This window comes from Aptenodytes patagonicus, chromosome 1, assembly GCF_965638725.1.
Source record: "Aptenodytes patagonicus chromosome 1, bAptPat1.pri.cur, whole genome shotgun sequence".
Classification (NCBI taxonomy): Eukaryota; Metazoa; Chordata; class Aves; order Sphenisciformes; family Spheniscidae; genus Aptenodytes; species Aptenodytes patagonicus.
The window spans coordinates 96,285,620-96,570,605 of record NC_134949.1 but is presented as its reverse complement, the minus strand read 5'-3'; the positions used below and the strand labels follow the sequence as shown (position 1 = coordinate 96,570,605).

The window sequence follows — 284,986 nt, the reverse complement described above, 5'->3', positions numbered from 1 at the left end:
GATCAGAAGTACAGAATTATGAAAGTTTCTTATTGCAAAGAATGTTTTGCACTTACTGAGCACTAGTAATAACTTTCTTCAATGATATCAAGGTATATAAGCACCTCAGAGTTGCAGGCAAGCACAGATGCGAACACATCTATGGAAGGATGCTATGGAAGATGAGAATATTCGCCACGCACACATCCCCCAGAAACGAAAAGCAAGACAAAAATGCCACTTGTTCCACCTTACCTGCTAGATACAGGTAGAGGAGGTTGTAGTGAGGTGGGTGTTGGTCTCTTCTCCCAAGTAACAACCGATAGGACAAGAAGAAACGGCCTCAGGTTGCACCAGGGGAGGTTTAGATTGGTTATTAGGAAAAATTTCTTCACCAAAAGGGTTGTCAAGCGCTGGAACAGGCTGTCCAGGGAAATGGTTGAGTCACCATCCCTGGAGGTATTTAAAAGACGTGCTGATGTGGTGGTTAGGGACATGGTTTAGTGGTGGACTTGGCAGAGCTAGGTTAACGGTTGGACTTGATGATCTTAACGGTCTTTTCCAATCTAAACAATTCTATGATTATACTCTTGGGATTAAAATGAAAGATAGCAGATAATGCTTTGGCAGTGAGATACAATTGCGGCACCATTTTAAAAAGTTTGCACATGCCTTATAGTGGCAGCTCTTCTAGTACAATACAGATGCCCACAGTGCTGTTTGATCTCACCTGCACAGGTGCTTGATAGCAAGCAACCTAGTTATCCCAGCTCTCTGGTGGTCATTTTCTTTTCTTTCACAGATTTGCAGGTGCTAATTAAGAAGGACCATCAAGGATCCGGGCAGAAGAGCAGCCCAGCAAGCCCTCGCTGTCAGTATCTGATATTAACAGGCCACTAGAGGCCACACTCAGCTCACTTGGTACCTTTGCACCAACTGAGAGACCCACAAGACCCTTCCCATTAAAGGCAGGATTTATTGACTAGTACAAGATACAAAACAGAGGCAGCTCTAGATATTAAAAAATATCGCTGACATTCACCTGGATCAGGTGGCCAAGAGCTCAGCTGACCAAAGAAGAAAACCTTTGCTTGCCCTCACTGTACCATCATTGTACCCCAAGTCCTAGCCTACCCTGCCATCCTGATGTCACACCACTTTCCCTAGCTCAGCAAACCCCACAGGTATCCTGTCCCCGCCCCCAGCCACCCACAGCCCATAGCAGGGGTTCTGGGAGAGCCTGACCTGAATCCTGTAGGTAAGATACTTTTTCCTTCCAGAGAGGAGCCCTTCTCCAATAAAGCAGAAGGGAACCGGTCCTAAACGCTTGCTTCAGACATCAAAAGGTACTTAATAGGACCAAGATTATTGCTCACCATCTTCCCCTGCTTTTTTGGGGGTATGCTCAAGCCCAGCATATTGCTTGGATATTTAGAGGAGTGCCAGCACTGTACTACAATCAATCCCATACAACCTGCTATAAAATTAAAAAAAGAGGGATGAGTGTCCTGTCAGATGCAGAGAAACTACTTTGACCGATCCTGTAGCCCCACCCCACCAGCCACAGCCAGGGGCTTCACCAGCCAGTGCTAAGGTAGTGAGAACAAGACCAAAGACAGCAGTGTCAGGGCAGAGCTGGGGCTCTGCAGGGTTGGAGCTGCTGTGCTGATAGAAGAGGAGAGCACATCTGCTAACCCAGAAGGACAGTGGGCACAGGGGGAAAATCCTGAGAGCCCAAGCACTGACCAGTTATGGAAGTAGCTTTTGGTAGCATGGAGAGCCACAGCTTGAACAAAGTCACAGCAACGTGGCTCAGGCAGAGTATAACAGGAATGCATCATCATATGTTTCTCCTGTCCTTGTACTCCTCTCCAGTCATCCACTATCCATTACCACTGCAAGACTAGGTGGATCTTTTGTTGAAATCTAGATGTCCTCCTCTAGCTATTCTGAACAGGCTCTAGAGCAAAAACACGAAGTGGACAAGGCCCTTACCTCCAGGGAGATATGTGATCTCTATGCCTGGCCCAGGGAGCAAATAGAAACCACATGAAGGACCACCAGCCTAGGCCTTCTGTACAAAATATAAAGTTCTTTAGATCTCCTGTATCCTATTCACAGCCACAGAAGGCTAAAACACAGCCTGGATTTAGATAAAAGAATGCAAAAAACCCACAACAATCAACTACATGACAGATGCTGAGAGAAAAAGCATTGTTAAAACCCAATTTCTTTGCGTGACAGATAATCCTCATAAGGAAAGGCGAGTGCTGAAGTTAATGGAAGACTGCATGGAAATGGCATTTAGCATCAGCCATTTCAGCATGCAACAAGGAATGACACTTTCATTAAGAAGGTACTTATTAATCCAGGTTGAAATTTGTTATTAGACAATAGATGAATGGACTCAGTGTGCTGACAACATCTTACATAGTTGCGTTTTGGTCCCACCATCTAATACAAACTGAACATACATTGTAAAGTTAATTAAGCACCAAGTACACAGTTTCTCATTCTGTTATTTTCTGTAACATTTCAATTAAAGACCATCTTGGGCATTTTAAAACCACTATGTGGAGAATTCTGTGCTTTGGTTTGATTAATAATATAATTTGTTTTCATGGAGTATCTTCCAGCAGTCAGCCCTTATGTTAATTTAAAAAAAATTCCCAAGAGTATTCCACAACACTAGATTAAAATCTTGTAGCATGTTTTTATTACCAGGGTAAGATACACTATATTGAAGCTATTGCTATAGATTATGGGTAGTTTTCTCATTAAAAATGTTGGAAGGGTTGAATTGATTAATCTATAAATTACAGAGAACTCAAGCACACCAAGGAAAAAGTTAGAGATGCAAAGTGTTAGAGATGCAAAGTTTCCAGATTTCTTTTAGGGAGGCTAGAAGAGTTCCATGTTTCATGTCTTCATTTAATACAATCACCCACTCTACCTCGTAAGTTTAAAAAGCCCATGACAGCCTTGATATACCTTATGATAAATATTTGGAGGAAGGGAACAACAGCAGCACACTCAAATTCAGTTTTACAAGCCACGCTGCAGCAGAGTAACTGTGATGGGAACAAGGAACACTTCCCACAAAGTTCATTGTGACTTTCTCAGAAAAGCACCTGCCATGAAGACAGCCTCTCATCTACCACAAGAAGGACACAAAAGGAAAGTAAAAAATACATTATCAGGTGGGAATGAGATAGAAATGCAGCTAGTGGTTGGGGAAAGAGCAGAAAGGATGTCTTAAGCAGACAGAATCCGTGTACCTCCACCAAAACAGTTGTGGTTTTTTGTTTTGTTTTTTATATATACTAAACTCTCCCTCTAGTTGCTTTCCAACACCACTAAGTCAGTCCATAGCCAGGATCCATAAGACACCTGTTACCCTTTGTGATATTCCCTGTTTTCACTTATTCTCAAGCCTTACCACTGAGGCATAGTTCCCACGCTCTTTCCCTCAGGAAGGTACATATTTTACATTTTACAGAGCAGCCCTGCAAGCTTTTCCTTCAGTCTTCAGTCCCACAGAACAAATCCACCTGGTGAGGCCAGAGTTGTGCCTGTGGCAAGGCAGCCAGAAGGACTACCAGAAAGCACCTAGCCCAAGCCCCAACATCTGCTTGCTCTTCTGCTCTGGACCCATGCAATGAATGGACAGGCACTATGGTTCTGCCAGTCTCTACCTTCCATGAGATGTAAAACCTAGAGCCTGTCTAAACGGCTGCTGAAGATCACACAGTTCCCTCAACATTCCTTTCCTTCCCCACATTCAACAGCTGAGGTAGTATCCCACTATACCCTGTCTCCTTCCCAGAAGATACCATTCTGCCAGCATAGTGCCACCTGAGTCAAGTGGCATATGTATTGGATCAGGGCTGTTATAGTCTCACACTTAACTGAGCACTACATTCCTCCCTGTCTATCCTAGAATTGGGTTGTAGCTGGTACAAGCCAGGAAAGTAGGGATATTCAGCCTGAATTTAACAGCTGTAAAGGTATCTTTAGAAAAGCGCTTTGATCTTTAAGTTCTAACGCTTTAACCATTCTTCCCCAAAAAGTAAAACCCACCAATTCCTTCAGCAATGCAGTCTTGCCAGTCCTGATTTCTTTGGGTTATTTTTTTGTAGCAAGACCAACTTCACTCTCCTACCATTACCAGAGTGCTGACCTCTTTAAAAGTTTAAGGAAAGACTAGTTTACTTAACTGAAAATGATGTCAAATTCCCCTGTTAAGTCATAAATTTTCCCTGGGGCAACTGAGTTGATTACTCAGTCTGTACTCTACTTGTGTTTCTCATCCCAAAAACAGGGCTGAATCTTCCCTAAACATGAGTTCTGTCAAAGATACTTGGAGACACACATTGTAAAGCTTTTAGTCTTTAATAAGCTCAGTAGGAAACCAAGATCCAAATTGTCTAAGAAGGCCTCCTCTTCTCCTTCCTCCCCCAGGGGAAAAAAAAAAAAAAAAATAAAAAAGATTTTAACATGTTTTCTTCTTTCCCTGAAAATAGATTTAGGTCTGAGCTTGACTACAGTAAACACTTCAATATCTTCAATTCCCAGCATATGCTTATTGCTTCACATTTAAATGTCTCTCACATTGCATTTGATATCCCAGTCCTTCCTGCAACGCATCAGATTCATAGACAATGTTCCAGAGAGCATGAAGTATGCCTTGCTGGCATGTTTAGTGGTAACTAGTGTTACTTGCTATAACTGACTCCATTGAGAAACCAGACTGAAAGGGTGAAGCAACAGTTTAGAAAGAAAACCTCATTATTTTTCTTTCACATCCAACGTAAGTTTTGTCCTGTGGCAGCAAGAGACGTAGGCCCTGTTTGCCTTGTAAAGATGCGCTTCACTTCTATCTGCCAATGCTTGTTCTCAGTGGCTCTGGTAAAGGTACATAGGCATCAGGAAGATTGTCTGCCATCATGGCCCAAAATTATTAAGATCATCACTAATGATAGGTCCCCTCCTTCACCCATAGAGCTATGCAAAAACCTCTAAGAAAATGTATTAAAGAACGAACTTCTCATTCTTCCAGCCAGCAGAAACGAGAAGGCAGAGCTACAATTAGGGAAAGAGTAACCTACCAAAAGTCTCACCTTCTCCCTCCCTCCACAGTTAAGCAGAAGAACCTGTTCTCCTCAGTCACGTTATCTACTTTCTCATTTTCCTTTTCCACCCATTCATCCCCTTCCAAAACACTCAGGAAAATAAATAGCTATTTAATAGCTTTTATCAAGTCTTATTCCAACAGTGAACTCTCTAGGTAATGGCGATGCGAGTTCAACGTGTATCCAGCCCAACAACTTTTAATGATGCAGGCAGCCTCCTGTTTAAAACTACACTGAAAGAACACATATAAAACAGCACACACTGTACTTTTGCTTCCTTTTTATCAATACATCTCTAAGAACCAGCGTGAAAAAAGCAGTCTTTGGGAACAAGTGGTCTAGCAGACCTCACACAGTAGGTATGTGCATCTATTAATCTTTATATTTAATCATATATAGCCAAAGAAATAAAACTATCTCCGTTTTGGACAGAAGCTGTAAGAAAGAGTCTACCACAGAAAGGCAAAGGGCCTGCATTCATGTATCTGCAGTACTAACTTCAATCAGTCTGATTCTGCTTGGTCTGCTCTAGAGATAGAAAGCTTTCCCAGGAAACTGCACTTGGAATCTAAGTGATAATAGAGAAGGAATTTGGTGATCTGCTTTGGATTTTCACCTAGATGCAGAAACATTTAAGTATCTATTTTCTACTACGCAATGCATATGCCCAAGTATCTCTTTATTATTAGGGAATTTTGTACCTTATCCCCTGCCAAAGCTTTGACATGATCCAAGCTAGACATTTTAACCAAGAGCAACCAACCTGAACAAGACACTGAGTTGGATTAAAGGTTCCCTGTCACCTAAACACATAATAAAAAGTTCATAAAAGCTGTGAAATCAGAGCCATAATTATTATCAATATTTACTGAAGACACATGCCTGCATTTATACAGCTAGCACAGCATACTTTAGAATGAGGCATGTGTTTCTTACTAATTGACTTCCTGCTCGCTGATATTGGGTATCCAGAGACCTGAGACTATTTGGGCTTTACAAGGTTTGAAGAAGGTTTGACAGTTTTATCATTGATTTTATATTTTATACTTTCACCCCTTTTGCACCTGTATGAGATTTTTTTAAAACTGTAGACAGTCTTTGCAGAAAGGCATGCGTCTGTGCATATACACAAGTGTTTGTATGTACAGAAATGTATACGACTATGCACACCTCCTCCGTACATTTGTGCAAGTGCGCAATTATACACATGCTCTGTCTTAATATTTAAGAATGCTGTATCATCTCTTTCACAATCTGAAACATAGCTTGGAGAAATACCCTCTTTTTTTGACTGTTTTATGTTTCTTGCCAAGTCTTCCATTTTATCTGGATGTACAGAACTTCAAAGAGGAACTCCCCTGAACAAATTCTGTTCTTGGCAGGTTATTTTGGATGGAGGTTAATAAGCTATTAGTATCATTGATTAAAGCTACACTACCCAGGCTTTATTTACTCGAGCTTCAGGGGCATTTCTACAAAATTCTTTAAATCTGGTCTAACAGGATCCCACTTCAACTGATATTAGATACTATCTCTACGCAGGATTTCATTCTTCCAGAATACCAGTAGTATTGCTGTAAAGTTACCCTCATTTTCTATAGCCTGGTTTATTAAACTAATCAGCTAAATTCAGAATGGTATACGGTTTTCTTCTCCATAGCTCAGCAGTCACTGAAGCCTGCTTTACTAAGATCTTCTACAGGGTGCTGCTCCTTTGCAGGGTACCCATGAAAAGCATCACTAGAGCTCCCTTTCCTCCTTGTTCCCACTCCTGTTCCTTGTGTGGGTATCTCCTGGCCACTGCAAGAGCTTTCCCTCTCCAGCTTTTTCCGAAGTGAGCTTCGCCTCTCCTTTTACAGTCCATGCTCTTCCTCTCTAGGAAGAATTGCTGCCTTAGAGTTTCTTTTCCCTCCCTGCAAACCCACTGTCCCCTAACATTGCTCCACCTCCTTACAAGCATGTCCCCACAGTGGGAAGATACTCCCATCACAGCCTACCATGCAGGTGGCAATTTCCTCCTCATTTAGACTCAAAAGCAAAGCACAGCTACAAAGTCTTCTGCATGTTAGAAGAGGCAGTCTGAACATTTGAAAAATATGATCAGTGATGTTTGGTCAGAAAGTAAAGAGACCCCAAACCACCAGTTAAGACTCCTTATGTCTTCTATAAAATGGAGATAATGTCCCAGGGCATCCAGGCAAGTGAAGCAACTGAGTTTAGTGGTGTTTGTGAGCTTTTTGGGGGATTCCAATCAGAAAGATGCTGGGAAAGAGCAAAGATTTTTCAGAAATATTTTAGTACAAGGCAAGCTAAATGAAGTGGCCACATGATGCCAGCATTGTCTGGTAAATAGGAGAAGACTCCAGTCCCAATCAAAGTGTGTGTGGATTAGTTTCTTTTTCATTCTGATCAGGGTGTTTTTTTCTTTAGTGTGCACATATCCACCCTCCCACTTTTCATTTTGCTGCAACCTTTTCACCCAGCTTTTTGCTGCCTGCTTAGTCCACCCCATGAAGTGTAAAAAGCGGGGCTTCATGCTCTTTAAGTCCTACAGTCTCAACAAGCCTATGCTTAGCCATATTGCAGCTCCCACCCACTCCAAGGCTTGTTTCTCCTTTCTGCTTTACATTACAAGCATCAGCTCAAACTTTCTGCTTTTACATAAAAGGAAATCCCACAGAGTGGTGGCATTGCCACCTCATTGCGCAAGTGTGCTTTTAGCAAAAGTCTGATTGAATGTTCAGTATGTTACTGCAGGTCATTACAAATTTTAATTTGGATCACAGGAAAGGAGAGAATAAGGATGTTTATTCCTCCAAAATAGAGTCCCTCCCCACCACTGTATACCTCACTTCAAAGCTATCTTTGCAAGAACGCCAAAAATATATTCTTGCTCCCTTCCATGACATCTTACATTCATCCTCAAGATGTACACACACTTCCATAGTTTTCCCTTCAGTGTTGAAAACCTTCAGGAAGAATAAGAGAGAAGTAGTGACAAAGGAATATCAGGAAAAGCTTCAGCCATGCTCAAAGCATTTAGAAAAGCCAAGTGGAAAATGTGATCTGCAGGCCTTCAATTCACAACTTAGCAGATGCAATTGCATACACAGTGTGGTTTTTCCAGGAGTCAGTGGGCTGCCTGCATAACAACCAGCACAGCGTTCTGCTTCACTAGCCTACTGGCTGGGCCACCATGGTCTCAGCTTCTAGCAAAGCTCAATCTTTCAGCACCAGCAATTTAGTCTCCCTGCTCTGAGACCATGACCTGAAGAATTCAGGAAGGGTTGTTACACTTATGATCAGAGGACTTAAGGTCTTTTTTCTTTTATAAAAATGAAAGAGACCAGACACTTACCTGTCTTTTACAGTGATACCCAGCAGTTAAAAAAGATTTTTTTTCCCCAAAAAAGCATTTTATTTGTATGTGCATATGCCCATACTTTTATACATACAATTTCTAGGTGGAATCATAGAATCATTAAGGTTGGAAAAGACCTCCAAGATCATCGAGTCCAACCATCAACCCAACACCACCATGCCCACTAAACCATGTCCCTAAGCGCCTCATCTACACGGCTTTTAAATACCTCCAGGGATGGGGACTCAACCACTTCCCTGGGCAGCCTGTTCCAATGTTTAACCACTCTTTCAGTAAAGAAATTTTTCCTCATGTCCAGTCTAAACCTCCCCTGGCGCAACTTGAGGCCATTTCCTCTCGTCCTATTGCTTGTTACTTGGGAGAAGAGACCGACCCCCACCTCGCTACACCCTCCTTTCAGGTAGTTGTAGAGAGCAATAAGGTCTCCCCTGAGCCTCCTCTTCTCCAGGCTAAACAACCCCAGTTCCCTCAGACACTCCTCATAAGGCTTGTTCTCCAGACCCTTCACCAGCTTTGTTGCCCTTCTCTGGACACGCTCCAGCACCTCAACGTTCTTCTTGTAGTGAGGGGCCCAAAACTGAACACAGTATTTGAGGTGCGGCCTCACCAGAGCCGAGTAGAGGGGCACGATCACTTCCCTACCCCTGCTGGCCACATGATTTCTGATACAGGCCAGGATGCCATTGGCCTTCTTGGCCACCTGGGCACACTGCCGGCTCACGTTCAGCCAGCTGTCAACCAGCACCCCCAGGTCCTTTTCCGCTGGGAAACTTCCAGCCACTCTTCCCCAACAGTTTTATCCTACTATTTTTGTATAAGTGCATTTGAGATACCCATTGATTGGTAGACCAGCTTGCCCTACTCAAATTAAACCTCCCTTCAGGGTCTGAGCTTTCACTTGAAATCCACACAGAACCACACTTGTCCCCCCTCCCTCACCCCCCAACAGGGCCTTGCTTTGCCTACCTTCACTTCTCACTGTGGCATGCTGAAACAGAGCAGCAGAACATTCACACTTGCTCTTTCCAGGAAGAAAAGCTAGCAAATCAGTAATCAGAGAACAGCAGCATTTCAAGTGTCACATGTTTTAGAGGATAAATACACAACACCCAAGTCTGGCATAGCAAGTACCAGCCATCTTGCACAAGGAGAAATATTTCCCTCTGAAAGTCTTCAGCAGAGATTAGCTAGAGTCATTATTCAGTTGCACCTGCCACACAACCCCGTTATTCATCTCTCCTCTTATCAAGTAAAATATTTTCAGTTGTTTACAGCCATGCTGATCTCAAGCCTCGCAGGCACAACAGAAGTTGATCCCTGGGACCTCAAACTCTGGGGAATTGTGTCAGTGTAGATTTCAAATGTGCATTCAAATTCCCATCAGGGCAACGGGAGGATGAGCATACAGCTACATGAGATATATTTATCTGTTTCATTTCCTCAGTATGTGCCCTAGTGCCATAACAAAAGAGGCTGTTTCAAAACGGAAGATGCTAGACAGAGCTGGCCAACAGCAGTCTCCAACACTCCCAATCTGTGTGCTCATCATGCAAATGGCACCAGCCTTGGTGGAAGAGACAGATCCTCAACCCATCCAGTTCTCATTCAGTGTTGCCCCCAATAATGACCAGTTGCAATACCAATTGTCGTAATACCACAACCCATGTTTGCTACACCTTTGAAAATGCAAACACATTATTTTCAATTTCTTCAATTAAAAACCTCTATTCTTTCTACACAGTGGGATAAGCCCACATTAGGAAAACATGATCAGTATGAATTCAGATAGGACCTTTACAGATGGTGTGGTGGGTTGACCCTGGCTGGACACCAGGTGCCCACAAAAGCCGCTTTATCACTCCCCCTCCTCAGCTGGATAGGGAAGAAAAAATATAATGAAAAGCTCATCAGTCAAGATAAGGACAGGGAGAGATCATCCACCAATTATTGTCACAGGCAAAACAGACTTGACTTGGGGAAAATTAAGTTATTACCAATCAAATCAGAGTAGGATAATGAGAAATAAAACCAAATCTTAAAACACCTTCCCCCCACCCCTCCCTTCTTCCCAGGCTCAGCTTTACTCCGGAATTCTCTACCTCCTTCCCCCCCAGCAGCACAGGGGATGGGGAATGGGGGTTGTGGTCAGTTCATCACACCTTGTCTCTGCCACTCGTTTCTCCTCAGGGGGAGGACTCCTCACACTCTTCCTCTGCTCCAGTGTGGGGTCCCTCCCATGGGAGACAGTTCTCCATGAAATTCTCCAACGTGAATCCTTCCCATGGGCTACAGTTCTTCACAAACTGCTCCAGCGTGGGTCCCTTCCACGGGGTGCAGTCCTTCAGGAACAGACTGCTCCAGCGTGGGTCCCCCACGGGGTCACAAGTCCTGCCAGCAAACTTGCCCCACCATGGGCTCCTCTCTCCACAGGTCCTGCCAGGAGCCTGCTGCAGCATGGGCTTCCCATGGGGTCACAGCCTCCTTTGAGCATCCACCTGCTCTGGTATGGGGTCTTCCACAGGCTGCAGGTGGATATCTGCTCCACCATTAACCTCCATGGGCTGCGGGGGGACAGCCTGCCTCACCATGGTCTTCACCACGGGCTGCAGGGGAATCTCTGCTCCGGCACCTGGAGCACCTCCTGCCCCTCCTTCTTCAGTGACCTTGGTGTCTGCAGTGTTGTTTCTCTCACATATTCTCACTCCTCCCTCCGGCTGCAGTTGCTGTTGCACAGTTGGTTTTTTCACACAACCCCTTAAATATGTTATCACAGAGGCGCTACCACCATCACTGATTGGCTCAGCCTTGGCCAGCAGCAGGTCCATCTTGGAGCTGGCTGGCATCAGCTCTATTGGACACAGAGGAAACTTCTAGCAGTTTCTCACAGAAGCCACCCCTATAACCCCCCCGCTACCAAAACCTTGCCATGCAAACCCAATACAGATGGTCAGAGCTCTTTGGGCAGCGTCCATTCCACAAGTTGAGCATAACAAAGTGGAAGAGCTGGGTTAAGTGACACGAGGCAGGAGAGAGCCAAGCCTAGGTACTGCTCACCACCAGGACCCTTCCCTAGCCATCCCACTGGCATTGGTGGGGTATGGCAGCACAGCTGCTCCTACCTCTCTTAGCCAGACTGATGAGAGCAGGAGTGGTGTCCATGTCCTGACCATCACCCCACAGGCACCAGCTTGCAGCAGGGACTGAATCACAGTCCTTAGAGGCCCTGGGTACCAAAGTGCCAAGCTACCTGTTGACTCCAGCTTCACCCAGTGTTTTGGAAAGCCTGATCATTTCCCTCCAGCCCCACCATCTCTTAAAAAAAAAAAAAAGCTAGCATGCCTAATTTCCACAACAGGCAAGTATGCTTTCCTATAGATGAGCTGCATGTGCCCTGGAGGCAGATCCCAGGAGAGCCCTGATATACAATTATGCCAGAGAACCAGGCACCAAAACCAAAGCACCTCTGTGTTCCTTGGCTGCTGCTCATCACTCCTTCATACCAGAGTACACCCATCAGCTCTTCCTCAAACATTTTTTTAAAGTTAAAAACACAACTAACACTCAACTTCAACATGCTAAATACCTTTTGCCCCAGAGGTGTATGCTGTGAGATCAGGGCACTTCCAGGAGATGAGAAGACCATCAGTTTGTTCACAATACAAGAATCCATCACAACTTTATTCACTCCACTACAAATAAAGCATCTCTGCTATTTGATTTACCCAGGCGTTCTTGGTTCAAGATTTAGAGTGTTTGAAACAACTTCATCTTTTAAGAAAACTTTTTAAATGTTGTCAGAGGGAGGAGGATGGGTGTTCAAGCAGGCTAGATGATCCTGTTCCACATAGGAAATCTGAAAAAGGGACATAATTGAAGTGTCTGAAGGGTATTAGAATCACTTGGAGCTCATTGTCTAGCACGCAATACCACATAAAGGAAGTTGCCAGTTAAGTAGGGAAAGAAAGGGGGTTTGCATCAGAAGTTGCATCAGTGTATAGATCATAATACACAAGTGTCAGCATCTGCCTTTTATTCAGGCAATGAAGAAGAGAGCAGAGACCCTATCTTAATGTGAATGTCTTTGAAAAGTTGCATGCTTTTGTCAGAAAAAAGAAAGTTTGATTAAAAGTCACAATACAAAAAAAGTCATAACACTCCCATTCTCTGCAGGAACTGAAATTCAGTTACACCTTACGATATGAATATTTGGTTACTCTAAAAATCCCAGAAATGCAAAGTAAGTAGTGCAAGAAATTTCAGGTAATTTTTTTGTTCATCATACTTCCTCACCTCAACTGTTGAAGCAGATACAGCTCTGCACCTCTGTTTTTTCTTTTCATTCACCGATCTACTCCTTGAAAAAGGAGCTACATGCAAAATTTCCAGTCTTCACTGGATGCTGGATAAAACTCCACGAGCTGAAGAAATGCTGATCTTCAGTATTAAGGGGTTTGCTCTTACTTCAAGAGGAGATTGGGGAAAGTAACAAAAGTCTCAGTTCACAACTGAGATTTTTCTCACCTATAAAACTTAATTATTTCAAATATTCATATCTTGGCTACACTATGTCTTTCAACAGCATTGAAATGGAGAATACATACAATGGAATTGAAGTGTTTTTCGAACAGTTATTCTGGTCCAGATAGCTACACATTGTTATGCTTAAGCTTACGACAAGTATCTGTCATCTATTACACACAAGCGTTTATTTAATGTGTGTGTTTTCATACAGCTATGTGTCAGCTAGCTATTTGTTCATAAAACATGACTACATCGTCACTGGAAGAGAGTTACATGTCCCTTACCATATCATGGCATTGCTTCAGTTTCCTGGCAAAGATGCCTGATAAAATATCATCTGCCAAAGCAGCTTTGCAGAGTCTCTGGAAACTACTTTGCTTTCATAAGTGACTTGGCAAATCTTTGCTAGTAAGGCCAGAGCCTGTTTGGATTCCTGTGGGAGTTCATGTCAGCGTTCATTTAGCTTACAGGATGCCAGGAGCTGGGACCACGTTTTATTTGTACATCGCTTAGCACAGTGAGGTCCCAGATCCATAGTGGAGAGCAGTAGTAGTGTCTAAGAGTAGATGTTTCCACTTTATCCTGCCAAAAGCCCATCTGGTTGGCACTGCACACCATCTGTGAAGCAACAGTGGGCTTGACTGAGCCACTTGTGAGGCTGGTGGCCACCTGCACCAGAATCAGGAGCTGAGCCTCCTCTGCCACAGCCAGCCCAGCTCTAAGGGTTGGGGATCACAAAGGTGAGGGAGAAGGAAAGTGGGAAACAACGCATTGTTCATAGAGGTTATTTGCTGTTTAAAACCTTGATTCACAGGGAGTTCCCTGTAAATGCAGGGAAGACAGTAAAACCACACGACCATAAGATTGTAAAATCCCTTAGTAAATGCACAACAGAAATTTCTGAATTACTTTCAGGAAGTCAGGTTACTGTGAACAACCCCTTACAAGAATATTGGGGAGCAGTAACATACACACTTGCCTTGTTCTTCCTTCCACCAGGGTGCCTATTTATATGGCCACTCTTGGTGACAGGACAGGGGCCAGACAAGCCAGTACAGCTGTTCAGGTATGCTCACCATGGCATTAATGGAGATACTTGCCCAGAAGAGTTTCCAATCCTGACCTTCAAGTGAACTCCCTATGACCACCCTGCATACAGCACATGGACAGGGCAGGTTTAAACAGATATGAGTACAGTTACATGAAGCCCCACATTTAAAAGGGCTCCATCTCTCCCAGATATATCCAGGCCACAATGTACCACCACAATTTCTCCTCCCCACCACGTGCTAGATAGCACAACCATGCACACAGCACATCTCCTGCTCTGCCTAGAGCTACCTGGACTGACAAGCTCATCTGCCACTGAGAAGGGTGTTTTTTCACTCCAGAACTAAAGTCAGATAATATTCTAACCATGGTTGAGCGAGCACACATTGATTTGTCTTTTTAGGTCCCTCAGCATCTTCATCCAGCACTGAAGCATTTTGCATGTCATGCATTAACACATGCAATGTGTCTATTCAGGCATGAATGTATTGATACTATTCAAGACAATTAAGAGGCAGTACTGATTACCCCTGCCAGAATCAATTATTGAGACTGGCAGTAAATCAAATCAGTTTCAGATCATGACTTGAAAACCCTGAAGCATGACCCAGTTGTTTCAGGCTCAGGTGGAATTTGTTTCTATCATTTACAAGATGTATCTCCACCATTTTTGTGGCTGTGCTGACTGCTGTGGCCATGTAGCCAGAGTTGCTGTCCCAAGTGCCCCAAAAAGGAGCAAGATACCCTAGGGCCATACTGCCACAGCATCATATATGCACACCACTTGCTCATACAGCCTTCCACCCACTAGCCAGGCAGCAGGCCAGCCTCAGAGGCAGAGACAACCAAGGAGGACTTTGTCCATAGTCAACGACAGTGGAGTAGCCCAGGTGATGTAACAAGGATGACACATCAAGCTGTAACCATTTTATGTGGGCACAAAGCTTTCCTTGTTTCTAGAAACAGCCCTGTCACTACTTGGTTAGGAGCAGCACAAATATCCCTGAGCCAAGGCAGCCCCGGGCATCCACACAGCTCATGCCTGGCTGGGATCTGAAAGCCATCCAGCCTCATATGTGTAGACCCACACCCCAGCAGTGTCTTGCTGGTGGAACAACAGTGCCTCCATGGCCAGCACTGACTCATGCAAAGCCAGCCAAGACATCTGTGCACATACAGCCCCATCATGCCTGTAACTATGCAAGCCTTGTCCTGCATTAGATGTAGGACACAGCAATTCAGGAACTATGATCTCTCTCTGAAGGATATGGTCATGGATAAGCCTACAACATTTAACTGTTAGGAGGGCCTCCAAAACATCATTGATGAACCTTTTGTTAAAAGGTTAGTTGGTGCCTATTGGAACAGCAAACTCTCAAGAGCCCCCCACTAAGCAGCCAGTGGGCAGGCAGCTACACAGCACACCACCAGGTACATGAAAAACTGGACATGACCCAGCAGCGTGCACTTGCAGCCCAGAAAGCCAATTGTATCCTAGGCTGCATCAAAAGTGTGGCCAGCAGGTCAAGGGAGGTGGTTCTCCCCCTCTACTCTGCTCTCATGTGACCCCACCTGGAGTACTGTGTTCAGCTCTGGGGCCACCAGCATAATAAAGACATGGACCTGCTGGAGCAGGTCCAGAGGAGGGCCACAATGATGATCAGGGGGCTGGAGCACCTCCCCTGTGAGGACAGGCTGAGAGAGTTGGGGTTGTTTAGCCTGGAGAAGAGAAGGCTACAAGGAAACCTTACAGCAGCCTTCCAATACTTAAAGGGGGCCTACAGAAAAGATGGGGATGGACTCTACAAGGGAATGTAGCGATAGGATGAGGGGTAACGGTTTTAAACTGAAAGAGGGTAGATTTAGATTACATATTAGGAATAATTTCTTTACTGTGAGAGTGGTGAGACACTGGAACAGGTTGCCCAGAGACGTTGTGGATGCCACCTCCCGGGAAGCGCGCAAGGCCAGGTTGGATAAGGCTTTGAGCAACCTGATCTAGTGTAAGATACCCCTGCTCATGGCAGGGGGGTTGGAACTAGATGATCTTTAAGGTCCCTTCCAACCCAAACCATTCTATGATTCTGTGACGTTTGCAGAGGGGCCTGCTCCTTGTGGACAGCAAAGGAGGAAGCAGAAGTGCTGACTTGGTCAGGGGAAGGAAAAAAAAAAAAAAAAAAAAGAAAGATATTGGTCACTGCTTGGTCAAAGCTGGAATTTTTTTTTTTTTAATCATAGTGGGAACAAAGCATGCTGTATGCGTCAGCCATATCAGCCACCTATGTGTAGTGAGCCGGATAGCAAACTATTCTGAAGACCTTCTAGACCTACTCCATTTGCATCCATAAAGATACACTTTCTCTAACCCAATATATACACTAGCTTCCGTGCATGAAATTAGTAAACCATCAAATATTTTTGAGTTTACTTAGTAAGGAAACAAGCAGTCTTGCACTGAGCACAGAATTCCCCAGTTGGGCAGTCACATTATCTTTTGGAATAGCTGCTCCAGTTGACATCTTTTTAGCCCAGGACAAAGTCATCACAAATAACAGTCTAGAAATTTGCTCTACCAGTGAGTGGAGCTCTTTCTACGTAACTAAAGCAGGCAAGCTCCAGCTGGTGTTTGAACCAAGAGTATAACTCATTCCTCTTTTGTGCCAAGTATTTATTTTGCCCCTCCCCTTTCTATTATCTGTTCTGAGAAATATCAAAGTCTTCATTACAGAAGATTAACTTTTTTAAAGGGATTAAGTAAAAAAACAGTTCTCAAGAACAGCAATCCATTCTTGCTGGTTTTATTGGTATGAGTTGGTTGACATCAGTCTGCAAAAATGAAGATTTGTGATACTCTACAAGTGCTGCATAGCAACTGTGTTTAGTATCTGTAGAAGGCTGGATTCTGGCAAGCTTGCGCACTTTTACACCAAGGAGGAATGGACCATGTGCCTATGCACACAGCCCACACAAAGATGAAACAGATGTTTAAAACTGCGGTGTCATTTCAGAGACATTCCCTACAAGGTGAAGTGTCACCTCAAATAGGGTAATTAAGCAAAGCAAAGCTCCTTTACCCCATGTGTCAACAGTGTGACTAGCTAAAACACCAAAGACCTCGATGAACCCCTCTTCACTAGTGACACAGCAGTTCACGACTGCCCCAGCAGAGGAAGGAGCTCTGAGAGCCTCCCTGAGCACCTCCACCTCTGTCCCCTCTTCCTCTCAGCCCTGCTCCAGATTTTGTGCAAAGGCCCACGCCCTAGCAAAGCATGGGTCAAGAGCACTTGACAAGCAATCACCCACCCTTCACATCAGCCCTATGAAAGTGGCCACATTTTACGGTCCAAAAGCTGAGAGCTTTTTCCTAAAGCCAAGCTACAGCGTGCAAAAACACACACGGACACACTGCCTGTTAAAGCCTCTGAAAAATATCCCAGTCAGGGAAAACAATCACTGCAGCTCTATCACAAATAAAAATGCTACAAATCACAACAGATCTGATGATTCAAAAATAAGTCCATGAACAAGCTTTTACTTTTCTCCAAAATCTTTCTATAATGATACCTTGGCATCCAGATCTTTTAAGTAATACTTTAAGAGGGGACAGAAGGGTGTTAATTTTGTTTTTAAAAATATGCCTTTGAGGAAAGAGCACATTTAGGCTACAGTTCCCATACCACGGAAAAATCAACAGTACTATACCTGTATAGCATCTTAGGTTAAAGAAGAGTTAAACAACATGAATAAGTAGGTCATAGTCCGTTTAATGAGAAATGGGAGCAGGAAAGCATTTGGATTCTGGTCAACAACTAGAGTCAAGACAACTTTAATCTTTGCTTGAGGAAAGAGGTTAAATGTTTTTTACCTTCTGAAGAGCTGATAAAAGTTATGGTCTTGCTGCCTGGTTGCAGAAGACAGATAATCTGACACAGGTCAGACAGACCTTTACTCTCTGCTATGATTCTGGATTACCTGCGCTTCCCTCTCACATCATCCCTCAGCCCCTCTGCTGATGTTTCATGTATCTATCACCTGTTGTTAGCAGATTTCCAGGTAAACAGCTCCTTTTGAACAAGATGAAGCAGCACACAGCGATAACCCACTTGGGATGAAGCAATGCTTCCTCTGACAAAGAGGACATTCTTGAGACCCTAATGTGTTTTTTTGGTAGAAGACTTCAAAATATATCTAAACATCAGTATGTCCATCAAGCTGTTACTTTGAACAGTCATCTTCGGAGCACTAGGCTTTGAACTGCTTCTCTGACATTGTGACAAGGAGGAGGCATGGATAAATTCATGAACTCAAAGTGGGCAGGAAATAACCAGTGGAGAAATCAGGTCTCAGGGTTTGTTTCATTGGTCACTTAAAGAGATAGACGGGGGGGGCGGGGGAGGGAGGCAGGGGTTAATGAAACAAATTTAGAGTTCTATCCATTTTTTAAGCTATTACTGAAAATCAGAGAAAGTATCTGATCCTGTGGACATCAGAAAGTGGTGTATTCAGGCTGTTCAGATTGCTTTAGAGCTCCAACCAACACAGAGGATTTGCTTGGGCATTACAAGAGACCCATAACTCCACCCCTGTAGTCCATCTCTGCTGGATCTGGAATAAACAAAAGGGGTTGTAGACAAAAAAGGCGGGGGGGGGGAAATCATGCCCTTTACTAAGCAGATATGACAGGAGTGAGGCAGTGCTTATGGGGGACGGCCAGCATCCTGCCCTCAGGGCCAGGCAGCCCTGGCAGCAGCTCCCTTGCAGCCCCGCAGAGTTCATCCCACGGGGTCCTCTCTCCTTCCTGCACCCGGAGCACACCAGCCTCCTCAGCCTCTTGCGTGTGCTTCATCAGACTCCTGTAGCTCCCAGCCACTTATTACTTAGATAATTAAATATTATTACATTTAATTAATAAGATCCCTCAGAAAACACACACATATGCACAAGCTTTCTCCTGCAGCCCTGTACAGGTCAATAGATTACTGGCCTGGACTGTTCTGACTTTCAAAACTTGCCACCTGATGGGCTGTTCCTGGCAGGGCAGGAGTAGGCAGCAGTTACGGGAATCCATGTCAGCAAAACCATTACTTAACCTTGCACTGCTCACACCCTTGGCTGGTTGCCTCTGAGGTTCCTCCCTTCGTCTGCCCTCCAACAACACAAAAAGAAAGAAGCACCACCAAAAGGAAAAAGAAAACAAAGAAAAACCCAAGAGGCAGCAAGCAAGAAGGCTTTGTGACCCTCAAGGTCCATTCATGGGGAACATGACAAAAGTAAACACACTGGGAAAGGCTTTTTAGAGTAATTGACAGCTGGGGAGATATGAAGGGTCAGAGAATGAGAGAAACACTTGAATCGGAAGCACTTTTTCTCACTCAAGAATGTCAACATGGGTTTGGGGGTTATTTTTAACTTGTTCCTTCTGTCCAGGGACCCAACCTTAACCAAATCAAAGCTGGTACCGAGATCTCAAAGTTGTGATTCAGAAATACTGGTTTTGAAGTTCTTGGCTCAGACACTGATTTCCTGCATGACCTTGGGCAAGTCATTTAGTCTGTGCAACACTTCAGCTTCTAATCCATAAGGCAAAGACAACACCTTACGGGCAAGTTATGAGGTTATTAGTGACTGCAAATAGCCATGATGATGGGAGGCAGAGAGGTGATCAGGGAGATAGGGAGATCCACCTCCTGCAGGATCCTGATCCTTTGGGGATTCTGACAGAGATCAAACCTCCAACAAGTAAAATGGCCCCTGTCTAATTAGCACCGATTTCTAGTGATGTTTCAGCCTCTCATACTGCAATTGCATTTATTATTGAAATACAGTTAAATCAGAATAAGGTGGACTGTGGGTTCCTCCCTACGCAAAAAAGTTCTCCAGCTGCCAGGGAGAGAAAAGGCTTCGTCCAGCTCTTTGGTCTTCACCTTCCTGACTCCATGCTCACTTTTCATACCTACCTGTCTCCCTCTCCATTCCCCGTCCTGCTAGAAGGAATACAAACATCCATGATGTCCCGATTATAAAGGGTGGTTAAACATTAAAGTCTGAAGGCTGGTAGGGAAGCAGATGCTCTCCAAGCCATTTTCAGGTTTAATGTTCTGTTCAAACTGCACAGCATTGTTTCAGAAAAAGCACAGAGAAGTGGCTATCATTGCAAGTTTCTTGGGGGTCTCCCATGAGGGCCTCCACCTTGCCCAGCAGCTCCTGGGCCCTCCAGAGTATTTCATAGTTGCTTCAGCACAGCTACGGCACCACAGCCCTCACCCAAACCTGGAGCTCAGTCACGGAGGTCACCGCTTTTCAGGGAGAGGCAAGAAGTGTCCCTAAGGATACAGCTGATTTCTGACCCAACTGCAGGGCTGCCCTCCAGCCCCAGCACTGCAGCCAGCCCCTGCTCCCAGCATGGGGAGCACACTCTAGCAGAGCTGGCTCCTCTCCAGCGCAGAAGAGGCTTCCTCTATATTTTATCAAAACTGAGAAGTCTTTCTTTCAACAAACTGTTACACTGAATAACTTTTCTGACCTGCTCCAGTCAGGAACAGGCTCTACTAATTTGTAGCTGCTGAGTTCTCAGCTTTTTTTGGCTGTACATACTATATGATTATTCAGCGGGCATGTTTATAACCAGCAAGGATGTTTTACCGAAAGAGCTATGATACATGAAGTCATAAATTGGGAAGAATCCGGTAACTAGTTGTTCATTAATAACTTTGCTCAATTGCAGGTTTTTGACCTTCACCCCTTGAGCTGGAGCCCTAGAAATAATCGTGTTTGCATTCTCTATTTTTGTTAGTTTTAGAAAGCATCCCAACTTGTGCCATTTATTTGAAAGAAGTAAAAAGAAAGTGAGTGAGAAGACTCCAACCCTGCAATCTACAACACACAATGTTCTGTGCAGACACAGCATCCCATTTGGGAACAAAACCTACTGCAAGTTACAGGATCATGACTAATTTAACATCATTACTTCAATGATGTTGTTGACTGAGGCAGTCAGTCAACAGTCAGTCAGATTACAGCCAAGTTATAGAAGGCAAATATTTAAGTTAAAAGGGATGGCTGAAGACATTCCCAAGCACAAAAATACCTTTCAGATTTTGAAATCCCAGCCTTCACTTGACGTTAAGTCACTGATCAGCCAATTGTAAGGCAGGAAGAAAACCCACAGTAGCATTCCATGTTACCACTTTGAAAACTTAGTAACAAATCAGGCTAACACTGGAATAATTTTGGAAGATATCACCAGAAAGATGAGCACAGCATGTGAATTGTACTTGTTTTTTCAAGAGAGCTTCCACTAACATATGTTGTTTGTATTTCTGTTCTGCCTAGCAGACCTCATCAGGAACCACAATATAGTTGTCTCTTCAATTTTCATATCCTCTTGGACAGCATATCTCAAATTCTTAGACCAAGCTTTTGGGAGCAACTAATGATTTTGCTGCTTTCCTGAATGTATCTTAGAGGGACAAGTTGTAGGAGCCAAATACCTGCTCTCTGAGAAGGAGCTCCCTCTACCTGGACCCTCAGGAAAACCTAAAAGCCCATAGGTCATTTCTGAAAGTGCTCCAGCAGCACAGCATTGCCTTATTTTGGAGCCCAGAATGTTGTGCGTCTCTTTAGCTTCTTTTATTCAAAGAGTCAAGAAAAGCAAAATTCTAAACAGAAACCCAGAGGCTGTGGCTTGTTGCATTCCTACAGCATTCATCAGCAAGGAGGGGAGGAGTGCAAGAACTGAAACCACTGCTGCACAGAAGGTGTTGCAGCAACAAGCATGCTCATTTCAACGTCCCAGGCTTGCCCTCACTCCCAAACAGCTCCTGTACACACCATGACGACTCTTTCGTGAGTATCTGTCAGGGGTGGTGCAACCAACTTCCAGTTTGGGCTCCATGAAGAGGAGAGGAGGGAGGAAGGACAGGAACCAAAGGACTCCCAGAGGAGCACAGCCACTGCGCTCACGCTGGCACCACCATCAGGATCCTGGCACAGGAGAAACCTTCCTTCCAGGGCTGGCACAGAGCACCAACACACCTTGCATTAAAGCATCCTGTCCCCACTGCTGGGCAGCAGCGGCATACGTGCATATCCAGATCCTTCTGCCAGTGCACTGTTACTCCCAAGAGGGGCTTTAACAGGAGAGCTGTGGTTAGTAACCCTCCTCTTCCCCTCTTTCACAGTGTTATCCCACCTTGGCAGGTCAGTGCCTGATGTGGCCAGGGCTCTGTGCTGCTACATGCGGTCCCCGGTTAAGAAAGCAAGATGCTTCCTCCTTCTATGCCCATCTCCAGATCACAGACAGGTAAAACGAGCCAAGCATGTGTCAGCAATAAATGGAGGTGATTAGGAGCAGCATACCACAGGCAAGCGCAGAATAACCCTTCAAAGACATGGGAACACCTCAGCAATTTAAACAAGATGCTAAACACAAGGGTGATCTCTCCAGAAATGGAGAACACAGGCAAAAACACCCCAGCAGTCCTGCTGCTTGCTGTTCTGTTTATATCTTGGTTTGGATTTTAGGCTGAGATCATATTCATAGGATAATGTAGAAAGCCTCAGGCAAGCAAACAGCAGCAGGAGAGTTTACACTGGAGAAGGGAGGAAGAGTACCTGGGAGAGGGGAAGGAACAGTCACCTTTGTAAGCACAGGCACCAAAAATTGTTCTCTTAAGCTGTAGCAAGTCTTGCATACCAGGGTTACCCGTGTTTGATGAGAGACAGCGTAACAGCCAAATCAATCCTCTTCTGCTCACAAGAGAGGCACAGAACTTCCTCATAACCGTAGCCAAGCAGCACTCAGCAAACAGGTTTATCTTACACAGATATTCAGTGCCTAGACCCGAAAGATTTATTTGCAGATCTGTGGATCTAACAAGCCTGCAAATCAAAGGGATTTGGGGGGTGAGTCCCATTCATGCTTCTGTCTCAGGCTCAACTCACTATCTTGAATCACAACTACAAAAATGTTTTGTCCTCCCTAGGCTCCTACCAAGTGTTAGCTAAGTCATACTAGGAGTATCCCTTTTTTATAGCAAAACCAAGGCCAAGGCTCCAAACACCTCTTAAAGCAGGGCTTTTTGTCAGAAGGAAATAAAAGCATAATTGCCCAGTGACAGCAGTTATCTCTGTTCATAGCTACTACCAGTTCAATAAGTACAGGCAAACAGTAGAGGCAGCTCAAATTAATTAGCAAATATTCCTTTAGAAGCCACACTAATATAAATTCATTTACCTCTTCACAGATGGCTCAGAAAAAAACAGGGCATTAAAGAAACTGCAGTTAAGTTGACTCAAATGATTCACAAAAACTCAAGAAAAATTAAACAAAACCTCACTGAATTATTGCACATAACAGCAAGCACAGCACCAGCACAAGAAAAGGCACTTGCTTCCTGGAGAACACTTGCAGAAAGAGGAATAACCATACCTTTTAGTTTCATTGCTTTTGTTGCCATCTGCTTTCAGAGCCAAGGAGAGAATAAACGCATAAACACCCTCTTGGCCAGAGCAGACGGATCCCATCACAGCTTTCTGTCTTTATTCTGCCCTTCAAGACAAGAAAGCCAAAGTGAGACAAGACCTTTCATACCCTAAAGGAGGCATCTCAGAGCCCACTTAACTCTTCTTCACAGGTGATTTTCCCTTCTGCAGCGCATTCATGCAAATACCCACAGGCTCTTCCAGCCTCCTCAGCCCCACTGCTGCCTCCTGCTCCTGATGAAGCCCAGCTGGTCCACTTGACATCGTTTGCCCCACTTCATTTAAAGAAACAGCAAGGTTTACTAATGACTTACTAGCAAATGGGAATAACAGTAGAGTAAGGGGAAAGAGAGCCTGGAAATGCTTAGTCCTCCAGAAGAATCTCATGCTATTAAAGATGGTGCCATTTTGTCTGAGCTGGAGGTGGGTCAGCCTCCACGAGCTGTGTCCTGTTTTGCTGGAGCCAGCAAAACCAAGCCCATTGCCTCCAATGGAGACAGAATCCAGCTCCAAGGGAGTATAACCAAAAATTAGCATGTTTCTTGACATATGCTGTTATAACCCAAACAGCACAAGCTCTCCAGTCCCTTTAACTATCATTTTTGCCTTCTCCCATCTCTGGGGCTTTGAATTAATAGTCAGAGTAATTAGTGTGGCTTGGGAAGGAGAAATCTGCTAGTGGTGATGGGTGCCTACAAACACATGTGCTCATGCACATGCATTAAATGAACTGACAGGGCTTAGCATCATAATGATAAATACCAAGACAATCAGCTATAGCAAAGCAGTTTTTTATACCTTCCTTAAAAAATAAACAGAGTTTTCAAGCACTGTGTGTCATATCAGATGTAGAAAACAAAGGTACTCATGACTAAAGTTCATGTCCACTAACTGGAAAGCATTAATAGTCAGCCACACCTGAAAACTGGGCTGGAGAATAAGACACATATAAAAAATTACCCACAGGTTCTGGTACACCTCTGGCAAGTATCAAAGGTCTCATGATTTTTACTATTTTTCTCAATGCTGCCAAGTATCATGCAATTAAGACAATCTGGACTCTCATTAAAACGAAATTAAGTTCCTGGAGCTCAGAAGAGCTTCAAAGCAGGTATCTTTTAAGAATCAAAATCAAAGGCAAATGAAACCTGACTGTGTAAAAACATATATTTTCAAATAAGTCTCAGAGTTTTAGAAGCTCAACTGCTAATTTGTGTGTGTGTGTGTTGGTGTTAGAAATACTGGATTTTGATAGCATTGTGGGATATACACTCATCACTGACAAAGCCCAGAGATGAACACCAACATGAATGAGAAAGGGGATATAACCCTGCCAAACACCAAGGCCTAAAATCATTATAAATATGGAGTTTGTTTTTCTAGCCCATAAGATTGCCCAATTGCAAGAAAACTGCCCCAAGAAGCATAATACTGAGAGGCCAGCTGTGCTCCCACACTACTGCTTGGACATCCTAGGTGTGGGTAGAGGGATACTAGAAAAAATAACCGAGCCCGCAATACACTGGTTGTTTAGGAGCTGTGAGTCAGCCAGCAAGAAAACTGATATTAATCAGTACCTGCACAGAAGCACAAGCCCTAGCACAGGACAGCTAATTCCACTCTTTAATCTCAGGTTTGATGCTACTAAGGGCTCCTGCTTGCCCCAATACTACACAGCTCTGATATTAACTGTGGAACATGCCATTGAGTTCAAGCATTTTCCAGTATTCCTCGTCACATAAGGTCCATTCACTTTTCTAAACCTCAGCCATGCAGTCAGCAGGAGCAGGACGGCTGCCCGCGCTGCCTCTTTCCTCTCAGCAGCGTGAATCACTGGTTCTGTGAAAGCCGAAGTCTCCCTGGCCACTGCCAGATGGCTGCGTGGCATGCCCTGCGTGCCACGTGGGCAGGTTCTCCACTGCACGCCCCCGTCCCCGCATCAGCTCCCCACCACCAAGCTCCTGGCACACCTCCCCTCGCACAGCCTGGCCAGTGAAACCCTAAAACCCAGGGAAAGTCTGGGAACAGGGAAGCAGACGCACACAGCGGTGCTTGATAAAAAGCCAAGGACACTTTGATTTTGCTTCCAGTATGAATTTCTTCAGTTCAGGTCAAACACTGACAACAGTCACTAAAAGTGCAAAAGTGGAAACTCCCTTTTGGGTCATCTTGTCCACTCTCCTGGAAGCCAGCTCAGAGAAGGAGAGCACTGCCCATCTAACGGTTGTTGTATGGCTCTCAGATATTTATTTATTTACATTATTTATTTATTTTTAAATAAACTTTCAAGGAGAATCAGTCAACCAACACGCAATGACAAATTGGCACTGTTAGTACTTTCTCTAGCCATTTGTCCAGTCCTCTGTGAAAATCCAGATGAGAAGGAGCTCTTCCCCTGGGACTTTGCTCTCCAGGCTGCCTGCAGGTGCCTCATACTCTAAAATTTCCTTCAAGTATTTCATTATTCTCAGTTGCACACTCATTTGCTTCACAATATGTTAATCATTTACCAATGAACCATGACTTCAGTAGACACCTTCCTAAACTGAAACTTTGTTATTTGGGGTGGTGGGGGTTACCTGTCTTCGTATATAATTTTCTAGGCTCCCAAATACCTCTGGGCTCTGTCTTTCATGTCAATGCACAAAGCTGCTGCCATCAGTAACTTTTCGTTAGATGGACCTGTGGAAATGGAATAACCCAGATAAGGCAGAAAAATAGATAATGTAACACCTAAACCCATTATGCTTAGAATAGTAAACTACCTTTGCCAAAAAAAAAAAAAGAAAAAAAAAATGCGTTGGGGATAGAGACCTCAAACAGTCATATTTCTGCCTGGGAGATCTCAGCTGTGAGAGAGCATCAGCAGTAGCACTTGTCAGCCCAGACTTCTCAGTCCGAGCTGCTCTGTGGAGGCAGGGTGAGCACCTCTGGGATTTCAGGACACCCAGAGGCTCTGGCAGAGCAGCTGCAACTCCTCGCCCTGCTGCACTGCCAGATGTCAGGAAACTCACGGCAGATGCACAAACTTACCACATTTTGGGGAGTCAACAGCAATATGCCCTGTCCTTGCTCCAGAAGGGGACCGCAGATGAGAATTATTTTAGGGTGGCTGTTTGGATCCACCACCCAATTTACTCAGAGCAAAGACAGCTGTCACTCCTTGGGGTGACCGCAGCAAAGACACACTGTGGGAGTAACACACCTCTACCTGATAAGGCTGCTGGGCCCTGTTACCACCGTCTTACCATAAAACTCATAGCACCATCCCTATGGCACTACGTCAGTGTCCCAGGAGAGGGCTGAAGGAGAGACGGGGCGTGCAGGAGTCGCAGCACCCACAGATAGAATGAAGTGGGGGAAGAAAAGGACCCCACACAGCCTTGGAAGGATCGGAGCAGGATTTAGTGTGCAGCTTGCCCTGCTTTTCCTGGTGTTTAACCACATGTGCCATCGGGGACGGCACACAGAGCTCAGCCCCGCAGGGTGCAGTCAGCCACAGCACCAGCTGGCACAACCATGCACAGCGAGGCGGCAGCATGGGAACCCAACGCCGGGGGACATCTTCCTTCCTCGCACCCATGGCTGGCAGGGACGCTGGCAGCAAAGTGCCTGTCTCCTGCTGGGCAGGGTTGGCAGGGCAGCTCAGCAGGAGCGGGGTTAATTCATCCCTCCCAGCCACAACTGGAGGATGCAGCAAAAAACCAAGCAGCATCACCACCCCCACATCCCTGTTTATTTTGGACGGCAATGACCGAGGTTCAGAGTTTGTTTTCATTTCATTCCCCTGTAACGCTGAGAAGTCCCAGCACAGGGACAAGCCACGCCAAAATGGGAGAGTGTTTTCCAAGCCTCCAGCTCAGTCTCCTCCAGAATAATGACATATTTGGCGAGGCAAGAGCGCCGAGCCTTTTCCTTGGCCAAGCGCAGACGGGAAGCGGTGTCCAGCCCTACCGCTGGCTGCGGGCACCCGCACCTCCCGCCCGCCGAGCTCATTTCCCCCCGGCGCCCAGCCTGACGCAGGGAAGTGGCGCTTCTTGTGCAACCGAAGACCAACGGTGCGTGTGGTCCACGGCCCTGGCTCTCAACGCCACCAGTGCCTTCTCCATCCACAGGGATTGCCAGGTCAGCACTGCTGTGTCGGTCAGAGCTGGATTTTGGATGAGACTCCTCATGGATGTCCAAGACCATACCCAGCCAGAGCTTGCTCGCTCAGGGAGAGCAACGGCTGTGTTTTATGCAACACGAGCTGCAAGTGAACGCCAACAGTGAGCAACAGGCTTAATTACCCAGCCTGACAAACCCCACATGGGCAATCCCAGACTAAGAGAAAGAGTGGTGTGGGACAATTATTTTCTCCGTGTGTCTTAGTAATAAAAGGCACGATGCCCAGGGAGAGGGATTGTGCTAGTAAGCTAGGGTTTATGAAAGAAAGATTTTATCATCTTGCCCTGTGAGAAACTGGGTTCAAAATATTGATGTTTTTCAAGCTTCTCTCCAGAAGTAAATGAAGAAAGCATGTTAGTGGTCTCACATACAGTCACAGGGATGAAAACTCTGCTTCTGAACACACCCAAATTTTGAGAAAGCTTGGGATTTTATGACTCAGACACTTTTTTCCACCCCCCACCTCCTCACACCAAAATGAATAAACACCACCTGCAGTTGCTATGTGAGACTGTGTTTCCTTCACACATCATGGATAAAATCCACACGCCAAGAGGCTGGGAAATGCACAGTTAAGGACATCGTCTTTGCTGTGCCGGCTGTAACTTCACACCATTTTGGTAAATTCAAAGAAACAATATTCTAAGCCAAACACTGTACTTGTGATTCCAGTGTATGCATTCACAGCAGGTTAAAAAATGTTTCTGACATTTTAATAAGTGCTAAATCAGTGGCAGAAGATAGTTACATAGACCAGCGTAACAACAGCTTGTTTATAAATATCTGTGTCATGTTACCCAAATGACTTCATTGTAGTCTGGATCACTTTTGTAAACGAGGTGAAATGGATGTGAATACACTACTTTCTATTGCTGGCAGCAATAACCAACACTACAAACTCAAATATAAAATGCTATATTGTGGTAAAGGTGGCAAATTAACAGAAAACAAAGAAAAGTCTTCTTGATCCAACACCCTCAATCCCATTCCTTTTAATTCCTGAAGATATCTACACTAAAATGACGCCTGACTTCTTTTTGGTTTTTTTGTTTTTGAGATCAACCCATCACCCAGACAGATTTTGAGCCTCTGTTTATTTCATGGTAGAGCCGTTTGAACTGTGGTCCTTACTGCGGGTGGAGCAGTATGCTGACAATTTACCACCACCTTCAAAATCGAAGGCTTACCTAAACTTTGTGAAAGCAAAAATAAAAATCTGAGTAGATCATCTTGCATGCTGTTGATACCAGCGCTTTCATCTAAAGCCAAATGAAACTTGGGTTGAGGTTTAACGGTCGCTATTACCCACATTCCCCCCTTCCTGTTTCATGGTCTCCCCGCTCAGATGCGGACAGTGTGCATTATCCTGGGTTTGTCCTGGATTTGCCAAATATGGTCATGCCACACATCATTCTGGCAGTGATGAGGTTGCAGAGAGAAGTCCTGAAGCGATCAAAAGGGACTTCAGGGCACTGGGGCGACTGGTTGAAGGGTCAGGAGCACAGGTAGTGTCTTCCTCAATCCCTACAGTGGCAGGGAAGAATACTGGAAGGAACAGGAAAACACACCTGATCAACGCGTGGCTCAGGGGGTGGTGCCAGCGGCAGAATTTGGTTTTTTTGATCATGGGGAGGTTTACACGGCACCGGGCCTGCTGGCGACAGATGGAGTTCAGCTGTCTCACAGGGGGAAAAGGATTCTCGCTCATGAATTGGTGGGGCTCATCGAGAGGGCTTTAAACTAGGTTCGAAGGGGGAAGGGGATAAAACCAGGCTTACTAGAGATGAGCCTAGGGGTAGCATGCCAATGCTGGGGGCGAAATCGATAGCCCAGCTCAAGTGCATCTACACCAATGCACACAGCATGGGCGGCAAACAGGAGGAGCTGGAAGCCATTGTGCAGCAGGATAGCTATGACTTAGTCGCCATCACAGAAACATGGTGGGGTGACTCTCACGATTGGAGTGCTGCAATGGATGGCTATAAACCCTTCAGAAGGGACAGGCGAGGAAGGAGAGGCGGTGGGGTAGCGCTGTATGCTAGGGAGTGCTTCGATTGTATAGAGCTCAACGATTGTGCTGATGATACGGTTGAGTGTTTATGGGTAAGAATCAGGGGGAAGGCCAACGAGGCAGGTATCCTGCTGGGAGTCTGTTATAGGCCACCCAACCAGGATGAAGAGGCGGATGAAGCATTCTACAAGTGGCTGGCAGAAGTCTCACAATCACTAGCCCTTGTTCTCGTGGGGGACTTCAACTTCCCGGACGTCTGCTGGAAATACAACATGGCAGAGAGGAAGCAGTCTAGGAGGTTCCTGGAGTGTGTGGAAGACAACTTCCTGACACAGCTGGTGAGTGAGCCTACCAGGGGAGGTGCCTCGCTCGACCTGCTGTTTACTAACAGAGAAGGACTGGTGGGAGATGTGGTGGTCGGAGGCCGTCTTGGGCTTAGCGACCATGAAATGGTAGAATTCTCGATTCTTGGTGAAGTAAGGAGGGGGGCCAGCAAAACCGCAACCATGGACTTCCAGAGGGCGGACTTTGGCCTGTTCAGGACGCTGGTTGAGAGAGTCCCTTGGGAGACAGTCCTGAAGGGCAAAGGGGTCCAGGAAGGCTGGACGATCTTCAAGAAGGAAGTCTTAAAGGCGCAGGAGCAGGCTGTCCCTGTACGCCGTAAGAAGAACAGGCGGGGAAGACGACTGGCCTGGCTGAACGGGGAGCTCTTGCTGGGACTCAGGAGAAAAAGGAGAGTTTACCGCTTGTGGAAGAAGGGGCAGGTGACTCAAGAAGAGTACAGGGATCTCGTTAGGTCGTGCAGAGAGGAAATGAGAAAGGCAAAAGCCCAGCTAGAACGCAATCTGCCCACTGTCGTTAGGGACAACAAAAAATGTTTTTACAAATATATTAATGACAAAAAGAGAGCCAAGGAGAATCTCCATCCTTTATTGGATGCAGGGGGGAACGTTGTCACCGAGGATGAGGAAAAGGCTGAGGTACTTAATGCCTTCTTTGCCTCAGTCTTTAACAGGCAGACCAGTTATCCTCAGGGTATTCAGCCCCCTGAGCTGGAAGACAGGGACGGCGAGCAGGATAAACCCCCCATAATCCAAGAGGAAGCAGTTAATGACCTGCTACACCACCTGGACACTCACAAGTCTATGGGGCCGGATGGGATCCACCCGAGAGTGCTGAGGGAGCTGGCGGAGGAGCTCGCCAAGCCACTCTCCATCATTTATCAGCAGTCCTGGTTAACGGGGGAGGTCCCGGATGACTGGAGGCTTGCCAATGTGACGCCCATCCACAAGAAGGGCCGGAAGGAGGATCCAGGGAACTACAGGCCTGTCAGCCCGACCTCAGTGCCAGGGAAGATTATGGAGCGGCGCTCATAAGGCATGTGCAGGACAACCAGGGGATCAGGCCCAGCCAGCACGGGTTCATGAAAGGCAGGTCCTGCTTGACCAACCTGATCTCCTTCTATGACCAGGGGACCCGCCTAGTGGATGAGGGAAAGGCTGTGGATGTGGTCTACCTGGACTTCAGCAAGGCCTTTGACACTGTCTCCCACAGCATTCTCCTCGAGAAGCTGGCGGCTCACGGCTTAGACAGGTGTACTCTGCGCTGGGTCAAAAACTGGCTGGACGGCCGGGCCCAGAGAGTTGTGGTGAATGGAGTTCAATCCAGTTGGTGGCCGGTCACGAGCGGTGTTCCCCAGGGCTCAGTACTGGGGCCAGTCTTGTTCAATATCTTTATCAATTATCTGGATGAGGGGATTGAGTGCACCCTCAGTAAGTTTGCAGACGACACCAAGTTGGGCGGGAGTGTTGATCTGCTCGAGGGTAGGAAGGCTCTGCAGAGGGACCTGGACAGGCTGCATCAATGGGCCGAGGCCAATTGTATGAGGTTCAACAAGGCCAAGTGCCGGGTCCTGCACTTCAGCCACAACAACTCCATGCAGCGCTACAGGCTTGGGGAAGAGTGGCTGGAAAGCTGCCTGGAGGAAAAGGACCTGGGGGTGTTGGTTGACAGCCGGCTGAACATGAGCTGGCAGTGTGCCCAGGTGGCCAAGAAGGCCAATGGCATCCTGGCCTGTATCAGAAATCATGTGGCCAGCAGGAGTAGGGAAGTGATCGTGCCCCTGTACTCGGCACTGGTGAGGCCGCACCTCGAATACTGTGTTCAGTTTTGGGCCCCTCACTACAAGAAGGACGTCAACGTGCTGGAGTGTGTCCAGAGAAGGGCAACGAGGCTGGTGAGGGGTCTGGAGAACAAGTCTTATGAGGAGCGGCTGAGGGAACTGGGGTTGTTTAGCCTGGAGAAAAGGAGGCTGAGGGGAGACCTCATCGCTCTCTACAACTACCTGAAAGGAGGTTGTAGCGAGGTGGGTGTTGGTCTCTTCTCCCAAGTAACAAGCAATAGGACGAGAGGAAATGGCCTCAAGTTGTGCCAGGGGAGGTTTAGACTGGACATGAGGAAAAACTTCTTTACTGAAAGAGTGGTTAAACATTGGAACAGGCTGCCCAGGGAAGTGGTTGAGTCACCATCCCTGGAAGTATTTAAAAGACGAGTAGATGTGACACTTAGGGACATGGTTTAGTGGACATGGTGGTGTTGGGTTGATGGTTGGACTCGATGATCTTGGAGGTCTTTTCCAACCTTAATGATTCTATGATTCTATGATCACCTTCTTTATGTCTATTTTATGTGCCACCACTAATCACCACATCATAGACCGAGACATGTTTTTATGATCTGTTATGAGAAAATTTTGCACATTATTCCATTTTCCTTATCCTGGTCTTATTGACGAATTTCTTGCTGCATAATCATTACTCAGAAATACAAAGTAATAATAATCCCTGTGAAAAATATTTACAGTCTTTGGGCTGTTTATAAATTTTTGTTAATGGCATAGAGACAATTCACATTGTGACCTGATTATCTAAATTGCCCAGTATTGCTTCTGTTTCCTGATTGAATGCCCCTCGTGAATGGGAGGTGTTCATAAACATGCTGCAAGGCACCACCACTGGTACAGGACAGTTACCCAAATGTGCACAAACAAGGAAATATTTTTACAAGAGGTCAAGGCAGATGATCCTGCAGTATGTGAGGATCTCACTGATATCTTCTACATGCCAGCATAACTGTTCACCTGCAGGTAGCCAGTTTATTTTTTAAAGACAGTAGCTGTGCCCAGCACATGGTTGCTGCACATGGAGGCTGTAGCTGAGGGACAACAGGAGGTACTCGTGCAACCACAGCCTTTCAAAATCGTTTGCAAAGGGGCCAAATTGCACAAAATCCTGAAGTGACCTGGAGAAACAGATGTGCAAGATGAGTGTATACCTACCACAGGACAGATGAGAAGAGTTTAAGGGAGAAAGCAACTGGAGAGGGGCACTGGGACCGGGATACCAGCAGTGCCTGCATACAGGGCAGCCAAGCAGGTTCGAGGCTGACGGGGTTTGTAAGACGCTGGTGCGAACAGGGCCATGCTAGGATGTGCGCTGGCGTGCGTGGTGCTGGCGCGCGTCCGTGCTTGCAAGGGGAGAGTCACGCAGGCAGGCAACCCAGCCTCCATCCCACGCTCTCCACAAAACCCAGCAGGGACCCGGCAAGGGGGAAAGCAGCAGGTTTTAGCTCCCCTTTTTGCCTCCAGCCCTCTGAGAACTGGCCCTGGCACCAGGCAACACGGCTCTGCAGCTGCCCTGCCTCCTCACCCTGTGCTGCCCCACATCATCACCACCCTGCTCCTGCCACCGTTCCCTGCAGGCAGTGCGAAATGGAAGCTGTCATCCTCCTCTGGCTCGGAGCGGTTAAAGGGCTATGAAGGGAGGGGGCACAGGTCTTCCTTCCTTCCCTCTCCCCCCAGAACTAGGTCGCACCACATCGGCAGCTAAAGGAGAAAAGCAAAAAGGGTCCGGGACTGAAGGCACTGTCTGGGACTCAGCGATGCTATCTGGATTCTGGCTGAGACCTTCTGTTTATTTAAGTTATCAGATACTTTGGTTGTCTTTGGTTTGCTTTGTTTATCACTCTAACCTATATATATAACATTCTAACTTACATTATTCAGAGTCACAGGTCTGATCACGCCCTGGGTAAGCTCTTTGCTATTTGTGCCTGTGTGCATTATTTTTTTTTTGTTGTTGGTTGAAACCAGAAACGCTATCCACCCAACTATTGCAAAGGGGAAACTACAGCTTTGCAAAAGGGAGTATAACACAAACAAACAAACCAACCAACGATCCTGTCCATTGTAACAGCACCTCTAACCCCTGAACTGGAACAGGAGGTCCATTTAGGAGTCAGTAGGGGATTTGGGCTCTGTTGCGATCCCCAGCATCTATCCCAAACCGGGAGCCTGTCCTAAGTCCAAGCACATGGTGGTGTTTCTGGAGCCGGAGCTCGGGCACAGACTTGGGAGCTGACCCGGTTTTGCAGAGGCATTGAAACCTGCAAGGCCAACAGCACGGATCTCTGAGGGCCCATGCGAGTACCTGCCCGCAGCTCTCCCACCCCATGGGGGTGCCAGGCTGAGGCAGAAGAAGTGATACAGTCATCTGGAAAATACCCACTGCCCCAGACTGCTAAAGCCCCAGTTCAGGCAGTTAGGCCACCATCAGCTGTTGAGGTAAAGGTCTGCTGCTCCGTTAGGGAAATTATAGGGAAATTATATACCTGCAAGCTGGGGGGAAGTGCCTGAAGTTATACATGGCTCTCAGACAGCAGGATTTCCAAATTGCACCGGGGCTGCTGATTGCCAGCACGTGGCCACGATTCACCCTCTCACAGGAGCCGGCAGTGATGTTAGCCCCAAATGTGGCAAGTTTTGAGGGGAAGGCTCACACAAAACGACGTGGGAGCACTGGCAGAGGTGCCATGCCAAGGGGATGGGGCATGTGTGAGTTCGGAAAGGCTGGGTCCGATCCCTCCCAATGGCACAGTAACTGGGAGCATGGTGCTTAGAGGAGCCTATGGCCCCTTGGCAGGCGGGTTTTCCCTAACAAAGCACATTCTCTCTTCTCACCACCTTTCCCACAGCTGGCAGGCTTACCACTGAACATGCCTCCAACAAAGCAGAGCTCTCCCTTTTCCCTCTGAAATGCACCCGAGGAGTGTAAAAGTGGCTTGTCAGACAACTAGATACCATCAGAGCCTATGAGATCATTCAAACACAGCTTTGATCCAACCTCTTCCTATCTCTTACATCAGTGTATGTCATGCAGTGAGGTTTGCTGCAGGCCAGCTGTCAGGGCTAACAGAAAGAGTAGGAGACATGCTGCTCCAGCCGCAGCTGAGCCGAGAGCAGTGTGTGTCTCCTCCACCCTGACAACACGACAGCCCACGGAGCCAGCTCCTAAGCCACTGCTACCAAATGGTCCAGATGAACTTCTGTTACATTTGGGTTTGTTTTTAAAGCAGATCTTTCTGACTGAACTAGATTGCAGAGCCTATATATCTATTTACCTGGCATGTAAGATAACAGAGGCAAGAGGCTTGGCTGATTAATTCCTCGCCCATGTGTACTTTAGTCCAAAAAGTGCATTGTGCAATGGCTTAACAGGAAGAAAGATGAGAAGCCATGGCTAAAAACACAGCAAAACAAGTGTAACTTTTACCCCCACTGTCCGGTCTGTGTTTGCAACAAACATAGAAAGCCCTTGGCAAGGAAGTCCATGAAAACAGTTATAAATAGAGACTTGCTTCACCTGTTAACAGTGGGAAGGAAAGAGGAAGGCTGCAAGTTTTACAGGAGTTGTAATTAACTGAAATTGAGAGCCAGCAGGTCACAACCTCGTCAGATTGGCCCTGCCAGAACAGTGCCGGAGTCTCCTTTGAGGGCAGCAGAGGGTTGCTCACTTGCCCTCCTCCAGGTCACTGACTCCAGGGCTGTGAGCTGCCAGCACAGCAGCAGCCCGGCGCTGCGTGGGCACGAGGGCGTGCTGGCTGATTTGGTGTAAATGCAGCCTGTGCAGCGCTTACAGGGGCATGGGAGGCCACACTGGGGTCCCATCTCCTGCAGCAGCCCCTCGCCCGAGCCTCAGGAGCAGCCTACGAGCAAGGCACACCTGCAGTCAGGTCTTCCGTACCCACCCTCCCCACACGGAGTGACTGGCAGCCCAAAAACATCCCGCGTGGGAGCAGCCCTTCTGTTTTCATGCCCTCTTGAACCAGTGGGACAGGAGTTAATAGGGCATGAAGTGACAGAGACAGTACTTTGCTAAACAGTATTTTACTGAGCTTTCCAGTGCTCACGATACATCTCTTTGTTCTCCACATGCAGCTCTGCTGGTTAAACCACAGAAGGCTTCACCAAGGTAGTTTCTAAATGCCTTCTCTTTTTCTGCTCCCTGCTTCAAGAGCTCAAGAAGTGTTAGTTCACACACACCCAGATTATTCCACAATGGCTGTGTTGTTTCGAAAGCAATCAAAACAGTGAAATCAATTTGATGCGATTGTAGGTGGAAGTTGGAAGATTAGATGATCCTGTAACAAACAGCAGAGACAGGTCTGTGTCAAACTGAAATCACCATGTTGTTATAACCTTCATTGCAACATTCACTTTGCAATTTAACTTCCAGATCAGAATGTAAAACTACAGTAAGGGTATAGAGCAACTTAATCCTGATAACAGTGTTTTATTCTGAGGATGCCAATGGTGGAGCGCAGGCTGCCTTAGCTGAGCCAACTATGAGAGAGGCCAGACAGACTGAGACAACAAAAAGAATAAATTCTCAGTAAAGGTCTTTCTGGAGGAAAGGGATGTGTTTTCTCATCCTGAATCCTAATTCAAAGAAGAGGGAGGGGGTTTTTGAAGGCGAGCAGTTGCCTGACGCGAGAGGCTTACCCCAGGCAGAAGGACCTTGAGGTCCTTCTGACCTCGAGGGTGAGGTCAGAAGGAGCTGAGCAGCTGAGGGCCACCACGCAAAATCAAACCTCTGAAGAGCAGCAGCATCCTACCTCAGTAGGCGTTCAGGATTTGTTTCTCCTGGCTGCGTAACTCTCCAGAAGCTCTGTTTTAAGCCTGGGTCACCCCCTTTCTGCCACCATGTTGCTGAAGAGTTGAACAGGAGCCCAGGCCTCCCTCAGCCAAGTGGATTTTTGGAGGGAAATATCCTAGGCAGGAGGCCTGGGAAAGGGGTGGCACTGTCACCAGTGCCCAGGGTGGCTGAAGGCAAAGCTGGCACAGGAGACCACATCTCCCTGACAGGTGAAAGGCCACACAGTTTAAGAACTGCTGATGTGTGCTCCAGGTGGGATGGCTCAGCCATGCTGTCCCAAAGAGCATGCAACAGCTGCTTCTTGGAGTCATGCATGGTTTTCCATCTTCCTTCCACACAAAAATCAGCTGAAGGAATGGATTTGATCCTAACTTCAAATTGTAGGGGCTGAATGTAGTTCTTCAGCTAACAACAGCAGCTGTAACCACTCGTGGCTGTGGCTATAAATCAAGGCTGAGTTTTTGTTTTATCGTATCAGTTGAGCTGGGGTGGAAACTTTGCTTTTCTCCCCCTCCACCCCCCCTTCCCCAGGCTGAGCCCCCCATGATCCAGTTCAAACACGTTCAGACTCTGGATGGAGCTGTCAGTCAGCAAAGCCAAGAGAGTAATTTCTCTGGGGAAATGACTGGCACCTCAACAACTTAAGGATGGAGTTCATTCACAGATGTAGATTGTTTATAAAGGCAGGTTACACCTTCCTACTTCGGGAGGTTGTATCACACAAAACAAAACAAGTGTACTAAAATAAGGAAATGTTTTCTGGTAGAAGAGAATACCTTTACAGCTGGGCAGAAGCACGATCCCCAACACTTGCCCATACGAGCCCATACACAGTGTCACTCGGGAGATTATTCCACATTCACTGCCTTGCCTCCAAACAGAAGTGAGTGATGTGCCAGTCTGCGCCTCCGATTCACTAGTTCACATCTAACCTGATGGTTGACTGAGGGCACTTTCTGCCAGCTTCCTAATAATACAGCTTACTGCTATTCCAGAAGAGGTAGGAGACTAACACAAAGAGGCAATGAAAGAACCTCAGGAGGCTTCCAGGTTGCTTTAATTCATAAGTCTATCTCAGTGCTGTAATTGAGATATAAATAATCTCCTTGTTTCCACTCTAGTTACTTTCAACCTCACTGATGCCAGAATACAGTCTTGCATCTCTCAGGTACCTCAGGAAGAAAGTTATTGCACCAGAAGACAAAGATGTTTTTAAAAATAATTTCCACATCAGTTCAAGTGATGATGAAGTCATGCAGGTGTTGTATAACTGATATTATATTCTTAGTAGCTTACCTTTTGGAAGCGAAATATAAACACTTCCAGCATACATACTTATAAGAAATATGCTTGCAAAACAAGATTACTTCCTATAAGAAAAAATAAAACAACACTCTCCTTTTTAAATGGGCAGACAAAATACATTTCCTCTTCCCATACCACAGTAAAGGCTTACACATGCATGTCACACACACACACAAAAATAAACATTCACATGTGTAAGATCCACCACAACCTAAAAAGGAAAGTACCGTAAAAGGACCCTGTAGTAATTGGGCAGCACATCATGATGTAAATGAGTATATCTCAGGAAAGCTGCAAGCCTCGTTGCCTTGTTTTGCAATGCTAACCACACACACAGCAAACTACTTTCATGTTAGCTCAGTTCTCCTTCCTTAAAGGCTGGTGGTAAAGCCCTCCCTGACGTCCATCAAAGATAGGGACTGATGAGGTGAGAGCTGATGAAAGTTTTGAATAGCCAAGGAAACTGATGATTCGAAGAATTTAATTCCTCCCATCTTAAACAAATGCTTGTTTCCCTGGGAACTCATCAGAGCAGCTATTCTGAGAAAAAAAAACCTTTCTTCTCCTTGCCATACCCTGTCCTCAGGACAAAAGGATTCTTCTGGCATGTAACTATCCATCTCGACTCCCAGTATGGGCAACAAAAAGGGATAAGTAGTTTTGGGGCACTCTTTGTCTCATCCCAAAGTAAATGTGTAAAATAGGTCAGATGAGTCACTCCCCAAAAATGGATCTTTCTCTCTACTGATGGTGGAAGGAGGTTACTTTGACGAGCTCCCACACAGACCTTGGAAGTGGACCATGCCCTACCCCCATGGGCTGAGGGCAGGAAGGAAGCACTGCTCACTTGGCTGGTAGGAAATTTCCTGTTCAGCTCTAAATCCAGAGACTAAACCCAAGGACACAAACAGGGTGCACCATCCCTCCACCAGAGAGCTGAACAGGACCAGTTTTTTATTTCACCATACATCCTTCTGCTATCTGTCCATAGTCAACCTCCAGGGTACTGTTGTGGGGAGACGAAAGGGTTTCCTCCCTGGCTCCTACATCCCTGCTGCAGAGGCACCCGAGCACAGGTTTAATACAAGGCAATGTGAACAGTGATCTAGTCTCCTTTCCAATCCCTTTGGACATGCTAGTTTATGGTTATCTGAGGACACGTCTTGTTTCTTACTAAGAATTTTCTTTGTCGGCTGCACAATCACTTCAATAACACAGTACTTTCCATTTTACAAAGGATTTAGGTCCTTGCTCTCATTACACTGCTTAGGAGACTGATCCAGAACTTCAGTCCTTGAATGGTTTTACTGATTTCAAGCCTAAACTCCCTTGTGACCAATTTCTAGCCAATTGGGTTTGTGCCAGTAGTGTCATTTAACTTAAATACTTCTTCTCCCTCTGTGATTTTTGCCCTCTCCCTGTTCCCAAAAATATATTTATAAAAAGCCATCATTAATGTCTCCAGTTCCAGAAGCCAGCTTCTTTTCATGGTTCTTCCAAAGGAAGACATGCCGTTCTTCTCATGTGAGTAGCACATGTTCCCATTTAATTAATTAATCCTTCTGGAGCATGGGTAACCAAAGCTATATAAAATATTTCATTGAAGAATGCCTGTAGAAAGGTACCAATACTTCCCTGTCTCTATCCAGAAAAAACCCTCACCTGGTAATCAAGTTTATCATTGTCTTTTTTTTCAGCTCGGTGGCATAGTGGTGGTTATGGCATCCTCTCACTGATCAATGAACCAAAGCCTCTTCCTTCCTTCAGTGCATCCCTTCACAATAGCAGCTGCTGTGAAAGGAAAGCTGGACCGAGAGCAGCGTCACTGCTGAGCACTAATTGCAAAGCAGGGACAAAAAGAGACTTAAAGGCCCGCAAGGTTGGACGCTGGAGGTGATGCCCGTGTTAGCTGCCGGGAGCAGTGCTGTGAGATCCTGGGCTCCAGAAGCACACCTCCATCCACCAGCCCTACGCAGCCCCACACTCCTTTCACTCCGCACTTCCCAGTCCAGTTTTCCCTCCCAAAAAAGACATGGCCACAGCTGAATCGATGTTCTTCTCCCTGATCCCCAGGTGGACGCCACGGAGGTGGGGGAGCCAGCAGCAAGCCCTCCAGCCATGCCATGCATCCCTACCAGGCAAACAGGCACCGCACTGTCTGGAGGAGACATGATCTCATGCTGCCCCCTCTCACACCTTCCCATGGGTTTCCCCAGGAAAAAGGATGAAGTTAGCATGTGTTGGTGTAAATTAAATAAATACACATTTAAAACAGAGCCTCACTCGTCCCTTGTTTCCTCACAAGCCAGTGTGATTCAGCCTGCAGCTCCTTGTTTATTTTTCACAGAGAGGCCTTTCTCTCCTCTGTGATGAATGAGGAAAGCACAGGGCATGGTTCAGCCTTTCCAGCATGTCTGCTCCTCCATGCGATGCTGGAGGCATTGCAACATCCACTGCCAGAGCAGCGCACCTCCTGCCCTCAGCCCCACACAGAAATGCTGCCAGAGTACGCGGGACGAGTGTATGGTTACAAGGTCCAAAACCAGTTGCCCTCTTGGGACTTTTATTTAGCCTGAGAATAAACAGTACTTTTGGTTTATGGCCTGGATTCGCATCAGGAGAAAGGAAAAAGAGGGTCTGAGAGGCTTTTCTAACTGCTTTCCCCAAAATCATCTGATTTTATTCGTCTCCATGGAAAGCATTTGTGGGTTTTATGCTGAGGAGCATGTTCACCAGTTCTCCTCAATACAACTAACAGCGATGTGAATGGAAGTTGCTGGGTTTTTTCTAAAGGGGAACAGAAGTGTGAAAAACAAAAATATTTCATTCCAGTTATAACTGCAGGAGTTTTGCAATGTCATTCATTTTCCTAAGTAATATCCAAATATTTTTTCTTGCTGTGCTCTAGCCAATATCCACTTGAGCTTTCATATGAGGAAAATAAAATAGATGTGAATTATGCAAAGCTAAAAAACCCAAACCAACCACTATACAAGCTTAATGGTGCATACAGGCAATCTCATGCAAAAGTATCTAACCTATGTCATTATCCCCTGTTAAAAGGTAACGAGGTGGGGGAAAAGAACTACAATGACATTATTCATAGAATTGGGTATCTCACAGGAGGTTAGATTAGCCCACAACATAGGCATCAGCAGTGTGAATTAATGGGATTATTGTTCCACTGAAGAAAGACCCCCATGTCTGATCCTCGACTAGATTAGCACTGCTCCATGTACATCAAAGGAATCATATCCCATAGGCAGTGCTAGTGATCCCAGCTCCCTCAACCTTTTTCTAGTTTACAAGAAAAACAAATGCGTTTAGAGCAAGCTACTAACCTTGTTCCAGCCTACTCTGTTCCACCCCACGCCAGTCCTAATTCCATTAATTAAGGCAGGGAGAGCTGGACAAGGTGGCCTTTGTTATACAGCCCAACAGCCCGGACAACTGCCTTCCAGAAGGAAAAGGGGCAAGGAAGATTTGCAATCAGATGAGGCGTTGTGAAATAACTTACAACTCTCAATACATAAAATTTAAACATTTCATACCCACCACCGATGAGGTGCAGCTGGTGACAGCAGTCTGCGTGCTGGTGGTGTTTTGGTAGCTGAAATATGGTGGCGGGCAGGCCTTCCAGCAGCATCCACAGCAGAAAAAGCTTGTTGACATCATGTTGTGTGCAGCCTCGGTCGTTCAGCAAAGGCTTTCAGCAAGAGCTTTGAATTGAAGCATGTAATTGTCACCCTGAACAACATGCTCAAGAGGATGAGTGAACCTGGATCACAGAAGAAAGTATTTTTTCTATCAGAAAGTATTATTTTATTCTACTTGAACCTTCTGTCTCCTAAGACAGAGAAATGAGAATAGCCCTTTGGATATTTTTCTGGAAACAAGGGAATGAAGATTCAAAGATCTATTTCCTTGCTGAAAGCATTGTGCTTGACTATTTCCTTGCCTCTAGCGGCAAACTTCACATGTTGCTGCGGAGTTTATGGTGTAGGTAACTGCTGGCTGAGGACTATAGCTTTACTGATACAGTTAAACTACAGCTGGTGTAGGAGCTGTTGTGGTGGTGAAGGCACCATTACACGAGCCCTAGGCACCTGTGCTAAGTGACCAAGCCACATGAAACACACCTTTTGGTTCTTTTGCTGAATTGACATCACAGGCTCCCAAGCCACTTGTGTCCTTAAAAAAATTCTTTAAAAGTGCTAATGGAGTTCTGCTCACAGCTGTTGTATAAAGCAGGGCACTAGAGACTTTTGAAATGAATTATTGAAAAGAATGAAGGGAAATATTTTGCAAATATTTTTCTGTCTGTAGTTCATTTATTTGTGGGACAGTCCTGATTCCCAAGAATGTGTTAGTCATTCAGTTTCTTCCACCACAGGGGTGTCAAAACAGCTTTCAGACCTCCAGTTGTTTGCAAACAGTTTTGTTCAACTGTTTATAATTCATTAAAATTGTTTTGTCATGCCAGCATTATTTCTGCTTTTGTAATCTTTGACTGAGGCATTCTGAAAGGAAAAATATGAATAATGATCAATAAATAATAGCATACTGACTGTGGAAATAAATGCTTGCAGCCACGCACAGATCGAGGCATTCATCTGATTGAAAGACAGCTTGCTGAACACGCAGGCAAGCAAAACCCAACCTGCCTGGAGCAACTACCTCTCCCTGTAAGCCTGGCCTCTTCTGCACCCCTGCCCCTTCCCAGCGGCACCACTGGCATTGCAGCAGCGCAGCAGCGCGTGGGGTCGCGGTGGCTGACTCCCCACTGACTTTTCAGCGCCGTCTTGCCACCGTTCCAACGGCAGGTGCTTTGCTATTGAAATACTTTCAGGGCTAAAGATCACCACCTCTTATTTATGCAAAGTGACATGGTCAGACAAGCATGCTGAGGGCTGGGCAGCAAGGAAGCTTTAAAGGCTTGCCTACCTAACAGCTTCTGGGCGCTTTGTGGAGCGGTGGAGCAAAGTTTGGTTTTGCCCAAGCCCAGTGTCTGTATCCAGCTGGTCACCAGAGGCTCCGTCCCTTTCCATCTGCCTGGCACACAGGTGGCCTTGCTGTAGGACACTGACATGAGGACTTTCTGCAACATGGAGGGGAGCCAGCCCTGGCTTGTGAGGCTGCCATGTCTCCCCTCTCTGAAACCCAGGTGGTGGCCACCTGCTTGCTGAAGGTGGCCCCCTGGACAGACTGTCATTGCTGAGAAATTCCTGATTAGCAGCTTCCAAATTCAGATTGTGCTGGTAGGGACAGAATTGGGTGCTCTTATAAATGGAGATGGCCTACACGGCGGGGGGGGGGACAGGGGACACGGAACAGAAACATTCCTACTGCATTTAGCCCATTTTTCATTTAGTTTTCTAAGGAAATTATGTTCATGCAACCATGAGCTGTCTCTGGGCCTCTTCACACATCTGTTCCCATCCATCCTTCTATTGGCCCATCACCAAACACAGCAAAATTTCACCAACACCGAGCTTTCAAAGACAGCAATTTCCTAGAATTTTCTCAAGGAGGCAACCGGCAACAGGAGGGAGAGCAGCGTCCCCCAGGTGCCCCCGGCCGAGGGAGGGAAGCGGCACAGAGCCATCCCTGGCCAGGCAGCAGATCTCCAGGATGCTTCTCTCCAGCGCAGGAGCCACGTCAGCCGGCACCTGCTCTGTCCCGGGCCCCAGCGCAGCAAACCACAAGATGCAGAGCTGTAGGAAACTAGGTTTCACCCGCTCTGGAAGTGGGTTACGGAGAAGCGCGTCATGACCCGGTTGCAAACGCGCAGTAGGTGCATGCCTGTACAGCAGAGTGGGTCAGCGGCAGGAACTGCTGAGAGCATGCACCACCTAGGTTTCCACTGCAACAGAGACTGGGTCTGCTTCATGGGCAGGGGGCTTGGTTTCCTATTGCTGCTGACCAAACGCTCGGGCGAGAGCAATGCCAGGGTGCTTTTGAGAACGAAACCGCCCAGCTGTATCTACGTCATGTGGTGCCCGGTCTTTTTAGCGAGAAGAAAAGGCATGGGGATGGGGGGAAAGAGGAGAAGTACTTACAGAGTAGAAGCATAGAAAAGGCTGGCAAGTGCCTAGCACTTATTAAACAGCCACTTCCAGTCTGCTGCTCTTCAGGCCCATCAGACATAAAGAGTCAGCCCAGGGAATGGCAGGCCAGGGCAAGCGCTCCTGCGAACAGACAGTTCTGCACAGAGGAAAATTACTTCGGAAAAGGTTTTGGAGGAGGCTCAGTGACTGCCATACACAGTCCAACGCTGCATCAAGCTGTCTGCAAAAACTCCCTAATTACTGGTTAAGACCTCCTAGGAGGTGCTTAGAGTAGCAGATGGAGCCATTTCCCAGTAATTTTTATGGATCTGAGTGACTTTGGCAGTGGGATACAGTTACTATGGCGTTGCATTGGGTTATAAAGAAAAGCAGGAAAAGATTTGTTCTGCAGGAGCTTTTTTGTTAGTAGGGGTTTGAGGGCTACAACATGGTGATGGCTGAGTTTCTGCCTCCACGCCTGGGAGCAGAGGTATCTAACAGGGAGGGCCAAAGGTATAACCAAGACAGTGGAAGGACCTGAACATGCTCCTGAGCACATTGAATCTATGGGCAGGGTCTGAAGCCATGGGCGGTCCTTCTACCTTGCAGGGAACTGATCTGCTTTCAGATCAGTTTTCTTTGAAGAACATTAGATCTGAACAGGCCATTGCTACCACCAGGATGCTGACAGGTGCGTAGGTGCCGCAGATCACAGAGGGGATACGGCTGAGTGTCGGAGCCTACCTCAGACTAACGCCATCCCACGTCATGCCCGGCAGCTGCAGCACAACGATCAGTCTTAATGCAAGAACCATACGATTTCTCTCCTCTCCTCCACATCCATTCCCTAGAAAAATAATGGCTGGAAACTTGGGCCAGAGATACTTTCAATACAAGTCAGGCAAAAGAAATTGCATCCAGTGTCGAACCTTAAAAAAAACCAAACAAAACCCAAAACTTTCCTGAAAAATTAATGTCTATAGTAACTCCACACCATCCATATGTTTTTTCAAACCTGTGCTAACGTTTGCATTGGAATAAAAGACTGGTTTCCCTGGTAACACAGGACAGCCCTTGGCAGATAAAGAGGCCTGGGTATCTACCATGTAAAGCTAAGGGAGCTCCATTCCTTTGCAACCAGACAGTGAAAACTGAAGTACTCGGGGCGGGGGGGGAGAAACGAGACTCAGTAGGTGTCTCAAGTAAGCAGTTTTTGTCAACCCGATGTGAAGCCGAATGTTCTTCTGTTTCAGCTGATGCATGCTTTCCACTGCTGTCTGAAAGTTTTCATTTTCCATTTTCAAAGGCTATAGATTTCCATCTCTTACCCTAGCAACTGTTTCGGTGGTGTATTATTTTTCCAGCCCCTTCTGATTTGCTCAGAAAATACAGATAGGCCAGCTATAATAAGCTCTCCCAGGATGTGCAAAATCTTTTCTTCACAAGAAATAAACATCTCCAGCCTCTTGTTGCACCCACAAACAACAAAATCACAATGAAATGTTAAACAGAAACCAGTCTGCTGTGCATGGGTGAGATCGGATTTCAAATCTATCAATATATCCCTTGATATATTGATATCTATTCAAATATCCCTTAAGCTTTCTGAGCACTGTTGAGAAGTACCTCAGTTGGCCTCTTCTAGGGATAAAATGTCACTCAGAGGTATAGCATTGTTTTGAGTTGACCGAAGCCTTCAAAGGATGAGGTCTTGCCTCTCAAAACAAACTTATGATGAACCAAGAATATGAACCGTGTATTCTACTTTAAGAAGGGTGCATGGGCTTTGTTTTTCAATACTTATTCATCATTATTGCTAAATTCCCAGAAAGAAATACTGGAGCCATATTCATCAGCTCATTACATGTCCTCCTGAAACAGCCCTAGGCAGCCATCCCCTCTGGCCACTCTCCTGGGAGTCATCCACTTGATTTGGCAGCAGACAGCAGACCTGTCACTTTGATGTCCAGCAGACTTCTCATTATACAAATTATCTGTCATTAGCAAGCAGATACAAAGCTCCAGCCAAATGTTAATAAAAGTTTTCATAAAAAAGCAAAACACTCCAAACGGACCAATGTTGTACTGTTTTCCACCTTTTTGCAACCATTCATGCCAATGCAAAATGATCAGATAGTGTTTTACATGCACAGCTCTTTAAACAACTGGTTTAGGTTTTTTTAAACACCTACACAGAAAAGCACCCCTGCGATTTGGATGGTAAGAGAAGTCAGGAAACGTTGCTAGTGGCTTTGGTTTAAGAAGTTTTAACCCCATAAGGCTCAGCTACCCAAAGGAAAGTGTGATACTCACCCAAAACTGCCAAGCACCACGTTTTCCACTAGCAAAACCATAGCACGTTCAAGCTGAGGAGCCTGTAGGAAACTCGGTAAGTTCTAGTTAAAGGAAAAGAAAAATCAAATTATCTGTTCTGCTGACCTATTTAAATTGAACCCGACAGATGGGCTGATCCTCAACAGACACTCCTCTGCCAGAAATCACCTCAGTGACTTCCAAGGTGTTGCTAGCCTGGCCATGGCAAAAGGTGATGACTGTGGCATTACTAATGACAATCAGGCATGTCTAAAATCCTCCTAGTTTCTGCTATTTGCCGTGTTTTGGTCATAACTGTTCAGAGGGGCTTCAATGCTTCACCGAGCTTCCAGGAGGCAACACAACTTTGATGAACAGGCTGATATTTATAAAAGGAGGAGCAGCCAAGTTTAATGGCCTTCTTCTCTAGAGGAAGCTTTGAACAATAAAAAAAAAACCATGTTCATCAATAAATTCTCTGTATGCTTTCTCACAGACAAATAATTCTTGACGCAAAACATTTTCAGCATAGGAGCTGGACATAGAAATAGGAGTGAAACACTGGCAAATATTCTTAAGGAAGCTCTCTCTCTCTCATATGTCTGCCAGAAAGTAAAACAAGCACAGCCCTCCCTGTCCTCTCCATCCATGAGGAGTGTGTAAATCTTTTAGAAAGAAAGGCAGGCCACGATCATTGCTCAGGTCTGTTCAAAGTAAAGCTAAGAAATTGCTGGAGAGACACTGGTCAGTAGTTTTGTCCACACACCATAGAAGACTGGTGCTTTTTTTTTTAACCCCTATTGAAAAAAAAGTGCCGGTTTGCTAGGGAGCTATGTAAACTTTGGTGTTAATGTGACGACAGCCCAAAGAAAGGGCTGGTGGATTAGCTGACTGCTTGGCCCAGGAAAAACAGCCTCAGAGACTGATGTGGAGAGATTGAAAAAAAAATCTTCTAAGTCAGAAACTTAACTGGGAATGCCTGTGTTCAATTTCCAGCTTGGTTTCCCCTGTCACCCTGGGAAAGTCTCTTAGTCCTTGTGTCCATTACCAGCTGTAGGAGCTCGGAGGCAGCAAGTCCTAGCAATAACCTAGGGTGGAGAAATTATGGTTGTGGAAGTCAGGTAACTCTCAGAAACAAAGCGTCTAGTTCAGGAGAAGTTGGTGGGGGAGGATTGAAAGAGAACACAAAAACAAGATAGTTACTGAGCGTTAGCAAGCCCATAGTAAAATCCTAGAGGAGATAAGGTGGCTGTGTTTTTTACCACAAGATAACTAACGAGGACAACTTGCTCCACTCCACCCATGACTAACCTCACCACCTTCTTCGCTTCACTGTACGTATGGTATTTGCAGTGAGTAAACCGTATGTAAACTGCAGATAGTACATCCCTAATAGGCTACCGCAATGTGCATGCTCTTTAAATCAATTATATTAATCTTTTAATTAACATAAAAAGTCTTAACTGATGGTTTTGAAAGCTTCATTTCAAAAGGCTTCATTTTCCTAGGTGTGGATTTGCTTGCTTCTCCCATAGACACAGACGTACAAAATCAGAGCCAGCCTTTGAAATGGCAGACCTTCACTTCCACACACACGCTTTCTTAAAAAGATGAAAACCAGGGACTGAGCACGGTCGTTCACAACCACGGCTCCACAGTGTTTTTTCCACGCTCTTTAGTCAGTAACATCTCAAGGGGAACATGGTGCCAAAAGGTCATATACCACCAACTGCCTGTATATGGAAGTGTCACAGGCTGTGGGGTTTCCTTGTCGGGGCTTGAGAACAGCTGTGCTAATAAGGTTTGGTGGGGTTTTTTTAATTAAAAAAAAAAAAAAAAAGTAAGGGCCCACCACTACCAGCTGTTTCATTTAATGGGGCCTACTGTATCCTCTTGTGCTTGAAAGCTAAGGAACAGAAGCAGAGCAGGGTCCCTGGGCAGGACCAAGCCCAGAAGTGAGGACAGCCACCCAGGCTCGGCTTGTGCTCCCCACAGCTCTGCCTCTGCTCCTACCTCTCCTGCAGGGAGCACCTGGCTTTGTCCCTTCTGGCAGGGAAAGCAGTCCAGACCACTGAGGCAATGAGAGAAAGAGGTTCATCACGGCTTTTTTTCAAGCATTAAGAAACCTTTCGAAAGCCCACTGCCTTTCGGCGTGGGTGGGGAAGGAGCACTGTGCACTGCAGCACCCAGGGCAACTTTCCTGTCCCACAGCGGGTCTGGCGAAAGGACAGAGCAGAAGTTTGGGGTTCCAAGAGCTTCCAGCTCCCCTCGATGGATGTACCAGGCTGACAAGCTGAATTAAAAGGGCGTGGAAAAAAGTTGCTATCGTTCAGAATTGCGGAGGAAAACTCAGCAACAAGAACGCCGTAAGAGCACTTGTAATTTCCTAAAATCTTTTGCAGTACTAGGACCCTGCAATTTTTGAGTCACAGGACCGGTAACACAGGACATGCGATTTGCATCACAGATCCTGAGGCTGCTTCTGATGTCCAGCGAGACACCATGACAGCACAGGGCACCAGAGTCCTGCAGGCTGCATTTCCCTCCACGACCTGCATCTCACGCAGCTCCCCAGCACTGTACTCGGCCACTCAGGCTAGGAAGCAACACGAGCTTGTCCTCTTGGAAAGACCCGAACAGACTTGGAAACACAGTGTGCGGCCTGTCATCGCAGCTGAGAAGGAAGCTTTGCTGGGGGTACTGCTCTTTGCATAGAGTAGCCGAGTTTGGGTCTGTTTGGGCCAAACTGGCTACTACTGTTAGAGCCAGGTCTCAATTATTTGCTACAGCTTGCCTGGAGCACACGCTGCTCCCTCTCCTGTCAGCAGCCCTGCCTGTACCTGAGTCAAGGGGTACCTCCTCCTCTCTCCTCCTGTTCCCATCCCCATCGGGCAATCCCCACAGGCTCCTGGCCCTTGGCAAGGCAGGCGGCGAGGGCAGAGGAGAGGGGTGGCACCGACCCATGAGTGCCTTGGTGCGTCCACTTGCCGTCAGCAACTCATGTCCCGGGGCTGTCGGGGTTGGAGGTGGTGACCTGGCCACGCGGGGGATTTGGCAGAGGGTCAGTGGGCTCTGCTGGGCCACCTGTGGCTGGTCAGCACAGCCGCCACATGCTGGAAAAAGACAGAAGTGATGCTGGAGGCGTTCAGCCAGAGCAGTACCAGGACTTCCCCACCAGGACTGGAGCTGGGCTGACCCGGCGGTGCTCTCAGTCATGCGGAGGTAGAGGACACACCGCAGTTTTTCTGGAAATGACACAGCGAGTGACCCACTGTGACGAGAAACCCTGCATCACCCCTGCGCCGGCATACCCCGGGAGGGGAAAACATGGATTTTCTCACTGCTCGGGTCATGCTGAGATGGAGAAGGTGCTGTATTTACTGACTTCCCAGTTGGAAGAGTATAAAACATCCGTGATTTACCAGGATCCCTCCTTAATATACCTAATATACATAAACTGGAAACTCTGCCTTGCTGCAGCACCTAGCTGTGGAATAGTAGCTGCCACTTCTCCAATTAAGAGAAAAACAGAGCGGTTTATTAAGCACGGTTGTGGGAAAGTAGTTTCAGCCTTCAGTAGGTTCATCTGAATGTTTTTCCATTTCAGTTCATGTAAGTTCATGCCCTTTGGGTTTCACAAAGCCGTAGGGTCTGAGCGACTCGAAATCTCAAAATCAAAATGTCAAGTTGAAACGAAACCATAAAAGGTATTTGGATTTGCATGAAAACGGGCCCAGATTTGCTTCAGGAGTTCCTGAAGCCTGGTAAAGCTTTTGAAGAGCCAAATTTGAGTTTTGCGGTTTCAGTGCAGACTGAAACCAGCGCGAGAGAGCAGATGGGCTCCTTTCAGGAAGCCAAGGCAGAGAACAATGATTAAGAAGCTATGAGAACAAGAACCACAGGGGGGAAAAATTTTTTTAAAATCTCCAAAACCAGATTTTCAAGTGCTGAACACCATGTATTAGGAACTAAGAGGATACGGGTCACGATTAGGCACTACAAGATAGCAACTCTTTCTGAGGATCAGGCCCTGAACGGGCATATGGCAGTCTGGAGGAAAGTCCAGCCATAACAGTGCCATGTACCCTTCTGCCCGTACATTGAACATCCTTACTGTTGCATCGTATAATGCGTACCCTGAGAAGCACAAATCCTCCAAAACTCTTGTTTTCATGGGGGTCTTGTCACTTTATAAGTAATCCCCTTCCCACAGTACTCCAGCCACACATGAGGTAGGAAAACAAAAGAAAAGAATAATCTACCAGTTTTATGCTCTCTGGTTAACATCTAGAAACCTGTCCCAACATCAAATATTTTAAATTCTGGCTTTGATCTATTTTTTAAAAGAGTTCTTTTAATTTCATATGCTCTATATTTATTCTTATTGCATTTTTTTCATGACAAAAAAATAACACCTCAGAGTGACAAGCCAGTTTAGTAGCTCACCTGAAAAGATGCAAACACTAGAATAAATTTAATTGAAAAAATAACTTTTCTTTCCATTAAGTCTATACATCGTATTCATTTACACTCCTTACGTTAACATCATTTACATTGACAGGACACAGAGGAGGCAACTTCCTGAGTAGACATTCATTGATTACTTGAGATTTAGCCTCCTGGCTGAACAACTGGGTGTTTTAAAAACGATAATATCACGTCATGACTGACATAATGTGGGTACAAAACATTATGAACAATGTAAGCAAAAACTCTGAAACTCGCAAGTATCTTGCTTTGAGAGCATTTTGCCTCCTAACCATGCAAAAATTGAACTTCTAATCTGCAAATTAAACTTTCAGTCCCTTCTTTATGCCTTTTCTGAAAAAAAGACTAACAGAGGAAAATATAAATTTGGCTGAAATACTGGTTTTTTTTCCCCCCATCAACAGGATATTTAGTTTCACATCTGCTCAAGAGTTCATCTTGCCAAAGAAAATCAAATGGTTTCCCATAGCCTCAGCATTCGCTTGAATTCACATGAACTTGGAGTGCTACTCGAATGCTGTGTTATCCTCCCAGGAGTGTGCACTGGGGAGCTGTGACGCTCCTCACTGACGCTCTCATGCAGCACCGCTGCAGATCAGCCAGCGGCATTTCCAGCATCCGCACATTTCATGTCTACGGTTTGCAGAATAGGATAAATCAGTATTTTAGCGTCCAAATTTCATCTTGCACCAACATTTTGCACACTCACCGGTTTCTTTTTGTGCAGTACGTTAAGCTCATTTAATCTATCAAGCCATTTACTCTTCTAATGCTTTCAGCAGCATCTTCTGCAATTTAAACAACTTCCCATTGGTTCGACCTGTCCTGATGGCACAGACTCTCGCCTTGGCCACGTCTTCTGTTTAAAAGTCCATCACAAGTGCTATCGCGTACTGCAGCTATGCTTTGGCTGCAATCCTTCCTCAGAGAGGGTGATTAGTTCCTTGCACTCTCAAAACCTTTCTGCATCCTATTAGCTAAAATCAGGCCCTGGCATTCAAAGGATGCTTAGTCACACCATTTCCATTGAAATCAGTAGGGGTTAAGTGCTTAAACAGGTTTACAGGTTGGGCCAAACAGTCTCTGTGCCTCATCTATTAGATATGAAGACAAATACTCCGTCCCACACTCCTGCATTGCAAAGGTAACTACTAGGTTTGTTTGGAAAATTGTAATGGGGCTGCTTTGCCATCTGACAGCTCAGCCTCAATTTTGCCAATACCCTGGGTTGGGGTAAAAAGGACTGAGGGGCAAAAGTTCCTATACCCCAGTTGCAGCCAACCAAACTGCTGAGGGATCTTCCTCTTTCCAAATGATGATATTTCAATATGTTTTCATTTAATTTTGTAGAAATAGGTTATAGTAAAATACACAATCTTAAGATGCAAACCAAAACCCAAACCACAACAATTTACTCCATCTAAACAAAACTAAAGAGTTTAATTTTCTCTCTTGGCAGGAAAGGTTGCAGAGGGTAGTCTGAAGTCCTATTTTTCACACAGCTTGGACCTTTGGGGAGCAGTTTCTGAAAGAAACCCCAAACAATCCAAATTCTCACACCTTCAGCAAGTAGGATTTGAGCGTCCAGCCTGGCCCCAGGCAAGGACTGCAGAGCGTGCAGGAAGCGGGCTCAGGCAGCTCTCCATCCCTCGCTGCTGGCATCCCAAACAGCTCAGTGCCTTGTAGGGTTACTGGCCCTTTTATGGTCACTTCCCACCCCCCCCCCCAAAAGAAGCATCAGCTTCAAAGGACCGGTTGCTGTGGCAGCCAGACAAATAGGAATTTCATTTAAATAGCTTCTACGTGGACTTCAGCCTTCTCCTCAGAGAAGAGAAATAACAAGCTGCCCAAAAAGCCAAGCACCTCTCTCTGGGTCCGTGAGCAGCTTGGAATGTGACACGGGCACCGCCGCGGGTGTTTCTCACCCTACAGACGTGTATGGTCTATGTTAGGGTTATTGCTGCATCAGGGGGTGGAGGGGGGCCGTGAGGAGGGTCCCATAGCTGCAATCATAACTGAATTACAGCTTCAGAAACTGGATGACTATGAAACGTGTTACCACAGGGTAGTGAGCAGCTGGTTCTGGCAACATCTCTGCCAGTTTCACAGAGTTTCTAGGAGCCGTCGCCATAAAAGCCACCATCCAGATCTCAGCTTCACTGTAGATCATTTAGCAGTCTTAAGTGAAAGAAGAGGTAGAGGGAGGAGAAAAACTTTAAACTGTATTAAAAAAAAAAAAGCAGAGAAGGAATCCTTGCATTATCCATCCACTAACATCATCTAAAAGTTGCAGCAAAAAAGGGGGAAAATGGGAAATAAAAATTTATACAGGGAAAGGGAAGACACAGTAGGCCAAAGGTGTGACCCGAAGGGTAGCTGATCCCCACTGCGTGGCTGGATGCATGAAGCAGAGTCTCACTCACTTGATCACCGGTTGTAGGCTCGGGGAACGCTGCCAACAGTCCACTGGACTTACAGTACTTGCTCTGAAATTCGTCTCTGCCACTGCATCTTGCCCATGGCCTAAGGCAAAAAACAAAAACCAAACAAACAAAAAGCAAAACAGAAAAGCAGTGAAAATGTTACGCCTCAATATTATACAAAAAGAGAAGTACAGCTGGAATCGTTCTGAGAAGATTTGGGGTTTTGTCCTGTGACAGCCTCATCTCTGTGGTTTTTCTTGGTATCGATGCAGTGAGGAAAGCTCTATTTCCCTTTTAAAAAATAAACACGCTGTCCTAAGCAGAAATTGCTTGGTATGCGAGGGAGCTGATTCTGCCTGATCTCACCTAGTTGCACGGGCAGTAACTTCCCCAGTGGCACCACGTTGGTCCCCAGGAGAGCCACACGTCATTGCACAGCCCCGGAGCAGATGCACAGGGGCACTGAAGTCTGTCCCACTTCATCTCCGCTCTCTGAAACTGGCCAGGCACCTGTTTGGGAAGAGCACACGAACACTGCAAACATACGGCGATGCCTCCCCTGAATCCATTCCCAACCTCCAGCAATTTACGGCTCAGGGACTTCCTCAGCCAGAAGTAGTTTCTGTGCAGTTAATAACTTCCACTGGACTTTTTTTGCTCCATGGCTGAACAGAGTGTGGTGCGAAGACCCACCTTTTTCTATTAATTTTAAATATGCCACTGGCAATGCCTGGCTCTTCCCAGGCTTTGCAGGGTGCAGGAGCGGCCTTGTCCCCCCTGGAAGAGGCCCAGAGAGCTGCAAAGGCCAGCAAGGGCCAGCACTTTGCCTCTCCAGGAACGTGGCCAGCTGGAGGTCATCAAAGACAATCTGCTGGAAGCATGTGATCCCACCCAGAGCTGGGGCATTGTGCCAAGGGATACGGCACACAGGGCCAGGGCGGCTAGGCTCAAGCCTGAGCGGAAGACGTGAGCCATGGCACCCAAGGAATGCAGCTCCTGCAGCAGGGCACCAAAATTTCTCGGGAGCTCAGCGCTCCAGCGTACACCTAAACACAGGGCTGGTTTTTCCCAGAGCTCAGCACATCAGGCACCACCGGGCTCTTTGGAAAACCTGACTCACAACGTTACAAGCAACGTCAGCAGCTCAAACCCTGTTATTTATCTGTAGGACAACAACGTCTAGAGGCCCCAGGCGTGTTGTAGCATTGCTCCGTCCGGCACTGCGCAATCCTGCTGGCTGTGAGCAGTAGCTCCAGGAGGGCTGACCTGGCATCGGCAACCATCGTCAGCTTCTTGGGATGCTCTTGAGCAGACACGGCTTCCCGCCGGCCACAAGCCATCCCATTTCTCTTTTCTGATCAACCGCATCACTGCAGAGAATATTTAGATTTGAAACCACAGCACCAGCCTCCAGCGGCTCTGTTGCTGTTGGGGAGGCATCCCAAGCACATATCACTCGGCTCAATTTCAACCCGTGCAGACTTAGCCCCACTGGGTTTGCGTCACAGGGGAGACAGACACTGGCAACCAGCATCTCTTTCTGTGGGTCATGTATGCGCTCCTAATCCTCCATCAGCCTTTGGGGAAGAAGCTGCCGCTCCCTCCCTGAGCTCATGTTTTGCCTCAGCCCATCAGGGGTTTTTCCTGACATGCACTGTGGGTAGGCAGTGTGGCGTTTCTTGCTCTCCAAGACCTCCTGAAAAGATCCAGCTGTGACTTCTCCCATGCGCAGACACTCAGAGGATGTAGTAAAATAAAGCTCATGCCGAGGGGGAAACAGCCAGAATTCAGCTGGCATCAATTTCACCATAAAAGGGACATGGAGCAAAACTGGGAGGCTGCTCAACCTTCTGGCCAACACGGGGACAGAAGATGGAGCTCACTGGCAGCCTCTCCCAGTGGGGGATGGACACTGCTCAGTGACCTGCATCAGTGATCCCACAGTTTCAGAAGCCCCATGCAGAAGGAAACACTCTCTACCAGCTGCAAGGGAGGACGTTTTGAAATACAAAGGAAGAAGGGGGCTTCCTCAAGCAGAGGAAAGAGAGGAAGAAGGCGGGTCTGGCAGATGGGGAACCAGTGTAGCACATCAGGACCTAGATTTACTTCTCATTTTTTTGCCCGATCTTCCTTGTGACCTGGGGCAACCTGCCATAATCTTCTTTGCAGAAGTTTTGAGTGTTTTCTGCATAAGCTGGAAGGGCCAGTGCTCAGCACCCTGGCAGATGGGCTGCATGCCCACCTGGTCCCCGTCAGCCATGCTGGGGACAGCACCACATCACAGGGACATGGAGAGGAACCCTGGCTGGAGCAGAGCCACAGGCAGAGACACCTTTTGTTTGCAACGCTTTACAAAACAAGAAACATCCCGGCCTTCCAGAACATGTTGCCGTCAAGAAGACTGTAGTCAATGCCAAAAAGGCCTAGGAGCCTTCTTCCAGAAATCAAACTGTTCCTCGCCATCCTTCCAATCCTAAAGTACAAGACAAGAGAGGGGACGAGTACCACTGCTACAAGACGTTCTAAGTCTCCCCAGCCCATCTAGCCCGTAGCAAAGTAGACCAGAAGAGGAAAAAAAAACCTTGCTGAACCATAACGAGTGGCATAGCATGCTTCCTCTGATTCAGACCCGATCTTGCAGCCCTTCCGCCAAAATTACAGGACATCTACTTACCCTACGTGAGTCAGCAGGAACACATGGGTTTCCGTGGAGAGGAGGAACGGTTCCCACAGATACATGATAAGATGTACCTGTACACTTTTGGTAGGCATACCCATAGTAACCTGTTAGCCAGAAACATGTGCTTCAACAAGTTATCCAAAGAATCGGGCCTGCAATTTAACTTTTGGCAGAGAATGAGCAATAGGATAGGTCCTTGTTTCAAACCTACACCTCTAAGACAGGCCTTCGAGATTTATTACCAAATGTGAAACTATTAGCTCAAGCTAAACAATAGCATCGGGAAAGTAATTTGAAGAATTATTTGTTATATAAATACTCAAGTTTCAGAATACACAGTTGAGAACAGATGCATCTCTGAGGGCTGCAGCACGTGGGTAGAAATACAGTCAGTATTCTCTGTACGCTGCGTGCCACCATCATCCCACTCACATTTGCCTTGCGCACCTCCCAGTCTCATATGAGCAGGAGCATGAGAATAAGCCTTAACTATCAGATGGAGATATTTGGCTTGTGTGTTCGGGGGCAGCGGGGTTGCTCACCCAACTTCATCTCGCTGCAGCACACGGACGTTTGGATTCTGCTTTTGCATTGCAAACAGGAACGGCTCTGAGCTGATTCATGCTAAAAGCGACAGGGGTTTTTTGCTATTGTCACAACACAAGACATCATCTTCCTGTGCTGGCAAGGGTGATTGAAAATGACCGACCTGACTTCATAAAAATATCAGCATGTGTGTGTGGTGTGTGGTCTGTTGCTCTTCCACGCTCACTCTCCCTGTGGTTTCTGGGCACACAGCAGTAGTCTGCCTGCTACAGACTAAACCGAAATACAGGTTGGGAAACCAAAAAGGTGGGAGAGGATCCATGCATGCATAGATACAAGATTTCACAAGGAGCAAAAGAGAAATGCCTGGACAGATCTGCATCCAGTTGAGGTCAGCTAATATTTGTGGCTGAATCAGTACAAAAGAAGTAAACGAATAGGAAAATAATCATTTCCTTTCCTTCAGAAATAGCAACAGTGTCGGGCACAGGAAGTACACATGCTCTCATGTTTAGATGTTCAAATAAATGTCAGACAAAATGACATCAAAGAAGAGATGAAAAAAGCCTGGGAAAGTCCTTTTTTTAGTTTTTCCTTTGCTTTCCTTTGCATAAAGGCAAAGTTTTGCCTTATTTCTACATTTGCAGTTTCGCTGAAATCATTTCAGTGATACCTGAGATTTGGAGTACGTCACTACAAACTATTCAGCAACTGGGCAGGAAAATATTTGCATGGGTTAAAACCACAGGTTACTTCAAATGAAAGTCTATTATCTCCTTAGAAAGACTTCGCCAAGAGGAAAAAAGTGACAGGAGCCAGTGCACAGGGATTACTTTCTCCAGTAAAAGCATAAAAATAATTTTTTAAAAAGTTGTTTTTCCTTATATAATCCATCCCCTGTCCTCCTGCATGTGGATCACTTTCTACACTACTGGACCTGGTGGCACCTTTCAGAGGTCCTTCACTGCTTTAAAGTGTTCCTATCAAATTTAACAGGCTTGGTGCAAGCAAAGGCAATGTTATTTGTTTCTACATTGCTCCTTTATTTCTCTTCAGTTTCCAATTCAGCCTTGGGTGGCTTCCATTTCTTTTTGCTCTAATTTAATGTATTCCTGAGTATCGTTTCGACTCCACTCCTTTAAAGGCAGCTTGTACAGACCTGGTGACCCCTCTCTACCCCACTGATGGGCTGAGGGAAGGAGCAGAGCCCTCTGGCTGAGAAGGGTCCGGCCTTGGGGATGACAGGCAGTGAATCAGAGGTGGACTCATTCCCAGCATTTCACACTGAGCAGCAGCTGCTGGAAAGTTTCTGTTTCACGGACTTGCTTCTCGGGGATGCTCCAATCCCACCGGGTCTTAGGGCTAATACTGAGAAACCCCATTTCAGCACCGAGAGGTACAATACAAACACCTCTTGGATAGCTAAGGTTGTGACATATGCTACCTGAAACCAGAGATAATCTGAATTCCTCCACTCTGCTCAACCTCAGACCGATGGCCAGCGTGCACCAAGTGCTCACACTGACAACTGGCGGAAAGGATAGGTACAAAAATGGTAGCGCTGATGATAAAGTCCCGCAAGTCAGGTCTTGCCTGTAGAGATCTGGCACTGCACAGGAGGCAGCAGCAGCTTGAAGTAAATATCCAGCAGCATCTTGCTCCCTATATGGTCTTCTCCCCAGTGCACCAGGTTAGGGACCAATCTGTGAAAAATAGTTTTAAAAGGACTCATACCCCAAACTAGCCTCTATCCTGAAAACTAAAACCAAACTCTGCCCAGGTTCACTTTTTGAAGAGCAGAAGAGGGGATGGGTCACAGCCCACTGCCCACAGTCCCACAGGCTTTTTCCTGGAGAGTCCTTCTCCCTGCCAGTCTGGGGTGGCATCTGTACTGACTGCAGCCTGCCCACACGCCATGGGATTTTTCTATCAAAGGATCCCTCTTCACTGCCTTTGCTCCCTAGCCAGCGCTGAAACACTATCAGCTTCTTTGCATCCATCAGATGGCAGAGGTATTACTACCTTTAAAACAGTGAGCACAACCTCTGTGCAAGATTACAGCCACGGCAATTCAACTTGGCTCAGCCAGAGCAAGGTCTGAGCAAAGCAAGCAGCCTTCCAGCAGCAGCCCTGAGAATCAGAGTAACTCATCTCTAGGAAAACCCTGATTTATATACCAGCTCTTTTTAAATCACGGTGCAGACTCAATTTGCTTTTAGGAAGCAGACAAAATGTGCATATGTCTCAACCTATTTCAAGGGAGCTTTTGCTGAGTAATTCTTCTTCAAATTAGTTTGCAGCAAGATGGCTTAACGGGGCCTCCCACGTCATGTAATAGCGTGCAGTGATCCTCTTCATCAAACAGCACTTTCTGTTTTTAGAGAAAGAGAGAAACTGAGAAGATCACTCTCATTTTTCTAAGATACATTTGTTTTAAGTGTTTTCAGCAGTGTAGGAAGCTAACTTCAGAAAGGCAGGCTGGGTGATTCAACTGAGCCAAGCATCTGGTAGTCACTGGTTTCCCCTTTGCTCTTGTCACTTCCTCTTTTGGTGGCATTTATGCATTTTAAAAGTGTAGCATAATGCCTATTTTGAAAGGTAAAAACCACACAGATTTGTGTTTTTCTTTCCCTTTCTTGAAACCAAAGCAGCTTCCAGTGGGTACTGGAGTTGGAGAAGCCAGCTGGAGCTGGGGGAACAGAAGCATTTTCAGGTGACCTGAACACCCTGAAATGAGAGGTGCAACCTGCCTGCATGCACAGCGCTTCTCTGGCTCATCGGAGAGAAACACAAGAGTAAGAGTGAGATGAAAAGCAGGGGAAAGGGCAATACTAAACAAATATCCTTGAACCAGCCTGCTTCATGGTTTAATGCATAGCATCCAAAGCAGGGCAGCTGGTGTATGGGTAAGAGGTTGTAGGGTCTGAGCCCTGTCCTTCTCATGCAAGAGCTCCACTGGGCCCTTTAATGCCTGGCAATGCCCGTGCTGGCACCTCACGCTCAACCTATTCCTCCTCCTCCTCCCTGCGCCGTCTGTGTGTCATGCCAGTCTCCTACCCTCAAGCAGAGGCTCACCAGCAGCCAAGCACTGCAAATGGGACTGACTCAACAGATCTGTGGGAATTGCTCTGCACACCCACACAAGAAGACGGCAAGCTTCATTCCATTGCCAAATCCCATCTCTTGCTGTCCTCAGCTCAGCACCTCACTCATCTCCACGGCACAAATAAGGAAGCGCCTCTCGTGAGTCAGCAGCCATCACCTCCAGCCCCGGTGCAGCAACACAAGCTGTGAGGGAGGATTTGCCACCTCTGATCAAGGCTGTAAGCTCCTGCTTGCTGCCCATGATCTGCCTTGCCAATGCTCTTTCTAAGAGGGGGAAAAAAAAGCTTCCCATGTAAGAGAGGAGAAAGGGAGAAGCCTCAGGGCGAGCTGGTGGATTGAAGCAGGACCCAAAGGGAGCCCGTAGCACCCCCGGTCCAGGGGCAGCTCCCGTGCCAGGCAAAGAGCCGGCCGGTGAGGGGGGTCAGCACTCCCTCCTCCCACGCCATGCAGGGAGCAGGGAGCCCACGTGGGGCTCACTTGGCTGCTACTGAAGCAAATCAGAAAGAAAAGAAAATAGGAGCTGCCTGCAATGCTTTGGTTCCTGGGTTTGGTTTGGGTTTTCGCTTCATGTTGCAGATGCCTGGCTCCTCTCCCCTGCACACCTCCCTCGTGCCGCCGTCCTTGCCCCGCCAGGAGCTGCTGCTGCTGTGGTTGCTGCTCCATGTTTCTCTTCCCTTTCCAGTTACGCAATCAGCAAAGCTCTTGTTAGAGTGTGAAGACAGCTATTGTCCGCCGAACTACCCGGATGTATCAGATGCAATGATTAAATATTTTGCAAGACCTGATCCTGTTTCTGTGTAAATTTGGTTTAGATGAGAGCAGTTTTCACCACCTCCGTCATGCAGAACATTTATGGAAACAATTCCTCAAGCCAGGGCAAAGTCCTCCAGCTTTGCTTTGACCAGCGGCTCCTGCAAATCACATCATGCATGTCCAGAGAGAGATGTGGTGTCCTTCAACAACCCCACAAATACCATCCCTGTCAGAAACGGTGAAGGGATGAGCTTGGTTTCCCACTGGGCTTCCTCTTCTCTTTCCATCCCCTGCTGCTGCCAGATCCCTCTCCTCCCTCTCTGCTGCGCTGCGAGTGTTTCGGCACAGCCCCAATGCCTCACATACATGTCAGAGCCACTGAAAGGGCTGGCGAGGGGCATCGGGCCCTGATCACTGTTTCAAGGCAGATCTGCATCTGGAGCAGCATGCTGAATTGCAGCCTGTGCAACCTGCCACATTCGCAGTTGTGTTTGCAGATATGTGTGTTTTGGGAGGAAAGTTCATCCTCAAGCCAGAAATTCATTAGGGCAGTGTTGAGCTAGTTAGGATGATAGCAGTCTGCTTTGGCCAGCTTATCCCTCCCTCAGATGCAGTCAGGCATGAAGAGTTTTTGTTTGAATTCAGTTAGCAAGCAGGGTATTTTTCTGCAGTGATAATGATTACCTTTCATCAAAGTGTGCTTCAAAAGTTTGTGTACCGGGCAGCTGCTGAAGGGGAAACCCCTTGATACATGACTTTTCAGTAGAAGACAACAGACTCCAACCACGACATCTTCTGCTCGTTAAAAAGGACTCCAGGAGCCTCCCACACGAAGGTTAATTGCAGGCATGCAAGGAGACCACTGGTTCCTGATCAGTTACTTGCAGAGGAAAATTCCAGTGTTTTCCCCTCCTTTCCTCCTGCTAAAACCTGTGAAAGCCTCGCCGAGAACATCAGTTAGGGGGAAAAATGCTAGCTTCAGCTGTGGTAGCTCCAAAGTGCTTTAGAGTCAGAGAGGCTCAAAGATCAACCCCAGAAATGATACATCTGATAATGAGAAACTACAGATTCCCTGCTCTCCAGCAGCAGAATCACTGCTTTCATCACGTACGAGATAAGCAGCTCTCTCAGCTGTGAAATGTCTTGTTTGATGCTGAAATGAGGAGTCACCCTAATACATAAAGATCACGGGCACGAGTTGAAATGGCTTTGGTTGGCATTCCCCATATCCTTTTCACACAGCCCATGGAAATCCAAACATAGACGCCAGTGTTGCTTCCCATCAGATGCAACGTCATTCTGCAATTTAAAATATCTGAGAGCTCAGGGTCCACTTTAACCACAACAGGCACTCGAAGATTTGCTGCCCTTTCCCTCCTCCACCATTTAGAAATACCATCGGGCACCTTCCCATTGCTGGGGATACAAGCAGCCCCTCTTGTTTCCAGCCCAAAACTACTTGGGGTTCGTTTCACTGCTACCCACTGCAGCACGCTTTAACTCTGGAGTCACGGATGGACAAGACTTCCACATCTTGCTGTGTCAGCTCAACAGCTTAGCATCCCAACATGCCCATAACCTGCTTTCCTCCTTAATATACTGCAGCCACAATGCACTCATTCAAAGAGTTTAAATAGGTAAACAGGGCTCCTTTCATCTCCAGTGGGTTACAGATAACAAGCAGTTTTGCTGGCAGATCAAGTCAGGGCTTCATGTCGTCTTCCTGCCCAGTAGCTTGCCCTGTGCACTCGTGCTGAGGGCAAACCCTCAAACCACCAGAGCCAGCTGCTTGCTCTAGGCAGGGGGATTGTGCCTGGGAAATGCTCACAGGGATCCCACCATGACACACTGGAGAGGGCTGTCACTCTTGCAGCTGCCTCTGTCTGGCACAGAAGCAGTAACCATCAGGCAGGCAATGGTAATATCTTCCTTTAGCACAGCTGGTTTAGAGTGAACTTGCCTTAAATTATAACTCAGCAAGCAATATTGCTCAGCCAGGTATTTAAAGAAAAATAAAAAGCCTTCTCTGAAGAAGCAACCAATTTACAGACCAGCTGTTGCTTATACAATTACAGCTTAATTTTGAGGTTATTAATTTTGAGGTTATAGACTCTTTCGTGTAAGATTCAGATGGGAAGTTCACTTCTAACACAATAATAGTTTTGAGCAGATATTTTATCTATCTAAGCTAGGCAAGGCATTGATACATATCTAAGAGGAAGGGGCTTTTGGCAAGCAGAATTTCTCTTTCTCCACTGATGCAACAGAAATTGTATTTTTAAATGTTGTCTAACATTGACCATGCATCTCAGACCACTGTCTTGAGGCAGACAAAGAATAGATGAGCCCTCGTTTCAGGCTCCAGCAAAGATTTGCAGAACAATGTTCAGCGTGTTGCAGTTACTCAGGAACAGGCCACTTCACAACACTGACTGTATGTGGAAAGGCCTTCAGGTGGAAATGAATGGACATAAATGAGACATCAGCCATACAGAAACATGAATGTGGGTAAAAAAGAAATGCGTGTGGAGAAGGGATGAGGAGGATCATCACACCATCTTAGGTTAATTTTATGCATCTAACTTAGGTGCTTATACCAGCCCTAGGTAGTCAGCAGAGTATCCAGAAGGCGACTCAGATCCCCAGAGCCCACGTTTGGGCTGTGCCTCCCCGGGCGGGCTGCCCACCTGCGCCCCTGGCACAGCAGCTACCTCAGGTGCCCATGGTTCTGCAGAGTGAAAAGCTCCCACCCCCTAGAAAGACCATCAAATCAAACCAAGGCTTCATGGAACAACAGGAAAATACATAGCACCCAGGCCCAAAGAGCTTGCCATATAAGTAGACTAGTGGTTGCAGAAATAAAAGGCACATCGCTTACGGCACCTTACAGTGGAGGATCTGAAAGCAGAACCTGGAGCTGCCAAAACCCTGGTCTCTGCTCAGACGCCCTCCCTGGGGTGCTGCTGGGAGGTGTCCTGCTCAGCACCTCCACCCACCCTTACTTTGCTGACTGGGGACCTCTCCAAAGACGTGACACCAGCCCATATATTCAGTTGCTCTTCCGAGTGCTGAGACCCCGTCTCCTCAGCAGGAAGCAGCGCTACTTGACTCAAAAGCGACTCCCAGCCGGTCTTGCCTTCCCTGCCAAAGCACAAACACGGTCTGCATGTCACAAACTGGAACAAACACTTAAATGTGGGCAGCTTCGGAGGACCACCAGCTACCTGACACAACACCTCTTCCAGAGAGGTGAGGGTCTAAAGATGGAGCTCTACCCGGGCCAGCATATGCTTCCTCCCAGCTTTACAGGAGCCACTTTTTGCAAAGAGGTGAGACTGAGTTATACCTCCAGCCAGCCACCAGTCTCAGCTCCTCTCCAGGATGCACATGTACCTATCCCAATTTAAGAAACAGATATCAGACGTTGGACTGCAGCCAGAAAGACATGCTGAAGAGCCTTCTTTTCAGGAATAAACATTATTCTCTCTAGGCCATGAGCTGGATTTAAGCCACCCAGTTACAAGGGAGATTCGTTATCAATGCCCAAATTACCTACTGGCATGTGCAAGTTTCTTTTTCATCTCTGCTACATACACACACACACACACAATCACAGCTTGTTTCCACCACTCCCAGCAGCACCTGCAAGTGTAGTTCACAGGCAGCAGTCACAGGTAATGCTCATGGCACCCACAAGCTGATCAGTGATCGCCACCGTCAAGCATGGCATGCAAAGGTGCAACCCCACACTCCCTGCCCCTCAGTGAGCCACAGGCCAGACACCACCACACTCTGCAGGGAGGCCATTTCAGAGATGCCAGTGCAGATGGTCAGCTGGCCACCCCCTGAGCCAGATCCAGCACCCACTGTCAGCTGGCTGTGGAAGACTCTGCATGGATCCGCAGTGTGAAAGAGAGGAGCAGAAGAAGGATGCTTGAAGTATCTGACCCAGACACTTGGCGCTGTAAGGCAAGAAAGGCTTTCCTGCTGTAGCAAAGCTGGTTAATGCATGGAGGGCAATCTTGCCTCAGGAAAAACCCTAGCAGAGATGCAACGAAGGGCTCAGCATTTGGTATTGCCATGGTGAGCCCCAGAGTCCCTGAGCCCGGAGGCAAACTGTTATCCTGAATATCCTGGCCTGTCTAAACCCGAGGTGAATGTGAAAAGTGTGGAAATGCCACAGACCTGCGGGGTCCCTCCCATGGTGACGGGAGGGAAGCTGGGGGGGAACGGTGCACTGATTTGCAACAAGTTGGCTTAATTCCCTGACAAGCTGCTTAAACAGTGAGAGCTTCCCTGGAGCACATGCTGGGCCTCCAAGTGTTTATGAAACAAAAGCCATTGGTGTTTCCCATGTCATTCGGGACCATGTTCCTGCTGCTGTTGTAAAACAACAAGGACCAGCAGGAGTCAATGGAGATCTGCTGTTCCACGTCAGCTGGAAGAGCACGCTTGAGTTACAACAGCTCTGTTCTTCTCACATGACTACTCTATATGATAAAACTTCTAATTAACTACATAGTAAATGCGATGGGAAGACTCTTCTGCTAATTATTTCTATACCTTTAGGCAACAGAATAAAATCAATATGTAGCAAGAAAATGATCGTTAAAAAACCCTGGCAACTTGTGCTGTAGGTAAATTAACAGTGTGGCAGCAGATGGGAATGCCTTCGCAAATCAGGGTGCCAGTGAAACTGGGCTTCAGATGTGTGTCACCCACCAAAGCCGCCTCTGCTTCCTTCGGTACAGCCTCGCAGCTCCCTGCAACAGGGTCCTGCAGCCCCCTCCTTCACAGCTGCTCTGGGGAACCTACTCAAAGCAGAGTAGGTTTCCCTACGCTTTCTTGTGTTGAAAAGTCTATGCTAACAGTTACTTGCTTTAACTCTATTGGAATAGCCAAAAGGAGGGGAAAAGACCTTAGCAGCCATGCAACTGTACTGGCGTAACATTGCTTGTCATTTCTCACAGGGGAATAAGTTTTTGGATTAGTCACACTTGTATAAAACCAGGGCTCACCGTGGTGTAATTCTATGACCCCTCATTAATAGTATCTTCTCCCACATGCAATGAAAGACCAGATCTAAGGATTTAAATCCAAGGAATTTCTCATTTCGGACCCTCTGTTTTGCTGTGCCCACTTCCATCATCCTTGAGAGGATCTGTGTTTCCAAAAGCTGCTGAAAATATGGTTAAGTTGGACACCCAAAACCTGAGCCAACCTGAGTTTATGTACGACTGAAAGCCTTAGTACGTTAACTTTGTTTGTCGGCCGCGGAGTTAGTTTCATTGATCTGAAAGCGAGATAACGATTTACAAAACAAAACCACAACCACTTGTTAGCTATAAGCGTCTTCATATATTCTGCATTAATTCAAATGTGAATTAGACCAATTAGACATGGAAATGCAGCCGAAGCGCTCGGTGCTGGCGGAGCGGCGTTCCTTTCCAGACTCCTCGCATCAAGTCCCATCCTGCCATGTTCCCATGCCAAGCTGGCAAGGGCCCGCGCCCTGCCAGGAGATAAAGCCGGCTGCTGCGCGAGAAGGCGCATGCAGAAGGCATGTCTAGCGAGTACGCTCTCATGACTAACATTTCGTTTCTGTGATAACACGCTCGGCCACCTACACAACTAGCCCTCTGAATAAATACTTTGCTGCACGGGTTCCCATGAGCAGCAGACCGATGGAAGAGCAAGATAAGCTTTTGCTGTCGCTCTCACAGGGGTTTGCTAGGTCTGGACTATCTTCCAGATCTCACACACAGCTTTTGTAGCTCCATTTTCTATCAGCATTAGTTGTTTCGGTCAGGTCCACTGCTTCACTACCGAGGCACTGGACTGCTTCTTTTGCTCATACCAGTATGTCGCTGAGCTCCCAGAATGCCCACGTGAGCACAAGCTGCGGTGGGGCAGACAGGATAGCACAGTGAAACCCCTTCCCATTAGGTGACAGATAGACGTCCATCAAGCCAGATGGGCTTTTCAGACCCAATGCTCAACAAGCCCCTGCATGGTGAAGGCACCCCCCACCTCCTTTCCACCTTTTCCTTCCCTCCACAATGTCCCAGACCAATGTATTTTGAAAGGCGTATCCCATGGATCCACACTGTCATCACACACACCAACAAAAGCCTTTGCAGCTTCCAAATCTTCAACAACAGAAGTTTCCTGGTTTTCAAATATAAGATCACAGACTTGTTCACAAGAGTGAATTTACATCAAAGTGAGTTGTCAGCATAATTGTGTTAACTGGCACAAAATAGGCATGTCCAAGAATTGGCTTTTCTATCGGCACCAGTCATTGCTTCCATTTCCTCCGTGTTATGCTCTCAGTGCTGTGGGCAAAGTAACCTACTCACTGCTCCCAGGCCCTGAGCACCATGGGATCATTTCCACGGCACGTGACGGGCTAGCTGGGAAAAGCCATGTAAAAATCACTGTGTCCCACACCGGGGGTCACACTCTGCAGAAGAGGAGTTGGACAGCCCGCCTTCACCAGGCATCAGGGAAAGAAAAAGCAGGGGAGCCCTGCAGAGAGCAGGAACCGGGTAGGGAGACCCAGGACCATGCCCACGTAAACAGACAAAGTCATCCTGCTGTAACTGGTGTGGAAGGAGTCCATCCTCCAAAACACATCGCACATTTGGGAAACCCCCTGGGAGTTTGGGGATGGTGGGATCTCAGCATGGGCTAGACAGGCGGGCAGATAACCTAGGCAGGGGGCTACAAGGCCACGGGCAGAGTACACCCAGAGTGACCAGCTCAGAAAGCAGATTGACAGAAGCTGCTTCTACGTTGGGGTTTCGGTTGCCTGCCGTCACCGGGCAATGAGGGGGTTGGTGCTGAGTGGAGGAGGTGAGAGTGGCATGGGCATGCCTGCAAGCGTCCCAGCCACCGGCACTCGCTGAGCCCAGGCTCTGTGCAGGAACCTGGGTAGACCACCATAGTAATCATGGGCAGCTTTATTTCTCAGGGCTTTTTAAATCAGAACCACCTCACCTCTTTTTTCGTTTGTATGAGGAGCCTCCTTCCCCTGATATCTTTAATTAAGAGGGTTGTGTGTTGTTTTTCTTTTACTGTGTGGTAGCTTTTATCTAACAGGTATATGTAAAAAGTGTGCCTGAGGAAAATCATATTCATGGGAACAAACTTAGCAAAGCCACTTTAACCCAGCTGCTTTTTTAAGAAGCACCTCAGGGCAATCCCTTGAAGATATTTATGCTCCTCCGGTGAGTTAGAGGCTTCTGAAAACTCCCACTAGTCCCGCTTCCCTTTATCCCCCTGGGTACAAGCAGTGGGAAGCGCCACTGTCCCTCTGCTCTCAGTCTACGGCATTCATGAGGATCTGCTTTAAAGCAAGACGACGAGCTCCACCCGGCAAACTGCTGAGGGCCCCAGCCCCTTCCAGCACCCAGGGAGCGCTCCAGCAGCCCAGGGGCTTCAAATGCAATTGTGAAACTCATACAAATCTAAATATCTGCATAAACCTCTGCTGACGAGACGCCTCGTGGCTACATCACATAGGCCAGGTACACATTGGAAACTTTTTTTTTGCCAGGGAAGTTGTCAGTCAGGGGTTGTGATATCTAAATGATACAACTTGTGCTGGCAAAACACAGCACAGCTGGTACAACAGTTCTAGCAAAACTCTAGGAGGAGGAGAGGTTTTAGGTTAGGGCTGCAGATTGGAGAAGTACGAGGTATTTTTACAATATTTTGTCATTCCTTTTGGATAATATCAATCTGCAATATCACTTCTAGAGTAGACTTAAGTTTTTGTTAAAAGTCCATACCAGCTACCTTAAAAGCTTGATGCAGATCCTCCTGAAGTCCACATCAAAAGGGCTTTCTGGAGGGATCAGCCTTTTCCCAAGCAGCCCAGGAGCTCAGGCCCGTGCTTTTGTGGAGGAGAGACCCTCAGCAGAAGGAGGGGGAAAACCCATCATGGTGAATGACACAGCCCTGTTGCCAATTTCACCGGCTTTAAGTATTCAGAAATTTGGGGCTGGCCCCTTCCCTCTCCCCCACAAAGACCTTTCCCATACCCGTTGAAAAAAATCCCCACAAGGCTAGCTCATAAATTCAGAACTTTAAGGAAAAAAAAAAAAAAAAAAGAACAAAACCAAAAAACCAAACATCTGGGCAGTTTCCCTTTAGGTGCCTGAGCGAGGGGAGTTTTCCAGCCACAACCCCAAGCGTTTTCACCGCAACCCCAGGGGCCAACGCAGCTCCCTTTCGATGGGCACAGCGGGGCAGGAGGCTGGGAAGTCAGTGGAGGCTCCTCAGCAGCTGAAACCCTGGGCTGCAGGGTACGAGGGAGCAAAGACAAGCGAAACCAGCCCAGCGCAGTCGCCATGAACCGTGACCCAATTGCAGAAGCTGGCACGGCCATGCAGGACTCATCGGCGTGTTTTCACCATCTGCAGACAGGGTGCCCTGCAGGGAGGGGGAGGGAGAGGAGACCCGTTGGGCATCTTTCTTCAGTGGAGGTTGGTGGGGTTAAAAATCGTCAAAACCAGGCAAAAAAATGGGGAGGGTTAGGCAACTTAAATTCAGGCTGCATTGCCCAGCAGATGCAGAACAACCCTCTATATGGCACTGCCGGTGGAGAGGGAGCCACGGTGTGAGGGCCCCACCGGCATTGCTGCTGTTGGGTTTTATTGCCTGCGCTGCGCCCAGACAGCAACAGCCCTCAGGAGAAACAGTCTCAAAGCCCTTCCAAAAATGCATGCAGGGCCTTGCTGCCGAGGAGGCTACGGCCGGCCCCAGCTGAAAGAGACACGCTCGCGCATCTGCTCCCCTGCCTGCGCCCGGGGCGGCACTGGGGTTGGTGCTCCCTGCTTCTGGGGCACGATCCTGCTCCACGCACGCTCCACTGGGAGCGCTCCGCACCAGCACCTGGCCACAGCACTGGGAGCACGGGGCGGGGGGGGCAGCAGTGGGGCGCAGGCTGCTCCCCTGGAGTCGGGCGTGCTGCAGGAGGGGAAATCTTGCTCGCCCTCCCGGTCCCATGGCCGCTGCTGTGGGGCAGGGGCAGGACCCTGAGCCAGGCAGACCTTTGGCCTGATCCCTTACATGTGCGCCTTGCATTCACGTCACTTATCCCCCATCTCTGGTCTGAGGCAAGCTCAAATTTTTACATCTCTGCTGAAAATGCTCGATGTGAACATGACTGGTTGCTTCCAGATGACTCCCCTTGGTTGTTTTTTTGGCATTTCCTATCCTTTTCCTGGCAGGTTACTTCATCACAGCACTTTTTCTGCTCCTTTTCTGGTTGCAGCACAGGAAGACGTGGCATGAGAGGAAGGAGCAGAAGTGGGGATCGCTGCTGACAGAGGTGTTTCAGACCCTCTCTGGCTGCCATGGTGAGTTGAGATGGGTATTCGCTCAGTGCATGGGTATTTGCTCAGTGCACAGCCGCCCTTGCTATCTCTGCAGCACCACCACCAACAGCCAAATCCTCATGTGCAGGCTATTTGTGGGAAAATGAACAGAGGAGTGTGAGCATGATAAAATAAAAACCATTGAGCATTCACACAATTTTCTTGCGCCTCATTTACACTGCAAACATGAACGGCCGAGGCTGGTCTCTGACTGTTGTTAAGCCAGGAAACAAAAGGGGCCAGGTCCGGAGGCCAAGTGTCACAGCATGGCTGGCTCCCCTGCAGCCAGCCTCTCTCCCCCCGGCCAGGAGATTGGGACCGGTCTGTGCTGCCGTGGGGGACAGCCCCCACAGACACACTGCCCTTGCCCGGCCCGGGGTCAGCGCTGTCCTCACTAAGGCACTGCACTGGCAGAAACATGGGGTGGCTGCTCAGGGGACGTGCTCCTGAGCCTGCACTGGCCCTGCTTCGGTGGCTGGTGCAGATGTAATTGTTCTTTCTGTGTTTGTGCTGGGCATTTTACATGGGGGCCTCTGAGGACCTCTTTGGGAGTCCTTTGCAGTCCAAATCCCTGGCTGGCAGCTCTGAGGCTGTGGTCTCACCTTTGGGATGATACACACATGCCTCTTACACTCACAGGCACAGCAAAAACTATCTTATAGAGCCCCTTGCGTTGCTAACACCAAAGGTAACCTCCTGGCAACACAAACAGACTTCACAAGACACCTGGAGCATCTGCTGATGCCACCCTAACACCACTCCTCTGATAAGAATTGGGCAGGGAGTCTGCTGAGGTTTCCAAACTAGGATACCAAAATACAAGTATGTGCGTATTGGCCAAGTTAGGGGTTTTGACACAGAAGGTGGAACAGAACTACTACTATTATTATTATTATTGTTATTATTATTATTATTATTATTATTATCATTGTTAAAAAATTACCTGTTTCCAGTCTTACTCTGGACTCCACACATAATAGAAGGATGTTCCTGTCCCAAAGAGCTGCTCAGCTCATCCCAGACCACAAACTAGCAGCCCGAGGTAGCACAGATAAAATCACGGCTACATACCTTTATGTACCAGTCTGGGCCGTCTGGAACAAGCGTCACTGGGCTAAATCTCCTAAAGCAGGCACTGGAGCCCTACTTGAGCCATACTTTTGCATGGGAACAGAGAGACAGTGGTCTAAATCATGCATCCAGGCATTTCACACTGCAAAACACCTCCAGCCCAGCGTTACATGTTTAAATGTCAGTCTGAGCTTTTGTATCAAAGGGCAAATGCTGACGGGAGAGAGGCAGAGAAGTGCAGCAGAGAGGTAAATAAAGGGAAAGGCCTTAAGAGGCTCACAGCTGCCCTGGCATAAAACAACCATCTTTCAAGCTGATAAAAATAATGTTACAGGCTGTGATAAGAATAATCTCCCAGGCTCTGATAAGAATACAATGAGAACAAGCCTTTTACAATACAGCATTAGTGAACCACAACCCCATCCTGCTCAGAAATACCCTTTCTAGGTGCCGCTTCCTTTTGTCCTCCAGCAGCACAAGCACTGAAAAGAGCTACTTTAGCTTTCCTCCCCATCTAGCAAACTTGAGCGGTGCAGCCAGGAAAGGACTCGATGGGTTCCACCCTATTGAATATGGAGCAATTCACTCCAAAGCAACTAAAGCATGCAAATAATTGCATTGACTTCAAATGAAATTATTCCTATGTTTAAGTGCTCTACTGAATCGGGGCCAGGGTGCTCGGCACTCTGGAGTATCAAGTCTTAAATGTTTTGGAAGGCTTTAAGCGAGAGGGAATGGTTTGGGAAATAGGGGGGAGGAAAGTGGGTGGGAAAGGAGTTCTCCCACTGAATAATAGGTCAATTATTTCTGAAGTTTGTGATGGATACAAATGGAGAAAAGAAGAATGGCAAAAGGTCTAAATATGTTTGGACATTTCTGTTAACAGTGAGCTACCACCTCATATCCACACTGACCCAGAAGCTGGGCTGGTTATACGGTTATGAAATTGCATTAAGAAATACATCCGGTAGTAGCCTATGCATACAACCTACCTGCTTTCTCTCCCTGTTTCCATAGAAATACAAGAATGTATTCAGCCAACCTGCTGTTCTTGAAGGGATGGGATGCCTTCCATGGCACTAAAAATGGCTGAAATTCTGCACGTCTCAAGCTGAAGAAGGTAGATTTTTTTTGGGGGGGGTGGGGGCTGGAGCATAAAATCCATGAAGCTCCATGAAGCCAGCTAAGCATAAACACCTACCCATGCACTTGGGGATCACCTGTAACACCGGGGGACAGCTCAGATGCCTAATGCCAGACATGGAGCTGTTTTGCTGGGTAGGTCACGTTCACAGTGGCAGGCGCAGGTATGGCTCCCCCAGAGCCACTGGTTTGGCAGGAAGGAGCAACACAAAACCCCATGGAAATGACCTACTGAGCTGGGCCACAGCTGAGTGCAACACGGGCGTTTGGCTGCAGCCACCCAGGGGGGCCTGCAGGAGAAATTAAGGAAAATGAGAAGTGAGAATGGAAAGCCATAACCTCAGCTTCATGCCGAAACACCAAGAGTATCCTTCGCCACGTTACTCTCCTAAAAGGTCTCATCCCAAGGACCTGGACGTACCGACCGGTTCATTCCCAACCTCTCCCAGCACATCGCTAGCTTCCTCCTGCCTTAACAGACGTACTTTGCACTTCTCACGTCTGGTCTCAATTTATTCCAAAAACAACAGATGAAAGCCAGCAAGCATTAAAGTAAATAGGAGTTTTGCTCTCAACCACATTTGGAGCAGAATTTGACCCAGAATTAAGAGGACACTTTCTACTGGGGATCCAGCAGGTTTCTGATGCTGTTCCAGTAGCTCCAGGAGGCACACCTGCTCTTGGATCTGCATGGCAATTTCTGTGGTTTGGCCACTGAAGGTGGTTTTACATTATTTTTAAACATTACCATTAAAAACAAGGAGCTTTTTTTCTCTTTTCCCTCCACTTCACTTGTTTTGCAAAAAGCTTAGACAGAACTGAAGAACCATACAGGTGACAAAGCGTATAGAAAATATTCTCAGGTTGTGCACAGAAAATATCTACGGCAGTTGTCCAGGATACTTCACCCAGCCTCAGCCTCTCACCCAAGGCCCTTTCCCCCAGCCACCCCCCTGCCTCTCGGGACTGACCCCAGGCAAGCCAACTGCCGCAGAAGTTGCACCACTGGTGCGTGTGGTGTGCTCCCAGGGGACCTCAGTAGCCTCTGCTCTGTGCCTCTGCCTCGCTTCTCTCCTACTAATCACAGGAGTTAACTGGCAGGTGATACCAGGCTGATAGACCCGTAAGCTTTGCAATCCACCCATGTTATTGTCCCATCTTACACTTAGGGAAACTGAGGCACAGCTGCTGACTCACTCCACATCACAGAAACAGGCTGGGTAGGAGGCCAAGGCTGCGGTTTAGTTCTTCCCATCACTGATCCTCGGGATATGTCTTATGCTTTGACCACTGCATAAATAATATCAGATGGCATTTGCTATAAATGACCAAATCAGAAGTTAAAACATTTATAAAAACATATAAAACTGCCTGAAGTGCTATTGAGCAGCTGTTACAGCAGTTTTCCACAAGTGTTGCCAGTGGTGCAGAGGACAATTCCAGTTCAACGGGGAGCACACAAGTCATGGTGAAACAATCTTGTATGATGTGCCTGCTACAGGAGAGTTAGGCCAGGTACCTGGGTGAAAAGAAGAGTCTTTAAGCCATTGAATATGGTTTTAACAGTTTTGGACAATAACAAAAGTGTGTAGAGCAAGCATACATGAAATGATGCTCAGACAGGCACCAGGAACAGTTTCTACATACAATAGGAGTTGGGAGCGGGGGGAAACACACAGGTTTAAATCAGAGCAAAGGCCACAGGAAATAGTATTTCACTCCGAAAGAAATGAAATGCACCTTTCAATACAACCTACCTATGGCAGGAGCGCAGCACCTGGGGAATTTGCAGGCCTGCCTACCACCAGGATATGGAGAGCAATAATAGTCGAGCCGGTCATTCCTGCCTGGGAGCCGGCAGCAGGGCTGAAATTGGACCCCAGCATTTGCGTCATCACCAAACAATTAGTAACTGCTTCAGGTAACTCGGGCCACCGGCCAATGCTTTTGAAAGCGTCTGTGGCCGGATAAGGGCTGTCATATTCCTGATGTCAACACAGAGGCTTTGCAGTGAACTCTGCACGGTCACGTAAGAGCGGCCAGGCTGGCGGAGAAAAACGTCTCCCAAGGTAAATTGCTGCTCAGGGTTATCGTAGGATGGATTTGGGACTGCACGGAAGGAGACGCCGGGCCAACTCGCTTCCTGCCAGCGTGCGAAGGTCGGGTTACAGCGGGGATTTCCATCGTTAAAGGCTTATAAAGACAGCTAACCACATTCACAGATGAAATGCCCACAGCTCGCTGATGCTCATGTTGGCCAGTAGAAATCATAACACAGGAGACGCTCCTTTAGCCAGCTTAATTTTTAGCACTTCACTAATCAAACTTGCCGAAAAGCCATTTCTTGAAGTGGGAAGAGCAATAACATAGCAAAACCGGAGCCATTATGGAAAACACTTTGACATTTTCTTTAATGAGACGTTTTCATGATTCACCCTAGATCCAAAGGAAAACATTTCTATTACGTGTCGCAAGTTGGCTGATCCAAATAACATCTGTGAGACGTGGTGTCTGTCTCTCTGGCTCAGCACCTCTCAGTTCTTCATTTCTCCATCATCAGGTAGATGTGTTGACAACCAGAAAAGGCTGTTGCCCTCTCAAAGAAACCTTCAGACCCCAGTTTTAACCCTACCAAAGAGGCAAGTATTTTTTAAATCATGTACGTAGGCAATTTTTGGTCTAATTTCAAAAACAAAGAAGGAAAAGATAACATTACTGCCATTTCCACCAGATGTCCTTTTGGATAGACTTGGATAGACCAAATCAGAAGTCACCATCTCCACTAGCAACAAACACTTGTAACCTTTTTGCCGGGTCGAGTTTTCAACTAATCTTGCACTTTTCTGGGGTATCAGAGAATCCCCCCAGCCAGATAGGATAGGGGTAGGTGATAGGGAGAGGTGTAGGGGAGACATTCAGAGGATTTTAGACTTTTAGTGTGGCAGTGAGTTACCGCACCAGATGCAGAGGCATCACTGTGCATCAAGGACACGTGAGGAGCGTGAGCAGGTGAGGCAGGCTAAGGACAGTGGCTCTCAGCAGGCGGAGTGCAGCAGAATTTACAAACCAGAGCTTTTCAGATATTGCTTTTTCCCCTCAACAACAAAACATCAAAAGTTGGCTGGGGGACCAACTACAGTTCATGTAAAATTTCTTTCACTCCAAATCCACAGTTTCCCATTAAAATTTATATAACATTACCATTCAAAAACACTTTGGTAGAAGTGAGGGAGCAAAGGATCAACTACCCCAGTCCATATGGATAAAAAGACTAGCCAGAATTACTGCTGTAAACGTATGGAAGAGTTAGTTAATCTCTGTTTCAAGTCTTAAAATAATCCTATTATTAGCTTGTTAGTCTAGTCCAACTATTAGCTTGTTAGTCAGCTGAGCTCATAGGCAAGATAATCACCAACTTTCACAGCTTTTGGATTAGATCTTTAATAGGGTTTAGGCCCTGGCACCTGCTGCCCTGTTTACAAACAAAACCAGAAAAAAAAAATCCACATAAAACAGTAAGAAAGGCAAAGGAATACAAATATTACAGAGCTGGAAGGGAGACCAACTACTTAGCAACACCACCATTTTCCAGTAATCACTCCCAGAAAAAAAATAATTGCTATTAATGTGCACATACTAATTCTAGATCCCTCATACTTATAGCCCTTAGATGTTTTCTGTGAATTAAGTCCTTTGCTGATGTAATAGTCTGGAGCTGAGTGGAGCTACACCTACCGTGGTTTGGGTTCCACCTGTTTTTAGGTAAACCCTGACTTCCCACTGTTAGGCATATCCCTCTTCCAAGAGCCGGAACATGAAGACAAACTGTTTGTTTTCATTGCTTTGCCGTCGCTGAGTTATATTGTCATAACATCCAGACCCAGTTCCAAAAGGCAGCAAAATCGTAGCAAATAGCCAGGATAGAGGACAGTGCCGAGCAGGCTTGATGATCCATAGGGTGCATGTGCAAGTGCTTATTTGCTTTAACATATAGAAAGGGTGTACTGTAAGGGTGCAAAAAATACTTCTGTGCACATACAGAAGTTTTAGAGAGAGTAGGGGAGAGGAAGAGAGTAGAGAGCTGTCAGACTAAGCTATTAGTGCCGTTCTTGAGAGGACCTTGTATCACTGCTGTTCTTTTCCCATCGCAAAAGCCTTTGTCTGGAGAACTCAGAGTATATATCTACATAACTTACCACCAAAAGAAAATCTCTATGCAGATTAATGGTAGCACTCACCTGCAAACCCAGTCTCACAAGATACCGCGTGTCCAAACATCAGTTATAACCCCCAGTCCCCTTGTAGTAAAGTAACATGATAAAAGCTAATCCAAAGCAAGCGGTAGGACTGAAGTCCATGGCAGCCCTGCCATTACACTGGGGACCACTGTACACATCCTTGGGGTCATGAATCAAGGCATATACAGTAATCAGGATATCTGTCCAAGTGTGGAGAGATCTATACTTAAGGGGAAGGCTTAACCTGAGCTAATAACAGGAAAATGCATGCCTGTTAGGAAGATCTCTTCAGTAGCAAGTAATGAAATCCATTTGATGTAAATGTAAGCCCCTATTAAGAAATACAGACCAGACATTGCATGTGCATTTCCAAACCAGCATAGGTATTTTTACTTTCATTCTGCATATATCCCCACAGATTTTCAGAAGAGGTTTTCAGCCGTCTGGATTTTGCTAGTCAAGACATCCTCAGCATCTCGTCTTTTTGTGCACAGAGTGGTTTGTTCTCATAAGCAGCAGTATGTGCACTTTGCCTCTTCAAGTATCCAACATTTCTATCTTCCATAAGGAACAAGTCCTTTTTCACTCAGTTCAAGCAAATTGTCAAGGGAGATGGATGATCTTCATGAGCTCCCAATGCTTTTGTGTACTTTCACTGCTTACTCTAAAGCTAAGGTCATTCTGGGCAGATATTTTTCCATCTGAGAATATTTTTTTTCCATTTTAGGGTTATAAGCTGTTAGCAAACCATGTCTTAGTCAGGAATTAAGCCCTGCCGGAAATGAAGTGCATGAAGTGCTGGGAAAAGAAGTCTCTAATCACAAGAAAATCTCTCTCAAAAAAAAAGGGGGTGGGGGGGGGTGGGGGGGGTGGTAATGTAGAGCAACTGGCTAGTTTAAACTAACCAGAGTATCAGCGAGCATTTGATGCCTCCTCTTCTGCCAGATAAGGTTGCCTACCAGAGAAATAGCCCATTAAAAGTTGCTTCTTACCATTTCATTTTCATCGCTTCTGGCCTCGAGGAGGTAGTGGGAGTGAAAGAGGGCGGCAGGGTTTTGGATGTACCCACAATGCATGACTTCTCATCTCAGTTTCCAGTGCTGGTGGCCCCCACCACCTGCACCCGACCTCCCCTCACCAGGTAGCGAGCGCCTCGGGGCTCCCCCGGCAAGAAATGGGGAGCGGCACCATGCCCGCAAGTGGGAACAGGAGCCCACCCAGCGCTCTTTTGGCAGAACGTGAAGCGCACCCTGGCCACCTAAACTCTCCCTTGCATGCGGCCACGGGCCACTGGGCTGAACTCTGCCAAAAGCTGGGCTCCCTGTGGCCAGGCTGCGCGTTGGTGCCCTGCTGAAGCCACGCTCTGCCTCTGCCAGCTGTCAGCTTTTCTCTGCTGGCGTCGACTGACTTGTTGGTGGAGTTGAAGTTGCATATTTGCTAGCGCTCCGTATTTCCCAAGAAAACCAGAAGCACAGCTGTGCCATAAGTTTGTAAGCTGATATGGAGAAAAAAAGTCAATACAAGAAATAACCAAAAAAAAGACGTCAATACAAAAGATAACCAAAAGCAGCACACTATGTCTTCAGGGAAGCAAATGCAAAAAGCTAAGTTTAAATCATTATATTTTTATTCAGCAAATAAAAGAGCAGTTTCTTCCACTTCTGTCCAAAAAGTTTGTCAAGCAGCATGTCACACACAGTAGCAGCTCCACTTCAAGAATTAACTACATAGATACACAGATATGTGTGTGTGTAAGTGTATATAAACACTCACATTACCCAAGATATGGGTGTAGCTTGGGTTTATAAATTGTATAATAATGCTACCTGCTCTCAGTTTCTTTGCAATTCCAGTTGTTATGCAGAATCCAAATACTTAACTGACTGCATGTTATTTCAGCTAATAGAAGCATCCACCATAGAGCACAGACAGGGTTTATTCGTAATTTATATGAGGTTTTTTTTACCCCTGGCCAGATCCCACATGCTGTCCAGCTGCAAACGCAGACACTGGATATCAGTTCTGTAAAGGGATGTGTAGCAAGTCAACAGTACATAAATTCCTAAGCCTACTAAGGATTTCGTCTGAATAGGCACAAATTAGCTAGATTTATACCAGAGCGAGAATTCATAAAAGGCACCAAATTGCTTTTAAAAAGGAGAATAAAGTCAAACCATCCACTCTCTGACGTCCGCATGATCATCCAGCAGCACTGATTTTGACAGCATGGAAAGAACCTGGGACAAGATAACATCTGAGTTGCTCAAAACGCAAGCTCACCCTGCAAGACACAGCTGGAGCTCACGCAGCTCCTGCAGCCTGTGATTCACCCCAGCTATGCAGAATTTCGTCTCCATCCAAATTATCCCAGCGCACCAAACACAACCATGATGTGCAGCCAGCGGCAGAGCCAACGTTACGACACGATGAAATGGCCTGCCATTGTGCTGGTCAGCCAGCTATGATTTCTGACACATCTTTCTGAAGCCTCTACCTGACCTGTACATGGCAGCTTTGCTGAGTTTTTCCTGAAAAAGCAGGGAAGAGGAAGGCAGGCTGACCAAGCAGGAATCCTGCACCTGGGCTCTATGCAAGAGCTAGAGCAGGAGGTCCCTGAACCCTTAGAAAGCCAAGTCAGATAGGATGCACAGCACACTGCCACGCTGCTCCCTGTCACCCTCCCTGGTGATGCAGTGATGTGGCTGGAGACATCCAAACTCTCAGCCTCCGTGTGCTGCGAGCTGGCAGAAAGAGGAGCCCTGAGAAAGATGCGTTTCACACAGTGTCAGTATTGAAGGCAGGGAAATACCCAGTCTAGCAACAGGAACATCACCCACCTACCAAGAAAAGGATGAATTACCTAGTAGTAGTTCACAAACTACGTGAAACCTTGATTTATTGGTAAATTGCGACAAGCAGGCTGGGCGGTTCATCTCCTAAAGTGCTCTGCTGTTCAGGTGAATACCCCTGACATCATTTGCAGTGTGAAGAAGTGCCGACACAGAGCTCATCGGCGGGAAGGACACGGTTTCTTCAAGTGCGGTTTTACTCTGAAGAGTGACTGCCTTGAAAAATTACCTTCCCTCTGTGGGCTGTGTCTCTGCAGGGTGAGTCAGAGTTTAATAGATGCCTTTGGTGTCCAAGATAAGTTTGCATGGCCAGATCCATACCGTACTCTTCATCCTGAGCTCAGAGCCCAGCCACAGCTGGGGGGCAAGACGACCGCCCCCCAGACGGGCTCGCACCTGATGATCCAGGTGACACAGCAAAAGCTATGCCTCATGTAAGGAGCCTTTCATTTTCAACTGCTTTGTATTTAAAGTGCCTCCTTCTATTGCCTCCAGGTGCTTTTTACCTTGCAATATTAAACACAAAAAGCACGCCATTAAAATGTGGGAGACCCAATTTCTGCTTTGCACAACTTCAGAAAATTATAATAATATAATAATAAATGTCACCACGATTTCTTAACAAACTGGATGTTCAGTCCTCAAATGAGAGATGTGGCAGGTGTGGAAACAAGCCCTCCCATTTTCTTTACCCTGCGTGTGCCACATCGCATAACTGGGTTACTGTGGATTACAAAATTTCCTCTGAAGCATGAGGTTTTGGTCCCCTCCAGACCCACATACATGGGCAGTGGCCTGAAACAACAGATTACTGTCACAAAAACATGTTGCATTAAAAGTCACCTGGAAGAGGAGGGAAAATGCAAGTTCTCTACTTTGCTTCTTTTTTGACTTCGATGTCCTTCTTGCTTTTCCTCAGAAGAGGAGGTGGTGGGATTGTCCAGCTGGCTTCTGCTGTTAAGCACCAGTCTTGTCTGCCATGCTTTTCGCTGAAGGCACCAGAGCTAACACAGAGAAGAAACCCTGCAAAACAGAAAAAAATGCTTGTTGGAGACCTTGTTTTACCACATAGCTCAAATACCTGAAAATACTTAGGAAAAAAGTATTCTTGCTTTAAAAGAAAAACCTGCAGATTATCCATCAAGGCTCAAGGAAAACTAGTTAATGTGCTTAATTCTTCATTAAGCCCATGAGCATTTTCCAAGAAAATCTACAGACACACACTGTGTTTTTAATGTAGCCAAGTTATGAAAATGGGGAACACTTCAGATCTCAAGTCAGTAATCTCTTTCTTAAGACATAAACTGCCAGAATCAGGCTGCAGCTTGAAAATGTCCTCTTTTATATTTAATTTTAAAATCCTAATTAAAGTTTCTTCCCTTTAGAGTTTCTGAAAGGGAAAAAAATGCTTGAAAGTGGGACATGGGGGATACCCTAAAAACAGAGGGAAAAAAGCACTGCTCCAAATTGCCTTCAGATCAAGTCATTCTCCTAAACCCAGGTTCAAGCTAACCCTGGGTTAATACTGGGTTGGCAAGATCAGCACTCTCTGTGAAACCAGTCTCCGCTTACACATCAGGGTGAGGAAAAAGGAATGGGAAAAAACACAAGCCTATGTATGAGGTCAGATCTGTCTTAAGAAACCAAGAAACACTTGATTTTTTTTCATCTTCCATCTTGCCTTTCTTTTCTTGGGTGCTGCTTTGGAGGACACATACATGTTTACGTTACCCACGCTTATGGCCCACACTGGGGGCTTGTAAAAGCGATTGCAAGCTTTAGTCAATTCACAGAAGCAGTGAAGAGCCGAAGCCTGTGCATGAGGGCTTCGATATGCTGAGATTTGACAGCAGGCTCTGTGGCAGAGCCAGACGCAGCTGCTGAACACGCAGATTTCACAGCTGGAGAAACATCCTTGCCAGAGGGGCAGCAACAGCTTTGGTCGGGGTTTGCACACAGTGAGGTGCAGGCAGGGGGAAGCCCTGTGAATCGCAATGGGCACTTTCCCAAGGGCTTCTTGGGAGACTTACAAATCTAATCCTAATCGTAGTTTACTCAAGCATGGCCACTAGCGGAGCTGCAGGCACGCCACCCCCTCCTGCTCCACCCTCACATCCCCCAGGAGATCGTCCCAGCTCCCGGCCATCTCTTGTCCCAGTACACCCGCGTCCCCAGGCTCCAACCCAACGCTTGTATCTGCTTCCACTGTCTGGGACCCGGCCCCATCCCTTACCTTTGGGAGCCGGGAGCTACCCACACATCCACTTCACCACCAGCCGTGACCCATCTCTGCACTCTGTGACTAGGGATTTTACTGGAAAAGCAAAATAAAATTTACCCTCATTTTGCACATGGTGGAAGTCTCGTTGCTGGATCCACCAGTTAGCACACTGGTGGACCTCTTTGAGGCACCCATGATGCTTCAACAGGACTTAACCTTGCTGCTGCCGTCTCCTTGGCAGGCCAGCTTGCCCACAGCTGCTTAACTCTCTGGAGATAATTCAGTGCCGTGCAAAACGGGGGACAGAGAAAAATGTGAGCTCAGGTCCACTGGTTTACGCGGAGAAAGGCTGACGATGGTGGGGTGACCTGCACAAGGGGCCCAGCCTGGGCTGTGGGAGGCAAAAGGAGGGGGAGAAGCCCAAACCAGCACCAGCACATCTACAGGGGCGGGAGGGATGGTCCTGGGACCAAATGTCTACAGCTTCAGCCACAAACTGATCTCCATCGGCAGATTTCTGGGTGGGGAGGAAATATTGGTACAAAACACGCTGGTCAGAAAAAAATCACCCCAAGAATTTGGGCAGACTAGGCAGAGTATATGAATCTTTTTCTCTGAAAATCCCATCGATGTCATTGATAGACTAAATTGCCGTCATTTAACAGTTTGCTCAGACCTCCAAATTGTCGCTGACAGTTTTGGTTTTTTCAGCAGAATTAGTCATGCCATAAATTGTTACACTTGAAATGAGAACCACAATCACCAGATTATCATCCATCTAATTAAAACAAACCTAAGTATTCCACACTATATATACGGTACAGTGTTCATTTGCCAAACATCAAGACAGAGAGTGCTTTGGAGTTTATATTGATGTCAGGTTTTTGCTTCAATCAACATTTACCCTTTAGGTCAATACATTTTTATGTTTGCCATAACAGAAGCTAGAATCAACATGCTTATGCCTGCAATTATTTCATTTAACTCTTTCGGTGTTTGAAATAACGTTTGCAAGGAAAAGGGAAAGCTAAATACAAGTGCGCAGTGGCTTTGCCTGGCCTTTCTCTCAGTTAAATCCAGACAAATGCTATTGCAGGGCTGCTATCTGGAAGAATCGTGTTGCTCTTTGCCAGCGCTGGCGCAGAATATATAGCAACGTTGCCGGTGATATAAAATACCAGTAATAGCCTACCTGAATAGCCAGGAGACAAACATTCACTTATTAAAACTGATGGTACAGAATTGCCTCATTAGGCCCAGTAGCTCGCTGTTTACAGTGGGCTAGTGCCAAAAGAAGAACACAGTTTTACAGCTTTTATTGCTGTTGTCTCAGTGCATTGAAAAAGTAGTCTGTTTTCAGATAACCTACAAAAAAACCCCTATTTTAATCAACGTGAGGTATTTGAATTCTGCGGCCATCATTTGATTCAGCCCTGCTGAGATAAGTAGTAGAACAAGTGTTCATCTGTTTGGTTTATACAAGAAGTAAGTAAACTGTTTGCTTTCGTTTACCACACTCCGCTTGCCAGCGTTACCCACGCCAGCTCAAGTACTGGCGGAGAAAACAACATCTGCCCAGGGATGGATGATCCGTGCCACGTGTGCCGCAAAGGCCGGTCGCAGATAAACCATGACCGTGGGTACCGATGGCTTCCTCAGCACCGCAACCACAGGGAAGGATTTCGTGTCCCCAGCCATTCAAGCTTAAAATGGGCTCAGGATGAGAAGAGTACATAGAAATGGCATAAAATGTGCAGGCACAAAGTCACATGTGCCCTGCCAAAAAAATAGGTGCACGCACTCACATGGCAGACTTGTTGGCAGACTCTCTCCCTTGCTTTCTCTCTCATCTGTATATGTATATATGCATATATATATGTGTATATATACATATGTGTGTGTGTGTGTGTATATCTTTTCTTTTTTTTCTGGGCCGCAAGTCTTCCCTGCAAGCCTAGAATTGCCAAAAACCCCTTTCACTGGCCTTGCTCCAAATTGTTGACAAGACCAACAGCTGTTCTGCTCCAGCAACAGCAGGGAAGCGAGGAAAAGGCATGCTGTACGTACAGGGGGGAAGGAGAGACATTAGTGGAGAGAAGAGAAAAAGCACAGAGGAGGTTTCACTCTCCACAGGTAAAGCACACCATCATGGAGGTGCGGTACCCTCTGTCTCCATTCCTGGGGTGGGAACACTATCCGGGGTGTGGGCATGGGGTGTTTCGGTGGCTGCCCATGTCCAGGGCAGAGCCCTGACACCGATACCGGGGCTTCTCTCATGCAGCACCAGTTCTGCACCTCCCTGCACTCATCCCCATCCCAATTACAGCTCCTCAAAGCAGAAGGGAGGAGGAAGGTCAGTGTGCTCCATTGCAGCCTGAAAATAAAGATAAAAAAAAATGCAAAATTGGCTATTAGCGCATGAAAGACAAACAATGTATCCCTCGCTTGCCAGTAACTCACTAACTTAATGGCAGAAGATAGACAATTAATAGTGTGGCTTCCATGTTAAATCACATTGGGGGCTATGGCTTAAACCCACTTTAAAGAAACTAGGCCAATCATTTTATGAGGCGTGGGAATTGTTAAATTGGGCTATCCCTTCTGCTTCATACAATTGCATGAAGACTGATATTGTGGAGAGGTTTTTAATGAAGGCCTTATATAGCTCTAGGTCAGGACATTTGCATTTGTGAAGATTACACTGAAAGCACAAGAAGCGAAACAGCATGAACAAACAGCAGTGTTTTCATCTTTAAAAAAAAAAAATACATTCCGTCCGTGGGAATATGGTACGAGGGACTGGGAAACAGTGGTTTCTATTTCCAGCTCTGCTGTCAACTTACAGGAGTCTGACCTTAAGCAAATCATTTTACTCTGGAACCTCATTTATCTGCCTCGGGTGTGTAGAGGCTCATTAGTACCCTTACTAATGAGCTTCATATAATCATATGCAAAGCAAAGCATTTTAGTAGATTTTGGAAGACTAAGATTTGTAAAGCCCTTTGAAATTCAAGATGATGTAGATATGTAAAGATCTCCCTCTTGCTCTCTCTCTCTCTCTCACACACACTCTCTCCAGGTGATAAAGACAAATTTCATTTAAAAAAATTCAATTCCCAAGCACAAACAGTGTAAACTCAAAGTCCAGTTTTTGAAGTTTTATTACTTCTTTGAAACAACAGTGCTAATACGCACACTCAAAAGAAACCCAAACAGCAGCAAGTTACTGGAACAGTTGTCCTGTGCGAGCAATAAAAGCCTAAACAAAGTTGAACTTTGGATTACATGCCATGTTGAGTTATTGAATTTCACAGGTTAATTTGTTCATTTCTTTGACCTGATTTCTACATTCACTGTGTACTTGCAGAACTTGCTTCTGTTCAGGTGTTACTTTTATACTTCTTGCCCTGTTTTAGCCTCAGTAGTACAGAGGCAGTCACCTGCTATAAGCGCACAATTGCAAGCCTGTGTCTTTTATTAAACTAATTGGTACAGGTGGAAAAAAAACTAGTTTTCATGCCTACAGCCCCAAAGCAAAGAATGACTCTGTTCCCAAAAGAGCGTCTTAATTTTTTGCAGTTATAACAGTTGGTCTAATAAAAGATTTTAGCTTTACCTACAAGTCTTGTCCACCCAATGTCCTTTGAACAATGCACTTGTAACAAAATACCAGGACAAAAGCTCTGACTTATTAGTCCTCCTCACTGAAAATAACAGGTGCACAGGTGTTGGCTGGGATAGAGTTATTTTCTTCGTAGTAGCTCATACGGTGCTATGTTTTGGATTCATGACCAAAACAGTGTTGATAACACACTAATGTTTTAGTTACTGCTGAGCAGTGCTTACACAGCATCAAGGGCTTTTCTGCTTCTCAGGCTGCCCTGCTCATGAGTAGGCTGGGGGTGCACCAGAAGCTGGGAGGGGACACAGCCAGGACAGCTGACCCCCACTCACCAAAGGGATATCCCACACCGTATAGTGTTGTGCTCAGCAATAAAAGCTGAGGGAAGAAGGAGGAAGGGGGGGGACACTCGGATTTATGGCGTTTGTCTTCCCAAGTCACCATTATGTGTGATGGAGCCCTGCTTTCCTGCAGATGGCTGAACACCTGCCTGCCGATGGGAAGCAGTGAATGAATTCCTTGTTTTGCTTTGCGTGTGCACACAGCTTTTGCTTTACCTATTAAACTGTCTTGATCTCAACCCACAAGTTTTTGAACTTTCACCCTTCCAATTCTCTCTCCCATCCCTCTGGGGGGAGTTAGCGAGCGGCTGGGGGGGCTCAGCTGCCCACCAAGGCTAATCCACAGCAACAGGCTATTTCTAGCAACCTAGTCCACAAAGGGCTGGAGTCCATCAGTGCTGCTTTAACCAGAGCAAACAAAAATCAAGAGGGCTTTCTAGGAAGTGTGCCAAAAACTACCTTATAAGCAAACCGCAATATCCTTGCACAAAGCAGTGTCTCATTTCCCCTTCCATGCGCAGGGGGCAAAAGGCATACCCCACTGATTTTTATTATCCTTGGGTCTAAACCAAGGATATGTCTCCCTAAGAACATGTCCAGTAGAGCATGCTGGTAAATCTCCCCTGCACAACCAGATGCATGAAATCAGGGAATAAAATAACTCTTATCTGCACATGGAAAGCTAATTTGGACACTGGGCACTGAGGCAGGACTCAAGTGATCCATCTGCTACGCTCACACAGCCTCTTCCCTCTCCCTCCCAAAGCCCCCAGGGAAGAACCACGGCCATTTCATGGACGTGAAGCTGAGGCCCCAGTGCCATGGGCTTTTAGGATATGTAGGTACGCTGCAGAGACTCCCTGATCTCCATCAAGTGCCTAACCCTCATAGGCATCAATTGCTTTCGGAGGTACAGCCTGGGAAGACTTTGGGCAAGTCTCCACACATGGGCACAGAGGAGAGCCATGTACCAGTTTCACCTCTGCTCTCCACCAGCACAGGTGAGCCCTCGCTGCTCGGGGAGCCATGTGCCCACACTAAAACCAGAGCACTTTCCTGGGGGAGAAAGGAAGGATTTGCTGTGGGAAAAGCGGCAGGAGCAGCCCTGTACAACACCTCAGGGCTCCAGTGAGCCACAGCCTCCTTGCAAGAATATTCTGGCTATTTGAGAGCAAAGAATGGTGTTGGAGGATAATTACAGTGGTGGGGAATTGGTCCTGGTTTGTTTGGTGCAAGCTTTGCCCACACTAAATATTTGCTTGGCCGGAGGTTTTGGGTATTAAAATTAAAGAGGAACGATATTTTTGAATGATAGACAAGGCAAAGGTCCCCTTGGCAATTGAGGTTTTGCCAGGGCAAAGAAGTAGTAGAAAGACCACCATTTGACAGGAGATTAAATCAGATTCTTATCTCTGATCAGTTTTCTACTATTTGTTTTTTCATTGAACCTAATTGCGTTATTTTGCATTTATCCTTGGGTAAGGAAAAGGAAAGTAGATTTAAGGTTTGATTTAAGAGAAATTAGGTAAGGCAAGGAGGTCGGAAGGCTTTAATTCTAGCCTCATCTCACCAACTGACTAGCTTTGCTCACCCTTTGCACTTGCCATAACCCCTCAGAAACACAAGGAAAGCCCTCCGCAACTTTCTACAGCCAGTTCAAAACCTTACCTCCCTCCGCATCCCAGAGGAGCCACAAAGCTCCCTCATGGTTTCACCACATCGGGAGCAGATCTCAGCCCATTCCCCAGATCCAGTAGGCTGCAGGGCTCCTCGAGCCAGCATTGCTTTGCCTTGACTGGCCGAGCGATCTCCAGTGCAAACCCCTCACCATGCGATTTGGGGAAAAGGCGACCGCAGCACAGTAGCCAGCTTTCTCCTCCTGTCGCCTTCCTCCCCGTGCTGCTGCTTATCCATCCCCGTGCTGCAGGGCTCATCTCTCTTAATGGCAGGAGTTGTCCATGGGACCAAACCTGACAGTGAAGGGGCCTAGGTTAAAAACAATCCCTTAAAAAAGTAATAAAAGCGTGTGGGAAAAGTTACTGAGGCCATGCAACACCTGGCAGAGCTGAGGAGGTGGCAATCGGTGGGAATGAGCATGAGGAAAGATGGGGCAAAACCCAGCAACTCAACCCGTATCCCTGGAGAAGCCAGAGCTGGGATCTTTTCCCAATGCTTTCTGATGTCCCCCGTCCTGCAAAAGCAGGCACTGGTGCTTGAAGCCCTGGAGGGGTTGGTGCCAAGATCTCTTTGGTGGAGACAGGGCTTTCCCTAAAGGCAGGGTGCTCTGTTCAGAGAAACAGCCTTCATGGAAATAAGATTTTTTTTCAACCCGGGGCTGGCAGCTTGCCACGGTGTCCCTCCCTGAAACAACCCCATTTAGCATTATTGACCCCCACCCCACGCCAGCACCCACAAGAAGCTATGTGCGACTGACACGGGGATGGCGCTGGAGGAGTCACCCGGACTGCTGCCAAGGGAAGCAGACAAGCCCGAGGGCCCAGCGCCCAAGGGAGAGGGTGCTGCTGGTGCCCAGCACCTCAGTAGCCTTTCCCACGGAGGGAGAGGAGAGTTGGCAGAGCCCCCACGCCCCTCTGTCTGCCCTGTACTGAGCTACCCCCACTATGCATGATTTCTCCTGGGAGAGAACGCCCTTACTGTCTTCGTGCCACTAAGGCAATGGCTGATGTATTAAGAAGAAATGTCAAGAAGAAAATGGGTTTAAGGCATGTCATCCTCCAGCAAGATGTGCCAGAGCCACTCCTCACGCTGTAAACTGGATGTGGACCAAAATGGAGAGGAGACCGCAGTTCCCCTTCCTCCGCTGCAGAAAAACACCCTTTTCCTTCCAGAGACGGGTGAGCTAGTGTGGGGTAGGGCTGTCAAAAGTCCCTGCGCAGCTTGCGGTATCAACACAGTTGTGTTGCCTACTTCTGGAGCCAGGACTGACGCTGGGGTGTTTCCTACCTCTCAGGCCCAGACAACTAACAGGCCCACCCACTCCTACCTTAAGGGAAGGCTTGTTCCCTGCTGGGTGCATGAGCTGGCTCTGCATGCATTTGCATGTCTTCTGATAGCGCTCAGAGAGTCGCTCTTCCAAAATCCTTGTACTAGAGATACCAGGAGTCTAATGTGATGGTTGGTCCCCATCATGCAGACCTCTATCCCCATGCATGCCTCATGAGTTTGCACGCGTCACCAGGACCGGCTGTGTGTGATGATACGCTTTTCCTCGCAAGACAAACAGCACGTTGTTTGCCCTTCAGCCCCAGCTTTCCCCACACACTCACACACGCATTTGCACAGACAGCTTTGGGAGTGGGGTCACCACCAGAGAGCAGCTTGGGATCTGAGAGCACCCTCCTGGTGCCAGCATCCCAGGCAAGCTTCTGCATGGCCCTGGGTTGCAGGAGGTGCTTTGCTGCTCTTCTAAGAGCAGAAAAGGGAAGGCAAGAGAAGGTTTTAAGAACAGTCCTCCTCTCTCCCCACTGCTGAGGGCCTCTTTCACTTGCACCAGTGTCCCTCCCTCTCCAAAACAAGGTTTAGCTCATCAGGAAGCAAAGAAAAGCAATGGAGAGAAGGGGAAATGGGAGCAGAGAAGCAGGGAGAGCCAGGGCCACAGGCTGGCATGGCAGGGGAGAGCAAGCCGAGCCATGCCGCTGAGAGCTCCCAGGCTCACATCACCTCCCACCCACTTCCACTGGCACAGGCAGGGGCCACGCTGCTTATGCTGCTGGGGTGCCAAGGTGTATTCCCCCATGCATACCCCTCCTGCTCTTCACCCATCCCAGTGCAGAGCGTGCCAAGGCAGACAGGCATTGGGCTGCGGCCAGGCACAGATTTTTTTTAACTTAACTCATCCACCTTCTGCTCAGCAGCCCAGTCTCCACATTTGCAGCTTAACCATCCATCTCAGCATCACAGCCCGTCCTCACCCCAACCAGCCGCAGGGCACAAGGGATCTGCAGAAAAGAGCACCCTACACTGATGCTCCAGAGTTTTTTAAGGGAGTTGTGTATCGTACAATCAAAATGACCAGGTATTTCCAAAACTGTTCGATGAGGCCTTCTTTTCTGGTTAGCATGTCTCATGGAGAAAAAGCAAAAGGTGGTCTTTAACACCACTGGAGAACAGAGCGCTGTGGTGACGACCAGGAAAACCTCCCCTACTGCCATGGGTACTGTGCCAAGGTATTATCAAGTTACGCACCAAAAGAGAATGGTGGTATTAGAAACGGGATATGAGGATGGTTGCAAAAGCTGCAGTGTTTCTCTACGTTGCCTTCCCCTCAAGGCACCTCCACTTGGAAAGAAGTTTCCAGCCAGGCTGACAGACTTGGAAGCTGAACTTCTGTTTAGCAAGAGAATAGGCCTAACACAGATTTCCCCACGGCTTTCTGATAAGGACATGACAGTCAGGAACCACACCTAGGGAGGCTTTTTCTGGGCTTGTTGAAGTCTGCAAGGGCTCTGCCAGCCCTGGCCGAGGATGGTGCCCATTGGGCAGAGGGGGTCTGCACTGTCCCCTCCGCAGCAGCCCACTGGGACGCCCCCGGGCAGCAGCAGCCTCCCATCTGCTGGGGTACAGCATGGGGAGAGCCGGGCACCACACTCGCTCTCGGGTGCATTTCTTCACAGAGGGAGCAATTTCCACAGGGGTGCTTTGAGAGTTTGCTAAGATTTGTCATTAAGTCAACAACTCGTTGTGCAAGAGGCCCTGCGAGATGTAACAGGAGCTGGTAGCTGCCGTGGCACTACAAAAGGAGAGTCAGAAAGCTGTGTCCCCCGCTCCAAGATATCACAGCGTTTTTATACCTTATGTCATGCACTTGATGTGTTTCAAAGAGACAAGTCACTGGGCTACATCCTGGTGACCCAAGATGTTAGCACTTTATTAAGAGGAAGACCGAAGACAGGCAGATAAGGACATGCAAGGAATACATTGCTTAAAAAAAAAAAAAAGGGGAAAATGTAACTTTCTGTGGGAAACATAGTCTCCCCACAGGAAGAAGTGGAGGGTTTTTTTAAGTGGGTTTATTTTTTTTAACATTGCAAGTATTTTGTTTTAAAGGAATGGTGTTTCACCTGCAAAACCAGAGTTCACTTTATCTCCACCCACTCCTCATTAATCAACCTCAAAGAGCATTTTTACAATAAAGAGATACAATATTAGTTAAACTAATGACTTACATAGGCAGAATCATTCCCGCAATCTCACCGAATGCTTGGAACAAGCAGACAGGTCCTGAGAACTGACAGCGCTGGCCAGGGGGAACGAGGCTCTTGAACAAGGGTTGCACCACAGAGGACTCCCTGGTCCCAGCAAAAGCCCCCGGCCTCACCAGCCTCCATCAACAACATCGATGAGGCACACGACCTAGGCCACGAAGACGTGACACAGCAAAGAAAACACTTCTGGGTGCACACAGATAGCAGCTGGAAATTTTCACAGCCAAGTTTTGGGAAAGAAATGGCAATGCCAAGCAATTGCTGGTCCCCGTGTTGAGAGGCAGGATGCAAAGCAAGTCAGAGCGGGTATTCTAGATAAAGTCCCACGTGCAGGGTGGGCAGGAGGGTGAGCTGCAGGCTGTGGCCAGCCGCCAGCATGGGTGAACGAAAAAGCACAAGGGCTGCGGGACTGCATGAGTGCTAGGACTTGTGCATGGGGGAGAGAAGCAGGCACTTGACATTTCAGCAATGGGTTATGACCAGAGGAATTTGAAGAGGAGACTAAGATGGTAGAATAGGTTAATTCTAGGCACATCAGCAAGGTTTGGCTGTTTCTAGCTTTGGCCACTTTTCCTTCCTCTTCTAGTCTCCCTAAGTTTCAGTTTGCCTTCACAGCCAACAATTTAGTAGTAGCAGACACAAAAGGAAACGCGTTGGTGGTGCTAGAAAGGAAAGCTTAAGCTGGTAGGATTTGCACAAATGGAAAAACGCGCAGGGGAGAAGATGGCTGCAATGGCGAGGCTGGGAACGGATGCATCTCTGTGAATAGCAACACTGAGCATGACAGAGAGGGTGGTGATGGAAACTGAACACTGTAACAACACGGGAAGCCTGAGCTCCACAGAGGTGGAGCACTCAAAGGCACCAGGAGAGGCAGGATCTGACTGCCCGAGCATAGGCACGGTGCTCCAAGGAGGAGACTGAGCAGGACATGGGGAAAAACAAGTACCAGAGATAGACGTGGTAGACTGAATACAACAGGATAGAGGCTGTTGGGAGCTACTCAAGAAAAGAGGCACCAGAGAGCCATCGGCACCAGTCTTGAGCAGAAAAGCAGGTCTCAAAATGAAGTTTGCCAGCAAAAGGGAGGAGAAAGTTGCAAAGTGTATCCCACCAAAGTAATTGGGACACCAGCAGAAAAAAACCCAAACCACTAGCAAAGCAAGAAGTGAGAGATGGGGGAATTGGACAGGCAGAGGACATCAGAGCATGCACAAAAGCAGAAAGAGAGAAGACAGAGCAAAAGAAATCCACCAACACCCTCCAGCCCCAAAAAGGCAGGTGTGACGCAGGCTGTGGAGGAATAAGGCAGCAGGGAGCTGGTGGCACAGGACGAGCCAAAAGGGTTGCAGTAAGATCATAAAGGTTCACAGAGAAGGATGGGGATGATGCTCCATAGTATCAACGCAAGACACAAGGAGGTGCAGAAGGAGGGGCTGGGAGAGATTGGAGAATGGCCAAAGCAAGCTGACAGCAAAGCTAATGGATTTAACAAAGGCATGGAAGAGTCTCCACCAGTATGGCAACGCTAATTAAGAGGATGTGGCACCAAGATATGATGGCAGCAAATAATTAAAGGTTGGCAAGAGACAGTAATTTAAGGTTAATAAGAGGCAGTAATTTATCAGGAGCCAACAAGAGTCCAGGAGCAATAAATTCAACAATGGAGTAAAAATAAACAGGCAGAGCAAGAACCAGAGCCACCAGCATGATAACAAGGACAATGCTGCAGCAGCGTATAAACTCTGTACACAAATGGAGAGCAGCTGATGGAGGCCCAGATGGAGCTGCCAGGCCTCCTCCCTCTCCTTATTCAAATCTCCCCTGAATACCCATCTGTACCAGAGGGCCTTTGGGAAGACATCGAGCCAGTAACCAGGGAAGACATGTCTTTTTGAAGTCGGGCCCCTATTGCACTTCTCCCTGCACCTAGCGTCTAGACCAAGAGCTCATTGGGGCAGAGGCCGTCCAAGATCCCCACTGCGCATGGGGTGGACAGGGTGGGGACGGACACAAGGTTGGCGTGGGGGCATTTCCAGGGGATGGCAGCCACCAGTACATCCCTGAAGGAAGGTGCCGTTGCTGGGCTTGCGGAGCACAGGCAGCACAAGGAAGGGGCAAGAGGGCTTAACAGTTGCAGCCCCAGCTAAGGAGCGACAACCAGGCACCTCCCTGGAGAGCAAAGGACTGTCCTCCCATGGGAGTGGGGAAACAGGAGCCCAGGCATCAGCTGGGGACTGGGAGGGCAGGAGGAGCAGGCTGCCTTCCCCACAGCTCTTGCTGCATCTTTCCAGCACCTTCCTAGAAAGCACATAAAGCTTATTAGCCATGCTCCTGCTCCGTCCAGCCCAGAGTAACAGGGGACAATGTCCCTGTTACTGCAGCAAGGCTACCTCTCATTCGCTTATGCCGGGCAGCTGGAGGTACGCACCCGCCCTATTGCTCTCTGCGTCCAAGCTTGACAATCCTGATCCTCAGCTCGGGCCGCTCCAAAGCGGGTCAGTGCCCAGCGGCCACACGCCAGCAGTCAGGTTTGCTCCAGCACTCCCTCCAGTCAGCTGTCCCCGGGCTCAGCCACAGCCACCGCAGCGCAGCCTGCGCTTACAGCTGGGGACACGAGGCGTGGAAAGAGCGAGCTGCCATGAAGTCAAGAGAAGCGCCTTGAGACACCGATGCAGAGAGCGTGGGAAAGAGGCTAACGACATTCATGTTCATCAGGAGACAGATAAAACCACTACAATAATAAAATTTCATTATGACAGCTAAGGAAGAAGAAACAAAAATTCTTTGTTTACTGTGTCTATAATAAAGTACAAAGGTATCTGCCTTTGCACTACTGGTTGCACAGGCGGGTTTCAGCCCTGGGTGAGGGCCAGAAGTTGCTTTATGCACTGTATGTCATTTTTCAGGCAGCAGATCAGCCCCTTGCAGTGTTAACTCAGCCCTCCATGCCACAAGGTGCACACGAAACACCTTTCCTGGGGTCCTTCTCCGTATGGGAACAGAGAGAGGAGACTGCAAGATTTACTAGTTCACACAGACTTACACATTTATGAATTTATTGAGAGAGAAATGGGAAGGACGTTAGGGTGTCCTATGGCTGAAGGATACCATAGGATATGGATATCCTGGATACCAAAGTATACCAAGGATACTTCGGCTAGGATGGCCGAAGACTGTGCTTCATCCTTACTAGGCATGGGAGAGTCAACATTGGCATTCATTCTCAGGACAGAAAACCATTAGAAACCTGACTTTTATTCCCTGTAGAGCTTTGTTTTTTAATACAGGTCTTTACTAGTGTATTCAGTTTGCAAATCCAAGGGAATGGTATGGGAAAAGTTTCTATTTTTAACAAAAGAAAGTAAAAACTTCTGAAGTAATGAACTACTGGATAAAAAGATTAATCTTCTTGAAAGAGTTTTGCTGCCTTATGTACTCCCACACAATACATTTTACATACTTACATTTTGCATGCATATATACACACAGTTCTCCTACAGAGTACAAAAATAAATTGATCCATATTATAAACTTACTCTACATATGCATGTTTTTTATTCAGACATGTGTGAGAAAGTTTGAGAAAATGAAAAACCATACCAGCCTGCGACTAGGGCCAGGGGCAAGGACAGAGCTGAATAAAAGCTGTATATTCTAGGCAGTAAAGCATCCTCTCCTCTCTGCTCACTTTTAAAGACACTCTCCCCCCCCCCCCCCCTTATTATTTTTGTTAAGAGAAGTCCGTCTATCCTGAGCACCAGGGCAGCTGACCCAATGGCATAGTTACCTCCTGGTGAGTCATCCATGTCCTGAGCTGCATCTTGCCACCCCCATCCCAACAGGAAGACTTATTTTATATAGCTCCATCAGAGCCATTCATGGTGATGTCTTAAGCACTATTAAAAGCCCGTACCAGTAATGTTTATTCCTCAGTTTGAATCATCTCCCTTCTTTTTTGAGAAATCCATTAATGACTAAGCATGTTTCATGACCAACTTTTTAAAATATCTTTATACGATTTCACCTCACTTAGAAAGGCTTTCATAGTTTTGCCTCAAATGTTCACAAAATGCAACAAGACTAGAGACATGGGTCTAGCTCAGAGTTCCCTGCAGTCATAGCATACTGAATTTGCTCTAGTGCATTTTTTCCTAGTCTGGGTCTGCTTTTTCTCTTCCTGTTCCAGCAATCTTGGCTTAGAAAGACGAAATTTTTCAGGGAAAAAGAGTTTGCAGCTCATTTTTGAGTTTTTGTCCAATGGCTGACCTGAACAGTCTGACAGTCCTAGCAGTGAGCAAAAGCAGTATCGCAGGCAGGGTCTCTGATCAAAGTGAGTGCGCAAAAGACATGAACTAAACATAAATGACCTACAGATCAGTCATTGCTCCCTGCATTATTCAGCAAATTTAGAAAGAGCAGGCAACTAGAAAGATAATTGCAAGCCTGCACTGCCTTTGGATGAAGATCTTGTGGTTCTCTGAGTATCTTCAGACAAGCTTCTTTCTTTCTCCCTGCCTCTGGTTTCTTATCTAGCTGATGGGATTAGTGATTATTACTGGCTTTTGAAGCCACCTGGAAATCTACTGATGAATAATGATAATAGCACTCTACTGTCTTAATGGTTTTCCTCAAACTGCTCCTAAAACACCTCCCCTCAAAATGTACGTGGGCTGCCACTGGTGACCCAGTTCTTACTCCTACACAGTATGCCCAACTGCAGTGCAGTGCAAAGGACAAGGTCATAGTAGCACCGTAAGCAACTCTCATGATCTTTCAACGCTGTGACCTCAAATTTCCAATTCTTCTTACAATTCTTCTTGGCACCACTTACCGGGCTGTTTTTAGTGGAGTGAAAGTCCTTGGGCAAGGACCTGTGGTCTGCCTGAGGATAATAACAACATGTACCTGCTCAGCTCCGCAGGGTTTATTGGCTGGCCACAAACAGCAGTGTTTATGTAGTCCCAGTCCTCTTTTATGGCAAGCCTGAGTTTGAAGCTTACAGGGCAGCTCTGGGCCTTCCCAGAAAGGCCTCGAGAGCCACATGAGCAATGACTGAAGGCCGTCTCAAGGCGCCACAGACTGAAATGATCCAACTTCTACCCCTCTCCCAGGTCGAGTCAATGGAAAGAACTCAGCACTGCTGAAGAGATCTTTTATTTGGGGCCTAAAAACCAGCCACAGGCAGCCAACATGCAGCATTTGGTACCATGACCTACCACAGTACCAAATGGTACCTACCATGGTACCAAAAGGTCACACAATGTGACCGAGACCACCTGAACAGAGCTACAAGCTTTCATTAAACATATGCAAAAGCATCTCTGCACTGCGTCCACGTGAAGACATTTCACTCAGATTCTTCACAGTCTGGCTCGCAGCCCAGACAAGTTTACAGAAGCAATGGGCAACTTCTTTCAATTGTCTGCTCCCTCTCCCAAATCTAAAGCACCACCTTAGTCATCTTTCCCTCAGGCTTTCTGACTAGCAAAGGGGAAGGGAGAAACTTCACCAGAAACTAAGAGGAAAACCACGTGTGAAGTATAGGTTGGTTAGTGTAGCAACCACTTTCTCAAAACAGCCTAGATTGAGTTTTCAGAGCTAAGAGTAAGGTTTACCAGGTAAATCAAAGACTTAAGTCAGCTTCTTAATCATGAGAGCTGAAAACAAATACACACTAAAACACAGCCCAAGGTATAATATCTTTCTCCAGCAAGACCAAGATAGGCGTCTGAAGGAGAAACCAACCCCCAGATCCAACTATTTGAAAAGAGACAACCTCTGGTGTAGCATCTCTGCACTACTGCGGTTCCCAATTTCATTAGTGCTGCCTTGAGTTTTTTTTGCTAACGGTGATCTGATCTAAAGAAATACTGTAAGATTAGACCCTGGTCCATTAGCCAGCAACACTTGCAAAATTTTGCCAGGAAACAGAGCTGCCCATATAGGCTTTGTGTACGGATGAGCATTCCCAGATAGCAAGGCCACCTGTCAGGATCAACTTCATTTAGGGGCTAGTTCTGCCTCATTTAGAGGCAGAAATATCAGCAGTCCATCCCTTGAGCAAACTAAACCTTTCATCTCAAATTAGTATTTCATCTTCTAGGAAAAATTCAAAGATGCTAAGAGAGGCTTCCTCTCAAAATAGCAAAATGCTGCCAGGCAAGCCCTCACTGCAGCCGTGGGGGCAGTGGGGAAAGGAGACGATGAGAAAGAAGCACCTTTCAAGATACTGCTTGAAAGGTGCCCTGACCTCTGGGGGTGCCACTTACCTTTCTAAACCCAGGCACAGGCCAGTGTCTGCACCAGCAATGCTGGTCCTTGTCCTAATCATGAAAAGTGAAAGGTAGCAGTATTGGAGGCTGGATGACGCCTAACCAACTTGATGAGGAGTCAGTTATATGACTCTCCCAAGCCATCAGTATCTCAGGCCAAGACCACCACCAAACACTCAAGAAAGGTGATAACAATAGAAGAATTTGTTTTAAATGCACTGAAAGACCAGGTCAATTTTTGTCAGATGCTTAATTGCAGGAACCTGTTCTTTAGCTTCCCATGTTCACTGCACTTTAATCATCCTCAGCTCTTCCCTTACGCAGGAGAGCATATATATTTTTAAAAGAAAGGCAACCAGATAAGCAAACTGTTGGGCGAGAAGAACAAGCAGTTCATGTCGTGTCTTTGAAGTCACTTCTACCACACCCAGCCTCTCTAAGAATACACTTCCTGGATATGTTTTCTTTTTCTGATAAAAATATAAACCGAGCAATAAATGTGGGAAATGTACTTTTTCCATCCCCAGAAGCAGAACGCATTTCTTGTAAATCATGGATTGCCACCTTCCACAACTCTAGCCAGATGAGTAGTCCACAAAAATCAAAAAGGAACCCTTTCCTGAGGTTTAGCTTACTTAGACAAACAAATCAGAAACATCCTGGGAACAAAGCTCCATGTGTCTTAATATCCCTGCTCGGACCCAAGCCAGAGTCTCTTCTGCCTCTACTCCAACCAGAGAAATAAATGGTGCACCTGCATCGATGTCAATAAAAGCTATTCAGCACTTTCCCAGCACCGTAAGTTTTCAGGTAAACGCTATTAGCCTGCTAAATATTTAGTGTCACTTACCCTTCAGTAAAAAGGGATTGTTTCTAATAACTAGTTATATCATGTCAGATACACCAGAACTTCCCAGTATCATAGGAGAGAAAAAAATGAGTGAGTCATACTCAGAGTAGGGATGCTTTCTTGTGAAATTGCCTACTGACCTCTTGAGACAATGAAATTCATCTCTAGGCAGATTAAATATGGGAAACACATTTGTTTAGCAGATAAGAGTGTCGCCTTCAACACTTCAGTGTCGCCTCAGGAATTAGAACTCGGAGTGCCAGAAGTGCCCCTTCCAGAAGGGCACAAGTGCCACTGAAAGCACTGCGGCCACTTGCTAAATGCCTCTCTCCAGCAGCACCCACTTCATGCCCAAGCATTGACTGAACGCATGCTTATGCTCTGCCACCCTTTCAAGCCCAAGTTACTTTATCCCTTTGTGAGATGACTCAGTCAACACCACCCAAGAAAGGAGTGCCAGGCAGTCGGATCGGGCTGATCTGAAGGTCAGAATATCTCATCAGCAATTCTTTTTCCTGTGTAATCACCTCTTATAAAGAAAATGGAAATTAAGTGGAAACAGTACTATCAGACTCCTCATACAAAAAAAAAAAAAGACCTAAGGCAGGGTCACTTGCAGTGAGAGGTGCAGATGACAGCATCTTCAACACAATCTAGGCCCAATTAGCAGTTCACATAAAGTAGTACCATTTCATCTTTGCATACCCTAACTAGAAATTCAATTCCATTTCCAGTCTCCATCAGAATTTCTCACTCTTATCTGCTAAAAAAATGTACAGCCTGCTCTCTCCATCACCTTACCTCAGCACCAAAAAACATTTTTGAGACTTCCAGGGATGAATTTTTGCACAGAGCAGGAGCAGAGCAAAGAATCTGCGAGATGATTTTCCTACATTTTCTTCTCATGAAAGGTGCAACCGGTATCAGTGGAGCCAGATTGAACCCATGAGCCACTAAAACCCCAACCGCAATGATTTGGGTAAAGGGTATAATCTAGTCTGGTATCAAATCTGCGAGAGTGTCCCCAGGGAAGAGCTGAGAGCGGGGCAAGCCTGCAGTACAGTACTTCACCCTTCAACACAGAGAAGACTGCCTCACATGGTTAATCCCTTTAGTAACTCTCCATAAAAAGGTCCTTCTTCTAAGTATGCACCCAGGCCCTCCCCACATCAACAAATGTTTTGTTTCTACCACATTCTTCAGCTATCTCAAGGAAACGTATCCTGTTGACTGTTGTGTACTTGGTACCTTCATTAATAGCCTCCAGCTCTCACGCTGGAAGGGACAGTGAGCAGTTCATCCAGATCCAGTTTCTCTGCCCTGACATAACTCTGCAGGCCTGTCATACCTGCTGTCAGCCATTGCTTTTGCAGCTGAAGAACCCATCTGCTCTGTTGCTCCCTGCAGGGAAGCTCCTCCACACCTCTGGGCCTCTTCAATCCTAAAACCCTTTCATCCGAGGGGACTCCCTAACCACACACAGCAGCAAGGCAGGGGTGGACAACAGATTTATACAATAGCATAGAAGCACTCTCGGTTTTCTTCAGTTCCTTTCCTACAGATCCTAATGCTTCATCTACTTTTGACTGTTGCCATCTCACCAGCTCAGTGCTCAGCAAGGACAGTCTGTGATGACAGTTCTTCCTCCTGAAAGGTCATGGCCAGCTCAGAGCCCATCTTTTTATTTGTGAAACAAGGAGAGTCTTTCCCCATGTGTATAGCCTCATTTGCTCATTCAGACCTTCACCTGTGGTAAGGTGACTGCTTGTACCTGAGCTGTAAGAATTGAGGACCAAGGCAAGGAAGGCATGGGGAAAACATGACATTGTCAGAACTGCCATCATTCTTTCAAGTATAGAGGGACAGTGTTCAAGTAACAACATGCAATTTGGACAACCTGGTGACTATTAACTCTATTTGGGGTACATCTACTAAATACACAGGCAATACAACTGCATGGTGTATGACCCAAAACACCCAAGCACCAGCTTCAAAACCAGTATCAAAGAAGAGAAAGCATAAACAGCAGGATGGGAAGACTTCATTTCATCCTTAAACAGACCTTCACCAGTCTCACAGTATTACCATGCTAAATCAGTTTTATCTCGAGCTTGATTTCATCATTATTTGTATCACAGACAGTAACCACCAAAATTTAATTAGCATGTTTATTCAAACACAAGTTACATGAGACCCTTCAAGAAATACATAGCAACTAGGCCTCCGCGTATCAGATTTTTTTCCACTTAGCTTGTCTACAAGACATACTTTGTCAAAACAGCACAATCAGACTAATTAAACAGTTATGGCAGAGAATTGCATGTGATGCAAAAACAGTTTAAGAGCAGAGACCAAACAGGAACATATTACTGGATTACAGCCCAGCATGGATCATTCAGAAAGTGATGTGAGGAAGAAGTTTTTTCCAACAGAACACAAGTATAGAGCATCATCAGTATATATTTTGCATTAATACCCATAATTATTAAAAAATAGAAAAATGTTAACTTCAAATATTACTTGGCTAGCCACTATACCTATAAGGTAAAACCATAAACAGACTAACTCTGCTTAGGAGGTGAAAAACACTAAGACTAGAATTAAATAGAGCCCAATTCAGCAAACTACTTATGCATGTGCTTAAGTCCTACTGACAGTAGTGGGGCTTACACATATTGAAGTATTATAATTAACATGGAGAGATTTCAGCACACATCAACAGTTAAGTACATGCTAAATACTTTCACTGAATCAGGATCATATTCCTTAAAGTACAACAAAGTTATATACACTATAAAAATTATCTTTCTCCCTCAATCTATTGTCCTGTCAAAAGAAAAACCTCTACTGGGTACAAGAAAAACTGATAGAGTCCCCTGAAGAAGCATGGCTTTTCATGTTTTATTAACAACTCCAAAAGCATGCAAAAATCAGTGCTAGGGACAATCTATCTTAACTGTACTTTCAGTCTTCAGTCTTTCAAAACAACAAAATTCACCTGACTTGCACCAGTATAGTATTAAAACTCTATATGCAATTTGCAAGTTCAAGGTCAAGGAACTTGTTTCTTCAGTTCATTCCCCAAGCAATCAATAGATTCTTAGAACTATACAGCTGTACAATAATGCCAGTGACTATATACAATTCCGCATGAGATACTGGAAGAAAGCTACAAAGTTGCATAAATAAATGTTCAACTTCAAAAATATTTGATTTCTCTCACACTTAATATTTAAGTGTTATTAAAAACACAAAACTCTGCAATGTTGACATCTATCAGCCTTCTCTGAATAAAAAGATTTCCTGTAGAATTGTCCTTGTCCAGAAGTTATCTGTATGGCTGTTTAAAAAAAAAAGTCTTGCCGTAGCTATGAAATCCAGGTATCCAGGCAAATGTTCCACATACTTGGGAATGAAACATTCCCATTTGCTCAGAGGAATTTAATTGGTGGGTTTTGTTTTTTTTTTTTTTTTTACTTTTATATAACCCACTATATAATAGTGAACAAAATACTTTTGTTTCATAGAAACAACTAACATTTGCCCACACCAGGCAAATGGTCTATTTACAGATACATTAGGACTGCCTGACTGACAGTGAGTGTGAGTTGCTGAACTCCAAGAAACACGGAGCTTAAAATGGCGACACTCTCTGCTGAATCGCCTTCCCTTTTAGGATACGTCTTATCTGGAGAAGAGAAAAAGACAAAGCATTAGCATTCATCATCCTAAAGTGAGTCATAATCTGAAAAAAACCTAGACCCAGTTCTGCATCCTCATTTATCTGAGCCTACGTTCCGAGTTCAGTTACACCAGAATTATTCCAATTTTACAACGTTTGAACCAATGAAAGGCAACAGAATTACTCAGTTGCTTAAGTTACTAGCTTCTTAGGTCAAGAGTCACCTTTTTCATCATGTATTTGTATAGCTCCTAGGAAAAAGGAATTTTCTTCATCTGTTATTCAGGCCTAAGAACTGCCATTATTAATTATGACAAGAGCAATAAAAGCATGATCTCATCCCATACCGAGATGAACAAGAGAAGGGATATTACCTCCAGTATGTTGCAAGGTTACAAAGAAAAAACCTAGCCTGACAGGAAATAGCTTTTGCGATGGAAAAAAGAAAAGCTACAAGTGAAACCTATAGCTTCAGGTCTTTGCATATTCTGTCTGATCCTGACATTAAAACCAAAGATCCCTGAATAAAATGGCATTTGCTAAATCTTTTCCTTGAAAACTGCAACTCAAAACCCAAAAAAAACTTTTGGAGAGGAGTAAGGCTTTTGTGTAGATGGGGACAGATGGGAGCAGAGGAGAGGGTTGGGTTTTTACCTGTTCTCCTACAAGGCCATCAGGAACCAGATGAACTGGCTGCTCATTCTCCAAGTTTCTGGCACTTGGATCAGCTCCCTTTCGCATTAGCAGGCGCACAGCATCCAACTGACTCACCCGATACTGCAGGCTGGCAGCCACGTGAAGTGCTGTGTTGCCGTTGTAAGCCTGGAGAAGACAAAGTAACTCCATGAAGGAAAGGCAGGGGCATGAGCCTCAGGACACTCACGGTGCCACACATGTGCACATCCTGGATGGTATCTGCATTCCAGAAAAATCATCATACCTTTGCGTTAACAAAAGACAGACAGTTGGGCAGCTCCAAGAAGAGACGAATGAGCTCCAGGTTTGCTTCTTCTGCTGCCAAATGTAAAGCTGAGCGACCACTTTTGCGATCCTATCAAAAAAGAAACTGTTAGTCTTCCCTGAAGGTGCTTCACCTATCCAGGGTGAACATGCAGACAAATAAAACAGAAAGCAGAGTAACTGCAGAGTGTTGAACAAACACATTTGCACTACAATTCACTGAAAGTCAATCTGAATATGTATTTTAATATGAACATCTAATGAACAATGGACCAGATCTCATTTGGCAGTAAGCTTACATAGCCAAAATGTTATACCAAGTAATGATCTGGCCCAGCACAGACCTAAATTGGACAAGGAAGCAGTTTTTAATTAAAATTTGCAGTTCAAGAACAAGGTATCATCAGCACCCTATTACTACAGATATCTCAGAGTGCTCCAAACATTCTTACTTTTAAGACACAACCAGCTGCAGCCAGCATATCATTCTTAATCCAGAAGTTAGACTGTCACCTCCCTCTTTCCCCATGGTTCATTTGCATTGATAATACCTTGTTCTGAATAAAACGCCACATTCTCATTCCACTTGGGTAAATTAAGCTGTAGGGAAGCTTTCAAATTAGTCTACTTCCTTTGTAATAAAGCTGAGATGTGGCATGGGAGAAAGGGACATGTTCTGTTTCCAACTTCTCTCTGGATCTGGCACTTCAGACAAAGCTGCTGTACTTACTTTTGCTTCAACAGAGGCTCCCATTTGTATTAGAGTCTTGATGGTTTCTACCAGGCTCTTGTTTCTCAGCAGAAGCTCCTGGACCTCAGGGGAGTGAGGTGGCTGACTGTTTTGCAGTTCATGCAGCACAGCATTATGGGCCAGAACAGCACAGTGCAACGCTGTCAAACCTTAACATTAAAAAAAAAATCATTAATGAACAAATGCAATACAGAAGTATTGACTGGCTGCTTGGCTTGAAGGATGGATGAAGGAGCTTCTCTCCCTGTCGAGCCCAGGGATGGTTCCACATTTGTAAGTGACAGTGATTGCTCTTGAATGGCTCGGGATTTGGGTTGTCCATCACCAGAGGAGTTAAGTAGCAACCTACCATAAGCTCTCAGCCAGCAGATAATAAAAGAATCAATTTCTGACCCACCCCCCCCCCCCTTTTTTTTTTTTTTTTTTTTTTTTTTTTTACACAAAATGTACTTTAGAAAGAGCTATTATATGGGAAGTGGTTCAATTAAAACAGCTCTCTGGTGTCAGAAATTCTGGCTTCTGTATCCACCAATGTATCACTGGCACTCACATTTTTTAAAAAAGCATATTACCACCTACACTCTCCATGCCAATCACAGCAATCCATGTAAGAGGGAAGAGGTCCTGACAGGCACAGACTAACCATGTTTTTATCTGACAGATATGCCAATTGTAATGTAATTTCAATTGTAAATTTCAACCTGGCAAAGATATACTCCATTTCATTGCTTCTCAGCCCAGGATAACATCCACAGCAGCCATAAAACATTGTAACATCCAGTAACTCTGTAAATTATAAACTCTTAACTACTCACCATCATAGTTTGTTGCCTCAAGGTCCACATACTGATTGCTTCCCATGGCTCCCTTTTGGATTGCCTACAAAAGTGGGAACAGGTATGCATTTAGGTCTTATCCAAACCACATATTGCTTCCTCAAGCTTGTATACAGTCTTACTGCAACAAAGTTGCAATAAACAATGGCATTAAGAAGAGACTTATTTATGGTTTTGTAGACTAGAGGATTCCACCGAATTACTGTAAAATGTTGGTGAGAACCTTCATGTGAAATCCAGTCTCAATTTAAGCCATTACTGTAGAGCCCTGAGACATACTCACAAGGCTACACAAGAGAGAAAGATAAAGGGAGGAGTGGTGTTTTCAGAGTTTCTCAAGACAACTAATACGAAGTATAAGCATTAACAGTCAGGGCAGAGCTACGCCTGCCTGGTTCTTACCTGAAGGACCTGGGCATGCCCCTTCTCAGCGCAAACATGCAACGGCGTTCTACCCCAGCAGTCTGTGGTGTTGACTTGAGCCCCCAAGCTAACCAAGTCCTGCACAATGAGATGCTGATTGGCAGCCACAGCAACCTGGAAAGCACTCTGCAAACATTGAGAAGAAAATTTAAACTATTAGTCATCTGATCTTTAACAGGAAAGAGCAACTAAAACAAATAAAAAGCCTAACTACCTGGTATTATTTAAGCAGCGATTATGAATACCAGGAAGCCAGGACAAATGAAGCAGAGCATATAGTTTTACCAGCTCAAGGTGATCCCAAGAAGTATTAATAGCTCAAGGTTAATATTAGTATGCAGGCTAAATCTCAGGGTTAATATTAAATAAGCATTTCACCACATCTTCCTCAAGGTCCAGACATGCAGAAGCACTCAGGTGCACAAAGCAGGTGCAAAGATTTTGAGAACCCCACCTGGCCATTGTGCTCTTTAATATCCAGCATGTGCAGGGCAGCCATCTTCCGTGCAAGAACATAGGAGAGAGCTCGTCGGCCCTGGGCAACTGCAATGTGAAGGAAGCTGCGGGAAAGAGGGGAAAACACAGTTACACCACCATACAAACCAGGGCTCAAGTCATTACAGACATCCAAACATGGCAGCAGTGTTATGCTGCCAGCTTCAGACCTCCTCTGGGTGACTAAGACAGGAACACAGCTACCTTCTTCCCAGGGCAATTTAAAGCATCTAAATTAGAATCTTTTTCTCCCCATTTACTAGATAAAAGTCTAATGATAAGTACCTGAAATTAGACAACACAAACACCTTATCTACTCAGTGTGTTGCAACCCTGTGCATCACAGCCCATCAGCAAGACTACACGTTTCACTCGATTAGCAAAACTACTGCACTCGTGACACAAACACTGCTAATGAACTGCTTCCATTACAACCCCACAGTCCACCAAAACCCAAACAGAAACATTCCCCAACCTTCCATGTCAGAAACAGAGATACACAGCACTCACGTGTCTCCATCCGAGTCTTTTGCAAGGAACTGGTCTTGAGAGATGTTAGACAGTTTGTTTTCCTCCTGTTCCACTTGCCATTGAAAAAATGACTTGCCCAGCTGCGTCGTGCTTCTGGCAATGTTTTGGTCAGGTAGAGAGACATTCAAAGTAGCCAAAGAGACGCTGCGCTCCGGACTACCACAGATGTTATTGGCAAGCAAGCTGAAGTTCGGAGCATGGGGGTCAACATCAGCCTGTGGGTGGGCACTGGTCAGCGGCTGGAGGGGAGCGGAGATGCCCTCTGAGCCTTCAGAGTCATTCAAGAGGGAGGAGAAGCTCTGCGACGGGCAGTACTGCAGTTCGTGGCTCTCAAAGGTATTCTGCTGGTAGCCAGGAGACTGGCCATTGGCAGCAAACGGCCTGTACTCCAGGGAGGCATCCGAAGGATAGCTCTGTGACAAATCCTGGTTCTGGGATGGAGGGATTTGGTAATGCTGCGGCGGATCAAGCATATGCTGGGAGGTGTGATCTTGGAAGGCTTGGTACTTCTGGGATGGGGAAAAAGCCTGTGTTCCCGGGCTGTCCTGGTACTGCTCACTAGGCGAGCTGTGACTGGAGACAGTGTGCAACCAGCTAACCTGCACCGTGCTCAGAGAAACAGGGCTCGACTCATTCTTGATGTTTATAATGTTCTGAAGCAGATCAGAATTGCTGTCGTGCTTTGGGTCGTTTTTATGAGTCTCCTCCATGTTATCCATAGAAGTTGGTGTCTGGGGTGGTGTCTGTCAGGAAAAAAAAAGAAAAATCAAAACAAGCCCCAGAAAGTTAAGAAGTATTACTGTATCTGGCAGTTTCCGATTACACAAAGCAAACTGAAAAATAAAGGCACAGAAAAAATTACTTACCAGGAGGTGTGGGTGAACATTAGCTTGGCGTTTGAAAGAAGGTCCATCAGAAAGGAGCTCGGGAGCCTTTCTTTTGCCACTGTGACCTAGTACGCTCTTCAGCTCTGCTGAAAAGAAAATGAATTTAGAATCCATTTGGAGGTTACTTTTACAATCAACTTTTAAAATCTTATTGCAGGGTATTTAAAGAAAAGGGGTTTTACCTGTGTACTGCTCGTAGTTCACCAATCCTCCTTGTGCCTTTTGAGAAAAACCCAATTATTCCATTAATATAATGTTATTTCAGGACAAAAACAAAACCAAGAAGAAAGAAGCAGGGACTTGCTTGTATAAACATAGAATATACCTTAGAATAATTCTAGTACATGATTGTCTAATCCTAATTTAATTGCTTTAAATTAAGGTTAGAAAATGGAAAGACTTTTATGGAACTTAAATGAAAACCACCATTTTTCTTAAGGCTTTTTAAGCTATTTGTTACAATACCACAAAACTCAAGAAAATCTAGAGAAAGACACTGTTCCTTACTGAGGTCTGAGGATTTTTTTTTTTTTAAAACAAATAAGCCAGCCGATTTTATACTTCTTCAATGCCATGAACTTTTCTCTGCAAAAATTTTCCTGTGGCAACACTTATCTAGGAAGCTTGCAAACACACACTCAGAAAGACTATTTTAAAAAAAAAAAAAACCCTCCTTTAATCTTCCCAGAATTTCTTGTATTTTTTTCTGTTTCCATCTTTTCAGACCAGAGGGGTCTGCCTTTATACTGCGTGCTCCACACAGAGGAGCGCAACAGCATGACAAATGATTTTCTTCTGAAAAGATTCCCCAACCCTTACAATGACTGACCTCATTCGAGCTAACAGGGAGTTTCTGTGGTTTCATAACACAAACATATCTTTATCCAAACTCCGTTTAGGAAATAAAGCTTAGTAAGAACATTTTTAAGTGCCTCCTTCTCCCGCAGTAAACCTTCTCACTAGTTTCTTCCCAGCTCTGTTCCTCCATTACGTATTGAAAAGGAAAAACACTGACTCCATCCATATCAGATAAAGCAGCAAGCTCGTTTCTAGCGTTATCACATGCCTCCCCCCCCCCCCCCCCAACTTCAGTAACCATTAAAAGCAATTATGTCAGTGCTGAAAAATGCTGGTTACCTTGCCTTCCTCTGTGGCAGAGCCCGAGGACATCTGTTTGCAGCTCCTGAAGTGCAGCAGGAGCTCCTTCACCGAGTTCTTCACACGGACCCCTTGGAAAGGTCCTCTGTGCTGCTTTCCCCCCCCCATGTGTTGTTCAACTGTTGAGACATGAAAACAAAACCCGAATTTAAGCCACTGACTCCGTCTTCACTTAAAAAAATAAAGAGAAAATAAATAAAAACGGGAACGCTTGTGGAAAACAACCTAAATCCCCGGTTTCGCAGAGAAGAGCCGAGGCGATGCCCCCCCGCACCCCCTCCGCCATCTCACAGGCCTGCGGCTTCCTCCGCTGCCTCCTCACCCGGGGACCGACCGCCCGCTCCCGCGAGGCTGGAAATACCCCGGCGCGGAGCACGCTGCGCCGGCGAAACGCTCCTGCCCGACGCGGAGCTCCCGCTTTTCACCGCTTCGGGGGTTTTTAAGCCCAAAAGGGTCCGCGACCGGCTTCGCGGCGGTTCGCCCGGCGGGGACGGAGCGGGAACCGCAGCTTCGCGCCCTCCCCCGCCGCCGCTCCGCCGGGCGCAGGGGGCCGGGACCGCCTCCGGGGCACGCCGTACCTTGCAGCGCGGGGCGAGCGCCGCCCCGGGGGTCCCTCCGGCCGCCGCCGCGGCTGCTCACCGAGAGGTCCGAGTCGGAGCCCGGCGAGCCCGGGGCGGAGTGCGCCGGCGAGCAGCTGCCCTCGCTGGAGTGGGGCGAGGCCCCGTAGAAGTAGGCGAGGTTGATGGGGCTGCTGAGGGCGCCGCCGTCGCCGCCATCGGGCGCCGCGTCCCGGCTGCTCTCCACAATCATGGCGGTGCCGCGGGGCGGTGGGCGGCGGAGGAGGGCGGCGGGCGGCGGAGCGGGCGCGGGCGCGGGCACGGCCAGGGCTGGGCGGGCGGCGCGGCGGAGAGTGAAGGACGGTGGCGCTGGCGGCGGCGGTTATAGCGGCTCCGCCCCCCCGCGGGGGCGGAGCCGCGGCAGGGCGGGGCCGCGCTTCCCGTAAAGGCGGTGGGAGGTGGCCGCGCCCGGGACGGGGCGGGGCGACGGGGCGGGGCGGGGCGAAGAGGGCGGGGCTCGGTGCCCGCCCCGCCCGGGAGCGGGGCAGGGGAAGGGAGGGGCCGGCGGCATCGCCCCGCTCCCCCAGCCCGGGCACCGGGCAGCGCCCCCGCGGCCCCTCCGGGGTGGGTATGGGGATGATGGCGATGGCGATGGTGGATGGGGATGATGGGGTTGGGGGGGGTGGGGAGGATGGGGATGGGGATGGGGATGGGGATGGGGATGGATGCCACCTCGCACCCTGTCCTCCGAGGCTGCCCCTGGAGGCCTCCCGCAGCTTTTGCAGCCCCCGCTCGCGACGCATGCAACCCCAAATTTCCACCCTCTTGTGCAGCTGCAGAGATGGAAACCACGAGCATCGCCCTCGGCCTCCCACCGCTGCTGATGCAGGCTTGCGTCCCCACGCACACATACCCCTCGCCCTAAGAGCGACGGCGCGGGAGAGTTCGCCCGGCTTCTGCCAGGCCTCGGCTCCGGGAACACAGGCTTGGGAGTACGGGGATTTTTTGGTTGTGTGCATCAAGCGGGCAGCATTCAGAGAGAAGGGGAACGTGAGGGGTTACTCATAACAGAGATGAGTCATCTCTTTTCCTCTGCTGTCGGAGCGTGTAGTAGGCAGGGGGCAGACAAAGAAGTTATTTTGGATTTAGGTTGCACCATACTGCGGTGTCAAAGCCTCTTGGTTGAGGCCGGCAGGGAGAAGCGGGTAAGCAATACAATGCCGAAACGAAAAGTGGGTGAAACCGTGTGCCTGCGATTACTGTTAACAACGCTACTGAGTTATTACCAATATTCACAGGGGAGACTTCCCAGATTCCTACTTTTCAAACAAATATTTCTGCTTTCCTCATTTCCACCGAGGTCACCATCTTCTAAAATACGAGCGTGCATTTTTGTCCACGTGAAGTTGTGATTAGGATGTTTTTAGCACCGCAGGTGCCCCAAAAAATACGTAGTAAAACAACACAGTATTTCTAAAGTATATTATGCAAATTGGAGGTCTATAATTTAGATTATTATACACGTTTTAATTGTATTAAAAAACATGGGACAGGTGCAACATGAAATTATATTAATCAGCCCATGAGGGAGGCAGGAGGGAATTACTTTGTATTATTCAAGTATTTCACTGCCAGGTGAAGGAAGGGTTTCACTGGGAATTAGCTAGGCAGTTTTCTATTCCAAAGACTGTTGTTTTATGCCATAGATTGAATTTATGCAGTCACAGTAAAATTTGCAAATGTAACCCATAAAATGAAATCAGATGCCAAGCAGTTCCAGAAATAGCATTGCCTAATAAAGGTAAAAATTCGCTTGCTCCCTAATCAGCAGCTATCTCCCAAGCACGTGTTCTCACTGATTTCAATGAACGTCTTTATGCAAGTGAGGATTTGTGAAATCAGGCCGTATGTTTTAAACATGCAAGGAGATGGTTCTCTGTTGTTGTTCAAGCCTTAGATCTCAGTTACAATACCTTAGCCTTAGGTAGACAGTTTAAGTGTTTCCCCGTCGAAAAGCGCTTGCTGCTCAGAGATCCTTTAGACCCCGAACGCTCTTTGCACGCTCAGTGGCTGACGGGAGGACACACAACCCAGCTTTCCAAAAGCAGATCCGACTGACCAACCCTCGCATTCGCATCCCTGCCAGCTAGCCAGGAAAGCGAGTCGTTTTAATCTAGCCAGGAGGGTCTCCAACTATGGCAGCAAATGGATCTTGTCTTTTAACGTGAAAACAGTAACATGAATCGGAGAAGTCTGTAATCCAGAAAATTAGATTTGGCACCATAGTTGTGTGTAATTCCCTTAAAAATGTCAAGATTAAAAGTAGACTTCAAACCGAAAGTGGATTTCTCTCATTGTAGTCCTACTGTGTCATGGAAGGTCCCTAAACCACACGCAGGCAGGGACAGACAGCACCTTTATCCTTGCTATTCAGTACTTATTTTGGAATGGATTTAACTGAAGATTAGTCTCTGTGTATGAAAGAAAACTATTCTATAAAACAATTTAATGAGGTTTTTGTCTTGAAGAGGGTGTGGAATGTCTTTTTCTCCTCTATTCCAAAGTTTCTACTCTACTAAAGGCTGAATTGCTACTTGCTCTCATCTTACCAAGCAAAATCCACTTTGGGCAACATTCTGATACCTCAACTCATACTTGTTTCATCAGCAACATCTTATTTATCAGGTCTTCTGGCATAAATCTACTCCCAGTCAAAGCAGATTAAGACAAGTTTAATTCCACCAAGCTCTGTAACAAAAGGCTCTTTCAAAAATACACACACCCATCGGTTGCACAAGATGAGTTGGCTCCCAGCAGCCTTGTACTCTCAAAGTGCTTCCATGCAAGTTACTGGTAAATTATTGCTACATCTACAAATTGTAATTATTAATCCTGCAGACCTTAGGCATCTGTTTTTTTGCCCCAAACACTATGTAACATCTGTGGTGACCCAAACCCCATGAGGTATCTTCAGCCTAAGAAAGTTCCACCATATAGGGTGGTGACCAAAAGCACTTGTCACCTCTTCTCCTGACAGCAAACCCGGCGCAGCCCGTACAGACAGCAACAAACTGGGGAAAAGGGGAGTCAGCTGGGAAGGCATTGCAGTGCTGTGGTGTCCAGGTGGTTTCAGCTTGCTTTGGCCAGCCTGTAACACAGCACAACCCATCAACCTCCAGAGCTGGAGAAGGCTGCGAGGCGAGCACAGAAGAGGTTGCTTCAGCTCCCCAAGCGCTGCCCTACCAGGTTTTTATTGCACCACCTCCGTTTACTGGGATGTATCCATAATGCCAACTAGTGGCCAGTCCTAGCAACATTTGTCCTGAAAGCTTTCTTATATACATCTGGAAATAGTGAGGTGTGCTTATCTTGGTATCTCAGACCACTGCAAAAATAAGAAACAAAATGCATTTGTTTCCGAAAACTCTGCTCCTTCCCTCTCTTCAGTACACAGCCTGGACAAGTATTGTGAAATTAAAGCTAATCAGCCTTGGTTTAGGTTATACTGATATACTTGATCACCGAAACAGCTTTGATCACTGCTTTTGAGCGTACGACTTGTACACACCCTTGAGCTACTTTGAAGGGATCTGAAAATTCAGTTAAGAACAAAGAAAAATCCTGTTGTCTGAAAGCTTGCACTTGCTGGGTAGGGGTCTCATTGCAAAAGTCAGAGAGGTTGAAAGCCAAACACCGACTAAACATGTAAGCTAATCACAGTCCTATATCGCCCTTTCACTATCCTAATCAGAGCCAGCACGGAGAGAAGATGCACTGGACCTGCTGTGCTGAGCTTTGCTCTGCATTAGCCCTCCAGTGACTGTGTCCTTGTGACACAGAAACAACTGAGCCACTGCCCGAAGTCAAAGCAAAATCAAGAAGCCTGCTCGGTGTTTGGGGGGGGGCGGGTTCTGCTGAAACAGACTTCCATGTTTTCAACAGCCTTTTTAATTGTAACCATGAGATTTTGTCTCATATCTGGGCCCTCATACTGAGAGCAGCATGTCAATAACGATAGCACAAATTCAGACTGAGGGAGAAATTTTGCTGCCCAGCTTTCAGCCATCTCTGGTTTATCCTGACACAAGCTTTGCAGTCTGAGCTGCGACACCGTGGAGGAGGGGACTTCTGGGCCATCCTGCGGAGTGGCAGCAAGGCAGCCGAAAGGAAACCTCCAGCAGAACTGCCTGTGATCAGCCCGGCAAAGCCCACACGCAGTGTAAGGGAGCAGGGGGGGGTACCAGGCAGATGGGTTGAGGACTCTCAGCTCGGAAAAATCTGGGCTGCAAAGCTCGGGCAGGGATTTGTGTGTGCTTGCAAAGACATCCTCCCAACACCCTACGCCATCCCCTATAGCTTTGTGTGTAAGTGATCACTGCCGATCTAATCCCTGATGTAACTAGTCCCTACCTCTATATGGTCAAACGATGTGGCCCCACAGTTTACCCTCACATCCTGGTCCCAGGATTGGTACCAGTGCTCTTAGGTAAGCTCAATTCTGGGATCGATAGTGAGAGAAACTAGCTCCTTTGGGTGAAGCCTCAGCATGGTTTGCTCCAGGCCTGCTCCCTAGAGACAGCATGAGCAAGACTCTGCCAGCTGTCTCCCTCTATGTTAGCTTACTCTCCAAAAAGGCATCCTACCTCCTCTTCCCCCTCAGAAAATCCCCTTGAAGCTGTAGCTCCAAGTCACACATGCAACAGCTGAAAAGAAAAAAACCCAAATGAACAGAAGATGCAGCCTGGGGAGACCACATGGGGCTCAGAAGAGACCAAGACTGAGAAAGGGTTGTTACGCTGTATGGATGTGGCCGGTCGGCTGTAAGGAAAGGGCTAGCCTTTACAGCACCAGTGTGCCTGCACTGCTCGGTTCCTGGGGCACGTACTGGGGTGAACGCTATAGGGGATGTAGGCTTTAAATAAATAAATACATAAATAAATACATAAATACATAAATAAATCAAGCCCAGAAAGTGGAGCTTTGCCTTCCCTGTAGAGCAGCACGTAGTCACTCTGCCAGGCACGCAGTCCCTCCTAACTGTGAGTGAGGAACATGCCAGCTCTCGGAGCAGCCCACAGTTCAGCGGGTATGGGAGCAGAATAAACATCTCTCTTCAGTCCATCTCCTAAGCAGCAGTGCAGGACAAGGGTCAGCCTCTAGGTAAAGTGGCAGAGCACAAACTACTAGTAACAAGAACTTGGTTTTGCAACACATTTCTGGAGCAGTATAACCTTTGTGGTATTTCTTAAACTGGAAATAAAAACGGTAATTTACAATCCAGTTGCTTAATGCAAGTGAGTATTTGCTGTACGGATGTCAAATGTTCCTTATTCTCCAATGGGTGTAATTAGCCTCCTGCTGCAGACTGTGAGTCGAGGTGTGCGAGCACCGCCACCGCACCCCTGTACCCTAGCAGCATTTCCAGACAGCACGCCAACGCCGAGCCATCCGGCATAACGCTCGGTTTGCTTTTAGAATAGCATCAAGAAAACCAGAGGTAAAAGCTTAGTAACTATTCCACTCCTAGAGACCATTCAGGATCAATACCTGTGTTTGCTTTAACGGTTTAGGAGAGCACACGTCAGCAGGTTGGAAATGGACCATGACACAGTTTTGCTCTAAAAGCCAGTACAGAGGAGTCAGTGTTTCTTCCCTCTTTGCTATACTTGTATTGCTACATTTTTCCTGGATGTTGGTCTCCAAGACTGACGTTCTGGGATTAACCTGAACTTCAAAAGGGGGCATGTATAATTCTTCATACTAAAGGAAAACTCAGACTATTTATTTAACATATGTCTTTTGGGGCTTGCTCCTTTGAACCGAAGAATGCCCTCAATTCTGCTTTTTGCTCCCAGGCTGTTTGATATTAAAAAAAAAAAAAAAAAAGTGGGTTGCTCTTAAGTAGATCCTTTCACAATGTGCATATAAAGCAGCTGAAATCAGTACAGAGGAAAAGAAACCCCAAACCCAGCAAGTGTTACAAAGCTGGGCTAAGTGGATCTGATTTCTGTAGCAGTAAACAGTTTCCCTGTACGTACACCTTGCGTTTGTGGACATTCCTCTCAACATACTCACTGCCCTGGTTAGTCACGTTTTCTCATAAGCTTACATATCTCATTTAGTTCATTAGCACCTTCCAGTAGGAACGCATGGCTAAGAAATACATGTGCCACTGATGTCACAGCATGTAAACAAGGAGCAGAAGGCCATTTCCCCATAGCAAAGGGCAACGTCATGTCACCTGTAAAGGGTATTGTGTACATAGATGAGGTAGAAAGTGCGCGTTCTTGCCTCAAAATATTTTCCTTGTTTCAATATTCCGGTTTAGAAAGGGATTTAGCACAGTTTCTTGGTGCTGTTAGGGAGTCTCAATGTAGCTCTGAAGGGTAAGCATCAGTTTTCCTCGTGACTCATGCTGCAGACTTTTTTCCTCCTAACTCAGGCGACCAACCTGAGCCAAAACCTGTCATTCTGAGCCCACGTTAATTTTAATTTCTGCTGTCAGATGCAGGAGCCTGTGCTGTAAGCACAGCAGGTGAGTTAGGCTCTGGTGGACTTCGATTTCAGTCTTCCTACCTTCCACAAAAAAGGACCACTCCAACCACCTGTAAAATGAAATCACTTTCTAGCAGGGTCTGCAGAGCTGTCCCAATGCAGCATCGCCACTCAACTCTTTAGTACAGGAACGGGAGGAAAAACTGCTTTATCTCAGCGAGATTTTAAGCCAGAAAAATACAATTTTTCGAACTGCAATCTACCCAGGACCCTGCTTTTGTAGTCTCTCAATTTATGTGTAGTAATGGGTAACCTAAGGTTAAGGTTGCCATACATCCAGGCTTCCCAAATATGTGTTTTTCCATTCAAAAACTTTGTCCAGGCAGATTTTGAAAATTTACCCACTTCTTGGACATGGCAAACCGGTCACATCTACCGGACAGCAGATCTAACTGGGCTGACCAGTCCAGAAATCCCAGGCACAGTGGCAGCACGTGTGCAGATCAGCCGTGCTGTAGTTGTATGGCAGGATCAACACTTGCAGGAAGCCTCAGCACTGATTTGCACAACCCTACACAGCGTGTGAGCATACCATCAGCTCAAGGGTGCAAATCAGCACGCAGGAAAGCCCAGGCAGAAACAAGACAACCACAGTAAAAGACACTTGCACCATGTTAACACTGCAAAGGTCATTGAAAGGAATGCCCTCGTCTTATGTCTTGATCTCATTTCACTGTGTTTTCCAGTATATAGAGTTTAAATGCCTTCGGTTCAGACTTCCATTTGCTAGAGAAATCCCAGCTTTCAAAACACATGGCTGTCTGACCTTGGGAAAGTCCTGAAAGTCAGTTGTAGAATTGTCCTTCATTAGTCAGACAAAAATTCAATAAACAGGAAATTTTCTCATTTAAAAAAGCACCTAAACCAAGGCAGCCAAATAAAATTTTGTTATGGTAGGGAAAATGTAAGGCTGCTTCCAAGCAGCGGTACAAAAACTTCCCTGGTGCTTGGGATGAATTGCATATACTAGGGCAGGTTTTATCCTCAGTTAAATGTGTGCTGGGACAACTGGGACAACATCGCTCCATCTATGGGTCAGAATTTACTGCCACATAAGTCTCAACCACAGATGTCCTATGTCTGCAGCAAGGGTATTAATATCATGGAAAGGATACTAATACCATGTCCTTTCTTGCTTCTACAGACTTAACAGCCAGTTGCTACACATGTAGAAAGAAATCCATGACAGTAATGACAAATTTACAATAATATGTAAATCATGCACGAGTTAGCATAAAACATCAAGAAAGCTGGAAATAAACTCTTTGATTTGGTGGGGCACGGTGCAAAGCTCTGTTCCCAGGTGTTGGCTCCCTCCTCCAGTTCTTAGCTGGGAAAAGACACCGACCGAAGCCAGACGCATCCTGTCTGACAGGACACTGCTCTTCACAGAAGCTAGCCCACGGATGTTAAAGTTTCCTTTTAATTTCCTGCCAATTTCCTAAGAAGAAAGCAAGAGTAAAGGCAGCTCTTGGTTCTACCTTGCACGTTTTGTCTCAGGAGCTTGTGACTGGTAACGTGAAAAGTCACACGGGGGTTTCTCAGCAGCAGGGCCAGGATGAGTTTTGCTGCCCCCGAAGGCCCGAGGCTAGAAGCAAAGCCAGGTCAGGCTGTCCGGGCTGCGGCAGGAGGCAGAGCCAAAGGGAGGGATGGGGCTGTGCCGGCCACCCCCCTGCTCCGGGCAGCCCAGGGGTGGGAAGGGAAGCTTCCCAGTGCCCAGGAGAGCTGCTGGAAGCCCGTTTCCAGCAGCTGGTTGATGATGATGATGATGATATCCCAACCACCGCCTTCGGGGCAGCAGCGGGGCTGTGGTGTAGGCAGGGCAGGGTACAGGGCTGAGGCTGCTCGGCTGCCCCAGGCAGCCCAGGGCTGGGCCGGTGCCCGGCCCCCGGCACCCAGAGGCAGAGGGCATTTCCTCCCCACACACACCCTCCTCCAATCCACTGCCATTAAACACAACGGGAAACACGTGGCTTGCTGCAAAGAAAGTCAATAAAAGGTCTAACTAGCCAAAAAGAAATCACTTGCCTCAGGAACCAAGCTGATACTGGAGGTTTGTTTGGAGCAGAAATATGGCCTTCTTCCCAATGTCCCTAGGTGACATTTGTCCCTGACCGCTGGTCACCCGGTCTGGCTGAGGGAGAGCCCATGGTATCACCCTTTCTCTGCCCGCTACGTGCCTCCAGGCAAGCTGCAACGTCCCAGCTGAAAATACCTGGCTTCCATCTAAAGTACTTGCAAGCTACCCATCCCCAGCCATACGCAAGTCTCTAATGACACCATGGTACAAACATGCCCCCAAATTTTGGGGGTCTAAAATCCAGACTGCATTTAATCCTCTGCAAGAAGCTTAGTGCTGAGCTGCCTTCCCTGCCTGCCAGATACGGGCACGGGTAATGAACCGAGGTGCTGCATAATCGACCTCATGTGGTAAGCCAGAGAAACCCTCACCAGGCGATGAAAATAAGTTTATGTTTTGGTTTAATAAACGCCTTAGCATAACAAATTTTAAAGTGAAGTTTAAGTTCATTAAACTTACTTCTTTTCATTCCCACAGATTTTTTGCTAAATTACAAGAAAGTAGGTGTAGATCCCTATTTTTATATAAGTTTCCCTGTGTTGTCTCACACTGCACCATGACAGTTCACTCCTGTCCTGCTGAAGCTGGCAGGCTTGTATGCTGATGATGCTCTGCTATTCCAAATTTACTGTCAGGAAAGAAACTGTAATCAAGATTATACAAAACACCTGCTTCCACTAACAATGTTTCTTCCATTCAGTGCTCTCGGAGCTTAGCTTGCTTGCTTGCTTGCTTGCTTCCATCCATCCATCCATCCATTCTATCCCTGGAAAGCTACTACATCCTCCCCTGAAAAAAGACGACTGCTTCAGAGAAAATTACCCAAAACAGCTAAGTTATTTAGGGGTATTTTGCCCCTAGATCCACTGTGGGCTTTCAAAAATCCCACCATTCATCGTGGTTTGTTCACACTTGGTTATTACCCATTACCTTCCCAAAAACCAGCCATCCTTCCGTACCCAACCCCAAAACACGCACGGACAATTATAGTACAAGCCACTTGCAAGGCTATTAGAAGCCAATATTGTTCCAATCAATTACAGGTTTTAAACAAGAAAGCAAATAAAATTATAATAGTGTACCTTCATGTCGGAGGAGTGAAGTTAGAATTAGCTCTACGGAAAACAAGCCAGTTCTTTGCACCCCACTGGCAACTGATCGTTCCTTATGGCCACGTCTGTGTGAATGATTGAAAAGTTCCTCTGAGGTTTAACGGTATGAAACAGAGAAGCAGCAGCAAGGAAACTTTTTTTTCCCCCTCCCTCACAAAAGTCCTGCTTACTCTGGCTTTCTGGTCACAGAGAAAAAAAAAAAATATATATAAAAAAAAGACACCCTAAACAACCCTCCCCAAGTTTATTACAGCTCCAGGCTGAGTACCCATGGGGCTCTTTTTATTGCAGTGGATCACACACCACTTATCTTTCAGCCCTGGTTAAGGGGGGGCGGGGGGGGGAGGTGATGTTATGACATGTGAGAGGAAGCAGCAGGGTGGAGGAGGAGGGTGGTGTGAGCGTGGCTCCCTGGACTTTTTCTGTGCGGTGGAATTTCCCAGGTGGGGTAAGCCCTGGCAGGGACATTCCCCTGCCAAAGAGGCTGGCAGGAAACCCCGGGCTGGCGTAACGCTGCCAAAAACGGGTCTAGAAGATGCTGATGCGAGAGTCGCAGCAAGAACAATGAAAAAGGGCTCTACAACAAAGGGGAGAATAGAAACATGCAGAGTACAACGCGGGGGGGTTTCTTTCCTGACAGGGTCAGGTTCTCCTGCTTACCCACCTCCTGCCTGCAGTGCTGCCTGCCTGTGTGGCCACAAGCAGTCAAGCTGTGTCTCGTAGCCCTTTTCTGTCTTGGCACTACAGGGTAAGCTGGACAAGCAGGTGCCTGTGTGGCGGTCGCATAGGAAGCAAGAGAGAAGCAGTGTTCCACAGATAAAAAAAAACTCCAGCCTCTGGGAGGTGGAGCGGGGCAAACACCTCTCCTTGGCGACTGCCTGGATTTCAGTGGGATTTTGCCCTCAGAAAGGTCAGGATGAGTTTCATGGAGGCTAGTGTCAGTTAGCGTGAAAGCTCCATACAGCCAGAAGCCTGATTTAAAGGGGGGGGGCTGTAATTAAAAAAAAAAAGAAAAAAAAGAAAAAAAGTACTCCTCTTTGTCACAGATGTATCAGGTGTAAAATAGTCACCTGCTCCAGTAGATATGATAACCTTCAGCATGGAAGAAGTTTCCAGGATTTTCCTAAAAGGTGAGCAGATCCATCTGAATTCATACCCCCTTTTCTTCTCCTTTCAGCAGTGACACAGGCCAGGATTCAACATGCTTATCAAACATGGCGAGCAAGGACAGGACACCCAAATCATCTCAGAGCAAACACCCCCTGGCTTCAGTGCCTTTCGTTACCCCTTCCCAAGTGCAGTTAATGCATACGGTTCCCGGCGGCTGGCACCAACAAGGTAAAAGCACTGAACTACTTATCCCCCTACCCGTTGCGTCCCCAGTGCCTCCTGCACTGGAACGTAGATGTTAAAAACAAACAAACAAAACCCCCTCAGACTTTACCCTCACCCTGCCTCAGCAAGCTGCAGGAGGGAGGTAGGAGAGAACGTCTCCTTCCCAAAGGTGATCATTTTGAAACCTTCCCCCTGCAGGCAGGAAACACTGCGTGGGCTCCATCTTCCTGTTCGCAGATGTATTATATCACTGGAACATGTTCAACTGATAATCTTGATGGGCCAAATACTTTTCTTTGAAATAAGGGCGGTTTGTTCCAGCCAGGGCTGGTATTCAATTGTTTGCTCACCGAAGGCCCGCGGTGCCCTCAGTCTCACCTAACGCATGGCAGGGCAGTGCCCCGGCCAGACCCTTGCCCTGCTCTCTCCCGCAGCAACTGTGGAGCAAAGCGTGCTGCCGTCGGGGACCTGAGAGGCTTCTGGGTGCCTTCACAAGGCACCGAGATCTCTCTTTGCAAAGAGGGGAGGCTGTAGCCCCAGAGGGGCACGTATGGCCCAACATCACGGGTGGTAGGAGCAGCACCTGGAACACCACTCAGCTCATCCAGCTTCTCCACCCCTTTCTCCCCAAGTGTCGCTGCCTCTTGAATCAGGGCAGCTCAGGTGCTCTGTCTCCTAAAGCCATGGGGGACGCTTGTTAGCAGCCGTAAAAGTGCTGGAGGTCAGCCCCCTCCTAGGCACCACTCACTTGTGCAAACAGGCAGTCCCTACCGCAAGAAAAGGAAAATCCAAATAGGACAAGAAACAAAACGAGGCACAGAAGGGCAGAGTAACAATGGCATGGCCAAACAGCTGATGTGTAGCAGGGCAGGATGAAAAGTCATTACTTCAGTCAGAAATCAAAATATCTACTTGTAGCAATATTTGTTGCACAGAAGAACAGGGACAACAGGACATCGGGAAGAAATTTGTCAATGTAGAGAACCTACGTTTCAAACAGTGGATATGAAGTTGTTGCGATTGGAAGATACACATATATCAGACACATTTTACAACAATGTAAAATAATTGTAATATCTGCTTGTTACTGGAGCTCTTGAATTTTTTTAATTGGATTTTTAAGATGGTATCTTTTTTCTGTAAAGTAACTTTTTTTTTCTATTTTTACTTATCAAAGCAAAGGCAAAAATGAGACACAGCAGAAGCAAATAATAATAATACAGACGCACAGGGCAAAAATGATAAAGGTGGAGCAGAAAGAGAAGAAACCATTAGAAGGAAGAAACAGCTAAAGACAGAACTAGCTGCCTTGCCAGCGGTAAGTGACAATTCCCTGAAAGAAGCTGATTCAGGCAGAGAAAGAGGGCAGGCGGGACTGGAAAGCGTGACTCACCCGGCCTAGGGAAAACCAGAGGGTAGGAAGGAGTGGAAAGAACTGAGCGCAGGATGGCAAGGGGGAAAACAACCCGTGAATTTGTCATGGTTCTTTCACTGCAGGTACTTTTGCCATGCCTCTCACCTGCTGAGCTCCAAGGGGCACGTCCCACCTGGAAGCTCTTTTGTGAGATCCTTTAGAGCAGGCTGCCGTGCTGCGGCAGAGTGATAGCACTCATCATATAACTAGTCCTGATCGTTGCAAACAACCTGTGACGGAGATTTAGAGTGAAAAGGGAGAGCCCTGTTATCAAGCTGCACTAAAAAATAACAGGTTTGTACAGAGGGCCCAAGCACGAGGGCACCGGGTGAAAAGCACTTGTCTATTTTCAGAGCTAGCCAGGGAAGGGAGAGAATAGCAAGTGGAGGGGCAGGACAAAATGTTTAATGGATGGCTGAACCAGGGAACACTGACTGCCATAGCATGGACTTGCTGTTAGACCACAGGGTCTGCTAAAGTCTCCACATTGCAGGAAGAAGTGACTTGAGATGGACTGTTCTATCCCAGTAAAGTTTACTCCTCTGGATCTTTTTGTGACTTAGGGGAAAAAAAATAACCAGATTTAAGAGAGTATTTAGGGCAAAAAAATCATCCTCTGAAGGACAGTCTTAAGCCAACCTAAGAGTTATCATCTATGTCATCAACTGAATTTCATTCTAAAATAAACTCCAAGTAAAAGAGCTTCATCCAGTGGTGTTCATGCCATTTGTTTTCAAAACACAACTACCCAGGAGTTAGAAAACAAACCACCACCAAGACTATTACATTGTGGCTTATGTTTTACATTTGAGAGTCATCCCAGGCTCTTTTTCAGTGCCTCAAAGCCCTCTTCTGGCCATATTCATTAACGATTCACTAATCTATTAAGCCCATGCCAGCTGACACGGTCAGGATGTGGGGGAGGGCATGTTGTACTTTCACTTGGGTTTAGTGATGTGCTCACTCTGCATCTGGGGCTCATACAAAATAATTCACATGCTCTTAATTCTCTAGCATCCTCCCACAAAATCCCTCTCTCCCATTCCAGGCAGAGAAGCTCCTGTGCAATTCACCGTGACAGACTCACAGAGCAGACCTGCTTATTTCACTCCAAAAAAGGCTATGGAATATGCCCACAAGGGGCTAGTAACACCAACGGTGAAGGAGGACACGGTAAGTTGGACAGGATTTGAGAGAGTTGTTGCCCAGATACAAGCTAGGTTACCTTACGTGCAAGTTCAGATCTGGGTGACAAGCACCGTGGTGAATTAATATTTCAGGAAAGACCTAAATATCTAGATTCAGGGAGATGATAAAACATTTCCTCGATTTCAAATATGTTGGTCCTGTATTGTAAGAAAGACAGCTAATGTTAGAAGTTACATAATACCTTGCTAATTGGGGATGCAGCACTAAACCATGGGAAGAGCACAAGAAGCCCCATTCCAACCAGATAAGAAACCATGTGGTCTCGGCTCTTTGCCAGCCCCGGCGAGCCTCCTATCCCTGTCTGGCAGTGTGAGGCTCAAGCCCCTTCCCTGCCAAGCACCTGTGCCATCTCAGGCAAGTTACGTGCCTTCTCTGCGACACCACAGGCTCTGAAGAGCACACAACACAGGATGAAAGCCTGCCTGCTCCTTATTCTGGTTATAAATGCTTTGGGTTTGTTTTAAAAAGTTCCCCACCTATGATATCTGTCACGTCTACAAACACCTGAACACCCAATATGCATGGCTTCAAACGAACGGTAAACACAAAGTTTGGAACAGTACCTAACATATGATTGCTATGACCTTGCTGTCGGGTAGGGAGCAGAGGAAGAGGTGGGGGTGAGCAGCCTGGGTGGGAAGACCTCTTCCTTTTTTGACACGTTTGGAGAAATATATGTATGTGTATTTCAGCGTGCTATATCAGAGGAGTGACTCTGTCCCACGTGACTGGTATTTGCAAAACCTCCACATGACCAAATCCCCAACCTTCTTCCTCTCCCTGGTGCCACAGAGCAAGACCTTTGCACGCTGTCCTTCCTTCGGCCCTATCCTACCCTTTTTACTTCCCCTCTCTTTCCTACCCCTCACTCCCATTTCCCCTCTAAGCATGCCTGGGGCCAGACCTCACACCACACTGAAAAGCAGCTCATGCTTTGCAGCCTCTCTCCTCCATTTTTGGCTAAGTGAAGGCTGACGTAGGTGGGACATGATGTCAGTACACTTCACTTTCAGTTTCCAGAGCAAAATGCTGGGAATAAGGTACTTTGCCTTTGCCCTGTGACCTAGTGGCTGTCAGGTGGCATCGAGGAGAGCAGGCTGGGGCATGAACTCAGCTCTTTGTTTTGGAGGAACATAAGAGCAGCACCCTAGATCACACCACCGGCCATTGCCCCCTACCCTGCCTCCTTCAGTGGTCGCCATCGAATGAGAGGGGGAACAGAAAAACAGAGCAAACGCATAGCAATACTGCCTCGGTGCACTCTCTTCTAGTTTCCAGGAATTTGTAATTCAGGGATTTTTCTGAGTCAAACAGGCTATTTTTGGCTATACATATAGGAAATCAGCACACAGGGCAATGCTCCCTCCTTACTTGCTTCCCAGCTGTGAATCCTGCCTGCAACCTAACTCCAAGGCAACCCTGTAGCTGTCCCCCAACTCCTCCACCCTGGCCCTCCAGCCATCCCAGAGGCGCCCCGGTCTGTGCTGCGCGGCCGCTCTGTCCCTCTCCCCATCACCCTGCAAACACAGCTCTTGGGCTCACATGGCAGCGGGCAGGCAGCCAGGCAGTGCAGGGTGCCCTAGGGCCCTTGAATGCGCTGACTGACTTGCAGAACAGATCTCTCCTCGATTTTTCTTCCGTTACTTAAAGCAAAAACTATTCATAAGCTAGAGAAGGAGTGACCACGCTGCATCTCCTCTGTTCTTCATGCTGCTTTTTTAAATGAAGTGGCTTAAGGATTTCCTGTTGGCCAGTTGGGTTGCAAAAGCCCTCAAAGAAGGAAGCCTAGAGTATGCACAAGCTTTTATTATGTGTCAGGCCTGATACACTGACAACAGGAAACATCAGCGTGCTTCAGCGCTAGGTCTCATGCCAGGCTTGTGCTGCTTGCACAGACCACTCCCCTCCAAATACACATCATCAGGAAAAAAAATCACTTTTTGAAGTGAATTTAATCTATAAACCATAGTGTGAAACTTCTACCCAACACACAGCACAAAAACGTAATATGTAAAACTAAGGGAACTACTACGCAACTATAAAAATAGAAAGTATGTGGGGTTACGGCAAACAAGATAAACTGAGACTAAATCAGATGAAACAGTTAAAGTAAACTTGCCCTCTTTATTAGGAACTTTTTCTTCTTTGAGGCATTAGAGCCTTCTTTGTATTGCAAGCATTTCAATAATAGACATACAAAAGGAAAAAACCCTTTGAAAACAAGTTCTTTTTCTAACACACAGATATAGAGTCCTTTGCTGCTACCAACAGATAACAAGAGCCTTCCAAACAGTCTAAATATACGAGTGGAAAGTAAGCACGAAGAAGTGATCTGGACTTAACAAGTAAGGACTTTATTAATCAAATACACATTTGCGATTGAAGCATTTTGCTGTTACTTGAACTATCATGAGTGGAACGATGTTTTAACCCACACTTCTGCAACAAAAACGAAGCAAAACCCCAGTACCCTTGCCCTTCCCAGCAGACGACTTCAAATCTTCGTTTTTGTCACATACACGTGGAAGTGTCACCTGTAGTACACAAAAAGTCATACAGACCCTTCCAGTAAGCAAAGTTCCCATTTTTTAAATGCTTACCTCTAACAAATAAAACAATAGAAAACAGTAATTTGAATCTTGTAAAGGAGAACTGCAATAGTGCTGCATAGCAAATGAAATCAGAAGCAACTGAAAACTTGAAAAAAAGTAATGGAAACTTCTGCTTTTTATCCTCATTTTCATCAACAATTCAACTAACGTTTTCACTAAATTTCTAGAAGGAAGAAATTAGTCTAACATGGTATATATGAGAAACAAAAGTCTCAAAATATCAGGAGCAGAAAAATCATTGTGGGTCCGTCTAATCTGTAAAAGGGAGTTTACATATTTTATAAATAAATTGCTCTGAAATCTTCTGAGAAACACCATAAAAATACAATATTTTTCACTGGGATTTGAGTGAGCTGGATTTTGAATAAATAAATTTAAAAGAAAAAATCTCTGTATTGAAAGCTTAATAATCAAAAGGCTCAGGACAGGAATGAAAATATCAGAAATAATACAATTTCTTCCCTTCGAGTGAATAAAATGGAACGAAAAGGAAGACAGGGCTTTGAAAAATCTCATTAAATAAACTTTTACATGTAAAGGAAGATACTTAACTGAGAAATTCCTTTCCAGTCCTGTTTCATATTAGTAATTCGAAAAATAACCAACCTCTTAACCTAAGTCCCTAATTAAAATCCATTTAGAAGCTTCAAGGTTTGAAGAAACTGATTTAAAAATATTTTATTGCTTCTATGTTTCTATATACAGTACATACACAACTGGTGCAACTGGTAACAAGATGAGCACAGAAATGAAAACTCATTTATAGTTCAACTGAATGACATATAGAAGCATAGCGTCCCCAGTCCTCATCTCAAAACGTGAGTACTCTTCAGTTCCTCCCTTTCTCCTCCCTGTCTATTCCAGAGCCCAAAGAAATGGAATATTGGTCCTCATACCAAATTAACTGGCAATTTCCCTCAAGTTCATGACCTAAAAGTTAGTTAATGTTATTAAAAAAATTAATCTAATTAATCTAAACGGTGATGAGACATCTTTGCTAATAGCAGTCCTGTTCTCTTTCCCTCAATTGTCAAAACGTTCAAAAAAATTTGATCCTCTCTATCTGTTCTTGGCAGCTAACAGCGATATAAAGTTGCTGTTGAAGAGCAGTGGTGAGCACAAGAAACATGCCACCACAACACTTTCACACATGATATGGCTTCATGAGGAAAACCAAATGGTTAGTCCACAAATTGTTTCCTTCAAAGTAAAAGTCTGAAGTCTTATTTTCATTAACATTATTTGGATAGATTTGTTATTCAGGATGAAAGCCTTATACTCTACCTATTTTAGAAAATACACCTGGAAAAGATGAAAGGTCATTTTGCATTGTGGTGGTTTACCTTCCCAGACCTGAATTGGTGCGCTCTCTTTTTAGCGGACAATAAATTTCCATTAACATATTAAAGTAAGAAATAGTTACCTAAAGCTAATGTCTGGGCAGATACTATGCGAGGCAGTTGTCAGAAGGAACTAGAAAACTCAACCTCCTTAATCCTGATTTGAAAAGCTAAGAATAAATGCTATTTCAGTGTATGCGACTCCTCCAGTAATTTTTAAACATTTTAAAATTCTTCAGTTTATAGATGGATGCTACTGACGACTTTTACATGCTAAAAGCATTTACGTTTGTTTTTAAAAGAGTTCTCAGTTGTCCTTTAAAATGAACAAAACAAAAACCACTGTTGCTGTAGCTGGTAGCATTAGCTCTCCTGGGGCTCCAGCAATAAGAGCACAATCTTCCTAACATAGCAGCAAACCTGGCAAAGAGCAAAACATTTCTAATATGAAGACGTTTCAATTATTCCACTCTGTGCAACCTACCAATCTGCCTTATTAATCTTCTCAGTTTGCTCACAAAGACTCAACTTCCATATTCTCCTTAAGCACGATGAGCTGCTTCAGCAGCACTCCACTACTGTTCTGACACATTTCTCAGTAAAGCCACGGGTAAAGACTACCTTTGGCCTGAGTGAGACCAGAAATAAGACAACATGGAACACTTCTCTGCTGTTTAATGTGGGGGCTGAATGTAACGAAAACTTTGTTTCCAAAGCGCTACTAGTTAAAACTATGGACAGGCTCAAACAAATGAGCAGCAGAAAACACCACGCCAAGAGGCCCAAGAGCCACCAGCTTTCACACCAGCAAAACTGCAAATATTTACCAAGCATCTATATGAGAGGCAACCCTGTTTGTGTTTGGCTTTTGGGTGCGATTTTTTTGACCTTTTATATTGGCAGCAGTGAAGCTCATAAACAAATGATAAAACTGCCAAACATAGAAGGGGCATCATTGCGTGGCCCCGACACTAGCGTGTGCCAGTTGCTGTTACCCATTGCCAAACATCAAGTGCCTTCAGGTCACTTGCCTTCTCCATACAGACACAATGTATGAATGATGTACAGGAGTAATTATCAGAAGCCCAGCTTTGCAGGAGCATAACGGAATAGCTTTATTGTACAGGGAAGGGAAACAATTTCATTAGTAAATGCTTCAAGCTTCAAGTAGGCGAGCCTGCAGCTTGAACTTGCAGAAACTGCCTGAGACAGTGTCTTCACTGAGGTCATAATATACACATTTCTCCATTACAGGTAAATCAAGAAGTAGATGGTGTATCAAAGCTCAGAAGACATTCAGTAGTACAGGAAACCAAACTAAAATACTGGCTATTTGCATTATTTAGCAGCCATCTGTAAACACCAAGGGTGCCTAACTAGTGTGCTCTATTAAATTTCTTGATGACTTAAAACCATAGATATTTTGATTGTGCTTCCTTGATTGATATTAGTGATTTTGGTACACTCCCTTCATCTTTCTAATTAGGACTTTGAAACAAGAACAGACACTGTGCTTCTCTGACATACAACTGGAGGGGATGTCCCTCAAACTCTGGAACATTGAGAGAAAGACCGCTCCCAGAATCTTTCCCAGGTTTCACACACAGTTCTGAGCAGCAAGACCCTGGCAACAGAATCAGTGTCATATGGATTAAATTCAGCATACAGTGCAGACAACTAGTAAAGCTAATAACCCACATAACTTCTTATTGAATCCTGTCAATTTAACTTAAGGCGCTCTCTAATAATCTCAGATATGAGTGATAAGGTTGAAAGGAATCAGCCTCGCAGGAAGATACGGCCTGAACAGTCAACTCCTCTTTATCACCCTTCACAGCTACCCCGAGTTAAGGCCACCCCGCTTATACTGCATGCAAGTACTATAACCAGAGTTCTTCCACACCATCCAGCATAATTCGATAGCTCCAACAAAGCGCAACTTTACTTCAGCTGTAGGAAAAGATGAGAGGGATACCCACTTGTGCTAAGTTTGCAGAGGGCACACGTAAGATAAAAATGCATCTATTTGATTCTTAACAATGACTTCTTTTGGGTGCAAGTTATGTGGCAAGTAATGAGCCAGAGACATCTCCCAAGCATCCACAAAGTGCACAGCAATTCCTGAGAACATTTTCCTCATAACAGAATCAAGCTGAAAGGAGTACCAGTCACTGTTAAAGAGGCTCACTTCTGGCCCAAGCTCCTGAACATTAGCGGTTCTGATGATGATTAAAGTCTTGGGGCTGCGATCCAGCAGTTGAATAATTGATCTCCGAATGTTCCTCAGCCGCCGGATATACACCTCCACAGGGAAAGTGCTGAAGTGGGACCATATAGTTATGGCTATCACCGTGTTTCTCCCACCCACTATGCCATTCAGTTCGTTGGCGATGTAGCGCAGTTCACTGCTAAAGATGGTTGAAAAGCGAATGGGTGGCCCGTGACAGCGGAACTTCAGTAGGATATTGTGCTTCAGGTCCACAGACATGAAAGGGCCCACGTTCTTAGGACTCCCCAGGTTAAATTCCACTAGATCTGAAAACCCAAGAGCAAGCATTAGTGAAAGATGGCATAAGAGATTAAAACTATCAACAAGATGTTAGGACCACAGGGCAAAAGTAGCAGTAGGTAAGGAAACCTGAACATAATTCTAAGAACTCTAAAATGAAACAGAAGACGAGTGTCATACATGTGCCAGCTGCATATTTCAGAGTGGAGTTTATGGGTGTTGAAATTTGCAAGACTGCACGCTTCAACTTCACAATGCCTTTTCCAAGTTTCCCAAACTATTTCCTTCTCTCTCTCATAAAAAATAAATTTTCCAAATAGACTCCTTCAGTCATTGTTGCCCTATGAATCCAGTGTTCACGGGAACCCTTCTGGCAACTTTAAGACTCCATTAAATTTACAGACGACTTCAACATGTAGGCAATAAGGACTCTCAAAGTCTATGTTCCAACACAACTTTACTGCTTTAGGGGTAAGGGGAGAGGGAGGAATATCGAATTGGCTACTGAAATTCTCTTATTTAAGTTAAAATAAGGGAAATACAAGAAGGGTCCAAGACCAATCAACAGTAATGGAAGTCATTTGCTACTTTATTCCAAAACAACTTGTGTGACTGGGATGCTGCAAGGCCTTACGCAGGCACCCTAAGTGACTTCTGCCGTGCCCCCGGGTGGCCACCTTAACTCACAGCCAGAGCAGCGGTCCTCATTAGTGAAACGTTTTACAAGGGCGACTTTGCAGATACCCTGTGGCCCCACTTCCAAGGCCTACGTGTCTCCCGTGTCTGCTCAAACACTTGACTAACTGCCTTTCTGCCAGCACTTCTGATGATGTTTTGTCTTTCCTCTTCCTTTGTTTTGTCATTGTCATTCAGTAAGATCAGCTCTGTGTCTGAGATGTGAGAAATAAAGCTTTGCAAAGGTCTTTAAGAACAAAATCAAATAAAAAAAAAATAACCTGGAACAAACGCTGTCAGATATTCAAACCACTGCCTTATCGTAGAGTCTCCAAACAAGTGGATTACTTTTCCTTGTAAGCACTTGGTTATATCATCTGACTTGTTAAAATGATGGATCCAGTGTGTTCTGGACCTCCACCAGTCCTCATAATAATAACCAGAAGGGGAAGCTGTGGGATCTTCAGCTCTGTCCATACCGCTTGAATCTGGAAGAGAAGAATTCTTTGAAATTAACATACAATGAGACCAGCCTCCATAACCTCCACGGACATATAGCCAGCGATGTACGAACACCTTCCCTAGTTTAAAGCGAAGGAGCATGACGTACCGCGTAGATTAAAAAGCTGGACGCACCACACTTCTGTAAACCCAAGTATTTCACCTGCTATTTCTGCAGCAAAACCTGCAACTACTGACAGAGTTCTTGAACGATTATCGTTTAACTTGGTTCAAGTTAAACGGTATCTCTGATGATAAAGTAGAAAACGGCAAGTGCCTGACATCTTTGACACTTAGACGGCGACGCCCAACCGCGGACGCTCGCAGAAGGGCGCAGAGGGGCCACAGGCGGAAGGAAGGATCGGCGGAGCACCGCCTCCCTCCAGCCGGGGCCGGCTCCCACACCCCCCGCGCCCCACCGGCCCCCGGCCGCCGCCGCCCGCCACCCCCTGTGCCACAGCGCACTGCTCCCCTCTAGCGGCCAGCCTGCCGGCGGCAGGCGGCACGGGACACCCACGCCGAGGCGACAACCTGGCACCGCTCGGGTTTGCTTAGAAGGACGAACAGATCAAGCCGCCTATGGAATAACGCACACGCCGACACCCCCGCTCCGACCACGCCTGCTAGAGGAGCGAAGTCTGGATCGTCAGGACTGCAAAACGAGGGGACGCCGCAATGAAAGCTCTGACCGAGAATTTTATGCGTGCCCTTTGAAGGTACGAATTACGAGAGTCTCTAATTCCACGGATTTCCTACTGTCTCTCGGCTGTCCGGCCCCTTCCCCTTTTACTGCCTGGGATAGGCGGCCCTCTGAGGAGTAATTAGGCCACACCAGGGAAGCTCTCTTCCGCAGGACACCTATTTAACTTGCAGAAGTTGGACGATACGTTGCAAGCGAGGGCCAGAGATTACCGGAAGAGAAGAAGCTGCAATCTCACGGTTATGTCAGTCAAACATTGCCATATTTCTCTTAGTATCCAGTGTGATACTAGTACATCAAACTTCCGTGAGGTCATTACAGGTTCTTCCTTTACCACATGCGAATTCAAATACCTAAACTGAACAAGCACGGAGCTGTTCCCTGGCACCAACCAGCAGCCACGTCCAGCTGTTCAAACACTTTTACCCACCTTGGCGTGGAGACTACCTGTTAAGAACAGTCCCTGCCCTGTCCTAACTTGCAGCTGTTTGGGAAAGCACACATTGCCACGGCCAAAATCACGTCAGGGACCGTTCTAACTATGTAAAAGTACAGGCGGTGGAATTCCAGTGCCCAGAAGCATCCTCTGGTAGATGCTTCATTGTAACACAGGTGTAGCCAAAATCTGAACACTCAGAAAATCAGGCCTTGAGCATCTTTAAACACCCATTCCTAACAGGCGTTTTTGGTCTCACTGTTTCTATACAATATTCTCTGTGTCTTGCATTAGTAGATGTTAACATCCTTAGGCCTCACAGGGACACTGTAAAAAGCAAACTACCATTATGGTTGTATAACACAAAGATGATAATCCTCCATGAGTACCATGGAAAAAGCCGTTAGAAAATTTTGTCTTTGGATGATTCTTTAAATCAGGCAACAGGGACAATGAAGGAAGAGAAAAAAACCCAACTAGTAATGTTGACTCATCCAATACGTATGAAACAGGTATCCTACAAAGAAAAGGAAAAAAACCCTTCATGTGGTCATGTAATTAACGACTAACTCAGAATGTGAATTCACAACTTCAGTTCATTTGTTTCTTAAGTTTTGATGTAAAAACATTTCCATTTTTTACCTTTTTAATTGATTCTTAGACTATGTATAGATATATATATTTAAAAAAATGGTTCTAGAACAACTTTTTGGGGCCTCACACTAAACATAACACCAGCATTTCAAATCTGTGTACGGTATCATACCGGTTCTGCTCCAGAATTCAGAAAGCCATTACTTTTGTATTTTGTAGAGGAGAGTAAAAGCTCCAATCTGAATAGTTACAAACCAAGAATAGAGACAAAAGCTTGTATTTCAGAAAAATAAAGTTTTAAAAATCAACTTGATCTACATTTACCCCTGAAACAGAAAGGTATGAGCAAAATCAACAGCAGAACAAAGAATTTGTGTGTGCCATCAATCCTAACAAATCCATACATCCACGATCATTATACCAATGTATTAAGTTTATTTATTCAGAGACTGTTCTTAGAAGGAATTTCTCTGAGGAATACTGTGCTACTCCTATCAACCCTTTCTAACCCAGCATTACTCCTCAGGAAATGCAGGCAGGCTTTGATCATCTGTAACTCCTGAAAGAAGGGCGATAAACCAAATTTCAAATTTGCAGCAGTTTCTGCGAGGAAATATATAAGATAAAAAAAGCAACAAAAAACATGTCATCTAAAGGATCGAGAGAAAGAAAGGGGGGAAAGCGCTGCTGCCCTAATAGCAGCACTCTATTTTTTTAGTGAACAGCAAAACTAAAGGCAAGAAATGCTGTAGGCTGTTCTCTGTTAAGACTTTATTGCTCGGGTCAGGAGCTCTACCTCTAAAGTCTCCTACAACCTTATAGAAAAAACATCTGAAAAGCTTTCAATTAAGAAGTAATTCGCTGTGTACCACATTTTATGCAGGCTTTTTAGAGGCACAAAAAGCGTGCACATGGGTATGAATGAGATAAAACCTCTAAGTTTAACTTAGTATGGACTGTCTTTTTGCTCTGTTTTTAAGATGGGGTACAGAACAATTAGGTTCTGGTCCACAGCAGTAGGTTCTGACATCCTGTGGTAACAAAAATGATAGTAATACTTAAACGCAAATTATCAAAATCTGTTAGACAAAATTCTTAACAAAGAAAGAAATTAAGAAACACCACACAGCTGCTTTTGCTAGCTTAACTTGAGAGTTTGGTGAGCAGTTACTGTAAGACATTTTACATCTCTGAGTAAACGCTAGAAAAAAGTCACTTTTGGCAAGAGAACAGACTTTTTTTTAAATTATTTTTTGCTAAAAATCCCATTTATGTATGCAATTTTAGAAAATTTGGTTATTAGTACTGAACTTACATTACAGCGACAACCAAAAGCCTTCATCTTCTCAATACAAATTTAAAAGTTAATTTCTATTCCATGGTATGTAAACAAACAAATCAATTATTACCTCATGCCTGTTGTTCTTTTTATAAATTTAATTCTGAATTACAAACAAGAATCTTATAAAGTTCACTTTACCTGTAAATGCCTTGGGCTTTACAATCACTGAATCAGGTCCACTGGAGAGTATCGGCCTTTTGATATTCACATCACTTGAAGAAAAATTAATAATAATAATATAGTAAGGCTGTAAAACTTGATGGTAATATTAATCTCATTTTTTTCTTAACCCACTTCAAATAAGCACACAGGACTCACAATAAGAATTTTTTACTTTAAATTTACTCTACTTCCTATAGCTGAATTCATTCTGTATTAACTTCCTTGAGACCACTATCACTGTTCTCAGTCAGAATTCAAAATTCCATAGCACTAGGACACAAATCTGGTGCACCCGCTTGCTGGCACAAATCTAGATAAAGCTCTCAAGCTATCAGAGGTCTGCAAGAAGCTTTGGGGGATTTACCACAAAGATGGGAAGTTCCCAGCTTGTGGTACCTGTACCACCGCCAGGAGACAAACCACCGAAAGGGTATGCTGCAGCAGCAGCTGCCAGCTCTGCCAGCTGTCAATAGGTGCTTAACACCGCTTTCGGCCCCCGTAATCCCACAGCCTGCTCTGCAGTACATAGCGGAGCTTGCGGCGGTCCAGCACCACCACCACCTGCAGTTCTACATCCAGACTAGGCTAGCGGTGGTGTGTCCTGCCTCTGGGGGAGACGGTAGTACCAGCCAGCGTCCAACCAACTTCAGAGATCCCCAGCAATAAGGTCTTCCAGCAGGACAGCAATTTGCTGAACACAGAAACAAAGCTCATCCCCTGAACACCCAGAGACCTCAGAAGTATTTGTTTGTGGACATCAGTGAATTCTGATCATTTTGTGTTGGACATGTATCACTATTGTACAGCTGTGACAGATGCGGAGATTTAATACTAAGCTCTTGTTCTGTCTTTTGTTGCCGTTTTAAGGAGAATCCCTGTCTAATGTTTTTCTCTATTTAAGAAATAAATTATTTGGGATTTCTATAAGCCATTTCAGTCAAGGATCTTGGAGCTGAATGAAACAAACCAAACCAAAACAAGCAAAAAAAATTTCCCACTCCCGTTTGGAAACATCACCAATCAGTATCAGCCATATTTTACAGGTGAACTGCCTGAGGCACAGTCAAAAGACCCACTTACAAACTTGATAAGGAACAGCCAAAAAACAATTCCACTGATACTTACTTTTGATTTCTGGTCTTCAGTTACAAACATGCACACACACTTTCCTAATTAAACTATTTGGAGCTGCTCTAAAATCTTTTCCTATTTAAGCCTCAAGGGGACATACTGCTGAAACACTTTCCTTCAACACCTTTTTTGGAGAGCAAGGCAGTAGCCTACAACTACCATTCTGACACAACACAGTAGCTAACTTTGTCTAATTTCAGCTGAGGGTATATACAGAAGCAGTTCTATCACGTCCTCCCCTGCACTAAGAGATGTATTTTTTTTTAAATGCTGAATGCAGAAGAAAAAGATGACTGTGAAACTAATTTAGTTTGACACTCTATATAACACGCACCGATCATTTCCACTTGCACAGGTATTGCTCAGCAGTTTGTTCTGCCAGGTGTTTTCTTCATGACTGACTTTAGATTATTCCGAAGATTTGAAAGTCATACTGAGCAACAAGGAACACATTGCATTACATGTAAGATGACTTTTGCTGAGGATAAAAGCAATTGGTATTTTGTGTAAAAATAAGCCTAAAACCTGGACCTTTTTTAGGTAGTTCAGACTGGGCCAAAAATACATCTCAAAGCATTGTTACTGATATTGCAAGCATTGGTGTGGAAACAAAAAATAAGGCAACAGTCCCTCAAACCACCACCAGATTTAGACAGCATGCTCTTGTGAAATTTAGCAGGTGCACCAGGGTTGAATTCAAAGCATATAGAGAGAACTCTACTCCAAGTTTCTTTAGTTTAAGATCACTGTGTTCTTGCACGGCTGAATGGAGGGGAAGAGAATATTCAACAACTCCTATCAAACACCTGCTCCTGCCGATGCACACCTCCTCTAAGGCAATCTGTCATATTTCACCAATAACCTAGAGTCTGTCTTTAAAAAAAAATTACTTGACTGAGTGTATATAAATTCAACAACATACGTACCTTTGGAAAAAGAGGCTTTCCTCTTGTGTCAGAAGACCTTTTTGATATCCACCCTTGGCATGGCTGATGCGGCTGGCACAGGACAGTTTTCGAGGCTTATAACAGAACCATGGCTCACCCGTGTAGAGATCTGTGAAGTTACACACCGGTAGATCTCCAGGCAAGCAAACATTGCACTCAGTGGTCTCTGAGTACCTCCCAGACTTGAATGAGCTTTTGAAATAGACCCTGTCTGGCCTTTCTTCTCGTAAACGCAGGAGGACTTGGATTGCTTCACTCGGATGGACAAGCGACACAGAAACTTTGACCTCTCCTGGCCAAAGCAAGGTAAAGAAGACTTTGTAAAGGCCATTACGGTAATCTACAATCCTTCCTGTTGCTCCAGCTTTCAGCAGAGGAGAGTGAATTCGTGCCTGTAGATAGTCTCCACCATACTGCTTGGGTTTTCCTTGGAAATCCCTCATACGAACAAGCACCTCTAACCGATCACCCACCTTGAAGAACCCGCTGGGTTTCAAAATCACAAAGTCACTATGTGCAGGATCGGTGCTTTGTACAAAGGCAATTTTGCTATCAGAGGGTTTTGGCCACTTTATTGCAGCAAGCAACGATTCCTGTTCCGCTTGTTCTCTTTTGGACAAAATCTGCTGCTTATAACCACAGTAAGGCTTCCTGGTAGTTTTGGTTGTCTGCGATAGAGAATGCTGGACATTGTTTTCCGTTATCCAATTTGATCCTGAAACTGTGTCATCATCCAGGTGCTGGGGAGGAAAAAGATTACCTGAAACTGTGCTGTTAAATGAAACACTATGAATAATGGATGCTTTGTCAGGAAATGATCCCAAGAACTGGGCTTTGCTTTACAGAGCTTTGAAGCTGGCCAAATGAAGCAATTTTACTAGAAGACACAAATCTATTACTTTGACCGTGGGCTTTCTAAGGAAACAGGCGGGCAACCTGTGGTTATCCTGCTCTGGCAAAGAGGCTTTTAAATAAATCAGTATTTTCTGTGGCAGTATTCTGGCTACCAGCGTATTCTGTAAATATCAGCAGTGTGAAAAAAATTACAAGAGGCCGTATGATGAAATAGTAAATTGTACCTCATGTTTAATTTTCTTACCGTAGTAACATTTTAGTCTTCAAGCACAATGAGGTCTAATAGCTGCCCAATATAATGCAAGGAAATGGGATTTGAGACATTACACTACAAGTGAATCTGATGCACCCCCTGTACATGCCTTCTAGAGAAGTCTGCTGCATGTAGCAGCTGCGGTCATTTATCTGGTCACACTCACATTGCTTCTTATCTAGTTATCTGAAATGTGGGTTTCCCTGTAATGTACCGATTGAAAGAAATGGAAGAAAAGAAAGGAATGCTTCAGGGGCAATGAATTCCTGAACTGGTGGGCAAGTAAAATAGTCTAGGACAAGCTAGGACTAAACAGGAAAAAAAATTGTTTGTTTATTTTAAGATTTTAAAATCTATGTACAGCTGCTTCTACAGCCAAATGAAACACAACCAGAGCATCCCCAAATCCACACAAGAGTTTAAAAATTAAAATAGTTAAATACAATGCTAGACTAAGAGAGCGGGCTTCTGCTGTGACTTGAGATCAGTGTCCAAAACGGTATTTTTATGCAAATGACAGCAGAGATACCATCTTCTTCATGACATCACACAATTTTGCAGGTTTGCATTAAGGAAATTTAAAAAATAGCAGTCTAAGAGTCCAGAGCTATCTGTGAGATTTCTAATCAGCAAATCCAAACTTACACCTCAAATACGCACAAAATCAGCAGTTAATGAGTCCTTAATTAACAGGTGTATATAGTAGAACTTAGCCATACTTGTATTTCATAGAGAAGCAAAATACATTAAACCATTTTTCAAGCAAAGATTAAAATGATACAATGTACCAGCCACATGGCATCAGAGAATATGCTAGCTTAGATTTGAAAGATTGCTAAAAAATTAAAACTATGCTATTTAAATTTTTTAAAAGATCATTGTACTTACCAATATCCTCGTGTTTTCTGTTTACTTCCTCCATAATTACCTGCTCGGTAATGTACTAGAATTCCCAGCACTTATATTAAAGACTTATTTATTGTTATAAACCTTTCTTAGTCCATTGAAATATCACCTAGAGTACACGTACATACTAAGTAGTTCCCCCCGGCTACATTTTATTTGAATTTGCCAGTATATTAAAGTCATTTGAACAATACAGAGATTCAATATACTTTTTTAGAAGAAAGGTAAACCTAACAAGCAACAGAAACGCGCAGACTTTTGAAGCCTGTTACATAAGAAGTTGGTTTTAGACCGGCTTAAGAGGATAATGAGCACACTAGGATGTGGGATGGATACACAGAATCTTCTCTGTTTGATACCCATGTTAGCTATAAAATCTGAAATTGTAAATTGTTACATTTTAACTATAAAATGTAAATTGACAGGTACCCACAGATACACCAAATGTTATTATCACAATAGAAGCTTTTGCTTCTGTTTTACTTTTCCCCCCAGGATTTAACAAATTTTCCCTGAAGGCCATCTGAGGTAATTCGCAATTATTTCTGTTTTCCATCACAGTAGGCAAAAATACAAACATATCACTGCACATTACTTTTATTAATCCAGTAAATCTCAGGCAAAGCTGAGAATGAATCTCAGGCACAGTTCTACTTTAAATCTTGCCTACGTGGATTCTTGAATTAAGCCAAGTTTCTAGTTTTGGATACCTTCACAACTTCTTCCTTTCACTTGCTCATGCATATACGTAACACAGAAAATACCGCATGGAAATATTTTTAAAAGTTAGCTATATATTTTGATGCATACAACAAGCTGGTAACCATGTCTCAGACAGCAAAAATATTTAAGCATTTTCCTAAGGAGGGGTGGAGGGGGAGAATATGTGTGTTTGATTATTTCTTGTGTTCAGTGTAAGCTCTCAAGACAAAGTTTCTGTGTTTCAGTTGGTTCTTCAGTGGTTGGTACTTCGAGTGGGGGGCGGGGGGCATGGAAAAAAAGATCCTTTCCAATGAAGAAGAGAGATGGCTATCTAAGAAGGCCTTAAAAACAGAGCTATCACTATTTTTAACCTTCTATAAATTTCTTCAGGGTTTTTAACCCAGTCTTTCTATCAGAGATGTAGAAGATGTCGCTTATGGCCTAGGTAGCCTTTCTGAAGTCTTTCCAAGGGCCTACCTATATCTTCCAGTGGAAAAGTGTGCAGAGAACACCAAGCCAACAAACTCATACATTCAGAAAACAGAGCAGAGAACATAGTTCAATGCCTCTAAAGCAGTCCACCTACACAGCCTTTTTAGCAAAGCACCAAGCCAAAGCTCTTCACTTGTATGCAGCTGAGGTCCTGGACAAGCACTGTCACTTCAACTCCAGCATCTCCAGGTCATGACCCATTAAGCAGAATAGATCATACCACAAATATTTCCACAGTCAATCTTCAAGGGGGGGAAAAAAAATCTCTACGAAGGTAAACCATAGCTTCTTCAACATCCTGAAGGACCATTCTTGGTCCAAGGATGAACACCCTTGTTCATCTTTACAGCCCTCTCCCAGGCCCAAACAGGACCATGTATTATTGCAGAATTATAAGCTTACGTGTGAAAGTAAACTACATCATGTATGCTATTCACAGGAGAAAATATTACAGAGATTCCATTTTCCAATTAAGGCAGGGAAAGCTTCAGAGTCAATTAATGTACCGATCCTTGACTGGAATAGAAAAGCTTTCCAAACCATCTTCCTTACTTAAGTGCTTCCCAGGCTCATCTCCAAACAAGTGCTCAAGCTCTCCCTACAGATACACATGGCTTGCCCTGAGGCAGATTAATAGCTTAGTCTGTCCCCACTCCATTCCCTACCCTCTCTTTCACTGGCATTTCCAAATCTCTCTGGCTCCTGTATGTTAAGAAGTCATACTGAGCCCATGAAGAACTGTGGGCGCTCTACTCTAGCTAGCAGCCAAAATAAAATAAAATTTCTTTAAGTAGGGCAGATAAAGAGCATTTCTCAAGAGTCCTCTTCCTTTATCTTATGACACAGATTCTTTTAGTTTTTAATACAATCTCCATGTTGAATAACACTTGCCCTGCTTTGTTTATTTCCATATATACTCCATTCAAGGTGTATTGATTTTGAGTGCAGTTCCCAAGGCAGGGTGGTGGTGGTGGTGGTGTTTGTTTGTTTGTTGGGTTTGTTTGTTTGGGTTTTTTTAGTTTGTGTGGATTTTTTTGGTTTTTTGTTTGGGCTTTTTTATTATTATTTTTTATTGGCTGCATTTGTATTATTCCCTGTATGTGCTACCTGGGTGACCTCTGTACCGAGGCCATGTTTCATGTCTATATAGGGACTTCTCAAGTCTGAGAAACTTGATGGACAAAATAGTCAGAGGTTGCTGAAATGGCAGGTTTTTCGTTCAGCATCACTACAAGTACTGACAGCAGGATGGACTTGCCTCCCACATCTCTGCGTATGTTTCTGTAAAGAGAAAAAGGAGTACAATAAAGGATTGTGACCATCACCACCCATGTAGAACTGTGATTATATTCTTATTGTGGTACAGCAGAGACAGATTTTCAAAACCGGGCCTGAGAATAAGTGAAAATATTTGTTGGTCTGTAATACTTCACTCTTAAAAATGCAGGTCAATATTCTCTGAGTTGTTGAGGACCTCTAATGTTTTGCTGAGTATCTATAACAAAGAACATGGGAATTAAGTCCTCCTGGCCCTACCTGACCCTGCTTTCTATAAACTACATTTTCTTCAAAAAATGAAAAGTGACTTGAGTACCAGAAGGACATTTGCATTAGATAAGCCTAAATGTAGTCAAGGCAGTTATCCTTCCCCATTTTATCTTGGGGTACTCCTGTTCCTGTCAACATAACAGCTTCTTCAATCCACTCATCACCATTTTTTCTCTTGTTTGAAGACAAACCTAAATTAAATTCATCTTAACTAACCCTGGCTGCGTAAAAGTTAGGCATGTAGTCTAAGCCATTCAACAGTGACATAAATGCCTTCTGTGCTTAGATTCTTAGTCAGACATTTAACTTCCAGCCTGATTTTAGTCACTTATGCATCATCAAGGACTTCTGTCATCATTAAATCCTTCGAAATGTATCTTTTCCTTGACACTCCTATTCTTGAATGCCAGAGGTCAAGGCCCATGAAACCAGTCCTGTCCCTCTGCACATATCCATGTGCACAAATTGGATCAAGTCTTTGCCCTCCAATAGTCCAAGTTCACCTTCAAATTCAAGCTGAGCGTGAAAAAAAGCCAAGGCTTTGCTTCAAAATCCTGATGCTGGATATTGTCCTGCTCATGGACCGGATGGAGGATGATGCAGGAAGGCGTCTGACTTTGGCAGGGATGGTCCTGCCCTCTGCAATTCTCATCCCAGATTTCCCACTGACAAGAGTGGGGAATACACTCCCAGAGCATTCGGATCACTGTTTTTTCCTAGTTAGGCAGTCCCTAGATGGATGCTGGGTGTATAACTCAGTGCCTGTTTGAATAGCAGCTTGAGAGCGCATTCTGCACTTTTCCATTCGATGCGCAATTCAGACAAAACCTCCTCAGCGACTGGGTGGGATAAGTGGCAAACAGAGAAAGTCTGGGAGGACGTTTCACAGGAGAGAGCTGCTTTGCTGGAAATCAGAAAGCTGGGGCACAAGTCCATACCAGCTTTTATTTTTTTTATTCTTGCTTACTCAGAACAGTTGTATAAACGTTGAAGGAAACAAAAACATCAGTGTGAGAGTTTCCATAGACTTCAGTGGAGATTTTCAAGTAAACACATATTGCAAAAGCCAGACTTCGAGAGGTTATCACTAGTCTGGATGTGTTCATTTTCCTCCTAACAAGGACACCAATCTTTTTGAAGAATCCTAATTGTTCCTACTCAGAAGCCATTAAAAATTATATATCGTATTATATTGAGAATTCATCTAATTTAAATGTGAAAATTCTGTAAACATCAGTATTGTATTACATTATGTTCCGTTCATTCGCTTGATTCTCTAGTACATTGGAGGGGGGAAATATACATGCATTGCATTTTGGAGATTCTATTTTAAGGGCTGCTTTAATGAATTCTTAATTACATTATTAAAAAGATCCATTATTCAGCATTCATCTCACTTCTACATGAAAGTTTTTACCTGACGTGAATGAAATGAGTCTAAATGCTTTCCATGCCACTTAGGGATTTGTAACAGACTTCTTGCTGAATGGCAGCAGAGGGTTTTCTTTCTGTTTTAAATACTTGTGTATTGCTTGTAGAGATGGACAGGTATGAAATACTCAGCTGTCCCAAGCATCAGTGTACCCTCTAGGTGCACTCAGTCTCACCTGATGTAATGCAGTCACAGTGCTTCAGACAGGTGAAAGAGATAAAGGCTAGAGAGAAAAACATTCATAATATTTCAAAGGTTTTCATATATATTGATTCTACAGTACTCACCAATTTCATTTTGGGTGGAAAAAGCTTATAGCTCCTTGTTAAAGATTTTCTTTTTTTTTTTTTTATGGTTCACTGTGAAAAAAAGGTGGTGAACATTGTAAAAGGAATTGAGATCTGTTTTTCAAAAAGGGTAAGTTGATACTTTTTCTCATTCCCCATTCATTTCAGTAGGACTAATATCTGGTATTAAACTTGGAAAAGAGCTTAAGAGCTCAAAATACTATACTGCATTTCAGTCGTGCAGTCAGCAACTTGAAATGAGTACACGCGTGGCTGATCAGGATTGTACTGTCATTACATACATCGGGCCAAATTCCTCCATGACTCAGTCCACTCCTGATCCCGGCCAGCAGCTGGATCATACGGGAGGGCTACTTGCTCCAGACTGAGTCTATATAATAGAGCACTGCCCATCTCCCAGAAGCACTGAGGTTGTTTAAGAGGATAAAGTTATATAGTTATATTTAAAACCCTGGGAACATCTGTCTTTAAAACCACATTTATTGGTTTCAGTGAGTTTTGCCTACATAAGGACTGCAGAATTTTCATCACAGAAACTACCTGAAAAAAATCCTGCTACTCTTTTGTCAGAAAATTTTAAACATGACATTAATACTAGGGAAGTGTGCATACTGTATGCCTGTAATTGATTATTTGCCTACCTGTTCATTCTAAATATAAAAACATTTATTTTGGAAAGAATATTATTTAGAGTGTTGAAGTTATCACTGACTAGATACCACAGTATAATCTCAATTCCTTGTGAAAGGATTGAAATATTCATCTCCCGTAGATTAAGATTGTCTGTTTCATTTGCACTAAAAAGATGACAAACTTTCTTCTTTCATATTAACATGCCATAGATAAATTATTATATACATTCTCTTCTTAGCTATCTATGTTTTATAGAACAACTTTTGCAAAAGAATGCATATTAAAAGACTGTTGAGTGCTTTTACAGTCCTTAGATCAATTTTTTAAAGTACATTTCTTAAACTACATTTTGTTGCTTTTCATACATACAGATGGAGCTTTGCTAGTGTTGAGGCATTGGTAGATATATCATGACCTTTCCCCCTACCTGATTATGAAGACAACTGTGAAATTTAATATGCTGCTTTAATTCCAGACCATTATTTAGGATTCAGTACTGGAAGATGCTGAGCATGTCTCATGAAGTGCCCAGCATCACCAATTCCCACTGGCTGTCTTGCTTAGCACCGTGTAGGACAGCGTTAATAATATAAAACCCACAGCACTTGTGTGATGCAGTCAGGCATTGGTTAATGAAGCAGCCACTATATCAAGCGGGCTGAACAACCTACTGATAAAAAAGCAACATTTTAGAATGCCTAAGAAATCTCAGATGAAAAACCACATTATCCACTCTTCTGATGGGCAAAATGTGTAAGTGCTGCTCACGGGGACTCCCATTCACCCAGCCTAAAACTCCCCTCTCTAGGAGTGATTGAAGTGCATCCTTGAGGAGTCACATCACATTGTGCATCCTGTGCAGAAGAGATCCTTCAGCATGGACGAACAACTGACCCAGCCTTTGTAGCTGATTTCTCAATACAAAAAGTGCTGGTTTTGTCCTGGTTAAACTGAAAAACAGTTATACAACTTCCCGAAAGGAGGTTGTAGCGAGGTGGGTGTTGGTCTCTTCTCCCAGGTAACAAGCAATAGGATGAGAGGAAATGGCCTCAAGTTGCGCCAGGGGAGGTTTAGACTGGATATTAGGAAGAATGTCTTTACCGAAAGGGTTGTCAAGCATTGGAACAGGCTGCCCAGGGAAGTGGTGGAGTCACCACCCTGGAGGTATTTAAAAGACGTGTAGATGTGGTGCTTAGGGACATGGCTTAGCGGTGGACTTGGAGTCCAACCATTAACCTAGCACTGCCATGATCTTACAGGTCTTTTCCAACCTAAATGATTCTATGATTCACTAAGTCTAATTGCATGAAGTTATTTAATATAAATACTTGGAAACATCTTTAATGCAATTACTATCAAAGCTGTTTCAAATATGTAGCTCTGATCTTGTTTTTGGAGCCATGGCACAGTGCAAAACTGCTTTTTCCAAGCAGGAACATGAAAACTTTTTTTCACCTTCCTTCAGCTTGTATAGAAGCTAAAGGGTAGCTTTGATCGCTTAAAGAAATGTAAGGATGAGTTTCTAATGACATTATGTTCTTTTTAACTTTTATTTGAACTACTGTATGATCATAGTTCTCAGTCAAATATCTATTAGCTTTTCACTAACACATGTCAATAAGACAGCCAGTGTCCTGAAAGCTTATATGTACAAAGCAAACAAAAAAATCAACATCCTTCCATTCTTTAATCAGAATCCAAATGTGATCACAAAGTAATTTAACGGATGTCTGCCAAGTAACGCAGGCAGGACAGAATGGGTTACATGTCAATTAAGCACAAACAAATCCACAAGCTGTTCCTGGTGCATGAAAAATGTCATAAAAAGGAAAAAAGGAAGCTGTATTTTCAGGAAAACTAATGAAAGTTTCAGTTCAACTACTCAGCTTTTAGTGCTCTCACTGCCAACTAAGCAAAAATTAGATTTAACATATAGCCCCACCCAGGCAATCACACTCTCAAAGATACTCTAGAAGGGTCACAGGGGACTTGGTTAGATCTGCAATGACACTTGTCCTCAGTTAAATGCAATAATGTTGGTGGCTGTTAAAAAATATTGAGTATTTCAATTGCTGCTGAAAAGGTGGAACTCCATCTCAAAGTCCAATATCTTCCACTAGCTGTAACTCTTAGCTTGGCCTAGTACATTCAGAACAATTGCTGTAAACCTGCATACGTCACTAACATTAGAGCAGGAAACATCACAGGAGATTCCCAGGTGGCAGGCATGGAGGGGGGGAAGTTCCAGTTTGCCCAACAGAGAGTCTTAATTTATGCAGCAGACAATATTTGAAACTGAACAAATACCAATTACTGAAAGGTCAGTCATCTTATTTTCAGTAATTTTACACTCCAGGTACTTTATCCCTATTTGTTGTCTAAGACAAGCATGAGATCAATTCACTGTCTTTACTGCCTCACAGCACTGAGTGGGTGCTAAGTTCCTCTAAATGTCAAAGCCAATCCTAAAAAGCCATCACCTGACAGATAAATGTTCCAGTAATAATCCAAATAAGATGATGCAGTTATCTTTTGCAGGCACCTGCAATTTAGCAGCAAGAATAAAAAACTTTGTTACATAGTTCTTTTGTTCAGTTTCAGCTGTTTGGTTCCGCGCACCATTCCTTCATCCTTGCAAGAAACTTCCCCTCTCCCCATACACTCTAAGTGCTTGTAAATAAAAGAATGCCCACAACCAATCCTGAAGTGGCTCTCTCGCTCTAAAGGCAATTGGTACAAATATACAAACTCTCCTGTATCCTAAAGGCATGATGTTGCTCCTTGGCAACAACCTGATACTTCGTGGAAAATTACTGAACATTTTATCTGTCTGGCCGTGCTTGCAAAAAAAATATAGTAAAAAAAAATACATTTCTTCTGGTACTATAATGCAGTGGTCAGCTGTGGACCTCAAGGGAGGAGTTACTCCATACTAAAAAGCAAATTAAACAATAAGCAGGCTATCAAATGTTTTGTGGACAGCTTGATTTTTTTTTTTTTATTTTATTTTATTCTTTTAAACACAAGGTAAGAAAAGTAAAATTCTGACATGGGTAGGACTGTTGAGAGGGTATCATTAATAGCTTAAGAATTCAAGAGGGAAGATTCAAACATGAAAAAGTGTAAAATTTTGCCTGGGGGGCCAGCAAAACCGCAACCATGGACTTCCAGAGGGTGGACTTTGGCCTGTTCAGGACGCTGGTTGAGAGAGTCCCTTGGGAGACAGTCCTGAAGGGCAAAGGGGTCCAGGAAGGCTGGACATTCTTCAAGAAGGAAGTCTTAAAGCTGCAGGAGCAGGCTGTCCCTGTATGCCGTAAGAAGAATGGGCGGGGAAGACGACCGGCCTGGCTGAACAGGGAGCTCTTGCTGGGACTCAGGAAAAAAAGGAGAGTTTACCACTTGTGGAAGAAGGGGCAGGCGACTCAAGAAGAGTACAGGGATCTCGTTAGGTCATGCAGAGAGGAAATGAGAAAGGCAAAAGCCCAGCTAGAACGCAATCTGGCTGCTGTCGTTAGGGACAACAAAAAATGTTTTTACAAATATATTAATGACAAGAAGAGAGCCAAGGAGAATCTCCATCCTCTACTGGATGCAGGGGGGAACATTGTCACCGAGGATGAGGAAAAGGCTGAGGTACTTAATGCCTTCTTTGCCTCAGTCTTTAACAGGCAGACCAGTTCTCCTCAGGGTACTCAGCCCCCTGAGCTGGAAGACAGGGACAGCGAGCAGGATGAACCCCCCATAATCCAAGAGGAAGCAGTTAATGACCTGCTACACCACCTGGACGCTCACAAGTCTATGGGGCTGGATGGGATCCACCCGAGAGTGCTGAGGGAGCTGGCGGAGGAGCTCGCCAAGCCACTCTCCATCATTTATCAGCAGTCCTGGTTAACGGGGGAGGTCCCAGACAGCTGGAGGCTTGCCAATGTGACGCCCATCTACAAGAAGGGCCGGAAGGAGGATCCGGGGAACTACAGGCCTGTCAGCCTGACCTCGGTGCCAGGGAAGATTATGGAGCAGTTCGTCTTGAGGGCGCTCACAAGGCATGTGCGGGACAACCAGGGGATCAGGCCCAGCCAGCACGGGTTCATGAAGGGCAGGTCCTGCTTGACCAACCTGATCTCCTTCTATGACCAGGGGACCCGCCTAGTGGATGAGGGAAAGGCTGTGGATGTGGTCTACCTGGACTTCAGTAAGGCCTTTGACACTGTCTCCCACAGCATTCTCCTAGAGAAGCTGGCGGCTCACGGCTTAGACAGGTGGACTCTGCGCTGGGTCAAAAACTGGCTGGACGGCTGGTCCCAGAGAGTTGTGGTGAATGGAGTTCAATCCAGTTGGCGGCTGGTCACGAGCGGTGTTCCCCAGGGCTCAGTGTTGGGGCTGGTCTTGTTCAATATCTTTATCAATGATCTGGATGAGGGGATTGAGTGCACCCTCAGTAAGTTTGCAGACGACACCAAGTTGGGCGGGAGTGTTGATCTGCTCGAGGGTAGGAAGGCTCTGCAGAGGGACCTGGACAGGCTGCATCGATGGGCCGAGGCCAACTGTATGAGGTTCAACAAGGCCAAGTGCCGGGTCCTGCACTTTGGCCACAACAACTCCATGCAGCGCTACAGGCTTGGGGAAGAGTGGCTGGAAAGCTGCCTGGCGGAAAAGGACCTGGGGGTGTTGGTTGACAGCCGGCTGAACATGAGCCGGCAGTGTGCCCAGGCGGCCAAGAAGGCCAATGGCATCCTGGCCTGTATCAGAAATCGTGTGGCCAGCAGGAGTAGGGAAGTGATCGTGCCCCTGTACTCGGCCCTGGTGAGGCCGCACCTCAAATACTGTGTTCAGTTTTGGGCCCCTCACTACAAGAAGGACGTCAACGTGCTGGAGCGTGTCCAGAGAAGGGCAACAAAGCTAGTGAAGGGTCTGGAGAACACGTCTTATGAGAAGCGCCTGAGGGAACTGGGGCTGTTTAGCCTGGAGAAAAGGAGGCTCAGGGGAGACCTTATCACTCTCTACAACTACCTGAAAGGAGGTTGTAGCGAGGTGGGTGTTGGTCTCTTCTCCCAAGTAACAAGCAATAGGACGAGAGGAAATGGCCTCAAGTTGCGCCAGGGGAGGTTTAGATTGGACGTGAGGAAAAATGTCTTTACTGAAAGAGTGGTTAAACATTGGAACAGGCTGCCCAGGGAAGTGGTTGAGTCCTCATCCCTGGAAGTATTTAAGACATGTAGATGAGGCGCTTAGGGACACGGTTTAGTGGGCATGGTGGTGTTGGGTTGACGGTTGGACTCGATGATCTTAGAGGTCTTTTCCAACCTTAATGATTGTACGATTCTATGAAAATCCTAAAGAGAAAAAGCAGGGTGGGTAGCTGGGGGCTAGCTGATAATTGCCTTAGCTCTTTAGCTTTAGACAGCTAGATTAGATGATTTGGGGATGAGAAGGATGTCTGATGCATTTAGAAACACGTTTTCAACAGTAACCAACATTAAGCCCTCCTTCCAGAGCCTGAACAGATTTGGTTACAGATATTCTGTGAAAGCTTTCTAAGACTTTTTCTGACTTTGATCTCTGACTGAAAAGAATCAGCATAGATACCTATACTTGACTGCCTGGAAAGCTATGTTAAAGACAGAGACAAATAACAGGGCAGGTCCATTCAGAAAAGTCAAGGCAACAAAAGGGGTTAGAGTTGCATGTTACGGCATGAAGATGTACCAGCAACACAATACTTAACTGAGTTTGGAATATCAGGTATGTAAGGGCAACAAAGCCATGTAGATACTTATCATGAATAGTGGCAAAAAAAAAAAGCACAGAGTGAACACCCACACTCATTTCACTCTCAAAGCTCTGCCAGAGCCCTTTTCTCTAAGAAACGTAATTTAAAAAAGAAAGAAAACAGTCTAAGATTCAAAATATCAAAACTGTTCTTCATGCAACATCCTAGGCCAAAAAAACACAGAAAGAGACAACAAAAGAAAAGCTACCGTCTATGTTACACAAAAACAATCATACGAACTCAAACCAAAGGTCCATCAAACACAGTATTTTGATTTCCAGTAGTTTCCAACAGCAGGTATGTGGGAAAAGAATACAGGCCAAACATGTTGTGATATTTCCTCGTGAAGACTTAACCCAGTTTCTAGCACTTTATGGCTTAGAGACTTATTAAACACTAGGGTTGACATCTTTAAGATTTAGTATCCCCTAATGGATTTTTCTTCTATGAATACATCCAGACTTTTGGAATATATGCTTTTAGCAGCTACATAATCTTACTGCAAGGGCTTCTGAAGCTTTGCTGCAATCCATAAAAACACCCCTGCTTCCTTTGAATTCAGCGTCTGCAGTTTTTATTTAATGTCTCCACTAGTACTGGAATAGGTAAAAAACATTCATTCTTTAGTTATTGATCCTGTGCCACTTGCGATTTTAGACCTCTCAGACATCTTCCTTGCCCTTATCTGAACCTTTTCCAATTCAGCTATATCTTTTTGGGAGTGAGAGGGGATTTTGCAGCCCTTCTTTTGGATCATTTCATTTGGGCATCACTAGCCAGGAGAAAAAAAGACTCTGCAAGCAGGATACACACAACTTAAAAGCATAAAGCAATTATTGATTGGCTAACATGCATAAAAGATAGCCTAATACCTCGTTAAATTCTAGCTAAGCATTATTATGCTCACCCACCAAATGCCGCACTGGATAGTCTGGCCAGGAAGGCAGCCAATGGGCAGGGTCAGCCTCCAAGGCTCCCTGGAACGGATCCTCGGTGATTTTATCTGCCTTGACTTTAGTCTGGAGTTACTGACTAATGCAGTTTGAAAGTACCTCTGCACTAAAGTGGTAAGTAAAATGAAGAAATGTGCAAGTCAGACACAGCAGAGGGAAAAAGAAAAAGGCAAAGAAAAGTTGCATCAGTACAGGCTGGAGATCAACTAGCTAGCTAACAGCAATGCAGAAAAAGACCCAGGGATTCCGGTGGACAGCAAACTGACCATGTGTCAACAGCATAGCATTGTGGCAATAAATTAGCAAGAGCATAACCAGCTGATCGAGCAAAATGATAATTCCCCTCAACTTGACCTTGGTGAAGCCATATCTAGAACACTGTCTGATTTTTGGACACCCCATATCAGAGTCAAACTGAAGAGACCAGCTAAGAACCCCTGAGATGATTAGGGGACTGGAGTACATGACCGAAAGGAGACACTGAGGGAACTAGACCTTTTTTTTTTCTTTTGTAAAGGCTGGAGAAGACTGAGAGGTGATCTAACTGCAGTCTTTCACTACCTAAAGGGGAGTTACAGAGGAACTGGAGTCAGAAGTACACACTAAAAGGACATGAGGCAACTTCCACCTGCACGTAAGAGAAACATTCTTCCCTATAAGAGGGGTGCAGCACTGCAACAGGCTGCCCAGGCAGGTTGTGAAACCTGACCATCCTTGAAGACTGTCAAAACGCAACTCAACAATACCCTGCACAACCCAAGCTAATTTGAAGTTAGCCCTTTGAGGAGGGTGTTGGATTAAATACCTCCAGACATCCCTTCCAGTCTGAATTTTCTGTGATTCCAAGTTGTAGGTAAATGCTGTCAGTCATAATTCTAACCTTACACTCAAATGGGAATATTGTTCAAGCCCTCTTGGAGAAGGAACAGGGTCCACTTACCTCTAACTGAAAAAAATTATGCACCAGCACCACAATAGCCAGTATTGCCATAAGCAGGCAGAAGATTTGCAATCTGAATGAGTCACGCCACATTGTCCATTCATGTCTTTCCCTCCCATGTTAGACGCTGCCATGACTTCCATTCACCACAAACATGAATGTCATTTCGTCTCAGTAGTGCACAAGAGAATTCAGTTGACTTCCACTTCATTCCTGCAAAGGTATTTACAAAAATTGTATTAAGTCCCCAAAATATTATTAGCAGTAAAGTTGAGTTTAACACTGAGAGCATATAAATGGTGGAACTTCGCACGGCAACAAACTGGTACAATAGAACTGTTAAGACAGATTTTTGTGGCATTAATCTGAACAGTACTATCTATTATGTTACTTAATTCTCTTGGGCATGTCAAGGCAACACCTTATCATAAAGCCAGTCTCACCTGTATTTGATACAAAAAATGCAAAAGAAGAGTGCAAGATTTCTTTCTGGCAACCAAAAAACCAAAACACACAACCACCACCCTATTTATCCATTAGGCCACACTATCACCATCTAGCCATCATGAGCCCAAGACTTTTAGCAGAAACTTGTGTTTTTAGACATCTCCCTGTTTACCTGGTTAGAGATTCCAGTAAGTTGTTATTAAAGACTAAGGTCTGAAGCAAGTCTGGATAAGCAAGATAAAAGATATTTTCTCCAGTTTTCTACTGGGGAGAGGGATAAAAAAAATAGCTGTAACGCCTATCAGTTAAACAGGAGATATCTAACACAGTTGAATGCACTAAAAGTGAACTTCAAGAATCTTCCATAACATCAGACTACATCTTCCCTGTTGTCTGGGGTTTTTTCTATCTCTCCTTTTACATCATGTACTCTTAGGCAGCTCTAATGGTAAAAAAAGTAAACTTCTGGAAAGACTGCAAGGTGTTGGGTTTTGGTTTTGTTGTTTGTAATTTTATTTAAATAAAATACAATAATAGTCATGTTTTAAATAAAATTTAACTTTCATGAAATATATTGTTTCTTTGAGGTTGCTTGCTTGATAGCTGATCCATTATAAAATCACAGACTTAAGAACTGTTGATAAACAGTTCTCACAGCTTAATGCTTGTTTAGTTTGACTCTTGTATCTTCCTTCTTTTTTAGAAGGACAATTTTGAGGCAGTCATTTTGCAAGCAAAAAGGGTACCATTCTCGCAGAAGGAGAAGCTCTAAACTTGGAAACAGAAAACAGATGGCAAGGAGAGACAGTCAAAAGACACCAGTCTCTTCAAACCTAATATTCTCAAAGCAGTGTTACTCATGCAACCATCCACCAAGTGCAACAACATAATCAAATGATTAGATAAACTTTGTATAACTTTCTATAAATAGTATAACTGAGAAGTTATACTATTTAAGACTATATGAAGAATGCTGTGTAAATTTAAATTAAACATAATGATACATTAAATATCAAAATTAGCTAATTAAATCATTTGTTAGATGAACATAGACTAGAAAACTGAAATATATTACCGGTATAACCAGGACAGTCTCAAAATAGACCGCACATGAAATTGCTTTACAGGGATTATAGGGATTATAACTTCAAATGCTTTGCTGAGAATTACAGAGATTGTATTTCTGACTGATGAACAAGCATTGAAAGAGCAAGATGTCCATTAAAGTATCAAACTGACAAAATGCAACAAAAACACAGCTTTGCTGGAACAGTTCTGCGCTAATATAAAGTATTAGATTTGTATAAAATATCAACTCGGGTTTTAAACGATAACTGATAATGAATATACCTAAATACAGGAAAATGCTAATTTAAGGCCATATATGACCATTTGAGGAACAGAGACAAATACATTAGACAAAAAGGGAATTTCCAGTTTTGTTGCTGAGAATTCTCTTCAAATCACTGGAAAGCACAAGACACTGAAAATTAATAGAAAGTAATTTTATATACCTAAAAAGGCCACAGAGGCTATTCCCACATATTTTTGTTCAAAAAATTCTGTATTTCTGTAAACATCATATGTTCTAAAACATTGAAATGTACAGGTTTAGAGTTTTCTTTATACTAAAGGCCTTAACATACTTCCAGTTTCATCATCCCTGAATAATTGATCTAGCTGATTTTTTATATAATGGAAGCACATAGTACGCCAAAAAGCCTTAGATTCTTACCCTATTCTTGGAGCATTCTCTGAAGCCATCCACACAAAAGGCCAAAAATAACCATGTGTGTGTATATATATATACACACAAAAATATTTTTTTTTAATAAAATCTCATACATTGGTGGTTTGCTTGCAGTGACACAAAATAACATGGCCGTTAAGACTCCTTACCTGTAAAATTAATTTGTTTAAAAAAATTCCCTAGATTATTGTAGAAAGTATTTTAATTTTTTCTAACTTCAGTCCTATACCTTTGAATTTTCTGCTCTTTATTGTCAAGTATTACTCCTCTCAGCTTTTTTCTGTTATCACACGCCCCATTTTGCCCAAGGTTAAAAACAAAAAACAGCTCAGTGACATTTTTATGAACAGTCTTCAAATTCTCTCATGCTCAATTACAGGATCAGGGTTTTTTTTTGTTTTTCTAAGTCATTAAATATCGCCAGCTCTCTATCCCAATACTTCCCTAAGCCAGCAGCGTTACAAAAGCCCGTATTAGTGTAGCTACTTCAAAGAGCTGTCACGCAAACCGCCAAGGCAGACAAGCCGCTGACTCTGGCGACGGCAAAACGATCTCATTGAGGCACAAGGTTTCCAGGCTAGGCGCCTGCGTTGCTGCAGTCACAGAAAATCAGATTTCCTACTGTTTTTCCTAACTCAGCCTTGCTCCCCAAAGAGCGGGGATAACAGCCCCAACAGGACGCTGACATTCAGAGGTCACCACAGATCATTCGCAGGAGCTCGGCTTTGCGGCAGCTCCCTGCAGCAGTTCTGGTTTAGGGAAACAAGCCTGCTCCCACCCCGCGGTACGAGCCCTGCCCGACTCCACGGTTACACAATATGCACCCACGGGGAAGGGACGGGGGCAATAAAAAGCAAGCGGGAAGTACTGCCGCCGGCAGCATAAATGGTAAAGCTGCATTTTACTGCTTTGACGGTACTTTTTATCGCGCTCTTCCGGCCCGGAGCACACCTTCGCCTGCTGCTCGGCGGCCCCACGCAGCAGCCCGGGCACACGCCGCGGAGCCGGCCAGCCTCCGGCTGCCACGGCGGCTCGCACCCCTCGGGGGAGCGGCACGAGAGGCTGCCCGCGAAACTCGGCAGCCCCTGCACCGGCAGGAAGCACTTTCAGCCGCCGCCGAGGTAAAACCCGAGCGACGCACGCAGCGCGCCTGTGAGGGCAGGCGGGCCCGGCAGCGGGGCGCAGCAGCCTGGGGAGGGGGGGGGAGGGGGAGCTAAGCAGGACACCCGTCAACCCCGGGAGCCCGCACCTCAGCCAAGCAGGACACCCGTCAACCCCGGGAGCCCGCACCTCAGCCGGGCACCCGCCTCCGTCACGGCGCCCCACGCCCCAGGCCGCCCGGCCTCCCTACAACGGCCCCGGCCCCGCTGCCGCCCCTCCCCAGCGCCGCTCCGGCTTCCCCCGCCAGAGTGTCGTTCCCCCCCCCGCCCCCCGACAAGCCCCGCACACCGCAGCCGCAGGCCCCGCCGCCGGCACCCCGCATCCCCTCACCGCAGCCGTTCCCCCAGGCCAGGCAGCGGCCTCGCCCCTGGCCCGGAGGCGGCTCGCTGTATATCTATCGGTCCCGCCGCCCCTCCTTCCTCCCCGCCCCCGACACGAACGGCAGCTGCCATCGCACCACCTCCCGGCCCGGCCCCGCCCGCTAACGGTCTCTCCCTGGCCGGGTTTTGCAGCGGTGACGACGCTCAACTACGTTGACATAGCGGCCCTGCGGGGAAGAAAAATCGTGAAACCGCGCGCACTTATTTCTGGGCACCTTTTTTGCTGAGAAGGGCACCCTAACGATGAGGGGGGCGGGGGGGAAGTCCCTGTAATTTCTGAGTCACAGCAGATGAAGCCAAAGAAACCAGGATGTGGGGAGGCTGCTGCGGAGCTCGGGTTTACGGCCCCGGGTGGTATTACCAGGTTCCTGTCCGAGGCCTGCCCAGCTGCACCCCCCTGTCAAGAGATAAGGCTCATAGTTCAAACATTGCTGGGCCTGGGTCTGAAGGTGAATATGGGAGGGAGCTGGAGAAGCAGTGTCTTGAACAGCAAGAAGATGATGAAGGGGGGAGAGGCTGGCCCATGGGCCAGCTGCAGGGGTTGAGCTAGGGAGACAGGAACAGGACAGCAGAATTGGGCAAAACCAGCTGTGTTAAAGGCAGGACTTCAAAACGCCTGAGGAGATGCACGCAGTCAGAGTTGAGTTTAGCACCCTGCACCAGAGCTGTGTGGCACTTTCAGTCTGGTCACAGGACATCTGCAATTGGATTTGCCATCACTTGTAAACACTGCATAAGTTTGGGAATACCTCTTTCCAAAACATTCACCTGCTAGCAGGTGTCCGCATGAGTATAGGTTAAAGGCTCCATCTTATTTTTTACTAAGGAATACTTGGCTTGCTTAGAACGAGGCACACACAGAGACAGAGCAGCTGAAATATTCCTGTGAACATAATACTTTAGCCATTATAAATATTAAATGCCTCCTCTTGTCTCCTGCCCCTACCCCCATCAGCCACAGCTGTTTCGAATGAGCTAGAGGTGAGATCACTTCTACTTTTCTCCTCCTTTCCCCCATTACAATGGTGATTACCTGGCAGAGATGGAAAGCAAAAGTCTCAACAGGCACCAGCTTTTATTAGTACTATACCCTGTCAGTCAAGAATTGAAAGCCAGCTGGCTGTATAAGCAGAACACTAAAAATACAGTATCTTGAAAGGTACTTGGTATTGATTTTTTTTTTCTTTCAATATATTAAGTCTATCAATTTTATAGCAGTCTCATTTCTCTTCAGCTTTCCTTCATGAGCCATGCGGCGCATCAAATTCTCCCACAGACTCTTCAGTTCAAAGTGAGACCCAAGGCAAAACTATCTAATTAGTGTGCTAAATGCCAGGCATAAGCCCATCTCTGTAATATAACTGGACTGATGTTGGGGCTGAGGGCATGGAAGATGACAACAATGACAAAGCCACAGGAAATCAGTACAGCTATGCTATTCTCCACCACATTTTACATTTCATCATCCCTCAATGATGGGAAGGGATCCCCACTACTTTTCTCCATAAATTCTTCAGTTATTATTGTAGTTAGTCTTGATGAAGACCTAATAACGAATCAAATGTGCTTTTCTGTGGTAAGCCTTTGTGCATAAAGAGGGCATAAACTGATCACTGAACATCTGCCCCCCCACTCTGTAGAAGGGACCTTGTGAAAGGCTGTTTGGTTTTAAGTTATTTGAATGTCAATGGCTTTGGTGAGGTCTGTTCCACGTGCAACATGTGGATGTCATTAGCCCCAAAAAACTACAGCTTCAGCAGCTGTCACTCACATCCCTCCTGGTTTATCACACCAGAAGCACTTGGCAATTATTTTGAGATGAGTACGGAAAGATAGATAATGAAAAAGAATCAATCTTTCCTTATTTCTGTTTCCAGAATTACATGCAGTAAGGTGAAGTTATGCTGGGCCCTTGGCTCCACTGCCCTTCTATCCCTTATCTGCAAATAATCATCAACAATACACAGTATATTAGATAATGCATCTGGGATTACTAAACCGATTCTTAATTTAACGAACACTGCATTGGACAGAGTCCTGGCCAGAGTCTGCAGAGAGGACAAGCCACCCTGTTCCCTTTCTACACACATCTTCGACCGGTCCCCTTTTGCCACATTACCCCTGTATCGCTTCTCTAACCATTTTTCACTTACATAACTATCTGCTGTTGTCCCCCCGCAGTTCCTAGAACAGCGAGTTTCACTTCGACCTTGCACGCAAGTTCAGCATGTCCCCTGGTTTCAGGCATAGCAACAACTAAGGTATATTTGACTTGGTTGGAAAAAGTCTTTTGCTGATCTGGTGCTGCCCAGACCCTTTTCACATCATCTAACACTTGTAAAGGGATAGAGCTTTTGCCAGAAGAATCCTCTTCCAGCTTCCTCGAGTACTTTCCCAAAAGGTTACAGAGAAGCTTACCTACAGGCAAGCAGCCTTTCCACCTCCCTTCGGAGCCTGCAAATCTGCTGCAGATCCTCCCTCAGACAGCTGTGCTGCATTCCCCACTCCAGGGACAGGCAGGAGCACAGCTTCCCATTCACCCCAGGTAGTTTTGCTCCCCTTTGGGACTAACACAAGCTCTTCCAGGGCTCCCTTTCCCTTTCTCCACCAGACAAAGGGTGTGACCACAGCCATCTCAGCCAAAGGCTACCCGGAGCATATCCAGCGAGTTTAACATTGACACTGCTACACCAAAGAAGGGAAAGCATCAGGCAACTATGAATATGAAAAAGCAGGGGAGAAGGGTAGCTTACCTGTCCTGCTAGCAAAAGAATAGCTACTTCATGTGCTTAAGAGACTCAGTATCTGTGAGTAAAGTCAGAGACTCAAAGACCAAAAGGACAGCCAATCTGCTGCAGAAAGAGTATCAAAATTGGGAACGAGCAAGCCACAATGAGGAGAGGACAAGTGAATGAACTCCACCCCGGGAAGCTCAGCACTACAAGACAGCTGTGGAGCGGACCTTGAAAATACAGGCTCCAAGAGCACATGCGTTTGCCTTTAACTTCAAGCTGAAGGGGCTGTAGGTGCTAATGATGGAAGGAAGAAAAGAGAGTTCAGGCTGTAGAATTTCTCAGTGTCTCCGGTTTCTCCTCAGGTCCCACAGCCTCTATGCACATAAGCAGCAGTAACTTCCTCAACTCATTTTCCATGCACTTCCCACACCAGAAAACATGCTGCAAGTTCTCAAAGGACTGGAAAACTTCAGCTGGTCTAACAAAAACAGACAGGAAGAGACATCACAAAGGCTGCTGCTTGAATGCACTTTAGTACAATACTAACAAAACAGCCCTGGCTGCTAGACTGGTGTTCCTCACAAGTCTACACTGTTTGAGAATTGTTTAGGCTTTTGTAATGGTTTATTGCTTTCAGCCCAACACATGAGCAATTTCACCACAGTGTGCACGGATTTGACATTTTCCAGGGCATCCTTCGTGATCAAAGGCTTCCCAGTTTTCACAGACAAATTGAAGAGTCTTAGAAGTCAAAGGCTGTGACTGGTTTCATTTGAGCATCCTGTACATAGTTTTCTGCTATTTCTTACCTTGTTCAATGTTGTCTTGCGCATATCAGAAAGAGCAGGCGAACAGGATCTTGGCAAGGAAAAAGGGGATAGACTTGAGCAATCCCAAAGCCCTCACATTCACAGATTCTGCCAGAAACGACTTGGGCTGTACCTGAAAAGGTCCCAGCAATCCTCAAGAAGTCCCCACTGGGACAACAGGCATAATTGCCCCAGGTGGCATGTTGACTCCCTTGGTCTTGATGCTCCTAGACCAAGGAACATGCTGTATTACTTGCAGGGCTTGAGGCAGTCACGTGCACCTTTCCAGACCCCCAAGAAGTTACGATGGAGTGTCACAAGGGACATGTCTGAAAATATCCTTATGCATAGGCAAAACCCGTGCCAAGCTATAGACGGAAAATGAGAATGAGCTCCAGTAGTGACATGGATAAAGTTGAGGAAGCCCATGTATTAAGATCTGCCAAGATCTCTATGTGCTGTCCCGTGTAGGCCAAAGTACCTATACTTCTATATTCCTTCTACCTATACCCCAAATTGATGCATTATATCACCATAGATCCTTCACAAATGCAGTATTATGGCTTGAAATCAGTGATGTACTGATGCAAGCTATACTTGGACATAGTGGTTTCTGCTTTTGCAACTGTATCAATACAGTAGAGAAAAATTAGTTTTCACACCGTAACACCTGAGTGAAGGGGAAAAATACCTCACCTACCATCCGGACATAATGTTATATAGAATTAACAGGAGTTTTTCAAACACCACCACACACAAAAGGAACTCAGCTCCTAGCGTATGTAAGGATTTCAGCCCATAAAATTCAAAGTAACTATTTTCATTTGAACAAAATTCGGTCCATCCACTAGATATATTTATCCCTTTATTTTCCAACTCTAGCCAAAGATTTTAATGTCTGATCTTATTACAAATATGAATCAAAAACAGGGACAAGAGTGACCTTCAACCTGAGCTCCTGAAGTGTTATGGTTACTATCCCTACAATACACAGCATTTAAACTTAATAGTACAGCTTTAAGGTCTTAACTCTACTGCAAGAGAAAACAGCACTGCTTTTCTCTTAAGACTTGAAGTGAAGTCACTTTAGCTATGCCTATTTCTGTCTTTCAAATATCTTCATAGAAGAACAAGAAGAGCCTCACTTAAAAACCTCAGCTAATTTCTTCAGTGCAATGAAGTGGAAACACATAGCAAAGAGTTAAAAAATGCCCACTAACCTCCATGTGCAAAATGAGAGTTAAGCAAAACAGTTATTTTTGGTGGGGTTTTGGGGGGTTTGTTTGTTTGTTTTTAAACCTCTGGGATGACTGTCCTGCAGTAAAACATGACTTTCATATATGTTTGCGCTCCTGGACTGTTTGTCTGTTAAAGCCTGAAAGATATTTAATTAGTCTTCATTTATTTAAGCACACAGCAGGTATCTGACCAAACCAAAATAGTAGGAGAGGGAACAACATGCTTTGCAATTGCATTTCTCTCAATAAGCCCATAGCCTTAATTCTCTTTCTAGAAAGCTCTGTAGAGAACACTGCCACATCTTTTATTTTAAACACAGTAGAGAATTAAGAACACGAGAGAGTGGGCCGGTGATAGAAACAGAGGACTGCAAGTCATGATTAGTAGATGCCACTGAAATTGGTATTCAATTGGTGTATAAGTTTTGAGTACCCTGCCATGCTCTTACTATCTCCAACACTGGAACAGTGGGCCATTAGATGCCTCAGCTGTACCAAGTCATGAATGCTAATGCTTACCTTGTCATCACCATTTTGTATTTCTAAACTTTATCTCCAAAAGAGCCCTCCAATGGTAAGAAAATTATTATTAGCTGCAAGAGTCAGGATCAAGTACAAATTAACATTTTCAATAAATGTACAAATCATTTATTTAAAGTTCAAAACTCAGAGGTACAAACAAAATATTTAAGAAACAATAAATCCAGAAATGTAAACACTTATAGAAAATATACGAACTGTACCAATTTAACCACCCACCATTCTTCACAGAAAATAGTGAGAAGTAGAAAGACAAATCAATGCCTAATTGTTATTTTTCAGATTCTAGTTTAGAGGTAGAATACTACTGTGAAAGACTCAACAAAATTTAGTTCAGTAGAATTATGCTACAAGTGAATTTGGCCCATATACTTATAAATGTCATGAAGCCAGAAAAGAAGTTTCTTATTGAGAGCTCTTATACAAGAAAATTTGGCGTGGCACTTTCCAAGAGACAAAGCACCTTTCCTGATAAATATTGTTTTATGCTTTTGCAAGTAAAGGATCCTGTGCTTTTTCCATTACTGACATAAAGAAAGCATTTAAAAATAGACAGAGTCCCAACTTTTTGGCAGGCATACAGAAAGCAAGTGTTTTTCAGTAACTTGTCCTAGAAAGTCAAACTGGGAAAAAACCTGTAACTATCAAAGAAGACTTTTTGAAAGACTTCATGAATACTTGATGCTTGCTTATTTGGGTGGCACAGTCCTCAAGGAAAAAAAAGTTAATACAACAGGAAAAGTCTCTTTTCCACTAGCTAAAAGCAGAGGAACTGACTGGTTTTCACATTTTATTGTCATTCAGTCAGTCTCCACTAAATGCTACAATTCTATCCTCTCAGGGAAAAGTGTATCTGAGCAAGACACACTGTAACTTCAAGTCCAGTAAAAAGTACCCAGGTAGTCTCAAAGGAATGTATCTTCCATTTTTGTTCATCAAACAACCTGCTACAAAGAAATTAAGATTGGAGTTCTTCAGACAATATATACAAATTCATAAAAACCAGGAACAATTTGCAAGCTCAATGACATACAACATTATTCAGAAAAAAACAAAATTTGTTTTATATATACAGACAGACTGGCTGCTAAGTGCCTTATTTAAATTGCTGCATGCAAGTAGAATCTATGGTTCTTTAAGGAACTCAACTATAAACAGTTAAGCTTCTGCAATTTAGTTTAACAAGGACCTTCTCAAGTATTTGCTGAAAGATATTTGTGTTTTAGAAACAACAAAATAAAATTTGCAGTCTTAATGCCTTCTTGCTTTGTGGTATAAGAACACTCCTAGAGATGTAAATACGATAAAATCCCAGGTTAGACAGCCAGTTCACAAGGACTCAACTTAAGCATGACCCTGCTTCTTTTAAGGAAGTGAAAGCAGAGAGTTAGGCCAACGTTCAGTACCTTTTAAAAATTCCATCCTTGCCACACATACTTTGTTTACAAAATAGCACCACACAGGAATAGTCACCACAAAAAAAAAGCAAGAACAAAAACCACATTAGTCACTGTATTCATTCAGCAGCTAAATCTCCCATTCATTTAAATGACAGTTTTAGGTACTAAAAAGAGAGTTGTGACCATTAAGCTCAGTCCATGGAAGAAGGCAGAAACAGAAGTTTACTTACTGCCATTAATAAGGCATTGCCTTGTGTTTTTCTTTTGTAAAGTTAACTAACAGAGAAGAATCAATACAATCCAAATACCTTAATAAACCTTGAAATATAAAATGTGAACAGGCCTGCTTTCTTGATATTCTTCTACCTTCCCAAACACCATCTGGAACAGTTTCTATCGATTACTACATACAGTAGAAAAAAATGCCTTCTTGATTACATGAAAGATTGAAATTTGTAAGCTATAAAAAAAATTGGGAGAAAACTGAAATAGCAATCATAAAAGAGTTGGTGTTACCATCACAGATTAAACCTGAAAACACAAATAAATGCATTTCCACCTTCCCCCTTGTCCCTACCTTCAGCAAAGCAGGCAAAAGAGTAATTTCTGCCATAGACTAGCTGAAAGAGGTTTGCATTTGCCAAACACCTCATTTGGGGCAAAACTACTTGTGTGGCAGGCACAGTTTAAATCGTTAGTCTGAGCTATATTTAGCTGATTTTTCTGAAGCAAATTAAAGCAGCGCTTAAACTGTACTCACGGCAGAGCTGACAACATTGCCTGACAGATAACCATTAGTAATCTCTTCCATCAGGACTGGAGGATCAGCCCAGGACAGAGTACAACAGACAAGCTTTCCTTCTACAAAGTGCATTCTTCTGTTGAAGATGAAGGCTTGCAAAAGGAAAATGCTGAAGGACATACAATATTAATACAGGAAGATTTCAGACATGGATTTTCATATATTAGGTCTTTGATTCCTTTATGAAATTGCCGTCATCTCCAAAGGGAGCTGTGCATCCTTATCCAGGTAAAAGAATATTACATACCTAGATTAAGAAAACTTATACAGACAAAGAAGAGTAGATGTTAAGCCATATGCTAAACTAAGATATTTCTAGATCATGATTTTTTTGAGGTCAAAACAGACTGAAAGAAGCCATTTTTAAGTATACATCCAGTTTGATTCCTTATTTTTCCACTCTATCCCCCATTATGTCTTTCCCTGTATGTATTTTAATGGTCAGGATGAAAGCATGTTGTGTATATACAAACTAATTACATTTAACCCTGTAAAAACTAATCCAAAACTTCATCATTCTTTGTGATTTCTGTATATTTAGGCAATTCATCTTCTACACATGCAAGATACTTTTTAGAACATCGGAAAAAAACCCCATCTTTCATATTTCATAGCTTCCCCAAAAGAGTAAGATAAAGCTGATTATATGTTGGTACACACTTTGCTGTACCTTCATAAAATCAGTTTTGGATATACAGGTTACAAGTTAAAAAAGCCAACAGTTGACCTAGGCATTAGTTAAAATAAGTCATCTTGTGTTTGTGTTTGCAAGCCCTAATAACAGAGGAAATGTCAAGAAACGTCTAGGGCTTCCATGAAAAATTAAATTTCACCAAGTTTTCCCCCTTTGACACTTCCAAAATTAAAGTTGTTTCTCCTCTTTCTAATTCTGCAGCACAAGCAACCAATAATGCAAAATAGCAAAATACATATGGTCCCTCAAGTGTCTTCAGTAAGTGAAACATTTTTATCAGGACAGTAGTGTAGCTTCTCCCAAGCCTTGCATATGCTAATACAGCACTGCCACAAAAGAGAACTTACTGTTTTATTACACCTAACCACTGCCTCCAGAGTATAAGGTCCAACAACTGTTTCACAGACAGAAATAATTTCTCTCTCAAAACCCAAAGAAAGTCTTTTTAAAGGTTTACACGAGATTTTTCTTTTTTTTTTTTCTGTAATAACAGATTGACACTCAAAGAGCCAAATCTATGAACTGTGGAGATCTCCAAGCATGGCAAATTTAAATGCAAGTTGAGAACCTTCAGCGGACAAGGGTGTGATCACGTAGCCTACAAACTTCTTTGCACAGTTAATTAGGTGTTTTGATACATTAATGCACCTGTACCACTTTCAATACCCAAGCACACTAATGCTCTAAGATCTAATTATGAATATGGTTATGCTACAAACATGCTGTAACTAGACTGAATTAGAAAGGTAGCACATTAATAATCCACCACCTCAGTTGTTTGTTTTGCTTTGGTTGGTTTTTTTTTTTTTTAAATGCTCTCATGTATGCAAGGCACAGTCAAATGTCAGCTTGACTATGGTGACAGCTCTTTTGAGAAGTTAGTGCCCTAGAACTTATTTTTTGGGGGGTGGGGAAAAAGAGATGATGCTACTCTATACACAGAGGCAAGCTTTATTCTTCCAAGGTGAGCTTCACCGCTGGGCATATGGCTAGTACAAGTCCAATACACAACATTTATGTTCTAAATAAAGGCTATTTTGAGGCCTCAAGCAGATGCTGGCCTCATGCCAAACTCCTGAGTAGTGGTAAATTTCAGCTCAAAACCTAAAGTAGACAAGCAACCAAAGCTTCTACAAAAATTATTTTACATGGTAACATGGTCATAAGAGTCACTTTAAAACAGCACTAGTTGATTTTAATGACACCATAGCACCAGAAGTTAGCCTGTGGATTCAGAGAATTATAGAATGCGTGTGTCTTTATATCTGAGAAGTTAGTATTAGCATACTATTGAAACACTGGCCTTCCAGTGCACATTGCAAAATGTAGTATTAGCAAACTTAACTGACCCCTAGAAGTCACAACATCAACTTTTATTTTACTAGTCACATGGCAAAACAGATTTCCCTTGCCACTTTTGCAGTATACTAAGATACCTGATCTTTTTCCATTAAAAAAACCAACATAGCAACAGCTAGGCAAAATACAAACCCTACCACTTGCCCAGTGTTTAAGTGGAAAGCATAGCCTAGGTAACTCAGCACAGTTGCCAACAGGGAAGAAATACAGCTTTTTATCCACATCTAATTAGAATGTCAAATACTGGACATACAGAGAAAAAAAACAAACAAAAAACCCAACAGAGATGTCAAGAGAGAGTTTTAAGTCATGACATTTGCTTTTAATATTTATACCTGTAGATAGAAGTAGTTGTGATCCATCAAACACACTAATGTCTTGAAAGCCATGCAGATCCACATCCCAAAATTACATCAGCATCCTTGTGAAGGCAAAACATGTCACCAAGTCTGCGGCTGTCACCCAGCAGTGCAGTCTTGGAAACTATGTTCCCAAATCACATGCCCTTTTGACGTTCTTATTTAGTAAAGGCTGCTACTGGTTTCACTTGGAGTCTTACCTGAGAAAGCAGGGAAAAAAAGTTTGTTTGAAGCTCCCTAAGGTCTGACTTCTGTAAGTCCTTGTTTCAGTGCATATGTAAATGACCTAATTCCTAGCCAGCAGCTTCATGTAAATGACAAAAAGAAGTCACTGACTTGGACACTGGTTTCATGGAATGCATCTTTGAAACACTGACCAAACTGCTCTTGCTAAAGTCAAAAGAAGTCGGAAAGGCAACTGCTTTCATCTTTCTCATCAGGCTGTATCTATACACGCACACGCTGCCTATATTGACTCCGTTTCCTCCCATACTGTTTCCTTCTCTTTTGCACAGTAAGAACTCAATCCTGCTTTTTAGAAAAAATTCAAACACTTACTAACACATTCACCGAAGTGAATTTACAGCAAACACCACCCCCACCACCCCCAATCTTCAGAATTAATTTAATGGAAGCCAGTTATTAGGATATCAGTTTTCTGTTGGAAAATAAAGTGCATAATGACTGTCACTGAGAACTTTGCTGATTTCAGGTTAGCATAGTCAGTGTCAGTCCTCAGCGACATCAATAAAATACTAATTAAAACATAAATTGGTAACATGAGTCAAAATCTGAAACAGCACACATGAAAAAAGTTTTGTATAAGCAGGAAAAAGAAAGAGAACGGAAAGTGAAATGGAATCCCTAGTCCTTTGTGGAACTAAGCCTACTATACAGCTATCCCAACATGCAGCATCTGAAATGAAGAATCACAGTCTGTTTGCTTCCCTTCTACTATTCCCGAATTCAGTTTGCAGCTTTCTGGTGTCTGACTGATTTCACCTTGGGCAGGGGAAGATGTATCTTGAGGGAGATCTACAGAGACACTGTCAGACAAAGAATCTTGGCTTTCTGCTGAAACAGTGATTTGTGGCCAGCTACCCCCTGTTTCATCATTGCAGTTTGTCCCTTCATCAGCCTCCTCCAGCTGCTGAACAGATTTCAAATACTGTTGTATTAGTTTGTCGTCCTGCTCATTACTAGAGCTGTCTTTACTTTGCCCACATTCCCCATGGTCATCCTCTACATCTGATGAATATGCTGAAACAGAATTGCCGCATTGTTTGACAGTTTCCACTGAAAGAGAGCTCTCTGTTCCTTCCGTTAAACTTTTTTCAGAGCTACATAAGTCACCGGCATGAGTCTGATCAGCCATGGAGGAATGAAAACCAGAATCTGGGAACTGCAACGAAGACTTTTCCTGAAGAACATCACTAGCTGGAACTAACCAAGCAGAACTAACATCTGGTGGGGTTTCTTGCTCAAGTGTGGATGATCGAATAGATGGTTCGGATGGACAGAAAGTACTGGCTGAAGAGATCACAGGTTGCCAAGTGGCACCTAAATTTTGTGTCACTGAAAGCTGCCATTGTTGAAGGGATTTAACCTGTAAAGTATAGAGAAAATTTCATTATAAAATGTAATTAAGAAAGTACTTTGATTTCTAGAGTATTTCTTGCAATCAGCAACAAAGCTCTAATATAAAATTTAAGACCAAGTGAACTAACAAAAGGTTCATTATACCTTTAGGGAAAATATGTTCTTCCCACTGTTAAATAATGGCTTTTAAACCTAGGTGTGCAACACTGACAGGGCACACAAGCCTCCCAGTTCAAGTACCTGAAGAAAAAGGAATCTGCTCTTAAAAACAGAAAGGATGGTGAACCTTTATGAAATGACCCATAATTAAGAAAGCAGTCAGTCTTATTTTTGGAAGAATAGCTTATTAGAAGATGTATTAATAACTTTTCTACTGTAGAAATGAACTGCTCACAAGCAACATAGCTTGAACACCAGTTCATTTGCCCCAGGCATCTAGCAGTCATATCATCCTTCACACTCCTGCTATGTTTATTTAGCTTCCCTTGCATTTTGTCCTCCTCCTCACACCAGGCTGTAATTTAGCCTTTTGTAACAAAGCCAGTGTTATTGCGCTAATACTTCTGAATGTTATTTTATCCCAGAATACCAGTATAGCAAACAACATGGCAATTAGATTCTAATAAGCCACCCAAGTCATCACTGGAAAAAAATGAACCATATTGACTACCTCTTCCGGATCTACAGTATGAAATAATGCCTTTCAAATTCATACGTAAGCAGAAAAATAAAAGGACTAAAACTATTTACCTGGTTCCAAAGAAATCTGACAGCTTCCTCCTGTACAAGCCTCTGAATCTTATCTTCCTCTCTTTCTTTTCTTAGTCTGCAAGAACACACATCCAAATTTATGCAGCGTAAATAAGCAACATTTGGGTAACAAGATCAACAAGAATACATAAAAATGCCTACTTATATAACGTCGCTCTTGAAAGATACAACAGAGCCTAACATTAAGACATTACTGCAGTCTGGCTTGCCATCAATATCCAGCTGCTGACTTCAAATATCTTTTTCAGAGTTACATTAAGATTCTGCTTCCTTTTGCTGCAGCACATTTATTGACTTGCTAATACTTTAAGTGCCTTTTTGTAAACTGAACCCAAGCTCTTCATTTAAGTAGACGCGCTTCTTTCCCCTGCACAACGCCCCCCCCAAAATAGTGCTTCTTCATTTCAAATTATGCTCTCCCCAGCTGATATCACTTGGATGTAGGCATGATGTGTAAGCATCGGGAGTTTCTAGAGATTCACTGCAGGCTCAACTTGATTCACAGAACGTGATAGTAAAGGAAAAGAGCCTGTCAGACTGCCAGTTCCCAGGCTGATCCTGAAAGATATTAACTAAACCTGCAATTTATATCTTACAAATTGAGAAACTTTGATAATGATCTCCTCCAAACATGGATTGATAGGATCAAAAAAACCAGAACCAAGCACAGAATTACATTTTAAAATTGTATCATGCAAGGCAGAGAGAGAATTCTTCTTTTCACCAGTAACAGAGGAATGACTCTCAATATGGACACTTCATTTACAGACTCTGTAATTGCTAGGAGACAAGTAAAATTTAAAAAAAAAAAAAAAAAAAAAAAAAAATCACACTTGGCAATTTCTATTTTGGTTATGCTGTGAAACATGCAAGTCCTGCTAACAGAGGAATAGAAAAATTTATTCTAACCCAACCCACTCATAGAAGGCACTTTGAGAGTATGAAGAGCTATGTGCTTAACTGTGCTTATCTTACAGGAAGCGATCCTCTACTGTAATCACAGTTTTATATTCCCAATTCTAGGTTCTACTGTGAGTAGTTATATCAAGACCCATTTATACCTGTTCTGAAACATCCTGGAACAATGGTTATATTCATTCAGATTTGAAAATACACAGCATGACCTCAACTTACTTTTCTATTTCATCAGTTAAGCAAACGATGTGCTCCTGCATTCTGTTTAGTCGAATTTCATACCGCACTTCCTTGGCTCGGGGATGATAGTTCCTTGTGTAAAATCCTCTCCAGCAGGATTGAAGTTTGGTAGCCGCTTTAGTCATTCTTTGCAGTTCAGCTGTGCCTTGATCAACAACAGCTAATGAATCAGAACTTTCTCCTGCCATCTGGTCAGGACAGAGAGTTGTAACTCCCGATTCAGCACCTACTGAGGTGTTGGGGTGACTATGCAGAACTTCGTCTTCAGAGGATCCTGAACAGTTGCTAGTATTAGCAGTCAGGCTAGCTGTTACTGGATCAGGAGAAGGCAACAGCATACTCTCTTTGATATTCTCTTGAGTTTCCACACTTCCTACCGCTCTGTTGGAGCGCTCTCTTGTAGCACATGAAGCTTCTTGCTTGTTAGCTGTTTCTCCTCTATTAACATCTCTCACACATTCGATCCCTGTATGGTCATCATCTTCTAGGCCCAAATTGATTCCATGTAGCTTCAGGTCTGAAGCAGGAGACACTGGAGACAATCCTGAAGCAACTGGCATGAAAGTAGACTCTGAGGATAACAGGCTGCTGTTTAGTTTGTCTTCATCTGTCTGTATATCTTCAAGGTAGAGCTCCTTGTGAAAATTTCTTTCAAGAAGAAAAGTGTTCTTTACTGCATAGGAATGATCATCGTTTGCACTCGGTCCAACCCAAGAATTCTTCTGGATGACAGGTTCTAGATAGGCAGAGAGCCATATTCAAAATTGTCATAGTATTTCAATAACATATCTTCTTTTGATTCACAGGGATTCACAATTTGGTTTAGATAATTAGAAACCTGTGTGTGTTAGAAGATCTAAAATGCTAGTAATGATAAGCATTATTTCTATATAACAATAAGGACAATAACTACTTGTCATGGTAACTTCCACAAACTTTGCAAATACTGGGTATGGTAAATTGCACAAACTGCCTCCCCCTGGAGAAGTTACACTTTTATCAGATGCAACAGTCAAAGTAATAACTCTTTAGTTTATTGGAGTGTGGTTTTTACCTAACAATCTTACTAGCATTTCAAGACACGAATAAGCATGGAGAAGTTACACTTTTATCAGATGGAACAGTCAAAGTAATAACTCTTTAGTTTATTGGATTGTGGTTTTTACCTAACAATCTTACTAGCATTTCAAGACACGAATAAGCATGGAATGTATTTTTAGAAAACGAAGTATAACTTCAGTTGAAAATCTCCAAAAAAAAAATCAATAGAATAAAATAATAACAGGGTCTTGTTCTGAAATTCTCTCCACAAAGTTACCTATGTTAAAAAAAAAAAAAAAATTATTTCCACAGGTTAGATCACAGGTGCAGATTAGCTTCTTACCACTTTCAAGAACTATCTGTGGTGGCTGGGCTGGACTGCTGTGTTCGTAAGTAACTGGCAGTGTTTTGTTGGGAGTAGATGATGTAGGTGGTCCTTCATTTTGGTCTTGATGCATCAGCTGCCTCTGGTGGAGCCTAAGCACAGAGTTCCAACAGATTTTATATTTCTTTTAAGCTTTTTTGGTACAGAAGACATCTAAAAGAAACTATCAACTACTTTAAAGGAAACAAATGATCAAATCATTCTAAAACAAGAGGCTAGTTATGCAGATCCCTACACCTACAAGACACTAACAGGACTACTCAAACTAGGATATTGCACAGACTGCTCCTGTTCCCCCTCCTCCTCCCCCTTTTTCTTCGTTTGTACATGTATAAAAAAAAAAAAAGAAAAAATCCAACATGTAATTCTGACTATAGACTGAAAACCATGAAGCATTTCTACACACAAGGAAGGAAGGAAGGAATGCAGATATTTTAAAAGCCTACTGCAGGATACGTTATACTTTATGTGTAGAGGAGTTTGAGGAATGGAGGGAGTGTCTTTTACATTTGAAAATGACTGAATCAAGGAAAGGGTATCCCTGTTACTAAAGGGACAAACTCCTAACACAAATCAACAAACATTGCCACAAACAAAATTATCCTTTACAAACTGAGAACACACACAGGTTGTTTCAGCCCGGCTAAATTCAAAGATCATGACATAGAGGTCAGAAAAGTCAAACTGCCTCAAAAATCATATATGTGTGTGCATATATATAAGGGTGGGGATTTTGGGGGCTTGGTTTTTTGGTGAGAGTTTTTTGTTTTGTTTGTTGGGGTTTTTTTTAATTTTTAAAGAGTTATATTTTGCAAGTCAACTTCCTGAATTTTCCCCAGAAACATCATGTGAATGTCAGAGCACTTAGCTGGAAATTTCAATGTCAATATGGTTCTATTGTACCTTCTCCTCTGAAATGGCCCCAAGATTTCTATAATTTCCTCCTGGAGATCAGTCCACACTGACAAAGTATTCACTAGCTCCTTCCAGATGCTCCCAAGTTTCCAGCCTTTTGATGAGATGCCGCCCTTCTGCTTACCACAACACTTTTGTTGCCCAACTTTCTACCCACGCTATGCCACTTATGTAGCCTGCTCCTTTAAGCTGAGTCTTCTGCTCTGACCTTTCTGCAAAAAAAGTTTGTCAATAGGTCCTAGGGAACAGGGATATGTGTATTGTTACATTTTCTGGCTTTTAATCCCAATTAGTTCAGCTTTTCATGGGAGGAAAGTGCAGCACGGTAACTCTCCTGATCTACTTGCAGACCTTAGCAAAATGGCTACTGCTGACAGAACCAGTAGACTATAGAGGCCTCTGCTGACAGACCCGAAGTGCCAGATACAGAGATCGTCAAGAGCATCACTGGAACAGTGTCCCTCAAAGGACATTAACTTTAAAACCAAGAAAGAACACGCTAACAACAAAAAAGTGGCTAATACACCAGTGTACCACAATAGTCTTCATTTACAATTAGAACAAAAACTAATCTAAGCTCCTTTTTGAGTTTTTCCTCACTTTCTCCGTGGCTAAAAAAAAAATCTCAGTAGGTAGTTTGTTTATTTTAATTCACTCCTAACACAAGTCACCTTCGATGTCCTACGGAGCACAGACTGCAAACTATAGAGAATTTGCCCCTAGATGGCCCAGCAAGCAGGAAAACGCTCCTGCCGCCTTACCTCTCATTCCCCTCTAGAATACATCCTGTACCTCCATTACTCTTCCTATCTCCAGCCCCCACTGCTGCTTTGAAATACTTAAAAGGAAATGTTACTATATCTAACACATAGTAAGACATACAATTATGTTCTCAATTACATTCGCTAGCAACAGAGAAACAAGAAGCTCTCACCTCTGCTTACTCAGTATTTTTTCCAGTTTGGCATCCTCTTCAGTCTGGAGACCGTATGTAGATACAAGAGGACAAACAGTAGCCAAGTACTGGACTAACTGAACATGCTGTCCAGGTCGATACGATCTTCCTTTACCTTGACTGTAGAGCCATTCTGCTTTCAAACTGTTGGGAAAAGGGAAAATGGCCACCATTAATGCATGGCGTAAACGCCTTAACTCTCCTTTGATTACTGTTCTTCTAGTTGGTACCTAAGAGCTAATCTACAAATCTAACGAAAACTTGGAACATGAGCAGTGCCCAGAGGAACTGAGATTTTCATTACCAGAATAATGAATAAAGTATTCCCTCACATAAACATGGATGAAACAAACAAACAAAAAAGATCTGACAAACACTCTGCAGTCTCTGCTTTATCTATGTGTAGTCTTTGAGCACTGAAAACACATTTGTGTGAATGAATTTATCAGCAAAGCTTTCACAGAAACAGAAAAAAAACACACAAACATGCAGAATAGCCACAGAGAGCAAATCTTGCTGAGAGCATTCAACAATTAAAATCTGTTTCTAATTTAAATGCTCTTCAGTCTGAGAAGATTTAATACAATATGTTCACATATAATAATACCACTAATACAGAAAACTATTAGCCATGAAAAAAAAATTCTAGAATTCTTACAGGCAGCTTTTTGGTAACCTCCTAATATGCTATGGTGAAACAGAAACAGAAGTGGTTTGCCTTTGACCAAAAAGGCAGCTTTTTATTAGATTAATTGGGAAATATGACAGTAATGTCCTGGAATGTGTTAATATATTGGACTAGAACGTGCTTATACTGGATAATATTTATACACTCGGACTGTTCTGATGTCAAGAACTTTAAGAAGACATCTCTACTGTCATACAGATATCATAGTGATATAATGACCACAATGGTACAGTAAGAAGTGATGTGAGCAAAGTGATATTTAACTAATTGATACCAAAAAATGCCAAATCTAGAAATGCATATGCAAATCAGACCCTTCATAAAAGGGCACATTCGAGCTTTCCCCAAGATAATAGCTTTAGTATCTGCCGATTGTCTCATTCTGCAAAATCAAAGAGGCTGTAAACTCGGAAGGGATAACAGATCATTGATAAGTTGCTACCACAGTTTTTCTCTGTAAAAGTCCTACTGTGAGTTAAGTAACAAAACCAACCTTAACTTTATACTTCTACTTAAATAAACTTGTGATTTCACATAATAATTCCAGTGTAACAGATGAAAAATTTAGCAAAAGCAGTAATGTTAATTGGCCTATATCTCATTAGCAAGGCAAACAGAATTTCAGATCATTAGTACTTTTCCATTTATTGTCACATAAAAATGCAACTTCAGGTTAGCCAAACTTTACTTCATGATTTCAGAGATTTGATGATATGATGTCACCTTTCCTTCTGAGAAATCACATATCCATCAAGAACTTTAAGGTTCAGACACCAGCTGACAATGTATGGCCTGTAGTCAAAGCCAGGGAGAGAAGGTGTGGCCATCACACAAGGATTGTTCATAATTGACAACTGTTCCAATTGACAAAGAGAGGCCAGGAAAGAAACCTTGAGAAAACAAGATATATTCGTTAACTGAAGAGAACCATTAAATGCTTACAGAATGTACCACATTTCTCTACTTACAGCTAGATATCTCACACAAAACAATGTAATTACAAATACATTGAAAATCACATTTGCTTTTTGAACATGAACATCTTCAGAGGACCTTCTATCAACTATTGCCATTTTCCCATTAATTCTCCCGTAGGTACTGTAGCCGTTGGAAAGTATTAGCTTCTCTTAAAATCTGGGAATTGGGCTTTATGTATAGAGAGGTATAGTATTTCTGTGATTCCAGTTCACTGTAACAGGCATTCAGATTTTGACAAAAAAAGGGCAAGCCAAGAAGCTGAGAAACACTGTTTGAAGAAGAGAAATGTATTACCAAAATAAGATTTTTCTTCCAACACGGAAGTCCAACTGACAGTTTTGGCTGCTACTTATATTAAAAAAAAAACAAACAAACAAACAAAAAAAACCTGTCCTGGTTTCGGCAGGGATAGAGTTAATTTCCTTCTTAGTAGCTGGTACAGGGCTGTGTTTTGGATTTAGGGTGAGAACAAAGTTGATAACACACCGATGTTTTAGTTGTTGCTAAGCGGTGCTTACACTAGTCAAGGACTTTTCAGCTTCCCATGCTCTGCCAGCAAGAAGCTGGGAGGGGGCACAGCCAGGACAGCTGACCCCAACTCACCAAAGGGATATCCCACACCGTATGGTGTTGTGCTCAGCAATAAAAGCTAAGGGAAGAAGGAGGAAGGGGGGGACGTTCGGAGTGATGGCGTTTGTCTTCCCAAGTCACCATTACATGTGATGGAGCCCTGCTTTCCTGCAGATGGCTGAACACCTGCCTGCCGATGGGAAGTAGTGAATGAATTCCCTGTTTTGCTTTGCTTGCGTGCGCAGCTTTTGCTTTACCTATTAAACTGTCTTGATCTCAACCCACGAGTTTTCTCACTTTTACCCTTCTGATTCTCTCCCCCACCCCAGCAGGGGGGAGTGAGCAAGCAGCTGTGTGGTGCTCAGTTGCCAGCTGAGGTTAAACCACGACAAACCCAAACAAAACAATAAAGACAAAAATCACTGGCAGAATATTTGTTTCTCTTATATGATGTTTGAGAAATAGATAAAATAAGACATGGGCCCAAAACCGTTCAGTTGCAACAAGCACAATTCAAACCTCTGTTCTAAACACAGCAGCTGCAGAAGCCCTCTGCAGCAGTTAATCAGCTCAGTTTTCAACCTTCAGACAATCATGAAAAGCTCACTATGAATTTAGTCCTCAAAGTATACTTCTGACATCCTTGAACAAATATAAAAACAAAAAATAAAAAAAGGTTTTTTTAAGGACAAATTTTAAGAACTATCACCTAGCTTGTGCAGCTAGTGAAAAGTATAGTTATTACATATACACCATCAAAAGTTACTTCTGTCAACATGGGTCATGTCAAAGTAGGGAGCCCATTTCTTTTTAGGTAGACTGAAAGGAGATAGTTGGATAACAGACAGGATGATATATCTTCTATATCTTACTTCATTTAAGTCTCTGATTTCATTTTCTGCCAAAGAAAGAACAGTCAGATTCTGAGGTAGGCAAACAGGGGCAGTGCGAAGTGAAGTTATAATATTTCCATGTAGCAACAGCGTCTATAAAATAAAAATATGGTGATGAAATGTATGTTTGATCAAAACCTCCATAATTTTTCTTCAGGCAATACCTGCACAATACACATAAAAGAGCTATAATTAAGGCTTTCTGGTATCATCAAAATTATTTTTTTTTTATTCCAGCAAAGGAAAACTCATTTTTATATTTTAGAGCAAAATCTTCTCATTTTAAAATGCAGAACTGAAGTACAGTCACAGTTACAAAATGTATTTGGAAACATTTTTTCTCTACAGTGTTCATGCCGAGAGAGTTAACGCTATGTTTTCTCCCGATTCATGACATGGGACAAGAGAACTAAGAGCTATGAACAAGATCTCACCATGTTATCTTTATCAAAATCATTAGAGTGGTTATAGAAAAATCACTGCCTCAGTTCCCGCAACTTGAAAACAAGGAAAATAATTCTTACATGCTTCCCTTTAGAAATTATAGTGATTAATTGAAATGCTTTAAGAGCTAGTATTTGAATAATGAATGCTTTAAAAGGCAGCAATTTTCAAAGCAAATTTCTTTATGCAAAGAATGTAACAAAAACAGAGATAAAATAGCATCTACCTTCAGTGACATAAGCTTGGAAACATCACCTAATTGAGCGATGTTATTGTCTGACAAATCAAGATGTTGAAGAGAGAGACAGGAATTGATTTGTTCCATGGCCTACAAAAATAAAGAAGTCAATTACTCACAGTAACTCTTTTTTTAGTCATTAAATAAAACCAGGTATCAATAAAACCAGGTATCAATAATTATAAATTATTTTGAAAGCTAAAAAACACCGGATAAGTAACCCAAAACCCAATTTCATTTTGAAGATGATAATTCTTTTCTTATTTTGGGGACTGTTTCCCAATTCTCATTACATTTCAATATCAAACCTTTTATTTTTTTTCCTAGACAATTCTTGCTCAAAAGTTGCCCTCTTCTATTTCATAAACAAGTAGACACAAAACTTCAACATTTATTCCAACCAAAACCAGAAACATATTCAGATTTCTTTGCAGCATTTTCCAAATTTCTACAACACTAGATTCTGGAAAATGTATAAAGACTAAATACATTACCTTAAGGTTATTTCCTGCCAAGTTCAGCCATTCCAGGTGCACCAAATCCTTCAGCCCTTCCACATACCCAATACTATTATGAGGCAAGTTTAGCACCCGGAGCTTAGTCAGTTTTGCTACACCCATCATTCGCACCAAACGATTGTTGGCTACAGAGAGCTGCAGATTGACACACAAATAAAAGAAACAGTTTTAAGTATTAAATTGCACAGACAGAATAGGCTTTTATTTTTAGTGGTTAAAAGTCTAATCCAACAGGAGCTACTTCAATCTATGTATTCCATTTTCAAGCAAATAACACAGACACAAAAAAAGTGCAAGAGCCAGGAAATAAATTACTGATCAAAGAAAATAGTCTTCACAACTCACTCTGCAAACTTAAGAGGAAATCTTCCTCCTAGCAATAGCTAAATAAATGACAATGAATGAGGAATCATGTCATATGAAAAGAAAACTTTAAAATCAGAAATCGCCAAATCATTGTGCAAATCGTTGCACCATTCTGGTGTAAAATCATACTTACTGTCAACATGGCAGAGGACAAAATATGTTTCACATGATTCTCAAAAAAGTCCTGTGCTAACAGGACTGTAAACCACAAACTTTTTAAAGGCTAAATCCTGATTAGACATACACATTAATAACATGACAACCAAGCTGGCAGACTGGTGAAGGTTTGTTGTAGCAACAAGCCCCTCCTCTCCTATCTCAGTTTAGCTTCTCTCTAGAAGTTATTAGGTGACTTCAAGTCTATCTGGAGGCACTTCCAGTGATAATTAACATGGACTCGTACAGCTTTGCCCCGGAGGGATTAATACTCCGATTTTTGCAAGCACCACACACATGCTTAACATTGTTATCACTAATACCCTCATGAGCCTAAATAGACTGTTGCTAGTATTAAAATTAAGGATAAGCACTAGCAACATCAGGGCCTACATGAATCGATATGTTAACAAGACTACATAGATCCCTCCCACTTCACATTTTTTTATTTGCTATTTCTATTTTAACCTAATCCACATGGCTTTTTTTCTTCTTGTAAATTAAGGCTACTAATCCTCTTCCTTTGTGAAGAGTTATGAAACCCAAATGGGGAGGAGAGTCCTGTATGTGTGTCCACATGTTTACAATCACACAGAGGAAAGATAAAACAAAGTTATTCTTAAAGTTACTAAGCTCAAGTATTCAAAAGCTAACAAGTATCAAAATTTGGGTTATCAGTGACTTCTCTAAGTGTTCTTATGACCCCTTCCCATTAGGATTTATTTAGTTCATTTTTAGTTACCTAGGTAACTAGCAAAACAGCCTCCCCCACTATCAACTGTAGAGCTACACTGAAAACAAAGCTTTCTATTTTAGTTGGCCATCGTTTATTTTCCTATGAAGACAGTAACTGCTAACTTACTTCAAGTACATAATATGGCCTTAAAGCAGAAGTATTTTAATTAGCACCACAGTACCATTATTTCATAGCAAATTCAAGCCAAGTAACACTAACCTGCATCAGATTCCTGCATTTCTCCAAGTGTTCCAATTTAATTATCTGGTTTTTGTCCAGAATCAGAGTGTGAGTATCAACATCACAGGGTAAGGTTGGACCCAGTTTTTGCAATCCTTGACCTGACCAGTTGACTACTGAGCCTTTCAAGAAAAGGGAAGAAAAAAAAAAAAAGCAAGCCCCAAAGTCAACACTTTATATACAAGAACACGTACTGAAAAAGCAAAGCAAGATAAACAGATTTGTTTTATAATGCATGCAGCTAATTTGCAAATACAAATGAACTTTCTTTTCCATGTAAAACTGTCCTAGTTTCAGCTGGGACAGAGTTAATTTTCCTCCTAGTAGCTGGTACAGTGCTGTGTTTTGGATTTAGGATGAGAATGCAATAACACACTGGTGTTTTAGTTGTTGCTAAGCAGTGCTCACACTAGTCAAGGACTTTTCAGCTTCTCATGCCCTGCAGCAAGAAGCTGGGAGGGGGGCACAGCCAGGACAGCTGACCCCAACTCACCAAAGGGATATTCCATACCATGTGACGTCATGCTTGGTATATAAACTGGGGGAAGTTGGCGGGGGGGCGGTGACTGCTGCTCGGGAACTGGCTGGGCATCCATCAGTGGGTGGTGAGCAATTGCTTTGTGCATCACTTGTTTTGTATATTCTTTTATCATTATTATTATTTTCCCTTCCTTTGCTATCCTATTAAACTGTCTTTATCTCAACCCAAGAATTTTACTTCCCCCACCCCCACCCCCGACTCTCTCCCCCATCCCACTGTGGGGGGTAGGGGGAGTGAGTGAATGTCTGTGTGGTGTTTAGCTGCCTGCCGGGTTAAACCACAACAAAAACTGAAGCAAATTACTTCAGACCAAACACATTAGAATAACTGATCCAGTTACTGGAAGATACGGAATCCAGGCCCTGTCCCACTAGAGAATTCTGGTGCAATTCTGGGAAAGTCAGTAACAAATCCTCTGAAGTGGGAAGCAAAGCAAAATTTCAGTAAATAAATTTAAAGGTGTGATCCTCAAAACCCCAAATTTCAAAAGCCCCTATATTTTTAAATTCTTCAAAAATTTCAAGTTTTGAGCAGCTTGACAACTACCTACCTATGTGTATCTAAATTCCTGCTTATAGGCAAACCCAGAACATGCCTAGCACACATCTGTAGGATCACACTCTACACACAACAGCAACCATATCTGTCACAAAAAAAAAAAGATTAAAAGGGGAGGGGTCCGGACAAAGGGTAAGCAGCATCTACCCTTTCATCAATCAGAATGTGGGAAACCTGATGCAGATGCAAAACTACAAACTTCACCTTCTTGGAGAGATCCATCAAACACCCTGCTAAAATATTTGAAGATTAGGGCACTTGTAAATGTGAAATGCCCGTGTGACAGTCCTCAGCCTGAGGAAAAGAAACACCCTTACCACAAACAAGTCCTCTAAAAGCTAGACCATTGAATAAAAGCCTGCCGTTTTCTCTCTCTCTGTATTTCAAAGGAAAAATAATATTAGCCTACACCATTTTTTTTTAAAAGGGCAATCTAGGTACAAACTCAACACAGAGGTTTCAACCTGTGAAACCAAAACTGACACCTCTCTGCTGTCAGAAGTTGAATGCTTAAACTTCAGAGAACAAACAAACTTAAGATTCAACCCTCCCTTTAAAATTTCCTATCAGATATGTTAAGATATGTGTCCTTTTAGCAGTTTGGCTGCTGCGAAACATAATCTTAAGTATTTAACTTATTGGGTAGAGAATGTGTCTAATTCAGAGCCAAAGATTCCACTCCAGGACTTCACTGGCCAAATCCTTCAGTGTATCTCACCTTAGGATTTTGGTGCTTGTGTCCTCAAATTGTATTGATAGGCTAAAGTTACATATTCCAGCAAAGTTCCCAGTGCAAAGTCAGAACAAAGAACCCATTCATATAGCCATACTACAGTACAGGTGACATTTGGGCAGGAGCAAATTCTGAATAGGCTAGCATATCATTTAGTTAACAGAACACACAATTAAAATGTTCTATGCAAAAACTGTTACTATATAAAGTTCAGAGGAAAACATTTGCCAGCTATGGGGAACTTAAATCACTGGGTACCCATGGTGACACCTGCTAATAATAATATTTTTAATATATTAAGCCTCTGCTGTGTGTTTTATATATGCACACCATTCTAATGCTTGCTCATCTCTTGGTATCTGCTCAGTAAATAATGCCACCTTCTTCAGCAGCATGTTCCAGAATAGTGTTCTTACCTTAAGATGTACTATATATCAATATTCTTACAGTTTGTAGGCTTTTAGGGTTTAGTTATGCTAAGGATGGAGGCAAACATTTTTGGTGTACCATTCTGTCAACTAGAGAATATGCTTTTCTAAGAAGCATCTCCAATGACGTTTATTACATTTCCATTGCTTCTCAAACCCACAGCCACCCGAAGAGCTCTGAAGAGCAGCAAGGCTGAGCCAGTAGTACCAGAAACAGTCACATTCCTGTCTTTGCAAGTTCAGGGAGAAGGTACAGCCTGTTTCTCACTTTAGTAGCCACCTCTGCAACCACTCGATCAACTAAATAGAGGAATTTTGCATCTGCCCGTTTATCCAAGGGCTTGTCACGAAAATTTGCAACTGGCCTGCGCTGACTGAGGAGAGAGGCTAGGACGCACAGGATAGCATCACAGGAGTAATTCTTTTATTCATGCGCATGAGGTGTCCCATTCAAACTGGGGCACCCCGAATGTGGTTTTACACATGGTTCTTATACCTTTATAGCGTTCAGGTACAACACAATTTGACTAATCACTACTTAACACACACTACCATTTGCAAAGCAACTATATTTCTATGGCATTGTTATCCACCTGCTTCTCTATTGATCTAGACAACCCTGGAGTCAGTTTTGCTATAGTTACTTATCTATGACCAGATAATGGGAGGGTTTCACAGACGTGTTGGAGGGGCTAGGATATTGATGTTATCATCTCAGTTGTTCAGGGGTGTCCTTTACCCTTCATGGACAGCTTTAAGATTCTGAGAATCAGAGGTCCTTATCTCGGGGCAGGGGTGTGTGTGTGTGTGCTATCCTTCTTGTGATGAGCTGGGGTCCTTTAGTTTGCTTGCTTAAGCACAACTATTCAGTACAAAATGTAAACTATATAAATATATATATATATTAAGAAAGTTAATACAATTTCACACTATAAAGACTAATTGGTATAATAGTTAGGGAATGAGATTTTCCTAACAGGCTCTCAGTACTCAGGAAAAAGTTTCAGAACTGCTTATTACTCGTTTGGCAGGTACGTACATCAGTAGATACAATGAGGTTCCCACCTCAGAGGCTCACAATATTTGTTCAGGCCTCTGCTCGCTCACTGAGTCCTTAAGCCTCCAAAGCCAGACTTGCATTATTAAAACGCACCGCCCTTTCAGACATAGCTGCAGGAAGCAAGAAACTGCACCCTCAGAGGAGGAGCTGTCCCCCAAGATCTCTCCACCCTCCACTGTAGGAAAAAGGGACCTTATTTCAACTCCTGGCCTACCTCCTACAAGGCTGCGGGCAAATCCCTCCTTAGGGGCCCAGGCCTCAGCAGGATGGACAGCCCCTCTCCGCGCTCCCCGCCCATGCCTGGAGCCAAACCCGCTGCTGGGCGGCGACCCCCGCTCCTCGGGCTGCCCGAGCGCGGAAAGCCGTACCGACGCCAGTCTCCTCGCCCCCCGCTTTCCTGACCGCTTCCAGCCCCACTCAGGGACCGCAGGTGCCGGCCGTAAGCGGGGAGGAGCGCGGAGGGTGAAGAGGGGGGCAGCCAAGCCGCCCCCTCACCCCCAAAAGAAGGGGGAGCGCCCCCACCCCCCCAGTGCCGCCCCAGCTCCCCCTCAGCCGAAGCCCCCGCGCCCGCACACATCGAGGGCCGCAGGGGCTTTCGGGACTTGTAGTCCGAGCCCCGCGTCCGCGCCGAGCGCACGGCCGCCTCCGCACTACAGCTCCCGCGGCGCGCTGCGCGCCCCCGCCTCCCAGCGGCACACAACGGAGACCCACACAAACCCCCGCCGGCGCAACGCCCGGCCGGCCCCCAACACCTGCAACCCGGCTCGCTGCCTCCGGTGACTCCGCTTACCCCCGCCAGCCGGCGAGACGGCCTCGGTCCTCGCCACAACCCCCGTCGCCGCCATGCTTCCCACTTGCCAACGCCACCAGGCAACCGAGCACCGGACGCCGATTGGCTGCCTTGCTCCGCGACGGGAAAATTGTGTCTTTTATTCTCGGCAGGACGGAAGGTCCCGCATAGGGGGCCGCCTGGCGGGGTTTTAACCGAATAGCGGAAAGCCCGTCCGGCGTGAGCGCTCCCGCAAGGCCCCCCCACCCACCACGTTCGCCCGCGCCTCCAGCCGGGAGGCGCTGCCCGCCCCGCCCCGTCCCGCTCCCCTCCCGTCAGGCGCTGCGCGGGGGGGAGCTGTCCCGGCGTGCTGCGCGCGGCGCACAGGACGCCGTTTCCCGTCAGCCTCTCTTCCTCTTCGGCCCGGCCGCCGCCCGCCTCGGAGCCGTCGCCATCATGAAGTAAGAGCTTTGGCGGCTCCCCGCCGCCCCATCCGGGGCCATCCGCTGCGGGGAGGCCGCTGGAGAGCCGCGCCTTCCTCCTCCGCTAGCCCGCTCTCTCCTCTAACCCTTCTCTCCCCCGCAGGGTCGAGCTGTGCAGTTTCAGCGGGTACAAGATCTACCCGGGCCATGGGCGCCGCTACGCCCGCACCGACGGCAAGGTGAGGCCGGGGGCGGGCGGGGAGGCCAGGGCGAGCCCCGCGGGGAGGGGGCAACTGCGGTGCCGGGCGGCAGGGACTAGCGGGAGCGGGCCCTGCAGAAGGGGGAGGGCGGTAGGCCTGAGGGAGAGGCCGGCGCGGTGCTGGGGGAAGCGAAGGCCTCTCACCGGACGCGCGGTGGGGAGCTCGGTGTCTCCCGGGGTCTCCGGTGGCGTTGCTGTAGCGTCTGCCTGAACCGCTCGTGTTGGGCGGTATGAGAACAGCATCACCGTGCTTCCGTCGGTGTCCAGATGTCATGACTAACGTCAGACCTGGTCCGCGGGAGAACCGTGTGTGTGCTGTAGCTCGGGCGTTTGAGTCGGGTTTTAGGTTGTGGTTTGGGCAGGCTGTCTTAAGGTATCTGGTCTAAAGTACCAAAGTTCTGTCGAAAATGCTATTTAGACATTCTGCATCTAATGCTTAGAGTTGCCGAGGCAAACAACTGGACTTGCAAATACTTTGGGAATGGATGATTGGGATAAAATAGGGAGGAGAGCCCATTCAGGCTGTCATATGTCATGCAGATAGGGCTGTCATAAACAGAAATACGCTATTCATATCTGCAAAAGGAGGACTTGGGTTTTGGATACCCCAGTACGTAGTCTTGCTGTACAGAATCTCCTGGGAAATGATAGCTAAGTAAATGGACTGATTGAATGCTCAGGTGCTCTCCTGGGAATTTGTTTATACTTCAGATTTACTTGTATGGCTAATAATAAATCAGCCTGCTAATTCTGCCTGTTATTCTAGGCAAGAAGGTTAGTGTAACTATGCAAGAAGGAATTGGGTGGAGTATTGGTCTCCGTGTGTTCCTTATGCCAAGTTCTGAATCGCTTACACATACAGGAAGCACATAGTTACTTGAGGACAGACACTTGAAAAGTATGATGCTGGACATGGCTGTTCGTGCTGCGCCTAGAATTCAGTGCAGCAATGGGTGCAAGTGGTAATTTGAAGTTTTCTTAGAAAAAATAAGCTGCTTCATTATGTTACGAAAACAAAAGCTGTAACATTAGGCTTTATTCTGAGAGAACTAAATTAGGCCTGGAAAATTCCTTATAATGGAGTGCCATGTAAGAGATCAGTTTAATTGATGGAACAAAATTCCAAAGTTTGAGTTTTTTCAAATTATGTTCTAAAATTTTGGGATTGTCAGAGCTGTAAAAAGAAATAGAAAAGCATAACTGTTGAAAAACACTGAATTAAAGAATTACTTGATATGTTAATGTAAACTGTGATAATGTCTTTCATAGAAACAAAGCTTACGCAAAATACTTCATCTTCCCAGGTTTTTCAGTTCTTGAATGCAAAATGTGAGTCTGCATTCCTTTCCAAGAGAAACCCCCGTCAAATCAACTGGACTGTTTTGTATAGGCGTAAACACAAGAAAGGACAGTCAGTAAGTATATACCAACTAATGCTGCTCTGAAGTTTTCCATCAAAAGATGAGGTCAGTGGTCTGTTAGAATAGAGGTAACCTGAATACGCTGGTGTTTAGTGGAAGCATGACCCATATAACCAGGATGAAGACTGGCCAATAATGATGAAAATGTGAGTGCATTTACATGAGTTTGTATGTTGCTTTGTGTTTAAAAGGTAACCAGTTCAGCAAAAGCATTGTATTTGTATTATATCACTTCCTTGAGGGCTCCCTCAGAACCACAGTTGATTTTAACACTTGTATGAATGGCCTATGTTGTAAAAAATCGGTTTTACAGAAGCAGGGTAATGCTGGTTAATATGTAGACTTTCTAAAAGTTTGGACTTGTGAACTTCCTGAATGGTGATAGCATAGAGAGCTGAAAATCTGGTGGATCCTATTTCCAAACAGATGATTTGGGGGTTAAAGGGTGGGGGAACTTTTCACGTACCGTTCTTGAAAACTTTGGGCTGTAACGTAGTAGGAGGTCTTTCCTATGTAGTTGTCATTGCATGAGAAAGATAAACTAATAAGGCAAGTAGCATGAGGGATTTTCAGTGCTCTTGCTTAAACTTGCACAGCAAAAGAGTATTTAGAAAGGCTTACATACGTGTTACGAGTCAACGTTTTTAGCAGTTTGTTTGGAGAAGGAAAGTTGATGCTTGATGGCTTACACTGCTGTCCAGCACCGTGATCCCACTTGAAAGAGGTGGGAAGTCTCTTGCTTTCAGAAGATTCCATCAAAGTGGACCTTAGCCCTCCCCCCTTTTTTTTCTGGGAGTTACAGAAGCCTGAACTTCTGACATTCTCCAAAATTATTTTAATACCTTGCAAAGGAGAATACATTGTTCTTTTTTTAGTTATTTGTCTGCTTTGGCAAATCGAGAAATCAGTTACCTCCAAAGTGAGGAGTAAAATTCTACTTCTGTATACAGTTTTATAATAGCTTCAATCTTAATAGCAGCTTGTTTCTATAATTGTCTTTAGCCTTTTATTTAATGTCTTGTGATACTAATTGTCTGTCTTCATCTTCTGCCATTTTAGGAAGAGATACAGAAGAAGCGCACGCGTCGTGCTGTTAAGTTTCAGAGGGCTATCACTGGTGCATCGTTAGCTGAGATTATGGCTAAACGAAATCAGAAGCCCGAAGTACGAAAGGCACAGAGGGAACAAGCTATTAGGTGAGAAATCAGAGATAAGTGGAGCTGTCCCAGGCTTTTCTAAGATTATTAATGCTTTTCATACAAGAGCTTAAACTCTAGATGAGCTCCATGTTCTATAAGCTTTTTTTGTGGGTTTGGTGTTTGGTTTTTTTTTAATCAGTATATTTGGAGGTAATACTGAGTAATCTCAGCAAGAGATAGTAGCAGCAGAGAAAGGTCTCTTCTTGCCCTCTCCCTTTGTGAAAATACCACTTCTGTCACACACAGTTCTGCTGTCTCTGTAGTAGTCTCCCTGGAGGGTACCGAATGCAGGGGATAAACCTGAAATAATGCATTCCTTTCGTGATCTTAGGGAGTTCTTACAGTGCTGAGACAAAGAAAGAGTGAATGGCAGACACGGATAACTGTTCTCTTTTTCTCTGAATTAACAGGGCTGCAAAAGAAGCCAAGAAGGCTAAGCAGGCAACCAAGAAAACGGCTGTTTCTGCTGCAAAGGTAAGATGCAATGGGTGGATAGAAATAATGAAACAGCATGTACCGTGTTGTAACACAACATTCTGTTGCAGCGCTTAATTGGACATTCCCATTTGCGTTTGGAAGAAGCATTTGCTTATTTATTTTGATCTGGAAGCACCTTGACCAAACTTTTGCACTAAAGTTAAACATACCCCAACAGCTGAATAGAATGAACCTTTTTTACCGAAGAAACAAATACTACAGTAAAACAACTTTCTGACCATACGTCAGGGATTCTCGATAGCTAAAAACTTGTCTGGACGTGACATCTTCACTGTCTAGGAACTTGGTAACAATATATTAATGAATGCTAGCATCTATTTCATTATTACTTATGAATTAATACCATATGTTGGCATCATACATGTTGTAGGCTTACAGTGGTATGTGTGTAACAATCTGTTAACATGATTCTAATCTGATAGATTGTAACTTAAACTGATCTAAGTTGCCCGTTTTCTGTCAATCTTCAACACACAGGGACACTTTCAGGACTGCAAATGAATTGCTTCTCTTCGCTCATACTTTATTATTTCTCTACAGGCTCCTACAAAGGCAGCACCTAAGCAGAAGATTGTGAAACCAGTCAAGGTTTCTGCTCCCCGTGTTGGTGGAAAGCGCTAACTTGCCGAACTGTTAGTCATGCTGAATAAACATCTGACTAACTTTCATAACTTGTGCCATGTTCTCTTCAACTGTGTGAGATATACTGAAGAGAATTAATCTATGAAATAACCGTGCCTGCTTTTGCAGACCGAAAAACATCTTGCCACGAAACATTTGGTTTGTTAGACAGTCTCCTGTATAGCACACACTTCATAAGTCTTTAATGAATGACCCAGGTGGCAGGGAAGATGGAGCTGATGTTTGAGAAGCTGTTCTTGCCTGAAGGACAAAACAGTACATGAGTACGAGTTTACTCTGCATCTATGTCAAATGGCATAAAAAGGTTTCTAAGTTCAGAGGTGCAAACTAAAGCAGTGAACTGTGAAGCGGTGCCGTAAGTGACTTAAAAAGGCTAATGCACTTCTTGCGTTGTGGAACGCACATAGCAAGATGTTATAGAGGATAAAAGGAGAAATTGGTTGAAAAAAGGGAATGGATGGTTTGACAGACCAGATGGCTGTTACACGCAAAGGTTCAGATGCAACTCCTGGGTCAGGAAGTAAAAAAAACATGGATTGCTGGAAGCTGTCGTCAGGAAAAGAATGGCTGTGAAGGTCGTGCCTTGTGCTCACTCACTAAGCCAAATGGGTTTCTTGACCCAGTATGGCCGTTCTTCAGCAATTATGATCTAATTAGCAGCACTTGCAACACTGGTAACAGGTTGAATGAGCTTCAAATGCAGCTGATGGTATACATTTACTTCAAGCCCATTTAGGTTCATATTTAACTTCCAGAATGCATATAGGGGTTCCCTTAGTAATTCTCCACCCTCCAACCTCTAGAGGGAGTGGCCATTTGATAAATTCTTCATGTGAAGTATATATATCTACCTATTTCAGTAATTACAGTATGTAGACAGCGCGCCCAAACTTTGCTGAAGTTTTGATGGACAGTAATAGCCTTGGCAAAGCAATGTCCTCTGACTTATTAGAAGCATAGGAGAAAAAGAACCTTCTCTATTTTCTGGATCAGATACTTCTCAATTTATTGATGCCACATCTTAATGGCCATTAACTTTGTTATCTTACTATGCTAGTCAAGAAAGCAGCTGTCTTTTCATAGATTTGCTTCCTGCAGTTCTTCTGGGCTTTAAAAACACAATGGCTGTAATGGGCACTTCGGGTTATGGGTTGTATTTTGAGTTATAATTTGTTTTGGGTTTCTTAATAAAATAGATACAGGTCTGGATGAAGGTTGCAACCCATTTAAAATAGGTCTAGCTTCATTACATTAGTGGAATTTCCACCATTATCTTCCAAACAATTACACTTTTTGCTGTTAAAAAAAAAAAAAAGCACAGGAGCTACTCGTGTTTAGAATTAAATTGAAGACTTTTAAACTGGTTAACACACTTGAAAGTGAAGGAGCCAGAAACTGGAGAGTAAACAAGAAGGAAAACTGCTTGTTGTTATAAAGGAATTTTTAATCATTTAAAACTAAAGGCTGAAAACACCACTGAAAGTTACCTATGCTAGTGACAGCTATATAAAATCCTTATATCACTGTCTTGTATAACGCACCTGGTACACTGCGTGTGTGTTTGTGAAAGTTTTCAGCTAGAAAGCTGAAAGTGAAGATGCACTTTTACAATCTGCTTGAAATACCATTAATGATATATAGGAATTGATTACCAGATATGACTAATTAGTAAGTCAATATTAATGCTTTGAAGCTTGCAGGCTTTGGCTGCCTGCTGTTACTGTAGAAATGCTTTAAGATTACTCATCCTTGCTGTTTATTCATGAGTTCTGACTGATACGGTGAGATGGAGTAAAGAATAACAGCCCATCAGGTTACTCCTCTCGCAAGCTATGCTTCAAGTGAGCGAGGCAGGCTGTTCAGAGCAGGGTGTTAACCTGGTATAACTGCACATTATTCAGCTCAAACATAGATACAATGCAATGAACTAACACAGAAATAAAGTCCTTGGGTTTATCTAATGCAATGTAATTGATTCCCTATTAAGTATTTATCACTAAAAATGGAATACTTAAATTTTTCATAGATCCACGGAATAATTTAGGTTGAAAAGGGTCTCCGGAGATCATCTAGTCCAACCCCTTCCTCAAAGCATGTCTATTTAAATCAGGTTGCTCAGGGCTGTATCCAGCTGAGTCTTGAACAACTCTGAAGACAGATGTTCCGCAACCTGTTCTAGTATTTGACCACCACCATAGTTTATAAAAAAGATAAGAAAATCCTTATATATAACTAGAATTTCCTGTGTTCTAACCTGTGCCTGTTGCCTATTGCTATGCAACTCTGAGAAGTGTTTGCCTCCATCTTTGTATCCTCCAGTGAGGTAGCTGTGGGCAGCAGCAAGGTCCTCACAAAGCCTTCCCTTTTTAAGGCTGAAAAAGCCTCTCGGCCTCGCCTTGTCCCTCACGCTCTGCTCCCTGACCATCTTCGCGGCCTTCTGCCAGACTCGCTCCATCCAGTCAGTATCTTTGTATTCGGGGGCGATCACAGTACTCCAGATGCCATCTTGCAAGCAGTAAGCACAGGGGAAGGGTTGCTGCTGGCTAGGCTCCTGCCTGGCCGCGGGCATCCTGCGGCTCCTGTGTTTCACGTCTCTGTTAGGAGTGTAAAACAGTATCAGGTCGGAACTCGGACAAGGAAAACCAGCAGTTGAAGTTCAAAAGATTTTCTTCCTTTCCTTTCACAAATAAAAAAGAGCACACTCAACACACCGAGACGTAGCCGCCGTGCCACCCTGCCCGTGCTGGTGCAGCTGTCGCCGGCTGTGCTGCTCCTGATAGGTATACCCACACTGCAACATGAAATCACGCTTCCAATTTTCTCGTAGCTCCTACCCCCGAGGCAATTTTGAAGCGGAGGCTGCTCGTTTCGGAGGTAGGGCTATAAAGGTATTTATTTAGGAGCGTCCCCTCCTCCCAGCGCCGTGGCCGCGCCCGCCCTCACAGGCTTTGCCCGGCTCTAAGATGGCCGTCCCCAGCCTTCCGCCCGGCCTCTCCGTTGCCCGGTTCCAAGATGGCGCCTTTGTTCTCCCTGCGAGCTGCGCCTTCCCGGAGCACACGCCCCTCCTCCCGCCCCCTTCCATGTTGCGCGGGCTTCTGACCTCACTTCCTCTTGTGCAGCAGCCATTTTGTCTTTCCGTTGCTGCTGCTGCCCGAGCTTCTCCCTCCCACCCGCCGCCGCTGGCTGCGAAACTCCAGTTCCCCCCCCGGGCCTGGCTCCCGCCGGACCCGCCGCCCGCGGGCCGCGCTCTCCGGCTTCCCCGCGCCTGGGCGAGGGGCCGGCGGAGGCGCGGGGGGCCCCGATCCTACTTCCCTCGGCAGCGCATGCTCTCCTTGCCCCGGGAGGCGCCTCCGCAGCCCCACGGACCCCCCGGCGAGGGCCGGGGCGCCTCTCCCCCCACGGCCCGCCGCATGTGACCGGCCCGGGCGGGCCCCGTCCCGCACGGAGACGCTGCCCCGCAGCCCGCCTCCGCCCCGGGGGCGAGAGCCCGACCCTCCTGCCCCTCCACCCTCCCTCCGAGAGCGGCGCGCCCGGCACCCTGCCCTTGACCGGCGGCGAGGGGGGAAGCCCGGCGTGGCTCTGGGGGCGCGGGGGAGCCGCGCGGAGGCCGCCCCTTCGTTCCCCCCGTCCTCCTCCTCCTCCTCCTCCTCCTCCTGCCGCCCCTCTCCCCCGGCCCCGCCATGTCCAGCGAGGAGAGCTACCTGGCCATCCTGCGCTACCTGACCAACGAGCGGGAGCCCTACGCGCCGGGGACGGAGGGCAACGCCAAGCGGAAGATCCGCAAGGCTGCCGCCTGCTACGTGGTGCGCGGCGGCACCCTCTACTACCAGCGGCGGCAGCGGGACCAGCAGCGCTTCGCCGAGCTCGAGGTGGTGCTGCAGGCCGAGCGCCGCGCCCGCCTCATCCGCGCCGCCCACCTGGCGCCCGACGGCGCCCACCGCACCCGCCTGCAGACCTGGCAGGGGCTCTCGCAGAAGTACTGGTGGCGAGGTGAGCGGGGGGGCGGCCGGTCAGCAGGGGAGGCCGCGCCGGGGAGGGGGAGAAGGCGGCCGGCAGAGCCGGGGTTACAGCCCCCGCGGCGCTGGGTCGGTGGCCCGGGTTTACGAGGAGGATGGCTGCGTACCCCCCCCCGGAGGAAGCGGGAGGGGACCGTGGCTTACTGACTGACGGGTGCCTTTAAACACCCCGCGTCTCAAAGCGCACAGTCTGTAGGCTGCGACTGTGGGTCACTGCTTGAGAGGCAGGCTTCGCTGTGCGAGCTGCACCTTGGTCAGCAGATTGTCCTGTGGCTTCTTACTCAGTAGTGGTAGTTTGAATATACGGAAACACAGCGCGTGGCTGTCCTCATTCAAGTGTCGCATGCAGCCCGCTTAAGGTAGCGATTTCTCAACTTGTACACCTTGTATAGGGCGATAATCCATTCCACGTGACCTCGTTCAGCTTTTGACCTCGTAATACCTTTTCCAACTAGCATGTGGATGGTGTTCACATTTAAATAGTAAAGCTGCCGGTGATGGTTCGTAGTCCTTGCACTCGTTGTATTTGTCTCTTTCTTCCAATGAGAAGCCGAAAAGACCAAACGAATTCTCAGGTGGGTCCTGAGTGATGTTATAGCCATTAGAAACAGTAGTGCTTGAACATCAATAATTCCCAAGCGGGGCCTTCTTTTGGCTGAGCCAATGACTTGATATCTGCGTTCCCTTTGGATCTGGTGTTCTGCCTTTAGTCTGATGTATCCATTAAACAAATATCCTGCTTTTCAGTTGCCCAGGGCCCAGTTTCTGTTTGTACTGCTTCTCTTGTTCTGCTTTTTTTCATCCATCAGTCAGCAAGTCTGTCATTTCAGCTTTAGTTTTCCCTATGTTAATTTGGAAGCTTTTGGCTCCAGCTGCAGCCCATCCTTCCAGTCCAGACCTCATTGACCTGAAGATCTTCGATGTGAAAAAGGATTTGGTGTCTCAAAGTTGCTACATCCATTTTGGATGGTGGTCTCCTTGCCTTTATCTGGGTTCTCATCGTCTGCCCAGTGTTGGGCTGTTCTAGTATCTAGTGCCATCTTAGGCTGGAAGCTTCCTTAATGGACCTCAGTGTATCTTCTGTTCGTCAGAAGAGGGCATTCTGTATTCTGCATCTTTTGATCTTATTGGTTACCTTTATTTGCACAACCTATATTCTCTTATTTCTCTTGCACTGAGAATACTAAAATTCATTCCCTGCTTTCAGTTCAAGCGTTATGCTTCTTATCTGTGTCTCCTTTAAAACATTGGTTTCCCCTGCCGTTATAATACTCTTCTGCTGCTGGTGGACAGCAGCTTTGACCCAGTCATCATCCTGAGACGGGTGCCAGTCTGCTGTGTCTGTCTGCTCTGTAACCGGGAAGCAATGGGCTGGAGTATGGCCCAGTGGCCAGGAAGGGTGTTAGATATGTGATTTGAAGACCAGAGACCTCCTGTCCTGAGAACTAGCCCTGGTTTTAGATGAAATCAAGGAAATGTAAAAATGTTTGAAATGGGCATGAATGTCTTGGGTTGTCTGAAGTCTGTGTTTTTCCTGATCCTTACAGAGATACGTATGTAACGATAGTGCATCTCACGCTCTGAAAAGGTGTGAGCAGTGCAAGTCTAACTCTGTGTCAGCGAAGTTTTTGAGCTGTGCTAGATATTTTGAACTATAGAGACACGGCTGTTGTTATGTATGCTTCTATATTGTCCTAGTGAAGAAAATGAATTTGGGTTGAAAGCCATACACCGAAAATGCCTTGGTACCTAGAAGAGGACCCTGAGCTTAGGAACTATTGAGTATTTAAAATTATTTAGTTACACCGCTTAAAGTACTGGTGAAAAATTAATTTCTTTAAATCCCAAAATCATAAGCAATTGATTTAAATAGGTGTTAATAATACATATCAGCATCATTGCATATAACGCAGTTGGTCCCGATTTTGCAAAAGCCCTTAGGTGAGCCTTCCAATTCTTGTCCCCTTCAGTAAGGACAAGCTGAGATCCACTTGTGTGGGCTAAATTCAGGGCTAGATTACAGCTGTCATTGTCTTGGGATTCTTAGGGTGAATGTATAAATACAAATATTTTTTTCTAGCCTTAAAAATCTTTCTAGGGAGGGTCTGCTTGATATAATGATGATCTAAATGTTCAATCTCAAATGAACAATGCATTACAGTAGTAACATACAATATCATACAATGGTGTGAGCGAAGCAGAACGGGTAAAAAGAAGTCAGAGAAGGAAAGTGTAGGTGACTTGACTTCATTTTTCTCAGTAAGTGTGTAATATTGTTTTGCTGATCACCTACATATTTAATTACGTGTTTGAGGTAAATTGAATGAAGATTAGAAACCTAATTAAGCTCCATTAATTTTTCTTAGGTATTCTTAAGCAGGTTAAAGATTACATTAAAGAATGCAGCAAGTGCCAGGAAAAGCTAGATCGCTCTAGATCTCTGTCAGATCCTTCTGAAATGCTGGAGGAACTAGGACTGGATGCAAAATCTCATGAAGACAGTAATGAAACAGATGATGAATTGAGTAATACGGCATCAATCCCAGCTGCATCCCCAAAGCCTGTGAAGAAGAAGCCAATAGCGAAGCATGAGCTTGTATTTGTGAGTACCATTGTTTACATCTGAATGTATTTAAGACGTTTGTAAATGCATTCTTAGTCACATACTTATTTTCCCTTGTTGTGATAATCTAGGTCGTCTTATTATTACAGAATTTTGCCAAAGGTATTCAATATGTGCAAATGGGTTACTGGTATATATGACATAAAATTAATCATAATACGTCATCTTTGGAAAATAAAATCACCCCAACTCCTATTTATGAATATAGGACCCAAGGGAAAATGAATGGCAAAAGTATAAGTAATAAAGCAATCACATACAAGATTCTCATGGAATCTATATCTGTTCCTTAATAAATGATGCTATATTTATATATAAAATTCTTGTTGATAACTGGGGGCTCATATGCATGTAAAGACTTTTGAATCTAGAAACCGTTTCAGACTGTAGCATTGAAAAATACGGTCAAAGAACTGTTTGAATATCCGTGTCTTCCCATTTTTCCAGCTGTCTGTTTTAACTGTGGAGGGAGGGTGAAACTTGATGCATTTAAAGAAAGAAAACAATAGTAAAGTTAAGCTGTATATGATACAGGTTTGAACTGATTGTACGGTTGCAGAAAATAATTCTTTTCTGTGTTTCAGTGCGAATGCTTATAAAGGCACAGTCTAAATGTAATGAAGTTCTCATAATGTTGTTTATGACAGGTTGACAGTAAGGGCCTTGTGAAGCAGTCATCTTCCAAACATTGTCTGTCAGTCTTAAACCAACTGAATCAGCAGAGGCTTTCCAATCAGTTCTGTGATGTGACTCTGCTGATTGAAGGAGAGGAGTACAAAGCTCACAAATCTGTCTTGGCAGCCAACAGCGAGTACTTCCGAGAGCTCTTCATTGAAAAGGGAGCTGTGTCTAGTCATGAAGCTGTAGTGGATCTGTCAGGTGAATTGTTGTGGGTTTCAAAGCTAGAAATCATAATATCCTAAGTAAGGTGTACAGTATTTGATTCTGTCTTTTTTCAGTGTTCAAGACAACCAAATATTTTATCTTGCTTTTTTCTATCTTTTAATCTAAAAGTATTTTGTGTGAATTTTAATGCTAAAGTGATCTCTCTGGTTTTGCATAATCTGATCTTCCGTATTGAATGGACTATGGGATTTCATCTTAAAATTTCTGAGAAGCTTTGGATTGGTTTTTACCTTGCTTAGGTGTGTTTTCTCCTTGTATTAGTCACAAACATTAAAAAAGGGAACATAATCAAATGCTTGAATTCATCAAAAGGGGATGTTGACTTAGCTTCTCAGAGAGCTGTTTAGCTGAACAAATACTAAATTGTGTCTTATGTCTGTGAAACACTGTTATACATGTTTCTGCTTATTTCTCAAACCTTTTGGTACCTTAAAGATAAGAGACGGTCGTAAAATAAATGTTCTAAAAACAGCTTTGTAGTGATGAAGAATACCGTACAGAACATATGCCTACTGCGTTGCTTTCTCATTAGTTCTTAACTGTGTCTGTCTGTGCATGAACAATAGACATGCATGAACAATAGATTGCTAGTATGATGGTCCAGAAGGTCCCCCAAGTTAAATATTTGATTTATGATTTACAGAACTATGGAAAATTATACCAAATGCTTATTTTTAAGCATTTCTATCTATATATCCGTATCTTAATTTTTTTCATTAGCCACTTTCCTGTCTTATTTTTCTGCCACGTCAGTTGTTACTTAAGTCCTGACTACTTTCTGAATGTAGCAGGTCCAGAAAGACTTTGGTTAAATTAGGGTTAAGCTCCTTGAAAAATATTGTGGCTCTCCCAGCATCTTGAAACATTCTTCTAAAGAATTTTATTGTGAAACTACCTCAGTTCTACTTACTTATTGGAACAGTTGCCTGAGCTTACTTCCACGTAGAAAATACACAAGGAGGATGCTTTTGTGTAAATGACAATTGAGTCCCAGTTGAGGGGCTTCAATGTTACTTGCAAGTGTGTTTCGCTCTAAATTTCAGACTTAACCATATCAAAGGTGAACTGTTGTATCCATCATGGGATATTTTGGTGTAATTCGGGGTCATCAGTGTTTGCTCTAATCTCTTGTTCTATTCCTGGTAGGGTTCTGCAAGTCCAGTTTCCTGCCTCTATTGGAATTTGCTTATACTTCAGAATTAACTTTTGACTTCTGTAGTATGGCAGAAGTGGCCATGCTCGCCCGGCATCTCTTCATGTCAGAGGTCCTCGAAATCTGTGAAAACGTGCACAAACAGATGGAAGAGAAACAAATTACAGTGTACCAAAAGGGAGATATTCAAACAGTAGAGTCAACACAAAATTTGGCAGAGCAGACTGAAGTTGAGACGCAGCCCGTGGACGGTGCTGAGCAACCTGAGCTCGCAGCCAGTGATGTGCCAGTAGCTGTGAATGGAGCTCCTTCCTCTGCTGGGACAGAGGAGGCAGCAGCACCCCAGCCTGACCTCTTGCCCCCAGAGCCTGCAGAGGCTGCTCCGGATGATCTTTCGAAGCCTGTGGAGCAGTGTGAAACAACCGAAAACTACGTCAAGATGCAGCTGCTGGAGAGCATTTCAAATAGCACCATGTCTGTCGTAGAGGCTGAGCCATCGGCTGTGGAAGCCATGGACACACAAAGTCAAACGGAAATTGAGACAGGTCAAAATGAAAGTGGTAAAGCAAATGTGGACGCTGCTTCTGAAGACTCCTCAGAAACACTCAAGCAAAAACGTGGCAGGCAAAGTAAAGAACAGAGCATTTCAGTTTCACAACCGGAAAGCCTAGCTTCCAGCCAAGATGATACTTACAAAAGCAAGCTCCGCCAGCGTTCTGTTAGTGAAGGGGGATATATCAGATTGCATAAAGGAATTGAAAAAAAACTGCAAAATAGGAAGACAAATCCTAAATCTGCAATACAGCAGGTATTCTATCTGTCTTTAGGCCTGTTGTCAGTAATCGTCCGGTGTTTCGAGACCAATCTGAAAAGACTGTTTCCCGATTCCAAGCACTGTCTGGGAAATGTTTTTCTTTTTTGAGCAATTAACATTACTGCAAACCAAAGTAACTTCTAAGATGTGACAGTTGTGCAAAAAAACCCAACCCACAAACTAAAAACCATTGGTGTCAAAATTCCTTCCATACTGAAGATCTTTAGAATGCTCAGTGACCTTAGCCCAGCTTGAGCATCTTCTCACAGCTTCTTAGGGTTGGACAGAAGGTGTATCTCCTCCCTAAAATTCTTAATGATCTGGGAATTTAATTCTTAACTAGCATGTGTGTATGTCAGTCATAGACAAATGTATTTATCTATTAGAGAAGTGAGACCCTATATTTGTTAAGACTTGAAAACAGCATTGGGGATGAAAAATTTGACATCCTATGTAGATCTTAAGACGTAGTCATGTCACAATAGTGCAGTCCTGCTACCTTCAGATTGGTGTCAGATAAAAAAAAAAAAGGGTTCAAAGAGCACTGGTATTAAAAACTCTAGCACTGGGACATATGAAATGTTTAGTAATTGAACTAGTTTTTTCAATTTTTTTTTTTTTTTTTTTAATGAAATGATCTTCTTACTCTTTCCCCTTCAGGAGCCTTTCCTCTTTTAGTGCCTATGGATAGCTGACATTCACCTCACTGCGCGTTAATACATTTGTTTTTGTGACAGTGTACAATTTGCCTTACTCATTGCACGTTGGCTAAATCTTACGAAGAACTGTTAATTTCCAGAGGTGTTCTGTGAGACATTTACATACTAGAGCCACCAGTTCCACACGCGGGGGGATAATTTGTTATCATTACATCACCCTTGTAGGTAGAAACTGTAGTGTTAGTCTCCTTTTACAGATGGACAACTTAAAGCCCAGATGTTAAAGCTAGCACAATCAAAATATTTGAGCAACCCATTTATGATGGTTGGAGAATGACAAGTTTTTGTTCTCTTTTGGCGGGGGGAATATCTACCTTCAGGAACAGCTCCTGTTAACTTACTTTGCAGTTTTTAAATCTGGCCCTTTTACAGATGAGGTCTACAGACAGTGGCCACCTGTGGAAAAAAAGAAATTGGTTTAGATAATTGCTCAGAATTGGACTCAGGAATAGGTTTCTGCTTTCCTAATTCATTTCATAGCTTTTGGCATTTTTGTCTCATGCATCCCTCAACCTCCCCCCCACGGCACTAGATGTCGTATAAGGATTGGGAAGGAGATACTCCTTCCTGAGTTCCCAGTTTTGATGCTGGAAGAATAATAAGAAAGAGAGGCTACAGGAAAAATGCTGCTGACTTTTGAATTAAGTAATTGCAGTTGGCATGGAGATGTTGGGGATGAAGTGTGCTTTGTATGAAGGGATTATTTTCCAAGCTCTTACTAATCATCTACTGAACAAAATTATTTTTGTGGCTTCACAGTTTAGTCGAGTTTGCATAAGTTTTCAGAGCAACAGCAAAATTTAAAAAAAAAATTAAAATGTTGTCCATGTGTTGTTTCAGTTTGGTTTTGAGAGACATGGAAGGGCTAGCATGTTTACAAAAACTGTTAGATACTTTACTTGTTGAGAGAACAGGAAGAAGAAATGGGGATGCCTGTGCTTTTTTCCCTTGTCTTATTCTCAGAAACTTGCAGGGGAGATACCTGATACAGGAAATTTCAGCCTGTTCACTTAAAATTTGGCTTTTAAGGAACTTGACAGCAAGTTTCTACAAAGGAAAATGAAATTATGAGCTGCAGGTAGCACTGCCAATACTGCCTAACAAGAAAACACTAGTGCCTAACAAAAAAAAAACACTAGTAAAGCTGGAATGCTCTTAACCAGAAAGAACTTTGCTTAAATACAGTAAATTTTTTTTTACAGGTTATTAATAACTCAATTTTTGCTGGCTGGTAAAAATTAATTAATCTGATGACTTTTGTAGTAAAGCAAATCTAAATCCTGAAAAGGGAAGTTGGAGTTGAGGAAAGGGTTGGAAACATTTGATAGAAGTTGTGACTGACTGTACTATGTGTTTCCTCTGTAACTATCCCTTAGCTCTCACTTAGGCAGTTACTCAGGGCTGAACAGTTAGTTGTCTCTGAACTGGTAAGTCGTTGTCTTCCTATAATTATAATCAGTTTGTGGTTTTAATACAAGACCAGTTTTTCACCCACCATGAGATCTGTAGCTTTGCAGTGAACTGAAAGGGGGTAACTTTCTAGCAGCTAAGTAAACTGAGCAAAATTAGGTGGTATTATAGTAACACACAGAAACATCAGCTTTTAGTACTAACTTGCAGAGGACGTATGAACTACAATGTAGTAAAGTTCATTCAAGGGTTATGTTTTTCCAACTTAGGTTGCCATGAAGCTGGTACAAAGAGGGAAAAAAATGAAACAGCCCAAAAGAGAGACCACGGAAAACAATGAAGTAGAAGCTCAGCACAAATGCACTGAGTGTGGAATGGTGTTCCAGCGGCGCTATGCACTTATAATGCACACACTGAAACATGAAAGATCTAAAGATTATAAATGCCCAGTAAGTTGGGGGTTTTTTGTCTGTAAACCTCCCTCTTTATGAAAATTCATACAGTAATGACATTAGTAATTATTTTTCTTGCCTTTTTTCGTACATGTATTTATTTTCCTCACGGATTTCAGAGACGGATGCAGCCCTGATCTGGATGGGGTGGGGTAAAATGTGGTGCAACCACATGGCCTGACAGCACCATGTGACATGGAAGTACGCTTGCTGCTCAAGACAGTGCTGGCGTGGGCTTTACTTTTAACCTTACTAGTAAATTTGTGACTGTGTTTAGATTAGCCTGGAAGTTAGCCTCATTGGGAAGTGATCAGTGGTTCTGTCAGTAGCCACAAAATTCAAAATTTACAACTATTAATTGACCTGAGATAAAACACCTCCTGGAGTCAGGTTATAGACCTAGCTAATCATATTGCTATACTTAAAACCTTTGATTACCTTTTTTTTGAAATATTTCTGAAGTATTAAATGCAAAGTAAAGTTGTAATATTTTCTTTCCCAGTTGTGTAAAAAAGAATTCCAGTATGGTGCCTCCCTGCGAGCCCATCTTGTCCGGCACACTCGGAAGACCGAAGTGAGCACTGCAGCTGCTAGTGTAGAAGAGACAGGCGTGTCTTCGGTGAAAGGGAGAACTAAACGGGAATTTATATGCGATATATGTGGGAGAACTCTACCTAAGCTCTATTCTCTCAGAATACATATGCTCAAACATACAGGTGTAAAACCACATGCATGCAAGGTAAAGTCCTTTTACTATGTAATCAAATTAGTAATGTTTTCCTGATATTTTAGTATTGACACTCTGTCCTAAAATTTAGGTTAATTTAGGTCACTTCAGAATGGGGAAAACTACTGTAACATTCCTGATGAAAACTCTTGTAGTCCAAGACTGAGAAAACTAGAATGAAGTTGAATCATGAAAGTTCATATTCCCGTGTCTAGAAGAATGTCTTCCCTTGAGTATTCTTTTTTAACGGACCAGTTCTGCCACTGGTGCGAAATCACAGGCTTGGCTGTCCTGGTTCCCAAGAAATACAGGAGGTTTTGTTGTGTTTGAAGTTAAACACCTATTACATAATGAGTTTTATTTGTCCTGTTCCACCGGATATGGATTTTTTTAGGTTTGTGGAAAGACCTTTACGTATAAGCATGGATTAAAAATGCACTTAGCTCTCCATGAAGTACAGAAACAGTTCAAGTGTGACTTGTGTGAAAAGTCTTTTGTCACAAAAAGAAGTCTTCAGGAACACATGAGCATTCATACAGGTAAGTGATGAGAAAGAGGATCCTTTTACTTTGGTTGGCTATTGTATGCTGCTGAACTTTAACATTGTCCTTCAGTGTCAAAGGAACTGTTTAAAAAAAAAATAATAGTAGTTTCTCCTTTTTCTTCTACTGGTCAGGCAGCTGAGATAGAGGTAAGTAGTCATTTTACATTTATTTTCTGGGCTTATTTTACCATAGCTTAATGTTATTATGCAAATGTTCTATACAAGAACAGAGAAACATGGTTGGTCTGTTCCTATGTTTTTATGTACGTATTTATGCCTGTATCATGTCAATTCAACAAAGATAGGCAACAGGCTGGAATGTTCTGGAGCACTTGTGCTTCCAGCCTACCCTTTCAGAGGAAAACTTGCAAAGTTAAATCTCTGAGAATCTCCATGTATGTTTTACAAGACTTGCTGTACTAATACTGACATTTTATAAAACCTGGTATCTTGAAAGATCTTAGCATGTGAAAGATGACAATATAATAATTTAAGACAAGCAGAGTTTTTAGATTTGTAACGTGTAGAAATTGTCTGTGTTTCTTGTTTCCCGAGTGGGGGGGGGAATAAAAAGGAACAGACTGTTTCTGTTAAGGCAATTTGTTCCAGAAATTAAGGAATTTATATTAGTACTCGGGACTCCTGAATTGATGAATTGGAACAGAAAACTCTTATTTTAAGGTGGTGTTCCACAAATTCAAGTTGTAAGTAATCTGTAAGCAGTGCTGCGTTGCTGGAGAAGTTGCCTATTATATGAACACAGGCAATTGGGTTTTTTTCACACGAGAGGGCAATTTTTTAGGCTGTTCACATTTCGTGACTCATTAGTAGCTGCAATGTTGTACCTGTGTTTAAAAACATGCAATAAAGTAATTTATAATTGATGCTCCCCCTCTGTGTATTATTACATTAGCACATATGAAATACACTTAAAAATTCCATCTGTGTGTAATTAAACCAACTTCTCTTTCTAGCACTGCTCTGATTACTTAAGATAAATTATATGAGAAGAAAAAAACACTCTCACAAAGCACTCCAGTGATATGGAGGCCTGGCTTCGTAACATGTTTTGTTTTGTTTTGTTTTTGTCAGGAGAATCCAAATATCTTTGCTCCATCTGTGGAAAATCTTTCCACAGGGCATCAGGACTCAGTAAACACATAAAGAAACACCAGCCAAAGCCTGAAGTTCGTGGATATCAGTGTACTCAGTAAGTTGGTTGGTGGGTTTTTTTGGTGGGCTTTTTTTCTTAACATTAATGATCCTAGTAATTTTAAAGATTAAAAGCAGCTCCTTGTTGTAGGATAAAGCTGTTCACTGGCCTGGAATAAGACTTTTAAAGTGTAAGAGTGAAAAATGCACTTTTGCTAATACATGCATTGGAGAGCAAAACCTTGATTTTTAACTGTTACCTAGCTCTAGTTTCACACAGTTGTTTTTTAATGAGTGCGTTTGCGCTTGTAGCTGTAATCGGTAGCTATGTGGTTTTAAAGTTTCCTTGTAGGACAGATAGAAGAGTGGTAAGCTTGTCGGAGGCGAAGGGCCTTCAGCCTGTTCTTGCCCTCTTTTACTGTGATAGTTGATTTCAGTTTAATTTGAAAATTTCCTGTACAGTCTACAATATCATGTACTGGTGTGCTCTGCAATACGCACTTGTGTTTAGCAAACAGCTCTGCAGGAACATCATAAATCAAGAATCACTGACTGTTGCAGTTAACTTGATTATAAAACTTACATGACCACTTAAGTATCTTTGCATTATGGACTTTAGCTTAGCAGAAACTCTGTAACTGGAAAGAGCGTGTCTCCTAGTGCGTTAGCAAAACATGGATACATTTTCCATGACCAAGCAGACTATAGGAGAACCTTTCAAGTTTTGCAAAAGCACAAATGGTGCTTAATTTCCAAACCGTCGATTAAGTCTCTGGAAAATTCTCTCCGGTATTAAGAGGGGTTGTACAATTTATACGATCGCCTCTATGCAACTCATGGTTTTAATGAAAGCTTTAATCTAAAGTATTGTTTAAAGTATCTCTGGTAGTGCTGCTGCATACTAGCAAAAATATTTTCTAACTGCTGAAAACTCACTTTAATTCTGTCAGCAATGTTTTTTAGTGCTTTGTAATGCTAAAAATATCCATCTTAGAAATACAAAGGATAGAGTTCATAGGGTCCACAACAGGGACAGAACTGTTTAATGAAACATGCTAGGGAAGGCAATTTTGGTTTTGAAGGATTAATATATTTAAAAAAATAAAAATTTTTTTACTCAAGGCAGTACAGTCATGGATGCAAAAGATTACCTTGACAGAGAAGATACTTTGATTCCCCAACTCCTTCAAAACAGACACGGTCCTTGTTTCTTCCACAGTGAAGTTCTCTACTAATAATATAATTCATGTTGTCACAAATGGTTTAGAGAGCTTCACTAAGCAATAACCAGACTTCAGTTTTCTAGTTTGGTGGCTTGGTATGTAAATCTCCCTGCCAGGCTTGAGTTTGAGCTTCTGGCCTGGTTGAACAAAGCTTAACATGAGTTATTTTCCTAAAATGTTCGTGGAAGTTTTCCAGTGAAGTAGGTATTCAATTAAATTGTAGTAGAGCGTGAGAGTGTCAGAGGGGGGGTGATTGCTTGAGGTTTTTACTTCTCTAATGGCTTTGCCAAATATGCAGTCCTTGAGGGGAGAGAACCAAATGCCAACCCCAATCAAGACCCTCAGGGGTCTTTGTGATACTTTTTGATGTGGATCTGCAAACCCAGGATCCCTGAGAGCCCCATCTGAACTGGAGCCGTCAGTTTTTCCAGCCTAGGAGGAGGAGGTTGTTTGGGTGGCTCAGGGACCATCACCTTTTTTTTGTTTGTTTTTTCCCCCCTTCTTTTTTTTTTTTTTTCCCCTTCTTTTCTTTTTTTTTCCTCAAAAGCAAAGAAGGCTTTTTTCTTCTCCAGAATGCCCATTCTTCACGAAATGTAGTATTAAAAGTTTTGTTCCTGTATGGAAACTTTTTTCTTTTCAGATTCCACTGGAGGTTGGGAATTCTGAGATTCCCTCATTCCAGAGGTTGATCAGCTGTAGAAAGTGAATCCTCCACCTTTGCTTGCTCGCATTTCTCTGCCTCTGTCCTTTCTTGAGTCATACAGGTATATGACGTTACATGAGGAAGAGATGCAGATGATCAGGCAAAGATGCCTGAAGAGCAGAATTTCTTTCAAAGGGAGAAAGCCTGTCTCTGATTAGACTGACCTATGTAGTTTTCATGCCAAGAGGAGATAGTGATTTGTAATTTTATATAGTCATACTATGGCAAGGTATAAATGAAGGAAAACTAGGAATTTGCCTGGGTTTAGATGTATACAAACAGCAAGCTAAAGAATGAGTATCACTGCTTTCAGATGCTTTCTTGTAGGAGTCTGAATTTGGTTTTTAATTTCTAAAAAAAATACATTTGAGCATTACAAACAACAGCTCCCGGTTATCTTTGTGTCACTAATTAATCCTCTTTGGTTAAGGGAAAAAACAGCTGTTACTATCCTCATAGGTTCATATGGTATAATACAAATTTCTGATGTCTTCCAGTCGGTTTGCCTTTGGTTATTGCCCATAAAAATAACAGAAAGAATATAGTTACCCATAACAGACAAAGGTGTTTCAGAGGTCCTCAAGTTACATTCCAGACTTTCAGATAAGCTGCTGTTCCTTTTAATTTTCCCTAGTTTGGAAAGGGATTGTGCTTTATATAGATATTGATGAGAAGACAACACCTATTGTGTCAAAGTCTTCAGTTGCCATTAAAGAAGAGGGTTCCAGTGCCTTTGAAAATCAGGATCACCAAGATCTTTCTTATATGGGATGCTAAAACCTTTACTGTTACAGGTGTGAAAAGAGTTTCTATGAAGCTCGAGATCTTCGGCAGCATATGAATAAGCATTTAGGTGTGAAGCCATTTCAATGTCAGTTCTGTGGAAAATGTTATAGTTGGAAGAAAGACTGGTATTCTCATGTAAAGTCTCATTCTGTCACAGACCCTTATAGGTAAGAGGAAATTCATTTAACAACTGAAATGTACTAATGAATATGAGGTTAAACAGATCCACAGCCAGCCGACAAGGAACTGCTTAGTCCACTGTTAAAGTACCAATTGTTTGATGTTGGCTGGGATCTTGAATACTTGAGGACGGACGGGTGACTGCAAATAGTGTGGTCCAACTGTTAACCTGCTGGCACAATCCTGGAACTAATACACATGAAGTTGTAAGAGGATAAATATAATTGATGAAGTTAGAAATGCTTTGTATGTGATCTCACTTCTCTAGAATGGTAAGTGGAAGCTTTGTGGCTGTGAATAAAAGAAAATGTAGCTCAGTCCTCTAACAATATTATTTCTCATTATGGAACTACTTGTCATATGAGACAGTATTCCCATTAAACTTTGCCTACTATAATTAAAGTGCATTTTGGTTTAAAAAGCGTAACATAAGCATAGAATAATGGTTTCAATAGATTTCCCGCTTAACGCATTTTAGGTGTAATATATGTGGTAAAGAATTTTATGAGAAAGCTTTGTACAGAAGACATGTAAAGAAAGCCACACATGGTAAAAAAGGAAGAGCAAAACAAAATCTGGAACGAGTTTGTGAGCATTGCGGAAGAAAATTCACACAACTCCGGGAATATAGGAGACACATGAACAATCATGAAGGTATGTAGAAAACAAGTAGTCATGACATCCCTCAACCCCTAAAAACATTATGGAGAAAGGGGTAATTGTCTCTTTGAGTCTGTGTATGTCCTGTGTTGCAAGATGCAGAGAAGTTCTTGCAGATTCTCCAGTTAGTTTTATGCTAGTCCTGGTTTGTTAACTTGCTTCCAGTGATTCCCAGAAGTGGCTGTTGGGGTCTTCTAAAACTGTAGTCACACGCAGGGACAGTGATGATTTGTCCTTCTCAGAACTTTAATGGAAGAGGAACTGCTTTAGAAGTGCTTAAAAGATGTGTATCTGGCAAAGAATGGGATGTAGTAAAACATTCCTCAGTTTGAAAAGTGCAGATGGCTAACAAAGTATTCTTCAAACAGGAGAGTGACTGGCCTGAATTTAAAAAAAGGACCACTGTTGGAAATCAGTCAGCTTCTTGATTTATAACAAGCAGTAAACTATATGATATTTGGGGAAAATATGAAAACATTTTGTAATTTAAAAAAAAAAAGTATGTGCATTTTTACTTTAGATGTGAAGTATGATATTGATTTTTGAGTATTTGGTTGTTCCAGCTATGTTGGAAGTCTATATATACTCCTATCTTGGGGCAAACCCCACTTTTTTGAAGCATGTCTCCTTCTAAAGAGCTCTTATGAATAAATCTAAGAGCTGTCTAACTATTGACATAGAGATTTTGTGTTTGTTTCTAAACAGAGAAAGTGTCCTTTAATAGGTACCTAGCTTAAATCTACAGTAACTGGAAAACCCAGTATTGAAACAGTGTTTGTCACCACCCACACTCCCCGTTAGATACTGCAGACCACAGAACTCAGACGTTGTAGGGGAGGATAAGATTATACAAACATCGGGTGCAGTATTTGAACACACGCAGTCTGGAGGAGGAGGGAAAAAGCCGTAGATGGCGTTCTAAGCTAACTAGTGTTAAGTACTGGTTTGATGAGACCTGTGTAGTAAGATTTACAGAAACAAAGTGTGACTAGGAATGTAAGTGACAAATTCTATCAAGTAAAACATGGTTTCAGAAAGGTATCGCCGGCAAAAAATAATTAGAATTTTATTAAGCGATATGCACTTAAAATAGGGGAGAAACTGCATTAAAAGGAATTCTGAAAAGAAAAATTTTTTAAAAGTAAAATGTTAGATTGGGCAGAGCACTTGTGGAAAATCTTACCATTTAATGTATTTTGCTTGCATTATATTGTAGTACTGAAATGGTAAACATTCTTCCTTACATGGAAGAAGTTATAGTATTTCTTTTGTTCTTTTATACTGCTGTTCTCCCTGTCACTTCTCATCATTGCTCGTGCATATTTACGAACACTGACGGTCATCTTTTCCTTGCTTTCCCTTTGAGAACAGGTGTGAAGCCATTTGAATGTCTAACTTGCGGAGTAGCCTGGGCCGATGCACGTTCATTGAAGCGTCACGTGAGGACGCATACTGGAGAACGACCGTACGTCTGTCCAGTGTGCAATGAAGCTTACATAGATGCCCGGACGCTACGGAAACACATGACCAAGTTTCACAGGGACTACGTACCCTGCAAAATTATGCTGGAAAAAGATACTCTTCAGTTTCATAACCAGGGGACACAGGTGGAGCACGCCATCAGCATTTTAGCAGCAGACATGCAGGAACAAGAAACCGAGATTAGCGTTGGTGGTGGTGAGATTGAGACTGTGGTAGTGACAGGAGAGACGCTTGAAGCCATCGAAGCAGTTGCAGCTACTGAGGAATGTACATCAGTCTCTACTCTTTCTGACCAAAGCATCATGCAGGTGGTAAATTATGTATTGGCGCAACAGCAAGGACAGAAAATGGCTGAAGTGACACAGGCCATTGAAACTGTAGAAGTGGAAGTGGCCCATGTTACAAAGACAGACTGAGTATAGCGTATGAGACAGCAAGAAGGGTGAGGTCTTACGATCTCTGAGGGCTAAGTATTTAACTGGGTATCTGAGGCTTACAGTGATACCTATTTTCAAACAGTTAATCCCCAGTACTGAATATCTTGGGGATGAAATACTGCACCATGCATTACGGGGAAAAAGTTAAGATGCTTCAGTGTGGGCCAAGGCTTTGAAGGCTGATTTCTGCACTGGCCATAACTGTAAAAAAAAAAAAAAAAAAAGCCACAACAAAAAAACAAAAAAATACCCCCAAAAAAACCACAAAAAAAGTTGGAATAATAATGTTTTCTGTGTCATGGAGTAAAAGTATCATGCTGTAACTTTTAAAAAATGAAAAGGAAAAAAAAATATAAAGCGGCTGCACTAAAAACTAGAAATGCACAGCTATCGGTAGCATTTTTTTCCTTTTGTTTTTATGTGCATTTCATCGAGTTTGTGAGCAAATTACCTGTATTGGATTCTGCCTGTTTACTCCCCAAGACAAGGGGATGTTGGAATGCTTCGTGCAGCGTGTGCTTCGTGCAACATACAGAAGACGTGAGGCTTTTTTCTTTGGGTAGATGCACCACTGGCAGTTAGTGAATCCCAGTTTTGAAGAACTGATTTAAACTCCAGGTCGGTGGGCGGCAGGTCTAAGGTTCAGCAAAACGCTGTGAAATGTTTTACAGATAATGGGCAGGGGTCCACTGAAGTCTGAGGAAGTGGTTCTCTGAGACGGATTGTGAATTTATGTTGACCAGAGGACGGCCCACTGCAGGGAGCCTGCTTAGAGAAGTAAACTGCTTTTTATTTGTGAGTGAGGAGCTTACGCTTCATCCTCTGCGCACAACCATGTTTTGTTTCAAGGATGTTTGGTTGCATAAAGGAAGCTATCGCCTGCATTGTTGTATGTATCCAAAGCAGGCAATCTAATGATGGACGTTTCTAGTTTTGCATTACGTTTGATGTAGAAACTCTCAAAGGAAAAAGGTCTAATGGCACACTTCTTTGGGAATATAAATATACTGAAGTCATCCAGCTAGTTACGATCTGATCTTGTCTTGTATCATGTTGAAAGGAGGAGCCCTGATAATTCCCAAATGGGACACACAGCAATATCAGGATAGAGAACTCTGAAAATCTTAGTATGGGGTAAAAATTAATTTTTTCTCAAAATACCGTAGTCTCCAGAAGACCTTATGACTGCTGCTGTAAGAAAACACATCTGGGGCAAGCTAATTCCCGGTGTTAGGCCACATAGATGGAAAAATTCTTACTAGGTTTTCCTGCGAGTGAGCATGAATCACAGCCATGCTTGGCCCGAGTGTAAACGTCTCTGATTCAATACCATGAACAGCGCATATCTTAATCTGTACAAGGTGTGGGTTCTTTCATTGTTGTTTGTTCAGGTGTTTTTTAAGCAAGAAACATGTCTGTCGAGGAACTGTGCTACACGGATGAGCAATCAGAACTGTATTCTTTAAGTTGTTCTCAGTCTAGTTTTATCAAATGTTTCCCAACTTTGACAGCAGCAAGATATCCAAGGAGCCCAAAGCCTGTAATATTGCAGGGTAAACGTCCTAAATAAAGTTACCTGCGTGTAACTCTGTACTACCTGTGAAACAGACCCCCTGAACAAAATTTAAGCAAAATCTGTGACAAAGTAACCACCTCATTTGAATTAGTATCTCTACCTTTCATCTTAGTTAACTATTTGAGTATGTCTACTAAGCTACAGAATGGACTGTTCTTTTTATACTTTGCAAGCATGTAGATAAGCAGTTGTTGAAAATTTTTTAAGCAATATGTAGTTTTGAGTTCCTGCCTTGGATCCGAATTAATCTGTAGATGACTATTTCAAAGGTCAAGGTCTTCCTGCAGAGAAGTAATGTAGTTATTTGTACATCCTGCAGCCCTTTACAATTGTGTTCTTCTCTAATTACCAAATGGAGTAAAACTAAAATGAATACTTTAAAAAAAAAAATACTGCTAGCTATAACTCTTGAATTTTTGTATGGTCAAGAATCTGGAGACAGCCATCCTGCTTAAATACTGCCGTTATGATGGGAGAAGATTTAAAAGAGCACTAGGTAAACTTTAAAATTTACTTCAATGTTTGTATCTTACAACTAATGATGTGTTACTAAAGTGAGGAAATGTTCAAGGAAAAATAGCTGTAAATAGTGCTAGAACATTATTTGTATATTTAGTGTGTTACCTTACAAAAAGAATATTACCAGCACCTTAGTTTAATCTTTGGTGCATTTATTTATTTGCCCAACCTATGGAAGAGACAGAAATGAATCTGAATTTCAGAACCTTGTTACCCACTGTAACATGCTTTAACTGACTTGATGGCCTGCCGTTTAAAAACAAACAAACAATTGCAAAAAAGTTGTTTCCTGAACAAGACTCAGCCAGGAACATCAAAGCTGAATGTTGTGGCACCCCCTTTCCTAACACAGTGTGCCTTACCTTTTCAGAAGGGCATGAGGTAAACGGGGGGCATCACTCTTAGCTTTGCTGTTCCCATATGCATGAAGTTGCCTTATGTTTTTCTTTAGATTTCAGCTCTTAAGACGTTCACTACCCTTCTGCAACCTATTTGAAGTCAGACTGCAAATATGCAGTTGATATTATTTAATTTGATTTTTTTTAATAAAGTTCATGAGAAGTGTCCATTTATAAAGTATTCCTAGTGAATTCCTGTACATAATGAATTTGATCTGTACATTCTGCTGTTTTTATTTAGTGTTAGATGTATAAAGTTACAGTTATTTCTGTCATTAAATAAACTGAGCTTTGCCACAAATTATTCTTTCAAGCAACTTTTTTTTTTGGGGGGGGGGGTGGGGGTGGGGGGAAGTGTTACAGAATTATTTATTCCTCTTCAGTATTCAACCTTCCATATAGATGTAGATTTCTGGTCTGAATGGTTCTAGTAACACCTATTTTTAAATTTTTGCTTAAGTCTCAAAAAATTAAGTTGTATGAGGAAAGGAGACCCACTGCCCTCCTAAATTGTGCCAGAACATGGCTATACAGGAGCACAACATTAACAAAAGACGGCGTGTATTTACACTGAAGCCACTTTGGCTGCAAGACCTCCTGGTGGATGAGGCATCCACTCAGCCCTCCGATACCCAGCCGTAACCATTGTAGCTTGTCTCGGGTGGATGTTGTTTCCCTTGACTTTGGGTGCAGTATGGTACAGAAACCGGAAGCAACCATCGTAACAGCGCTTCTGCCTTGGCCCCTGCTCTGGGACCGGTATTTGAGCAGGGGTTGCGGCTTGGAAGTTGTCCTCCAGCGTCACTCTCCCAGCTGAAGGATGAGCTGTACAGCTGCTTCCTGGTGCGGGAACGAACGGCAGCCGGGGCTTTTTCATTTGCAGTTAGAGCAACTTTAAGGCAACGTCGATGTTGCAGAAAGGCTGGTTGCTTTTTGTGGTTCATCCCAATTCCTAGGAGAAATGCTAGGAGCGTTTTGGCGTATTAACTCTTCTGTGAGCCCATACAGGTAACCAAGCTGAGTGGGAAGTATATAATCAAAAATGGGGGTTTCAAAAGGCTGAGTGCTGACGAGTAATGATGTGGCCCACCACTGAACAAATGCTATTCAATAGGGCTGCAATTACAGGTGAGAAACAGCAAAAAGTGATGTGTGGATAATTCTACACCCCTTAGTTTCTACTGGAGCTCGAACCACGTCATTCCTGGCTGTTAAAGGAAGAGCCATGAATTTCTAAAGCATGGGCACGGTGTGTACATTTAATACGATAACATTCAGGAGTCAGTCTTACAGCTGCTCCCGACAACGTGGTAGGAACCTAGCACCTCTCAAGCAGTTCTTCACTGAGACCTGTCCTCCTGCAGAAGAGTTCCAGCTGCTGAAGGTGCGAGGCGCCAGGTCACCGCTGCCACCCTCAGGCGCAGGGCTGTTGGGGAATATGCTTTCAAGCCTAGTGTGACTTTGAAGGTACTTTTTGGAAAGTTAACAGTTTTTCTTGCACCCCATAAAGGTTTTGTCCTGAGGGCAGTATTTCTTGTCTTAGGTAAAGTGCCCTGCCTTACAGATGGTAACATCTGTATTTATTAACTTAGGCTACTACACATCTAAAAGCACTAAGCTCTTCTTGTCATGGCCTTAAATTTTACATGTGAACAGGGCTGTGTTAAACAAGCATCTGAGCAACAAAAATAAAGCAGAGCCTAACATACTTGCTAGTTTCACAATTACTCTTTACACTACACCGCTGTATTTGGTGCCTGCAATTCTATGTATCGGAGGCTGGTGTACGTATGAACATGAAAGGCTACCACAGTTACACTTCTTTCACAAAAGCAAAGGCAGAATTACAATTTTGTAACGAGCTACCGAGCAGCAGCCAAGACTTTATATGCAACTACTATGTTTACAAATTATGGAAAGCTGTGGGAGAAAAGGAGAGATAATTATGTTTTTATTATGACTTGCATTACCTTAAGTTAATACACTTGTACTGCAAGGAAAACATAAACATAGGCTCATGATGTCAAGTTTCAGTGGAGCTCTCACTACAGAACCACAAATGCTTTATTTGTGCATCCATCTCGTCAGGAAATCCAATCCCCAAGAACCAAATTTAAGAACTATGTCACAAGATTAGCAAAGGTTTTTAAGATCTCACTATATGCCACTGAATCAAAAAATACGTACTCTTAATTGCTAGCTCTGACAGTCACCGCCACTCTTACGCACTCTACCTAGCCTAAAGGGTAGCTGGCATATATGTATCTATACCACAAAAGGTGTGCACTGTAGAGCTTAAAGGTTTGCTTTGGTAACTAAATTTTGCCTGGATGCCCACCACTCCAGACTTTTAAATGGACGTTTATCAACAGAAATTTAACACGCCGTATACAGAGTTCAAGTGAACAGTTCACGTTTCATGCTTTTAATTCTATGGATAACTATGCATCTATCCTGAGGCAACGGCTCCAAATGACTAAACACAAGTAGCTTTCCAAGCAAGCACTACATAGTCTTTTTTAAGATGCCAATATACCAAAATTAGGGAACAGTAGGAGATCCCTTCGTTAATAAAACCAGAAGAAATCAGGAAGGTGTTAATAGGCTAGAGTAAAAAGCAAATTGTTAGTTGTCCAATTTTTATGGTGTTCTAGCATCTCTTGGCAGAGGAACTAGAAAAATTATGGTGACTTTAGAATGTAACCTTCCATTCTGCAGCTTGAGGGCAGAACTACTCAGCATTCCTCAACTTACAATTTTATAATGAATTAAAAAAAAAACCAACTTTTTTTTTGCAGAACACCTGTCAAGGCTACTAACCACACAGATAAAAAGCCTTCTTGAAATTCTGTTGCTTCTCTGAACAGATTAATCTTCTCACCTTACAGCAGCCTAGACAGAGTTCTGGTTACACCAGTGATTTCCAATAGTTTAAAACCTCAGTTTGCCTCTTCAGGAAGCAGAAGCCACCATTTTCTCAAGAGCTGACTTTTCCTCCAAGTCTCCTCACCATGAAAGCCTTGGTAGAGTCACCCCCAGCAGACAGAACTCAGCGCAGCCGCGCTGACAAGGAGGTGCTCTACGAATCTGGCAGAGACAGAGATCAAGCGCATCAGGCCTGAATGCAGCTGTGGCTGCTGCGGTGGCGGTCACGTTAGGACACGATAGTTGGGTTTGGCAAAGTTGGCTGAATACTGTACTTGGGTCATCGGTGACATGGGAGTAAGCCCATGAAATTAAAATAGCATCCATCAGTCACCTTACAGACAGGCTGGTTGGGTACTTCTGTCTGCTGATAAAATAGATGCTGAGAATCTGGACAGTGCACCTCCTACGCTTTTAAAGGAACGAAATCAGGTGTCTAAGGGGCTACACCCAGGAGTGCCTGAAACGCTGCCACTAGCAGGTATCTGCACTGTTTTTTAGTTTGTGCTTTTTTTTATTATTATTACTTTAATATAGTTAGCATTAGATGAGTTTAGATCCATCCACAACCCAGCAGGCTCAAAAGCAGCCTAGCTCCAGGGTGGCACAGAGAAGGTTACCGGGTAACTACTTATATCTTCACCTAACGTCTTGCATGTTTTGCAAGCTGTTCAGGTGCTAAGTAAAGCTCTACCGCTAAGCAAGCATAAGCCTTCTGAGATAAAACTGCACAAGTTACACGGACAGACATTTCAACCACCGATAGGTATACATACCTTGCTATACTAAGCAGCTAAAGGTCTCAGCATATCTCCTGGAAGCACTTAAGATAGCTAAATCAGGCAGTTTACCACGAATTTTAGGATTCCCAAGTATTCTTAGAAAAAGAACGAAAAAAATAACACACACACACCCCCAAGACTATCTTCATGCAAAGACCATGACTATTGTAACAAAAGCCTAGAACTTCAAGTGAAGTTCTAGCTAACATTTGCCTTGACAATACCTTTCAGATCAGTTCTTTCCTGCACGCGTCAGACATTAAACACCAGCAGACGCCCTTGCAGCTACAAGATCAATCTTGTTAGGCACTCAGTCCTGAGTGGATTCAGGCCATCCTGATCGATTTTCTTCCGTGAAGCACTGAGAAGGAACAGAACTCGTACATCGAGTGAGGCAGGATCTCTGCTCACCTTCAGCTGAGACCTAGAAGCTGCTGCAGTCTCTCACAAGGTCTATAAATGTACTTACTCCCACGGTCAATAAATGTAAGATAAATACAACTTTAGCTCTCTCGCTTGCATGGAAGGTATTTCCTAGCGTGTCTGCTGTTCTGCCTAGCAATTTCCTAAAGGACTTTGAAGTACTAGGAAATTCTGTTGAAATGAATGTCTACTTCAGCCAAAGATGCGGAAGACATTGTTGGTGGCAGGTTAACTAAAAAAAGAACAGGTCTCAAAGTCATCCTCTTATTCTTACTCAAAGTTCCCTTTTGCTTTTTCCTAATACAAGTGACCGAGACAGTATCAAGTAACTACTAAGGAGCAAGATAAAAAAGTTATTCACTGTGAATTACCACTATCTTAAAGGGATATATTTCGACAAACATAACCACACGTGATAAAAATAAGTGAAAAGTAAATGCTTCATTTTGCCTTGCCTAGTTCCAGTAATGCCCAAATCAATTTTGGAAGTCCTGAAAGTCAGTTTCGAAAGTGTGTTTTGTTTTAAATAAACCAAAGATTTCTGCTATGGAAAAAAAAATAATGTATACATTTTTATGTTATGTTTATAACAAGGCTTTTAAAGAAAATAGTTACAGGTATTCAACTGCATCAGACTTCAAAAGAAAAAAAGATTACACATACAATACAAAAATACAAAAAAATATTTTTTAGAACTTACAAACTCAAAAGTCTTAAGTGGTCAGAGCTTTCCTAAAATAAAAAAAAAAAATACACTTCAAGATGCACTTTCCTTTCTGCACTCACAGGTTCAACTTTAGCATGAAGAAAGGTTTTAGAGGCAGGATGAAAGCAATTAACTCATTGAATTCTACAACCAGTTCCAGGCTGAAATTAATTTAGTGGTCAACACTATCAGGTATTTGAGTTTAAAAATAACCTGAATTTATTATTAAAAATAACCTGGAAAAAAACCCAAAATGTTTGCTTGGGGTGGGGGGGATGTGTTGGTAACTTTTTGCTTAACCAGTTCTGCTACTGCTAGTAAAATGGTTTAAAAACATGCAATCTGAATTAGACTGAAATTTAGACAGTCCTTACTAGGTTTGAAATCTTACAGCACTGTTCTGCAGTATGAAAGCTAGGAAATTAAACTGACCAGACTAATGTGGTTGTTGAAAATTACTGTGAAAGGCAGGCAGGTAGGAAAAAGTAGTTTTATTTCTGAAGTTGACACTTGTTAGAAGCATTAGGACTGCAAATACAGTATTCTTCTTTAACCTGATAGTGTCCACTGAGGTCACAGGCATCAAGGCATTTTTTTTTTAAATGGCAAGAGAGGGAAAGTGCATCTTAGATTTTTCATACTTAAGCAGTGAGTTACCGATTTTTGGTGTGGCTTTTATTCCTTCTAGGCATAGTAAAGAAAAATATTTCAACCAAATGTTAAGCTTAATGTACACTAGCTTGTCTTTTTTGGTGGTGGCTTTTGTGTACCACAAGGAAATGCTAACAAGCACTACTCAAGGCTAACGATTTAAGAGGAGCACACTGAAAATACTGATTCACCTTTGCAGTGAATATTCTTTACAGACTGTATCTAATATACAGACAAGGCCCATTTCCTTAAGGTGAAATGGGCCACAGAAGGTTACACATCCTACATGAAGTTTTAAACAAAAGTAGAGCTAAGTTACCAGAGCCACTCAGAGCAACATAATTCCTAGTTTGCAGAGACTTAACAAAAGGTGACTGCAGGGAGAAAAAAAATCCAGGTTCTTATCATTTCCTGCATAAGTTTATATTCAAATTAATAGTCCAGTAACACTTCTAGCACAAGACAATCCTCACTTTCTTTAGCAGTATTCCTAGGACTCAACTGTTTCTCCTGTTATGAAGAGGGAGCCAGAAGTGAGAATGCCAGAGCATTCAATGTTAACCTGATTAAAGAGACAGTAACCTTTTTCATCCACCTTAATTAATCACTGACAAAAAAAAAATCTTAAAAAGGTACCACTCCAATTTTTTTATTATCTGTAACCTTTTGAAACTAATCACATGGAACTACAAAATTAGCAAATGCCTTGAAATCTGTATACAAAACATAAATTACCTCTAATTTCAAACTCAGTTATTAGTGTACCACTCAAAATCTTAAAAAAGTGGCTCCAAAGATAGTCTTATGCCATTCTTAAAAAAGGAAACTGTTCCTTTAACGTTACACCCTCCCCTCCCCCCAAACACCCAACTCTCAATCCACATCATTTAGTTATTTTCTTGGTCGTGGACGTTTCCAAGATGAGATTTTATATTTCGTTCCCATAGCTTCTGGTTGTCAGAAAAACCATGCTTTCCTTTATTGAAGGAATTTGGTCCTGCTGAGGTTGGTGTATCTCTGTGAAGAGTAAAACAAGATCAGTTGAGAAAGTCAGTTCAGCTGTAGTAGTTTGTGCAACATGACACTGAACACACCAATTTCAAGCCCAACCTGCCACACGTTTGTTTCTTTCCATTACATCAGGAGTCCTCACTATTAACTGCAAGTTGGCCACAGAACTAATCACTCTGTAGCATGTCAAGACAGAGCGATGAGATGGGGCAGCAGAGGAGGTGGGAGCGGCAGTAACTGCTGCCAGCTGTGAAGAATTTGTTGCAAGGGCTACAAAATTGAGGATCTAAATTTGCTACTAGAGAAAAAACCCCACTGAACAGTAGCAAGCCTCCAGGGAACCGACTTTAAAAGCAGTCTATCATGACAAACATCTTTAAAATATGTATGCTCAAAATTCATCCCTAACTCAAGTGAAGCCTCTTCTGAAAATGTCCCTATTTATTTTAGGGTTGGCCCAATACTCAAATTTGTGGCAAGCAGAAGAATTATATATATTTGTTTTAAAAGTACACAAGCTATTCTTTGTCTCTCTGAAAGAGATGATTCTCATCTTCCCCTTGCACAGGAGTTTAAAAATCTGAGCAGACTACCCTACTGCAGGGCAATTTATAAAATGGAGAACTAGAAAGATACAAAGTTTAGCAGCAAGCAGGAACTCCCACCTATTACCTTTCCAAGAAGAAAGCTAGCTTCTATTTAATACAGAATCAATTTCTTCCTCAGAAAGAAGGCGGCAGATAAGATTCAAAGTGCAAATGTAAATGTACTACTTTTAACGTACAGCTGAAACATTAGAAAATATCTATATTAAAATTTTCCTGTTTCTGGAGAAAAACTTTTTGAATGTATTCTATCTTCCTATATTTCTAAACCACCTGCAAGATCTGACCTGTGCTCGAGAAGGTATTCTCACACACTTGCCCTTCCCCAAACCATAGTTAAAAGCTGACCTACCTTCCAATGTTCTTCATGCGCATCTTGGCTTCTGGAGGCATTTCTTCTGGTTCACTCTACAGAGAGAAAGGAGGTTAGAGTGTGGCTGGCCGCTATCTTTTGAACATTTCAAATGCCTGACAAGATAAAGTATGGACTACAGTCCCACAGGAAAGCAAAGCGACTTAGAACAAAACAGAGGTTCTACAAGGTTATAGAAAGAAATACAAATTCCTTTGTTCACCTCTGTGTAAGATGGAGCAGTAACACAACAATAAAATATTCAGCAAACCAGAAGCAGCACAGCTTTTCTTTGTCTCCCCTTTATCAAGCCCAGAGAAAGCCACCATTAATTCAAATGATGTTGTGCATCTCATTTTCATGGAAAAGTTATCAGTACTTTAATGATTTCTTGAACCAACACAGAGCTACAAAGTTGTACATTCTTAAACAGAAACACAAGAGATGTTTCTAGGTTGAAAATCCCTGACATTTATGTAAAGAACCTTAAATGACCCACTCTCTCTGCCTAATTCTAACCCACAAGGGTACTTTAAGTTGTGTTGATCACTAGCTTATTACTCACATCTTCATCTTCATTGAAAGCTGCTGCTACAGAAAGGGTTTTTGGAGCAAGGGTTGGAACAGGCTCTTTAGGCTTCTGAAAAAGACCAAACGCACAAGTAAAGTAAGTCTACTAACTCAAAAAAGCTACCCTTGGTATTTATATATATATGTGTTGGTAAAATGAAGTCAAACATCTTCACTGAAATGGGCAGTGAGGGAGGAAAAGTGTTTTTGTTTGAATCAATCAGATAAAGGTTTCTCTCTAATGAAAAAGGAAAATGGCTGTTCATTTGTGTGTGATATACTCTGAAAAGCAAGTCGAGCCCTCTCATATTACAATTCCCCACAAGCAAGTCTTAACTTTCTAGCACACTGCAGGGGTATGCAGCCACTGGTGCATGACATGAACAATTAAATCAGAACCTGAACAAGTTGTGGTATTCAAAATTTTACTATGTCACCGTTTCCATTATTCTTTTGGAGTATTCTTATCCATCAATGCCAGGAAGATGAATACGTCTGTTTTCTTGTCTTTTAACAACATAACAGCTTTCTGGCTTAAAACAATTCAATACTTTTTAACTAGCATGAGTGTGCATCACACAGTCCAATTAATATAAGGCTCCTTTAAAAAGTATTATTTTAATTTCCAGTAAATACCTTCCTCTATTTAAAGTGTAAGAAGCTATCAAACTCACAGCTGTTACATGTAATACAGCAGAGATACTGAAAGTAACTTCGAGACCACTAAGAAAGCATTGAGTCATCAGTAACAGTTTGCTTCTACAGTACTACCAATTATCTAAATCAATTATATACAGTGCTTCCTCCATTTTGACTTTACTGGTGATTATTTCATATACATTCATAGTTTCGAAGCTGATACTGCAGCAGAGTCCTTATGCGACTGTCTACAGCTATTCCTCACCAATAGCGTATAATGTATAAATATTGTGCCATTTTTTAAAGCATCAGCTCCACAAGAATGGGTAACAAGGGAGTAAAAATTACTAAAAAGAAACAGGGTAAGTTTCAGCACTGTCCAATCTGGTGCACTGTCAGTCACCCACTAAATTCACTGAGCCAGAAATCCTGAGCCAAATTTATTGCCACTGGAAGTATCTTTCTACATGAGAAATCAGAGCTTGCTAGTGGCTCAGAGAGGCAGCTTTGTCAATTTTTCCAAAGTCTAAGCTGACCTGATTGCATTTATACCCTAGAAAGCTGCCAGCCCGCATCTCCCTCCCATCTCAAAATAACAGAGCACTCTTTTCATCTTTTGCAGATCTGGAAAATGCTGGCATTGCAGGTGCAAACCTTTCTCGACTACAGTTTGAATTTAATCCAGACAAGGATTTATAATGTATCCATCACAGTGGTACGTGGGAAGTGTAAATGAACTATATTAAATAGAGAGGCAGCATCTGGCTTGTCCTTGCCCAAGCTAGTAGAGGACTACTTTGGTAGCAAAGAGAAGCATCAGATTCACATCTGAACAAGGACAGGGATACCTTGTACTGGACAATAAAGGGGATCAGAATTCTTAGGAACCTATGTAATGAAGCCTCATCTCTTGCATGTAGTATAAATGAATCCTAGTGACCTTGCAAAGAACAGGCAAAGTCATTGAAAAATAAACTGTAGTTCCCCATGCTAAAATAGTATCTTTGGAGTGAAAGACGACCTATTAAGCCATCTAGGAGAGTACTTGTTTTCTTGTAGCTTTAAGCATCCTACGCAATGAAGCTCCCAGCACTCATTTCAAAGTAGCCTCAACAGTTTAACAAGTCTGCTCATTTCCCTCAGGAAATTATTCCAGACTTCTCAAATCTCATTACAAAATTACTCTGTATGTTCAAAGATCTACAGTTCATTTCAATCAAGTCTTACGCTTCCTGAGACAACTGACCTGGTATTAATCACCTTGAAGTACTTACACATGCATGACTAGCTGGCCCTGCAATGCTTTCTTAAACTTTATCCAAGTCACCCACATGCAATTCAAGGCCTTCCTTCTGCAAGGAAGCCTCCCCAAAGTATTTCCCCCTTTGCCTCACTTCCCTTACAATTAAAAGCCTTCAGACAACTTACATTTGCTCCTAGTTTGATGGATATTGCAGATGCCTTCTTTGCTGTCTGACTGCCTATGGAAAATCCAAACTTGGACATTTTGGCAGGAGCAGGCTTTGTGGTGAAGTCTTCAGCTTCTTCATTAGCTGCCCGTTTCTCTGCGCTGCGACTCGAACTTTCTCCTCCATTACTGGAAGAAACAGTCTTAGTTTTCACAGGTTTTTCTGCCTCTTCTTCAGGTCCTGGTGAAGTCGAAACAACTTACCAAGATGAGCTATTTTTACTGAGCAGATTGATGGGAGCAGCAACCTCAAAAAGCATTATACTTTGGGTTCAACAGGTAAGGTGTTTTTAGTGACAGCAGTTTCCACTAATGTACATTTAGTGGACAGCAAAACACAAAGAGGAGAAGAAACTGCAAGCACTCCACTACTTGTAAAGAACTTCTTGGGTATAAGCCAGGAAAACAATCTTGAAGCACCATCTCTTTATTTAGTACAGAAGTCAAAGTTCATGTAGTAAATTAAATGTAGATGACTAAATCTTTTTAGGGTTTAAGTTCCCATAGATAAGCTTTCATAATTGGAATCCCAATTCCAAATCTAGAGTAGATAATCTAAGTTAAAATTAATTCTACTACATTTCTACACAATCATGTCCATGCCAGTCTCTAGGCTTGTCTGGCACAACTCTAAAATCATGGAAGTGACTACAGTGAGGCCGGCTGTCTCAATCATGTTTCAAGTCACTGCTTGTCCGCATCTCATCTGTAATAAATCTGCCAAGCTCTGCTTGAGGAAGGAATCAGCACTAGAAAAACATATATATAGATTTCATCTTTTCTGGTTTTGTACAAAGGCACGGAAAACATAGCAGCTGAACAATGATCCACAGAGAAAAACACTCAAATCACATTTTCATTCCTATACACTCAGCTTCTTCAGCTACACCAAGACACGAAGGTGTCCTTGGAAAACTCGTACTGAACATAGTAAATGCTTCAGCAAAAATACATTTCTCTGCTGCTGCAATAAGCAAATCACTGCAGCAGCAGAAGGAAAAAAAAACAACAAACCCCACGCGTTGGGGAATGGACAGGAAAATGCTCATACTATCAGCCTAAGAAAAACTGGAGCTAGCACCAGTTCCTCATTATATCAAGCGGAGAACAGGACCCTCTATGCACAGCAAATTCAGACCATCAGGGGAGAAAGTTCTTTGCACTGCTCTCTAACAGCAAAAAGCTATTAAGATAGAGCAATGGGAGAGAAGCTAGTCTGAACTGGGGGTCAATAAGATTGTAGCTCTGAAAAAAAAAGGAAGCAAACAACATCGGAGAAAGAAAACTAGGGACACCATCCATCTATATTTTTCTGCTATTTCCCAAATCATTAGCAGCAGAATATACCCTTTCTACCCCACTCTTCTAGCTATCAAGGTAATAAGTGATTGGAACAAAAATGGATTTATTATTCACTTTTGGAAACATGGCAGATCACACAAAAAATAAAATTAATAACTTCAATCAATTTCACTCTATTAAAAAATGGTACTAGTCTGCACCACTACAAATTTGACCCAGAAAGTACAGATATAAAAGTGACAAACAAAGGAAGAAGGAGAAACAAGCAAAATTTACCCAAGTGACCTTGGGTACTGATTGCTGTCTTAGCACAGTTTTCCAAACAGCAGTCTGCAAGGCTATGAGAAGCTCTTTACAGCTAGTCCATGAAATCACATTAAACAGAACATTCAATTACAAGTCCAGTCTAGGTACACCATAGACTGTAAGGTGATTTGAGGGTAGGTAGAAGATTCCTGGGCCTTAAAAGTGTTGGAACCATGGGCCTAAAAGTCTTCTTTTTCATAAGATACAAAATCCACAGCAGCCCAAATGCCAGGGCACACTGGACCAGGCCAGGTTCCTAAGCTAATGCTAGCTTGAAGCGATTTACACTACAGGTTACTTCTTTGACTGCAAATTCTAGAACATTGCTAAGCACAAGATGAAGCCTAACACAATCTACCCACATCTGTTTTCTCACCAAAATATTAAATAGCTTCTCTCTCAAAATTAGCTCCTATCACCACTGCATTCTGAATGTTACTTCTACTAGGCTCCACTTAAGACAAACTGTAGACTGCTGAAAGAAATAGCTTCCTTACAAAAACTCTTACTTGCTGAAGGAGCTATAAAGGGCGTAGGACAATTGGGGTAGGTGGGGAGGGAGCCGTTGTGCTGTTCTATTTCTGCAGGAAACAGAGATGCAGATGTATATTATCCATTAAACAGGTCTCTCACATCTCCCATGCCAATGCATATATATTTTTCAAGACATTAAGGCTTCTTTATTATTTCCTAGAGATCTCAAGGAGGTCATACTTCACCTGTGGAAAGCACCAGTACTATTTCAAACACTAGGCTGACCAGTGCTCTTTTCATGGATCACAGGAACAAAAAGCTGTCCTACTTCACAGATGAGTTTTTGTCATGAGTATCAACAAGCTATGTAAGTGGACAACTTTCACTATCTAGGAGGTTTAAGGGACAAGAATGACAGTGCTAATTGCACAACATTTCAGGATCTCTTGCCCCTGAGAGTGCAACCATTGGTGGTGGTAGTGGGAACAAACCCACCCAAACTAAGTTAACTTTAAGATAAACCCCACTGATCTTGGCAAAAGCTAAAGACTTTAAATTGCTTTCAAAAATCACCAGGGAGTAACTATCCTTCCTTAGGGCCAATGTACCATAACTCATTAAGATCATGTTCCAGCACACCAAACAGTACACAAAACAGCACGGATTAACTGACACATTGATGCTGTCCAGCTACTGTATTACCAATACAAAAAAAAAAAACAAAACCAAAACCCAACCAACCAAAAAAAGACCCCAAAAAACCCAACAGAGAACCAAGAGTCAAGAAACTACCTAAAATCAGGTATTACTGTTCATATTTTAGTGATTATCAGAAATAACATTCACTGTTAAAGCTATCTTAAATGGTTTACAAGCTTGACTTAATCTTTCAAAAGATGAAAGAAATGCCCTCTGTCTACAGATATACTTAAACCAAAAAACCACAGGAAAGGGAAGCTTTATCTTTGCTGCAAAGACACTGTCTTCTCAGTTTTAAGTCAGAGGAAGAAAGAAGGAAAGAAACATATGATTAAAAATTTTAGGAGAACTGATAATAAGTAGTACATAAGATGACAGGAATGTCCAGTCATAATACAAATAATATAAAACCAAACAGAAAACTTGCAGATCGCTGCCAAGCAAAAAACTCAGGATGCTTAAAACGGCAAATAAGGAATATTCACTGTACCCATTTTTAAAAGGTACCACAGCTCTTAAAAGCTAATCTTTAAGGCGTTGTCTTCGTCCTTGCCAGCAGCAAGTCAAATTTCTCTCAATACACGGCAGAACTATTCCGTGTATTTTTTACGGAGAGAAATAACGCGTTTACGTGCACAAGGAGAAGCCGTTAGATTTTTAAAAAAGCTCCTGTAAGGCTGAGGCTAACCCTCAGGCGTGAGGACAGCGGGCCCAGACCTCGGCCTCTCCTCCAGCGCAGCCCCCTCAGGCCCGGGCCGCCCCCGCTCCCCGCAGGGCCGGGCACGGCACCGCCCGGCCCAGCCCAGGCCTGCCCGGCCGGGGGCGGCACCCCCGGACCCCCCACCCCTGGGGGACCGGCCCAGGCCCCCTGCCCACCCCGCAGCTACGCGGCGAGAGGCGCTACATGTTCACCTCCTCCGGGCTGCGGCCGCTTCGCCTTCTCGCCCTCAGCTCTGCCGTCCGCCATTTTCCCCCGCCTCCGCCTCCCGCGCCGCGCATGCGCGCCGCCCCGCCGCGGCTCTTCCACCCCTCGGCCCTCCCTCGACCATAGAGAAAGCGCGGGCGGAGGCCAGAGCGGCCAGGCCGGCCCCGCCTTCCACGGCTCAGGGGGAATGACGCAGCCGGAAGCTTTGCTCTCCGAGCCGGCTAGGAGGGCGGGAAAGCTTCGAGTGACACTGCTCTGACGCTCTTCCGGCGGGTAGGCCAGGGCGCGAAGGGCGAGCGATGCGGCGCTGCGCAGGCGGCCGCGCTGCGCACGCGGAAACCGCTTCCTTCCCGCGGGAGGCGGGGGCTGGAGGCCCAACGTCACACACACACACTCCCCCCCCGCCCCGCTCCCATCAGATGTCATACGCAGAACCCCCGCGTCACTGGCGGAGAGAAGAACGACGTCTGCATGCAGCGCTGGCGGCCGCCATGTTCACCGGCATGTCCTCCCCACTGCTCGTGGTTTAAAAATTACCTTTATGAGCTCAAGCGAGCAATGACGTAATCCCCCCCCAAAGCAAAAGCCAGTTCACAGATCGGCAGAGGCTGTTTTTATGGAGAAACAGCAAATAGCAGGAGGCGCACCCCAGCAGCACGCGGCTCCGCATCGCCTCTTCCTCACGGGAGGGAAAAGGGGGGCTGCCGGAGCGAGGCGGCCGCACCCTCGCCCAGCTGGTCCTTGTACCCGAGGGCTCGACAGAGAGCTGGGAGGCAGCCCCCAGCCGCGCCTGACCCCGCACCACCCCGGGGCGAAGCTTTGTGTACTACCCAACCACCCGCAGCCGAAAGGAAGCGGGTCTTTCTCCACACCAGGGGTTCCGTGCGGCCGGAGGCCCCCGTGCTTCACGGGCAGTGAAGGGGGTAGCGCGTCCTCTGCCTTCCGACCCCTCCTCGCAACAGGGAATGGATCATCACTGAGCCCAGGTATATTTGGAGCCTACTCTTCGAAATTACATTCCCTGCTCCTGGTTTTTGAGTTTTCAGGACAAAACCCACCACTTGCCATCATTGACTTCAAGCGTTGGGGTAGTCAACTAGATTAAATCAAAAAGATTTAAGCACCCGTAAAGGCACCAAGAAATCACTCCTCCTCCTCCAGACAGCGGAAAGAACTGTATTTAACAACGCGCCCGCTGTAGCTCTTCTGCAGCCTGAACACAGACTTTCACGGAGAGACCAATCGATACATTTTCAGCTGTGAGAAATATTACAAGGCGCTCTGCTCCTGTAAGTATTTACTAATAGGACTGTATTATCATCTCAAAAGTTCCAGCACTTGGGGAAATCTACGTTACATGGACTGAAGACGCAGGCATTTAGGGATAAATGCCTTACACGGAAGTACATAAGGTATTTTTTTTTTGGCAGGGTCAAGAAAACCTGGATTATTCCTTCCAAACAGGGACTTGATTCGTGCCAGACAGAACACCCAGGAACAAATCGTGCAACTCCCCACACTCACCCTAGGTTTAAACCATTTGTTTTTAGCTCAGCTATCAAAAGTCCATTCATCTACACACCAAAAGAGGATCCAGGAAGTAACGGGGAAAGGTGTCTTCTATTTCATCTTAGCTAACCTTTTAGAAGATGACTGTGGATGGCCTGCACCTGCAAACCCAAAGCACTGAGGTATTCTCTGAAGAACGACCTTTGCATTCAGTTAGTCACCCTTGTCCCAGCGTGATTCAACTGAACAGATTTATATTTTTTGTACAGAGTAAATGTTTAGAACAGATTATCTCATTTCTCTTACACAATTTCAATAATCTGTGAAGAAATTCAAACAGCTGGAATACTACGGTCATTAAAAAAAAAAAAATCCCTAACATCGGTCCTTTCAAACTTGACCAACAAAGGCATTTTTAGAGATAGATAGCTGAATACAGTTCCAGAAGTCCAGAGAAACCGGAGCATTCAAGCAGTTTGCTCGTAATAAATCATTCTCTTCCCCATCACTCTACTTTTGCGTTAGCTTCTTAGAGTAGTTCTTGGCAAATTGCTTTCGTACTTCTTCCTGTCTCTTTCCAAGTTTAAGCGTGTTGATCAGGTTTAAGTTTTTTTTCAGTTCATGCACAGGCTTGCTTATGAAGCCGTAATATTTCCTTTTCGGAACAAATTCCAGAGCCGCCTTCCAGTCTCCAGTATCTTTCAGGGTTAATAAAATATGCATCATTTGATCCAGCGTGAGATTTTTGGCACCAGTATTCCAAAGCAAGTACTTCTCCAACGGAAGGGCCGCAGTCTCCAGCCCCAACCGCTTTGCCCGTGCTAAAGAGACTCCTGTTTTTATGCTCCTGTCAACCATTGACCCGACAATATAGATTTTATCGTGATCGAATGTCTTCATTACTTTGGGAGAATCAGCAGTCAGATAGATAAGCTTATCCTTTGGAAAGACATCTGTGTAGCACTGGTCTGTCACAGTGATAAGCAATTTGCCCCATGCCTCTCTGTAATGCTTGACAAATTCCTTGTGATAGAGGCTGTCGCCTTTGAAGTTACAGAAGTGGATGTGGAACGGATCCACAGATCTTCGATTGCAGCCTTCACTTAGTACTATCTGTCTCACTGTATTTGCAACTTCTCGGACGGACATATCCTTTTCGTAAGACATGTCAAATACTAGAGGTTGGCCAAAGATCATAGACTGAGCAGCCCTCCAACCATATGTTCTGTCCATACAGTTGGCCCACAAACATACGAATGAATTCCTTTTGGTCTCATCAGTTTTTGAAGCTCGCTCTTCTGTTTCCAGCCTCCTTTCCCTTTTCTCATCCATCTTTCTTTTGTCGTTTTTCTTGTGAAGTTCTTTGAGATGCAAATATTTTAAATACTTCTTTTTGGCTGACTTGGAAGGACATTCCAAAAAGGTTTTTAGCTGTTCTTCACTGATATTTTCTGGAACCGATCTGCCAGCTAGTCTCCACATCTCCAAAACCTCACGTGCAGCAGCCAAAGTGGAAAGCTCCTTACGCTCAGAGACTGTCTCACTGACTTCGTCTTGCAACCCAGACCTCATTACCTTCTTCCACGCATCTAAATCTAGTTTTTCTGAGGGATTGCATGAATTGTCCTGCTTCAGACAAAACGATAAACTCAGAGTTCTACTGAGTGGAAACAAATCCTTTTTCATCCCATGTTGTGCAGCAAATGGAAGGACAGAACTTCTTACAATTTTTTTCAGAAGCACATTAGCAGACTGCATACTTAGACAGGTGCTGTGTTCAAACACTTATCTGCAAAACACCAGTAAGAGGGGAAAAAAACTTGTCAGAAATCATGAAGAAAATGCACACAGATTTTCATCCCAAGTAACACTGACAGACAATAACTTACTTCTTGGAGAATACTAGAAATTCCTGCTCCCACTATTACTTTTCTACTGTTTTCTAAATAAAAACAGCATGCGTGGCACTGCTGTGAAGAGACACACGCTGCTTAAAACAGCGATACTTACTGCGATTCAAAATGTGTTCAAACAACCTTTAGGTATTGTCTGAGATCTATTTAAATTATCTGTCTCATATGACAAATAAGAACCTTCGCAAGCAAAATGCTGCACAGAGACCGAAAATATTTTTATACACGTCCAGAGGTGCCTACCTGATTTACCTATACTGTGAAGATGGACAAGATGCTTCATCTTGTAACATTTTCTGGAAAAACTCTGTATCACAGAAGATCACATTTTTGCTTTTACCATTATATTTTGGGACAGCTCTCCTGGCAAACTTTAGTACTAAAGCTTTTCCTCTTCTACGCATTTCCACGTTGCGGGTCACTGGAACTACTGAAACTACCAGCGCTAGAGTTTTGCTAAGCCAATACCACTGCCAATGAAGGCACTCTTACGTCCCGTCAGCCCCTCGTTCCTGGCTCTGTCAGCAGCGCAAGCATTCACGTGGCCGCACTATGAGCCAAATCAGAGAACTGATCTTAGGGACAGCTAACCAAGAGGTGGAGAAAGGGAAACAAAGCTCGTTATCATCCCACCCAAATGAGTTTCCACACCTGATTCACCGGACACCTCCTAGAAAGAAGAGGAGATGGAAGAATAAACAACTAGTATAGGAAAAGACCATCTTTTTCCTTTTTGCTAAGCTAAGGACGTGAAACCCACAGTCCCATTAATTTCATACACATTTGTACTTAAAAGGTCTGCAAAAAGACCAAAGAATGTTCAATATTTTCCTTGTCCTATGCAAACCTACTTAAGTAACATCAGTGAAGTTTCAGTGTTTGAGAAAACATGATTTGGCCAAAATGTAAAAGTTAGCTCCAAATTTTAAAAGCAAAATTCATAATCTCCCTAATAACTTACCACCTGAAAATAATCTGATATACAGAAGAACAAGTTAAATCTAATTTTGGCGTTATATATATACCTGCCCAGACGAAGACCCACAGAAAGAGCAGCATATTATTAGGAAACATTATATAAACTGGCACGCATTTTATGATACTATAACTGGTCAAATTGGTGACTGACTTTTCATTTTCTACTGTTATAAAATTAACAAAAACTCCTAATAGCGTGAAGTTAAGAGAAAATTCGTGTTACAATAGAGATGTTCATAGTTTTACATTTAAGTGTTAAAGATACTGGCAAAAGCAATAATCAAAAAAGTATGTTGTCCAGCTTGGAGAAATCAAGGGATCAGTTCCTCAGTTAACTTACGTTACTGGAGCTCCAATTAAGTCAACAGTTGAAAGGCAGATTTGCACAATCTGAATGGTTGATGACAGCTTTTGATAAAAGCCAAGTTACCTTTCAGTGTGTCCAGCATGCACACTACCACGTCATTACTGCAAGAATTACTCTAAACCTCTTTGAAGAACCTACATTTGTAGGACTGAAAATATTTTTCTGATGCTTTTTTTTTTTTTTTTTTTTTTTTTTAGTATGACTTCACTGTAACTAACCCCGGGAACAGAAAGGCCCTTCGCTGATATTTCGGAGGCTGAATAATTCGGTTACTACCCCCGGCACAGATGCCCACACAGGGCTGTCCGCAGGCCTGACCCCTATACAGCGATGCGGGCCGAAAGGCCATGTGGCGAGCGCGCCAGACGCGGGTAAGCAGCGATGCGGCCCGTTCCACAGCGGCACTACCGGCCCCTCAACGCCTTTTAAACCAGCCCACAATTGAACCGAACGGCGACAAGCTAGGTAACGCCTCAAAGCACCGCGCTGCGCCCCACAGCCCTCCCGGCGATACCGGCGCGCCTCGCTCCCCCCTGCTGCGGCGGGGACCGGCGGGGGAGCGCGGCCTCCGGGTCACCGCGCCGCAGGCCCGACCCGCACCCGTCGAGGAAAGCGGGGCTGGGCGGGACGGCAGGGAGGCGAAAGGGCGCTCCCAAGGTCACTGGGAGCCACCGGCGGGACGAGGAGGGGAGCATGAGGGGCACCTCAGGCGCCCCGGGCGAGTCTCTCGCCGGTAACCCCCGGTGGCGGGAAACACGGGGCGGGAGAGGCCTCCCCCTCCAGCGCCTGCGCCCGCACCTGCCCGAGCTCCGGCCCCGCTCCAGCCCGCCTGGCCTCCGTCTCGTCCCACCCGGGAAGGAAAGGCGGCGGGCGGACGGACGCCTCTGGTCGGCGGACGCAGCTAACGCCCCCCTGCAGCAGCGCCGATTCCTCCGCCACCTCGAGCTCGCCTCAGGGGAAGCGGCCTGCGCATGTGCAGCGAGGGACGGGTCCGCCGCGCCTTCTTGCCCGGGCGCGGCGCCGCGCTCGTTGGCTGTCCTCGGGGTTCCGCGGCTGCACGGCGAAGGGTCCGGCCCCCTCTTCTCCCCCTGCCGCAGGGCCCTGCGGGGTACGGCGATCCCCCCCGGGGCAGGCCCGGGCCGGGGGGGCGGTCTGCACCGGGGCCCCGCGGGGAGCCCCCGGGCCCTGAGAGGGGCTGCCGGTGGAGCCCTGCCGCTGCCCCTGCGCGGGGCGAGGCCCTGCGGGGGGAGGGCCATTACAGTCGGCGGGGGAAGGTTGCGCCTGGGCCCCGCCGCCCTGCTGGGCTAGGGCTGGGGCTGGGGCGTGAGGGAGACTGGAGCCCGAGGGGTTTGTCAGCCCGGTGTGGTGGTCGGTGATTTCTCTCTCTTTTTTTTAATAGCATGGAGAAGTTTCGCTGATTTTTGACGCAGTTCTTTTTTTCTAACAATCAGGTAGGGATTTTAGTGGAAGCTGTGGTCTGTCGGGATGAGTTTTCTGCTGCCCAAACTGACCTGTAAGAGGGAAGTGGATCAGGCAATAAAAAGTGTGGCCGAGAAGGTTTTGGTTCTCCGGTTTGGAAGAGATAACGATGCTGTTTGTCTGCAGCTCGATGATATTGTAAGAGCAATTTTTTCTTTTTTTTTTTTTAATACACTCTACTAGTATACGTGTTGCATACAAGAGAATGTCATATGTTGCTTTTGGATAATATGGTGTGTCATGAAAATTTTGGTGACAAATGTAAAATTACATAATACTATATTCATAAAACGGTTTGAAAATTAAGCAAATGTTTATGTTATTGTGGTGGGTGTACAAAGTGCTTGAAGTAGATAAGACATGATATTCTAGCCCTGCTAGAATAGTCTGGAGAAGAGGAGGCTCAGGGGAGACCTCATCGCTCTCTACAACTACCTGAAAGGAGGTTGTAGCGAGGTGGGGGTCGGTCTCCTCCCAAGTAACAAGCAATAGGACGAGAGGAAATGGCCTCAAGTTGCGCCAGGGGAGGTTTGGATTGGACATGAGGAAAAATTTCTTTACTGAAAGAGTGGTTAAACATTGGAACAGGCTGCCCAGGGAAGTGGTTGAGTCTCCATCCCTGGAAGTATTTAAAAGACGTGTAGATGAGGCGCTTAGGGACATGGTTTAGTGGGCATGGTGGTGTTGGGTTGACGGTTGGACACGATGATCTTAGAGGTCTTTTCCAACCTTAATGATTCTATGATTCTATGCTTAAACTGATAAGACATAAGGGAAATGGGCTTTATAAAGCTTGCCACCCTTTTTCCTCTTGTGTCTCAATCCATTTGTCATCCATCTTCCTCACTCTTTTCAGCTTGCAAAGACAGCTCATGACCTAAGTAAAATGGCAGTCATTTACCTGGTGGATGTGAACAAGGTTCCAGTGTACACCCAGTATTTTGACATCAGTTATATTCCATCTACCGTATTTTTCTTCAATGGACAACACATGAAGGTTGATTACGGGTATGTCATCCTACCTGGCATTATCTATTATGTCTGTAAGAATTATCAGTCTTTCTCTATGTTACCGTGTCTGGGGAAGGTAATGTTTGAAAGCTATGTTGTTACCAGCATCTGCATTGAGAACTCTGTAGGAAGCCAGAAAGACGTAAAATTAAGAAGTATTTTGAAATATGCTCTGAAGCAATAAGTAGGTGTCAGCTGTGAAACATGCCTGACTCTGCAAAAAATAGTATGGTTGAAGTCTTAGACATGACTGTGCACCTTTTTGGACTTTGGAGGTCACAGTATATTCCTGACTTGGTTATGCCATTACCAGTGTGGTTCATTCTTTCAGAATGACCAAATCAGAACCCGTAATTTCATTATACATCTTTTCTTGTCTTTAGGTGGTTTTGCTTTGAACACTTTAACCTGACAATTCTACCTTTATCTTTATATATATATAAAGATATATCTTTATATCTTTATATATATCTTTATATCTTTATATATATCTTTATATTTAGGTCTCCAGATCATACCAAATTTGTAGGAAGCTTCAAAACAAAGCAAGACTTTATAGATCTGATTGAAGTGATTTACCGTGGAGCAATGCGTGGAAAGCTCATTGTGAGAAGTCCTATTGATCCCAATAACATTCCTAAATACGACCTTCTCTACCAAGGAATTTAATGGGTGGACCTGAGATAACAAGTTACGGAAATGGCCGGTGTTCTAGATCCCTTTTTTTCTTCAAGCATTTTTAGCCACCTCTGGCACCGTGGGACAGTTTGAGCATTCACGTTGAAGGATCATATTGGTCTCCTTCTGAAGACGGACATTCTGTCACCTCGTACTTCTCTCAAATAAAGCTACATGTTCACGTGTAGAATTCACGCAAGTGACTATTCTTTGAGTTGCATGCTGACCAGCACCTACAAAACAGGCAGGTTGTATGCATCCTCAATGATGGCATCTCCAGTGCAACTTTCTCAAGTGAACTAAAGCACCGTGTAGTCTATTAATTGTCTATTTAGTACCACTTTCATTCAGATGCAATAACAGTAAACCTATCTTGATTTAAAAAGTTATGCTTGCTCTCAAGATCATTCAACTGACTGTGTCTTTCCAATGGAATTTTACACTTTTACCCATTACTGGATAACGGGACGGAAGCTTTTTCAAACCGTATTAGAGATGACTGAAATCTGAAATGGATATAAACACAAAAGGGAAGTTGACACTCTCTTTTCTCTGGTACCCAGTATTACTGTTCAGCAATTTTTTTGACTGAGATGGGAACTGAAGGTGTAGGACAAGGTTTTGTCATCCTTCAAAGCTCTTTTGCAGCCACTGAGCACTTTTAATTCCCACAGGATTAAACTGGAAATTCAGAATAACTGTTTTGTTTACATTCGCTTTAAAGGTTATTTGACCTTCTGCTTGTATAAATTGCAAACCTTGAGTGCAGACATTTGAAAACTGCCTCTACTTCCCACCTCTGTCTAAAATTAAACAGCTGAGAGAAAAGAGCAATGTCATTCTTTTGCATCAGTTTGGTAATTGCGGGTTGCTAGAGTATTGTATTTCTATAGCAGCTCATGCCCAGTAGCCTCACTGGCTTAGTTGGCTTTAAAACGGAAATTACTTCAGCTTGCTGTATGGTGTTTGGGGCACACCGTCTCTGGCTGGAGGGAAGGCAGTAGCGTGTAGTTCCCTGAAGTATCGTTCAACTTAACAGTAAACGCTTCGAGGAGGAATGTGGATGCTCCAGCTCTTAGAAGATTTTAAACACTATTTGGTATATAGTGGGGAGGAAATAGATCCTTTACATGCTTTTTGTGTTCTGGATGTGTCCTTTTAATGAAAGCTGTGCACTTAAGAAGCAAGTGTTTTCCCCAATAGTTTAATTTGATTATAGAGCCATAACTGCAGAATGTTTATTTAAAGAATGATACAGATGAGAGTTGGTATACCTTAACATCTTTATTTTGTGCAACTTTAGGTTTCATAGCTAGCTGAAAGCTTGTGGCTTAAAACTTTCAACAATGCACTTCTTTCCTAATAGTTAACTTGTATTTATGTGTTTCTCAAAACCAAACAAACTAGCTTTGAACTTAGAACTGTAAGTTGCTCCACAGTGAGGGGAAGGTCCTTAGATGACTGAAAGGTGCAGGGGCAGTTATGAAAGGAAGAGACCACTATCAAAAACAAATCAGTATACCTTTATTTATTGCCTCTTCTTCCTTGTGCTGCTTCTGGTTGCAACAGGCGAATGCCTAAAGGCTGTTGTGGTCTTGGCTTTCAGTGTGCTCTTCAGGTACTTAAAGATGGCATGTAAGCAGCAGGAGGGTGCTAAATTGTACTTTTCCGTTCCAGCAGAGACAGTAGGACAATCCACTTTCACAAGAGAACCTACAGCTTTATCTAGAGGCTTACTGTTTGATACCCATTCACGGCAGTATTTCCGTATCCATTCTCGTATTTGTGGATCGCTTCTAGTCTGGTGCTGTGTGTTGTGCATGGAGTCGATGAATGCCACAGAGTACACTCTATTCATTACCGCCCATTTTCTCCGCACCAGCAGATCAACAAACACCAAGCCACCATAGCCATGGGCAACGAAGGCCACATTCTTGGCTGCGCTCCTTGAAATGAAATGATCCCATACATACACGGTATGTTCCTCGGGGCTGCTGCTGCCCCTCTTGGGGATCCACCAGGCGGACTGCATAGAAGTCAGTGATTCTTCCCTGGTAGAAAAGCTTGACCTCTCCTTTTCAGTCTTCAGATCAACAAAGTTGTCATTGGGATTCAGTACAATCACTCCCCTGTGGCTTTGAAGGGCCATTTTGATGAATGGTATTTGTGTTCCATGCTCCAGACCCTCACTGACAATCATCCTTTGCCCCCACTGTCCGGCACGGAAAACTCCACGGTCTTGAAGAAGGACAATTAGGCTAGAGGAACTTGTTAGTGCATTCTCGCTCATGAAAAAGAAACTTCTTGGTTCATCCTCTGTAGCATCAGTTGGAATATAAACTTTCTGCAGCATACAGACTCTTTCCAGGAGCTCATAAACATATTGGGTAATCAAATGTCCCAAAACTTGATAGCGTTTATGATTCTGCTCATGTGCATTCTTGTAATAATTGAAAACAAAGGACTCATTTGTATCCAGATGCCTCAGTTCCCCTTTTATATCGAAGTCGTACTTCAGTTCCTCTTGATACTCTGAACCCTCTATTAGTTTCCTCAAGCTTAGTTCGTGCTGTATTTGTAACCACTACAAATTAAGAAGACTATGTCAATGTAGTGATAGACCTCCATACAATGCTTACATAAAGAAAAGCTATGGCATTAGAATGCAGATTTAAAAGTGGTTACAAACAAAATACTCGTTGATACAGACTATTTCTTGGTGGTCTGTAGTAAACCAGATGCTTGTAAAGCCTCTCACAGATTTCGGTTGCTAAATTCCAACAGCAGTACCTTAATACTAATCTCTCCAGTTATTCGTTCATCCTTGCAAGCACTTGCCACATGGAAGTTGTGGAATGGATGACAGAATAAGCTAGCCACTGTGATCCAGGAACAGGAGAAAAGAAAGTCCACGCAGCAAGCTTTCATGAGATTGGACTGAGGTCTCTAGTTTCAGCTAAGATAATTTTTCAACTTGTATGACTGATCAACGGATAAGAATTATACCAGGGAGTGGTTTCCATGCAACTGAAAAATTAAGCTTATCATAACCATTTTCCTAATAACTCTTCAGTCTACTACTGACTGTCCCTGGCTGTAGAATGGTAAACATGGGGTAACTTTGGTGTGGTTAGAATCCTACTTTTATAGGATTTTTGTCCTAACAGCAGAGATTTGCAGCATTAAATTCCCACGATTATCAGTATTTTTTAAATGAATTTATCATCTTAACACAGTAACTTTGTTTTGGCAAATGGTTTATATGAAGTTATATTTGGCAAATACATTGGTACAAGCTACTATATACCTTTAAATTTTTCTTGCTGAACTAACAGGTTTTTAGAACACAGTAAATCACGTTCTGACTATGTTAAAGCTCACTATACCATCTGATAAAGCTGATTACTAGGACAGAAAGCGATCGGAATATTTTCATGTAAGCGACTTGAGTTGGAGCCCAACTCCTTTAGGGAATGCAAGTTTCCTTGAGTAAGCTGCTTAGAATATTGAAAATTACTTCTTACCCTTCCAAATTAAAAAAAAAAAAAAACAACAACCAAAAAAACCCCAGTTCTTTGCTTTTCAACAGAGGAACACCATATACATTCTCCTTTTGAGCAATCTCCATTGGGTCAGAGATGTTAAGTCATCTCTTCAGGGTCATTCCTGTCTTCTGATTAATAGAGAGTAGACTAGAAAATGCTTCCTTCTCCTTTTTTATCTCATATAGTAAGTACACATAGAAAAGGGGAAGAAAAAAATCAGATTCTGTGAGATATAAACCATTTACTGCCTTGCCAGTTTCTTGGAATGGAAACAGCACAAAGAAGTTGCAAGCGCACGCGTTCATCTACGATTTTTTCATTCTGCAGGAAGGCATGAAAGACACAAAGGAGATGGGAGGACAGTCTGTTTGCTATACTACTGAAATATGGGCAAGTCACACAAAAGAGGTCATATTTAGTAGGGAGGAAGCTACCCATATTCATGCTGTTTCCCCCATGCAATGAAGTGGGAGAAAAATGGACGTGGTTTAAAGAAAGATGTCTGTGGAGAAGGGTGAAGCACAGAGGAAGCATTCCATAACAATTAGGAATAGGTAAGTGCAGTTTCCTCACAGAGTGGCATGCTGTCCAACACTTCTCTCTGTCCCTTTCTCTCCTCACCCCTAAAAGGTTGGAGACTAGTTTCCCAATGAACAGGAAGTTACTATGCTCCTACTTCAGCTACTAACAACAACATTGCTTTTTCAGTTCCGAAACAAAACAAGGATACGTGATTCCAATTAAACCCTGTGTATGTAATATTGAACATCTACTTAAATATCTGCTTTACAAAGCATTGTGAAAGGTTTCTGAAGATTTCAGCAAGCAGAAACAAAAAATCCAGTTTTACATCAGGCGTAGATATGACTTCCCTTCCTAAAATTGCCTTCAAGGTGCGAACTGAACAGTTTTGAAGCAATTTATAGTAGGTTATCACTTAAGAGTTCATTTGAATAGCACCTTAGAATCATATACTTATTAGCCTGGAGGACTGATTTTATTGTAGTAATGCCATTTATAGAATTAAAAAGCAGCAGTTACAGGTTGTTGTAGATACAGCTGCATAATGCATTTACTTCTTTTTGGCAAATGTACATTCTAAATCAGTGTTGACTGCAGTTTGTGCTTCATTGTCTATATATAAATGCAATATTCATGGCTGTTTATCCTGGCAGCCTTTACAATTGCTATTTTGATTTTAAAAATTACTGTTGAGGGGGAAAAAAAAAATCCCTCTTTCCCTTCCTCCCACTTTTCTGTTTGGATTGTAAGATTCTTCAGCTGTAAATTTGGCTAGTGTTTGTTACAGCAGTTAGCATATTTGAAACACTGCTGCAGTATAAGTATTACTCTTTATGAGATTTTTCCATTTAAAAACAGTTTTCTCTATTCTAGTAAAGCCCAACATTACCGTATGCTCTCCTGTAAAATCTGTCATCATCATAGACAGAAATCTTTTTCACTCTGGGATTGTAGATAATTTCTCTGCATGAAAGAAAACAAACCCATCTTAGTTCAAGTTTTATTACTTTACATATTTTATTCTAGGGTGTATCTATAAAATATATCAGTTGCTGATAGTTAAGGCCATCTAAAGCGTTTCAGATAATTCCAAGTTACAAGCTAACATCTCATGTTTGTAATTTACACCTGACCATAAGTTAAAGCTAAACTTCTTTGGTGTAAAACTAAAAAGTTGTCAAAACCGGTTTTGCACAGCCTCCCATTACTTGGTATAAAGGCACTACCAAGAGGACAAAACAGAAAGCTACACACAAAACTTACAATTGTGAAGATGCCCCGAAAAAAAAAAAGAACCCACAAAACCCAACAAACAAACCTCTGTCTCCACTCGGCAGCGGGAGGATTTCCAAGGCCACCGGCTGAAAGCCGCGGCGACAGCGGGGGTTATGAGGGCGCTGCCCGGGGATGCCGAGGGCGCCCAGCTGCGCCCGGCAGCCGAACCTCCCCGGCTTCGGCTGGGAGGCGGGGGCGGGCGGTAGCAGCCCCCGCAGCAGCAGCGCCGGCTGGGAGCTGCCCTCCAGCGGGGGGGCCAACCCGTCTCCTGGGGCCTGGCTGAAATGAGGGCTGAGGTCTGGCGGGGAAAGCGTGACTGGCAAGGTAGGGTTTAAACCCGGTTCGGTTGGGTTGTACGTTACTTCTTCAACAATATGGAGGTTTTCTTGATTCCTTCCACAAATTTTAGTATTTTCCCGTTTCCTTAACGTTTGCTAGCCTGCGCTTCCCTTAACTATATTTTATCGCACTCACAGAACCGCTAATTTTGTTACTACTGATCAGTTTGTCAGGTGCAGAGAAACGTGCGTAACAGCACGCCTGTGACACTGTCGTTTGCTCCGCGTCATTTGCATGTTTTTCTCTCGGCGGTTCGCTGTCGGGCTAAACCCAAGAAAGTTAAAAACCGGAGAGGCCGGCCGCGAGTGCGGCGAGGCGCGCCTGCGAGGGAGAGGCGGGCAGGAGGGGCCGGGGGCGGCTTGTGGGGCTGACGTTCGGGCAGGCCGTACGCGGCCGGGGAGCGGCCGTCCGCGGGACCCAGCCGAGGGGAGCGCGGGCAGCTGCGGGGCGGTGCCACGGGGACGGGGCGGTGCGGGGCAGAGGGCGGGGAGGCGGTTACTGCCGTTACGGGGTGGGGTGCGGGCGGTCCTCCCGGGCTGGGCACCGCCTCCGCCCAGCCCGGAAGTAGCCGGGGAAGCTGCGCAGGAGGCGGTGGGGCCTGGATAAACAACAACGGCGGCGGGGGCGCAGCTGTGGCGTACTGCTGGCATCGCTTGCTCCCTGCCCTTTAGCTGCTGAAAGGGGGAGTAAGGCTGAAATAAAGCCGGTTGGCGGTGCTCCGGCGGGTCCTGCGCCGTCGACGTCCCCGCTGACCGGGGCTGGGCCGTCCGCGCCGTACGGGGTATCTACCGCGAACGAGCGAAGCCGGCAGGGGAGGGCGGGTGAGCGGCCGGACACCGGAGGAGGGGAGGTGGTGGCGGCGGGGTTGCTGCTGCTCCTCCTCCTTTGTGAGGAGGCTAAGCAGAGAGTGTGGAAACGCGGAACTGCTGACCCTCGGCACTTGTCCGTTTGTCAGTGAGAAGCCCGTTCCCTTCCTAGCAGGAGGAGCCGGCGGCTGGGTTAGGAGCTGGGGAAGCGGGGGTGCGGGGCCGACCCCGCTTTGCCCCGCCGCCCTGCTCGGCGGCGGCCACCGGTGTGGCCGGGGGCGGGCCCATGCGGTGACAGCCCGGGCGGTGCCACCCCTGGGTGGTGCCTCTCTTTCCGCCCAGAGCTGTCAGAAGGCCGCCGTTTGTCAGCTTTTCCTTTTTGCAGGCGTCGGAAGAGGTAATAGTTTGGCTTTTCTTTAATAGTCTATAGATGTTGCTGTTCCTCACACCAGGGGACTGGGGCTGTAAGCTGAAAAACCGCCGAGCTAAATGAAAGTACACGAACTTACGGGTCTTCTTGAGAGACTTCAAACTAGCTGTAAGGTTTGAAGGCTTCACACCAGAGTCATACAGAGTATTTATAAAGGAATAAACCCTTATGAATGTTGGAAGCTCTGAAGCTGTGCTCTTCCACTGAGGAAGAAGTTTATCTGTTAACAGGAATCCTTGAATTTTATTTATTCTTGGAGTTCCTGTAATGTTACAGATGTCTTCTGTGATTCCTTTTCACTTTATAATCAAAGCCTGAATTGCTTACTAGTTGTGTGCTTGTCAGGGTGTGGAGTTAAGCAGTAAATGCCTTCACTAAGGATAAATTCTAGCAAAGATTTCGTTAACAGTTCTGTCCACTCTGACAATCCAGAGCCTTGCCCAAGCATGTGTCTCTTCTATTGTGGCTGTCGATGGCTTTTTACCAAGGCCTGTAGAGACAGGATGAGGGGCAGTGGTTTTAAACTGAAAGAGGGTAGATTTAGGTTGGACATAAGGAAGAAATTTTTTACGATAAGGGTGGTGAGACACTGGAACAGGTTGCCCAGAAAAGTTGTGGGTGCCCCATCATTGGAAGTATTCAAGGTCAGGTTGGATGGGGCTTTGAGCAACCTGATCTAGTGAAAGATGTCCCTGCCCATGGCAGGGGGGTTGGACTACATGACCTTTAAAGGTCCCTTCCAACCCAAATCATTCTATGACTGAGTTTTCTTTGTGCTAGCTTGCTCAAATTATTTTCTTGTTCTTGCTTAGTACCTACTACTGTGGTCCTGCTTCCCTCTAAATAAATAAAGTACAAATTGCTAAGCTTATTTTGTATCTTTTTTCAGTAGAGAAAATCATGGAAAGAAGAACATCATCTTCAAGTCATGTTGGTGTAAGTGTTCCTACAATTTGCAACAGTTTACTTTGAGGCTGTGGGTATCCTAGGGTGTTCTGATATATTTGCACAACCAAATTCATTCTCCAGTGGTCCAGCTTTTGTTTTTTGGAGCACTCTTTCCTGAGAAACAGTTTATTCTGGTAGCAGTCAATAGTAATGTCTGCTGTTGAACATGTTAATACATGATAGGCTTAACACTTGATTGCACATAAACAGCGTGTTTTCAAGGATATTTTAAAACCTAAGCTAACATCTGAAATATTAAGAGTAATGCTCAAGTAAGTAGAGCAGCTGCATAATATCTAGTTATCTGCAGAGATGTGTTCAGAGGCTACTTATGTGCTAGTGTTTATTTTTTCTAAAATATCCCTATTAGTAGTAGTTTCTAACAATGGAAGCACCAGTGAAAACAAATTGTAGGCACAGCAACTGGTTTGATCGGGTAAGGTCTGGACTGTCTGGTGTTTTAGAAATAAGCTGTTTCCGGGACCTTGTTTATGCACTTTCTCTGACCCTTGCTCCTACAGGTGGGAACCTTCAGAAAAGTACTGCTGGTTTAGATGAGGAGACTGCTAAGTGTATGTGTTGAGTTAGTCACTTTCTATTAGGGAAAAGCCGAGGCAACTGCATACGTTACACTTACCATAGATACAGACCTCTGTTGGTTACCTCTTGACTTTGTGCTTGTTCCGTAAATTAATTGTGGGAACTGCAAACCAACATCTTCTTAATGAGGGCAAGCATTGGGAAGATATTGTATGGTGAGGTGGAAATTTTGCTGATGAATGTATCTTATGCTTTTTATCCCTTTCTGTCTGTCCATCTGTCTCTTTCTGTTTTCTGAGTCTGACCTTACCTGTTCTCAGTGTTATCTGTTATGTTATTACAGAGGTTATCTGAACCACTGTAACTTCAAATGCATGTAAAAATTGTAGATAAATATATGTTCTTGGGAAACTCATAACAGAAACCACTAGTTGGGCAGCAGGTGGAGTTCTGAAGTAAGAAATTTGTACCTGGCTATTAAGGTGCAGATCAGAAGAATGCATTCTGACTGATAGAATATGTTTATAGGCCACTTCTCAAAAAAAAAAAAAAAATCCAACAATCTAATTGCAGATTAATTTAATTTCTTGAATAAGAAAATGTCTGTTTCAATCCTTAAATGTTGATTGAAAGGGAAGGGAGGTACTTGTATTAGAAGTTGTTGCCTGTGCATAACATTTACAGCCTTTATAATTTGAGGAGTCTGGTTTTAAAGGCATATTTGTTATTACAGTGTTTGACCAGCAAAAGCAGTTTGAGGTACTGTATAGAAATTCAGGTCTAATTACTAAAAAAAAAAAAATCTTTGTTTCAAAGAAGTGTAGAGAAGGAATAAGAGCACTCACAATTCAAACTGAAGAATTGAAGGATTATCTCATTATGGTACTAAGTATGCTTCAGTTATGGTCTGTCTGAAGGACTGCCTACAGAGCTAATGGATGCTGTTTCTGTGTTAATTATTAAGTTGTTAGCATTGCTGTTCTGGAGTCCTTGCTTGTAATTTCATGTTACAAGGTAGCGCATCTGGCAGCTTGCAGATTAAGTTATAATACACTTGACAGTGGCCATCATGTGGAGTAGCTTTAGCTTTTTCCTGGCTGAGATAGACTCAGTTGTCTGAAAGAGGTAAATGTTGCATTCCCTCTCTGATACATTCTAATCCGGTTGTATTTGCAGTGTAAGGCTTTGTTTCTCAGGATACCTGGAGAAATGGCAAGGCTTGCACTTCTATTCTTTCAGTTGATACTTTTTTAACTGGTTTAATTAGCTGGTAGGAAATGTCACCCTCTTTTCTTGTCTTGATGAACTGGTAGGAATTTAGTTTGACCATTTTTGTTTTGAATTTCAATGAACGAACATTATTTCCTACATATTTTTTCTGAATTGGCAAATTTCTGTGAATTACTAACTGCTTTATCTTTCAATAATTACTTTGGAAACTCTAGTTCCATTTTTGCAAAGGTTGGCTATGACAATAGCTGATACCATTTTGAGTACATTGTAGTGTATTGATGCTAAATTATCATAGCAAAATACTCATTCTAAGATATAATTGCTCTTCATCATGAATTTTTTTTTGAGAGCGCAAACCTGGTGTGACATTCGTCATGACATCCAGCTATTTTGTTTTCTCTTTATCATTCTCTAAGCTAAGATGATTAAACTAGAGTGTGAACAAATCAGAGGGAACTAAGAAAACTGTAAGTGCCAGTAGATTGGTTCTCACCTTTTGGGCACAGTTGTAAAGTTAATGAAATAGGAAGAGCTTTTTCTTGCTTTTTAAGGCAGTTCATGTGTTAAAACCAGCTCCTTGCGTGGTATGACACATGATTTAGGATCAAGCATCAGTGAGGAATGCATTTAAATTCAAGTCACAGGTCAGTGGTTCCCTTGCAACTTTGTTATTTTGCCTGACAGTTAAGAAAACTTTGTACGTGGCAGTATGTCAGCTCATAGCACCAGTAGTTTTATTATGTGTGTAACATCATCTATTTTCAGTTTCGTATACCAAAGAAGAAAACAAACACCAAGTCAGAGGATGTCCAAGTTCAGTCCCCTTTGGCAAGGCTCCCAGGCTCCCACCATTGGGACTACCCTTTAAAAGAGGTAAAGAGAAGTTCTTCGGAGTGTAAAGTGCGTAGAAGAATGTTATATCGGTTTTTTGTTCTGTTTTGGAGGCTGGATTTTTTTCAATACTGAGTGCTGCCTTGTGACCGGTATCTGACCCAGACTGTCTTGGAAAGAGACAAGTGTGTAGGTCTGAAATCTGCCTGCAAGCATACAGTTACAGAAGTGGAAGTCTCAGTGCCATATTGCCAGCCTAAATCATTAAAAAGCAGAGTTGGTCTTCAGGTGTAGTTTGACATTATCTTAAAAAATCATTAATTTAAAGGCAAATACAATATTTTTTTTAGTTAATTGTCTTCTGATTCCTGAACTTTTAGGTTATATTCAGGTCACTTACCAAATTTTTTGTTATGATATAGAAATAATTTTTACACCGAGTTTTCCATTAGTCATTATTTGTATCCAAGAGCTTAAACTTTAAGAGAAAATATTAAGTACTGTATGGCTTTTGACAGAATTTTAGGTGCTAATACTGAAATCGGGTATTTCTGTAATAACACCAAAAGACTGTAAGAGTACTTACATGGCGTTTATAAAAAATGATTGTCTCGATCATCTCAGTCACATATAGAAGCAGATATTTGCTTCTACAAATCTGTTCCAAATTCAGTAAGCATTTTTGAAATGCCAAGTTTTGGAAACATATTTTGCTACTCTTGACTCCTTCAGCTCAGATTGAGAGTTTGTTGCTGGTTTTAGTGCTTTCAGAATCATGGGGCTGGACAAACAGGCTCCCCTACAGAGGAGTTTTAAAAACCTAATGAGGGAAGTTAGGAATTTTTTTACTTACCGTAGTGGTGATAGAGACCTGGGTCACACTTGGGAGGCCTGGTCATTTGAGCATGCTGCAATACAAACTCACTGTGTGGTCGCGTTCTATACTCTTAATACTTTAAGAGAAGGAGAAAAGGAGGCTGAGGGGAGACCTTACCGTGCTCTACAACCACCTGAAAGGAGGTTGTAGCAAGGTGGGGGTCAGTCTCTTCTCCCAAGTAACAAGCGATAGGACGAGAGGAAATGGCCTCAAGTTGCGCCAGGGGAGGTTTAGATTGGACATGAGGAAAAATGTCTTTACAGAAAGAGTGGTTAAACATTGGAACAGGCTGCCCAGGGAAGTGGTTGAGTCCCCATCCCTGGAGGTATTTAAAAGACGTGTAGATGAGGCGCTTAGGGACATGGTTTAGTGGGCATGGTGGTGTTGGGTCAACAGTTGGACTCGATGATCTTGGAGGTCTTTTCCAACCTTAATGATTCTATGAGCAGAGCATCCAATTACAATCAGGTTTTCAAGTCAGAAGTAATGTCTCCTGTGGTTACAAGCAGCAGCCTCTTAGGCAGAGCCAGACAGTACTTGTATGGAATTCTTCCTGTCTTTCTTTCTGCCTCTAAAAACAGTGATTAGACTGGATGAATTGAAAAATCTTTTTTTCTTATTTCCTGTATATTGTCTGATTTTCCATTTCTTATTTTTCTTAGCTGTGTCTATATATTTCAGACTTTTCCGTGTGGTAGAGGGCTCCATATGCTTTAAACACTGACTAGTTTTTATATTCTACTTTAAAAAAAAAAAGATTGCTCATGAGGTATCATAATTAAAAGAAATATTACTGTTTTAACCATACAAAGGTCTGTCCAGGTTGTATTTAGTGTTGCCAGGGTTTGCTCTGTTTGAGAAATTTTGTGCAGCTTTCAGCAATTTGGGCATATAGGTCTCTTAACATGCTTGAAGACCAGTGCTCTGAGGTGAACTAGACAATGTTTGAAGGCAGGAGGAGGGGAGAGCACCTTCAAGGCAATTTCTTGCTGCCAGCTGTTTTAATAATGAGGGTATCTTCCATTACAGAGTTGGCCCCTATGGTAGGGAAAAGATTGATTTGGGATGCACCTTTCAGACTTCACTAAAGTATGTAAAATATGCGTGATCATGAATTTTTCAGATGCCCTTTCACGCCACTCTTAAACAGAAATGAAGTTAAGTTTGTATGCTTTCAGCCTGACTGGCATAATTTTCAAACATCTATTTAGTTTATTGTCTTTTATATTAAAAAAAGTGAGGAGAGATTAGGAGGAGGTGATGGCAGAGGGAGAGAGGTTTCTGGAATTGCAGAAATAACTGTATGTTTTGGTGGGACTTCACTTATTTAGTTTGAAAATACACATGCATTCTGGTAAGGTAAGAGAATTTGGAAAAAGTGAAGTCTTGCTGTTGCGGGTTTTGCCACCCAAGTACCAAACCTTCAAATTCCTTTTTCTTCTCAGAATTGTATATCTTTGAGTGGAATATAATTTGGTTAAATGCATGGAGTTAAAGAAAGTAGAGGTTATCTTGTGTATTTGTGATTATGTAAAACAGGCCTAATATTCAAGTCTCTGTTTGGGATAGTCCTCCTTTAAATAGGGAAATAATTGAATTGTCTGGTATTGTCAAATTTCTTTAGGAGAAGAAAGTTCCATTCAAGATCAGGTGGTACATGGGTGCTTTAGATCAAGCAAATTAATTCTTTGCAAAATTGTTGTATATACTCTTTGTGGCTCTACTTTATTTGATCAGTTGCATTGTTCTCTTTTCTAGTGTAATATGACATATTTATGTCTGTTGGAACCTGCCAATTTTATTTGTTTTATTTCAGTGGAAATTAAGTGCCAACAACAGAGAGTCTTCCACGAAAGGAAAAAGGCAAAAGGACTGCAACAGACACAGCTCTAATGATGAAGAATCAATTGGGTAAGAAGTCATCTGAAAATTAGTTCTTCTCTGTTTGTATATTCAGAGTTTCATAATCTTTCTTGAAGATGGGTGTCACTGGTCTCTAGCTAATTATTTGTGTCATGCAGAGATGGTTTTCAAGCTGTTAGGTAGCCCACCTTCAGAGAATCATGTTTCAGTGATTTAATGGCATTGTGAATTACGAAGCAACCATAACTTTTTTTCTTTGTTTTAACACAACACAAGACTGCGACATCAGAATGGGAATGCAACACTTACTAGAGGAATTACTGCTTGTTGACCTGCTTGGAATCCTGAAAAGTGTTCATTACTCTCTAAGTATAAATTATCATTCTAGCCCTAGATATTTTAGATATTTAGGAAGTTTCCCAGATTATCTTTTGCTTGTCACTTTTTGCTCTGTAGTCCACAGTCATTAAGCTGGCTTTATCAACTCTTAAAAACAACAAAAGAAAACCCAAGCAATAGGATGATTAGTAGGGGAAGGCAGTAAAAAAACTAGAGGTTTTTCACCTCTGTGTTATAGTCAACACACCTAAGTGAGTAAATAAGACTGCCGATGTGCCGCTTTTGAGCTGAACTTATAAAAGATTCTGAATTTATTTTTCATACCTCCTCAGAGGCATAGCTGCTAGTTTACATGTAGTTACCTCAAAATGCTTCTCTCAGTAACTTTAACTGAGGGAGTGGCTCACAGGGTCAACCTAGCAGAACTTAAAAGCTGTGGTAATTGCAGTTTCCTGAGTTTTAATTATGCTGTGAAATGGTTGATACCTGGTATCAGTCTCTAAAGCTCTTTCAGTAAACTTTGAACAGACATTACAATGTTGAGGAGCTTAAAAAAAAAAAAGCTACCTTTGGATCTGTTACATATGTGAACTTTGATATGTGAAAGACTTTCAAGTAGCATTTGCGGGTGTTCCATCATTTTTACCAAAATCCTTACCAGCACATTAGTGAGAAATGATTTAGACTGTAAAGGGACAGTAAGTATTCAGATGTTAAACCTATGCATTTTTCACTTTGTCAGAAAAAGATGTGTGTCTAGAAACTAGCTGGAGGTTCTCTGTAAAATAAACTTAATCTACTGTCTGCAAATAAAGCTTGTTCTAAATATTCCATTTGGGTACCCAGTGTTTCTCAGTAAGTCAAAATCGGCACACTGACCTCATTGCATAATAAGTAGAAAGAGCACACAGGTTCTAAAGAGGTGGTGTTTGAGCAAAAGTCTAAGAACTGACAAAACTCAGGAGAGGTAAGTGTGAAGTGGCATGCCGAGTATCTTTCTAATGCAAAAGTTTCTCTGTTCCTTCTTCCCGTGAGGAATTTTTCATTTGCATCGAAAAGCAGGGAATAAGTCTAATGACAAACTCCTGTTAGCTCCTGATGTTTTAAAAACAGTCATCTTTATTGATAGGAGCTAATCTCAGATATTTAGGGAGGCATGTTTCATCTAAAGTGTTGCTTGAGCATTGTAATTGCCACTTAATTTTAGTCAGAAAGGACAAAGTGGATGTATTAGCACAAACCCACCTTCACTTGTGTTTTTAACGGAAGTTCTGGATTACAAAATTTAGTAGTTGATTGCTTCTGTCAGTCCTGCTGTGACATGAGACCATGGGGGCTGGAAGCAGTAACCACAGCTGCTCTCACTTGAACACCTCTGCTCATGGCCTTATGAAAGGTCACTGTCAGGTGATTTGTTTGTGATCCCAGACAGGGCTCTCAGTGCCGGTTAGTTCCCTAGTCCTTCTCATACGCTGGAGGCCTCTTACATGTTCCTATGATTATGTCTCAAAACAGATTAGGACTGTCATGGAATATGAATAGTTCCAATTTATTAGTGTCATTGCAGAAAGTTAGGTATGGTATTTATATAATGTCAATTATGTTTTGTATCCCACTTACAAAACTTTTTTATTGGCAAGGAAGGGGGTAACATTATTTCAAGGGTAGGTATCACCACTTGAAAATAGAGCTTACCTCAGCTGTATTACTCCTGCATTCTCTAAGAGGGAAATAAAAAGAAAAAAGGAACAAAATAGAACACTATTTTGAAATCCAAGCTTCTTGTCCTGGTCTGTCAAGTTTTCTTTAGGGGGAGGGTGGGAAGAGTACTTAAATAAGATGCGTGTGATTCTTTCAGCTCAGTATTTTAAATGTTAATTGTAATACATGTCATGGCTGAATCAAGTACTGACACCATAGCAGTTGTTTTTTTGTGGCAATCATGTACATACTGGTTCCCCTTGCCCTGACAAGTGCATTTTGGCAGTAGTAACTTCCTGGTCCAGCAAAGTAAGGAGTTTAGTAGGGATGTTCATGTTTGCTGTTAAAACATTGACTTCTAATCAGTTGATGAAAGGTAAGGGCCTTGAAGCAGGAGGAAGACAGACAGAGGCTTTCTTCTCGACAGGGTGTAGTCAGTGAATGTGGCAATCAGAGTTTCCCGTTAATGATAGTGCATCGTGTTATTCCTTTGGGCTCTGAAAGGCCAAGGACCTCCTGAGCTGTGCATGTGTTGCAGAAGCTCAGATAGCTGGACACGCATCAAGTCTATTAGTGGCTTTATTCTGTAAACCCAGGACAGATGTTCAGCTTTTATGGGACCTGACAGGGTGACTCTCCCATGGTGTGTGGCATCCCACTGTCAAAATATTTATTTCCCAAAACTCGGGTTTACTAGTAGAAGAATGTAGGCATGAAGAATGGTGGTGTAGACAATTAATAATAATTTACTCCAAAAGCAGTAGCCTCCAGGTCTCATTTTGATCACTTTCTAATACAAATTTGAGCAAATTGGAGCCAGTGGTTACAACACTGGTGTGTACACGAATATGATCATTGAGAAAGGAACTGGATCTAGCAGCTCTGGATTATTGGGTGAAATAGGGGTCAAACATTTTCCCCAAAGGGGTACAAACAATTAATAGCTTTTGGTCTTGTGCTTTGTAAGGTAGGATAATCCTTTTTTGCCTGTGAAAAGTGATATGAGACTTGCCAGGAGCAGCTAACAGCATTTTTCAAAAAATATGTATTTTTTTGTCTGTTCCATCCTTAATGTGTAAGTATATTTTGATTACCTTTGCTTATGTATTTTTTCCTGTTTTGTGGAGGTAGATAAGAGGGGGTACAGTAGGTGCTTGCTTTAGAAACAAAAATAGTCGCCATTTGGTTTTCCTTCACCAAGATGCCTCCAGTCTTACTGTTGTGCAGGTTACTTGCTGGGTCTGCTGGTGGGACTTGCTTTTAATGTATACTTCGCTTGCTTTTTTTCTGCTTGACACTAATATTTATCTTCTGAAATGTCTTTTGCATGACTTGCTCACTCTATTCTGTGGACAATTTAACAGGTAATTTAGGGATCTGTGTCCCAATCATTGCTTACAGATGTACAGGCTGGCTTAAGTGTAGATGTTTTTCCTGAATCTATTTTACGCCCAGTTTTAATGACATGATTTTTCAAGAAATGCCACCAGATGCCATTCCTCCTTTAGAAAGGGAAGCCATTGAAAGCTCTGAAGTCACTGTACAGCTCTGAAGATCGGGTCATAACCAGCTGTCCTATCAAGGTCTTCGGTCAAAAACTGGTGCCACGTAAGAAGTGATGCCTTAGCCTGGCACTGACATCTTTAAGAATAGCCAAATGTATACTGTTTTCTTCCTTGTTGTTTGTTGAAGTTTCCTTTTCTTTGCACAGGTTTCCAGTGCAAATCTAGTTGCACGAGTACATGTGTGCTTTAAATTGTAAGATCATTTTTGCAAAGATACTTGCTGAAAATGTGTAAACCCCATTTAAATCAAGGGAGTGGGAAACATTACAAATTCTGTGCCTAATAACAATCAGTAAACCAAATTACGGAGGGGCCTGGAGCCTGTCAAGGTCTAGTCTGATGTGAATGTGAGCAAAGGATGTCAGACCTGAGTTTCCAAGGTGGCCAACAAACTATAGGTAGTGAAATCCATTTTCACTGGAAATTCTGCTTCTGACTCCTTTACCTGCAGCTGTGGGCTTTCTCTGTCATGATGGTATTGTTAAAGACCCTAAAGGTTGGAATCTTTTCTGTTATCTTTACAAGTCCTGATCATACAATTAAAATAAAGACTCTGACTGTGTATGTTCCCACTGGACTAATTACTGTGCAAGTTCAGGCTAAATTTAGTAAAATTTCATTATGGTATCTTGTGTTTGACAAATAGAAAAAAAATCTGGCATTTCTACAAGGTGAAACAATGAAAACTGAAAGAATTTAGATCTAGGAAATAGACTGTTAGGCTCAGCATGATTCTAGTCAGGAGAACTGAAGTGTTCCACAGAGAGTAACGCATGTTGTCTCATGGTTGCTCTACAGTAATGATTTTAAAACTTTTTTTTTTTAAGGAGAAGCAATTTCTAATTCACATCTTCGTATTGCTAGGGCCCACTTCTGCAACTGTTTTCTATTTGGAGAAAAAAATGCTATTTAGATACTTTAAGGTTTGATTGGTAATTTCAAGTCATGTTAGGGGAAGAGGGGAAGTATCTGGCTTAGTCTTTCATTGTTTCATGTCTTCTGGCATCCCAAAAGATGAAATGTGTTTCCACTACAGTTCTTTAGTAACTGGACCTCTAAAGTAGTTTGGGTCTTCCTTATCTTTAAGGAGGAAATTAAAGCACAAGAGTAAATGTCTAGTTTCATAAGATGAATTTGCACGAGTTACTTGATGGCTTTTACCTTGAAATTGCCTTTAACTGCTTTAGTAGTTGTAAATTTTCTTAACAGTCTAATAGGTTCTTGTGTAGCTGAATTTTGAATTTTTATCACATTTCTTAAATGTGTATATTCTTTATTTCCTTCGCTATTGCTTATATATTCCTTATTTCTAATATACCTTACAGTTAGACAAACCACAAATGATATATAAGTCTGGTCACTGTAAGTTCTTCTGATGTATTAAACTATGGTTAATGTGTCAACTCTGAACATTTTGAGAAGCCCAGAAAAAAGCTAGAACTTCTGACTTAGCGGGGACTTCTGTAGAAAATAAGTCTCTCGCTTCCTATGTTAAATTGAGAATGCTTTGCAGGCTTGGTATATGCTCACTAGGCTGCTACAGTTGGCCTCCACCATGTAAGACATTAGTGTTAACTAAACTGTCCCTCATGACCTGTATTTACTTTCTAAGCTTTTTCAGTAGTTAAAGCATATCTTTAAATGAAACTCCAATCTCTGGATCCTTGGAGTGTAGAACAAACTTTTTCTAGGTCTACAGTGTTCGAAGCACATGCTCAGAATTTGTAATAGGTTCTTAAAAACAACAGTTTTTTGCATTAGTAGTCATAGAGTATATACACGTCTAGGTGAAAGAACAAATGTATGCCTGCCTCTTCCTGACTTTGCCTAAAAGATTCGGGAGTACACCTGTGGTTTAGGTCGGTCTTCTAATGAGACTGTCTTTGTACATATGACTTCTCATTGCCTTCATAGAGTGACTCTCTCGCTTCAGAAACCCTGGATTGTTTTTCCAACAGCTAATTAGGACCCATCCCTTACATAACACTCTCTCCTCTGTCTAGATTCTTGGCATCAGAGTGCCTTAACTTAGGGTGGTTTTTTTTAATCCCTCAGCATTTTTTTTTTTTTTGAGACAAAGCTTTTGTCTTTACCACTTAGAAGTTTCCCAAAGAAAAACTAAGAGAAGCCCAGGGAGCGGAGGAAACAGCCTTCACTTGAGCTTAAGTTAATTAGCTTTGAATGGGAACCATTTAGGTTTATTGTCCATTGTCTAGATAGTGGTCTCCAAGGTGTGGTGTGTGCAAGACAATCCATTGGGGTGCAGGAAGGAAACATTTTTTTTGTACAATTAATAAATAAAATAAATGTTCATCTTATCTTTATCACATCCTTTTTAACTTTGTTTTATAATGTACATAATATTAGTACATCTATATAAATTATAGTTAAATAGACATGTTGAAGGTGCGTGCTCAAAATACTTTTACTGATAGGGGTGCATGATCAAAAAAGTTTGGAGACCACTGGTCTAGGAAATGCATAGCAGAGCTCTAAGAGTAAGCAGCTCATTGCATACACATTATGGCATTCAGTGATGCAGAGCTCTGATAAAATTGACCCGCATTCATAGCTTATATGCAGGTTTTCCAAGCTGTGCATAGGAACCTTACTGTCTTTTTCAAGTTCAATGACGGGTCATGTGTCTTGTTAACACGGTAAGTAACCAGGGAAAAGAAGTCTCAACACGCAGCAACTACCGTAAGGACAAAATACAAGGATTATGTGAAACGTCTTCCCCAAGTTCAACGTGTTTCACTAGCATGGCAGTTCCAAATCTTTTTTTAGGTTCAAGCATATCTGTGCTTCAGCAGTTTTCATGCCATACCTATTTGTTTGCCACTAGGTAGCATGTAAGCATGCTGTTGAGCTGAATGCAGCATGTCAGTGGGACAACTATAATTTCCTAAAAGTTGCTTGCACAGTTGTTAACCCACTGAGGAATAGCAGCCATTTGCTTAAGAAATGTCACTGTAGCATGCATGTAACAGCTATGTGAGTAGTAAAAGGCTTTCTGTAGCTATAAAAGAAGGATTCTTGCTCTACGCTGTGAACGATTTAGTTTGTTACACAAGACATGCAATAGAAAAAGCAATTCTTGCCTCGGTAATCTTTTAAAACCAATAAATGAGCCTGAACTTCAGTGTCCTCTTAGGACCAGTCCTGGGAAAACAAGTCCAATTCTCATCTGTTTGAAAATAAAGTCAATCCTGACAAATCATCTATGATATATAATGCTTATCGGCTTATAAGGAAACTGTCCAAATTACTGGCCATGCTGCAGAATTAATTATTTGTGTGAAGACTTCAGTACCAATCTAGCAGAATCGGCAAAGTATAGATACTGGTTTAAAGAACTTCAACAGGGAGTTTTTACTAACTTTGTAATTCCTAATTGTATGTAATTTCTTTAGTGAAATTGAGTAGAAATCAGTTGGAACTTCAAAAGTGAGAGATTGTACTAGCTTCCTGATGTTTGGTTTTTTTTCCCCAGCAAGATCATAATCTAATTTGTGATATGGGAACCAATAACATTCATGGTTCTAAAATAAGATGCCACAATATGAGTGCTTGTTTTCATATCCTGCAAATGCTCAAGTGTACGCTTTCAGAACAGTTTGTAAGGCCATAGTGACTACTTCCAACATTTTGCAATAAAAAGATGCACCAAAATTTCCATGCTTCTGCACTGAAAGTTTACCTCTTCAGAATCACATATGGATGTGTTAGTAATTGATGCCAGAAGAAGAAACCTTGAAAGGCTGTCCTGATCAAGAGACGTGTTTGTGATTCCTTTTCTCCAAAGGGAACTGCTTTGTAAATTGTCAGGGAGGTGAACTTAATTCTAATGAAGATATAAGGTATGATGCAGAGACAGTAAACTCATAGAAAAGCTTTGTTCAATTCATGTGACTTCAGAAGTTCTCAGCACCCTATTATTAATTTATCATTATATGTATGGCAGGCAACCCAAAGTTATCTTGACGAATGTCCTGAGGATGAAAATAGGAAGAAAATACACACAGGCGCAACCTAAAACTGGTGCTAATTTTTCTGATGCTGGCAAGCTGCAGTCAGATCAACCGCCTTCATCATCTGCTGCCAGCCTAAAGATATGGCAAATTTTAAACCCTACTCTCCAAAGCCTTTTTCTGTCTAAAAGGTACGTTGTCTTTGCCTCGTGTCACGAAACAAAATAATTTTCCTTGCAGTTGTTTTTTCATGAGAAAGTATTCTTTGTTGTACCACAGCTGTCTTTTTCATGAACTATATTCTCATGTCATTTGACTTTACTGAATTCCCTTGTACCTGGTTCCTTTTGATAATCATTGAGAGAGATGGTGCCAGGCATGCTGTAGTGGGTTTTCTGATCGGATGGCTTCTATATGGTCCTGTACTGACAAGACCAGTGAATTCTGATTCAGCCATTGGACTCAAAATGTTTGGGTTTTTTTATTCTTGTGAAAAGAAGAGTACACGTGCATTTAACTGCCCTCTTTTTTCAGAGGAGGTATCAAGGTGTATTTTCACTGTTAACCATTTCAGATTACACATGAAAATATGAGAACTGGCATAAAGGGTCAGAAGAAAAGCACACCAAATCCAGTATCTTCCTCCCCTGCCAAGCAGTGGTTGATTGCAGATACCTAGGGAAAAGTATGGCCAGAGCAAATGCTTTTTTCACTGAGTTTTCTCTCTGAGCTGATGATGATCAACAGTTTAGGGGCTTCCTTTAGTGGAGGTTACATCCAGACTACAGTGTTCTTCTATATTAGACTTTTCCTCTCAATCATATCCTCATTGCTTATCACCTGTGTGCCTCTGCAATATCTTGTCTGTAAGGTGGTCTCCTGGTTAAAAGCAAATTTACATCTTGGTGCACGAGGAGATCTGAGTGCTCCCCAGACCTCACGCAGTCTGTGCTGGAGTGTACTTTGTGGATGAATACAGACAACAGGAGAATTATGCAGTCGATACCCAAAAGACAATGTTGTTCATAACAGATTCAAAAAAGGCCATGGCATTACATCCTAATCTAAAATAAATTGCAATGGAAGTGGTAGAATTTAAATCCCAGTTTGAGAAACTAAGTGGGTAAATCAAAGGCTCTACAAGCTGGCTGCAGTAGCATTGTATGAAGTAAGTTGTGCTGTTCTTACACATCTGTGGTCAAATGGGCAGTTGCATCTTCATATTTCTGTTTAGCTTTTTTTTGATGCTTGTCTCTTCTAACACTTGCAGATGTTTTTCTGAGTCTTGCTGTTGCTATTCTGTAGAATGCTACCTGGAGGTTGAGGAGGGGAACAAAATCTAATGCTACCTTTTTGTGTGTGTGCTACTTTTCTACCTGTTGACTAAGTGCTTGAGAAAATGCAGTCTATTTTACTGGAGGCTTCTTGTTCACAGGAAAATCAAGATTGTTTGCTCCATAGTTCTGAGAAATGTGTACAGATGTTGCATGAAAGCTATTCAGAGACAAACATTTACCAGTTTTTAAACAATAGTTAGATGATGTGTTAGATGCAATGCAGTGTGAATTGTATCTGGCTAAGGTGAAATTTTATGGCTAGCGTTTCTTACCCTGGTCTCTTGTTGCTTTTTTGTGTTTATCTGCTTACCTTGGATTTTCAGTTCGTTAGTGGGATATTGTTTTGTCTCTAAGGGACTGAAAGTAATGAAGTTTGATTATCAAGCCTCTGAGATATATGAATTTAACAGTAAGTTTCTTTCTCTAGATTTCAGTGCAGTATTTATGATTTACTGTTATATATATATGGCAGGCATCCCAAAGTTATTTTGACGAATGTCCTGAGGACGAAAATTGGAAGAAAATACATAGACAGCCACGTAATAATTGGTGCAAATTTATCTGATGCTGACAAATTACAATCGGGTCAACTACCCTCATCATCTGTTGCCAGCCTACAGACATGTCAAATACTAAGTTCTCCTCATGAAAGTTCTTTTCTGTCTGAAAGGTATGTTACTCACTGCTGATTTTGCCAGTCTTCCTGAAATGACATAGCTTCACAATGGAAAAGAATTTCCCTGAAATAATTTTTGTTATACTCTTGTGTTGAAGCAGGAGATCAGTTTCCTGAGTGCAAACTAACATGCTGCTCCAGCGAGCCATTTTAACATTGCATTTATTCTGATTTGCTGTACTTGATGTTAATAGGCTAGTTTTCTTTCATAGAAGGAATTTCCATTTACAATGGATCAGTGTTTTGATTTGTGAAGATGGCCATGTAATTCAAACACATTTAAGTTGGTTTTGTGTCCAGAACCAAAATCTTGCTTTCCCATTGCTGTTAATGTGGTCTAGCATGATTTCAAGTAACTTCTTTTGCAAAATTTCTCCAAATTCCTCTCTGTGATAGTTCATTTCTTTTCACATTAATCCACCAGTGTTCTCAATCCCAACAGAGTGCCATTGTTTAAGGGCTGTGTGTGTGTCCTCTCATTGCTTAACACCTACTTTTCCTCTTTTCTTCCTATGTTTAGGTTGACTGAGCTTCACAGTAACTCTTGACATATAAAGCTAGCAGAAATCAGATATTAGAATTATATAATGTTTGTTTTGGTCTAAAATAGCAGTTGAATTCAGATTAAGTTGTTTCCTCTTGTCTTTTATGGCTGCCTCTTTGCTTAACAGCAAAGTATCCACAGGAACGAATAGCAAGAAATTTGGGGGAAGAAAATAGGAAGGAAAAGAAGAATGATTTGTGAGGGCAGGAATAATCAACAGTTCCCAGGTTAAAGAAATCTTAAAAATTCTTGAGAAAAGTAAGTCATATTCCTCATTCTGATACATGAACGTCTTGGAGAACCTAAATTAGTAAGAATTCCTTTCTCTTTTTCTGTTGGGATCCCTGTTGCTGCTTAAATTAATCTGACAAAGCTGCAATTTAAATGAGGGATTTAGAACAGTTTATTAGACTGTCTCATTTTAGAAGTATTACATTTGTTGCTAGTAAGTAGTTTTCCATAACTTTAGGCTGACTAAAGTGTGGGGAGTTTGTTTGGATTGTCGGGGTTTTTTTTGTTTTACTACAAAATCTTTAAGATCTATAATTTTAGTATCCAATTTTTCCGCTTGGTATTGTTTTGAATGGTGGGAGGTAGTGGGTTCATAGAGAGGAAAGCATGAACTCCTGTGTGTAACTCTCTAAATCTGAGGAAACATCTTGCATATTTTTTCAAGCTCATATCTGAAGGGCAGCTGTTGAGTTTTATGTTAAGCACAAGCATGGCTTGAAATAGTCAGTTTTTTAGTAGTTGGTATACTCAGCTTGCTTTAGATTTGGAATGGTTCATTGCTTGAAGGATTAATTTTCCATTCCTGTGATATGCTTTTCTAATGTATTAAGTAAAAGGCTTGTTATTAGCAGGAATCAACATTAGGAGGATTTTTCCACCCCTCCCCAGTGACCAGCATGTTAGTGCAAGTTGCTCCCAATCACGTGGGAAATGGAGAATTTAGGAATTATTTCAACACAGATGTGGTTTGATCCTGGTCACCTCTATGTAACTAAGAGGAGATTAAAAGCTCCCCCCTTATAATGGTAATGCATATATATGCACATGGCCATATAGAGATTGTTTTGTATCGTCAGAGTAGGTAGAATGCATGCTCTGTTTTAGTGAAAATTGTGCCATTTTTGTACTATGGAAATTTCAGATTAAGTCAAAGAATTGTCTGTGATCAGGACAGGGTGGTAATAAGTTAACCTTCCTCTATCAGCTAGAACTTGATGCGAGTTCCCTGTTTCCTTTCTTGCTTTTGGTATTACGGAATTGGTGGATATTGCATTGCTTGTTCACTGCAACCCAGTGTGAAATGCATTTGCTTAAGTCACCGCTGACCTATCAGTATAACTAACGAATTTGAGGTAGGTCTTAAATGTAAAGAAGCTTAGGGTTTTAAAGTGTGTTTCGTACTTGTTTCTCATGGCTGTTCAGAATGCTTCAGTATATACTGCTATAGCTTCTTAGCTTATGCATTTATCTGTTAAGAGGTGCATTTTAAACTGAGTTATCAGCAAAGATTGGAAGTGAAAATAAAATGTGCAGAATTTGTTTATAGAGTAAATATGTTTAGGGAAGTCTATTAGCTGAAACATTCCTATTGAAATGTTTCCTATTGTTGAAATGCCTGAATTGTGATGTTGGTGTAAAACAAATGCTAAAAGCCACTTAATGGTTTTGTATGGTCTTTTAAGGCAGTCAAATCTATATAGCTGTTATGCATACAAATATTTAAGTTGGGAGAAAGATGTGGGTTCCAAAATCAAGTTTTCTGTAGTGAGGTTATTCCCGAACTAGAGCTGCCTATCTATGGAAGACTGTCTTGTTCAATATACAGAATGAATAATAGCGCTTACTGAACACCTTTTCCGTATATAGTCCAATTCATGATTCTTTGTGAATGGAAAAATAATCAGTAATTTCTTCACGGTGCTCATATACTGTTCATCACTATAGTATCAGAGCACTCTGGAAGTCTTTATTTGTCTTTACAGTATTCCCAAAGAGCAACGATACTCCGATCTACAGATATGGCACTGAAGAATAGGCCTCTGTTCAGAAAGTGTCCAACAGTTTTGGCTATCTAGTTAGAGATGTCAAGAATGTTCTTTCCCATGGTTGGTGATGTTCTTTACGGGTCCAGGCTCAGCTGTCAGTGATTTCAGTCATTGTGATGATTGCTTAGCTCTTTGCAAATTGGAGACTGTAACATTCTGAGTTAGGCACATTATAAAACAAAGAACACAATCCCTTTGGATTAAGTGAGGTGACAAAAGGAGAAATGGAACAGATTTTCCAGAGCAGCATTAAATTGCTTTATCTATGAAATCTTCTTTATTTTTTTATTTTCCAACTCTCACAGATAATGAAGCAGAGGTCATGAAGGTTAGTTTCTTTTATCTTGTAACCCTGATAAATTTTCAGAAGAGAAGTCCTGCATACTGAATGTAATTAAGTGCATGTGAGAAAATATCACGTGAACATATAACTAAATCTTATCCTAATGCATACACTAGAAACCAAAATACAGTTATGTAGACTTTTGTCAGCTGTAACTAGCCTCCAGAGAAGTTGAGAATAGGTTTACAAGATCAGACCTCAAATGTGAGGATGTCATACTGTTCAGTCTATCAGTACCTCCTGAATATATTCTCCTATTTATAAAAAAGCTAATTAAAAAAAACCCCAACAAACCCTGATTACTTTCTTGCATGTCCTTCTTTTTAGAATGAAACTACAAACTCAGCTGAACACCTGTAGGTTGCTTAGTTTCTCGTACTGTAATCCTTTTCTGTTTCTTCCTCATTCATGTCCTGTCCCTCCCACCTCCTTCAAAGTTACTGTTTCAGGCCCTTTTGAGCAGGAATTTCTATTTCAAATCTCTTCTCGTTGCAGGAACTTACTCAGTGGATTCTATTAGCAGTTCTAAATCTAAATTAAAAATATACTACATTGCCTCATTCCCACCGCATTCATGACAAAGGCAAGGATACACTCAACTGACTGTTGTTCTCTTTTTTTTTTTGTTATGTGTTCTTGTTGCAGTCATGCTTTACAACAAAATAATATTTCAGTGCCTGATGTCAAGCATGTCAGACTTCCATTCTTTGTGCCTTTTAGAAGCATCCGTTTCATTAATAATGTCAGAGTATCTGTGTATTTCCATAATGGGAACTGAATTGGTTTGTGTTTCATTTGCCAAGCTCCACATGCTTACGAGAGAGGCAGAAGTTTGTGGTCTAACGAACTCTTGTTTCTGTTAGGATTTTTATTCAGTATTCGTTCAAAATTAAAGATAAGTCATAGTTAATATTCTTTACAGGTCTGAGCATTGCCTGAGAAAGACAGATGATGATCTGTGTAAATTGACCAAGGCTTCTAAGGAACCAGAAAAAAATAATGTCTTCACTTTTAGAAGACGGGAGCTGCAGAAGAAAGGTTTGTAGTGATCAATAATCTGGCATTTAAATACGAATTTTGGAGAGTACTGGGAAATTTTCTTTTTTTAGTCTAGTATTATGAAGAGAGCACAGAAATAAAATAGGTGTTGCATGCAGTGTATGTGTTTCCTCAAAATGCAGTTTTTTACAGATATGGTAAAATATATCAAATAGCTGTTTTTAAATAGGAATAAAGCTATGGTGAGTCAGATCTGTGGAAGAAAAAGGAAACTGAGGGAAGCCTCGCTGCACCGTTATAATCCTGATTTTATAAAAAGTCTTTTATACTCAAGAATGTAATACATTAAGAATGCTCAAATGGTTTGTGAGCCCTGCTAAAATGTTTATTCTATATGACAATATTTGTATTTACTGCTGAAAAATTATGAGCTCTATGCTGAGTCTCCAGGGAGAACGTACTATCTTTTTAATACTGGTCAGTAATATTTGCAGGTTAGAACAGGAAATGGAGAATATTGCATCCAGCAGAAGATAAAAACTGTGGAGTGTGGAGTGCTAATTCTTACTTGGAAGGGAGCTATGAATTTGGTTATATCCTTATCTTAACTAATTCTGCAATAGTAATCTTTCCTTAATTATTTTAGGGAATATATTTGGGCAGCCACACAATTAAAAAAGGAAAGAACTATCATGGAAGGTATCTGCTTCCATGCATTTTAGTTAAGACATAACAGATACGAAGAAATACAAAGGTTTTTAAGGATAACGCATTAAATTACTTTTTTTTTTTTTTGACACAGAAAACAAGAACTATGATGAACTGGAAAAGAGGAGCAGAAACATGAACAGCACCACTCTTAGTCAGAAGCAATTGGGCTCTTTTGATTCTGAGAAAAGGAAAAGAAGATCTAGTGGCCATATTTCTGATGATTGTAATGCACACATTCCAGAAAAATCACTTCTACTGTCTGTAAGTTGCACTTTAATGTATGCGTTTGTGTACGCACATGTACGCACACTTCAGCAGCAGCAGTAGCAACATCCAAAATAAAAGAATTATACTAATAAGTAGGGTATCTAGGGATACTGTTATACCTGTTGAAGAAAAGTAGTTCAGTGGTGCATCAGGAAGAGTGAGTATATGTACTTCTGTCCACAACATCAGAATACGCTTGTTGTAGCAGAAAGGTGGTGAGAGATGAATGAGAGTGTTTCCTTCAGACAGAAGCATGGACTAGAACAATTTAGGAAATAAGGCATCTAGCTACTTAAGTGAAGCTTCTTTCACAGATGGTATAGAACTAATTAGGGACTTTGATACAAAAATTACAAAGTATACTCTGGGTTTATTGAGGCCTTGCAGATGTCATCTTTCTCCTTCCTCCTCAGTCTGTCGTACTGTTCCCTAAAGTTTTGTTCTTATTTGTCATTAAGATTTGAAAGGGAAAAAAAAAAAAAAAGAAAAAAGACTCAGGGAATCAGTCAGTCAAGTACAAACTGTGTATTCAAGTGCTTGAATATAAATCAATGAAGGCATCTCTGTAACCTTCTGATTAAAACCTCACAGAAGTAGGTAGTTGCTGAGTCCTGTTCACCCAGTTGACCAAGCCACACATTTGCAAAGTAATGAACATCACTGGTGCTTGGTCTTTCAGTGTCAGACAGTGAGAGAGCTGCTAAAAAATAAGAAATAGTTTCTTGTTCAGTTTGAATGAGGGTCATAGTAGACTTTTAAAAGGTTGTCCCTCATACCTTTATCTAATAACCTTCGGAATACGAGGAGGGAGAAGTTACCCTGACTTGAGCTCTAAATGCAGCTGCATTAGCTATAATTATTTTGTCTAGCACATAGCTAAGTCTCAGTGATCACTGATCTGAACCATCATAGAAATGTCAAGAAATAAACACATATCCTGTCTCTGATTCCTGTTTTCTAGGAAGAGCAAAGATTGAGTTTAACTCAGTCTCCTGGCCTCAGAACATCCTGTGAGGATGGACGAAGTCGCAGATCTAATACAATTCTGGTGCCAGATTGTATTCTGCAGCCATTAGAGAGAGGCTATAAAGACAATTCTACCCACAGCCACTTAAGGCCTGCTCACAGCTGCACAGAGGAACCTGGCTCAGAGCGTCCTCCCAGAAATTTGTCAGAGAAACAGCTTTCTGCCACTGGTGAGGATGTGATTTCACCACGAGTTAGTACCATCAGGAAATTAAAGACGGACACATCACAGTACCTGAGCAAGCTGCGGAGCAGCATCCGCAGGGGTAATCGGCAACTTGTTTCAGTTGACCCAAGTATGTACTGTATATGTGCTGCTGACAATTACTATTGGTATGCTTAGGTACTAGGAGAACTCATGCATGACTGACTAGTGGAAACATATGGAACAAAAGATTGAAGACAGAGATCATGTTGTTTGTAATGCATTGTGCGGGTTAGAGAACGGTGCCTAGTGCCAGTGTCCTCTACGGGAGTGTAGAGAGTCCTGTATTTGAGAAACAGGAGAGACAGCAGGATTTTCACATTCCAGTCCTTATTTTGCAGCTGATTTTGTGGCTGTGGAAAATCAAGCTTGTACTTTTTAATGATGGTTAAACTGAGAAAAAATATTCTCTCTTCTTTGAAGCAGCTATGTTGTGGCCTGTTTCTTTTAATAGTCAAATAATTTTGAGGATCTTGGGTAAAAAGTGTTAATAAAGATACAAAGCAGTACTTGTTGCATACACTTTCGTGCATGCAGACCTTGACTGGTTTGGGCAGTGTACTTTGATATTACATACTGCAAGAGAGAATTCTTTGCTCATCTGAAATCCGCAGTGAATGAAACATTCTCAAGTCTGCATCTTGTAGTATATGTATTCTTCTTTTTTCCTCTTTAGTTGTCCTTTCCAGTGACGATGAAGATGGACCTTCTGAACCAAAACGCACAGAGCTGCTGCAGGATAATTTCACTGACAATAAAGAAACAGACAAACAGTCTGACTTCTGTTTCTCAGCAAAGCAATTGGAAGACAAGATGGAAAGTCACACAGAGCAGGTAGTCCAGTTTTTGGCCTATGTATTGTTATGCCAACCCTTTAATTTATTTCTCCAATGTTTTATTTTTTCTTGCATGTTAGAACAAAAGTGAAATGCTTAGAGCAGGTGTGATTAGTCCCAGCAACAAGCAGTAGCTGCAGTAATTTATTTCGCAGATACAATTCTGGACAGTCTTCAGAGAAGATCTCTGGCTCTGAAGCTTGAGTGTTTTTGCAACATACAATGTATTTCATATTTTGAAAATAAACATTTGGAAATGTTTAATATTACAAACAAGGATCAAATAGTAATCTGAGCTAGAGGTGAACGTGATGAAGATAATCTGTGAAAAGTTTTTTTCAGACAATGTTTTATATTGATCGTAGTTTAAGTCAGTAGTTTCTTCTTGTTATCTAGTCCTCTGTTGTAATTCAGTGCATGGAGAAGTTCAAGGATCTTTGTTGACAACAGACAGAGATAGGGTAAAGTTCCCTTTCCTGTGTGGCTAGCAGTGGAATTTGAATCTAAAACTAGCCATAAAGGTTGCTGCCCCATTTTGGACTTGATTAGCCTTGTGCTGCCTGCTTTGACCTGGATTTGGGTTTGTCCTGGTTTCGGCAGGGATAGAGTTAATTTCCTTTCTAGTAGCTGGTACAGTGTTTTGGATTTAGGATGAGAACAAAGCTGATAACACACCGATGTTTTAGTTGTTGCTAGGTAATGCTTACACTAGCCAAGGACTTTTCAGCTTCCCATGCTCTACTGACTGAGAAGGCTGGAGGTGCACAAGAAGCTGGGAGGGGGCACAGCCAAACCGGCCAAAGGGACATTCCATACCATGTGACGTCATGCTCAGTACATAAACTGGGGAAAGCTGGCTGGGGGAGGCTGCTGCTCGGGGACTGTCTGGGCATCGGTCGGCAGGTGGTGAGCAGTTGTACTGTGCATCACTTGTTTTGTGTATAATTATTATTATCATATTATTATTATTATCATTTTATTTCAATTATTAAACTGTTTTTATCTCAACCCACGAGTTTTTCTAACTTGTGCTCTTCCAGTTCTCTCCCCCATCCCACCGGGTGGGGGGGAGTGAGCGAGCAGCTGCGTGGTGCTTAGTTGCCGACTGAAATTAAACCACGACAGGGTTATTTCTGTAATCCTGAAACAAGTCAGAAAAGCCATTGCTGCCTCTTCTTACAGATGCATCATTTTGATCCTAAGCACTGAATTAGAGTCTGTACCTTTGATATCAAAAGAGGGATATTTTTTGTTGCTCTGTTGTTTGAGTTTTTACTTGGCTGTAGATTAATAAAGAGCACAAGTTATGTCTTGGCAATGGGAACTTTAGAGGTGGAGTAAGATACTGTTAGGCACTTAAGGACGTTGTCAGTAATGAATGTAATAACATCTACAGCTTTTTAATATGAAATTCTTACATGGAAATTGGCTTTGGGAGTAAATTCTTAAAAATATAAAGAGAAAATTCCTAAGGTTACAGGAGGGAAGTGTCTCATTTAAATCCCTGTAGTAAATATACTTTTTTTTCCAGTTTTTAACAGAGTCAATTGAAGATAAATGTCCTGTCAGCTTACCTTCTGAAAGCACACCTAGAAAACAGATGAACCCAGCATTGGATGTTGAATTTGATAGTGTATACATAGGGAAATTTAAATGGTTATCAACAAGTCCTGCTAGGGTAAGTTGTTCTATTATGGTGATATTTTGAGAATATTTAAAAATTAAAATTCTGGTTAAGCAAAGCTAGTGGTACTTAGTGTGGAAGCACTGAGTTTTGATTATTGTTGCATAAAATTGCTTTGGCTAAATGATGGAGTGCATAGTCCATGACCTCATACGTTTGGATTGCTGTCAGTAGAAAAGCTAACTGTGATTTTCTGTGGCTCCAGTTTTCAGAGGAAAAGGTTCTGTATAAATGCTGTACTGGAACAGAAATGACACTGAGGAAGCCTTTCACAAATTCTAACGGAAAAATAATGGCTATGTTAGAGTTAATGTCACTTGAAATAAACAACAATTACTTTTCTCGGAAATAGTACAGATATTAGAATAAAGTAATCCATGGTGATCAGAGTTCAGATATATACTATGTGCTAAACTTTCCTTTGAAACAGAAAATTGCTTGTTTTGTAGCTTTAAAGAGCATAAAAACAACACTAAAAGCGTTAACACATAAGCAACGTGCTACTCACAGGGTGTAGAAATGTAAGTGAAGGTGTACTTCAAATGGAGTACCAGCTGCAGGAGTTTCAACAGGTCTTTGACCAGGCTCATTCTAGATATTGCAATTGAAAAATAAATGTTTGAACATGTATATCTTTTTTTGCTTACAGTAAGACATTTTGAAATCTTGGATTGTAATAATAATTTCAGCTTTTCACAGAACAGTTTTGTGCAGCAGTGCTCATGTAGTAATTAAAACACTTCATAGAAATTTTCTAAATTAATATGCCAAAATCATTTGAGAGATGAGTTGAAATATTTTTAGAATCAATGCTTTTAGGTGGAAAATGAAATTTTTCCTTGGAAAAAACAACTTTGTGCTTAATGTGGTAACGTAAGAGAAACCTCTTCACTCAGTGTATATGACAACCTTCTGCCAAAGTGACAATAAAGTATTCTTTATTTACCCGAGTCTTTTTAACGTAGCAGCAGCGTAAGTGGAAACTCTAAAGGCCTTTAATTCAAAGGTTAATGTAAATAGCAAAGTAACCCCCCAGTGTTGGACCATTTATATAGTGTCCTTAATTCAAATAGTGCAGCTGACTGTCTTTGTTATGGGGTGCTTACAAATAAGCTCCTTTTGTCCCAAGTGTTCATCATTTTTTTTCTTCTTAAGGAGCCTGTAGGCAGCTCTGCAACTTTCTGCTTACTTCTCAGTGCTGAGCACCTCTGGAAGTCATTTTTCTGTCATTCAGATTCTGCAATATATATTTAGGAGTGTTGTTTTAGGTAAAATAGGCAATATTAAGTCTCAAATTAGGCATATTGGACTTGGCAGTGTTAGGTTAACGGTTGGACTCAATGATCTTAAGGGTCTTTTCCAACCTAAATGATTCTGTGATACCATTTTCATTTTATTTGGCCATAAGCGAAGAAAGATGTGCAGATAATTAAAAATTCTTACTTTGTTTTAATCAATTTGTAAAAAGCAAACTAATTTTTTTTTTTTATCTTATTTCAGTTTACAACCAAGTATATTACAATCCCATTTCAGGGTAAGAGAACTTTTTTCTTTAGCCTTCTCTTAACTATATCTTTAAAGTATTGCATTAAAATACTCGGTATATATTTATATTATGAATAATTTATAATCTTACTTGCTTTCACAAAGACCTTAAATAATTTTTTAAATTTATATTTTTCAATAAATAACAAGTATTGGTGTCGGTAGTGTAAGCATTAATATCTTAGCAGCTTCTTACGCTTTTAAGGTGAACTTGTAGTTTTAATGGCCTTGCCTCCCGCATTCCTGCATATATTGTGTTGAACTATAGCAAATATGACTATGCATGTTTTTGAGGTGAAACATTAATCTTTTCAGATTAGTGTTTTAGACCCTTAGGTTTATGAAAGAAAAATGTATGAGTTGACTAAAGCTAAGAGGAATGTAACTGTAGATTTGTATTCAGTCCATTTTCCGAAGATGATGTGTGGTTTCTGTATCTTGTAGGAGAAGGTTTGTGAGCAGTTCTGAATTGGGTTGACTAAAAGCAAATAGGAGTTAATGATTTGCAATATTTTTTCTATATTTATAGGTATTAACTGTGGTTATTCTGAGAAAAAAACAGTTGTTTTTTTTCATTAAGAACCCTGCATTTAGTTGTTTAGCTTTTGGTGTTACAGTTTGGTAACTTTGTTTTATGTAGTTTGATATAACTGATTTAAGTATTAAATTCTCAACACATTTTATGTAGTGCCAGGAATAAAATCTACAAGTACTGTTGTAATACACTCTGATTGTACTTACATCTTAGTATGTAATTACTATAACATGTATGACTTTATAATTACCCATGGCCGTGAAAGATATGGTTATTTTAAATTCTATTTTCTACAGTGGCTCTTAATAAGAATATTAAGCTGACAGTGGATACTCTGGATCTGAGAAGGTTTGGCTTGTGGAGAAGTGATGGTGGCTGTTCTTCAACAACGATCATTTTCCTTTGGTTGTCTGTGGATTATGTAGAAAAGATTGAAACCCAATTAGGAAAGTTAGTTATCAGCAAGCCATGTGAGTAATCTCTTTCCTTAAATGCAGTGAAGAGGTTTAATATATGGCATGTCAGTAAAGCAGTTATTTTACAGTTGTGCTTCTGGAATACTGAGGAAAGCCTATAGCTTTTTAAAGATAAGTTGGTCAGTTTTGCTTTTCTAAAATGCCTCGCTATACTTGTATTTGGAAGAAAAATTTAACATAATGTGATTAAAAACTACTGCTACTTAATAAAAAGACCTTGTAACACAGTTCAGTTGTAAGCTGTGTGAGGAGGCCTTCTGAAACTAGGCTTGTGTATGATGAAGTATCTCTCCCTTTAAAGTAAATGGGATGTTTTAAGTGTCCTTAGTCTTGAGTAATGTATATGCTAGACGAAAGGCTTGGCAGATAAAGGTTGATTTGATCTTTGACAAGACTGCATTGGGCCATTACATTATTACCGGAGAAAATTTCTACTAAAGGCCGAATGGGCTATTTAGTCTGTAGGGTCTTATGGACTGGCTCTATTTGTTTTTCTAGCATGAAGCTCTGTAAAACTGAATATAACTTTTGCTCAAATATTCAGAGTGGCACAATCACACAATTACATTAGCAAAATCATTGGAAAATGACATCTAACAAAATTATGATGTCAGTTGCCTGTGTGAAATTTAACAGTATGTTTAGCCTGTACAATCCCCACCTGTATGAAGAAAAATTATAAGTAATGTTAACTTTACATAAGGAGCACGAGTAGTTTGAAGTGAGATACTGAATGAAATTTTAGCAGTGAATTACCTTTACTTGATGGAAGTTTATCAAAGTTACTGGTAGCTTCTATAGACCCAGCTCCCAGTGAAATGAGCGGAATCTGAGTATGAAGCTGTGAGGCACTTTTTAATCTTAGGTTTATTTACCTTGATTACATTCTTGTTGTAGGAGAAACCTTCAGGAGTTGTTATTAAATTTTTCTGTGCTTGAATGTTTTATGCCTTTTAAATATGTAGCAATGTAAATATTTTTAAATGTATGTAGAGACTTGCTGAAACAAATCAGTGGTGGTTTTACAGGTTGTGGAAATGGTTGCTATGATTCTGCTCTGCCTTCTTAGTGTGTTAATATTAGAGGAAAACATATTGTGCCAGATCTGACAGCCTGAGAGGGGTGAGGCTGCTGCAGCTCCATGTCCCCAGGTCCAACCAGTAGCAAGGCTGAAGATGTAGTCCCAATAGGTAGAGCACACAGAGCACACACCCGCGCCACATATATACATAGCTGGCCACACAGATAACACAGACACACAGCACTCATACAGACACAGATAGCAGCAACAGCCTCATCCTGCTCCCCTCTCTGGCTGAGCAGGATGGCGGTCCACTAGTGAGAAAGTATATATATATATATATATATATATATGTGTGTATATATATACTTTCTCTCTCTCTCTCTCTCTCTCTCTCTCTCTCTCTCTCTCTCTCTCTCTCTCTCTCTCTCTCTCTTCCCCCCCCCCCCTCAGCTGGGCTCAGACACTCAGTCTGCCCAGTTGCTGGCCCTGGATCCCAACTGCCCAGTTGCTGGCACCTGGACATACAAGCCACTGAGGCTACTGCCAGTTGCTGGTACAGACCGTCATGTGCACACAGCTAGCCAGGACTCCCCGGGTCCCAACAGCTGACCCCCGTGTGCTCTCATCCTTAGAGATACACAGGCAGTCTCACAGCCAGAACTGTCCCTTAGGGACCTGCTCACCCCCCTGGCTCCCAGGGCAGTTCACCTATTCACCTAGTTTGGCTGTTTGGCTTGATCTTCACTAGCAATCACATGCTCACTTGCACATGCGCACTCACTCCAGTTGCTGCACTCAGACCCCCATACACACACATGAAATAGAGAGTCCTTCACCCAGGAGAGAGTTAGAAAGGAATTTAGTAAGAAGATAGGGCAGACTGCACTGATCAGGGCACGGCCAGACAAGTGCACTGACCAGCAAAGTATTTAGATGCAACTGGTCCTTTTTATGCCCTTAGCCCTCTGTTTTCCCCACACTTCTTCCTTCCCCGATCACCCAAATGCCTCCCTTTTGCCTGCCTTTGGTTCTTCCCTGAAACATCCCATAGTAAGTCCTGTGCAATCCCAAAATGCTCTTCCCCTGCATCCCATCACATGTGCCGTACACCTCAGCAGCAACCCTCCCTCAGTTCAAAAGGTGCTCTGGCATGGACTCATCTTGATGGGTGTCAGGTCTGGACCCTGGGGCTGAGGATCTCCTGGGACAGCCCTGGGAAGGGCCCAGACCGGGTGTCCCTCCCTCCCAGTCCTTAATTCGGGTTCCTACCTGCCATTGTGCCTCTGTGCTCCTCTGGGCTTATGGAGGTGGGCCTTTAGTGGGCTGATGGCCCCTGCGATGAACCTGGCAGGGTATTATTTGGGCTCCCCCTGCTGCCATTGTCTCTCTATGCTCCTTTGTGGGTGTGCAGACAAGTTTTTATCACATAACTAATAGTTAATACTATCTGTTCTCTCCTTTTTCCAGCCAAATCTAGTGAATTTGTATTTCTTGAACTGTCCCAACCACTCACAGAATGGGAAGAAGGCAGACTGACTGAATTGATTACAGATGTGAGCAAGAAGAACAGAGCACCAGATCTCCCTGACCTTTTGTCTTTGAAGCAAGCATTACCCTTGTTTAAGGACCTTTGTCCTGAAGAGAGCTCTTTTATGAGTTACAGTAAGGATCTACTAAAGCAATGTATGTCAAAAGAGAATACCTCAGATGCTCATGAGCCTGCAGTTCAGGTTAGTGAGTAGCTGTTGCTTGATTCATCACCACCTGTTGGTGTTCACATATTCTAGTAAGTTTTAGATCAGCCAGTTGCAGAAAATAAATTCTTTCTTAATCCATAGCTCAAAAAAAATCACGTCATGTTTGTCATTTCTCTCACAATGGGACAAGATTTACAGTAAACTAGATTGTGTCCACAGAGGGATAGTGTATAGACCTCATCAGTAAATGGCAAATACTGAAGCTTTAGGTTGACTCATGGTTGCATATGCCTATAACCACAGGGATTTCCTGCCCTTGTGGTGTCTCCAGGGCAGCAAGTTGGGCAGCAGGTTGGGAGTTAATCAAGTAATGAGTGATGGAGCCATTTTTCAGTTGAGCTGGAAGTGAAGGGGTGCAGCAGAGGAGGAGCTGTGTATCTTGCTTGTTCCAGACACCTCTAGTCATTCTTGTGGGGGCTCCACAGCTTGAAATGCCAAATGATTCCTAAGGCTTCTGAGGACATGTGGCTCTGCAAGTTAATTTGTTAATACACCTCCCTCTGAGGAGTCAATGTCTCAACCCAACCCCACATCATTGTCACTTGAGAAATTACATATGTTTGTTCCCATCAGTAGAAAGCACAGAGACAACAGATCAATCTGGCTGTGAAACTGGGAACTTAAAAATTGAGCCAGCCAGTTCAAATCTGTATCATTTTTAGGCAAATTGTTAAGAACTAGGTTTTCCAACCTTCCAAGCATACACAACTCTTAGTAAGACAGTCTGATACTTGTCTCCATCCTTTCAGGTCCTGTTTCTTGTCCAAAACCAATTCTGTGTCACTTGGCTGAATAATGCTTAAACAGTTTTAGAGAGAGGTTATGAACAGATGAAGACCTGTCATCATTTTAAAAGGGACATAACTTTTTTATTGTCTGAACAGTGGCACATTTGCCTAAAAACTGATGTTTACACTTCTGCTCTCCAGCAAGATTCCCCTTCAGTGATGCAGGGTACTCCTGTGGGCTTCAGGATTGGTTTTTGTGTGTTCTGTTTTACATATCAAGCTGTGTAATGCCTTTTACTATTATTATTGTTTGGATTTTTTCTGGTAGGAATCAAAACGAAAAGTGGCCAGGCCCAGTTATGCCCTTGCGAATAAGCAGAATAGTGGTTGCTATTCTATCTCTCTGTCCTCTGCACTGAATGAAGAATGGAAAGAAGTAAGAGAAACCGGAGCAGTTAAGAAGTAAGTATATTTCATATAGATGAGAAGGTGAAAATAAAACAAATGGAATAAACAAATTGCTGGAATAAAAGCATTCTCTAGTTGATTTGAAAGTTTTGTGTGAAAGATGCTCTAGAAATCTAAAATATCACCAAGTATGAATGTAGTTATTCCTGTTTCCATCCTGATAGTTAACAGACAAAATGGATGTGTTACAGGATGACAGAAAATCTCACTGAAACTAGAGGATACCTGAACTGTGACTACAAGCTCATATTATGGATGCATCAATGGGAGGGTGGGGACCTCATGGCCTCTGTGAGTGTCCATCTAAGTCCATATCACAGCAAAACTATTGCTAACTTAAGCTGAGCCTTTTTTTTAATCTAAACAATGTTTTCTTTCACTGTTCTGTCACACTTAATCTATTTATAACTAGTTTGTCATACAATTTACTAGTTAGTACAGGAGCTTGGTTAACAAAGCTTGGAAACAAACCATTTGGAAAACAAATGGTTTCTCATTAGAAAATGAGAACACACAAATGTGTAATGCAGCAAGATGCTATGAGAGCACTGACATGCCTCAGTTCTGTCTGCACTAGCCTGTTAATCCTCTTACTTCTAGTATGGCAAACATTAGTGAAGTAAATTCCTCTTAAGAACTCTTGCCTTTTGCCGTCACTGTTTTTACTGAGGGTGTAGCAGTTGGTTTTGTTTCTGCAACAGCAAAAATGCTCAGTTCATGGTTCCAGTTAAGTAATACGGTTGTTAATCTAGAGCTTTTTAAATACATTTTTAATACTAGCTTTAGAAGTAACTTGGGCAGTTTCAAACCACTTACAGTACATAATGCTGCATGCTGCGTAAACCCCAGTTTCCTGCTTGGAAATGTGGGTGTCCTTATTGGAGTCTTAATGAACAGAAAAATCACTGTTCATTCATACCATTTGAGAATATGTCCCCTAGTATTTCTTCCCATTTTATATAACCATTTGTCAATTACTTTTATCAAAAATAGAAAAACAAGATGGAGGGAAAAATAATCTCCTTTTCAAAAGTTTTCTCAGAATTTAAGCGTGCAGTGGGGTGCATATTTCTTTTGTAATGCTTAACTATTGGAGGAAGAAATTATAAAGGACTTTTGAGTTAGTCAACAGTTTTGAGAACTACCACTTTTAACAGGTTTTCTAGAAAATCTTCTATACGTGGAACAGCCATACAAAGAAGAATGTTATGTAAAACACAGTTTGTCACTGTTATGACGTGATTTGTGTTTTCTAGTTTAATTGTTTATCCACCCCCACCTGCAAAAGGAGGACTGGGAGTCACAAGAGAAGACCTAGAGTGCTTAGAATATGGAGAGTTTCTCAATGATGTCATCATTGATTTCTATCTTAAGTAAGTAATCACAGCCTTAATTGTACCTTTCTTTTTGGGACCTGATATGGACTTGAATGTTACTGTAAATGTTGGTCACTAAATATGATACAACAATTTTAGAAGTAACAGTATGATGAATTTGTAAGTTGGGCTTTTTTTAAAGCTTTTATCTATTCTCAGTAGTTTCATTTGTTTCAATTTCATTCTTCTTGTCCCTCTAAAGGTCTGTGATGTAATCCAGACAGAATAGCTGGGGGAAAAAAGCCTCTTGGTGACCTCACAGAACAGAAAGTGCTGAGCAGTTTTAAGCAGGCAGTTGAACAAAGTAGAGGGTCTGTACTAGGTAGTTTATTTAATAAGTTTGCATGAAGTGGAGCATCCTGTGCTATTCTGTGCGAGGGTTCAGGAATTCTTCTGATGCACAGCTCCTGCAGAAAGGAACACAGCTAATACTTCTTGAGGAAGTGGTGCAGGGCTTACCTGCTTCATGCCATCCTGCTAAAGTTGCTTGTGAAAACAAGTTTTCCAGAACCAGCATTGTGGGCCACCATTCCCTAAAGCTGAGATTTGGTTTCCTTATGCTGACTTAAACCTAAGCAGAATTCTGGCTCTTTTGAAGGTTGTCTGCAAGAATTCCATTTTTCTTGGCATCTAGCATGGCTGCGGTAACTACAAGCAATAGGAAGCCAGTTAAAACTTCTTGTCTAGAGGAGTGGGAAAGGAAGCGTGTACCAGAGTGTTTCGATGTGGTTTTACAGCAAAGCCACCTGTATTTTGCTCTAAACTAGAAATAAATCGTGCAGTGTGGTCCTCTCAATAGCTGTAGCTTCATCTCGCCAGAAAAGGAAGATTTGAATAAAGGAATTTAATGCAATCATTGCAGAAACCCCTCTACTTTCTGAATTTGTTAGACTTCCCACATTCTCAGTTTTCTTTGTGTTGCAGGCTGTGTCATGTATGACTGTGTTGCCCAAGTCTTCAGGTGAAGCTGGAGGCACCTTGTGTAGGATGACTGCAATTATGAGAGCTTTGGCCTTCTAGGATGACAGAATAAACACTCAAGCTGATGTTTATAGTAAAGTGATCAACAGTAAAATCACACAGAACGAGTACCTGTAGAATATTTGCCTTAACTTTCACATGTATAATGTGTAGAAGTAAAATGGACAATTTATAGTACTGAACTGTTCTACGCTTTTTGTATATACAGGAGTATAACACTCCACAGGCTTGTACTTGGTTAGGTTTTCAAGCCTGTCTTAATTGCAAGGGCTAGAAACCTAACTCTAAAAATAAATTGAGCAGTATTAATACCGGAGCACAAACCTGAGATAAAAAATAACTGCATTCTTAGTAGTTGCTTGGCTGTTACATACTCTGATGATGTCCACTTGTGCATATTGAAAATAGAGTAGAGAGAAAAGTTTGGCATGATTAGCGGCTGTGAAGGCAACTGATAGTAAGCATAACCTGAGTATGATAAGTCATTAAAATAATTGTCCTTTTTTATCAGTAATGGTACTTTCTAGAAAAGGAATTTAATGATTTCCTTCTTTTTTCTTTGGTAGATACCTGTTGTTGGAGAAGGCACCAAAACATCTTGCTGATCGTACACACATTTTTAGCAGTTTCTTCTATAAGTGCCTGACCAGGACAGAAAAAAACTCTGAGGGGGATCTCAAAGTTTCGTAAGTTCATTTTAGATGCCATTATGACCAGAAATAAGCTATCTGTTGATGCCACTTGGAAGTTCTGCAGATCATCTCCTAATTAGCACATAAAATAGTAATCAGTGTTCTCCAAAGGATTAGTGGTTAAATGTTGTAACTCACAATTTAAGCACACGGGTGCTTTTCGTTAAAATCTACATGTGATTCATACTGAATATGAATGAAAATGTTATCACCTTGCTCCAACTTTATCTGAATCTGTACTTCAGACAATTATTTATGTATTTTGATCTTTTTATTATAAACTCAGCGTTTTGCAAGGTATGCATCATTTTAAGAAATTGCACTTCTAAAAATATTTTTAGATTTACCACATATTTCATTTTGGTAATAAACATATTGGTAATAAATTATTGTCCAAATTTTTAGTAAGAAAATTTTCTTACATACAAAGTTTACACACTTGTTTATTAACACTTAAGTGCACTGGAATTGGAGAGTTTCACAAAAAAGGTGTCATTAAGAGCTCAAGAACCCTGTATCACTTTGTGTTTCCAGCTAAGACTGTATAAAGGGTAGGACCATCCTTAGCACACTTTCCGTTCCTCCTCAACACTAATGTTTGAGAGTGGAGCTTGCCCTGCCACTTCACTTACAGTGATGATCTGCCAGCAACTTTCATTCTGTTTTCATCATTCAGCTTATCAAAGTTTTTTTTTCTGTTTCTCTGAAGTGATTTTTCTTCTGTTATCCATGAAGTCACCAGGTTTTTCATTCTAATGGCAAACAAGGCCACCTGCACAAAGAAGTGTGCTATCTTGTTCGTGTTAGAGTCACTGCTGGGTGAAAGCTATGTTAAAGGGAAAAAAAGCAACTTCTCTAGTATTTTCAAAGATGTCTCAAAAATTCAAGGAGCTGTGCTTGAGAGAATGTATTCCATCATTTTACTGTCTTCTGACCCTGAATGTTCTGAGGCGGAGACAAAACTATTCTTGTTAAGAATGCTGTTGTGCCTTGATCTGATTCCTTTTACATGGCTATCCATACATCCTTTTACATGACTATCCATAACCTTCTTGAGGAACTAGAATGGCACTCTTAATTCACCATGTTTCAAGGACTGTAGCTGCTCTGGATCAGGAGATAGCTTTGGAAGTTCTAGTTTTGTGTTTGGGCTTAGATACTTACCTGGTGATTACAGGTAGTGGGTTTTGTTTGTTTCTGAGGGGTTTTTTGGATAAATGGATAGTGGTAAATTGGGCTCTGTACTGTTGTAAATGAAATTAATATCAACTGATGTAGCTGCTTAACTTAAAGACCCTTTGCTTCTCTTTCTTCACACTGCTTAGGCAGTAGAGTGAGAAAGCTCCTTCTATAGGTGCTCTCCCAGGCTGCAAACGGCCTTCCCCTTTTAAGTTCCCAGTGCTTCTAGAGTCACGTAGCAGAGGAAGTTTGTAGCAAGTCTTCACTTAATGCTGGCCCATGCAGAGTCCCACAGCAGCTTGTTTTTCCATTCCTCACTCCTTTTCTCCCATTCCTCCTCCACTGAAGTTACGTTTCTTGATCACAGATCAGGATGGAATCAGAATGGTAATAGGGATGTCTCCTGAGTAGAGTGAATTTTGCTTTCAGATCATATAGGAGCAAGTTCTATGAACCGTTGGTTTCTATTTCAACTTGTGCAAACGAAGAAAGTTGAAACTAAATTTAGGTTTCTTCTCAAGTTTTTTTTATTCTCCTAGTATCCTGTCCTCATGCTTTACGTCTGTAGGACTGGAAGTGAAATGTCCTTCAGCATTTAAAGCTCAGGACTGGAGGGAATCTGTTTCAGTTCTGGCTTTGCTACAGGTGTGTTGCATGACCCTATGCAAGGCATTTAGCTTTTTCCTTCAAAAGATAAGGTTGTTTAGACAGGCCTTCAAAAGTGGTATTGTGAAGTTTAATTCATGGATGTTTGTAAATTGCTATAGATCTGTTTTTACACTGGCTGGTGTTTAGATGAGATTTTTGCATTTCGTATGGTAAATAATAATGACTGGATAAATAACCACAAGAAGTCCTTTCAAATCTATGGGTGATTTTTTCCAGAAGAGTTTAAGATGGTTTGGAAATGGCTTGTTAGTTACTTGGGCTTAATGGTGTGCTGATTTATTTTTTCTCTGTCGGGGAAATTTCAGAAAAACCCATTGAGGGATTTGGAAGATGTAGGAGTACTAATCCCTATACCTTGCTTTAACTAAAAAGAACAAATCCGAACAACAATTGTCATTTGGTTTCTGCAGAGTGGCACAGAGAAGACACAGAAGAGTAAGAACATGGACTCGTCATATAAACATCTTCAGCAAAGATTATATCTTTGTGCCTGTGAACGAGGAGTAAGTCTATGTGTTTTAGACACCTTTTCTGATATTTAAAGATTTAAATATCAGAAATATTTGAATGTTGTGGTGATAAAAAGATTTATGGCTGTAAGCTTGGATCATTGGAAATGAACACATTAGATTTTGAAGAAGTAACAGGTGTGGAATGAGTAGTTTTGAAGTCTCTTCAAAAGTTACACTATTTAGTTGTCTTCAGTAAACTTAGCATCTTTGTTTTCTGTTTTACTGAAAATTGCTTTTATGTATTTTTTCAAAATAATTTGTGTGTCATTATGGTGATTCCTGTGCACTTAAGTAATATTTCTGTAAAGAAATCACAGCAACTCATAGTGTTAATGGATCAGGAGTAGTACTTCCATGGTCTGTGGCTTGGCCTGGTTGAATAACTGACCTGCACATGGAAACTCCAGTAAAACTGAATAGTCATTGAGAGTTACATATGCAAAACGGCCGCAGAAAGAGATAAGGCTGGAGGCATGCCATACCCTCAGCTATATTCAGAACTGGGATCACCATCACAGATTATTTTATTACTTTTTTTCTTTTTTTTTTAACAGTGTGGGATGGGTGGTGAGACACTGATAAATTGCTGTGGTGGGTTTGTTGGGTTTTTTTAAAGGAATTGATACTTACTTATGCTGTTATGCCACAAGGCAAAGTGAAAAATGAGTGAGAGGATTGGTATGAGATGCCATGAAGGAACATGGCAACAATGGTTATGTGTCACAGAACAGTTGTCCATGAGCTCTCAATGTTATAAAAACTTTTCATATCCTTTTCAGAACCAAATGTTACACAGTTTTGATGTTTTTTCCCCCCCTCTCCCCACTGCTGGACAGGTCTCATTGGTACATTGCAGTTATCTGTTTTCCTTGGTTAGAAGAAGCTGTCTATGAGGAGCGTCCCCATCAAAATTCATTGTATCACCAGCCTCAACAGTCTCCACTTCCGTCAGAGAGTGAGAACACTAGAACTGGTTCAGTGTTGGCCTTTCCTGGTAACTGCAAGGATGAAGAAGAAATGGATGCTAACAGAATTTTATTCTCAAAAGGTAGGTAGTCTAGAAGAAAATTATGTCAAGCCATATACAGTTCTAATAGTGCCTTAATCCTTGAAGGAGAGAGATCATGTCTTAAAAAGTATCTTTCACATCAAGATTGATGTAATATGTTTTTGTATTACCATGCATAGCAAGGACTGCACTGCATTCTTCTTGTCTGCAACTCTGGAGAATGCTGGAAGGGACATGTAGAATCAGTGGCTCAGATCCCATCATGAGTGGGAAGTTCTTGGATTTGAGTAAGAATTTTATCGGGAAGGAAGGCCCTCAGTAACTCTGCTATTTGAACATTCAGAAGGGAAGCAAAATTAGTTTATACTTCACTATCGTATTTTGAATACTAATAATCATGAATTTGAAAAGGAAAATATTTCCGCTAGGAAATATTTTCTTAAGACTTTTTAATTTGTTCTTTTGTACTAGGTGGCAATGAAATTGCTACTTCTGCTTCAGTCCTGGATTCAGGTATTTCTAAAGTAAGTGCCTTTTTGTACTGACAGAGGAAACATGCATTACTCTATTTCTGAAGGCTCTGAGACTTGACCAAGTGATTTTGCATCATCTTTTTTGCAGCAGCTGTTGATGTTTGCGTGGCCTGCAGCATGTGCAAGGCACTTTGAATTAGCCTAAAGTCCTCCTTTGCCTACCTGTGTTGCCTATGCTATGCTTTCACGTGTTTTTAAAAATTATTTACCAGTTTCTCCCTTTCTGAAATGGGAACCTCTCTGGCTTTACCTTTGAATCTATGAAGACATTTGAGTTTATAATTGTTGTAGGTGTTTTAAGGTTATTTTTATTTTCTTTTCTCCCAGATCTCCCTAAGTAATTCCAAAAGGCAGATTTGTAAAAGGTACGTTTCCGTTTTCATACTAATATTGTATCATTAAACTATATTACAAAATTCTGCAGTCATTCAGTTATTTGTCATAAAGCCATGGCTGTAGGAACTTGTCCATTTTTTTCCATGTTTGTTCAGATATTGATGTTCTTGTTAAGCTGTATTCAAACAAAATATTTGCTTCAGTAGTTTTGGTAATAAAAGACTACAATGATTTGTTTGTTTGTTTTTGTTGTGTACAGGCCTTGTATACTCATCTTAGATTCTTTGAAAGCTGGTTCCGTGCAGAAAACAGTTCAGGTTTTGAGAGAGTAAGTAACTACAGTTTCTATTTATTAGAAAGAGATGCTGCTGGTCATATTTCTATGTTCAAAATCGCTTTCTCTGTAAAGGTGTATGTTTCTAATGCTAAAGGAAAATCCATAAAGAGCCACGACAAAGATGATTGTAATAGCAATACAGAGGCTTGTGTGAAAAGCCTGTCTTTGTTCTGCAGCCCAGATATGCAAAAATTGTAAAGTGGACACTTTTTGAAATTGGAAAAAAAAAAGTAGAGGGGATTTTGCGTTTTTTTAATCCCTTCCAGTTCAGTAATGGAGGGTGTTTTTAAGGGTAGAAAAACAGATTCTTTAAAATGAATACTTTGAAATTTAAATGATTAATTTTCCAAAGGGCTGAGCTTCATTTTTTTGATAGAAATGACAGAATTAGTGTTAAATCCACTCCTATCTATGTGCAAAAAAGTAGAAACGAGACTGAAGCTGTCTAAAAGCTTGATGTGTCAGTATAGTTATATTGGAATGGTATTATTTGTTTTGTAAAGTGAGAGTAAAAATATATTCAGTCTTTTATGTGATAAGTAGATAAGTATTGGAAGAATGTCTTCAAACTTTCAGTACTTTTACACACTCCTAATGGCTTTTAACATCTATCAACAACTTTTTAAAAAGTTGCTAATATTAAATATTTGAAGCTAAACAGAATTGTTCTTTTTGTTCTCTGTTGTATCCACTTCACTGAAAGGAACAAAAATCTAAACCAAATAGTACATCCTTCTTGTAAAAATAAATTCTTCAGAATGCTGTGTGAGGGTTAGATTGAGAATCAGAAATTTTTGTGAAACCATCTTTTCCCTAGACAGAGAGGCCTCCCCACCATGTGTGTCTTGGGAGGAAGGATGAAATAGCTGGGTTTTTTGCTTGTTTGTTTGTTTTTTAAATCTCTGTGGAATGTATTAACTTAGTGCTCTATGCTTTGAGCTACTCCTCAGGTTGAAATTCCAGAGAGAGTGCTTTCCTGGAGTTCAGAGAGATGTCATGAAAGGTCAGAAAACAAAGAGGTGGTTTATGGAGTTGTGAGATCAGGGAAATTTGGGAAGCAGACCTATTATTCCTTCAATTTGCAGTTACACTCTGAAAGCAGAAGTTTAAGAAACAGATGCAGAGGTTCTGTGACCTCTTCTTTCCTTGAGTTGATTTTTGTTGTGTTTTGGGCAGTGATCCGGCTCAAACAAATTAATTTTAAAGTCTACAGTCATAGGTACTTGCAGTTTCTAGGGAATGTGCTTCACTGAACTGTCTTCATCTTTGAATTGTTTCATGTTTGCCGCCTTTTCACTGTTGCCGTTTTCCCCAAAGGTGTTTTGGGTGTTCTATATGTATTTTTATTCTCAGAATTGCAAGGACTTCGGGCTTTTAGAAATCAAACATACGGTCTGACTTTAGGGAATAAAAAAATACATGCATTAAGTCAGACCTTACATTTGATTTTTCACAAGCCCTGAGCCTTTGCAACTCTGACTAAAGTCAGCAGAAAAGTATAGGTAACTGTTGCCTTTGAAAAATCAGACCCTTATGCTTTCAATCCCATCTTCAAAGTCAGTGGCCAGCCCAGAATGTGGGATCAGTGAGTTGCTACTGAAGCACAAGAACAATAGAAAAGCCTGATAACAAATAAGTCATAATCATTAAAGAAGTGGTCCCTTAAGGTTTTTAACAAGTCTTTATATACCTTGTATACTAGTAGGTTGCAAGGGTTATATTGGTGCAATTGTAACTGAAGTTGTTTGTAAAGTGAATTCTAAGGGTTTTTTAATGGTTTGCTTCGGTTAGAAAACCACTGCTGGCCTCCTAGGATGAACCCAGGAAAAATCGGTGTGATAGCCAGGAAAGATTACTTGACTTCTTCCTTTAGTTAAGGTTTAAAAATGTCCTGGTATCCTAATAGCTTGGAGAAACTCAGCACAAAACTTTGTTTTTAAATAATGTCATACATCTTTCTGTTTTGTGTATTGCATATTATGTGGTAGAGATGCCTCTGAGTGTGATAGAATATTGGACAGTGGAAATTGCGTTGTTCCTTGTATGAATTTCTTTGACAGATTCTGTGGAAGAAATTGGTTAAAGCTATTTTAGCTTTTTGGCCAGCTCCAGAACAATACTGAGTAGTACCCCAAAATGCATTGAGCTTGGGAGTTTTCTCAAGTATTTAATCTGTTTGCTTTCTTTTGTAGGTACCTTGAAGTGGAATGGGAAGCTAAACGAAAAACACATCGAGAATTCAATAAATCAACTATGATCGACCTGTGTCCCAGAGTGCCTAAACAAGATAACAGCAGTGATTGTGGGGTCTATTTGCTGCAATATGTGGAAAGCTTCTTCCAGGTACAAATGGAAACTACCTTCCCCTTTCCCCAAAATCACCTTAAACCCCAAAAAACTATTTCTGAGGGAAATAGCCAGACACAAAAGCCTGTGATGCTCAGCCTTGAAAGTGTCAAAGCCATTTGAGGAGGAGGAGATAAAACCCACTCGTCAAGTAGTGGCAGGGGTCTTGGTATCTGGAGCCAGATAGTTTCTCATCTGCGTTTGCTGGCAAACATTTCTGACCTTGTAGTTTAATGTTGCTTTTACATTGACACATTCAATATCCGTAACTATTTGGGTGTATTTGGAGTCTATTTAGTTTACACACTTCTGGCCTACAGACGTTACAAAGGCATCTTTTCTGTGCATCTCTTCTTGTAGCCTCTAAAACTTTGGTCAGTTTGTGCATTGTCCTTTGCGTGGTTCTGCAGGCAGCAGCTTCTGCAGAGAGAGGGAGAGGAGAATCCTTAAAAGGGAGTGCACAGAGCTAAGTGAGCCTCTCTTTCCTGTTCAGCACATACCTTTAAACATCTGCAGATTCTGGGCTTCAGGCACTGTCTTTTAGAGTGTCCCCAACTCTTCTTCCCCCTGATCAGTGCACTGCCCTCCTGCTCTGTCCGTTGACTGGCTCTCCTTGTTTTATTGCTTATACATGTGGTCCGTGTTCTCTCTGAGAGTCCTGTGCGTGGAAGGCCTTGTGTGGGGCCTTGGCCAGTGGATAGATTTTTCTTCTGTAGTGGAAGAGATTGCCATTCCAAAGCACCTGTACGCTAATGCACACAGCATGGGGAATAAATGTGAGGAATTAGAGATCTGTGTGCAGTTGCATGGCTGTGATCTTGCTGAGATCATGGGGACGTGGTGCGATAGCTCACATGACTGGAGTGCTGTGATGGATGGATACAGGCTCTTTAGGAAGGCCAGGCTGGGAAGAAGAGGAGGTAGAATTACCCTTTATGTGAGAGAGCAGCGGGAATGCATGGAGCTCTGCCTCGGGTTGGATGAGGAGCCAACTGAGAGCTTATGGGTAGTGATTGAAGAGCAGACTAATATAGGTGACATAGTAGTGGGCATCTGGTGTAGGCCACCTGATTAGGAAGAACAAGTGGATGACGCCTCCTATGGGACAGCTAGAAGCAGCCTCATGTTCACAGGCCCTGGTCCCTGTGGGGGACTTTAACCACCCTGACATCTGCTGGAGGGACAACACAGAAGGACATAAGCAATCCAGGAGGTTCCTGGAGAGCACTGATGACAGGTTCTTGACCCAAGTGATAGAGGAGCCAATGAGGAGAGGTGCTCTGCTGGACGGCACTCACAAGCAAGGAAGGTCTGGTTGGGGATGTAAAGGTCAAAGGCAGCCTTGGCTGCAGTGACCATAAGATGGTGGAGGTCAGGATCATGAGAGGAAGGGGCAAGGCAAAAAGCAAGATCACAAGCCTGGACTTTGGCCTCTTCAGGGATCTGCTTGGAAGAGTTCCATGGGATAAGGCCATGGAGGGAAGAGGGGTCCAAGAAGACTGGTTGATATTCAGGAAACACCACCTCCAAGCTAAAGAACAGTTCATCCAAACAAACGGGAAGTAAAGCAAAGATGTCAGGAGGCCTGCATGGATGGAGGAGCAGCTCCTGGCAAAACTCAAACATAAAAAGGAAGTATACAGAAGACAGAAGCAGGGACAAGTAACCTGGGAGGAATATGGAGACACTGTCCAAGCATGCAGAGATGTAATTTGGAAAGCCAAACCCAACTGGAGTTTAATCTCGTGAGGTGTGTCAAAGGCAACAGGAAGGGCTTCTATAGTTATGTAAGCAGCAAAAGGAAGAGTAGGGAAGATGTGGACTGGCTGCTGAATGGGGCAGGGGCCCTGGTGACACAGGACATAGAAAAAGCTGAGCTTCTGAATGCCTTCTTCATCTCACTCTTTATTAACAAGGCTGGCTTTCAGGAGTCCCTGGCCCTAGAGGCTGGAGGAAAGGCTGGAGCAAGGAAGACATACCCCTGGTGGAAGAGGATCACGCTAGGGAATACTTAAACTGGACATTCATAAGTCCATGGGCCCTAGTGGGATGCTCCCATGAGTACTGAAAGAGCTGGCTGATATCATTGTGAGACCACTCTCGATAATATTTGAACCGTTGTGGCAACCGGGAGAGGACTGGAGGAAAGCAAATGTCACTCCTACTTTCAAAAAAGGCAGGAAGGAGGACCTGGGGAGCGACAGGCTGGTCAGCCTCACCTCGATCCCTGGGAACGTAACGGAGCAACTAATCCTGGAAACCATTTCCAGACATGTGAAGGACAAGAAGGGGATTGAGAGTAGTCAGCATGCATTCACAAAGACGGGTGGGAGTCATGCTTGACCAACCTGATAACCTTCTATGATGAAATGACTGGCCTGGTAGATGAGGGGAGAGCAGTGGATATTGTATACCTGGACTTCAGCAAGGCCTTTGACACTGTCTCCCATAAGATCCTCATAGAGAAGCTGATGGAGTATGGGCTGGATAAGCAGACAGTGAGTTGGATTGAAAACTGGCTGACTGGATGGATCCCGAGGGTGGTGATCAGTGGCAGGCAGTTTGAGGCCAGTAACTAGCAGTGTACCCCAGGAATCAATACTGGGTCCAGTCCTGTTTAACATCTTCATTAATGATCTGGATGTTGGGGCAGAGTGCAACCTTCAGCAAGTTCACAGGTGACACAAAACTGGGAGGAGTGGCTGATACACCAGGGTGTCGTGCTGCCATCCAGAGGGACCTCGAGATCCTGGAGAATGGGCTGACAGGAACCTCATGGAGTTCAACAAGAAGTGTAGAGTCCTGTGCCCAGGGAGTAACAGCCTCAGGCACCAATATATGCTGGGGGTCACCCAGCTGGAAAGAAGCTTTGCTGAAGAGGACCTGAGGGTCCTGGTGGACACCAAGTTGAACATGTGTCAGCAGTGTGTCCTTGCAGCAAAGAAGGATAGCAGTATCCTGGTCTATGATAGGAGGAATGTTGCCAGCAGTTCGAGGGAGGTGATCCTTCCCCTCTCCTCAGTCCTGTGTCCAGTTCTGGTCTCCTCAGTACAAGAGAGAGGTGGCACTATTGGAGCAAGTCCAGCAAAGGGTCACAAAGATGATTAAGGTACTGGAGCATCTCTCCTGTGAGGAAAGGTTGAAAGAGCTGGGACTTTGAGAGGAAGCTCAGGAGGGATCCTATCAGTGTGTACAAATAGCTGAGGGGAGGGTGCAAAATGGACAGAGCCCTCTCTTTTCAGTGGTGCCCAGTGACAGGGCAAGAGGCAATGGATGCAAACTGAAACACAGGAGGTTCCCTCTGAACTTAAGGAGATGCTTTTTTTTGGCTGTGAGGGTGACCAAGTGCTGGTACAGTTTGCCCAAAGAGGCTGTGGAGTGTCCCTCCATGGAGATAATCAGAAGCTGTCTGGACATGGTCCTGGCAACTGGCTCTAGGTGGCCCTGCTTGAGCAGGGGGGTTGGACCAGGTAACCTCCAAAGTTCCTTCAATCTGCAACCATTCTGTGATTCTGTGATAGATGAGTTGAGCTCTTGTGTAGGTGGAAAAAGAAATTCTTTACCAATGCTTTTGAACTGCCCATTCTCTAACAGTGCGGTCATGTTCTGCTTGCAGAAGCAAGGCCAGGACAAGGTGGTTGTAACTTGGCCTAAACATACCAGGGCTCATAGACCGCAAATCATGATGTGTTTTTTGCTTTGCTTTTTCAATTTCTCATATACTACTTCATTCAAAGGAAGGAGGCGGTGAGATATAAGCATGGCAAAAGAATGAAGAGGGGAAGGGGAAAAAAATTGACTTTGGCAAATCGGATGTGGTGTTGTGGTCTTACTGCCAAAGCTGCCAGCATCTCTCAGCCATTTCAGTTTGCTATCCTCTTTTGTTCCGAATTCTCCCCCTCTCATGTCCTGCTAAAACTGCTAGCAGTGTTCTTGCTTCTTTGTTGTCTTCTGTCAGACCAGCTCATGACAGAAAAACACATGCCTGAGGCAACAAAACCTCATCATGCTTAACTGTTGTATGCTTGATCCTTCCCTATAGTGTGATTGTACATGTGTGTTTTGTGACCAAAGTGCATCTGTCCCTTGTTAGATATCAAGAGTATGTCTAATTATATCATAGTATATGGAATCTGCCTTGAATATGTGCTTATACTGATGTATCTTTAAGAGAAGTGGTGATAACCTGTTTGGTGTTTACCATGAGTAGCTTGTGGTAAGGGTATGTATATATGTGATTACCATGGAGGAACTGGAATTTGACTTTGAAGCCTGTCACTGTCTCATGGAAACTTGTTTGTGCCTCCTTGGTCTCAGCAGTAATGAAAGGGTTGGAAATTCTTTTTGAAGGTTGCTTTAGGAAATTCATGCTGTAAATATTCCTTTTTCTGTTACCAGAATCCCATAGTTAACTTTGAACAGCCACTGCATCTGGAGAAGTGGTTCCCTCGTCAGCTGATCAGAAGCAAAAGAGAAGAAATTCGAGACCTGATCTTGCAACTGCACTTTCAACAGCATAGTGGCAGCAGCAGCTAATAAATCTAATAAGCCAGACCTGGCAAAGAACATTGCTGTATAAAGTAACTGGAACTCTGCTTAGCAGCGTTTGGGCTCTTTCTGCCTTGCAAGGAAGAAAAAACAAAAGAACCACAAGAAGTATTTTGTTTGTTCAGTGTGTATTTATTTAAAGAATTTTTTTCATTTGGATTGTGTGGTCATAGAATGCAGTTGGGGGGGGAAAGGAGAAGGTTGTAGATAAAAGTGTAAATATGTAAGTTAAAGCTAATACATATGGATTGCTAATTGATTCTTTACTTGGAATATGAAAGCTGCGTACAGGTATGTGCCACAAGGATGTAATAATATTTTCATCTTTTGGAGCCTGTTCTTTACAATTGTATATAAACATGGATGATCATGTAGGACTCAGGCCTGAAGACAGGATTTTGATCCTATACTGTGTCTCGATTTTGCAGCTCATACAGATAGAATGAATACTATGTATTGTTTTAATTTAAGGATCTAATATGGACTCTCTTTAGAGATGTGTTTTTTGTTTTGCTTCTGATTATATACAGAAGTTGTCTGCATGTGTCAGAAAATTCTGCCAAGACTTGAGGCTGCTGAGTTGGTTTTTTTTATTTTTATTTTTTTCCCTCCCTAGCATTTTCATCATAAAAATTTATTGCCATGAGTGGAAGACATTTGCTTGAAAGTGACTGTTGAAATCTCTTAAAGTCGAGAGTGGATTTTTTTAAAGTATTTTTGAAGAGTTTTTTTTCTTACCAGATTTTAGAAGAAATCTTGCTCTCAAAGTACGTGCCAATACAACCCATGTAGGCAGTAGATTTTTTAATCCTATTCACCTTATTTTTGGGAGTTATACCTGCAAATCTTATGGTATCACTTGCATTAGAAAGGCAAGTACGTTGTGGCTCAACAACCTCAAAAGTTTGAGGTGTTTTACTGAAAAATAAGGCCATTTTCATTCAAAAAGGTCATTATGTTACATATAATATGTCTTTAAGGTATGTAATTTACATATAAGACAAACAGAATTTATACTTTGCTCAGGACAATTGAGTAAAGATGCCCGAATATTTGAGTGTTTGAACTCAGACTTGATTTGATAAACTAGCACAAGTTTATCATTGTCTTAATACATATTTATGTAGTTTTTCCTCAAACAGTGATCACATAAAACTTCAATAACATTTTGACGTGTGCACACTTTTTTTCTGTAGTTACTGCACGATAAAAGGTGACTGTTTTAAGAGGATGCTTTCTCCTGTTCCCCACTGTAAGTAAACTTCAGTGTCATCGCACCCTTCAGAAAGACCGTGTGTCAGATAACCACCAAAACCACCTGTGTCATAAACGTATCTACAAAATCAGAGCTCTTAAAGCTGCAAGTAGGTTAGAGAGTTAAAATAAAAATTGAGGGCAACCCAAAGATGTGAACGTTTTTATGGCATTGCAGAATTCTCAGGGCCCCTTCCCTCAAGACAGCTCTGAAACCTAGCATTTGGAAAATCCAGTTATTACTTCAGGTTCTGTACAGTCATCCAAAAAAATCCCCCACCATTGTTTCTCAAACCAGGAAGCATTCTTTCTGGAGAAGAGAGACAATTTTAAAACAAAGTAGTTTGCTGAGCGCAGTTACCTTCTGTATAGCTGTGAGCAGCCTAGTGCAATTACTTTGTGGTTTTTGTCTTTGTTTCTACTTTAATTCTGTGGTTTGTCACTACCCCCCACCAACATCTGTCCCCCTCATCCCAGAGGTTTTGTGGCTTTCATCACCTAAATCACATCATCAGCATTACTTACAGGGATAATCTGTGTATTTATTCTAAGACAGATGAAAGATAAAATGCGAAAATGTGTGCCCTTTTTGTACACCTTTTTAATTGATGCATATTTTCAATGTTCCCTTATGACAAATAGTTTGGGCTTTTTCTTATGTTAAAGTTAGTTTTTATCATAAAGTACTTTGTTCCTTTTTAGATTGACTGGTTTATAGATATTTAAAACCAAAAGTTGTGTATAAACTTTTCTAAACTGGTTTTATAACATTAAAGGATTGCCTTTGTAGATTTGTTAGATATGTGCTATGAGAATGCCAATACATTTGATATTAAAATTCTCTCCAGAAGTTGTTGAACGTGATTGTTACCATTCTTTTCCCAACTGCCACAAATAGCCAGTGAGCTAAGCGTAGGATAGGCCATCTTACTGCTTTTAAGGTATATACACAGTATGTGTATCTTAACCCAATTTGTATCGAAGTGATTATTTGTTCTCCAGTCCTTATAAAGGCATGCAGCTAGTTCACAGCTTCTTGTGGCAAGCAAGGCTGCTTTTTGACTCAAGAGCCTTACAGCTGTTTTCTGTAGTTAAGCTAACAGTCTTGACAGCCCGAATGACTAGCCTGGGAAATGCCTGGGTCCACCAGCCGCAACCCACCTCATTCCAGCCATTTGCATTTAACAGATCTGTGGTGAATGCTAGGAAGTGTCTGTGGAAAAAGTTACACTCCAGGTACTTTCGTGCTTCCTTTTTAGTTGCTAGAACTCCTCAAAGATAACTTTTAGCATATATAAGGCACCAGACTGACTCGGGGACCTTTTTGCACATCTCCTGCATCTCCATTTCCTGTATTAATCCCTGTTTAACTGAAATGGTGGAGTGGCGTGATACTTCAAAGCAAACCAGTCTTGTAAGGCTCTTTACCCTACATTGTGTAATTTTGGTTTCAAGGCAATGAATTGTACTCAAAGTGTTACATGTAGCTATCGGTTTCTTTAAAAGAAACTGCTACCTTCTGGCTGTGTGCGACCAGAAACTGGCTTCCATGAAGAAATCTGAGTCATGGAGATCCGTGTAAGGTACTGTTGGCAAGCATGACACAAGAAACAAGGTGGAAGAGAAGTAACTTGGGCGAATCTTCCAGGAAAAACATAAAAAAAACCCCTAGTTTTCATCAAGAACTGGAGAAGTGAATCATGAAACTGCAAGTGTGCTTTTTTAAAAGTATCTGTGGACTGCTGTGTTTTTCCTCTGGAATTGCAGGCATAGATTCATTGCAGTCCATCTGTCCTTTCTGGGACTCGCCTCCTAGAATTTGACCCTGAGATGAGCTTGCAGTGCTCAGTAAGTACTACACCTTACAAAATAATAAAGACTTAAATGCCACAGTAGTAACACTTCTATCTTGATACGACAGGGAAGCGGAATATTGCTTCTGGCAACCCTCCCAAAAAAAGACTGGTTTCTAGATGGAAAAGCAGGAATTGTAGAATGAGACTTGAAAGGTCTCAGGATTGAAAATGTTTCCATTAATGGTCGAATAAAACCAAGACCAACAGCGATAATTCTGTCCAACAAAATTGAAGTCAGAAACATCGTTCAAAGATGAAGCACAGGCACCGGGATCATCTTTGACTGTTGAGCAAGGCAAGAGATACTTGTCTGATCAACAGTTCAGAAAAGGAGGAATGCCGAGAATAGGCTTACATTACAAGGACAGAGTAGATAATGAAGAGTTAGGTCAATTTGCTTGACCTCACTTCCTGATTTTTCTGCTCCAAATACTTTACCAATACTACGTGATGGAAGAGGTGGCAGTACGACAGGCTATGGTGGGCTAATTTGCTCAGCTGGAAGGCTAGACAGCCTCAGACCTTGCTTATTCTTGGGAGAGAGTTCACCGGAGAACTCTCTGGGAGCACAAGCAAAAAGCGGTAATGGTGAAATGCTTGGCAACAGCAACCACAGAAACTGAACAAGTGGCAAGGTTTCATCTAAGCTAATTTTCTCAGCTAAACTGATTGGGAAATTTGTTAGCTACAGATGAGTGGATTTAGCTTTTTGAATAAATTGCATTTGAAAACAATGAAATTCTTTAGAACAGTATGTGTGCTGTAGCAGAATTTCAGTGACCATTACCTTGTAGAGAACTAGAATTCAGCTTAATCACATCTGCTATATGAAAGTGCATGTCCTTTCTTTTCAGAAATACAAATTGTCAGAAAATTGTCTCTTGATTTTTGGAGGTACTGATGTGATCTCGGCATGTTACGTCACTAGG

At 43.4% G+C, this 284,986-nt stretch overlaps 10 protein-coding genes and 1 long non-coding RNA gene across 35 annotated transcripts; 4 read left to right on the top strand and 7 right to left on the bottom strand.

The window, feature by feature from the left end:
* Window positions 1-99,749: 99,749 nt before the first annotated feature.
* NFKBIZ (NFKB inhibitor zeta) lies at window positions 99,750-108,140 on the bottom strand. Of its 3 annotated transcripts, none has more exons than XM_076350281.1 (12): window positions 107,897-108,140; window positions 107,298-107,437; window positions 106,343-106,379; window positions 106,140-106,246; window positions 105,253-106,016; window positions 104,702-104,807; window positions 104,227-104,373; window positions 103,804-103,867; window positions 102,968-103,137; window positions 102,218-102,328; window positions 101,932-102,099; window positions 99,750-101,283 (listed from the first exon to the last, which is right to left on the bottom strand). In XM_076350281.1, exons 1-12 carry the CDS (start codon window positions 108,126-108,128, stop codon window positions 101,230-101,232), a joined length of 2,100 nt encoding a protein of 699 aa, XP_076206396.1. In that variant the 5' UTR covers window positions 108,129-108,140; the 3' UTR covers window positions 99,750-101,229. The 3 variants fall into 3 exon arrangements, with proteins under 3 accessions (XP_076206396.1, XP_076206405.1, XP_076206415.1); XM_076350290.1 differs by having other exon boundaries at window positions 106,140-106,243; XM_076350300.1 differs by having other exon boundaries at window positions 107,958-108,014.
* A 15,544-nt stretch (window positions 108,141-123,684) lies between these two features.
* NXPE3 (neurexophilin and PC-esterase domain family member 3) lies at window positions 123,685-153,075 on the bottom strand. 3 transcript variants are annotated; one of them, XM_076350259.1, is made up of 7 exons: window positions 153,010-153,075; window positions 151,504-151,667; window positions 149,322-149,534; window positions 134,509-135,269; window positions 132,428-132,501; window positions 128,998-129,204; window positions 123,685-128,067 (listed from the first exon to the last, which is right to left on the bottom strand). In XM_076350259.1, exons 3-7 carry the CDS (start codon window positions 149,412-149,414, stop codon window positions 127,517-127,519), a joined length of 1,686 nt encoding a protein of 561 aa, XP_076206374.1. In that variant the 5' UTR covers window positions 149,415-149,534; window positions 151,504-151,667; window positions 153,010-153,075; the 3' UTR covers window positions 123,685-127,516. The 3 variants fall into 3 exon arrangements, with proteins under 3 accessions (XP_076206374.1, XP_076206366.1, XP_076206383.1); XM_076350251.1 differs by lacking the exon at window positions 151,504-151,667; XM_076350268.1 differs by lacking the exons at window positions 151,504-151,667; window positions 153,010-153,075 and adding an exon at window positions 149,941-150,005.
* A 5,401-nt stretch (window positions 153,076-158,476) lies between these two features.
* On the bottom strand, window positions 158,477-179,973 carry CEP97 (centrosomal protein 97). Of its 3 annotated transcripts, XR_012996368.1 has the most exons (12): window positions 179,754-179,973; window positions 175,623-175,765; window positions 174,122-174,280; window positions 173,616-173,717; window positions 172,925-173,038; window positions 171,228-171,394; window positions 169,796-169,960; window positions 167,905-168,038; window positions 166,500-167,256; window positions 165,345-165,420; window positions 162,972-164,601; window positions 158,477-160,692 (listed from the first exon to the last, which is right to left on the bottom strand). XR_012996368.1 is itself a non-coding variant. In XM_076350224.1 (11 exons), the coding sequence occupies exons 1-11, from the start codon at window positions 179,806-179,808 to the stop codon at window positions 163,885-163,887; spliced, it is 2,589 nt and encodes an 862-aa protein (XP_076206339.1). In that variant the 5' UTR covers window positions 179,809-179,973; the 3' UTR covers window positions 162,932-163,884. The 3 variants fall into 3 exon arrangements, 2 of the variants coding, with proteins under 2 accessions (XP_076206339.1, XP_076206352.1); XM_076350224.1 differs by lacking the exon at window positions 158,477-160,692 and having other exon boundaries at window positions 162,932-164,601; XM_076350237.1 differs by lacking the exons at window positions 158,477-160,692; window positions 175,623-175,765; window positions 179,754-179,973 and adding an exon at window positions 174,645-174,688 and having other exon boundaries at window positions 162,932-164,601.
* Window positions 179,974-180,092: 119 nt separating this feature from the next.
* On the top strand, window positions 180,093-184,202 carry RPL24 (ribosomal protein L24). The gene is made up of 6 exons (XM_076350203.1): window positions 180,093-180,193; window positions 180,318-180,393; window positions 181,718-181,828; window positions 182,894-183,030; window positions 183,444-183,507; window positions 184,072-184,202. The coding sequence occupies exons 1-6, from the start codon at window positions 180,189-180,191 to the stop codon at window positions 184,150-184,152; spliced, it is 474 nt and encodes a 157-aa protein (XP_076206318.1). The 5' UTR covers window positions 180,093-180,188; the 3' UTR covers window positions 184,153-184,202.
* Window positions 184,203-185,596: 1,394 nt separating this feature from the next.
* LOC143166117 (uncharacterized) lies at window positions 185,597-187,957 on the bottom strand. Its single transcript, XR_012996367.1, has 2 exons — window positions 187,875-187,957; window positions 185,597-186,767 (listed from the first exon to the last, which is right to left on the bottom strand). It is a non-coding gene; the product is annotated as an uncharacterized LOC143166117 (long non-coding RNA).
* ZBTB11 (zinc finger and BTB domain containing 11) lies at window positions 187,317-206,954 on the top strand. Its single transcript, XM_076350190.1, has 11 exons — window positions 187,317-188,163; window positions 190,556-190,791; window positions 191,460-191,691; window positions 192,865-193,679; window positions 196,084-196,263; window positions 196,769-197,005; window positions 197,388-197,532; window positions 198,630-198,747; window positions 201,410-201,568; window positions 202,060-202,235; window positions 203,613-206,954. Exons 1-11 carry the CDS (start codon window positions 187,854-187,856, stop codon window positions 204,137-204,139), a joined length of 3,135 nt encoding a protein of 1,044 aa, XP_076206305.1. The 5' UTR covers window positions 187,317-187,853; the 3' UTR covers window positions 204,140-206,954.
* Window positions 206,955-208,582: 1,628 nt separating this feature from the next.
* On the bottom strand, window positions 208,583-220,551 carry PCNP (PEST proteolytic signal containing nuclear protein). Of its 2 annotated transcripts, none has more exons than XM_076350169.1 (5): window positions 220,479-220,551; window positions 216,746-216,966; window positions 214,674-214,748; window positions 214,109-214,164; window positions 208,583-213,157 (listed from the first exon to the last, which is right to left on the bottom strand). In XM_076350169.1, the coding sequence occupies exons 1-5, from the start codon at window positions 220,531-220,533 to the stop codon at window positions 213,028-213,030; spliced, it is 537 nt and encodes a 178-aa protein (XP_076206284.1). In that variant the 5' UTR covers window positions 220,534-220,551; the 3' UTR covers window positions 208,583-213,027. The 2 variants fall into 2 exon arrangements, with proteins under 2 accessions (XP_076206284.1, XP_076206293.1); XM_076350178.1 differs by lacking the exon at window positions 220,479-220,551 and adding an exon at window positions 216,990-217,484 and having other exon boundaries at window positions 216,746-216,914.
* A 1,096-nt stretch (window positions 220,552-221,647) lies between these two features.
* TRMT10C (tRNA methyltransferase 10C, mitochondrial RNase P subunit) lies at window positions 221,648-226,263 on the bottom strand. Of its 4 annotated transcripts, XM_076350092.1 has the most exons (3): window positions 226,057-226,263; window positions 224,157-224,583; window positions 221,648-223,789 (listed from the first exon to the last, which is right to left on the bottom strand). In XM_076350092.1, exon 3 carries the CDS (start codon window positions 223,756-223,758, stop codon window positions 222,511-222,513), a length of 1,248 nt encoding a protein of 415 aa, XP_076206207.1. In that variant the 5' UTR covers window positions 223,759-223,789; window positions 224,157-224,583; window positions 226,057-226,263; the 3' UTR covers window positions 221,648-222,510. The 4 variants fall into 4 exon arrangements, with proteins under 4 accessions (XP_076206207.1, XP_076206198.1, XP_076206226.1 ...); XM_076350083.1 differs by lacking the exon at window positions 224,157-224,583; XM_076350111.1 differs by lacking the exon at window positions 224,157-224,583 and having other exon boundaries at window positions 226,109-226,263.
* Window positions 225,641-228,616, top strand: TXNL4B (thioredoxin like 4B). Of its 3 annotated transcripts, none has more exons than XM_076350155.1 (4): window positions 225,641-225,723; window positions 226,710-226,875; window positions 227,594-227,745; window positions 228,252-228,616. In XM_076350155.1, exons 2-4 carry the CDS (start codon window positions 226,744-226,746, stop codon window positions 228,415-228,417), a joined length of 450 nt encoding a protein of 149 aa, XP_076206270.1. In that variant the 5' UTR covers window positions 225,641-225,723; window positions 226,710-226,743; the 3' UTR covers window positions 228,418-228,616. The 3 variants fall into 3 exon arrangements, with proteins under 3 accessions (XP_076206270.1, XP_076206254.1, XP_076206262.1); XM_076350139.1 differs by lacking the exon at window positions 225,641-225,723 and adding an exon at window positions 226,295-226,366; XM_076350147.1 differs by lacking the exon at window positions 225,641-225,723 and adding an exon at window positions 226,453-226,626.
* A 1,085-nt stretch (window positions 228,617-229,701) lies between these two features.
* On the bottom strand, window positions 229,702-233,456 carry LOC143166070 (putative protein ARB2BP). The gene is made up of 2 exons (XM_076350124.1): window positions 233,383-233,456; window positions 229,702-231,010 (listed from the first exon to the last, which is right to left on the bottom strand). The coding sequence occupies exons 1-2, from the start codon at window positions 233,413-233,415 to the stop codon at window positions 229,955-229,957; spliced, it is 1,089 nt and encodes a 362-aa protein (XP_076206239.1). The 5' UTR covers window positions 233,416-233,456; the 3' UTR covers window positions 229,702-229,954.
* A 589-nt stretch (window positions 233,457-234,045) lies between these two features.
* On the top strand, window positions 234,046-283,060 carry SENP7 (SUMO specific peptidase 7). Of its 13 annotated transcripts, none has more exons than XM_076350027.1 (24): window positions 234,046-234,092; window positions 236,233-236,279; window positions 238,830-238,937; window positions 241,589-241,683; window positions 249,205-249,402; window positions 251,021-251,218; window positions 255,091-255,206; window positions 255,970-256,139; window positions 257,107-257,341; window positions 258,053-258,210; window positions 259,744-259,890; window positions 261,397-261,430; window positions 262,273-262,446; window positions 264,944-265,206; window positions 266,290-266,423; window positions 267,686-267,802; window positions 269,353-269,472; window positions 271,737-271,829; window positions 272,675-272,886; window positions 273,319-273,371; window positions 273,708-273,745; window positions 273,976-274,044; window positions 276,246-276,396; window positions 280,798-283,060. In XM_076350027.1, exons 1-24 carry the CDS (start codon window positions 234,053-234,055, stop codon window positions 280,933-280,935), a joined length of 3,108 nt encoding a protein of 1,035 aa, XP_076206142.1. In that variant the 5' UTR covers window positions 234,046-234,052; the 3' UTR covers window positions 280,936-283,060. The 13 variants fall into 13 exon arrangements, with proteins under 13 accessions (XP_076206142.1, XP_076206089.1, XP_076206079.1 ...); XM_076349974.1 differs by having other exon boundaries at window positions 257,107-257,437; XM_076349964.1 differs by having other exon boundaries at window positions 257,107-257,467.
* Window positions 283,061-284,986: the final 1,926 nt, after the last annotated feature.

Bases quoted from the DNA above. Each gene is read 5' to 3' on its own strand.
- NFKBIZ (XM_076350281.1), bottom strand. From the start codon at position 108,128: ATGATTGTGGAGAGCAGCCGGGACGCGGCGCCCGATGGCGGCGACGGC. The intron at 103,138-103,803 runs GTGAGTAGTTAA...TTTAATGTTAAG, and splicing joins TGAGGCAACAAACTATGATG to GTTTGACAGCGTTGCACTGT. The intron at 102,100-102,217 runs GTATGATGATTT...TGTCTTCTCCAG, and splicing joins TGTCTTTTGTTAACGCAAAG to GCTTACAACGGCAACACAGC.
- NXPE3 (XM_076350259.1), bottom strand. From the start codon at position 149,414: ATGTGGCGTGACTCATTCAGATTGCAAATCTTCTGCCTGCTTATGGCA. The intron at 129,205-132,427 runs GTAAAGTGAACT...CTTCTCTTCCAG, and splicing joins AAAGCCCAAGGCATTTACAG to ATTCAAGCGGTATGGACAGA. The intron at 128,068-128,997 runs GTTATTTTTTTT...TTGGGTTTTCAG, and splicing joins TCTGACAGCGTTTGTTCCAG to ATCTAGTGGAATTTAACCTG.
- CEP97 (XM_076350224.1), bottom strand. From the start codon at position 179,808: ATGGCGGCGACGGGGGTTGTGGCGAGGACCGAGGCCGTCTCGCCGGCT. The intron at 175,766-179,753 runs GTAAGCGGAGTC...TTTTCTTGAAAG, and splicing joins CGTCTCGCCGGCTGGCGGGG to GCTCAGTAGTCAACTGGTCA. The intron at 168,039-169,795 runs GTGAGAGCTTCT...CTCTGTGCTTAG, and splicing joins AAAATACTGAGTAAGCAGAG to GCTCCACCAGAGGCAGCTGA.
- RPL24 (XM_076350203.1), top strand. The intron at 180,394-181,717 runs GTGAGGCCGGGG...TCATCTTCCCAG, and splicing joins ACGCCCGCACCGACGGCAAG to GTTTTTCAGTTCTTGAATGC. The intron at 183,031-183,443 runs GTGAGAAATCAG...CTGAATTAACAG, and splicing joins CAGAGGGAACAAGCTATTAG to GGCTGCAAAAGAAGCCAAGA.
- ZBTB11 (XM_076350190.1), top strand. From the start codon at position 187,854: ATGTCCAGCGAGGAGAGCTACCTGGCCATCCTGCGCTACCTGACCAAC. The intron at 188,164-190,555 runs GTGAGCGGGGGG...AATTTTTCTTAG, and splicing joins GCAGAAGTACTGGTGGCGAG to GTATTCTTAAGCAGGTTAAA. The intron at 196,264-196,768 runs GTAAGTTGGGGG...TTTCTTTCCCAG, and splicing joins CTAAAGATTATAAATGCCCA to TTGTGTAAAAAAGAATTCCA.
- PCNP (XM_076350169.1), bottom strand. From the start codon at position 220,533: ATGGCGGACGGCAGAGCTGAGGGCGAGAAGGCGAAGCGGCCGCAGCCC. The intron at 214,749-216,745 runs GTAAGTTGTCTG...GGTCTTTTTCAG, and splicing joins CCATCAAACTAGGAGCAAAT to AAGCCTAAAGAGCCTGTTCC. The intron at 214,165-214,673 runs GTGAGTAATAAG...TTCTCTCTGTAG, and splicing joins CTTTCAATGAAGATGAAGAT to AGTGAACCAGAAGAAATGCC.
- TRMT10C (XM_076350092.1), bottom strand. From the start codon at position 223,758: ATGCAGTCTGCTAATGTGCTTCTGAAAAAAATTGTAAGAAGTTCTGTC.
- TXNL4B (XM_076350155.1), top strand. From the start codon at position 226,744: ATGAGTTTTCTGCTGCCCAAACTGACCTGTAAGAGGGAAGTGGATCAG. The intron at 226,876-227,593 runs GTAAGAGCAATT...CACTCTTTTCAG, and splicing joins GTCTGCAGCTCGATGATATT to CTTGCAAAGACAGCTCATGA. The intron at 227,746-228,251 runs GTATGTCATCCT...CTTTATATTTAG, and splicing joins CACATGAAGGTTGATTACGG to GTCTCCAGATCATACCAAAT.
- LOC143166070 (XM_076350124.1), bottom strand. From the start codon at position 233,415: ATGATGATGACAGATTTTACAGGAGAGCATACG. The intron at 231,011-233,382 runs GTAATGTTGGGC...CTTAATTTGTAG, and splicing joins ATTTTACAGGAGAGCATACG to TGGTTACAAATACAGCACGA.
- SENP7 (XM_076349964.1), top strand. From the start codon at position 234,053: ATGAGGGCTGAGGTCTGGCGGGGAAAGCGTGACTGGCAAG. The intron at 249,403-251,020 runs GTACGTTGTCTT...TATATATGGCAG, and splicing joins AGCCTTTTTCTGTCTAAAAG to GCATCCCAAAGTTATTTTGA. The intron at 276,397-280,797 runs GTACAAATGGAA...TTCTGTTACCAG, and splicing joins ATGTGGAAAGCTTCTTCCAG to AATCCCATAGTTAACTTTGA.